The 261056-nt window shown below is 33.4% G+C and overlaps 3 protein-coding genes and 2 non-coding genes across 10 annotated transcripts; 3 read left to right on the top strand and 2 right to left on the bottom strand.

Moving 5' to 3' along the window:
* Window positions 1-7592: 7592 nt before the first annotated feature.
* Trnaa-agc (transfer RNA alanine (anticodon AGC)) lies at window positions 7593-7665 on the top strand. Its single transcript has one exon. It is a non-coding gene; the product is annotated as a tRNA-Ala (tRNA).
* A 39550-nt stretch (window positions 7666-47215) lies between these two features.
* On the bottom strand, window positions 47216-228963 carry LOC129953723 (probable serine/threonine-protein kinase DDB_G0282963). 6 transcript variants are annotated; one of them, XM_056067114.1, is made up of 7 exons: window positions 228468-228963; window positions 226954-227031; window positions 226541-226871; window positions 185982-188099; window positions 75410-75513; window positions 54676-56066; window positions 47216-47680 (listed from the first exon to the last, which is right to left on the bottom strand). In XM_056067114.1, the coding sequence occupies exons 4-7, from the start codon at window positions 187399-187401 to the stop codon at window positions 47620-47622; spliced, it is 2976 nt and encodes a 991-aa protein (XP_055923089.1). In that variant the 5' UTR covers window positions 187402-188099; window positions 226541-226871; window positions 226954-227031; window positions 228468-228963; the 3' UTR covers window positions 47216-47619. The 6 variants fall into 6 exon arrangements, with proteins under 6 accessions (XP_055923089.1, XP_055923087.1, XP_055923088.1 ...); XM_056067112.1 differs by lacking the exon at window positions 226954-227031; XM_056067113.1 differs by lacking the exon at window positions 228468-228963 and having other exon boundaries at window positions 226954-228453.
* Trnat-agu (transfer RNA threonine (anticodon AGU)) lies at window positions 117124-117197 on the top strand. Its single transcript has one exon. It is a non-coding gene; the product is annotated as a tRNA-Thr (tRNA).
* Window positions 208784-212666, bottom strand: LOC129946788 (uncharacterized). The gene is made up of 3 exons (XM_056057123.1): window positions 211306-212666; window positions 209856-211249; window positions 208784-209811 (listed from the first exon to the last, which is right to left on the bottom strand). The coding sequence occupies exons 1-3, from the start codon at window positions 212664-212666 to the stop codon at window positions 208784-208786; spliced, it is 3783 nt and encodes a 1260-aa protein (XP_055913098.1).
* Window positions 228964-248586: 19623 nt separating the features above from the next.
* On the top strand, window positions 248587-249720 carry LOC129946798 (zinc finger protein 133-like). The gene has a single exon (XM_056057134.1). It carries the CDS (start codon window positions 248587-248589, stop codon window positions 249718-249720), a length of 1134 nt encoding a protein of 377 aa, XP_055913109.1.
* Window positions 249721-261056: the final 11336 nt, after the last annotated feature.

A 261056-nucleotide genomic window follows, 5' to 3' on the forward strand; every position in this document is an offset into this window, starting at 1 on the left:
ATGTAAAATAGTTTTGACGAAACGATTAATTTGAAATTTGGTGAACTATAATCCTTCAATTCAACTTAGAATCTAATTCATTTTGCAGAAAAACATAAACTTATAAAGCTCTTAATTTTGGGGAATATTTCTTTAATTAAATGTTATGATTTCTTTGAGTAAAAGAAAAGTTTGTTTCTTTGAATAACAAAGACAACATTTAAGTATTATTCTCTTCAAATTAATGTGTTTTTTCTTCAGTTTAAGGTTAGTTTTCTTTTCAACTGAAAATATTTTAAAACAAATCTATTTTCTGAAACATTTTTCTTTTTTGACAGGAGGAAATCTTCAAAAGACACTTGTCAGTATTCGACACCAAGTAGTGTGGGACTCTTAACCACTTAAACCACCTCTTCATCAGGACCAATCATGAAGGATCGACTTCCGATTTTTCTTTCTTAATTTTGTACAATCACTTTGGGGGAAGTTTAAACTTTTAATACTTTTCCATATTTTTTTTAGACCATAAGCTCATGAGGCTTGGTTCTTCTTAATTTCCGAACATGGTTTCTTATATTCAAGACGGACTCCATTTCAGAATTAGTATGACTTTGCAGTCTCTGGTTGTGCGATGCAGAGTATTTATTTTTAACAACTTCTGTAACCATTTCTATTTGTATAAAGTCACGATGTAGATCGGTATTTCTTATGTACCAAGGTGCATTAGCTATTCCACGAAGGACTTTGTTTTGGAATTTTTAGATGATTTCGGTATTTGTTTTCTTTGTACAACCCCATAATAATTGGATTCCATAGGTCTAAACAGGCTTTAGTACTTGATTATACAGCATTATTTTGTTTTGTATTTATAAATCAGAGTTGTAACCAAGCAACCAGTACATTTTTCTTTATTTCAAGTTTAGTTCTTCTCTTTTCTTTTTGATGTGCTCTTTTCACTTAAGCTTTGCATCCAAAGTTATTCCAAGGTATTTGGCCGTATTGGCGTAAGGTACAGCTTAATTATTAATGATTATTGGAATATTTTTTATCTTCTTATTTGTAAAGTTTATATTTGAAGATTTTGTTTTATTGAGTTTGATACGCCATTTTTCGGTCCAAGTTCTCACTGTGTCGACGGCATTTTGTAGTTTCACTGCTCCATGTGCCTCTACACATTTGTCGGGTACCAAAATTGCTGTATCATCTGCGAAAGTAGCCATTATGGTGTGATTACCAACTGGAATATCCCTTGGGCATAGTAAATACAGGGTATTAACTAGGGCACTTCCTTGTGGTACACCTTCTTCTATTTTCTTCAATTCCGAGTATTTTTAATCGTACCTTACTCTAAACAATCGGTCTGAGATGTACGATTTTAATATTTCACAGTACTGCCTGGGAAGATCCCTTTGCAGTTTGTACTCAAGTCCCTCATGCCAAACCTTGTCAATGGCTCGAGTCACATCTAAGAACATAGCTGAACATACTTGTTTTTCTTCTAATGCTTTTTCTATTAAATCCGATATTCTATGAACTTGGTCTATCGTGGAATGTTTATTTCTAAAGCCAAACTGATTGTTTGGGATTAACCTTCTTTCTTCGATGATTTTGCTAAGTCTCTTTAGAAGCAGTTTTTGAAAAACTTTTGCCATAATTGGTATAAGCGATATTGGTCTGTAAGCCGTCACTTCTCTAGGTGGTTTACCTTGCTTTGGTATGACAATTACTTCAGCAATTTTCCAATGGTGCGGGACATACCGGTGCTTAAGGCATGCAAATCTAGTATTTTGCCATTTTCTTCGAGCTCTTCTTTTCTCTATTATCATCTCTCTTATCTCTAAAGGATATTTTATTTCATATTGTCTTCTATTAGAAAATTTTGGAGTACTTTCTTCAGCGGCCTGTTGCACATCAGCAATAAATTTTTGCATCCATGGGAGATCTTAAATTTATAAAACTTAAAAGCCTTTCTCTAAAATCATTCCAGTTTGTTTTCTTATTTACAAGCTTTGGATTACTTTTTTCTAGTACTTCCGATTCTCTTAGTGATAGAATCACTGGAGTATGATCTGATGACAGGTCATAATTACCTTCGACACTATAATGTGATTTCGGTTGATTCCCTTAGCTACGAAAAAGTCAATAACGTCTGGTATTTTGTTAGTATCGGAAGGCCAGTAAGTTGGCGACCTGGAGGAATAGAATTCGCAATTGTATTTACGGCCTGCTTGGAAAAGTCTTTTGCCTTTTGTTGATATAAGTTTTGAACCCCAATGGGTGTGTTTCGCATTGAAGTCTCCGCCAACAAGAAAGTTATGCCCAAGAAGATTAAATAGATCTGTATAGTCATCTTCTGTCGGGGAGCGTCTTGGTGGGCAGTATATAGCTGCTATCTTAAACTCTTTCTTTTTCATACCAATACTAATAGTTGTTACTTGCATAAGCTTTCTTTTATAAGAATCGCCGAACCACCTCTTGCCTTGTCAGCTGGATGTGGAGCGTGGTAACATGAATAGTTTTCTATTATATTATCTGGACTTTGCCCATTGGAGAAATGAGTTTCGGACACCAGGCAAATAGCGATATGTTCTAGATCTAAAAAGATTTTTAATTGGAATGAATGTTGTATAAGACCGTTTGCCTTCCATGTAGCGATTTTAAGTGTTCTGTTCATCATTGTTTTTTAAGAGCGACTTTTTCACTTAGCACAAATCCTGTTTATCAATTCTTTTAATAATAAGTTGAAGCATTTCTTTTATGGAAGTCTCTTCATTTTTAACAATCTGAGAATAGGCTTTCTTTTCATCGCTTTTACTTTTTAGAAAACATGATTACATATTTCTGCATTCCTTTCTTTAAATACATATATCTACTTATGTTTATTTCTTAGTTCAACATTCAAATATTTCATCTTTGATCTCTTCAAATAGCTTTCCGGAAAATTGTGTACATTTAAGATGAAACCATCTAATGCATGTGTCAGGAAAGATATAAGAAAGTGGATGGAGGTTTTTCACGAACTGGTTTGGTCATTCTTCTCCCTCTGACATTGACTTTTTAACTTACATATCATTTATTTTCAACTCTGTACGCTCTGGCGTTTTATTCTAGTTTCACAAAATTCGAGTGATAAAGATTTTTGTCCAATATCCAATAAGTCCAATAGATTTTGCTGGATTTCTCAAAAGCCTTCGAAACAATTAAGCAACCATTAAATTCTCATTCGCAAGCTAATACAAAAATTTAACTTCTTAATTTTTGCAGCAAATCTGATACGATCATATTTAAGTGAACGGATGCAGGAGTTTCTATTGCTAATTATCTCTCGTCTTTTTTCCCAGTTTTGAAAGAGGGCAGAGGTGTTCCTCAAGGATCGATTTTGGGCCCAATTCTGTTCTCACTGTTCAGTATTGAATTGCCATCCATGCTTTACTACACACTTATACACATATGTACGCTGATAATGTCTTATTATATTTGAGTCAATAATATTATTCATAGATTTTCGAAATAGACTGTTTTTGAATCCTACAAAGACTAAATGTTTAGTTATTCCTAAAAAGCTAGTTGATTTTACTTATTTAATTCGCTTATTTCTCGGAGTGACCTGATGAAGATCATATAATATCAATTATTGGTAAAGTTTACGGAACTCAGGAATCCCAATACCTTAGTCCTATAAGAACTCGAATCATGTTGCCCAAACAATGATTTTTACTTTTCTTGTGTTTGGTTGTGAAATGTATTGTAACTGCGATTCGAAGAACAAAATAATACTTCCAGGCGCCTTAAATAGCACTATAAGATATATTTATAGTCTTAAATATGAGCACATTTCTGGCTACGCTTCATGCCTATATAACATGCAGTTTTTACTTTTTATACAATATCGAACACTTATTTTTTCTTCAGAATCAAAAAGATACATCAACCACAGTACCATTAATAAAATTAGTAAAATCAATGAACTAATTAAAAATATTATTTACACTCTTTGTCAATTATCAGTAAGCTTTAGCTACTCAGCTTTCTTTATCTATATTCTTATTTTGAATTAATGTTTTATAGTTTAAATATTAAACTTATTTATGTTTGTATGTGAATTATTATGTTAGCTTTTATACCTTAAAGGCTATCACAATAAATAAGATATTGTATATAGCATACCTATCGAAAACATGAACTAAACTAAATGGTTGCTACTAAATGCAGCTAATGTTTACGGGGTTCGCTGAGCTTAAACTATTGAAAAAGTCAAAATGTTAATTTTAAAACATTGAATCACATTGATATGAATATTATAGGTACCAGTTTATTTTTCGTCGGAAATGTTTGTCCAAAGTTCACTAATATTAATTGATGATAATAAAGAACTATTAAAAAAGAATATTAGTTAACTACTAAAAATACCTATAAAGTTAAATTAATAATTCAATCTATCGTGTCTTACCAATGATTGAGTTTAAAACATCTTCGGCCTGCAGCATTAACTCTTCTATTGTTGGTTCGAGTATATTAGTATTGTTTTCATGATTCATTATTAATGGAGATGATAACGTTATATCAGTTACCTCTGAACCTATGAGTTTGCCTCTTTCGCCAATCACATAAGTTCAGATAAAGTATTTGTTTAGCCCAGGTAGAATCAAGTGTTCCACTTTTCGATGATATCCATCAAAACCAGAAAGTCAATATTTTGTTATCAAATTTCATCATTCATTCACTTCATTGCCTCAGTTTCCTGGAAGCCCTTGACACAGGTGACCCGTGTTTTTATAGTTGGTTTTCAATCCCCTAAATAAATCCACCTAGTGTAAAATGAGCGGTGTTTTGTAGAACCGAGTAGAGAATTATTCCAATATTTCTACAAAAGCCGCTTAGTTTCGTGGTCAGATGCGACTTGTTGCCATCGACAAGGAACAATATTGGTCATTTTATATTTTTTTCTGCAAGCCATCGATTAAAACTACACATACTCGAAAAATGTGAAAGAATCCAATTTTTCTGGGTTTTTCTTCAACTTTACCATGAAATCGGTTCTGCAGTGTTACTCGAAAGATCCTGAATTCACGTGGTTTTCAAAATAATTTTATATAAAAGAACAAACGTTTGTTACAAAATTAAGGAAGTAAGGTATTCTAAATTAAAATAATTATAAGCTTTGAAACGCATTTCGAATGTCTAAATAATTTAATTTTGTTAGCTTTATATCATTGAAATATAGAACGACATTTACAAATGACAAATAGTTGAATGTTTTTTCTTTATTTTGTTCTGGAGAGAGAATCCCTTAGTACCACGTTCTACAGTTGACGTAACTAAAAAAAAGCTAGACTATGAGTCTCGAATACAAAAACGCGTGATGGCAAAATTTGAACCACTATAATGTACACGGAACCCAAGACTTCATCTGCCGTATTAACAAAGCAAAAGCGGCGTTCGGTATGCTTTCGAAAATTTGGAGGAATAGCTCTATCAGCTTAAGAACAAAGAAATGACTGTTTTGCATAGAAGTACAGGTCAGGAAACTATAGACTCTATTATACGAAGGCATAAGGGGCAATGGATTAGACTTACGCTTCAAAACGTAACGCGCAGGACAGTCGAGGATGAATTATCGTCACTAGGCACTTGAGTTGGAGGGAGCTGAAGCATATCTCCGAAAACTACACACCACGGCGCGTAGGCGTTGTCGAGGCCCTATGTGTCTCAGGTTTTCTACCTATCATTTCATTTAAGATCTATTGACTAGTTTGATCTTTTATTTTGTTTTAATTAATTAATACATAATCATGAGAAAACATATTGTTTAGAATCTCATTACTTTTACAAATGTTAAATAATATTTTATCAGATGCAGATAAGGTGAGTTAAATTTTTTGTACGAATCTTCTACGCGTGTAGAATATTGTTTGATATTTATATATGTTATACAAAACATGCAAACAGCATGAAGCACTTTTTACTTTACACTTTTCTGAGATCAAAACTAACAGTGCCATACATTTTTTTTGGTCAAAAAGCGATAATTCGAATTTTCACAAAAACAAACCAATAGATTTTTTTTAATTTTTTCAAAAATTTTATTTTTTGAACTTGACTTCTTTTAATAAGAGAAACATATTTTTGTATTGCCCAGGAAAGGTACCACTCATAGAACCGTTATTTTGTTTTTTAATTTACTCATCAACTTATGATTTTTTTGAATAAGCTCCTACATTGCCCCAATAATATTTGATTATCAAAAGTGCATTTTTTGTTGGGATTTTTATAAAAATATTGATTTTTTTTTTAATTCTATATCTCAAAAACGGGTCAATAGTTTTTTACTTCACTAAACAACTGCATACCAAAAATATGTTATAACAAAATTGAAAAATTGTATACATACAAAATTAATTTAAAAGAAACAGCTCTAACGATTTTCAAAAAAAAAAAAAATTTTTAAAGAAAAACTTATTTTTCAGGTAAAATTTTGAATCTTATGAATATTTAGCCAACAATCTATTTTAAAGTGTCTATCAAGAAGTAATATTTTGATACCTTTGTATGTATGTCTTTAAAATATTATTCTTTTACTTGCCTTCGCCTAAATAAAAGAATAAATACTTAGTACAATTTAAAGAAACGGGCCAGAAAGAGTATATGTATTTTATATTAGAATCATTTTTTCAACGTACACCTACAATATTGTACTATTTACAGCCTCTGCAACTACTGCATACGTGTCACTTCATAACTAAAATCCAAAACGCACAAGAGCCTGACTGTAAACAACACATGATATGCAATTTATTATACCTGTCCGTATGCCTGTTTTTTTAAACTTTAACGAAATAAATAAACTGCATGTAATAACTCCATGTCTGCGCTGAAAATTTGTAGGGAAGAAGGAATGTGATTGGATTCTCTTAATTACTTCTACCCACCAATAACATTCCTTCATTAAATATAAACATGTCTTTATCTTAAGCTATCTTTTTGTCTAGCTTTAAGAAAGGTTTAAGAATGAATTAAAAAAAATGAATTTAAAAACAAAAAAACACAACCAATAGGTGATATCTTTACAATTTAAACACACGTGTTCTTCCTCTTTCTAATTTTCAGATAATTTATTTTCCATCCTATTTCTTCCAATACGAAATTAAAATAAAGCTTTCCAACGGAAAACGCGTTTTTTTTTCATTTCCCTGTTGAGTTTTCCTAGGATGAGTTGTGTCTTGGGATGAATCACACGTTTTAAGACAAATCGAATGGCTTTTATATCTTTTAAGACAAACTTGTTTTTCAGGTATATTTTTGAATCTTATATAGGTACTTTTTTAAACAGACTCTTTGCATACAGGAGCAAGTTCTTGCGACCCAGTCGTTCATTTTATTTCTAATGCAAATGCGGTCTTACGATTACGAAACAAAGTAAAAAACTTTGAAAGGATTAAAATTTAAAAATCATATGCTCACTTTTGAATTCGTTTTCAAAAAAAAACAAAATTGAAAAAGCTTCTTTATAATTCAAAGTTATGAACTAAAATAAATAAAAGCTATAATTAAGCTTGAACGCTTTATAGAAAGTACATTATGATTCATGAGCTCTTTGCCCTGAAATTTTTAACGGGGATGTAGCTCAGATGGTAGAGCGCTCGCTTAGCATGTGAGAGGTACGGGGATCGATGCCCCGCATCTCCAAAAAGTTTTTTAATTTGCAAGAATCATTTATACGGCAAATATTATGTAGTAACCACTTAGTTTAATAAAGAAAAATATTAAGCACAATAAGAATATTAACTTATTTGTGTACGTAGTATATAAGTTCATGGTAGAGAGTTGAAGTGTGTGTGTTTTGAGGCTAGTTACTGTATTAATAGTAAAATAAATTAACACTACATATTCAAATGTTAATAATAAATCTATTACAAATATATTTGGTGTAATGGTCTGTTAAATTGAACTTTTATCGCAGATCGTAGACTTCATTCGGGTTCGATGTTCTTCCCTAATCTAATAATGTTACGTTTGCGTTTCACATTCGCGTTAGCTTTTTTATCTGTCCTATTTGCATTTGTCCAGTCTGTGCCTTAAATAGGCGAATCTTCCTCACCCTCTTACTATCGTGAACTTGCACTTATGTACATCCCTTCTTTCAATAGTCATGGAAACGCTTATAAATTTTCAGCTTCAGAAATATCTTGAAGAACGGAAGCTTTTTTATTCACCGGCAATATGGCTTTCAAAGCAATAGGTCCAATAGTAAATTTTGGGTTTATCTTACCGAGGACCTTTACATTGTTTGGAGAAAGTGAGATTATTAAACTTTTTATTTCAAAGGCATTTGATAGAGTTCGGCATCTAGCTCCGTTATTGAAAATGCGTGCTTTCAGTATTGAATAATCTCTTCTGGTTAGTAATTATCTTTGGGATCTTTCGTTTCAAGATCTTATGATCTTATGCCTGAAACTTCTAACCTACTCACTCATTTGTTTCCCTGCTGAAACTGCTGTTGATATTTGTTTTTAGATTTCCATCCCCGTACTTCGTAAATTAAACTTCAATCCTGACAGCGTTGTCCACAAATCAAAAACCATGTAGAATTAAATACTTCGATAGCTTAATGCTGTCTGTTGTCGCAAAAGCGTAACACTTCCACAATGGCACTACCTATGGGTGGTACCTACTTGCATCGAAGCGACTGAAAATGTTCAGTAGGTTACATCATAAACAATCTCTTGTAAGTATTCACATAGTTGATTTTGCCAAAAATGCTGCAAAGTGCAGCTTAGGTGTTCTCCGACGACAAAGGCCTATACCCCTTCTGATCTAGCTATAATTAACAAACCTTTAATTTATGCAAAACTCGAGTATAATTCTGATATTTAAGATAGTGCTCCCATAACTTACTTGAGTCTTTTGTTTAAAATTTAGAAAGAGCTTAACAAATTGTTAGGTGATCCGTTTATTACTGGGCCATTTTTTTCTTAAACACCGCCGCAAGGTTTCATGGCTATCATTGTTTTATCGATATTTTTACCAACAATGCTCTATGGAAATAGCCAGTTGTATTCTTCCCCTCAAAGAATTCGATTGTATTCCGGCAGGTACTTCTAGGAATGATCGCCCGTTTACCCTTGAGTCCAACTTCAGACGTACTGTTAAATATAGGGATTCTTTTTTAGCCCCACTGCACGAATGTGGAACGCTTTACCAGGTTCAATATTTCCCACTCATTACAATGTGCAGTCATTCAAAACTAATGTTCATCGGTTTCTCCTTTTTACTCCTGTCCCCCCTTCCTATATGCTCACATTTTGTTCAAACATTATTAGAGTATTCATAACCTGGTTAACATGGACAAGTTGCTGCTTTTTCAGGCTGTTATTAGGTTCGGTTTCTGTGTTTGGTATTGACTTCCTCACCGAATTAATTCCGGTCGTACTTGTATTTAAACTTTCTGCACTGAATTATGAAAAAATTAAGTTGGCTTTCTGAAGAAAATGATATTTGTAAATGAATATGTACCTATATTTTCTTCATCTTACCGGTAACTATATTTGTATATATCTACATTTCTTGGAAAATTTCTTCAAATGACACTACAGAAAAGATGCTGTGAGAACTGAGTTTTGTTACATTGTTTGGAAAATACAGGATATACACACTTCATTGAGTTAAAATCACGTACGTAAAAAAGCGACATAATTCGGACGTATGCCAATCATTTAAAAACAATACCAGACATTTCTTGTTTTAAAATAATCTCCTTGTTTCCAAAAGCTAATCACCTTCAATAAACTCGCTTCACCATACCATCACCAAGTTCTAAAATCGAATGTATTCCAGATGATATCACTCTTTGATCCCCAAGAAATGTGAGTGTTTCTGTTTATCTAAATATAGCCCTTGGCTCTTTTTAAGAACAACTGCGTCAAAAACTATATTCAATGTCAATCAAACTCACCCAATCCAGATATATCAGCCAACACCACATTGCGCTTCGATCAAAGTAATCGAAGACGAAGAGGATTCTCATGTCGACGCGATGGTTGATCTTTTGACTCAAATGGTTATGCGTGCCAAGCTCACTTTTTCTAGAAAAAAAAAGAAAGAAATCCACCCTCTTCTTGATGCATTTGTAAAGCTACATATCTTCACTTCACCTTCCCCTTTGTATTTGAAAATCTGAATGCGTTCCATAATAATGAAGGCGCCTTCGCTTTGTCATGTTGGTATTCAACTTGTACCTTTCTTTTTTGAATACCTATATAATGGTGTGGTGTGCCAGAGCCAGCGGGTATGCCTAGATGTTTCTGTGCGGAGTGTCAAATTTACACTAACAAAGCATTTGCAATACTGGTCTTGAATTACTTAAGAAACAGCAAGCTGAAATCGGCCCCTTTAAAGACAATACTAGCCACGAATAGTGGATATACGATTACGGATATTTGGCGGCTTTGCAACCAAATGCTAAGAAATGAGATGTAGATCTCTTAAAACAAAAAGAGAAAAGATCCTCAAAAGGTGATAAATTGCATGGAATTTTTTGGACAAATAATTGTTTTAGCCGGCCACGTCATGTATGTTTCATGATCTAGACTTTGGAGCCCTGGCGCTGGCGCTGGCCCTGGTACTAAGCCATGTGGGTGGTGCCTGCTGCAGTGGTGGTGACTGGTGTGTTAAAAGGTAAATATTTGCAGAACAAATGTTGTGCGGATTTTCACACCTTGGCCAATGCATTTAATGAGAAAGTTAATTATGCAAGTGATGGCAGAAGTTTTAATACAGACACATGCTGTGCATATGGAGTTCTAATGACCACATATAGAGCGTTAACGATTAATAGCAAACATAAATTTAGATTCATTGAATAAGGAAGAAACACTGAACAGATAGTAAAAATTAAGAATGGAAACATTATTGTAGGGGCGATTTTAGCCTATACAATTGATAGCCCTACATTATGGACGTTCTGCCTCTAAACAAAAAGAAACAGAAATCTTGAATCAAGGGCGGATACAGACTTTTATAAGGAAGGGGGTCACACATCTTCTATGTATATAAAAGAAAGTCTTGTTAGTTACCCCATTTACAACTCAAGAACGGCTGTACCGATATGGCTGAAAATTGGTGGGTAGATAGCTTAGAGCCAGGAGACGGACATAGGATACTGTTAGCCCCTTCGAAAGCGTTCCCGTGTGACTTGACATAAAACGTCAGTCACTATAAAACGTGGTATAACAAAAAACGCAAGTTTCAGCTTTATATAATGGACGTACATCTCAATTTATGATCGCAATATTATTATATTGCAAATTATTTGTCTATTATTTAAAAGTCACAATTATCTGTTAGCTTCAAACAATTCTTACAGATGGCAACATCTGTGGACTGGATTGAGTTAGTATTCAATATATGTCCCTGTGTCAAACTTCCAAATGTTTCATATAAACTACAATTTGAAAGCACGACCACCACATGTTGCTGAGGCTAAAGTATATGAACTTTGAATTTTGAAATACAGTGAATTACTAGATATTGGGAACGCTAAAATCGAACTGTAAACAAATACTCATATGTGGTATAGATTCGGAAAATCCATGTTATTCTCATGAGCAGCTATATGTTGCATTTTCCTGTCTAAGAAATCCGTCGAACTTATTTGTGTTACCGAAAGACAGGTTAACAAAAAATATTGTGCACCATTTAGTGCTACATTCAACTGAAATTAAAAATATTTATAATTCAAAGTAATAAATATTGTTGGAAGATTTTAAACTATTCGCCCTACCTACCTAATTTATAATTTTAACTTTCACATGAACTAAAAACTTAATAATATACTCATATCACAGATAATAAATATACAGATGTCTCACCCTTATGGCGAGAAATGATATATGAAACTGAAATCAACCAAAAAAAGAGCTTTTTTAAAAAGTTCAACACAATCACTAAATGAATACACGAACTCTATGTTGCTCGTCTTCTTTCCTATGAATGAAAACTAAGGCAAAAAAAATCTGAAATCATTTTTGTATGTTCTTTTCCTCTCATAATCCTAATGCATAGTAACACATAATACACCATGATCATTCTTCACAAATGAAAACAAAACTGTTTTATTTTGATTTTTGGTGGTGTGGTGTGGCTGGAGGTGATGCGTTGAAGGTGAGTTGATCGCTTGTCGAGTGTCGACGACGAGAAAAAAAAGAATATTTACAGTTGTCTTTGGAAATAGAATCAAAAACAAAGCTAGGACAAGGTTGTCTTTATAGCTCGAGTTCTTACAATCGGATATGTAAATGCTAGTTGCGTGCATTCATGTGGATTTTTTTTATAGATTCATCTTTTTCTTCAATTTTGTAAAATCTCCACAAATAAATTTTTCTGTTTTATATGTTTTTAAACGTAATGAAGTGTTGTTGACTGGTGTCAATTGGATGATGAGGTACCTACATATGTCCAATGTACATGTATGTACCTCAGTGTACATAATGTGTCAACAATTAAAATAATATTTTTTTCTAGTTTGAAAAGAACTGATCTTATTTTTTTTATTCAAAAAGGTAACTTCCTCAAAAATGGACAAGTAGATTTTGTGCAGAAAAAAATAAAATATGTACTGTTTTCTGTTCAAATAAGGGTCTTCCTGTAGATTTGTATTGTCTGATTTGAGTATGATCACGTCAAGTGGACCCCCCTTTTCCACTTGATATCGCCTGCTGCTTTGAATAGTTCGGCAGCGAAACGGTTTTTATTTATCTAAATTTAGTTAGTTTCTATCAAATTTGTGTTAAAATGTATAAATACATTTTAACACAATTTACATTTACTGTTAAACACTACAGCTAAATGAAAATAACCGAACGCATTTTTTTTTTCAATCTAACAATGGACTAACGCTGGATAACTATGTAGTAAAGTTTACATTTATTCATAGAAAATTGACAATATTATTTAAGACCACAAATAAATATAATTAGTACCGTTAGTAAGGAACAATAACAAAAATAAAATAGTAGAATACTGCTAAAATGTTCATATCTTCGTTTATTTAATAATAAAAGGAAAACATTTTATTAATTAATTTTGTATAATGTGTTTTAGTGAAATTATCAATTGAATAACATTATTTTTATTACAAAAATAAAGAATTGCTTCTTACTTACAATTACTGAGTCAAATAAAACGTAAGTGAATGACGCACGGCAGCGTGCCCGTACCAACATCGCTCACTGTCCGTCATAAATAAATTGTTTTTTGTTCAATCTAATCGCGAGCAGTCAAGTTTTTTTGCGGATTCTATAATTTAAATGATTAATGCATCCGAGATAAAAAATTGTTTTTTGAGGGAGAAGTCATTGAAATTTTCATTTGTTAACTAAAAAGTTAATTAACAATATGAAAATAAATAAATAATTTAAATTTGTATATATCTAATCAAAGTACATCTATTAAACTATAAATCCTGGAAGTTTCAATAAAATATCTTAAACAGATTTTTATTTATTAGTTTTTTAATTAAAAGTCATACGAATTTTCATTAACAAAAAAAATGTTAAAATGAAAATTTTCAAAAACTGTTCTGGGAATTAATTGTTCATAGTCAAATTTTTTTAGAATGTTGAAAACAATATTCCTTATAAATTAAAATTGGTTGGAAACCATGATATCAAATTTTTGAAAAGATATTTGAGTCGAAAATCTATTTTACCAACTTTTGAGTTGTCTTTTAATTTTTTATTTTTTGTAAAAAAAAACTGTCAATTCGATTTTTTTCAAAATTTTACTGAATGTTGACAACAATATTTTTTTTAAATTAAAAAGTAGTTTAAAGCCAATATCTCAAAGTTTTGAAAATATATTTGAGTCGAAATTGAATTTTTAAAAACTTTGAGTAATGTTTTCTTAGGTTTTTATTTTTTATTAAAGAACTGTCAAAATTTTACCAGATGTTCAAAACTTTATTTTTCGTTGCACAAAATTGGTTTGGAGATAAAATAATTTTGTATTCGTACAATTTTCGAGGTCGATATCTCTTCTGCTTTTGAGCTATGGACGACGAGAAAAACGTAGCGAACGTACGATCGTACGAACGTACGTACACACGCACGCACAGACATCTTTCTAAAAATCTTTTATTTCGACTCTAGGGACCTTGAAACGTCGAAAAATGTCAAGATTTTCAATTTGACAAATCGGACCCATTATAATAACTTCCTATAGGAAGTTAAAATTAAAACACACAGAAACCAAATCATCTGCACATTCACTTGCCTCTACTTGCCAACACAATATTTTTATATAGCAATACACAAGAAACTTCTTCTATATTCTCCTTACCGGACACCTAACAATCTGACATTCACAAAAAAATAAACAAAAAAAAGATCCAACATTATCACCCCTTTCTTCTTTTACGCACCAAAACACGCATAAAAAAAAGATATACCTACATTTGTTTGGAACGGACCAAACTTTGTTTTTGTATTCGATGGCAAACAAAATGACAAATGAGAAGAGAAAAGTTTCTAAAACGAAAAAAAATATGCAAGGCAAAAAGAGCTTTCTCAGCTTTATTTTTAAAAGCTCTTGTCTGTTAAGGCTTGTCTGTTAAGAGAAAAAAATGTTTCATTTTTTCCTGCAGGGATGAGACATCTGTATAAATTTATTATCTGTGCTCATATGTTACAAACATGAACACAAATGTAATACATTAATTACACAATACAATTATTTACTAACCATAGGAAGTTATTGTAATGGGTCCGATTTGTCAAATTCAAAATTTTGACATTTCTCGAAGTTTCAAGGTCCCTAGAGTCGAAATAAAAGATTTTTAGAAAGATGTCTGTGCGTGCGTTTTTTTGTCGTCCATGGCTCAAGAACCAGAAGAGATATCGACTTCAAATAAATTTTGTTATACAGATGATAATGCAGAAAGATGAAGGGCTCTCAAGAAAATTGCATAAGTGGTTTTTTTCCCATAGCAGTTTAAAAAAAGGTGAACAGGGTTAGCATCTCAGCTTTTATTGTAGCCTTTTCTCAACGTACATATTTGAGGATAATTTAGAAGACAGTAAGGAAGTAAATGTTCCAATAGTTGCTGAAATAATTAAAAACTATAATCCAACAAAAGTAAGTATAGTTGTCCATAAGTATGTCTTTCCCCTTTCAAGTTTTCTCCTCGTTGGTTACCCAACATCAATAACAAACAAGTTGTCTGACAACAAGTTGTGTCCTTCGTTTATGATGTTAGTAAGACAAGTGGTTGTGTTGTCAAGAAAAAGGATGGTCCTTTTCAATCGAAATCGTGCTAGATAATCTTCAGGACGGAACATTTTTTACACACATTTGATCTTAAAAACGCGTACTTTTCCATTCCAATCGAAGAAAGTACAGAGTAGACCCTTTGGACTTTAAAACTCACAGGCAAAATTTAATAGAAACGCGCTTATAATCTTGGCAAGTCAGAAACTTCTATAAAAATTTAAATATATACTGTTGAGGATTGTCTCCAAAAAGATTTGAGTATCTTAAAAACGTATAAGGTCAATTAATTATTATTATTAAAATGTTATCGTTCTTATGAAATAGTCCAAATGTCCGATAAAGGAGATTTCCCTTTATTTTTTCTTAGAATGTGCTTTTACTCAGCTTAATCTGAGCTTCGACTGAGCTTACAACTGAGCTAAGACTGTGTCGAACATAACTAAAAACTGTACTAATAAATTCATCTACAGATTGACACTTCAAATTTTGAACTCACTAATATTTTGACTTTGAAAAGATTACAATATTTGTTTGTAATCATTTGACTGCAATCATTTAATTGCATTCTAGGCTTAATTTAAAAGTGCAAACAAATTAAATTTTTTAAAGTTAGCTTGTTTGGCTTTTTTTTTTTATATAATTAAAAAAAAAAATGTTCATAAAGAAAATTTACTTGAGACAAAATCTTAAAGCAAATTGTAAAAAAATTAAAGAAAGCGTATTTTAAGCACGCCCTCTCGCTTCATCACATTGGGCATCTGTTCGAATTCCCAATAAGTTTGAAAATTTAAGGAAACCTCCTTTGAAAATAATTTTGTTAAAATGTTAGATCTTATTTTATTCGATAGACAGTATTTAAATTGAATGATCTTCTTGTCAGCCAAAAGTCCAAAATTAAACAACTGATAAGTATCTACAAACTTAAACATTCAAAATGAATTGTATCGGCCATCGAAAAAGGTTTCATGAGCCCAAGTGAAGAAACAAGTCCAAAGTCCTCTTATTATTAAGGGAAATATCCTTTTATAAGATTCTTTTAGGTTATGGGCCCAGCTTCGTGGCATAAATAATAATAAAGAAAGAGGCTGGGATGCGACCCACACTGATAACTTCCCTTCCCGTCTGTTTATTTGTCTCGCTTGTAGGTTTTCTTGTTTGTAGGTTTTCGTGATGGGCTAAAAAAGTTGTTATTCTTACAAATTTTAAAATTACCAATAATATTTTTCACATAAAGAAATAGTTTACTTTGAAAATCTAGTTTTATTAAATTGATTTTTAGTCGAAAAATTGTGTTTTCCAATTTTAGTAGCATTTCTAAAATTTTGACAAATTGAATGAATGAAAATAATTTAAGAGATATTAAGAACTGAACATCAATTTTTACCAAATTTGCGTACTATTTCTTGTAGATTTTATTCTTTTATGAAAAAATGGACTTTTGGATTTTTATTTAAAAAAAACTACTGAATATCGAAAACAATATTTTCTGTGAAATAAAAAAGTTTGAATACAATATTTTTAATTTTTGAAAAGCTATTTGAGTCAAAAATAAATTTTTACCAAGTTTTAGTAACTTTTTGTTAATTTTTTATTTAAAAAACTGTATGCAAAAAAACTGTCAATTATATTTTTCTTAAAATTTTTCAAAATGTTAAAACAATATTTTCATAAGTTAAAACTAGTTGGAATCTCAAATTTTTAAAAAGATATTTGAGTCGAAAATCAATTTTTACCTACTTTGAGTAATGTTTTTTTTTAGGTTTTTATTTTTTATAAAAAAACTGACTATTCGTTTTTTCTCAAAATTTGAAGAGATGTTGAAAACGTTATTTTCCGTTTCACAAAATTGTTTCGGGGAAGAAATCATTTTTTATTCGTAAAATTTTCGAGGTGACAAATTTTTTTTCAGTTTTTTTCAAATTATAAAAAAGCCATTCATTGGATTTTTTTCCAAAAATATACTGGTTTCGTATCACGTGACAATAATAAAATATAAAAAATTAATTCAATTCTCTAGCGTAATTGGTTTGTGAGATATTTAGGTCTAACCAAAATGTTCACCTTTTTTAAAATTGCTATGGTAAAAAAAAACACCTACGCAATTTTCTTGAGAGCCCTTTCTGCATTATTTTCTGTATAACTAAAATTATTTGAGGACGATATCTCTTTTAGTTCTTGAGCTATGGACAAGGAAAAAAACCTTCCGAACGTACGTACACACGCACGCACAGCAATCTTTCTAAAAATCTTTTATTTCGACTATATGGACCTTGAAACGTCGAGAAATGTCAAAATTTTGAATTTGACAAATCGGACCCATTACAATAACTTCGTATAAAAAGTTAAAAAATATTATGATGGATTTGAAAGCTTATGTTCCCTTTTTCCATGGAGGAAAACAAAAATTAAAGCTATCATTATATATGCTCATGATGTAGTTTTTTTGCTGAGAGCTTCTGGGAAACCTTTAGAAGAAAAGAAGATGAAGTTTTCGTACTTTTGTCTGCCAGTCTGCCAGAAACATATTCTGAGCTAGTTAATGCTCCCCAAAGTCGAGATGAATCCGATTTGACTATTGAATACGTCACTAGTTAATATCGTTAACCAGAAGAAACTACTAAAAGGAATGTTATACATATGTTCCTGAGTTGGATGGAGGATTGCTTTCGGTACAATGAATACCAAATCTATGACATAAAGTTGTTTTCGAACAAAATGTTTGCCAAATATACACTGGATCCTGAGTTATTGCTCAATCAAAACGATATTACAGTCTATACAAGTTAGAAACTACAAAATTATTATTGTGCATTCATCAGATCCAGTATCTATCAAGGAGTTGTGAAATAGTTCTTGCAACTAGCACTTATCTGATGAAGTGCTCGAGAAGATCATTTGTGAACATTGCATTAAGGCATCTGTCGTAATGTTGCGAAAGAACCAGAATTTCGTAAAAAAGTATTGCGTTTAACACTTGTCGAAACAAGCAAAAGGTCTGAAGCTGCACAAGAAGAAATCAAGTCACTAAAATAGCTTCAAGTTTGGACACCAACAGATATACCGCCTGCAAGAAGAACAGTAAGTTTTAAATGGGTAAATTAAAAGGCTAATTTAATGCAGACGGAAGTGCTCGTACTTATAAAACCCTTCTTGTAGGAAAGGATTTTCTCAATACTTCGGTGAGGATTATAGTTAAACCCGAAACAATACGATGTCTACTTGTAATTGCACATTTGCGATGTTTACATGTTAGGCATTTTCATGGATGAGATTTTCATGGACCAACCACCTGGGTTAAACATTTTGGGTAATGAAGATAAGGTGCCAAGTCTTAATATTTAAGCAGTCTGCTCGAGAATGGAACAAAAGAACAACAGAGATCTTACTTGAGATGAGATTCAAGGCATCGACAGTCCATTCGTGTTTATTCTCAAGATAAGCTACAAACCGTCAAACAACATCCATGTTTCCTGATGACATTTTAGGGGCTAGTTTTTACGAAGAACTTATAAACATTATTTGTAAAGAATGAAGAAAACATTATCTGGGTAAAGAAATCAAGCTTTAAAGAAGTTGTCTCATTCAAGCTCAGCCAAAAGTCCAAAATTCAACAACTGATATGAATCTACAAACTAAAGATGTAAAACAAACTTTAACGCCAATTGAAACAGTTTGAGCCCAAGTTAAGAAACAAGTGTAAGGTCTTCATATTATTTCTAATGCAAATACCCTTTCATAAGATCCTTTCAAAAGTTAGGTAAATGTCTCATCAAGTGAGTAACTAGCAACAGTCAAGGGAACTGAAATGAGTCTTTTAAATTTTAGCCCGATGTCTTTCTAAGCTCTGCTGTTTAAATTCTATAAATATTGATCAACTTTTTCAGGGGTAGGTTCAAAAATCTCTTAATCATATAAAGTTGGCCAATAATAATATGTCCAGGTGATTTTTTTATTTCAAACACCAGTCTTTATCGAAAAATCCTATGAAGCTACACACAAACCATATACCGTATGTTATTATTATCAGAGATCAGATTATTTCATTTGTCCATTCATTAATCCTACATTTAATACCTTTATGTAATAAATACCAATCCAAAACATTTACTTACCATCTGCTATAAATTATAGCAATTACGTGCCCAAAAGAAAATCCATTCAATTGCATGTGTACCTAAATACATTGTGTAATAATTGTTACTATCCGGTCTATGTTTATGCATATTTTCGTTGATGTTGTAAATAAAAACAAGTAACTAGATACTCTAAAGCTATTGTGCATCAATCTCTTTTCATTACTTTACCTTTCGATGATGGAAACATCTTCCTCGGAAGACGATTAATCCAGCTTGTTTGTATAGGCATGGTTCTATGCTTATACAACTTATACACAACAAATGACATTTCCGACAACAATTTATTTGATTGAAATGTGGTGAATTGAAATCCATGCTGAATTTACTTTTGCATTTTATAATATGGCCTAGAAGTAATCGATCCCGAAGATCAGAACCATCAGGAGAATGGATTTTAACGTGGATGATAATAGTTCTTAGTCACAATGAATACCATGTACCTTTGCAGCACAGAAACTCCCGCCAAAGGTGGCGCATTGATCAATGTGTAACGCAAAGAGATCACGAAAACCGCCAACACCATCATCATCATCATCCTCATTCAATATCGTCTTTAGCATCGGCTTTGACATATTAGAAGACACCCGCAGTTGGAAATGGTTGGAGCTGAAGCTGGGGCTGGACCGCTAAGGCTTAGGAGCTTGAAGAAACCCAATCTGGTCGGAGTAGTTGTTCGTGACAGCAAGCGATCAACAACACACAGCTTCACCATCTGGATCACTCGAGGAGAAAAAGCAAAAGACCGTTATGAATATCTGGTACTTACGAGTTGTGCATATACAGGATGAAAGTGTAACAACAAATCTTGGGAAACGAAACATTATAAATAGTACCGCGACAAGACTACGACGAAGCGAGATGTTTGAGTGTACCTAGGATAAGAGAGAGAGAGATAAAGATAGTACAAGCCTTCCCAACAGATTTGACAATTTGTGGTAAGCCGATTGGTAATGCTTTTGTGGTAGGTATACATATTTGGTGCGGTATGCGGCGCGGCCTGTTTTGGCGTCATATGCGGTATGACGTTTGGAGTCTTTATTTTGCTGTCACGTATGAAATGAGTGTCACCGTCTTTTAGTATCAAATTATAGCGTTCAGTGGAAGCCATTGAAGTGTCACCATAGATTTTCCTAATTTTTCTGTTTTTGTCTTATTCTCAACTTATCAAAGTCTTAGCAACATGTGGAAGCAACAGCATTGCGGTGGATCAGTTTCGGTGGAATTTCCCCGAAGATAACAGTCATTAATTTGTGTATTATTTGTGTTTTTGAACACAGAAACTTTACTCGTAATAAGGGGCTTTGGAGCTCTAAATAAGCAACTTTATACATAGTCTATTCAGAAGCTAAATAGCTGTCTTAAGATCTTTAAGAGACTATGGATTATTGTTGCTTGATTCTAGAGCAATTTGTTGCCACATTTATAACAAGGTTGTATAGTGGCAAAGTGGCGAAGTGGTGCTCCTCGTAGTGGAGCATATATGCATGCAATATTGGACTAACCACAAGATTTTTGTTTTTCTTTCTTCAGCGATATGAGAGATTCGATACACGATTTCAGGCATTAAATTGAGTTGTCGCCTTTATGGCGTCGGATATTTAATAGATATTGTGGTTCATTGAGCGTTGACACAGCCAAGCCACCACCACCACTACCGCCATGCCACTTCAAATTGGACATGTTAAGGTTGACAATTGGACAAGAATAATTTTGTGTAAATATTTTGATTTTTTTTTAATTCTAACTTGGGTTCGATATTATTGATCTGATACTTGTGCCAAGGAAATACAAAAATAATAAAATTGAACAAAGCCTTTGGTTGTTCTAGCTGCACGTTATTCCTATGTTTCAGCTATTGCATATATGTATGAAGAATGCCGCCATTAGTTTCAATTTTGAGATTATAACTAATTTTTTTTTAAAGAAATAAGGAAAACTATTTGAATGTTGACAAATTGCAACGCTCAGATTTAAAAAATGCGTGCTTTCGATTTTCATGAATCCCTCCTTCATTGAATTATAAATTACCTTTCGTATCGTTTAAAATACCGCTGTTATCTACAAGACTTATGTATATACATCCAAAGCTTCAGTATAACTTCCATCTCTGGAATGGTGCTCCTTCAACTTACTTAAACCTCTTGAAGAGTATTGAACGTAGTGCATTTAAATTGATTGGTGATAATATCGTCAGATGTTAAAATGGTAGACATGTGCATTGAAGAAGACACAAGTGTCCACGTGCTTTTCACAAAATCCACCTTGGTCTATCAACTCATACTCTCACCTCCCCGCGGTGAACATCATCAGGTGTCTAGGACCTTAACTGGAGATTGGGTTGCAACCCCAGTGGAAAGTTGTTGGGGGTAGCAAACAAGCACCAACAAGCCTCGGATACGGACGGACAACGAACTCCGGATATGCAACCGGATAGGCAACTTTATAGATCACGTTCAGCGGAAGAATGAACGGAGACTCTAGACTAAAGTAGACATCACAATGCAATGAGATAGGTCGGGCATAATGAGGATGCAAAACTGCGAAATTTAGTATGGTGACTGTTACCGAGAAAACCAACTGGATGCGCCTTTGTCATTGGAGTCAGACTAAAGCAAGTCTTGAGCTATAGGTGCATCAGAGAGCGCCTTATGACCGGCAACATTCGTCTAATTTACCATATTGCGATCGACAATAGACACGGTTTCAGTATCATGGATGTCCGACGTTTCCAAGGTTTCGTTTCGGGTTTCCATAACCAAGACAAAACGACTAGTAGCTCGTTGTAGCTAAGGTAGAACTTCGGGTTTCCATACCCAAGACAAAACAGGAAGATGTTGGAAGAAGATACAACGTCGAACGGCTAAAATTGCAAGAGATCGAAAAATCCTTCCCCGAGTTACAAGTAATCCTTTGCGAAACCTGTGGCAACTTGCCAAGATGCAATTACAGAAGCTGTTTCTGACGTGCTGGGTTTCAAGCAGCCACCAAGAAGAAACTCCTGGTTTAATGAGGAAATGACCATCAATTCTGCACCCACCATCTTTTCATAGATTTTAAGGACGCATATGACAGCATCTACAGCATCTACGAGCTGTATAGAGTCATGTTTTGTTTTGGCAACCCCGCCAAACTCGTCCGATTGTGCAGGAGAATTCGAACTGCTCCATAAAGGTTGAAAACAACTTAACAGAACCTTTCGATCTCAAAAAAGGCTATAGACAACGTGAGGCACTTGCATACGATTTCTTTAATATCGTACTTGAAGTAATAGTGCAGAGCTCCCATGGTGGCCATTGGGTGTACAATCTTTCAAAAGTTTGTCCAATAACTAGCATATGCTGAATTGCTGATGACTTTGACACCATTGGAAAAACTCAGCGTGATGTCCATGGGGCTTTTGTGAGTATTAGGACAGAGACGTTAGAAATGGGTTTAATGATCAATAAGGACAAAACAAAGCATATGGTGTTATCACGAAAGAACCTAAGCCATCAACGTGTCCGCCAAAACCTGACCAACGACAGACGTAACTTTGAGGTAGTTAAGGACTCTGTCTCCTAGGGTCCAATATGAACACAGGAAATTACCCAAGCGCTGATATTAAACAAAGACTTACTTTTGCTAACCGTTGTTTCTTTCTGCTAAGAATGCAAATGAAAAGTTAAGCCCTCTCTAGAGCAATCAAAGTGTCGCTATATAAAATCTTTATCATTCAGAACCATGGACCTTGACAAAAGCGGATGAAAGCATTTTGTGTCGTTTCGAGAGAAAAATTTCTTCCCGTGATCTACGGTCCCGATGCATAGAAGGTGAGTGAAGGAAAAGAGCAGTTTAGACTTAGCCAGAAGGATACAATTCCAACAACTGATATGGTTTGATCACGTATAGCTCATGGAAACCAATGGTCCCGCCCAGAAAGTCTTCGAACAAAGTACAGCGTAGTAGAGTTAAGCCTCGGATCAGGTGGCACGCACAAGTGTAAAATGATCTAATCCAACTTGGTGATCAAATTTGTTTGGTGAGGCCCCAGTTTGCATAAAATTGTAGCGCCACCTTAAGCTAGAATAAAGATTAAAAACTTTTAAACGTTTTTTGTTTAAGGTGACATAAGAAATATGTCAATGCTCTACATTTTTTATTGTAAATGGTATTTCTTTTTCTTTATATTGAAACAAACAAATCATCGGTTTCTAATTTTTTTCCAATATCGAAATATAACCATTTATTGGAAAATTCTGTACTACCAAATTTAGCGATGCGTTTAGTACAGGGAAATTGTTTAATTTAAAAAAAACTGTTTAAATTTAATGAAAAGATGGTTTTTTGAATTGAAATGTTAGGTTTTTATTATATATTCAGATTGACCCTTTTTTATTAAAAGTAATAAGACATATATTTTAGGAAGCAGAACAATTATTGAGTTCTTAATTGAAGCTAAGTATATTGAAATTGATCTGTCTCGTACATGCATTTGTGAAAGTTTTTTTTTTCCTTTGTTTTCATAAATTATTATTTGTGATCATTTTTAAACGAACAATATTGTTAAGTGTCGTTTTGACCAATGGATATTAATTGTTAATTTCAAGTCTTTGGTCTTATAGTTTTGATAATCAAAAAGTTCTTGTATGTTGATTGAATAAAAGAAATATTTCAATTTATAGATTAATTTTTTGATGAACCCGCATAAAACTGTATTGTAATAATGATTGATATGTTTAAAGAAACATTGAACTACACTAAATATGATGTATAAAATCAGTCACTGATTCCCACAAATCATTTTCTGAGAATATGAATGAAAATAATGTAATGATTATAGGCTTAGGTATCAAAAATATCACAAAGTATAAGGTTCATTATGCATTTCCCTTCAATGAAATAGTAAATACCAACATTTTATACATATCTTATCTTCAAGTATTTATCTTGCCAAATGTTTCTAAAAAATTAAATAATTCATATTAATATCCAACTTTAGTATTTCTTATAACGTATACCTAAATCTTATCATAAATAGATAAGTAAAGTAAGTTTTTTCATTATTTAGTCATACCTAAATACGATTTTTTAGAATAGGAAACGTATAAACTACAGAACTATATGTAAAACTGTTTTACCAGTACGATTAATACAAATCTTTTTTCGGATTGTCCAATATTAAAATGAAAAATCTTTTGCTATCCGAGATGATCTTGATTGGTTTGGTAGGAGCTCTTTTTAGATGAATCTTTTTGAAGAACATATTTCATGAAGTAGTAACCGTGTCGTGATGGTAAGTGCGTACGACTTTTATGCTAGAGGTCTTGCATTTAATCCCTGCCTGTGAAATATTATGTTTTTACACTGGCACTGCTTCTTGCAAGGAATTGACAAATTCTCCAAGAGTGATTCTTGTCAATAGAAATGCTTTATCCGATAAGCCATTCGGATTCAGCTTAAAACTTTAGGTCCCCTCCAAACCTGATAACATAACTTGCACACAGGAATGGTCGTGAGTTGTAAGCCATTAGGCCCTATTTTCAATTTTTAATTTTGTTTGCCACCATGGTTAAGCTGTTTAAAAGCCGGCCAAGGCTTAAAACTCAATCTCAACTACCCCACTATCAAGCGCTGATTGAAGCCACCAAAACTGGTTCTCCTTCTTCAACCTATCAATTCGGTCTCGTTATGACACAGCCGAACTAAACCGAATGAGCTCTTGTGACATTACGTTCCGATTGTTAAGAAGTCACCTAAACCTACCCATGGTTCTTCGCCTGCCGTGGTAGATTAGCGGAACCGCCAACAACTGGAATGAAGCTGCTCAAGCATGCACTTTCAAAGTACTCGTCGCTCGGATAGATCGCCCCGAACATAGAATTGTTGGTCTCTCAATGAGGATTCGAAAAAGTTTTATCACGAATTGTCAATTCTGTGGATTCGGGCGCCACGCCGTTGTATAGGGACTCGTCGGAACAGTTATTAACGTAAGAAGATTCGGCTGTTCGATGTAAGCCGGTGCAGCAACGTAAATACTGCCTCCCGATCACAGAAAACTTCTCCGTCTGGAAAGAGGCAACGTTGAACCACACAGAACAGCCATAAACGACCATCGGCTGTTTGAGAGCCATGTAGCAAATTGCTTTTACTCTGTGATCAAGTCGTCTGCTGTCGAAATATGAATATCACAGAAAACTTCTCCATCTGGAAAGGGGCAACGTTGAACCACACAGAACAGCCATAAACGACCATCGGCTGTTTGAGAGCCATGTAGTAAATTGCTTTTACTCTGTGATCAAGTCGTCTGCTGTCGAAATATGAATATCACAGAAAACTTCTCCGTCTGGAAAGGGGCAACGTTGAACTACACAGAACAGCCATAAACGACCATCGGCTGTTTAAAACTCATGTAGCAAATTGCTTTTACTCTGTGATCAAGTCGTCTGCTATCGAAATATGAATATTGATCAAACCAGATATGTATAGATACTTAACAACCTTTTGCTAGTTAATAACTGCCCGTAAAGATCAACAATGACCATTTTACACAAATTCGAATCGCTGGCTGGTGTAAATCGGTGAGCTCACCGTTAAGCATACGGTGTCGTAATCCTTTTCCTAACCAACCAGAACATATGTATTGTTTTTTTATTTATTGCATTTGATATCAGAAATTAGTTTAGACGCAGCATGAACTGTGTAATGACTAACCTTGAACCCGAACAGTTTATCTGGAGTTATCTTGTTGTCTAAAGCCCATTTTGTCAGAGCCCAATCAATGATCGCATGGAAAACTTTGGTGATGGTCGGAAGAAGACTTATCGACCAAAGATTTGACCAGTGGGAGTTGTCCTCTCCCTTTTTGGGTCGTCATTAAACCGCATGAAACCGATGTTCTTAAATCGTCATTGTTTCATTCTTCACCTTACTGTAATTGTAAGAGTACGTTGTAACGTGTTCTCATGCGTTCGTTTGAAATCTGCATTACTGCAGCCATTCCGCACTGATCACTATACAGTCCAACGCACTAGACTTCACGCCACGGGTATTACCAAGCATTTTACAATTACAAAATTGCACATTCAATTGTTATATTGTCATCAGAGAATATTTAAATAAAATTTAAAAAAATGTTTTAATCGTTTGACTCATTTTTCTAACCATGAAGTCTACGTGACTTAAATCAAGAACCTACTGACGATTTCATTGTAAACTAATAAAGCTTTTTTCATTGCAGAAACATCATCATGGAATTTTCTTTATTAAAATATAAACATACATAATGCATATATCATGTAAAAATATAAATTTCCTATAAGTTCAAGTTGAATAAACAAAGTTACGGGGTGTGTTATGAATAATTGCTAAAATAGAGAAAGAACTATTAAACTATGAGGATAAGTTTTAATGTTTTTGATGAATCCTAGCATCCGAAACATTAAAACTTAAAGATATTATTTTCTTAAGGACGTTCTAAAGGACGTTCTTATCCCTCTACCTTCCCAAAATCATCATCCATTCCCACATAAACAAGGCATACCGGCCTACGCTTATGTCACCAACTCCCATCCCACCTCCCACGTTTGTAATGGCGAAAAAGCTAGCAACGATCCTATCTCCTATACTCCTTCTCACTCTAGGTAACCTAGCTGAATTGCTGTTACCGAATCCCAATCTTTCCTTACAAGTCAGAATGATGAATTAACGTCAACTGACTCCTCACCCTTTCTCTTCCTCCCCACCACCTCTCATCATTATTGGGCTGGATCTAAGGTGTTAAACGACCCGTGCCGATGATCAGCCTGGCTGGGGGCCCAATTCAAAAATAGCCCAGTCTCTAACGGAGTATCCGGATACCTGGCGACCTCCGGATTAACTAGCCTTATCTGTACATGCGAATCTCTGTGCAGATGGACCTCTTTTCTTCGCATCTCGTTGGACCAAAATGAACAAAACCAAAAACAAAAACACATGTGAGACCGGTATCACTTCAGGACCGGGCGGCAGCTTGGTGTCAAAGCCTGCTGTCGTATCTCTTGCGGCCAACACAGAGAAGGGAGTAGTGGCTAACCATGGACCCTCCTCTGTTGTTGGTAGCAACGAGAATAAAAAGGTAGCGATACCTAATTTCAGTAGTGGCAGGGTTGTGAAAAATGGCCCTACCACTACTACTGAGAACACTTCCAGAAATGGAAAAATCTCTAAAGGTCTTTATAAACAAAGGCGGCATGCGGCGAGAATCTTGAAGGCCTCTGGTGCATCATCGGGGGCTGAAAAGACACCGCAGCAAACCGCTAGCGTCGAATGGGCCAAAAGCATACTTGCTACAACTAGATCCAATAAGGACTCTACGTCCAAAAGAGAAAGATCTCTTGAGGGGGCCGCACCGACACCAAAACGGCCTCGGGTGCATAACACGAGCACCCCCCTCAATCCCATCAGGAAACAATCTAGTTTCAGTGACGTCGCGAAGGGCAAAGTCGTGGTTGCGGTCATTGACAGGAGCGATGATGATGGCACAATATCGGCTGATCGTTGGCAGTTGGTCAAGGTTAAGCTCTCGGGTGGCTTTTTGAGCATTTTGAGAGAGCTTCCAGGACCACTTCCTTCCATAAGCGATGGGGGTTGGCATCAAGGCCATGTCAAACTCATGGTTTGTGGCGACCAGAGATCTTGTGACCTTTACAAGCTTGCTGTCAGCCGGTTAGGTGAAGTTTGGCCAGGTGCGAAGCTCGAGGTTGTCGCTGTGGAAGACATTCCCAGCAGACCTAGAGCCCGTATCTGGATACCGATTGAACCTGCTGGTATCGAGGACATTCTCGAGATGGTCAAAGTGTGTAACCCGTCCCTTCCGACGCATAACTGGAAAATAGCCAAGCTAGAGGAGGTGAAGGGTCTTTATAGGAGCGCCATTGTGGTACTCAATAAAGAATCCTTGGCTCCTCTAGCCCTAAACGAGGGCTCCATAAACTATGGTTTCGAAACCATTAAAATTCGAATATATAAAAAAGATGAGGTTAACGCGGAAAGCGGGCCTCCAAAAACTACCGAAGGTGAACTAGCGGTTGGTGAACCTGGGACGTCGTCTTCTCTCCTAACAGAGGGTGACGATGCACTCTTGTCCTCTCCAATCGCGAATGCACCCTCTACAAAAGTCGTGGACATTCCATCCTTAATGGAGACTGAGGACGACCTTAACATGATCCTTCTGAGCGAGGACGAACTCTTGGGTTCATCCTCAGACACAGAGGATCAAAACAAAACCGTGGTGGAGGTTGATCTGCCTAATTGTAGCCAAAATGCTGCAGTTAGTACAGATTAATCTCCAACACTCCATAAAGGCCTCGGCCTCACTTCTTCTCCGTCTGGCGACTAACGGGGAAGATATTGTCCTGATCCAAGAGCCATGGGTTGCAGGATCCGTTGTTCGAGGACTCAGGACTCCTGGATACTACACACTTTGTGTGACAGATAAAGGTGAACCTAGATCTTGCATACTAGTGAAACGTAGCATTAATGTGTTTTTACTCCATCGTTTCAGTGACAAAGATACCACCGTAGCTAGGCTAGAAACAGCCAAAGGAAGTTTCTGGCTGGTATCGGCGTATCTTGGGCATGACCACCTTGGCCCTCTCCCTGGAAAAACCCTGGAGAAAGTCGTCGCTGAAGCGGAAAGGCAAAGGATCCGCCTAATTATTGGGAGCGATGCTAACGCTCATCATACTGTATGGGGCAGTACGAATATCAACGACAGAGGTGAGTCTCTTTTTGATTATATTCTTGGTACTAACCTCTTAGTAAGTAATGTTGGTAATGAACCAACCTTCATAACTAAAACTCGACAAGAAGTCTTAGACATAACTCTTGTCTCAGATAGTATACACCATATGATCTTGGACTGGAAAGTATCCAAAGAACACTCGTTCTCTGATCATAGATATATCCAGTTCAATATAAATGTGGATGATAACCCGAGTCCATTGACTTTTCGAAACTATCGGAAAACTGACTGGGCTTTATACAGGAACTTATTACAGAGTTTACTAGAACCTGGACTATCTAGTCCTTCCTCTAACGCTAACGAACTTGACAACAAAGTCAATGACCTTACCTCAGCTATGAACAGATCGCTAGAAATTTCTTGTCCACTTATACACATAAGAGGAAAGAGGAAACCACAATGGTGGTCCTCAGAGCTTGACTCGCTCAGGAAGGAATGCAGGAAACTTTTCAACCGAGCCAAAGCTGCAAGACTAGCCTCTCATTGGGACTCCTACAAAGAATCCCTAAGAATCTACAAGAAGGCACTAAGGAAATCCAAGCGATCTTCTTGGCGATCCTTCTGTGGCATGATAGAAGAAACTTCTGAAGCCTCTAGGTTACGGAAAATTCTTTCAACTAATCCAGCTATGCTAAGCTGCTTGAAAAATGCAGACGGCTCCTGGACTAATTCAAGTAATGAATCACTGAACCTACTATTGGACACTCACTTTCCTGGTAGTTCTCTTACCGAAACTTGCAACAGCTTTGCACGTTCAAGTTCAAATACAACATATCCACAAGGTCTGATCACAAAGGATAAGTTACAATGGGCTCTCAACAGCTTCAAACCATTTAAAGCTGCAGGACCAGATGGAATAATACCAGCAGAATTACAAAAAGCCTCTGATATAATTGCACCAATCCTTGAGGCAATTTTTACCAGCTGTCTTTACCTGGTCCATGTTCCCTCGGCATGGAGAGAAGTTAAAGTTGTCTTTATACCTAAAGCAGGTAAATGCTCCCAAGTTAATCCTAAAGATTTACGACCTATAAGTCTATCATCATTCCTTTTTAAGACCCTGGAAAGATTGATCGATATCCATTTAAGGGCACGTATCGATACAAGACTTCTGTCTTCGTCTCAACATGCCTACTGTAAGGGTAAATCGGTGGAAACAGCGTTACACACTTTAGTACGCACCATCGAATATTCCCTCCATCATAAAGAGTTCACTATGGTTGCTTTCCTTGACATCGAAGGTGCCTTTAACAACGTGGACACATCTGCAATCACTTCTGCACTGACATCTCTAAATGTAGAGAGTTCGCTTCGGGAGTTAATTCATTTAATGCTTACTAGCAGAATAATTAATTCAAAACTGGGCAACTCTTCTAGTAGACGATTCGTTAGTAGAGGGACACCGCAAGGTGGTGTTCTATCCCCTCTCCTCTGGAACCTAGTGGTGAATGAAATCCTAACTAGTCTGGATGCGGAGGGTTTCAGAGTGATAGCCTATGCGGACGACGTTGCTATAGCAGTTTCAGGAAAGCATCTTAATATCCTAAAAGAACTCTTACAAAATGCCTTGGACAGGCTAATACTCTGGGCTGATCGGTGTGGACTGGGTGTTAACCCACACAAAACCGATCTGGTCTTATTTTCGAGGAGATACAAAATTCCATTTGTCAACCCTCCTTACATTAAAGGAATCCAACTAAAATTCTCAGACGAGGCCAAATACCTAGGTCTTGTCTTAGACAAAAAACTAAATTGGAAACGCAACGTACAGGAAAGAGTCAAAAAAGCTACTGTAGCTCTCTTTTCTTGCAAAAAAGCTATTGGTAATAAATGGGGTTTACAACCCAGAATCACGCATTGGCTATACACATCGGTAATCAGACCGATTTTAACGTACGGTGTGGCAGTATGGTGGACTGCTTTAGAGAAAGGTATAAACAGGGATAAGTTGAATAAAGTTCAACGTTCAGCCTGCCTATGTATAAGCGGATCGCTTCGCACGACCCCGTCTGCGGCACTGGACACCTTGCTCTACCTTACACCTCTTGACATATTTAGTAAACAAATAGCTGCAAGCTCTGCTATCCGCCTCAATGCTTCGTCGCAGTGGACTAACAACAACATTGGCCACTCCGTAATTCTAAGGTACTTAGAATCAATTCCAAAGCACACAGACTACACCATCCCCCAACTACAATTCGATAGGAATTTCCAGATTTCTATACCTACCAGATCTTTTTGGGAGGATAGGACATTCTTAGAGGATGGGTCAATCCACTTTTACACAGATGGCTCAAAGACCAAAGAAGGGGTTGGTGGTGGTGTGTACTCTGAACGACTGAAATTAAGTCTCTCATTCCGCCTTCCCAATCATTGTAGCGTGTTCCAGGCGGAACTTTTGGCGATTAAGGAAGTCTTGTCTTGGCTCAAAGAAAACGTGATATCAACATCTGATATCCGTATTTTCTCCGACAGCCAGGCCGCTATCAAATCTCTGGACTCAGTCTCTACAAACTCTATAACAGTCCATAACTGTCGATCATCTCTAATGGAGATGGCGCAACAGTTTAATATTCACCTTTGCTGGGTGCCGGGCCATAGAGACATTCCAGGTAACTGTAAGGCAGATGAACTCGCCAGGAACGGTACAGTACAACCCATCCTACCACGTTTGGCAAGTACTGGCATACCAATCGCTACTTGTAAACTGCTACTAATGCAAGACGCTGTGAGGAGGGCAGGCACCAGGTGGACCAACATCACCACGTGTCAAGCCACAAAAAACATCTGGCCAACACTGGATTTAAAACGTTCAAGGTGCTTGCTCTCTCTAAGCAGATCGCATATAAGCTCGATAATAGGTGTCATAACCGGACACTGTCTAATAGGAAAGCACGCCATGAGATTAGGCGTATTCTCAAATGACTTTTGCAGAAGCTGTATGGACGAGGAAGAGGAAGAAACGGTTCTTCATCTTCTCTGCACATGCCCTGCTCTAGCTCGAAAACGCAAGAATTACCTAGGAGAATTCTTCTTTAACGATCTAAACGATCTAAATCATATCGGGATAATCAGCCTCTCACGTTTCGTAAGAGACTCTAACTGGTTCCATTGAGCTTAGGAGGAAGCCTCAAGATTCATGTGGTATCACAATGGGCCATTAAACTGGCCTAAGTGTGTCCGTTCCATCTTGGACAGCCACTATAACCTAACCTAACCTAACCTAGTTCAAGTAGAAATATTTCAACAAAACTGCAGTATTGAACAGGTTTGCTTTAATAAGTTCTTGGAAGCTTTTGCAAAAAAAATATATATGTACGTGAACGATAAACGAAAAAATTCGTTCTACTAATAGTCCTATTAGCGAAATTGAATCAGATTATTTTTCACTCTAAAAAAAATTAAAAAATTATTATCCTTTTATGTATTTTTATATGAAATGTTATTTGAAAACAATTTTTACATATACAACGAAAGCGGTGAGTCAATTTTTGATTTAATTATTGAAAATAATATGACCATTTGTAACAGAGACAATACTCCCACTTTCGTCTTTCCGAGCTCGGAAAATTATGATGGATGGGAGGATGTGCTTGATGTTACTTTAGTAAACAACCGTAATTTATTAGTGGAGAATTGGAGAGTTTTCCCTAAGAATTCGTTTTCGGATCACAAGTGGATTCTTTTTCAAATTATTTTAGAGTCGAAAAACCCTTCGTCTTACAGTAATCCCAAAAGAACTGACTGGACAAAATTCAGTCAAATTGCGAATTCCAAACTAAGCAACTTACCGAATCTCACTGAATCGATAGGAGACCTTAAATCAAAGGTGAAAACCTTTGAAACTTCTATAAGTAAGGCTTTTAGAGTCTCTTGCCCAGTTAAATAAAGCCGTAAAACCCTTCCTTCTTGGTGGAATGAAGAACTGTCCAGTCTTAGGAAAATGACGAGGACAATTTTCAATATCTGCCACAAACATAAGTTTTACCAACCGTATAAACACTCTCTTAAAATTTACAAGCAAGCCCTGTCATCAGCCAAAAGACAAGGCTGGAGAGAATACTGTCAATCAATCGAAGACATAAAGGACTCCGCAAGGCTCAGCAAAGTTTTATCGAAGGAACATTGTAATCCTTCATTTCTAAAAAAGCCTGATGGAACCTGTACAGCCTATCCACCCGAATCTCTTGAGCTACTGATGAAGACGCACTTTCCGGGTTGCGAGAGTGATAACACCGAAGCGCTTGAAACCACAGAGCTAAACGTAGCTCATGTGAAGCAAGTCAATTCCGTTATAACCAGAGAAAATATTTTGTGGGCCATCAATACTTTTTCTCCATATAAATCCCCAGGCATGGATGGCATACTGCCAGTTATGCTTCAAAAGTTGCATGATGAGGCAGCTCCATGGCTGGAACAAATTTTCAAAGAATGTCTCCTTCTAAAACATGTGCCCATGTCGTGGAGACAGGTCAAAGTAGTTTTTATCCCGAAAGTGGGTAGGCGAGGTCACGAATCCGCGAAGGATTTCAGACCAACAAGCTTAACGTTTAAAATCTTGGATCGCAGTTTTGATTACCATATTAGAGAAAACCTAGTTGGACGACCTCTCGAAAGCTCTCAGCATGCTTATCTTAAGGGCAAATCTACGGAGACTGCCCTCCATGAGGTAGTTCGTACTGTAGAACAAATAATCCATTATAAAGAATATACTCTTGCCACCTTCCTAGACATAGAAGGTGCTTTTAACAACGTCCATACAGAATCCATAGAAGAATCGCTAGTTGAGTTCGGTGTAGAAGACTTCATTCGAGAATGGATTATTTCCATGCTCAGTGGTAGGAAGATTCGAGCCACTCTAGGCAATACCATCGCAACAAAACACGTGAGTAGGGGAACACCCCAGGGTGGTGTCCTTTCACCTCTTCTATGGCTTCTGGTCATGGATACAATTCTCGTTAAATTAGAGAGATGTGGAGTGAAGGCGGTAGCTTATGCGGATAATTTGGTGCTATTGGTGTCAGGAAAGTACACCTCTGTGATTAGTGAAATCATGGACTCAGCTTTGAAGAAAGTTAGCAACTGGGCCACCAGTTGTGGACTAGGAGTTAACCAAAGTAAAACTAAACTGTTGCTCTTTACCACCAAAACTAAAGTACCGCCCTTCACGCTACCTCGACTCAACGGTCAAATCCTATCATTTTCTTCCATTGCAAAATATTTGGGAGTTATACTCGACCCTAAACTAAACTGGAAACTAAATATTGAAGTACGGGTTAAGAAGACGTGTGTTGCCTTCTATGCCTGCAGCAAAACTTTCGGCAAAAAGTGGGGACTTCATTCGTAGTACGTCCAATCTTAACATATGGTTCGATTGTGTGGTGGCCTGCTCTTAGCAAAATCTATAATATTAATAAGCTAAAGAAGGTTCGGTGTCACCCTAATCTGGGTTCAGGGCCATAGTGGTATCGTGGGAAATGAACGGGCTGACGAGCTAGCCAGGCAAGGATCGGCCCTTCATAGCTCACTTGCGGAAATGGTTAACATTCCTCTTGGTGCTATGAAGGGTAAAATCTTTTCTATCTACCAAACTGAATCAAACCGAAGGTGTAGCAATTTACCCAACTGCATTATATCTAGGAAGATATGGCCCACCTATAACAAAACCCGTACAAACGATCTTCTATGCAGGCCAAGGCAAGACATAGCCAGGATTGTTGTGGTTTGTACCGGACATTGGCCTATAGGAGTTCATGCAGAGAAGTTGGTTATCTTTTACAAAACCTTTTGCCGTAGCTGTAGTGACCAAAGAGAAAGTGAAACCATAATCCATTTCCTCTGCAAATGTCCTGCTTTGGCAAACACTAGAATGAAATACTTTGGAAAAGCATTCTTTCAAGAACTTGATGAGCAATCTGAGACAAAGATTAGAGACCTAATATTTTTTCTCAATGCGACAAAATGGCTCTAACATAATCGCTACGAACCTTCTCTATAAATCTATCCCTTTCAATCGAAGGTCAAACGAATTTTTGGTATCAAAACGGCGCACTACAGCGCTAATTGGATCTCAGGCTAGGTTGCCTTGAGCTCGCCATTTCTGCCTACCTACCATATTGTATCTATACAGATTTCCACAAGGCTTTTGACAAATTGGGTCATAAAACATTACTTTTAAAACTATCACAGCAAAGTTTTAACGATTGTTTCATAAACTGGATCAAGGTAGACGTTATAGTGTTAAATTTCGTAATAAGTTTATTCAGGGAATGGTGCAATAATAATCGTCTTGTTTTAAATGTTGACAAGTGTAAAACCATGAGTATTACACGCAAAAAAGTTCCAATAGTCTTAAGTTACATGTTTGATTCTTGTCCTTTAAGTAGAGTATATGTATTTTCTGATTTGGGTGCAGTTTTAGATCCTAAACTAACATTTAATGAACATTTTAACTTCATAGTTTAAAAAGCAAATAGAATTCTGGGTTTTATTAAGAGATTTGACCGTGATCGATTTGTTTTAAAATTACTTTTTGTTTGTGAGACCAGTTATATAATATGCTTGTCACCTTTCTACGCCGTACACGTCACAAGACTCGAAGCCATTCAGAAAAGATTTTTGCGTTTTTGTCTACGATCCCCTCCGTGGTTTCATGATATTCATACATTACCGCCTTATTCACTAAGACTTTCTCTCATAAATCTTCCTTCTTTGACAAATCGTACGATGTACTTGCAGTAGCTTTATTTTGTTTAATCACATATTCGAGGCGTGATGGACTCAATAAGTTTTTGTCATTTACTTACCTAAGTGCAGTTCTATTACTTTTGTATTTCAAGACATAGTTGTAGACCTAAAGCCGGCAGCAATAAACTTCCTTTAAAAAAAATACTTAATGTTTTACAGAAGTATTTAAGACTCTTAACTTATACACACTTTTTGTAATCGGGGGATATTTTCTGATTTTTGTATCTTTCACTCATGTGGTATTGATTTCGACCTCTAAATAAGAAAATTATATTTTCGAACGCTTTACCCAAACCAAGGCTACAAAAAAACCTGCCAGACGGTTGAATTTGATATAATGGTGCGTATGTCATCTACACATTTATTGTTGAAAATCTTGTTAATTTAAGATTTAAGCTAGATCAGGCCATACATTCTTAATCAGGTTCAAATCGGGCCACACAGATGACCACAATGCCACAGAGATTCGATTATTTTAGTGCCAAGCACTCACAAATTTAGAACATTGCTTCGGGTCGTTATGTTGCTGAGAGTGCCATAGATAAGCCTTACCTCTTTTAAAACATCAATAGATATGTTTCCTTTCTCATAGTATCATTAACTTAGAAGATCAGACATCAGTCCAACAAAAGCAACCCCACAATATGGTTCTACCATATTGAATTGATGTGTTACCATTTTCCTTGTAAAACAGAAATGAAACTGCTTCCTTGAGGATGCCTAACGGTTAACTGAAATGGTTATTAAATTATGGTTATGGATTGTTTTTATCACAGAAAATTGAGGAGAGAACCGCCAGCTAATCTTTGTCTGGATATTATCTAATTCAGCTTCTCGGAGAAAGACATTATTTAATATATGAAGTCTGATACATATAAATTGATTTAAAATTGACCCAAAAACGCTAATTAGGTAGTCATACATATTCTAAAATTAACTTAATTTTCTTATTAAACAAAACAATTCGGAGTGAAAACCTATGTGGGAATACATTCATTTTAAATATAAAATTTCATTACATTTTAGCAACCTTACTTCAATTAAAATAACATATAAGTAAAACTTCTAATATCTTATAAACAACTTAAAAATATAAAATAAGAACAATAGGCCTTTCTCTCTTCGTTAATGAGACTAACAAACTCAAACCGGTATTTGCAAACAAATATTATTGTTATATATACAGGGTGCTCTATACTTCGCGGTTGAATGAAATGGGAATTTGTATTTGGTAACAAAGGCTTCAACTTACATTGGGGTCTTAAAACAACCTTTGAAAAACTAAAAATAATTCATAAAAAGTTTTCTATTTCCTATCCATAACTAGGTTTTCGAAAAGATAATGTTTCCATCAATTTTTTAATAATAATAATACTAATTCAACCGCAAAATAAATTAGAGGTAAACTGACAACTTCCCGTTCTCAATATTTTAAATACCAATAGTTTTAAATTTTTGAAAAGATATTTCAGTCGAAAATCAATTTGGTACCAATTTGTAGTAATGCTTTGTTTAGGATTTATTTTTTGTAAAAAAACTGTCTGTTTGATTTTTCTCGAAATTTTTTACAAATGTTAAAAACGGTATAACTAGGTTTTCAAAAAGATAATGGATCCATCAATTTTTTAATGATAATTAAACTAATACAAATACTAATTCAATATTTTCTAAAAAATAAATTTAGTTTAAATTTGTCAAAATATATTTCAGTCGAAAATCAATTTGGTATCAATTTTTGGTAATGCTTTTTTTTGGATTTATTTTTTTGTAAAAAAACTGTCCGTTTGATTTTTCTCGAAATTTTTTACAAATGTTAAAAACGGTATAACTAGGTTTTCAAAAAGATAATGGATCCATCAATTTTTTAATAATAATTAAACTAATACAAATACTAATTCAACCGCAAAATAAATTAGAGGTAAACTGACAACTTCCCGTTCTCAATATTTTAAATACCAATAGTTTTAAATTTGTCAAAAGATATTTCAGTCGAAAATCAATTTGGTATCAATTTTTGGTAATGCTTTTTTTTGGATTTATTTTTTTGTAAAAAAACTATCTGTTTGATTTTTCTCGAAACGGTATGTTTCGTTTCTTAAAATTATTTTGGAGATAAATTATTTTTTTTTCGTAAAATATTCGAAGTGACAGTTATTTTCTTTTCATTTCTTTTGATGTATAGAAAAAGCGGACGTTAATTTTTTCAGGGTTGCGAAGACAATCACACGGTTTTAGTACCCCGAGTTCTTAAAATTTTGAATCACTCTATTGTATGAAACACTTCACCATCGATTCTTGCAATCATTATATATTTTCTATGTAGGTAATCATTGTTCAATAAAATGATAACAAATAAGTTATGGGTCACCCTGCACATTAAATAACGATATTCGTCAGCCTAAATTCAAATTATTTGGATACGCTTACTTACACAACCTGAAAGGCTTACAGTCTACAGTCATTTTAATAGATCTATTTAGATACCTAAGGCTATAACATTAGCCAACAACTGCCATCGCGCCTGGCAGTTCAAAATCCCGAAACAATTTTCCCACCGAACTTTCGTAGGCATATTTTATAGTTAAAAATATAAAAGTACGAGCCCCTTTATATTGCTCGTTTTTTTTGCACCTGTTTAGAAATCCATTCACTATTATTTAATTGAATTCAAACTTTATAATGAATTCAAACTGCTACTCGTACCACCATCAGCATCGACCGGAACCAGTTCAAATTTTCTAAAGTAAAAGCTCACAGCTGATTTTCGCTAGCCACAGATCTAAATTTAATCATTCACTTATTTCATTCACGTTCACGTGAACACTCGCTTTCGGGAGGGTTCCATGTTTTGCTTTTTGGTTTGGATAATTTTAAAAGCTTAAAAAGCAACGTAATCACGAGTTCAACCAGGCTTGCCACATTAGGTTTTCTATCGGTAATTGTTCTACTTTTTTTTACAAAATTCTTCGCAACAATGTCAATGTGACAACCCAATCTATTAGCACCCTAAATCTTATTTTGGGCAAATTTGTCCGTGGCGTAAAATAAAGCCAAGTTAAATAAGGCCAATTTTTAAGAATTGGTTTTTGAACCACTTTCAACAGTATGGTTTGCCATGAATGCAAAGAAACTACATTCACATAACCTAGCATCTTTTTATTTTTGTAAAGTCCAATAAGACCAATTTTTGAAAGCTGGTCTTATTTCACTTGGCCTAATTCATTCCTACAAATAAAATTTCCAAGTTGAAACTTTCTGTACCTTGTTTTTTTTACTTTAATAAAATTTAAAAAAAAAATTGTAATTGGGTTAAAGGTTCTTAAAATAATTTTACAGTTTTTGGCTCCGATTTTGGGCTACCAATATTTTGAAATTAGCTCAATGCATGGCAACCCTTGAGTTCAACGCTAAATTGTATCAGTGATAATATGCGTTGGGACCAATTCATCTATAAGTTATAGGACTTCGTTTAAATGATTTTAAACATTTTAGAACTTTATTCGAAACAGTTCTCGACTTGTTTTTCGACATAATTTGTCTGTTTTCTTGTTTTGAATGGTTTTAAGTCTGGAGTTTTGTCAAAATACCGGGTGTTCATTTGGCAAAATTATTAGTTTTTTGTTAATTTGGGTATTTTGGGATTTTCTGGTATATTCATTTGGTGTTTTTTTATGTCTTCTTTTCATATTACTAATTTCAAGGCCTACGTGACTTGTTGCAGGTATAGGTCGGAGAACGGATTTTGTAGACAAAAATGTAAAGGCAATCGTAGAACGCGTCACATAGCACATGGGGATGCCGAATGGTGTTGAACTTGTTGTGACGCTTGAGAAGTTTCACATGGTTATCACTACGTCAGACTATATGTAGATTTTTTTGTACATATATTAAATGAAAACAATAAATTATACTATACCCATGAGCTTTTCTAGTTTTTTTGTATATAAATAATTGAGATTCTTAAGCTAAATGTAAATGCTGTTGCCAGCGGATGATCATGACGTTATAATAAGATCAATTTCTGTTGTGGGTATTAAATTTATTGAGTCATAAGTTTTAGCACATGTAGATTTAAAAATATTGAGTGTTGAAATTTTCCCTATCTATAAAATATATGTATATGATATTCTTTAATTTTTTTTATTTTGATAATAAGCGCAAGCTTAGGGGGATATAACTACCCTTGTTATGCAGAGGCACAGTGTGAGCACTAGGAAAGGGAGAGAGGGTTTAAAAGGAGATGTCAGTGCACATTGGTTTTGACTTCTTGAATATTGCAATGACTTGGAAAGGCAGAGTGTGGTAAGGCATTCCACATTCGCGTAGTACGGCTAAAGAAACAAATCTTTGTATTTCACAGTACGACTGAAGTTGTAAATACTGATGAGCATTCTTAAAAGTGCGAGTATTATGGTTAACCTGTTTAAGGGAAGGAATGCAGCTGGCTATTTCTTTAGAGCATAAACTGTTAAAATAATGGTAGAAAAGGATTAGGCAAGAAACCTTACGACGATGTTCAAGCGACGGAAATGAACTTATGATGATATTATCATCAATCGATTTAAATGCTTTACCTTCAACACTGTCCAAAAGGTTTAAATCCACATCCAACGACGAAAGATGTGAGTCTGAAAACGAATAAGAAAAGCTTTGAGTACTATCGTCAGCGAAGAAAAGTGTTGGATTAAAAGTTGCAGACAGGTTGTCATAAGTAAATATGAGAAAAAGATGGAACAGACCCTGGGACGCACCAGCATTTATTATGGGGTTTTCAAACTTGAACCCATCAAATATTACTTTTAGTGAACGATCCGAAAGTTAATTACTAATCCAATGAAGTAGGTATTCATGAAAACCGAAAGCACGCATTTTTGATAAGAGAGCCTGATTCCAAACTCTATTAAATGATTTTGAAATATAAAGTGCAATAATCTTACTGCTCCAGTGTTCAGTGAGATGAATTATGAGATCACCAGTGGAACTGTTGCTTTGAAAGCTGTACAGTCGGTCATTAAGAAACTTTCGATCGCCTGGGATATTTCTTGAGTTGAAAATTAATCAGACTTTTCATGACCTTGGAAAGAAGGGACGTTAGTACAATCTGAACGAGACCTGAGGAGTTAGGTTAGGTTAGGTTAACGTGGCTGCGGATTAAAATCAACAGACTTAAGCTAAGAGAAAGCACCATTGCGATACCAAATGAATCTAGATAATTACTTCTTACTAGTCGAACCATTTTGAGCTTTTTATATAGCGAAGAAGATATTTGATATTCTTTTTAGCTAGTTCACTGGGATTATCAAAAGAGTAGTCCCCCAGAAGAAGTTTGCGTCTGAGTGAAAGAGAAGGGCAAGTGCAGAGGAGATGAGAGATTGTTTCCTCTTCTTCTTCATCCATACAGCTCTTACAGAAGTCATTTGAGGCTACACCAAGTCGTATTGCGTGTTTGCCTATAAGACAGTGTCCCTTAAGGTCACCTAATAGGGAGCTAATATGAATTCTGCTTTGAGATACCAAGTCTTTAGAGCGCTTTAGGTCCAGTTTTTGTGGCTGCGCATGTTGGTATGTTGTGCCACCTAGAATTTGCTATCGCAAAAGACCTGAGAAGTAGAACAGATGAAAAAACTTACCCAGTGGTTCTGCTAGTGTTGAAGAACACCTTTTCAGAAAAATAGCGGGGATACCATCCAGACCTGCGGATTAATGAGTGTTAAGATTTCTTAGGACTCTTGCCATAGTACGTGTGCAAAAAAAGATTGATCCCATAGAATCACTTACTCGCTCAAGTACAGGTGGAGTCATTACTATCACTGGCAGCGTTGAATTGGCCGCAAACCACCTAGCAAAGAGATTAGCTTGCTCTCAAGAATTTCGTTCATAAATATATTAGTGTAGATAATTTTCAGATTGTTATATTTGTTTAGCCTGATGTTTCCAGAGATACAACTGTTTAATTCGTTTGTATTCAAATGTTCTCTATTAAGCCAGGAGTCAAGACATTGCTGTTTAATTTTTCATATCAATAGTTACCAGTAAATTCACATAAGATTGCAAACCTGTACCAGATTCATAACTAACAAGTCTCACCCAGAGAACACAAGAAAATGTGTATTGCTTCCTAAGGTTAGGAATAGAAGAGAATGTCACACAAAATTTGATGATTGTTGGCCCTGTCTTCCGTGTTTAATTCAAAAAAATAGACAATAATTTCTATCATCCTGAGTTTCTGGAAATCCAAAAAAAAATATCTAACAGTTTCTTAAAAATCGTTTCTGAATTTAAATTTTGTATTAAAAAAATATTTTGCAAACAAAAAAAAGGTGATTCATGATCATGACTATTAATAATAGTATTTTAAGGTGGAGCCGCGAGAATCTTCTTCACCTATTGAAATTAAATGTGAGAATAGGTTCCCATAAAAATGAATTTATTTGCTTTCCGGTAGCAATCTACAAGTCCAATATCATGGTGTTGATGATGGTATCGACTCGAGCTATTAAACAGTAGGAGGTGCGAGTGCTAATAAATTAGTTTTGGAACACCAAAGTTGTTCCGAGAATTAACATTAACAATAAAGTTATTAAAAGGGGTGAATCCCAAATAAGTTTTTTTTAATAAACTATGGATACTATGCAAACATCTGTACGAAAATAGGTATAAGTTAAGAAGTTCTTTTCTCTCACAATTAATTTAATTAAATATTTGTAAAAATGTTTAGTTTTCTTATTGTGTTAAACAATGTATTTGTTGATAGGTTAATTAAATTTCTGTTTATTAAAATAAACATCTAAAAAAAAACTTAAAATATGTTTTCGTTTTTATTCACGAATATGCTCATAAAATATATGAAGGAAGTAATTTTGTACCTATATCTACAAATGAAAATATTTAGTGTGAAATTGAGCGGTTCAATTCTTTTTTTTGAAGTAGGTGTAAGCCTAAAAATTAAATTTGTTGGTAAAAAGTGCCATTTTTTAAGTTGGTGCGAGAGGTTACTAAAAATTCGGCTGCAGTTGATCTTTAGGAACTCCTTTAGAAGATTGCGAAACTATTTCTGAAATACCAGGCATACATCATGACGCTACTGCAACACTTATTTGTAAATGAGGCTTTGATGTGAGTTCTGGTCATATCCAATACATATAAAAGCAAATTTTTACAGATTAAGAGAAAACAGATGAATTTGTCTTTTTAATAGCTTAATAGCCTTTTAAACGGATATATTTTCGTTCAATTTTTAAAGAATGTGAAAAATGAGAAGGCTAAAATGAAATCTCAGATAGGTAAGCCTACTAAAAGTTGTAGTTGTAGTTTGCTAAATGTGATTTATTTTAACTATAAATCTTCGAATTTAGAACTGTCCATTTAACCTGAATTTTATTTAAAAAGGTTTTGGAAAGAAAGCAATTATTATTAACGAAAAACAAGTCATATTCAAACATTGTTGAAAAGTAGATTGGGTCTTATTATTGACAAGCGGAAGCCAGGATTTGTTCGAACGAATGATGAAAACATGGAATGACTATTTTTTCAAAATTCCAAAATCACGTCAGAAATATGATTATGAACAATTTATTTATAAATTTGATGCGATATAGGTCCGTATATCAAAGTGGAAGAAAATTTTTCCATCAATTACTTTTTATGAAGACTTTGACAGTGATCTTTATTTGTAAAAGTTCATCCTTTTCTCTTTTATTTTTTGCTTCTATTGATTCTGTTATTATTTCTATGGTTCTAAAATATACATATTAAAACTTTTGTACATATAATTAACATACAAATCATGAAATAAGAATGAAAAATATTAAGAGAAGTTTTCATACAACTAATATTTCGTCAAGAATGGGCATGGCAGAGGCTTGAAATATCTTCAATTGAGTGAAACCTGCAATGTATCTCTCATTTAATAAACAAAAAAATTGTGTCCTTTCTATCCATGTAATCGACTCACTGTGCCATTGAACACACATATTCCAACTCATTTTTCTAATTAGTGACAAAAGCAAAGTTTAACCTTATAATGAAATATCGGTATCAGTGTTCTCCAGAAATGAGTTTATTTTCTAAGACTTCGACTTTCAAGTATACATATTCCTACTAACTCCTTAGAATACCGGGCTTTCGGTAACATAAACTACCTTTTAATTCATAGTGATGTTCTAAGTGTAAATTGGGATCTAAATCTTTCACGTCCTCAACTGCATAACAAGTAGAATATCTCAACAGTAATGTGTTAAGATTTTTCGAGTGGCTCTATCTTCAATAGCACTTTTTATACCACTGCTTATAATAGAGAAACTTCAAGCTTCAAGTACACGATTGTTTAAATTTACTGATATTTGTTCTGAAGATTTGGTCGTAAGTGTTCTCTCTATTAATTCTCTATTGATCAAATACATCCCTCATTTCTTAAACTTTTATTGACAGTTCTTCTACCATATTATATGCATTATTCATCTATTTAATTTAATTGTTTCGACAAGTGAGTTTCCAATTCAATGGACAAAAAGGGAAAAATCATACCAGTGCCTAAGCCCTTTAGGTGTGATGATATTAGGCTCATATCTACCCTAGCTTTTCTCTCAAAAGTTTTTGAAAAAATAAACCAAGCTTCACTATTATTCTAAAGCAGTTAAACTAATAAACTTTTACTTAACCAATACCAACCTAGAAGCTGTCAAAATCAATGAAGCACTTTCTGAATGTTATCAAATAATAGAAGAGTACTACAGGGATCTATTATCGGTCCTCTGCTTATTTCAATGTATGTCAATAAACTTTCTTGTATTGTAAAACACTGATGGTGCTAAATTATACATGCTAGTAAATGTCCATTATGACTCATAAAACATACTTGAGCTTTTAAGCGCTGGTCGACAATCATTGTTTATACTGCTAAGCCCAAATAAATCAAAAAGTGTTTTTTAATCCTAGGAATAAGCTGTAGCTTTCATAATTTCCGCGTATCTTCTTTAATTCTTGTCGTATAGAGTTCGTTGAAATCGCAAAGAACCTAGGTGCAGTTTCCAACCCAAAACTTACTTCGGAAAATCGCATCGATTGTGATTGTTAGCAAGTCATACGGTGTTCTCGTCAAGCTTTGGACTTGCATTGACAGTAAACCCGTGAAAATGCGTTCATTAATAATGAAAAAAAATGTATTACCTTTAACAACTTATTGGTGTAAAATTTTGTGCAATTCTGACTTAAAAATAAAATGAAGTTATTCCATCAAATGTTTGTATACTATTTGTACTGTCAATAAATACCACACCAATGAACATAGGTTGGATATTTTTTTTGTATAAGTACTAAATACTTAAATCATATAATTGTTTTTCAATTTTTAAAACGAATGCAAACAGTCCAAATCAAACTTTTTGCTAGTAATCTTGTCATTAACGAGCTAATCCTCTAAGCGAAAACTGTTTTCTCAAATTTAAATGCAAAACTTCGGTTAAATATGAACTGAAGCAATTTAGCAGGTTCTCAGTTAGAAAGTGTTAGATATCGGGTCTTTCTTTGTTAAGTAAGAATGTCATTTTCGAACAACAACATGGTTTCGTGAAAAAAAGGTCAACCGCTTCAAATATCCACAAATTCTCAGACATATTTTCAAACGCTTTAAACAATTTTATGAAGTTGACTGTGTTTACCATGAGTTTTCTAAAGCTTTTGACCAACTTAGAACAATTTTATGAAGTTGACTGTGTTTACCATGAGTATTCTAAAGCTCAAATCAAATCGGTAGTGTATTTGATTGTTGTATATCACAGCAAAAACTATGTAGCGTGTTCACTTTTATAGATTTTGGTGTTCATTTCTGTTTTAAACGAAAAACGTATTGAATCAATTCAACATAATTATGCTGCTTAATGGCGATGAAGTAAACGATCCCGCCAACAAGCAGCCCCGACAAATCTGTTTGGTTGATGATCTGGAGATCCTCCCACCCAAACTGAATGAGATCAGAATAGTCATCACCAGACTGGAGACGGTTTACAGGCAGAGCTTTCAATCGCGCGGGAGCTGAACTGGTAAGAAGCATGCACAAAATCATAACCAAAATCTGGTGCGAAGAAAACATGCCCGCCTGTCATGTAGCTGCTTCAATATTGTCTGTGAGAGATTGGTGCGAAACGCCAAACGTCAACACCAATTTCACCATCTTTTAAAAATCTACACTATACCTTGGGTATGCAGATGACTTCTTCATCATAGGCAGAACCAAAAGAGCAGTTACGAGTGCCTTTCCCGATATCGAGTCTGAAGTGAACAAAAATGGGTCTTTAGAGTTAACTGCTGTTAACTCTGCAAATGACATCAGCGCTGAAATCAAACGTATACTCTTTCAAATCGCCCTTTCGTTAAGCCTTAAGCCTTTCCTTAAGTCTTACCTTAATCATCCCAGTCTTACTGGCATGGACCCAGATGGATGAAGGATCCCTTGATATCTTCGAGAGGACGGATCTGGTATTCGAAACGGGAGACAGCATGCTAGTGATCGAGTAAGCTGGCGGGTTCTATTACTTAAGGCAAAGGAGCACGATGCGCTGTAACTCCAACCGAAATAAAAGTAAGTTCATGTTAAATGTTATTTACGTTTTGTATTGTTTGCGTGTGTTAACCTAAAATTGTATTATTTCCTTACTTACTCATGCACTTAAGATAAGCCTGTAAGAAAAATTAATTGAAACACATATTTTTTATATACTATTAAGCTTCTAGATCATATGTAACGTATTTTATTTAAAATTGAGAACTTAATTATGATGTTTAAATGCATCAATCGTTCAATATTACAGCTTTTTTATGACCATGATATTATGTTCTCCCTTCTCACTTCGTGACCCTTATAAACCTCTTTTCGTAATTTGACGCTGGATGTAAACTGACTATTTTTTGAAAATTCTGAAGTGTAAAAGAAAAGGTAAGAAATTGTTTATACTTACTTAATTTTGGACTTTCTGAAAATTCTTCTTCAAAAATTACCTTCCCTTGGATATTTTTTTTATTAACAAAAGCTTTGCGTTTTATACGATATTCCTATAAACTTCTAACAGCATGATGAATATTTGTTTTATGTATCATAAAAGTTATAAATAAAATAAACTCAAATACAATTTTTCAGTCTTAAAAGTTTTTTATTCCTTTTTTTGTTTGTTTGTTTTAAATAATTTCAAAATTAAATATCCCTAACTAGTAATAAATTAAATACTAATTAAGATAAGAAATACGTATAGGTTTATTTAAAAATTTTAAGAACTAATAGAAAATGATTTCAAATGTCATAAATTTTACATGCAATTAAAAATATAAAAATAAAACAGAATAAAAGGGAATTGTATTACAACATTGTTTATAGGTAAACAATTATTATTTTATTATTTAAGATGAGTTCAAAAAGTTTATAGGTGATAAGAACTTCAAGTAGTATTTGTTTAATGATTTAATTGTACATTTATATATAGTAAAAAAAAAACTTGTAAACAAAGCAAAATTCAAAGCAGTGCGTTGGGTATGTGTAAGAATTTTAATTGTAAATAGCCATCTGTTATAGTTTATGTGTTTAATGTGTTTTGGTAAAATGAAAGGTACCATTATAGAGTAGCTTTTTGTAGGTTAACTCTGATTGTCCAAGTGTTACTATATAAATCTTTTTTTTTTTTAATTTGTCACAACCAGAATTCGAATGGAGTTCATAAAACAAATTTATTGAACGCATTCAAATTAGAAGAACCATTTTGTTATCCATAATAGAAGAAATATCTCCCAGAGGCCAATGTTTAAGCTAAAAAGAAAATGTCAAAAAGGAAATATGTTGATCAATTTTGGAATTACTTTTACTCGTTTTTTTTTGTTTGTTTTTGTTTAAAATTTTGAATTTTGTTATACTTAAAAATCAATCCAAATTCCGCCAAAATAAAAAAATCAACATCATATAAAAGTAAGGTCGTTTTGATCAATCTACTGAAAAATCATGCACTGAAAAAAAATTATAAAAGTCATGCTTTAGAAATATGTGTTAAAAAAATCAATCATGCAAAAATAAATATTAACCGTTTTCATATAATTTTAATCAAATTGATGGTAAACGTTAAAAAAATATACAAAAAGACAATTTTTTATTCTCTCTTTAATTTTCAAAGCATTTATTTGTTTACATTTTTATAGTTTTTTAACCTATCTAAAAGTTGTAGAAGATTTTTTTTAATTTGAAAAATTATTTTCAAAAATTCTAGTCGAAATAAGTACAATTATATAAAAAGTTTTAAAAACCTTCTGTCTCCTTTCAACCTTCCACGTCAAATAAAAAATGGTAAATAAATCTGTTTGAATGTCACAGCATGTTGGGTTCCAATTTGCATTAAATGTAACCTTCTTCACGATCAATATATCAATTTAAAGTTATAGGTGCAAAATTTTAAACGATTTAATTAATTGTTAAATCCATTGTTACCTATTTACACTTAGTCCAAAAAGTCTCCGTACAGCAGCCTGATTTTAGCGTTTTTTGAACATTGAAAAAAACTTATTTTCCACCTTTACCTTTTTACCAAATTTAAAAAAATTGTGATTGTGATTTTTAAAATACTTTAATAATAATTAATAATATATATTTTATCTGAAAATCAACAAAACACAACTGTACGGAAACTTTTTGGAATATGTATATATAATTAATAAATAAATTAGGTGGCGCAACAGCCCATTGGGTGCGAGTAACGTGTCAGTGATAAAGGAGACTTACATTTTTAATCCCAATCCGACCGGCTAATTTAAGAAAACACTTTTCATGAAAAGAACTCCTCTTGAAATATTTGTCAATTCCTCGCAAGAGGCAGTGCTCGTGAAAATAACCCAAAACCTATCGAATGTCTATTCAACGCACTTACAATTTACTAGGCCTAAATAGGCGATTAATTTTACATGATTTTAATATCTTCTTAACAATTTGCTAAAGTTAAAGTCACGGAATGGCTACTTTAACTTCTAGCAATTTGTTAAATTCATATGACATCTGGATGGAATCGTCCAATTTTCAGTTGGGAATTCTAATTAATACGTCCGTTTAATCTTGTTTGGTTTGTTTATTTGCACGAACTTTCACTTTTTAGACACGTTCGGATGACGGTTTTTTAAAAAATAGTATTAGCCAATTACTAGTTAGCAAAGGTTAAACATTTTGAAAGTAGTAAAAGGTTCATTAAAATTTTGCGCCGTTGCGTTGTGCTTTGATTATATTATCTAAAAATGTACAGCTCCAGATTAAAGTTTAATTTAGATTAACTAGCTTAAAAAAGAAGAATTACTAACATATTACTGAACCATATTTTGTCTACTCATGGGTATTTTTACTTGAAACCACCAGTATTTCATACCCCCACATTTTTAAGTAAAGAGCAGCGCATTGACATCTGCAAGACTTTTCTCGATAAAAAATAAAATTTTAAATGTGTGCAAAAGTGATTTTAATTTTCAGTGCGCCTTTAATTTAAATTTTGAAAACAAAAATGTTTTTTTACTATTTTGAAAATTAAAAAGGGGACGATTCGATTTTATAGAAGAGGCTGGGATGCGCCCCACAGTGATATTTACCCGCATCTCGATCGATTTGTCTTGCTTTAAACATTCATAACAATATTTTGTGAGAGATAAATAATTTGAAGTCAGAATTTTGTTGTTTTTGTAGTTTTTCGTGTTACTTTTAAACCTGTCATATGATAAAATAGTTTGCTTTCAATATCAATATTAGTTCCTAGATTTGATTGTGCCACACCTACATATCGTGCTTTAAAAGGAGATTATAGTTTGAATACTACTCAAGCTATTGGCAAAATTGTCAAGAAATCGTTTCGCTCGTACCACTGAAAATATCGCTGCTCGCCGTTCACAAGAATTAGGACTGTCTTACGGCACATTAATATATATTTTCAATTTGGATCTAGGCCTACATCCACACAAAGTCCAGCTCACACAATAATGAAGCCAGCTGACCATTTACAACGTCGTTGATACGAGGAATGGTTGCTTGAACAAAAGGCAATGGACGGTGATGATAACCGACTTTTTTTTTGCCTGCTATTGGAGAATATGACTTTAAGAATATGTGGTTTCAACAAGACGATGCGACATGCCACATGCCATACAACTCGAGAGAATATGGCTTTATTGCAAAAGACATTTTCTATCTTGCCACTAAGAGCATGCGATTCGACGCCACTGGGCTTCTTTTTGTGGGACTACGTGAAAGTCCTTGTCTATGCAGATGAACTTTTAACTCTTGGGCATTTAAAAACCACTATTCATCAAGTACCCTAAAATTATCTCAACAGAATCAATGTTTGCTACAATTGGGTTGGAGGTCACTTAAATGATGTAGTGTTTCACACAATATTTACGTTTACTTTTGAAACCGCGAAATGGATTACCCTGTACAATTCTTGACGAATGTCGAAAACCGCATTGTTTTATAAGATGAAATAAGTTTGAAGCCAAGACCTTGAATTTATACAAAGATATTTAGGTCAAAAATAATTTTATACCAACATTCAGTAATGTTTCTTAGGTTTTTATTTATTGCAATCATTTTGTTTTCGACAAATCGGACCGATTGCAATAACTTCCTATCGGAATTTTTAACTAGATTGAAAATTTAACACATTTTCCTCTAGATATGTGTATCCACTTTCCTGAGTTTTTAATCTCATAAAATATATACACTTTTTTTAAAGTAAACATTCTTGTTAGTCGTCCTTTAAAATTTGAACCTATTTGCCTAGGAAAACACCACGTTGTCACTCCTCTGATGTATTAAGTTTTCCAGAAACTTCATTCTTGAAACTTCATTTTTGAAACTTCGGATATAACAAGTAACCTTTCACCATTTCTTATATAATATAATTTAGTAATTTATAATACTGTAGTAAGATAACAATTCTGTATACGGAAGTTTTTGAAAACTAAACAATTATTTTTTGTTCTAATTTTAAACGACTTTCCTTATTATGTTCTAAGTTATCTAGAACCAAAGTCGTAAACTTAATTTCTTAAGTGTTAATCAATTCTTCCTAGTTTTTCCATCATGCTGTTAGGTATTAAAATATCCTTCAACCAAACCAACTTTTAGCTTTATTTCAAAACTAAATACAATAACATTGTCTCCAATTTTGTTTTTATTTTTTGTGCATCAACGAAAAAATGAAAGAAAATCTTATCGGTTTATTGTAGTTTTTTTTTTATTATTATTAATTTATTAACTTATCTGGTATCATACTGTTAGTTTTCGTTTCTGTAGTTTTTTTGTTTTTGTTTTAATTATATAATTGCTTTTCAAGGATATACATAAATACTTTAGTAATGACTAATTTGACGATTTGTTTAAATTTATTTTTTTGTTTTTTTACATAACAACTATTTAATAAAGCATTAAAACTTTATAAAAACGTGATAGTGTGTGTATAAGTGGTTTATAATAATCAAAAGTATGAGGGCTTGTAGTATACATTTAAAATAAATTTTCTTTTCATTTTCTTTTAAGGTAAAAAAATCCTTAAATTAGCGGGTGTAATCTCTATACAAATTAACAAATTATTATTATTTTTATATATATACGTTTTTTTGTTTTTTGTTATTAACTTCAATTAATATAAATATTTATTTTTAAGATTTGTTTCTTAAGTTTTTCTCATGTATATATAATTATTAATATTTTTTTTGTTTTGTTTTTTAATATTTACTGAGAGGCAGCGAGGTTTCTTAAATGTTATTCATAAATATTTACAAAAATAAATCATTTAATTAAAATTAAGGAAATTATACACAATTTATTTTGATGGTTGTTGAAATATATATATTTTTGTATGTTAATCATGTGTCGATTTTTATATATATATATATGTGTGTGTGTTATTACATATGTTATATATATGTATGTATTTAATTTATGTTTGATTTAATTACATGTGATATGTATACGTAGTGTGTAAATAGCATTGCATTGATATCATTTTTATATCTTTGTAATTTACATTAGAATTTTCTTAGCTGCATTGAATTTTAATTTCATACATTATGTTTTGCTAAACAACTGGATTTCGAAATTATTTTTTGGTGGTATATAAATAAGAGTGTTCTTTTGTTTGTGTGAATGTTTTGTGTGGCGTTTTTGATATTAAATGAATGGTAATAAGATGAATTTTGTGAGTTATAATGAATTTATGAAAAATGTAAGTAATCATAAAGTTTTTTATTTTTTCCTCGAGCATTTCAAAGGATTGAAACTTTTCAAAAATGTTATAATTTTTTTGAGATTAAGAAAGTATGAATACGTTTTTTTAAATATACGATGTTATTCATTTAAAATCGAAATGAAAGTTCTTGTTTGAAAACAAAATTATTCGGCATAGATCAAATATTTAATTGATGATTTCTGTTTCATTAGACATTTTTTTAATTTAACTTTCAGCTTAATTATTTGGTTGTAGGCAGAAATGTCTTAAGTATAAATTGCTTTTTAGGTTCTGAAGACAAAAAATTAATACTTGTTTTGATATTAAGGTCTTAAGTTCATTGGGTCTGTGTGAACAGTCATTTTTGGCCAATGTCAAAGAATTTTTTGAAGAAATGTGTCTATGTATGAGATTTGTTATTTCAGTTATTTATTGTTTTCGTCAGAAGTTATTTCCAGTCCAATAACATGGCATAGAGTGTCTGGTGAAAGAGTAATGGCTGAAACACAAACACGCTTCAGCTTCGGCTTCACATGACGTTTACGAGTTCATGTGCATGCTATCACAATGAAGATTCAATTTCATGTTTCATTTGACAATCGTAAGGAAATACCGTAATGCTACGTAATGTGACTCCAAACGGAAGCTCTAGTTAAAATTTGCTGAACATTTGCTTTGTCTGGCAGCTTAACAGCTGTAAAAAAGTCAACAAACAAAATACATATTTTTTTGGAGGGATTGTAAAGACTTCCGCGATAAATTTAATTTTTTCGATTTCAAAGCTCATATTTTTTTTATTTCGAGAAAAAATAACAGCTGCTAATGACAGAAGTGCCATTTTAGAAATGTCATATTGAAAATATCATTCAAAGAAACCTCGAAGCAGGCCCAACGTAACGCAGACGAAGCAAAAGCTGAAGCTTGTTTGTGTTTCAGCCATTATGCTTTGAAACACGATTATTTCAAAAAGTAATAAACGGTGCGGGAAGGGGGAGGAAGTTGTGTCATTGGAATCAGTAATATGAAAGTGCGGATTTCTCAGTCACGATGTTGCACTGGTCAAGTGAGCATCTCGGTTTCCCCATCAAATAATTTTTTAAGGGTAACGACCCGTCGACAGTTTTGCTAACACTTCAGCATACGACGAATAAGTGACAGGCCGAGTGTATATAAACACTCCATGGCCAGGACCCAGTCGATCTTCAAGGACTCCCGAAAAGATTTAAGTGGTTGAAGAGAGTTTACTTAAAAATGTATGATATTTTAAAAAGGATTTACTCGTAAAGTTACATCTATTCAGAATTTTAATTGTTCAAGAACTCAAAGAAAGATTGTGCTTCCGCGTGGGCATGCGCTAACTGGACTTGAAACTGCAAGCTTATCCATCGCTTTCATCGAACAAGTGGTTCCAACAGGATGGTGCGACCGCAAACACGGTTAGAGATTCGATGAGGTACCCCAACTTAATCCCAATGGCTTTTATCTATAGGGCTACCTCAAAGATAGAGTTTACAGCAACAATCTCCGAACTCTACTGAACCTTTAGGAAAAGAATCAGTGCAATTGAATAAAGTTTATGGCAGTATGTAGCGCTTAACAAGATGCTCTGTTTTGAACAGTGCGTATTCAACCTAACGGAAGACATTTGGATGACATGATTTTCAAAAATTTAAATCCTTTATTAGTTGTTCTTTAGTCTTACCAAAACCATTTATAGCAATATTTAGATCGATTATAACCAAACCCTTTGAAAACAACTCTCGAAGTGTCGTCTATATGATTTTTTAAATACTTTTTCAGCCAATTCAACTTTTTTTTAAAATGGTGTTTTTGGTGTAAATATACGTTAATGAGTATTTGATTTTTGTTTTTTAATAATAATACTACATGGTGATTAAAATGGTGAAAATAAGTGTTTTGTGTGAGTATGCGAGATGTGCTAGTATCTTAAAATGTATTAGTAAAACTGATGAGATAATTTTATTTTTTAAATTAAATATTAAGAATTATAAAGTAAGTTTAAAGTGGAGGTGAACGAGAAGTGTTTTAATTTTTATATTGTTATAAAAATTTTACCACATTTACTTGGAAATGAAACTAAATCCCAAGCGGTTGAAATGGGTCCTTTTGTAAGGAATTACAGAAGTCAGTGATTTGAAAAGAAAATTGATAGAGAATTTAAGAAAAAAAGGGGAATTTATGAGAAAGGTTTTGGGGATTAGTAAAAATGTTTTCTAAATGTTGGTGTATGAGTTGGAAATATGTGTTTTTTTGTATAAGAAATCAGTTTAAATGCTTTTCATAAATTTTTCAGTTTGTTTTGTTTCTTTTTTTTAAATATCAACCTTGTCACAATTTTGTATTGATTTTGTTGTTACCTGAGTCTAAAAAACGTAAATTTGTATAATATTATACAACAAAAAGAAAATGCACAAAAAATTTAAATATTAAATAAAAAAAAAGTAATAACCATACACAACAAAAGTTTTAATTTAAAAGGATAAAAAAAAGTCTGATAATGAAATTTTTTACTTGGAATAAGGAAAAGACTCACAAATCAAGGTCATCGTCATACAGGAAGTCATCAGCGCCCCCAACCAGTTGCGTGTGTTCACCAATGAATGGCAAATGGCTGCTGGTGTCATCGTCTTCCGCAGTAGCCAGGTCTTCTTCTTCGGCTTCAGCTTCGCCGGTGCCGGTTTCTTCCTCAGCTGTGGTGTCGTCGCTTTCGGAATTATTGTCGTCTTGAATTTCAGTTGAAGTTTGATTTATTGTTGAAACTTGACTACTACTGAGCTGATTATGGCTAACAAAGGATTGCTGATCCTTGTTGGCAACTTGCAGTAGGGTTGCCAGTGTTGTTGTTGTTGACGTTGACGTTGTTGATGTGGTTGGTGTTGGTGTTGTTGTTGTTGGTGATGTTGTGAGTTTCAAGGTTGATGGTGAGGGTCGCGATCTTGGCGTTCGCACCATTTTTTCGTTTATGATGGGATGTATTGTTGTTGTTGTTAGTTGTGTTATTCGTTCGCCTCCACTGAAGCCGTTTTTTGGCTGCTTACCATTGTTTTTCTTATTACTATTGCTACCTCCTTGCTGTTGTCGTCCATTTTGATTGAGTTTCTTGCCACCCCTACGACCTTGGGGGCCTTGGCCACCATTTTGCTTATGCTTTGGACCGCCGCCGTTCTGTTGTTTCTTGCCACCTTTCTTGGGTCGTTTCTGATTCGCACATTCCAAAGCCGCCGCCGCATCTGCTGCTAATTCTTTGCATTTGGCCAGTCTGTTGTTTTTGTTGTTATTATTATTATTTGGGCGTTTTTTCATGGCCTGTGGCCCGCCACCCCGCTGGCAATTGTGCTCGTCTTCATTCTCACCCGGCCGGCATCGCCGCTTTTTCTTCTTCTTTTTGATTACATGATTATTGTTGCTATTACCGCTAGTATGGCCACTACTACTACTATTACTATTACTACTACTATTTGTTAGGCTACTATTGCTAGATTTATCATTGGCAGCAGGAACGTTCAATTGGCCATTCTTATTACTATTGCTATTGCTATTATTATTATTACTATTGCTATTACTATTGCTATTAGTTGCAGGACATTGGGGGCGTGCTTTTAATATTTTGTCGGTCAATTCGACGATTGGTTTGCCAGTATCACAGAGTTGACGGATGCCGTGCTTAACACGATTTTTGCCAAATATCTTCGCTATAACCGTTTCAACACGATCTTGTGGCACCGTTCCAGTTATGGCTTTTGTATATGTTGCCAATTTGCCCAGCGGACGACTGGGTGGAATTTGAAGCTTGCGTGGTTCTCCGTGTCGATTAAGTGCCAAATAATAGATGCGACGTGAATTGGAATTATATGTTGATGAGTATGTGTTGTAGTTGTGCTGTTCCATGGATTCGTTGAAGACGCAGTCGTCGGTGAATTCTTTCTGCAACAAAAGAACTATAATAAGTTATTTTGGTTATTTATTGAAAAAAAGAAAATATTAATGAGTTAATCAATAATATAATTTATAATTTTGTTTTTAATTTAAGAAATAAATAAGTGAGTTAACGGGAAACTAATAAAGTAAGCTTAGCATTCATTTAAAAACACTTCACTATCTCTAAGATCAGGTAAATTCCCAACCATATGGAAGAAGGCATTTACTAAACTAGTTTATAAAAAGGGTAATGAGTCTGAGTAATTACAGACCTATCTTTAAACTGTCCCGTATTCCCACCATTTGTTTAAATCTTAGCTGCAAGAATATCATATGCAATCAACAAAATGGTTTTATGCAAAAACATCTACTTGCACTTTTGCATAATTGCTCAAATACCCTAGAACGCTGTCAAGAACGTGACTGTATTTACACTGATTATTCTAAAGCTTTTGACCAACTTTCTCATGAAATCATTATATTTAATCTTTTAATAATTTGTCGGGGTTTCCTCCTCAGTTTATCACATTATCTTCAAAATAGGTCTTATCAAGTTAAATTCAAAAGTTTTTTTCTGAGCCTTTCATTTCCAAATCAGGAGTTCCTTAGGGTAGTCATTTAGGATATCTACTACAATGACTACTTAGGACTACTTAGCAATAATCTACCTCTTTGTATACGACATAGTAACATTTTAATCCATGATATGAAAAAATTGAAAAGCATAAAATGTACAAAGGATCTATTACAACTCCAAGAGGATATACAAAATTTCGTTATTTGGTGCAAAAAGAATGGGCTAATCCTTAACCCATTTAAATGCCAGTCAATGACTGTTTTTAAGGAACATACTTTTACTTTGATCTTTAAATCGCGTTCATTGTTTTAAAGATTTCGGAGCACTTTTTAATTCTAAACTCTACTTTACGAAGCATATTAATTTGATCTTTACTAAATCCAAATCTATGTTAGGATTTGTTAAACGTTTGTCTAAAGAATTTCAGGATGCCTCTCTCTATATAATACTTTGGTCCCCTCCATCTTGAGTACTCATCTCAGGCATAACCTCCTCCTAATGAATATAGAATATAGTTTCTTCGAATGAAGCCTTTATCAAATTAGTGTTAATATTGATATTGTATTTATTCATCAACTTTTAACTGTTATAATTATGCACTTGATTTATTAAATTGTATAAGTTTAAACTACAATGGAGACAACCACAATACCTGAAGTTTCCAATTAATGCATGTTTTTCAACAAAGCAGTCATCTTGGCATGCATGAGCCATTTACTCGAATGTCTAAGAAGTATTTGATAGTTAAAATTCAAACTATTTTGTTCGTGAAGTGAAACTGATATTTTTGCAGAAATATTTGTTTAACTTAAGTTTGAAGTGAGTTGTATTCTTTATTTAAAAAAAAGGTGAAGAATAAAACAAGTGCCTACACATTGTATAAGTGAGATACCTTGTTTCTTTCTCTTCCTTACATCTCGCTTAATACTTAATTAAATTGCTCATAAGAAAATTTACAATTAATTAGAAAGAAATTCATCTCCACACTCCACCCAAATCATGTACATCTTTATCTTATGCTTAATTATGCCTTTGCAAGTACGCCCGCCAACGAAGTCAATTGACGAATTCCTTAAGGTTGTAACTCGTCGAGTTTTGTTGTCGTTGTAGGACACGGCGACACTTTACGACACTGCGCTGCGACACGCACTGTTTTCGCTGGCCAAGAGAATTTTCATTATTATATCTTCGAAAGTCGATGACAATAATAGCTGAATCTTTGCAGAAACAAAACAATGACTAAAAATATCATCTCTCTCTCGCTTATCCTCTTGGCTGCGATTTGACTCTGACAGATTCGCCACCTCTTCGGAACTTTCACTGAAGATGTGCCTTGCCTGACTATCCGCCATACTCTTAGTTTAATGGCAGATGACTATAAATGCATCTCGACATTCCTATACCTATAGGGACTGTGGCAAATTTATTTATTGACGCTATAAGGCCAATCTCTGTTTATTGTTATTCAAGCGAGGATGATGATGAATCCTCTTCCGCCTTTGACATTTGGACTTTGTTTCGTTTATAGAGCAACCAAGCAACTAACCAACCAACCCACCACCTTGAGATCTTCAATGCATCAGTCAGTCTGTCTCTACGTTTTACAGAATTTCTGACTAAAGCATAAAAACAGACCAAAAAGTCGAAAACCACAAAACAAGAATAAGATAAGTGCATATACATACGCATTGCGATTAAATTTGTAGATTAACTAGAAAAAGAAAGATTCGTTTCAAAAAAATTTCGACAGAGACGACAACGACGACCGACGACGTCTGTTGACGTTATCAAAGGATGTCAATTTGCCTAGGTTGTTAGACACAATTTAATTGACATTTTTTTGTTGTTGGTTTGCATTATTGTTGTTTTTGTTTTCATTGCAATTCACATTGAAAGAAGGAATTAGGCTGAAATTGACATGAAACGCTAAGACATAAACAAAACAATCAGAAATTATATTTTTAGAAACTCAATCGGAATATAGTGTTTCTTTCAGAAATGTAATTGCAATCCAAAATGTGTGCATTTATTACTTTTGTTATTGAGTACTTGCATATTTATTCATTAGCTTTTAATATTTCGTCTTATAACGATCTTTAACTTGAATGGTATGAGTTGGGTGATGGTACAAAATGTAGGAAAAATGATACATGCAACCGGAATCGTATTTTGCAGCCTCATCCGTTTAACTCCTTCTGTAAATTAAATAAGAACCGCGGTCTTCTGGGATTTTATATATAGTACAATGAGAAAGTGCACACACAAATTTGGAGTCCTCCGGTTCTTATATTTAAAAGCTGATACAATTGAAAATTAATCCAAATAACTTAAAATAAAATTGAAAAACAAATTTTTGCAATTCAGACCAAAAATAATTTCAGCTTAATAAAATGGACAAGAGAATGGATACAAATTTTAAACGATTTAGTAAAATTTTAAAGCCATTTTAAGTAATTTACTAAACGCTTAAAAGATAAGAATAAAAGGCAATTAGCAATTTACTAGAAAGCAAAACCAAAAGAAAGGTTTAAAGTTTTGAACTCTTTTAGTATGATGCTAAATATTTATCAAGTTGCTAACTTGTAAATTGTTATACCCCTAACAATAGGTTGTTTAAATATGTTAAGAAAATATAAGGAATCATTTGTATTTAATTTGGTTTCAAGTTTTCCATTTTATGATTTGAAGCTGATTGAAATTAAAATTAGGGAAAGGGGCTTGTAGATTGTGGTTAAATTTATTTATGTGATCTTCGCATGCAACAGATGGCGTTACATTTGTTGACACCAACGTTTTGTGAAATAATAAACAAATATAAGAGCTATAGAACTATATGTTTATTTTGTTTTACATTATTTTATAAAAAAGATTATACCGCGATGCGCAGAGAACTTAGAGAACGGTTGCCTGCTTTGTAACGTTGAAAACCAGAAGATTTTAATTTTCTTCTTTCTATCTTTTTTTGAAGACTTATCAAAATACTTGTTATTCTGAAAGATAGACAGATTAGAAAAGGTTTCATCACAAAATTTTTAAGTATTATACAAAAGTTAAAAAACTTGCATTTACAAAAAAAATTTAAAAAATATCAGTTGAGTCATCAGTGCATTGGAAAAATCTACAAGTAACTATATTAGCAAGCATTAGTTAAAATAAATAAGCAATACATTTTATAATCCCGTCATAGTATGCTGGACACTACTTTACAAATAAGAAGAAGATTCAAATATTTTATTTATAACAAATTAGTTCTTACAATATAAGTTTCAACGACATTAATAAAATAAAATAATAATAAGACAATGGTGTTGCCGTCTGTCTGGTAAGTTGATTGAAATGCAAAACATGTTTTTCGAATATAAAAATAAAATAAAATAATAAGAAGCCTATTTTCATAAAAACTTTTTTTTTTAAATAAAAGTGTAAGCTGTTTTGTTTCTTATCTAAATTCTGTTGTTATATTGTTTCGGTATATAAATGTAAACATTAAATTTATAAAGAGCTTGCCAATTGCAACCATCTTTGTATGTTCCATACTTCGTTCCCCGAAGTAAATAAGATCTTTATAAATAGGACATATAGCTAAAAAATGGAAAGTATCTTCTTTCGCTTTCATATTACAAATTGTGCACCGATTGATTATAACGTTTCTATATGGAGATCCATTCAAATTCAGTATTTCACATCTTGGTCTACATATTAGTGATATTTCTTTTACACTGCAACGGTCATTAAAGTAATTCTTTTCGTTCAGATCATAGTTAAGCCCTGAATAAATAATTCTATTAATTGATGATTTAGACTTAGCCAGAAGAGTAAAAGTCCAACGACTAAGATGGCTGGGTCACGTAGAGCGCATGGAAACCAATGCTCCGGCCTGGAAAGTCTTCGAATCTGCACCCACAGGACAGCGCAGTAGAGGAAGACCGCGGATCAGGTGGCACGGACAAGTGGAAGGTGACCTCACCCAACTTGGAGCGCGAAACTGGAGACATCTAGCTAGGGACCGAGCTAGATGGAGAAGGGTGAGGCCCTAGTTCACACAGGGCTGTAGCGCCACCTTAAGTAAGTAAGAATTGATGATTTAGCTTTTTCAATGTTTTGGGTACTATCTTGTGAGTCGGATATTTCCAGAAAAAATATATACTTTATACTTTACGAATATATCGATTAAGGATAAACGAAACTTATGTTAAATGTTAAATCGTTAACAGCTAACAACAATCAACAGAGTAGTGGGGGGGATTGTTGTCGCATATAGCAGACAAAATCTGTCAGCAGTGGAACAGGTACAGCAATTTTGGAACATACCTGCCGAACACAATGTGTAAAGCCTGAAGCTTAAAAAAATGATTGTTTAAAGAAATGTCAATATTTTGCCCATCATCATTTCAAAAGTAAGAGTTTTATCAACTTGCGCTTCAGCTACCGCTACTGCTTCAGCTTCATCTTCAACTTCTCATTTTAGCGCTGTGTGTTGTTTTCGTACTTTTCAACTTTGACAGTACCACAAGCTTCAGCTTCACCATTGTGTTAAGCCAGTTAGGTCTAACGGCACGTTTCTGTTGTTCTTCTTATTTATGCTCAATGATTAAAAAACACTGGTTCTAAAACAATGACCGCTGCTGTTGCTGTTACAGTCTTTTGCTTACTGTTTCTGTTCTGTTTGACAGTACAGAGTCTGCTAACAAAGAAAAACGCATATGCACTGAATGGGCTACAGCGCCAGACAAAAATCATTTCCAAGACATCAAAAGAGGAGAATTCATGAACTTTCTTCATTTCAAAGAGCATTGTCCTCCACTAAGCATAGTTTTTTCCATTATTCAAGATTTAAAAAATACACACGTTTCTTCGATCGCAAAGGCACACGTTTATAAAAACACCCTTTTTTTATTCGTCATAACTCAATTTATGTATCCTTTTCTAGATTTTCCAAAACTAAAATAAAATGTTTAAGTAAATGAAGCTCATGTTTTGGAAATGCTATTTACATATGTTTTGTAAGTTTGGTAAATAAGATTAACAAACACAAAACATGTAGCAAAATCAACAGCATATGGAGAATTCTTGAATCTAAAATCTTCGTATTTTTGCTGCAAATGTTTTGAATTACACCGTATTCAGGTTATTTAATTTTATGTAAAAGTAATTAAAACACCATTTAATATTATTTTTAAACAATTTCATTTTGAAAAAGAAAAAAATAAATACATGTATACTTAAGTTTTCTTCTATTTTATGTTGCCAAATTATTTGCCCTCAATAACCATGCATTAAATGCGTCGGAAGTCAAGAGGGCTAAGTTTCATTTTTTCTGTATTTACTTTTTTTTGTGTTCCTATTTTTGAAAATACAAAAATAGCAAATGATAAAATGTATGTAACAATTGCGAAGGAGGGTATGAGGCATGCTAAAATACTCATTAGACCAAATTGATGTACATGAATGACATGGACTCAATTGTACACATCGAAAATAAATTTAGTTGCAAAATAAAAAAGTTTAAAATTATTTTAGATTTCTCAAAACAAAAAAAATGAGGTCAAGGTCGATTCAAATCCACACGAAAATGTCATATTATTTCACAAATTTCGAAGAGCTAGAAAGATTAAAATCCATAGACTCAAAAAAAACTTCTGTTAAATTCACAAAACTTTCTTGATGTGAAAAAGTGTTAAGAATGTGTGAACAGTAAATAAAAGACATTTTTCCGTGTAATTACGGAACAGTTTTGCCCTTTTTTGGAGTGTTCTTACAATCTGTTTAGCTTATTAACTGGTTTAACTTGGTCACCATTTTTTGGAAACACCCTATTTATCTAGAAATCCGATGTATCTAGAAATTCCACAAAACCTGCAGAAGCCGATTGATTTTTATTATGACAGCTCCAGGCCATTGTAAACTACTTTGACACATAGAATGGTCAAAACAAATATAAGATGCGTCTACTTTAACAAAGGATGCATGCACATTACATTTTTTAGAATCATAACTTAACCAAAGCAAATTGTTTTAACCGCAAAGCATTACCCTATTTTGTTGGATAAGTCATTTGCAAAACAGAAAACAAAAAAACGAGCAAAAAAGAATACAATTTTAATTTGTTGCACAGTTGAAAACAATCTGCAAAACGTCTACAAAAACCACAAACATTTCTCGTTGCATTTCAACAATGTCTTTGATACCTTGTGTTGCTGACTATAAAGAATATTGTCAGAGTGAACTGATCTACACAGGGTCGGGCTATTCAACCTAAGCGCCAATGTATATAATATCGGTCCTTAAAAAACTGTCAAACGCAATATTTTTCTAAAACAAGTTACGAGAAAAGGCACAATTGACGAGCAAAAACGATTATTGGTATATAATGATACTAAAAGCGCACTCAAGGTGTAATGAATACCATTATAAAGATTAAACACAGTGCGAGTAATTAAAAAAGGGAGATATGATTAGAAAGGTGATTCCGATGCAGATTGGTCTGCACATTGTAATGAGTGGGAAATATTAAGCCTGGTAAAGTGCAGCTAAAGAAAGAATCCCTGTAAACAGATGAGCATTCCTAAAAGTACTTATAATACTGTTTAATTGTTTGTTTTAGTAGAACGATTGCATACCATTTTCAAAGCTCTTTTTTCAATTCTATCCAAAAGACTAGAGTACGTTAGTTCAAATATGAGAATTGTACGAGCCAGATCAGAAAGCTAAGCAAAATTTTTGAACCTTTGGAGAAAACCTAAGCACTAACAAGTGGTTTGTGATGCGCACACCTAGAACTGAAAGTGTTTAGTCTCCTGGATGCAAGTACCACCCATGGACAATGGCATTGGGGGAGGAGTACGACGCTTTTGTGACAGTAGACTGTATAGAGTTTTCGAAACATTCAATTCTATACTATTTTCGATTCCCCATTGGACAATGCTCTCAAGATCAGAATTGAATGAGCTTATCATACGCTGCCGTTGGTGGTCCACATCTGAAGTACAAGGATGAGAATCTAAAAACGAATATGAAAATCTGAGGGTCATCGCTGTCATTAGCGAAACAATTTAGTGGGTTAGAAGTTTCAGACAAGAGATCATTTATAAAAATAAGGAAGAGTGTCGGAGACGAAACGGAGCCCTGAGGCACACCATTGTTTATTTTGTGGATATCAGATTTGAACCAGCCCAATATTTCTTGAATTGAACGGTCTGAAAGGAAATTTAAAACCCAACAAAGAAGAGATTCATCAATATCAAAAGCACGCATTTTTGATAAGAGAGCTTGATACCAAACTCTATCAAATGCCTTTGCAATATCAAGTTCAATAATCTTTCTTTCAAAAAATTGCAAAACAATGTAAAGATTTATTCCACTGTTCGGTGAGCTTAGCCATGAGATCACAAGCCATACTGCCGGTCATTAAGAAGTTTTCGATATCCGAGATATCTCCTGAGCTGATAATTTATCAGCGTTTCCATGACCTTGCAAAGAAGGGTGATAGCTAGAGGAGGACAATGATTCGACTTTTTTAGGGACAGGCTGGACAGGTGCTGTTTTCGATTCACTCGGAAACAGAACTGTCACAAATTATATATAAGGTCTCATAGGTGCATTGTTGCTGAAATCAAATAACAACTTCTAATGATTATAGCGCGTCACCTAGTGTCGCCTATTAAGTTTATATCTTAAGATGCAGCCCTGAATTTACACCATATGTATCTGATGCGTGGATCTTAAATTATTCTTCTCTATCTTCTAACCCATTTAATGATGACGATTGCAACAAGTATGTTTTCCCTACGACAAGTTATATTTTTAGTTCAAAGTCTTAGTTTTAGTTAGATGAAGACGAAGATGAAGATGAATCCGTGCCGAACGCAGTGCAAGCTTGTCCATTATAAACGCAATGACAACGACGACTCCTTTCAAATTTAATTAACAACTATGAACTAATTTCGCCTGTCACACACGCAAATAAAATAAAATAAAAGGGATCCCGCTGCGGTTGTGTCGCTGTAAACGGGCAAAGGAAGCGACGAACGACGACGACGAAAAGGCGACGCGAAGTGCGGGCAACCCATTCAATGGAACGACATTTTTTTTTCACCGCGCCCTGCTCTTTCCAGTCAACACAAATTGGAATGTAGAAACTAGTCCGTGTGCCCAACACTTGTCTTTGAGTAGATTAATTAGCCAGCAAAAGATGCTATATGCACCAACGAAAGGACCATCAAGCCCGTCATCGTCGCGTCCCGGCCGGCCGGTCGTCAGCAGCAAAGAGGTGGAGAATTTATTTGCAGGCAAAGTCATTGCCGCTTCTAATGTCATTTTATCATTTTGATTGGAATACAATTGGGTAATTAACATTGCACTGTTGATAGTCAATGTTTGGTATTTTATTTATGGGCCAATGGCATTGGGTCTCTCCACTATTGCTGATGTTTCTAAGTATAGTTATGTAGATAGATGAGCATAAAAATTGTTTTTGAAGTAATGTTGAGTTCACGTGATTTTTCGTTTGCGTTTTTTCATGTTGGTCGGGTGAAAATTTCTTGGATTCGGTTGAGTTGTCTTGTAATTGTGGCGTCAAATGACACTGGTATGACATTTAGCAGTCAGAGAGATGTGTCTAGACTCTAGACTTACAATTTGCATAGGGTGAGTAATGAATTTATGATGTTTAAACGTTTTCAATTTCAATAAAATTATGCCTTTTGATCTTAAAGAGAGGTATTTTTAGAAATTAATTCAAAAAATTCCCAATACCAATATAATTTTAGAATTAGCAAATATCTTCGTGTCTGTAATAATTTCATTGAAAATATCTTCTATCTATCGCATATTTATTTAAAACTCAAGTTGACCTTATCAACGATTCCGAATCCTTCAGATTGTTATCCATCCTCCTTGTCCTTAAATAATGAAACTTCTTATGATAATATTGCAGTAGCTAATAACTTTGCATTATATTTTAAAACTCATTCCCACGAGATTCTTTTACACCAGATCGGAACTATTTAGTGTATTTACCGAATTTTTCGTTGTGTCTTTTCTTGCTCGATTGCATTTCTCCATCTGCCATTGAAAACTAATTTTCTCAACTTAATGATGAGTTCTCTCACGGCCCTGATGGTCTTCCTGTCATTTTACTTTAAAACTGTTGCTCTTCTCTTTCAACTTGTCCATCTTAAATTTTGCATTTATCCTTCATTTATCTCAAGGTACATTTTCTAAAATATGGAAAACATCTTTTATAGCTCTAGTTTACAGGAAGGGACAGTTCGAGGAGGTGATACATTATAGGCTAATTGGTAAAATTTTTCATATTGTACAAATTATTGAAATCATTCTATGTGAACTCTTTAGCTTCCGTTGCAGATCTCTAACTACTCGAGCACAGCACGGCTTCTTAGAAAATAGATCTACTACCACAAAACTTGTAGAGTTCGTTTCATTCACTCTAAGAGGCTTAGAAAACGGGAATGAAGTTGGTATGGTCTCCCCTGACTTCAGCAAAGCTTTTGGTAAAATTTCTCATAATCTTATAGTCTTCAAACTATCTTGAACCTTTTTCCTGAAATAATTCTTTCATGAAATAGAATACTTCTTTCTCGACAATTTCTCAACCTTGTTTACCAAAAAATTGCTAAGATTTCAACTTTAGCAAATGCCAGGCATTGACTTTTTCGCGTATGCGCATTAAGACAATCCTCTTCAGCTGAGTCCTTGGAAGTACTAATTGCGAAATATTTTCCGGGCTGCAAGAATTGGAACCCCGAACAAATAAGAACTATAAATTAATTCTGTTATAAAAGAAAATGCATTTCCTGGGCTATCACTACTTTCTTTCCCAATGAGTTTTCCCTTCAAATCTCCAGGTGAGGTAATGCTTCAAAAACTGCAAGACATAAGAGCTACGTAGTGGATAGGCGTGGTGATAAGCGAAATCACGGAGATAGCTCTGAAGAAAGTTAGAGCAAAACTGAACTTGTGCTCTATACGACCAAACCTAAAATAACTGCCTTCACCTTACTCAACTGAACGGTCAAATTCTGTCTTTATCCTCCAGCACGAAATATCTATTACTTATTTCAGATCCCAAAATTAAACTGGAAAGTAAACATTGAAGAACGTACATAGTAGTTGTACGTCCTATTTTGTCATATAGATCGATTGTGTGGTTGCCTGTGCTTAACAAGAAATACAATATTGCGAAACTCAGGAAGGTTCAAGGAATAGCTAGTGTCAATAGAACTGCATATTTAAAATTAAGTATAGTGCAGCGCGCTAGGTCTTAAAGAATCAAAGTTTTGATTTTCCAAACCCTATGGGAATGGCAACACTAACAAACTAATTCCAGTGGATATCTTTACGACGGAAAATCAATTACTGCTTGAACCTCAGTAAAGATTTTGAAGTCATTCTTCTGCCAGAAAAGATTGAGAGAATGGCATGGTTACGAAAGACTTTGATACCACTATCTTTACTGCCGGGTCGAAGATTGAGTGTGCAATCGTGTTGGGAATCTTCTCTGCGAATCTTTAAATGTCTCTTAGTCTTTTCGGCTGCTTGCTTGGGCCAGTATATTCCAAGCGGAATACCTAGCAATCAGAGAAGCATGCAAAATACTCAAATCAAACTTAAGCCGAAATAGAAACACGGCTATCTACACAGAAATTACTGGATGAACTATTCAGCGTGAACATCAACCTCCGTGTCACTCTAAGTTGAGTTTCAGATCATAGTGGCATTGATGGAAATGAACTGACTGATCAGTTGGCCCTGCAAGGATCGTTCTTCGTAGCCCACTTGCGGAAAAAGTAAATATTTCTCTTGGAGCTTTAAAGGCATATAGCCTACCTATAACAAAAACCGTTCTTCGGAACTTTTATGCACAGCCATGATATAGAATGGGTCACTGCGAAATGTTCCGGACGTTGGCCGACAGGATAGCCAGCAGCAAAGCTTGGCATCTGTCACTGTAGTAGCTGCGAACACCAACATGAAAAAGTGATTCATTTTTTCTGTAAATGTCCTGCTCTATCCGGTTCTAGAACGTTAAGCTTCGGAAGGGCATTCCTTCAAGATCTTGATGAAATTTCCGAGATGACAATCAAGGACTTGATTTCCATTCTCATGCAAAATATGTGGAAATGAAATTACACATTTTTAGATTTTAACGGCGCATATTGTAAAGGGTGTTTTCTTAGACGTTTGGTTACTTTTTCGAAGTTGGCCAAAACTAAAAACTTTCTGGAAAACTTCTCTTAATATCTGCAAACGTACCCAACTGTTTTGTTCTTTCCCTCTGTTTCATCCTTATTTTAAAATACATGTTTTTAATCTGAAAAAGAAAAAAACAATCCAAAGACAAATTGTCATCAATGTCAAAATGTCACACAAAGGTATAATTTTGGAAGAAGTGTCAAAATGTTTTTCTGTCTTCAGCAATAACTGCATGTGTCAACCCTCTCCCATTCATTGATCTTGTGTGTGGAAATCAACAACGTCAACAAAATGAAAACTAAAAATAAAAATAAGAAAATTCCATTAAATCTATAAATTCATGTTACTAATTCTATTTTAGTTTCACAATCGATTGCGAGAAGATAAAAATACATATCCAATCCACAATACACCAAACAACAGAAACGTGAACGCGTGTCTATCTGTTTGTCTGTCTGTCTGTCTGTCATCGAATCCAGAAATTATTTATCTTAAATTTTGATCAGCCAGCAATCTTGTTGGAGGTGGGCATAGAAGACTCAGGTGAGGTACAAGACGCTAGGATATGGTACGTATCTTATAGATACTTCCAAGCGACCAAGCTGTTTGGCTTGCGAGAGTTTAACGGTGTGTAGAGGGGGCGTATATTAATGATTATCTTCCGTAAGATTGGAATGAATAGTATCCGCACCAGAGTATAGAAGATAAAGCTCTAGACTCGATATTGGTGCGTCCAACAAAAAGCAACACCACCACATCACAGCAGCAGAGCCCGAACGAAAGCAGACAGAAGCATAAGCAGAAGCAGAAGCAAGTCTACGTTTCGTTATAAAGATGCTGACGATTGAATTATGGTGGCTCTATTGTAAATATACACAATTTCGACGTTCAACGTTGTAATTAGTTAGGTTTTAATTGAGATGCGTGTGTGCGCACTCGATCAGTTCCTCACTCGCTGGTGACTATGATGGTGCAAAGCTTGCTCTTGCTTTGAAGTGTTGAATGGAAAGGCCAGATAGATTCTTTTGCAGGATGTTGTATTTTTATTTTGAACTCTTTGAGAAGATGAAAATGTTTTCGTTATCTGATGGCAGGTGATAATTACACAGGTGGAGTTGAAATTGATCAGTACCTTGGTAAGAAACTAAGTGTTTATATATGCATCGAGATATGTTCATATATGTATAAGAATTGCAAACCCTTTAAGATCATGTAATTTGGATATGCATAATAGACCTACGATGTGTCAGATTGTATAAGAAGGATGTTAGAATATTTGTGAAGTTCTCACCTGAATTTAAAAACAAAATTAAATTGTTTATTAAGTTATTGAATTCCACTCAGATTTCCATATTGATCGGAAATCTGAGTGGAATAGATTGCCATAGGCAGCAAATCATGTAAAACGATGTAGAAATTTCCTAGTAATAGCGTCATGGTTCGTTTTGTTCATTTTTTTATAGCCATCCACACAAATTATGTGAGCATCAAACTAGCTATTTAAAATCTTAAACTATACCGGTTACTCAAAACTCACTTGGTCAGGAGCAAAAGTTGTTAAGAAATCAGCTGGAAGGTTCTCTGGACCTAACAATATTCTTTTGATTTTCATGGCTTTTTTCAATAAAATCCTTAATTGTTTTACTAATTTTTAATCCTTTTTCAATACTCAGTTGAAATAATTATTATCAATATAAAAACTTAAAAAGTTCTCATATTTCACCTGTCTAGGGCAAATCTAAAAACTAAACCGCTTTTCAACAGAAAAATTCAAAACGGTTAGAAGGAAAGTATGATCCTTGTAACGAATCTGTTGTCTGTCTAAACAATTCTATTTTATCAAGTTTTCAAAATATATTAAAAAATATAAAAACAAAACGGGTATTTATTTAAAACTGGAACAAATAGATAAAATCTGATTTTGAATTCGAAGTCAGCAGTAAAAATTAGTTCAAAACAAATTTTCTAAAACAATGAAAGTATCAAATTCATGTTTTTCTCGAAATTTTATATAATAGACTCATAACTAATGAGAATTTCCAAAAACTATGTAAGATATTAAAATGCTTTAAATTGTATCTAAAAGTGACAAATTTGTTTTTATCAAAATCATCATTTAACTTAATGTTAAGAGATATTTTGGGTTTTAACTAAGTTTTAACAAATTTCAAAGGTGCATTTTTTAAACACCTAATGTGATAGAAAATTTCAAAGTTGAGGTTTGAACTTAGGATATTCCTGAAATAAGTATTGATTGTGTCGTGGATAAGTATATTGATTGGGTAGTGGGACAGAAAAAAACGTAATTTTTTCGAACAGTGTAAGGGAATCATAAAACGTAATCTGAATTAACTCCTTTTAAGAACATAACAGAAATGACCCAAAAGGCAATACATACACATGTTTTTCAAAAATGACAAAGCAAGAAGAAAGCACAAAATTCTTGTAATTAATTCAAAAACCTTCATCATAAACACGCGACTTATAATTTTACCATCCCAATAAATTATTATCTAACCAACCACTATACTCGTAACATCTATTTTACTTTCCAACAGGTTTAAAATTTTTCATTGTTGTGTGGTCCTTTAGAAAAAAAAAAAAACTCTAAATCGAAACTCCTTCTACACCTTCTTAACCCTCCCACAGCTCGAACCAATATCATCATGTCCAAGACCAATTCATTAGATCACCAGTTTTATCAACGATTAGTGATTATCAAGTGAGCTGTGTTCATTAGGTCCAAATGAATGTGGTTTCCTAATCACAATCGAGGCACCTAAAAACACGAGAATGAAAAAACCGACAAGTCGTGTTGATATGATAAAGTAAAATTTACTCCTCGCTTATCTTAAAAAAAAAAAAAAAAAAAGAGAAAAGCATTCCTGCCGACATGCCACCATCGCAGCAGCCACTCCACCCTGTTGTGAATATATTTTAATTATGTCAGTTGTTGTCCTGTGCCGCTTTAACTAGCCGCCCCAGATAACAACCAGAGTAGCCCCCAGAAGGGATCTTGTGTAAAATTCTAAAATTCTATGTCCAACAGACAGATACACAATGTAAATTTGATTTTAATGGACACCATATTTTGACCATAAGGAACTTGTGAGAAAATAAAACACACATAGCCTAATAATGGTGTTTTTCGGGGACCAGTTTTTGGAGCAGTCAATTTTTATATGTTAAACATTGTTTCAAAAAAAGGTAAAAAGGCATTTTAAAAGCAGAAAACTTGATCAAAACAATTCAAAGAGAAAGATCATGACGCCACAGGAGGTAAACTAATTGATTCCTAATAAAATCAAAATCAGTTTAGATACATAGACACATTAAGGTATACCTACCATAGCTGGAGCTTGTGCGTGATGGTTGAGTTTTGTGGTTTTCGGCTTTTATCAAGGTTTGTGCTGCTGACAGCGATTTAGAAAAACTAAATTCAATATTCATATTTTTCTATACAAAAAAAAGTCATTTAATCATACCGTCAGAAATATCTAAGGTGGACTTACTCAGTAGTTCCGCCCGAAGTTACACATTCCTAAGGGCCCTGCTTAAAATAAGTTAAGGGTTTAAAAAGATAGTTTACAATTACTGTTATTTTAATACTTCGTTAGGTATTTTTTGGAATTAAGTTTATTCTTATATAGTTAAACACAGAGTCAAACAACTTTTTGATTTACTTCCTTTAACTGCAATCCATCACTGAGTTTACGAAAATACGGAATCGAAAAATTTTTTCAATTTACCAAAATGGTATACCCAAAAGAGAAACGAATTGATATATTCTCCTGTTGGTTGGATTTATGAGTTCACAAATTTTGTAATATTTCTTGCTAAATTTTGGAAATTCTTGGAAAAAATAAGTAAGAAATATTCCTCTTTAATTATTTTTTTGTGCTTTGCCTATAATCAGAATTCAAAGGAAAAATATTGAGTGAATGTTTATAAATCAACAAATTTAAAAATTCCATAATGTATAAGTATGTCTTCATGTTTATATAGGTTATTTGAAAACGAAGTTTAGTCATGTACTTATATCATCTAGCATGATGGACTATATTGGCAGTGAGTATTTATTATAAATGAAAAACAATGAAGTGAGTCACTTTGAAGTTAATATTGTGCCACTAAAGGGGTTATGAACACCCTTATAATGATTTGATACAGTGTGAGCAATAAGAAAAGAAGGATACGGTTAGACCTTTGTCTTTGAATGTCTGCCGATTGTAATAAATGGGAAATATTGAGTGTGGTAAAGCACTCCACATTCGTATAGTGCAGCTAAAGAAACAATAAGAGTACGTCCGAAACTGTGGTCAAGAGTAAACTGATGAGTATTTCTAGAATAACGAGTACCACGGTTGAATTGTTTGAGGGGAGGAATGCAGCTGGCTTTTTCACTAGGGCATTGTTGGTGAAACTATCGATAAGGCAATGATAGGCATGAGACCTTTCAACGGTGTTTAAAAAAATATAATGTCTCAGTGATAGAACGAAGACTCAAGTAGGTTATTGTATATGAGTATTGCGAATTATACTTCAGTTTTAAAAGAATAAAATCTTTGTAAATTGTAGCCATATCGAAAGGGGTAGAACATTTCTTGAATGGTCGGAGAAAACATAAGCACTTAGCAGCATTTTTTGGTGATGTCAAATATCTGATCGAAATACAATAAGTGCTTTGTGATGGACATACCTGGAGCTGAGAGCTGTTCAGTTTCCTCGTTGAATTTAACAACCATAAAAAATGTCAATGTGGGAGCGTTACACTTTTGGGATAGTAGACACAATTGGGAATTCGGGGCATTAAATCCTCTTGTTTTCCTCTTGTTTTGGAAAATGCTGCAGAATTTAATGAGATTATAATACGCCACTGTTGGTAGTCCACACCCAAAAAAACAAAACTGAGAATCTAAAAACGAATATGAAAAGATAAGGGTACTGTCATCAGCAAAACAACATTTATAAAAATAAGAAAGAAAGCCGGAGACAAAACGGATCCTTTGGGCATACCAGAGGTTATTTTGTGGATATCAGAATTGAAACTGTCTAAAAGATGATTACTAACCCAACTAAGAAGAGATTCATCAATGTTAAATGCACGCATTTTCGATAAGAGAGCTTGATGCTAAACTCTATCAAATACCTTTGAAATATCAAGTACAACAGTCTTACTTTCTCCAAAACGATGTAAAGCTTTGTTTCACCGCTCGGTGAGAACAACCATGAGATCACCAGTGGACCTATTGCTATGAAAACCGTACTGCAATCCATTAAATAGCTCTCGTCTTTCCAAATACTTCTTAATCTGAAAATTGGTCAGTATTTTGAGGAGGTTAGAATGAAGGAATATTGGTGCAATTGACGATAGTTAGTGGGAGAGGAGGATTCTTCATTTTTAGGGACAGGGTGCACAAATGCTGTTTTCCATTCACTCGGAAAGAGACCGGTTAGAATTAGAAGATGGAAAAGCTTACGCAGTGGTTTTGCCAGTGTTGAAAAACAGTAGCGATTGATAAGATTGGAATAATATCCATGCTGGAATCTACGTCACTATCGAGGAAGCATAGTGACCAGTTACAGTTCCTGAAGAAGTTGTTGAGACCGTCCTAGTTGTCTTTCTCATATCGACAAACGGTTCTCTTAAGGGTTCTTACTTTAATTGTTTTTTTTTTTGCCATGCAAAATTTGCAGATATCACACAATGATCTTATGCTGTGATAATACACTAATTGCATATTTATTATGATCAAAGGTAAAAAACGTAGAACCCGTAGAGTGATAGTTAGTGCGTTGGACTGTCATGCTAGGGGTCTTGGGTCCAATCCCTGCCTGTGTCACCTAACTTTTTTCACGGGTACCGCCTCTTGCGAGGAATTGACAAATACTCCAAGAGTAATTCTTGTCATGAAAAGTGCTTTCTCAAATTAGATGTTCGGATTCGGCATATAAACTGTAGGTCCCTTCCATATCTGACAACATTACTTGCACACAGGAATGGTTTAGAGTTGTTAGTCACTATGCCCTGCTTCTTCATGGACTGTTGCGCCACATAATTTATTATAAAGGTCAAAAACTGTTGGCGGACTGACCTGCAACGTCAGGATTCCGAGTTGGCTCGGCAACTAACTGAGTCAGGTGGTTTAACTCAGCAAAAGTCTTGACATACCTTCCTTTGGGTGCTGTCTGACGAGAATAGCTCTGCCACGAATAATTGTGTTCATTAACATCGACCGTAACAACGATTTTACTGTGTGCAAAATGGGATACAATTCTTTGGATAGAGGACTGTGCATCAAATTCGTTGGAAATTGAATTGCTATGCAGACAGAGGCTACGTAATTAAAACAGGTATGAAAGATGTTCCTTTAGACGGTGAATTTTAACCCCATATATACGTAAAATGAACTGACCGTATTGTGGTAAAAGTTGATTGATAACATTACTTCTTCTTAGGATAAATATTTACAATGACTTATAATATATTTTTTGTCTTGAAATATAGATTACACACTTCATTCTAGTTCCACATGATTTGTATCTAGGTTCAAAAAAAATTATTCAATAAAACACATATTTGTTGTGAGCCTATGACAGTCTCACAAAATTGTTATGAATGCGTTTCTATACGAGCAGGTCAAGATTCATAAAAATATCATGCATCGCATAGATTTAAATAATGTTTCAAACATTTAACATATTGAGCTGTTGCTTAAGAAAATATACAACACAATACGAATTCTATATTCCTTTTAATATTTTAAAACAATATCAGAATTCAAATAACAAAAGACAATTTTTAAATGCAATAAAACGGTTTGATCTGATCTTATTTCAATTCTATTACCCAAAGTCTAGAGAAAATGATGCACGACTGTGATGGTGGCCGGCAGCATCGACGGCGGCGCCTTTAACATACAAAAAAAATCTCTCAAAAAATAAATGACCTTCTACATGCGCCAGTCAATACCCGTCACATATATTAATACGTTAACACAATAATTGTTCCCTTTTCAAAATAACAAACGATCCAGGATCTTTAGAAAACTGAAAAATAGCGTACTTTACTCCACAGGATGTAAGATCTATTTCAAATGATATCCTTTTCTTTATGTGATGTGTATACAAAAGGCGACCAAAACTAAAATCAGTTATCACCTTTATTTTCTGTGTGTTTCACTTTAAGAAAAGAAATGTACACAAACCTAAATTTCTTTGAAAAATTAAAGGAAAACTGTGGTTAACAATGGGGTTTCTTTTGTGTGTGTTTTTTTCTTTCAGAAGTTATCGGGTTTTATGTTTTTTTCTTATTTATAGCCATGAATACCCTTTTTTGTTTCTCTAAATTTCTCTAAAGGTTCTTATTTTAGCGCCTAGGAAATTAAATAAATACACTCTTATGTCAGTTATTTTGACAAATCTTAGATATACGAGTGTGTGTTGGTTTTTATTTCAGTACAAGAAACTAAGAAACTTGTATGAAAGGGGATGAAATGATGAAACACAACGAAACAAAAAGGAAAATCAAATAAATAATATATTATACATTGCTTACCGAACCGTAGACTGCACCACATTGGTCCATGCATAGATATAAACATGTCGCTACACTTTGGATTTTTATTCGCCCAACATCAACCGTCGTTCGTTGTAATATTGCTGTAAATAAAAAAATAATATAAATTTAATAATAATAAGAACAAAAAATCTATTTTAAAAGTTATTTCTGTAAAATTGTTTGCAAGTCTCTTAAACTTTTGAAAAGAAAGAGCTGATGTACAAACTTTAGTTTGATTTAAAATCATATTTATGCCTTAATTGTTAAGATTCAACTATTCTTAAATTTCGAAGTATTGTCAATCTGAGAAATTTCGAATCCATCCAAGAAATAGTTTGGTGACTCAGATTTGTCTAAAAAGTGAGTAGGTAGTTCTGAAAGTGTTTTTATTTTAATTTGAAAAACTATTTTATATTTTACTTCGAGATTAATCTCACAAATAGTATCATAGTTTTAAATAAGATGATGTGTATGAATAAATGATATACACACACATACGTAATTTGTGTTTGTGTGAACTTCCTTGAAAGAAGGAAGAATGATTCTTCATTTGATTTAAAATTGAAATCCTAAATTACGCATTTGCTCTAATTTCACACCGTTCACATAACCACATATTTACAAAATTGATATTTTTTGTTAAACTTGCACAAAATAATAATTATTTTTCACATGTAAATTATGAAAAACTTATCTATTATTAGAAAATTGAGGTTTAATAAGACTTGTCGACAAAATTACGTTTTTTTCTCAGTCCCACAAATAAAACACTATTTTTTAAAAGATTAAAATGTCCTAAATTCGAAATTTGCCTTTAAATTTTTCTATCACATCAGGTTTTTAACAATAAAAACGGGGTTTTAAAACTCAAAATATGTCTTAACCATAAATGCAATGATGAATTTGAAAGGTAAAAATCTTTCTCTTTCAGATACAATTTAAAGCAATTTAGTACTTTACTTTTGTTTCTGGAAATTCTTATTAGTTAAGATTCTTTATTTGAATCTAGATGAAGAAAAGGTTGAATTCGATACTTTTATATAGTTTTAGAAAATACGGTTTGATTTTGAATCCTAACTTTAATTTTTAATATTTGCTTAAAAATACCAATTTTGAACATTATTTTTATATTTTTATATATTTCATAAAAATTTGATAAAATAGAATTGTTTAGACAACAGATTTGTTATAAGAACGAAATTTACTTGCAAACCGATCTGTTGAAAAGCATTTTAGTATAAATGGTTAAGCTTTTCTTTTAGATTTTTGTAAGACAGGTTAAATCTTACAACTTTTGAGGTTTTTTTTAATATTATATAAAATAACATAAGTATTTCAATTGAATATTGAACAAAAAGCTTAAAGATTTAGGATTTTATTGAAAAAATAGCTGCTTTCAAATTTAGATCTACTCAAAAAGTTATAGACGGGTTTTTTGAATTTTAAAAAGTGATATCTCAAAAACCTGACGTGATGCATTAATTTTGAAGTCGGATTTAAATTGAGGCCGCCAAAACATATTCATTGAAAAAGTGAAATTAAAATGCAATGCTTTGTTCTACAAAGTGTTTTGTTGTTTTTTTCAGAATTAAAAAAATGGTGTTTTTCACGATACGAGGTTCGCATAAAAATAAATTGATATTTAAACAAATATTACAACAAAGACGAAAAATATGTTCATTAGCTCTTCCACGCTTTTGAATTTAATACTAAATTATCACGAACTTATGTTGCCTGTCGTTGAGATCCATTTTATCTTTTCCCTACTTTTTTTTAGATAAAATTAAGTATAAAATTATAAATAGAACGAAATCTCCTTGTCAAACAAAACAGAGTATCAAACACAAAAAAACTATCATTAACATTAATTTAAACTACAGTCTTTGACCTTTTTATACGATATACATATGAGTACACACAATTTGAAAAAAAAAACTTATTTTTTTAAAATAACATTTGAACTTTACATTCAATAACTATTGACATCGCGCGGAAACATTGTGATGAGGGTGTACATCAGTCTACACTGCACACAGTGTACTTGATGACATACATACATGTATAGGAGTTGTACATAGTCACATAATTTATTTTATGTTGTGCACGAAATGTGTCAAAATCATTTTACAATTTACAAAACGATTGAAGCAATTTTAAGTATTTTGTTGTTGTTGTTGTTTTATTTATTTTTAATGATTATAGAATTGTATGTTGTCCGATTAGAGAAATAAAAAAAAAAAAACATAACTAAATCGAAGAGACTTCAGATAGTGTCATTTTACTATCTACAAATTGACAGGGTAGGTCACTGGCATATTTAAGTTATTTATGAGAAGTTAAGGGCTATTATACATCATGTATTAGTAAGCTACATAGAAAGTCACGAATGAAGATTTATAAATAATAGCCTATCCACTTATTAGTCGTTTTATTTAAAATCCATTTCAGAACTATGTCATTTATTGAGAACAGAATGAACGAAAAATTGAGTAAGTTTTTTTTTTGTCTTTAACAACTCTACATTTAGATTTATCTAGAACTCAATGTTTGTGTGGTTGCGAAGGAAAATGTTTCTAGCCTATTGTTTTGCTAGGAGATTTATTCACCACAAATAAAGATACACTATTTGTGTTTTGAAGAATTTTAAGAAGAAATGTTTTTTTTTTTAAATATTTAAACTGATGGACGGATACGCATCAGATCTACCCTAGTAAGATATAATTTATTTATTTTTCACCTTTCAGTAAAACAAATAGTAATAAGATTCATAAAACATACGTTCAATTATGTAATTAACTTAAAATAATAAAATTTATAACAATTTGAATAAATCTCTCTTAATATCTAACCTACTACGAGTATAATTAAAATCAATTAAGAAATCAAATTTATTAAAAGCAATGTTAGAATCAGTAGTTGGATTGTGTTCAGCATAATTTGTACTATGAAAAGGAACATGTAAAAATTACCACCTCTAGGTCGCAAACTACAAAATGGTACGTAAATATTAAACATTGATAGCAAAAGTATAACAATCAAAACATCAAAAGGAAAGTGTATCGAATACATCTTTCTTCTTAGCACTAAAGGTTTAAAATCAATTAAGATACATCATGGTCAAAACATCAAAAGGAAAGTGTATCGAATACATCTTTCTTCTTAGCACTAAAGGTTTAAAATCAATTAAGATACATCATGGTCAAATAAGATGAAATTCTAAAAACCTTATGTAAACCAAATTTGGTAAACCTTTTCTTTACTTTTTTAATCCGTAGGACACTTGATTAAGTGATAGGATTCCATATAATTCAACAATACTCCTGCAAACGTCTGACAAGGGATAAATAAAGGGTTTTTATAGTACCAGGATCTTCAAAAGACCTAGAATTTCTAGAAATAAAACACTAGATCGCATTAGCTCTAGAAATAACTTGGTCACTTGGAATGAAAAACTCATTTTATAGTCAAACGTAACTTGTAGATCTTTTTGTCTCCTTAATATTTGTATTGAATAATTATTAAATTTTTAATTGAAGTAAATGGATCTATTTTCTTAAAAAATGTAACAATATTGCATTTTTTAATATTGAAATATAAACCATTTATTAACAATGCAGTCAATATCAATTTGAATTTTACTGGGAGAATTTACACAACTAGAAATCTTGAGTCCATAGATCATAGGCATATAAGACACGCATTGAATAAGAAATAAAAACTGGCGAATCGTTCATTAAAGAATAAATAGGAGTGGTCCAAGGAAGTTGCCTTGTGGTACATCTGAAAAGATTTCATTTGATAAAACAACACCGATTTTAACATATTGACTACGTCCAACTAAATAACATTTAATCCAACCAAGGAGAGCCGAGTGAAACCCAAAACATCTTAGAAGCTTTTTATAACGATGTCTTGTTAGTGAGATTAAAATTGAAAACTTGCTAAGGGAGTTCCAGGATATTCAGCAATAGATAAGATTTGTGCTTGGCAAAGAATTTCTTGATACAAAAAAAAGATGTATGTATTTCTTATTAATTTTAAAGCAGCTTTTGATAAAATCGATCAAGGTGCACTATTCTATAAGAAGACTATACACTTATACAGGTCTTAAATTATCATTGTAGTTTGGTCCCGTTCTTTTTGGTATTCCATACATAGTACAGTGAAAAATTGCCAAAAAACTATCCGCACTAGCCCGGTTTTTATACTGAATATTAGCCAGAAGAATTTATCAATAAATTTACAAAAATAAATAGCGAAGTTCAGACCAGGGGTGAATTCGTGTAAGCTGATTTTTGATAGTTGACTATCAAAATCAAGAAAATACGTCCGTGTGATGTGATAATCGATTTCAAAGTTTTAACCAAACAATTTGACACAAAATAAGAACTTCAAGAAGGAGTTAATTCGTAGACTACTACATTAACATGTGGCGTTGTAGCGAGCTTAAAGCTAAACACTATTTGCATTTTAGAAAGTGCTGTCAAACTAAATCATTTTTAAATCTTATTGTGCGGTCGAAAAACCAAAAAGATTTATTTAATCTAAACCGAGTAATCCTTTGGTGAAAATATAGCAAAACTTAATTATCTTTTCTATTGTTTTCTCTTGCAACATAATCCCATTTAGTCCATTTTCATTAACAAAACTAAATAATATCAACAGTAACAGATTGATTATTTTCCCCAAAACACATGATTCCAAACGCACAACTACTCAACGAACGCAACCATCAAGATACAAAAGCAATGTCAATCGTACCAACATTTGAGAACGAAATCACATAAGATTGATCCATACTAGATTCTTATAAATGTCAAAAACCCATCCGTAGTAAGATTCTACTTTATTTTGTATCCGTAGTATTCATACTGCGGATATTGTTTTTGTTATTCGTGTAAAATCATAGCATACTATTGATAGATTTTCCAACAAAACACTGGTAATTTAGAGGAACCAGTGCGGCAGTATGAGCAGGTAAAATACTCTCTGACTAGTTTGAAACCTCAACACAGACCTGATTTACACCTAGAGTTTAATATGAGCAACTTATAAGAAAGATAGGATACTTTTTACTGCTTGTGAAGATTTCCCATTCTCAGAGAAATCAGAAGGAAAGTATTCCGAAAATACTTATAGGAATCATAGGATCCAGTTATAAGTTTATTGAATGACATCAAAATTGTCAAACTTTAAGAATTTTGCAAAACTGCGCTTAGATATAGAACTGCTAAAATAAACGAATATTTCTGATTATGTTTCTATTCTATCCTTTTAAAAGTATTTTTAATTGTCCATGAACATTATACTGTTAAAAATTTATAAATCCCTTTTTTAATATTGAAAAGTAATTATATCGAAGGCTGGCAGATGGATATCGCCATGCTATAATTATTTTTGTAAACATTTGCTATTCAAGAAAATATGGATCTAACTATCTTTCTTTTAATTGCTCAAAAGTACCACGGTGGAAAGAATTGGTTTACTTTTGAAATCAACATTTTTTCCGAAACAATATCTGCATCAAAACGCACTGACATACATATACAGTATTTTATTGTGAGATGTTTGAAAATTATTCTTATATTTAGAAAAAAAATAATTTATGCTAACAAAATTTATTTACAAACAAGATTTAAAATTTGAATCTGTTTTAAACTTGCATTTTCAATTGCGACCTTCAAATTCCAAACAATTTAAAATTTATCAATTGTTTAAATTAATTTAACAAACTGCATAACCTCCCACTAAGAACTCAACCACAACAAAAAGATGTCCCTCGCCCATTAGTAGGTCATCCAATTAATTATTATTTCAGCCAGCGAAGCATAACCTTATTTTTTCAAAAATCAGGTCAGGTAGTTTTTCGAATTTAAAATTTAGATATATTCGCACTGCAAAAAAAACAAACTACATACAAGAACTACCTCAGATGTTAACCAAGAAAAAGAACCCAATTATTGTTCTTTTCTCTTAACAGGATGGAAAAATGGTAAATGGTAAAATGGACTGGAACTCTCCAAAGTGGAAGCAATCAAATGATTTATGGCCACAAAATTCTTGCTCTTTTTACTCTTGCAGTTGTGTGACTTTTAATATCCACTCCAATGGATTGTTAAACAGCAGGAAGTCGATTGTATAATAGTCCCAAATGTGAAAAGTTTTTAAATCTCAATTTCGACAAGGTGCCGTTGTGTTTTACATTATGTTTACAACTTTCAGACAATGATATTAATCCTGGTGGACTTAATGCGTTTTATTTCGTTTTTGTTGTCGAGCTGAATAACCGATTTGGTGAATTTCGACAGTGTCATACTTCACAGCAGGAATAATGATGATGAAATGCCACTAAAATAAAACAGCCGAGCCTTTCATTTTTATGTACACACATATATATTTTTATTACTATATTATATAGCCCTGGCTTTGAATGCGTGTGTCTTCTGAGCAAACACTTTGTCGGGAAAGTCCTGTGTAGAATACCAATTGAATCAGCATATAGTAGCACCCGACCATTATAATATGTTTAAAGCTTATTCACCATCCATTTATGCTTAATTATCATGTTCACAATGGATAAATTGGCGAACTAGACACAGTCCACAAAGAATTATTACTTATATACTCGAACCATACGACAACGATGACTTTAGCCAAAGAAAAATCAAGAAGCACGCAGTTCAGTGAGCATCTGAGGAACGTTTTGTATGAACATCATGGGCGTCACGTTATGCATTTTAAATGAGAACAAACGCTTAAGCCGACAGCAATTAGGAGGAGGATAGGGAGCCTTAAGAATTATGGTTCTTGAGCTATTAACACGTTAAATGGGTTAAGTAGATGTGCAGTAGTTGGTATTACATTATGTACATATGTACATTGATCGATTGGTGTTTAAATGAGTCTTCTTTTATAATAATTTAAATGCATTTCAACGACTAAAATAATAATTGTTCAAAGATACCGACTGGAATTCATCATGCGCTATAATCCAATTCGACTCAATTGATTTGTAGACAAAACGGCCGGGTGCGGCGACAACGGTCCTAGTAACTTAGAAGTGTAATTTTTGTGAACTTCTGCATTAGTTTTTATGACTTCCTCAAAAAAGAATTTTCTAAGACGAGTTCTTTATTATAAGCTTGTATGTAAAGTTTTTTCATAATTTTTACAACTTTTTTGGCCTACAACCTTCTTTTTTCTGTTTCCTAACAAACACTTTGCAAAATTAACCATTTTTAATTTACTGAACTATTAAAATTGAAGAAGTGGCGAACTGAAGGTTTCTGCACTATTATCAGGTTTATGAAATAGGTTGAATTCGATACAAGTACAAATTTCCCTTAATTTTTACTGGTGTACATCAAAATTAAAGCTTCTATACAGTATGGCTAACTTAATAGGAAATCATATTTCCGACAGTTCTATTTGTATGTAAGCATGGACTAAAGATGTTATGAATACCCTCATACCCTTATTAGAAACAGTTCGGGCAATTAGGAAATGCGAATTGGTTTTGAATGTCTCCACATTGCAATTAGTGGGAAATATTAAGCATGGTAAAGCATTCCACATACGTGTAGTCCGGCTAAAGAAAGAGTCCCTGTACTTAACAGTACGTCCAAGATTGTACTCAAGGCTAAAGTGATGAGCATTCCTAGAAGTGTTTGAGGAAGGAACTCGACTGGCTATTTCACCAGAGAAGCAAATGTATCGGTAAAAGAAAGATCGCCAATCATTTTAAAGCTCTTTTTTCAATTTTATTCAAAAGACTCAAGTTCGTTATTGGGGCACCAACACAAGCCGAAATACGAGTATGAGAATCATAATCGAGTTTTAGACGAATAAAAGCATTGTAAATTATAGCCATACCAGAAGTGAAAAATCATAGCACGTCTTAACGATGCCGAATATGTGATCATTATACAACAAGTATTTTGTGTTGCACATACTTACAATTAAAAGCTGTTAAGTCTCCTCGATGCAAGAACCAACCATGGATAGTGGCATTGGGGAGTATTATGCGCAAATAGACAGCATTGAGTTTTCAAAGCATTAAATTCTTCACAGTTTTTGATTCCCCATTGGACAAGCTGTCAAGATAGGAATCTAAAAGCGAATATAAAAACCTGAGGGTATTGTCATCAGCGAAACAATTTATTATTCAGACAAAAAAACATTTATAAAAATAAGGAAGAGTGTCGGAAACGAAACGGAACCCTTAGGCACACCAGCGTTTATTTTTTGGATATCATATTTGAACCCCAATATTTCTTGAAATGAACGGTCTGAAAGGTGATTTCTAACCCAGTAAAGAAGAGATTCATCAATACCAAAAGCACACATTTTTGATAAGAGAGCTTGATGCCAAGCTCTATATTAAATGCCTTTGATATAAAGTCCAATAATCTTTCTTTCTCCAAAACGATATAACTATTTGTGGACTTCTTGTTACGAAAGCCATACTGCCGGTGAGTTCTCCAAGATATTTCTTAAGCTGAAAATTGTACATCGTTTCCATGTTCTTGGAAAGAAGGGGCGTAAGTGCAATTTGACGATAGTTTAAAGGTAAGGAGAATTCGTCTTTTTCATTTCATTTTTAGGGACATGCTGGACATATTCTGTTTTTTTTTGTAAATCCTCTAGGAAAGAGAACTGTAGAATAGGAGAAATGTAAAAAAGCTTTCGCAGTGGTTTTTGCATACGTTAAAAGAAAACTTCTTCAGAATAATAGCGGGGTACTATCCAGGCCAGCGGATCTGTGAATGTCAAGATCTTTTTGTTCTCTAGTAACTGAACGAGTGCCAAAGTAGATTCGTCCCATAGAACCTTGTACGCTTTTAAGTACAGGCGGAGGCATGTCATTCATTGGCAGCATTAAATCAATAGCAAATTTGTACTTCAAGCAATTAAACTTATCAATCGAGCTTACTGACAGGTGTCAGTAGAAACGAGGGAAGTACCCGACGATGAATAGTGTTACGATCATTTTCAACTTGGTTTTTGTGATATTAGAGTCCGAAAAAATATCTATTTAAAAAAAATATTCAATTTTAATGAAATCATATTTAAACCACACCACAGTTGTAGTTGCGGTTGTCTGAACGTGTATTGCCATCTAAAATTTTTGATCAAATTGAACACAACAAAAACACACGAAATTCATTAAAAAAGAAAATACTCCATTAAGTATGTCCATTTACATCTCTATCAAAATCTTTCGCCATTTCATAAACTTAATTGACATTTTTACAACGTTAAAAATCAACATTTTATCACCCAGTTAATAGGCTTAATTATGGCGGGGTCTCAATTTCCTCCAGGCAATGTTTAAGCACCTTAATATCTCCGAAAATTATTGGCACCTCGATATACAAAAAAAAGAAAAAAATGGAGTGATTAAACTTAGTCACGACCAACCGACAACGATGGATGGCCGGAGACCGTCTTACAAGCTTATTTCTTACAGTTTGTTTAAATTCAAGGAACCAGTTCAAATCCAAATCACGTTTCACATAGCCATAGCCAACCAAGACCAAAACAAAAATGGAAAGTCACTCAACTTTTGCGCTGCGACTGCGACTGCGACTACTGCCGTCACAATTAATATATTTTTTTTTGTTTTGAAATATTAACGCACAAAGTCAAGCATAAAAGTGCCGGCTCGGACAGGAGCCTGGAGATTGGACCATAGGCGATTTCCACCTCTCGTATATAAGACTTGCCACACACAAATTTTTAACTTATTAAAACAACAACAAACCAATCTTAACGAAAGACTTCCTGTTTCTGTTCTGAACGCTTCTGTCATGATTCCAAGTCCAGAAGAATAACCAAAATACAAAATTAAACGTCTTCGCAGTGTTATTAATTGAAAGTTCCCGAACCATGAAAAATCCAATTAACGGTCGCTAGTCGATACAATTTGGTGCATTGCTTTGCCATGCAAATTTCCTTTGACTTGACAACTCTCCCAATTTAATTGAAATTTGAAAAAAAAACATCCATAAACTCGAAGGAAATTTGTTAAACAAACGATTTATCCTGAAATTCAAAGAACAAACCAAAAAATACTAACAAATCCGGACAGCCCACTCCTAAGTTGCAAAGTAAAAACGTATGATCACACCCTCTGCTCTGTGGCACTCTGGCTGAATGAAACTAGATACAGATACAAGATACTGAAATTATCTATGGATAATTACCATGAGTAAACATTTAGAAAACCCGAACTGTTGGTGGCCTATCGCCTGTCTTGTCCAGCAGTGGGTCACCAAAAAATTAATTTATGACGTCTACCTGGTGAGAAATTGCAATCAAGGAAAAATAAGGAGTGAACGAAGCGAAGCGAAGGTATTTATTTTATTTTCTCCGGCAAAATCAACGGGAGGTAATGCACATTAGATATTGTATCTACTGGAACTGACTATCTTTTGTTTGGACAGTAAGAGAGACGAATTTTAGGATTAACGGTGCTTGGTGTGGTTTGACTGTGACCAAGTTAAATATCAAGACTGTCAGAAGATTTGACAGATAGCCCAGGAATGTCAACTTTCCCAGACGAATGGGATATTTATATACTATTCAAATGTTAATCGCTCCGCTGATTAATTTAACTGAGCAGGGTGATAATACAGAGCTGCGGGAAATTCCCCAAATGACACTGACACTACTGACTGTTGTAATTTGTATGATAGATGTGGGTGTTTGACAGTTGTTTGAGACTTTTTATTACTGCTTAGAAATTTAAAACCTTATTGATGACCTTCGATGCATCATAATCAAGCTATTAGGGTTTCAGGGCAAGAAATTCATAAGACTATAATAAGTCTACGACTATTTGTGCAACATAATAATGAATGTGCATCTACCTACTATCTATGAACTTGTAGTAGTTTTTTTGACAGATTTATTATAGATGCCGCACTTAATTCGTGACTCGTACAAAGAAAAACTGTTTCGACAGAAGCTTATTAGCCTACGGTGTTTCTTGTGAGTCTGCGGAATGGAGATGATTTGGCACCTTAAGTGCTCTGCCATGAACACGTTTTGAGACCCACTCTAAACAATGCTTAGGCAGGGTGACCAGTTTTAGCACAAGCTTATAATTTTTTAGTATAATCTTTTCACTAACTGTAAAATTGCTAAGATTGCGTGTTCCACTAACAAAAAAATAAAAACATTTCATAAAACAAAACATCAGCAGTAGTTCATTTTTATTCGTTTTGCAGTTGAGGATATAAATATTAACGTTATGTTTGAATTTATTAATGACAGTCACGAATATTAATCACAGTTGGTCTTTCTATAAATATGTACTTAAGTGTATGTAGGACTTACACACCTTATGCAAGGTATTTAGTCAGACTTGCATGGTCACATTTGCAGACCTTTTTTTAATGAATAAAGTTTTGTTTTGTTTTTTTTTCCGAGGTCAGCTTTCGAGTCAGTGGCAATAAGATGAAAAATAAAAAAAGAAAAAGTAATAAATGAACAACCTATTCTAAAGTTATTTAAATTTTGAATTCGGTATCTACGGTATCATATTTCAATATGGTTGATTGATTGATACTGTGAACTTAATAGACAAGTTTATTTTTGTTTAAAAAAAGAATAATTTACATTATGGGAACTATGGGTATGGTATACCAGTACTTTAAATACACTCTCGAAAGTTGTTGCACTTAAAATAAATAAGAAGTTTCGAAATTTTAGTCTTAACACTGTAAAAGTTCACATGAAAAATGCTCAGGCACTTATATTGTTGGGTTGTGTAAGAATAGTCATATTTATATATTTATTTATCAAAAACAAGATTTGTAGCTCTTCAGAGGAATGCAAGTGGCTATTTCAATAGAGCATTGTTTAAAAAATGACAGGCATGAGACCATGCGGCGGTGTTCAAGAGAAGCAAATGTCTCTATAAGAGATCGATCTCCAATCATTGTTAGAGCTCTTTTTTTTTAATTCTATCCAAAAGACTCAATCACATTATTGAAGCAACAGGCCAAATATGAGAGTTATACTCAAGTTTTGGACGAATTAAAGCTTTTTAAATTATAGCCAGATCAGAAGGGGTAAAAACTTCTTGCATCGTCGGAGAAAACCTAAACACTAAGCCGCTTTTTTGGAGATATCAAACTTTTGATCTAGAACTGACAGCTGTTCAGTCTCCTTTATGCAAGTACCACGAATGGATAGTGGCATTGGGGGAGGATTACGTTTTTGCGACAGTAGACAGCATTGAGTCTTAGAAGCAATAAAATCTACACGGTTTTGGATTCCCAATTGGGCAATGTCAAGAAAAGAATTTAATGAACTGCCGTTGGTAATCCACATTTGAAGAACAAGGATGAGAATCTAAAAATTAATATGAAAACAGAGGGTACTGTCATTAGCGAAACACTCTAGTATGTTATTAGAAGTTTTAGACAAAAGATCATTTATGAATGTGAGGAAGGGAGTTGGAGACAAAATGGAGCCCTAGGGCACACCAGTGCTAATTATGTGGATACCAGATTTGAATCCGTCTAATACTACTTAAATTGAACGGTTCGAAAGGTAATTTCTAACCCAACAAAGAAGATTTTCATCAATACCAAAAGCACGCATTTTCGATGAGAGAGCTTGATGCCAAACTCTATCGAATGCCTTTGAAATATCAAGTGCAATAGTCTTACTTTCTCCAAAACGATGTAAAGATTTTAGATGAGATCACAAGTATACCTATAGCAACAAGAGCCATTCTGCCGGGAATTAAGAAGCTTCCGTTCTTCAAGATATTTCTTAAGCTGAAAATTGATCATCATTTCCATGACTTTGGAAAGAATGGTCGTAAGTGCGATTGAAAGATAGTTACAGGCGGGACAGGCTGGACAAATGCAGTTTTTCATCTACTCGGAAAGAGACCAGTTGAATAGCACATATGGAAAAGCTTAACCATTGGTTTTGCAAAAATTATGGCAATTATTTTGGTATGGTTTTGCCCATCATCAATTAGGGCTTTGCTTATTAAGTTTACCTATCGTTTTTGTCCTATTTAAATAAGGTGAGCCCGTGTTGGAGGGTACCTTCGACTAGACCTTCTGTTTTTTTAGAGCAGTTTTCAGATGTGGTCCTTTTCTGCTAGAAGATATGATATTCAGGTTATTAAGTTTCTAGGTTTACGTTGATTGATGGTATTTTTTGAGATCCCATGTCAGGTTGCAACTAAATGAAACACCAAGGATTCGAAGTTCTTTTTTTAAATTCACAGTGGAGTTGCGAATTACAAGTGGGATGCTTGAGGTTAAGCATTTCTTTTTCCAACAAGTGTGCAGTGTTTCTAGTTTAGACGGCGGAAGATTTGCACCGTTTTTCTGTCCACGCAGGGTTTTCACTGTCTGTCATTTATATTCCATGAAATGAACCAAAAAATGAACTCCTCTGTTTGGTCTAAAAGCATGATGTTCATTACTAATTGACTTTTCCACCAGGTAGCATATTCAACGTCTTTTATGATTTTTTTCAAAAATCTTCGAGGAACAGATAAAAGAGATATCGGGCGACATCTATTTGGTGATAGTGCCGTCAACTCATGAGGAAAGATACCATACCGAAGGGTGGATCCTTGAAGCATGTGTAGTTTGATGTCTTCTATAACCTCTAACCATAAGTTTTATTGTAGAAGAAGATCACTCACTTTGAAAGGCATTATCTTAGCAATAATGTTATCTGAAAAGCTATTATTTTCACTGTTCTTTCCCCATACTTTTATGAACGTATTGGACATTTTTTTCGGGATCATTTTCCAAAGAACAAATTAGGAAAATATAAGGTTATATTTATTTTTTATTTGTATTACAATATTGCTAACACTAAATTTATAGATTATCAGCTCTTGATAAAATTAAACAAGGTTTAATTAGGTGGCAACAAAAATGCACATAACGTTTTTTCAATACAGACTTTTAGAATTAAAAAAAGGACTATTAGTTTTTTTGGTTTAATATAAAATAAAGTATTGTTTTTTTTTTTTCATTTCATTCGCCATAATCTAAAATCCCTTACTTCAATAGTGCGTTCATTTTTGTTTCAAAATTCTTTATATCAAAACGGAGTATGCATAAATAATATGCTTTTGGATAGGTAGTCAAGATTTTCTTATTAAATTCAATCTTTTTTGGTTTATTTTGAAGCTATTACTTGGTCGTATGCATAATTTATAGAAATAAAGGAATCGAAAGTGTCACAACGGAATTTTAACTAATTCAACAATATTACGATTCATTTTTCATTATTTTTCTTATTTTCATAAGATTTAAATTTTGTCAATCTAATCTTAAAATGAATCGGCATTTCACTCTATATCATTTTTAATTTATGTTAATTAATAAAATACACTCCTTATCTGTTTTTATTTTTACGACAAATGTCTGACAAATCATTTAATTAGTAGTAAATCTTCATAATCATGATGTTTGGGTTTAAGTTTTTGTTCTGTTGTTTGTTTATATTTTATTTTCTTAATAGAAATACAAAAATTCAAATCACGTTCAGAAAGTGTTGATTTTGTTTGTGATTTTATTTTCTTTAAAAAAAAGAACAAAATACAAAATTACAAAGAGAAACTTCTTGGTGGTTTATTAAAATGTTTGTCTCATTGTATGCAAATTACAAAACAAATTCACTTCGAATTCCTGCATTTATTTTTTAAACAAATTTTTCGAGGATTTATTATATTTAAGCATTGAATTTGACACAAATGTTTTCATAATAAATGTAATTGTGTCTTTATTTTGACTCTGATTGTTTTGTTTAAAAAAAAAGTCTGAGCTGCGTCATCTAATAATCACTGGTCGACAAGGTTTTCTTACTGGCATTAAAATTGCACTTATTAAATAAGTTATAGCGGCCTTCATTCAAATATGACTTCAAAACGAATGTATTACATCAGGTTTTTGAAATATCACTTTTTAAAATTCGAAAAAAAAACACTATATATGGCTTTTTGATACTATCTAAAATAATGTAGTACTTTTTCTTTAATACAAATCCTTGATGGTTTTCAAATCTATAATCCTTTTCTCAGTATTCAGTTAAAACATTTATATTTATTTATATAACATTGGAATAAAAACTACAAAAGTTGTCATATATGAACGGTTTTAAACAAATTTGAAAGATACTTTTTCCTTAAAAGCTTTTCAAGGCAAAACGGCCTGAAAGAAAGTTGGTTCTTGCAACGAATCTCTTGCCTTAACAAATCTATTTTATCAAGTTTTTAAACTGTATTGACAAAATATAAAAATAATGTCGAAACTTTATAAATATAAATTCAAATAAAGTTTAAGGGCTTATATGTTAAAAACCTGATGTGATATAACAAAAGAAAAAATCGTAATTTTGTCAACCAGTGAATTTGTTGATTATGCAAACGAAACGTTCAGAAAACATACATTTTTTACCGAAGTAGATTAATTCAAAAATTAAATGAAAATTTTTAATTCTGTTTTAGGTTTTGACGCCTGTCCTTCAAAACGAATGATTTTAATTTAAAAACTGGAAAAATTATTAATTGAATCTTACTTTTCTACACAATTGTTTTTAACTCTTTTCAAATGCACATTGAAATAATTTATTATGTGCTTCAAGCTTCAAAATTATAACATAACGTATGTGGTGTCATTCCAATATGATTATTTTTTATATCTAATAAAAAGCACAATTTCATCCCACAACGAATGAATATCAAACAAACATGAAGATTCTGGAAGATATAATTTATATGTACTTAAAAAAAAACTGAAAACAAATATCTACCCTCATCATTAATATTTTATCAATTTGTTATTTATAACAAAAGCAACAAAATGCACTCTTCACAAACCCATGTTATTTTTTTGCTCTCAACATCCTCCCTGACCGCATAAAAAATAATTGGTCGTAAATTTTCGGCAACAATATTTCATCTACTAACCATGTTGCAAATTGTCACAGTTATTGAGTTCAAGTGGTAAATAATACCTTAGGTACCCTCGCCCTTTTTCCCTTCCTGATAAAAGACCATGATACTAATCAAAATGTTAAGATCTAAAGCCCATTCAACCGTAATAGTCTATGATGCCAAAAAAAGGTACAATCATATATTCTTCATAAAAAAAGAATAAAGAGATATCAGATATGAATAGAAGAGGAAATCAGTAGCACCCTCTTTTACACATAGTTCTAGATTTTTGTTATTAAAACTGAATTGGATTCGGTACTTATTTGTTTTTATAAGAACAAATTTAAGTTTTTTTGTCCGCTAGAAGAACAAAGGTTGGTAGATTGGCATTCTTTCTTTTTTGTAAAGCATATATCTACAGATAAGAAAATGGTTTTTGCGTGGAACAAGGGGGAAGTACAACTTTCATCATATCATAATTTAGGAGACCTCAGAATCTTTATTATCTTTGTACCTTGTGCAACAGGGTGGGTTTTGATTTATTTTGTTATGATTTATTAATGAATGTAAACACATTTTGTAAAATTTGTTTTTTTTAATATTTCTTTTCCTAAGCAGGTTTAACTTTCATTACCATTTTTATGAATTTAATTTAAGCTCCCAATAGTAAAGAAATAACATACTGTTATTTGCATTGGGGAATTTTATAATCAAAAATATTTTAGAACTAATATTTTTGTTGCAAAAAAACAACTTCAGCTTAAAGTTCAGATTTTAAATACGAGAATAAATTTTAAGAAAAGAAGATATACAAATATTTTAAGGATCCATTTCAGGAGAAGACAAAATTACTTATTCGTCGATGACAGTCTTAAAAATCGAATTTGCTTGCTTTATGATAACATCATTTTTACTGTTATCTTTTCTCATGATTGGAAGAAAGCTGATTCGTATCGCCCTATATTTCTTTTATCTGTTCTGTTTTTGAAGAAAAAAAATCATAAGATGCAGATTAGGTTGCTTGATGGAAAAGTGAATTAGTAATGAACAACAAGCTTTTAGACCAACTATCCTACTCGTAATTCGAAACTCCATTGTGAATTTCAAAAAAGGACTTAAAGTCCTTGGTGTTATATTCAGTGGAAACCTGAAATGGGATCTACATATCAAAAATACCATCAATAAACTGATGAAGACTATAAAGAATACCCTGAAAATGATATGTTCTCGAAGAAAAGGACCAGATCTGGAAGCTACTCTGAAAATAACAAAAGGTATAACTCACCACGGACCCACTTTATTTATGTGGGCTTTGAAGAACTAAAGGAAACGAGGCGATCAATACTGCAGCAAATGAAGTGACTTATTATCGTTATAACTCCTAAATACCGCTCAAATCAACCGAAAAGATTTCAATACGATTATAAAGGAACAGCTTTAAAAATTCTAGCGTTGACAACGAAATTATCCTTGAAAACATCAGTCAACACATCTTCGTATACCTCATAACAAAACTCTAAATGCTGTGAAATAATAATGAATAAGAAAAACTCTATTTTCAAGTCGTCACTATTTTACAAACGATACCACAGAAGAATGCGAATATTGTAGGAAGATCCTATCAGTTTGGCGCAAACTTGCCGATTGTCCGATTTTTGATAACTAAAGACATCGATTGCAAACTTAAAGCACAGATAAAAAATGTATTATCTGTGCTTAAAAGCTAGAGAGTGGCTTAATAAAAAAGATATTAACTCACATCTGAGGAAGTGTATTATTTTTTATTCAGCAATAATCTTGACATAAATTTTGTCGCTAATAAAGGAAGTTCATAATTGAACAATAATACAAATATTGTATGTTTAAACTCAAGTAAGCAACATGTAACGGTTGTATTAATGCACGATTCAACCGTTGCTTCCTTACATGTAAGTTTTTACGACAGGAGCCATCCTTATCCATCAGGAGAATTTTTGATGGAATCAATCCAGACAAAGCAAACTACCTATTCCTTGTGACCTTATACACCTTTTAGCATGCGTCAATGACACCATATTCAAGCCCAAAAATATAAAATAACGAAACCGCCTCACGTACAAGAATCATTTCTTAAAAGCTCATAATTCACATCATCACATTATAAATATCCAATACGGCGGATGGTCATTCTTTTGGTGATGTGCAACAATGCTATGCGACGACCGACCGACGACGACGCGACGAAGACAACATCGACAACTTTGACTGCGACGCACGTGAATGTTGTCCCCACAGGAGCACTCATAAATATGCATTCTTTCCATCACTTCAAAACTTATTTTGAAACATAATTATTATTTAAGTTATGGCTTTTTACACTATCTCTGAATAGGTTTTCCACAAAAGCAATAAAAGAAAAGAAAACAAGTTACCTTTCTTAGCTTAAGCGAAGCGCATCGCACATATGCGTTATAGACATTTCTTCATTTAAGATCTATCATAAGATTCCACAACTTTTGTTTTGGTGGAAAAATACGGTATACAAGATCATCACCGTTTGAGAGACAGGTTTCAAATGCAAATATTCGAAAAATAAACTTTCATTTTGTAAAGAAACAACCGTGTTAAGGTAAACACGAATAAGACGGAGGCCCTTTGATCAAGGTGCGCTGCGCTGGCTGGCATCACAGCCTCTACCTTCAACAATCTATTAGCTAGACCTAATGCTGTGAGACAAATATGTGACACACATCTGTTTAATCGAAACATTTCCATAAAGTTAAAATAACCAAAATTACTTATTTTTTGATGCTGTATATTGATTGCATGCACAGCTTTTGACAATTTGACGTTTTTGTGACATTTCTTTATGTCAGTCTTTTATAAAATCATCATTGTACACACAACAACTGCCAGTGGAAGATGAAAGGTTTACATTACAGGTGACATTTGACTGTCACATATTTATTCTCCGTTATTTATGGCTTTTAATTAAAGTTTCATTTTTCTCATACCTATCTGTGTATAAATACAAAAGTGTCACAACCGATTTATTAATATTAATGCCAACAATTACTCACTTATTGTATTGACTTAATTGAGTGCGCGCAATGAAATTTAACTACCATTCCATGTCCACCTTCAAAGAGGTTTATACACATAACACCGACTGATAGGTAGCACATTTCAAATTAACATTTTTATTGTTTGGCGTTTAGCTTCTTGTCATCTTTGTGTTGTCAGTCGATTGAAAACTATGTATAACTTAAATGGATATTGTTATGCTTTTGTTCTGTGTTTATGTTTAAAGCTGGTGCTAAAGTTTTTTTTGTTGTATAATAAGACGCCTACTCGTACATTTTCTATTTCTTAATGGCATTAAGACATTTCGTTCGAAGTTCTTTTTTTTTATCAGAGCTAAAACCAATTAAATAAGAATATTGTTGACATTTTTTACTTTGTTCCTTGTTTCCATTACATTATATTATTAAAAGGCGGTAACTTTTTACTACCGTGCATCGACGGTCGTTGGAAATGAGAAGTTGTTGTTAGAGAAACGATCTTGCATGATAGATATTAATTTAAATTAATGGATAATTTCGTTCTATAAAGATATTTAAATAGATTAGGGATAGGAGGCATTTAAATGGTTTTAAGCAATTAGCCTTGTTTGACATTAGGATTGTATTTTTTGTGCAGCAATAGTCACAAGACCACAAGACAGAAAAGAATACTACTTTGTTCTGCTATCTGATACAATTATTTTCTTTATGTTTATATTTATGTTACTAAATTGGTAAATATACTTAGCAGATGAAATGGACTCCAGACTTTTTTTAAGTAAACCTACTAATAACTGATTAAAAGCATTTGTAATATTTACCAGGAATTAACAATTTACAATGGTAATAATGCCTATCTGCACATTTCAATTAAAATTCTTGCTTCTTTGAATTTTTTGACACTTTAAAATTTTAAGGATAATAAAACTTTTTTAGTGTCAAAATATCTTAAAACTAGAAGTGATTAAAGAAGGTAATAAAATGTAGAGTAAGCAATTTTAAAACAACAGTTATCAAAGTTGTTACAATATATATCTTGTTGTTGTTTCATTCTAAATATTCAATTGTTACAAATTTAATTTGAACATATATATTGTACATTACATATTATGTACATCAAGAATATCTTATTTAAGTCATCATGAATATCTTATTCAACTTTTTGAGTATAAATGGTATTTTCTTTTAAAAAATGTCTCCTTAAATAGACTTTTCTGTCCCTCGGAAAATATATTGTAATATTAAAAAATAAAGCTATGTATAGTGTTATTTTAACGAATGAGTATTAGGTGTGAAAAAAATAAAAACTTATATCTATGTATATATGTCAGGAAGAGTTTCGACGACCCCGCAACTTAAAGTTTAGGTGTGAATGCAATTTATGAACTTTAAGGGTTTTTCTTAGTTAAATATCTGGTATTGTGTGTGCAATGCTCTATTTTAAGCTGTTTTTCATATTAAGTTTAAAAATTAAAAAGTCAACGGCCTTAAAAATAAACTAAATTAACATTTCATGTCAAAAATCTGAGAGTGTATTTAGAAGCAAGTCCTTTGCATTAGTTTCTTAAAAGCCAACTTCTTGTGGATTACTCGACGTTTTCAGCAAATGTAGTTAAAAATAAATGAATAAGGTGGCGGATTTGTCAATTCCTCGCAAGAGGCAGTACTCGTGAAAAAAGTTTAGCTGACACAGGCAGGGATAAAATCCAGGACTTTTGCATGGTGGTCATATCCACTTTTTTAACTTTCCATAGGAAGACATTATAATCGGTGTGATTAGTCGAATTAAAAATGTTTTAATTGCTCAACGTTTTCAGATCTCTGGAGTGTAAATAAAATTTGTACGAGAGATGTCTGTTCGTGCGTGTGAACTTACGTTCGAAACGCTTTCTTTGTCGTCCATATCTCAAGAACCAGTAAAGATATCGACTTCATATACATTTTGTTATGGAGATAATAATGCCAAAAGATGCAGAAAGGACTCTCAAAGAAATTGAATGATTGTTCTTTTTTTAACATAGCTATTTGTGGCGTCACACAAAGTGATATAATTTTGAAAAAAAAATAACGTTTTTTATAAATAAAGAAATGATTGTACATCGAATATTTACGAACAAAAATAATTTTCTCAAAAATCTTGTAATAAACTTAAAATATTTTTAGAACATAAACCAAACGGTTTAGAAAAAAAGTCATAAACATATAATGTTGTAGACGCCGACAGTTTCGAGTTTAAAATGTACGTAAGTATTCAAACCAGTTAAACTGTTTACTTTTTGTGAGCTTTATTTTAGTTTTACACATTTATTACATCAATGGGTGAGAGGATATTAGAAATATTAGCGTTAATAATGACCACGATTGGCCATGCACAAATAGACACAAGACCTATACATAAATTATATCGAGAAATAATATCTAATCAAAAATAATCAATGTAACCATGGACAACATGTCTCCATACAAGTGTAGATAATTTTGTCTAATTTAGACATCATATGCATCTGAATATTTAGAAAAACTAAACCTTTAGCAAAAATTTGTGCAATTTTCTTCTCGACAATAATCTTTTTGTTGAATCTAATGAAAACACAATTTACCTTGAATTGCATATCATATGATATTTTAGAGACAGGACTAGATTTTTAATATTTATTCGAGTATGATTTTCAGTGTAACACAAATATATTTATGTACATTTGTACATTTATCAAAAACGAATAATTTTAAATTACAAAAATATATCGCCAACCTATTTTTCGTGATTACGTTACATATTTAAATCGACAAATCTCCTATGAATTATTAAACAAAAGAAATCTCGTCTGGAATAATAAACTACGTTTCTTAGAGAAAAATGAAAAACCCTTCTGAAATATTGTAAAAATTGTAAAAAAAGCAAACATCGACAGGTTCCGTTTCTGAAAAACGACTTAAGAATCCATTATAAGGATTTGGAAAAAGCAAATGCTCTTGCTCTAAGCTTCTCCCAAAACCATTCTGAAGCACAATACCTAGGCGATATTTCAACAGATCATCTGGCAGATACAACTGTTCAAAACTTAAACCAGATGATTTTTGACACACCACAAAATATTTTAGCAACTCAAGAAGAAGTAGCAGCAGTTGTTCACACACTTAAATCAAGAAAATCAAGTGGGCTCGATCAAGTTAAAAATCTTTATTTAAAAATGTTGCCCAAAATCGGAATAATCTTCCTTACATTCGAATTCGTCATAATACCTATACAATACTTTCCTACTACTTGGAAAATTGGTAAGGTAATACCAATTCTCAAAGCCGGCAAAAATTCTGATAGGACTGAAAGTTATAGAAGACCAATCAGTTTACTCAGCAATATCAGCAAAATAAAAAGTAATCAAAAACAAAATTGTTAAAGCAATAACTGATAAAAACTTATATCCAAATGAACAATTTGGTTTCAGGAGATACCACAGTACATCTCATCAAGTGCTTTGTAAAGTTAGCATTTTCATGCATTAGTATTTGACAGATCACGCGGGATTTCAGACATTGTGTCAAAGAGAAAGATGCTCAGTATGCCTTGACATTTCATCATGAATAGACTTACTAACGAGCAACCCTTGCAAATCATTGAATTTTATTACCAAAATCAGTGTTCGGTTCGAAATGTGTTTCGCGCTTTACGTCCGATTTATGGTCTACATAATCGACCAAGTGAGCAAACAATTAATGCGATTGTGACCAAGTTTCGCACTCAGTTTACTTTATTGGACATTAAACCAACCACACGAATGCGTACAGTGCGTACAGAAGAGAATATTGCGTCTGTTTCTGAGAGTGTTGCTGAAGACCGTGAAATGTCGATTCGTCGCCGTTCGCAGCAATTGGGTTTGTGTTATTCGACCACATGGAAGATTTTACGCAAAGATCTTGGTGTAAGACCGTATAAAATACAGCTCGTGCAAGAACTGAAGCCGAACGATCTACCACCAACGTCGAATTTTCAGTGAATGGGCCCTAGAAAAGTTGGCAGAAAATCCGCTTTTTTATCGACAAATTTTGTTCAGCGATGAGGCTCATTTCTGGTTGAATGGCTACGTAAATAAGCAAAATTGCCGCATTTGGAGTGAAGAGCAACCAGAAACCGTTCAAGAACTGCCCATGCATCCCGAAAAATGCACTGTTTGGTGTGGTTTCCACCCTGGTGGAATCATTGGACCGTATTTTTTCAAAGATGCTGTTGGACGCAACGTTACGGTGAATGGCGATCGCTATCGTTCAATGCTAACAAACTTTTTGTTGCCAAAAATGGAAGAACTGAACTTGGTTGACATGTGGTTTCAACAAGATGGCGCTACATGCCACACAGCTCGCGATTCTATGGCCATTTTGAGGGAAAACTTCGGAGAACAATTCATCTCAAGGAATGGACCGGTAAGTTGGCCACCAAGATCATACGATTTGACGCCTTTAGACTAGGGCTACGCCAAGTCTTAAGTCTACACAAATAAGCCAGCAACTATTCCAGCTTTGGAAGACAACATTTCCGAAGAAATTCGGGCTATTCCGGCCGAAATGCTCGAAAAAGTTACCCAAAATTGGACTTTCCGAATGGACCACCTAAGACGCAGCCGCGGTCAAAATTTAAATGAAATTATCTTCAAAAAGTAAATGTCATGGACCAATCTAACGTTTCAAATAAAGAATCGATGAGATTTTGCAAATTTTATGCGTTTTTTTTTTTAAAAAAGTTCTCAAACTCTTAAAAAATCACCGTTTATTTATGCATTAATCAAAAATTATCATTTATTTATTTATTGGTTCATGTGTTGCACTTCATACCCTTACTAGTGATTAGCATTAAGATTTTATTATATTTTTACATTAAATTGAGGTTTTTATTTTTTTTTATCTGGATAACATTATATAAACCTTATTGATAAATTATAAAACTTAAATACATACTATTTTAGCTGAAAGATACATTGTATCAAATCACTATATTGTAAACAAAATCAATAAACCTTCTATCTATCTAAATAACATACATTTTAAACGAAATGCAATTAAACACCAAAACACATTGTTTATTTCGAAAAAAGTGAGAATATCAAAACCTAATTCTAAAATAAATGTCCGCTCCAATAAAAACTGACAGATTTTTAAAATTGTATTCTTATAATGTCAGAATTTCGATTCAGAACTATCTACGGGGTGCCACAAAAATAGCAAAAAAACACATTAGAACTCAGTTAAATTCAACAGAGATCAAGAATTCCTAGAACTCAAAAGTTAAAGCCAAGTTCTATACACACATGGTGCTTGAGTTCTATATATTTCTAAAATAAATTTCCATAGATAAACCGAGAATTATACTAGATCGAGTTTTATTTAAGAACTTCGTCAAGGAATTGGGCGAAAGATAACCTGAAAGCTCGAAGTAGATAACACTGAACTGTGACATAAGTGACAAGCAATAGGTATCACATTTCCCAGACAGTGTCTAGCGTTAGTTATGAACATTAAATCAAAAGTTCCAATTTGAATTCTATATTCCCATAAATAAACATAAATTCGCACTTAAAACAATTTTAGATCAAATATATAATTCAAAACTGTTTCTAATGGCTTTTGATCTTAAAAATATCCCGCAGCTTATTAAGGTTTCTTGAATAAATATATACAATACTTTTATTCAATCAATTTAAGAAGAATTTTCCCATAGGAACACACACACAGAATACAAATTATGTATATATTATGAATCTGTCGATAAGCTAAAAATTATCTTATATTGATATAATCATCTTTTGTCTTTTCATATTTTTTTTTCCATTTTCATCAAATGCATTTCATTACAAAATGTGGGTCATACGAGTATTGAGTTGCCCCAAGAAACCAAGGTAAAAATTCTATTTAAATTCTTCAAAAATTCCGACGAAAGAAGTTATTAAGGTAAGATTGGGAGTATCTTTCTCTGGGTCTTTTCACCAAATCTATATCTTTCTCACATCTCAAAAAGAATTCAACACAAACTTAATAAATTAATGAGCCGCGAATTCATCTCATTCATTTTTATTTTTTTTTTTTTATTTTCACAACAAGATGTCATAATCAAATTAATTGCAGATTTGTTGTTAGCCTTATCTGAGTTCCGTGAAATTGTTACATTTGAAAGTATCTTCAACTTGAGGCAGGTGACGTTTCTTCCTTTTTTTAGATGATAAAACAAAAAAAGAGTTTTCTTCAGTTTCATCTTCGTGAATGAATTTATGTCTTAATTTTTTCTCGGAAATGAAGAACAAACAAATTTCTCCGCCAATGAACAACACCATCATCATCAGGTTTAAGTTGCACACTTAAGAGTATATACATAGGTACACAATATATAGATGAGTATAAATATTGTGCATAGCATAGGTTCACCGTTATTTCATTTGGCTTTCCGCATAGGCATCGTAGAAGGACAAGTACTGTATTCATACGAATTTTATTTGATTGATTTTTGATTGGGAACCATTATTGTTTTAAATGACAGATATTTTTGACTTGACATTTGAATAGGCTGCCTAGTGCGGCTCTACCTTATAAAATGTCTTGGGAGAACTGTATCTTCCACTTCTGTTAAGGTCTATATTTTAAGAGTTTAATGACAGAAAATGAGTTAAGAATTGCAATTGCTGCCAAAAAAAGAAAATTGGAAAATTGGGAGCCATAAAAGAAGGCCAAGTAAAATAAGACCAACTTTTAAAAATTTGCATTATTGCACTTCACAAAATTAGACCAATTTTCAGCAGTTTGTCATTTGCACTTTGACGAAGTGAAATAAGACTAAATTATTTTTTGAAATAAGACCAACTTATTTGTACGATAAGCTATTAAACCGGCCTGCTTGGGTACACTATAGGATTAGGGGTAGGTGCGAAGTTGAATGCATGCAAAGTTTCTTTGTATTTATAGCAAACCATACTGTTGAAAGTGAAATAAAAGTAACTTGGCTTCATTACACTTTATTCTAGACCAAATTTTACCTTATTTTAGAGAGTTCGAGGAAGAGGAAGAAACGTTCTTCATCTTCTCTGCACATGCCCTGCTCTAGCTTGAAAACGCAAGAATTACCTAGGAGAATTCTTCTTTAACGATCTAAACGATCTAAATCATATCGGTATAATCAGCCTCTCACGTTTCGTAAGGGACTCAAGCTGGTTCCATTGAGCTTAGGAAAAAGCCTCAAGATTCATGTGGTATCACAATGGGCCATTAAACTGGCCTAAGTGTGTCCATTTCCATCTTGGACAGCCCCTATAACCTAACCTAACCTAGAGAGTTCGTTATTCTCATCTCATTTTCAAAAAATTGTGTAGATTCTGATTCAATCTATTCGATTGCTGTCTTACCCCGCCTCCATCACTTTCTCTAATTAAATTGAGACTACAATCATCAATAAATTTTGGCACAATTACGAACGTTGTACTAAAATTATTTTTAACCGATTTGACATGAAAATTTTATTTTTATATCTGTCAATTTAAATCATGAGCACTGTAGAAAAGATATTTAAATGTGGTCTTTTCAAAGCAAAACATTGCGACCACTCAGTGGGTCTAGTTAAAAGATGAGTTGTGCGCTTTTCACATAATTAAAACTGAAAGAAAAGTTTTGGACAGAGCCAACAACGATGGACAATGGACTAAAAATTAAAACAAAAACCGAAAAAAAAGTTTAAAGAATAAAGATCTCACATCACGAAGACGAAGAAGATGCCTCGCTTTTATATCCTCTTAACAAGACATGCGCGCTTCGCAGCACACGCGGTTTTTATTTTATCGAGGAAGTGAAAAGACGAGTTCGATTTTTTTTTATTAAATTCACCTTCCTTAAGCCTCCGGAGGCTCTTTGGTGTGCACAGATTATACGAAAAATTCGTGATTTTTTTTGGATTATTATAAAAATCGTGAGCTCGAAGACTTCTGTATTTTACGAGTTAAACAAAATTTATGAAAAAAAAAAACAAAATTTAGTACATTATATGCATATTGTTGAAGAATCAGGTGGATTGCATAATCTTACTAAATGAAAGTGGAAGATGTGTACATTAAAACATGTAGCTCTGTAAAATAAGAAAGATGCAATTGTTTGTTTATACTCACAAAAAAGCAGCTAACTTGAAATGATTATTGTGTTTGGAGTCAGGAAGTTAGTATTTCATCTGTCAATTAACTTGAAAATTAAGTCATAGAACACAAGTAACGGAATTTGTGTAGTACATGGGCAGAAGAAAAACGAATAAAATATACAATCCACGTCAACTGAATATGCACAAACATATTTTCAAGTAACTTTGTATATTTTTGGCAAATATTGAAGGTTATTGTATCCTCTGCAAACTATTTCAAGACTAAATCAAAGACCTACCCGGACGACAAAATTTAACAAAGTTTTAATGGCTTTTATCCTTAATGAAACATCAAAGATTCGAACCGAATACAAATCATGGTCGGGGTAACAAAAGAGTAATTTTAAGTTTTGCATAAGACTCTTCTGATTCTGTGGCAGATATAAAACAAAAAGCCGGCGTAAATGAAATCAAAAAGTTAGCAATAATTCAAGCCCTCTTCAAAAACCACGCTAATTTATGAAACATGGAGAGCTATGCGATTAGAGTTTTCAATACTTTAATGAATTAGAAAGATAATGCTGTTACTTGTTTTTCTTTTCAGATGAAAAATAGTTTGATTTCGATAAGCCTCATGGATTTAAAATTTATTTTGAAGATTTGAGAAAATAAAGCTTCACCATAGCTGTAAAAGAGGTCTTATAATATGAGCAGCAGTCAATTATTATTGAATAGATGAGCTTGAGATCGCGTCGCGTCGTAACATCAAAAATGGCTTCAGAGAAATTTGTACCTACACTTTGTGAACTTCTACAACTAGGACTTAATATGCTCAATAATTGGGCCACTAATGTGGACTGAACGTCAACCTTCTAAAGACAGAACTGGTTTTTATCAAGAGAAACCGAAACATTCCAATTACGGACTGCCCTACTATTAATGATACGGCAAAATATCTTGAACTGGTTCTCGATCGTAAATTAAACTGTAAAGAAAACATCAAAGAAAGAAAGAGACAAATCCTCGGTTCCCTTCTATACATGCAAAAGAATTTTTGGAAGAAGATGGGGTCCTAACCCTAACATCATACTGTGTCATTTGATCACCAATATTAAGATACGCATGTTCTTAAAAATATGACAAACATTTAAAGAATTGCATGTATAGGTACTAGAAGTTCCATGAGGTTAGCACCTCTCCATATATTCGTGAAGGAACTGACGGCCAAAAGCGCATTATGTCTAATGCAGTGTAATAACTGGAAATGGGCTTCTTTTGGGCCACAGAAATATAGAGAACACTATTAACATAGAAATTGGCACTCGACAGATTATTTAAAGCCCTACATAGATTTTAACCCAGAAGAACAACCAGAAATTCCCACAAGGAAGGCCTGGATGAAAGACAGGGTCATAACTATAAATCATGGGTGGGGTAGTGTCTGGCATCTTTACATGTAATCCTCGCCTAGAAAACTCAATAAAGCTTCAAGAATACTGCAGTGTCTTCCAAGCAGAAGTACTGGCATCCCACAGTTTAGAAGTCAAACGCATGGATATTTTTATCGACATTGCAGAAAATAAAGGCCGTATCTGCCACTGTCGCAAAGTCAAGATTGGAACAGCAATGCCGTAGGGAGCTTGGTTTACTCATACTGTGAGATTGATGACAAAAAAATTGGCCTGAGCGGATCAATGCTCAGTCCATATGGTATCAAAGATATATAGGCCAATTCTGAAGGTAAATGAACAAATCCAACAAAGTTTCATTGTAATCGCAAACTGCAGATCGGCAGCTTTTGAAACTTGCAGAGTTCCTATAGGAATATATTTGAAGCTTAAACAAAATTTCTTTAACAACTACATAGTTAGGCCTCAGCTATCTTTACTAATAGGTATCCTAACGGGTCACAACTTATTGGACACCGACATGAACAGAATTGGTATCGGTTCATCCGATTAATGTTCCCTTTCCTGGAAAGTACAATGAATCCAAAGTCATCCAAGTGAGATGCTTTCTCGAACTTTACAGATGCTTCATCTCATACAACCTAAACTAACCTCACATGATAAGGCGACTATTCACTCGACGCGCATATTTAAAACTTGGATAAATGAGTAGTTCCTGCAATAGATGCCGTACTGATCTATACATCAATGAAAATATTTAGGGATGCTTAAGTACGCATAGTTTATAAGGATGGATTGAAGTCACAGAATCCTTAATTTCTATAATTAAGCTTCCGAATCACGAAATTTCAAAGATGGATGTACATTCCCATCCAATAGGAATTTAAATGTTTGTATACCTATTCAATTGACCAAAACTAAAAATGAATTTATCGGAAAGAAAAGCTAGTGGTTGTTTTTAAATAATTATCCTTTGGGAATTCTTTTTTTTAACATGAGCTTAGAAAATAACAAACATCAGCTGATGGTACAATAATCAATAAATTGAGAAAATGGACAAAGTATTTTCAAAAATATGTGTGCGTATTGCGTTGACACGGAGTGTATAAGGTAGGAACATTGAAATCAAATTTAGTCATAAAATTTATCTTGGAAGGAGCGATACAATTTTTCATTTGCATCTTTTTTAATGCCTTTATTTTATGTTTTTTTTATAAGTTGAATAGTTTAATTGTATAATACCTTGATCGGGGTTATTACAAATATTATTTTGATACTTGAAATTTTAAGAGTATTTCATTGATTGTGTCATATGTCAATGTTCTCATAAACCGTGATTTGAAAGTTTGAGAGGGTTTTAATGTATACGTCCTTTTGTTCTTTTATTTTGTTTATATTATGTGAACAAGCGACTTATTTACTGAGTTTAAATTTAATAAATGCTACTGAGGCTTTTTAATACTCGCTTTTCCATTAATTTCTTAAGTGTAGTCGAAAAAAAGTCAAGAAAGACGGTGATTTTTAGCTTGTTTAGTTACTCGCTGCCAAAGACCTGTTGGTAAGACAGGTTAGTCAAATTGACTATTATTTTTATTCCGTATGTGTAAGATGATTCAACTCAATTCAATTCGATTGAACAATTTCAGATTTAAATTGTCAAAATTTGTTGTTGCTTGGTGAAATTTAAAATTGATTCTTAAAAAATATCTAAATAAAAGTATCAACTTGGCTGATTACGAATAAAATTCTTACTGTTTTTCCTTTTTTCAAATGTCGTAAGCTTTGTCGTTCACAGGAACGTCTTTTTTTTAAAGAAACAAAGTGAACTAAGAACATTTTGCGTCTGGTAGCACTATTCGGAAAAAAAACATTTTTGTTTGAAAATGGCTATCACTTTTTTTTGTGACAGCTTTTTAGGTATCAATTTGACTATCACCTTACGTAGATCAAATTCGAACATTTTGATTGTCATTCTTCTTTGACTTCTTTTTAACTGATAGTATGAAAGATTTCAGATCTTTAACTTTTAAAAATATGGTTGTGCTTTTATCTTATCATTTGAAATAGTTGTTATTCTCTTAAATTGCTTTAAAATCTTCTAACATGAAGTTTTATTCTATTAGTGATCCATTTCTATTTAAGGTCCATTACTTAAAAACAACTTTTTGAGCTGACCTTGTCTTTAAGAAACATCTTTCTGAAATGATGAATCGAATATAAAATGCTGCCAAAATCTTCTAAATTTTTTTTAAAATGTTTCAAACACACAAAATGTCAATGCATAATTTTACAATATTGAATTTGATATTGAGGTCAGATAAAACTGATAACGCCCTTCTGAAATAATACTCAAAATCATTTTTCATAAGTTTCAAATTGAAACGCGGTCTATATCTAAACCTCTTCTCAATCTGTTTTCTTTAGGCATTCACAAATTCAATTTCATATATAAATTTCCATTCATATTATGTTTAAATATTGACTGCAAGCTATTAATTTTATTAGTAGTTAATTAGTTCAAAGAAGAAAATTCCCCGAATTAAATTCTGTGTTAACTTGTGGCCAAGGAACGCATATCTAGATTCGTATATGTCTGTCTTAATGACAATGTGTGGGATAAAGATAAATAAAACAAGTAATTAAAATAGCTCACGAGACTTTATGGTCGCGGCTGCACTGATTTATACTATAGTTTTTCGTATATTTATACCTCCATACATATTTTAAAAACAGACGGTAGTGGTGTGTTGATATTGTTTTAAATTTTATTTTATTTATTTTGAAATATCAATTTGACGTTTTTATCTATTTTTATAACAACAAACATATGTATTAGTTAAATCAATGAATATATTTATATGTCTCTAGATGGAATAAAGTTCGTAGGGAACCGTTGTTGAACTTTTCTTTAAACCGTTTAAATCATAATTTGAAAAGTTTTGCGTAGGAATTAAATAACTGTGGAAAATCATTTAAATATACAAAATTGAAAGAGCCATCGATCAAAATAAACATAAAAAAGGCTTTTAATGCGGTGACAGAGTATTATTTATAATAAATTTGACTTCAAAATGAGTTGATTGTTATCTTTTCCAAGAACTATTTTCAAAACACCTACACGAGCACAAGGTGTTAAAATGAAAATTTGAATTGTTTTATCTAACGTCTGAGATAACCTTAATTCTTTAAAGGTTTTGTTTTTTGATAAAACTGTTTGAGGAAATTCGTGCACCTTTTATGCATACATATAAAGCTTTTTTATACGCACGTTTTGACTTTTGACAAATTATAAAATGAGTTTCCTAAATTTATAGCTCCACTATTGGTTTGACGTGTCTTTAAGGTAAAACACAATTTTACGATGGTGATCGATAGGGGAAACTATTTTCTTTCTCTGATTTGAAGGTGCATGACCTTAAGATTAAATATACGTATGTATGAATTTCAAAATAATCTAGGCTCTTTGTCGACTTAAAGATATGTCTGAATAAATAGATACGCAATTTAAAAAATATTTAAAATACTAAAAGACTTCATAAAGATTTATCTAATAATTATAATTTATTTTTGGTCACTTGCTCAGGGCGAACAATACCTTTTATGCTTTTTTTATGGCAAATATAACTTACTGACAAATATTAAAACTAAAATTAAAAAAACTAATATAAAATATTATATTAATGGTAAGTATTCTACAAGAGTCTATGTTAGCAACCCTCCATTATTAAAAGGGAAAACTCTTTCGTTAGCCGCAAATTTAAAGTGTGTATCTGTTTTTAACAAGGCGAATGCCCCGACGTTTAGAATATTAAAAATGGTGATAAGTAATGTTAATCAACTAAACTATCGTTGTCATTTAAGTCCATTAATGATCTTACTATAGTGGATTTGAATGGAGACTTATTCTTTCCGATTTTTACTTGCGACATATAGGAACTATATGGCAAGTGCTGCGTTCGTGCAAAATTTTGAACTCGAGATTTAATCAAACATGCTTTTACCATGGTAGAGAAGTCGAAAAAAGCGGGTTTCGCGATTGCGTCCGTCTATCCTGTCTGTCTGTCCACGCTCCTACTGTCTAAATCATTGGGTCGATTGAGTTCAAACTTGGAAGTTAAGGTTTTGAGCAGATTCGCGTTAGGCCCTTTTTTAATGTTTTTTTTTTTTAAGATCAATACTGCGGGCCATACAATTTTTTCGTCAAAAAACGAAAATTCGAATTTTCTCAAAAAGAAACCGATAGATTTTTTTAAAAAAATTCAAAATCTTATATTGCCTTAACAATATTATATTATGAAAAGTGCAATTTTTTTTGTTTGGTTCAACATTTATTTGCGAAATTTAAATGTAAAGCGTATATTTATAATGACTAAACAACTGCAAACCAAAAATATTTTTAAAACAAAAAAAAAATGAAAAATCAAAGGTTTTTTGACTTATAAAATGGCATTTACATTTTTGAAGAAAAACTTATTTTCCAGGAAAAAAAATTGAACTTTAAATTAGTTTTAGTGCATCGGATTAACGAATATGATATGTTTAATCAATAATCTATTTTAAAGTGTGTATCAAAAAGTATTCTCTTGGTACTTTTGTGTATATGATTTTAAAATATTATTCTTTAAGAATAAGGTTGTTCCACACATATTTTACTTGCCTTCGCCTATATAAAATAATAAATACTTAGTACAAGTAAAAGAAACGGGCCAGAAAGAGTACACGTATTTCCTATTAGAATCACTTGTTCAACGTAGATACAGTATACCTATATAGATATTACGTACAACCTCTACAATTACTGCTTACATGTCACTTCATAACTAAAATTCAAAACGCACAAGAGCTTGACGGTAAACAACACATGAATAGCAATTTCTTGTTCCCGTTCGTATCCTTGTTTTTTTGTAACTTTAACGAAAAAAAAGCTGAACGTAAAAACTCAATTTATGCGCTGAAAACTTGTAGGAAAGTAGGAATGTGATTATATTGTAGTAGTTACCTTCTACCTACCAATAGCATTCTTTCATTATCATCATAAACATGTCTTTATCTATCCATCTGCACAAAGCTGATCACGCCAATGAACTATTTTTTATCCTATGTAGCTACACAACCAATAGGCGATCGCTTTTTTACAATTTATACATACATGTTGTGCCTCTTTCTTATCTTCAGATAATTTATTTTTCATCCTGGTTCATCTAATATGAAATTAAAATTAAGCTATCCAAAGGAAAAACCTTTGAACGAACCAGTTCAATACACAAACAATGGTTTTCGTTAAGTATGCTTACAAGTACTTTTCATTTCCGGGATGAGTTGTCCTAGGATGAGTTGTGTCTTGGAGTGAAACTAGCTTACCGACAAAATAGTGTGTATTCGATAAGTTCATTCAAATACACAAACCATTTCCCTTAACATAATGTTTTGCAAGTATTTCATAATATGTTTATTATAATAAAAAGATAAATTTTTTTAACAAATGATAAATTAATATTCAATAAAATACAATTTGCATAGTTTACGGTAAATTCTCTTTGTTTTGACACCTTGTTTGTTAAAATTAGATCCGTATAAGAGCCAAAAAATGGCATTTATATCTTTGAAGACAAACTTATTCTTATCTGTCTTTCGAAACACTACAGAGCAAAATCCCAATCGTTTACGTTTCAAAATCGCCAATTCTTTTGCTACACTAGGTGAATTTGTAAACCAAGTACAAAAACCTTAAGATAGGATCGGTCTACTAATCGAATTTCAGTTGTTTTCTTTACTGTTTTTTTTTTTTAATTATGTATGTACAATAAAATGTAAATTTACATACAGTAATGTAATGTAATATAAATGGTATCTTCTTTTTATGTTCTCTTTCTTATTTGCTTCTTCTTAGGTATTTGTATCTCTCTCACACTTGTACATCAATTGTCCCTAATCAACAATTGTTCCTAAAAAACAATTGCAGTATTATGAGACATTTTGAGACACAGTATTTTAAATGTACAGTATTTTAAAATACAGAATATTAACCATAAGTATTATGACCATACGGTATCATATCATTTTGGCCATATACAGCATTTCGACCCGCTCCTGTTTTTAAGTCTTAACGCAAATCAATTATTGAGACTGAGGTTTACCTTTACCTTAATAATTTTACTTACACATTGAATTTTAAAATGAAGATCCTTATACGCAGAAATAATACTATTTGGATGCCGATGGTATAATCTTTTGAGATGTTTTTTAACCAAACCTTTCTTAGTTCAATACAATTTTTAATCTAATCAGAAATACAATATTTCTATTGGAACGCTCTCCAAAGTATGAAACTTTTGCTAATTTCAAGTTATTAATTAAACTATCGGTTTGTATGTTAGATATGTTATTCTCGTTTGGCAACACAAGTAAGGATAAAGATACGTGAAGACTTCGTTGAAACTTTTGACAATCTTTATTTCCAAATCAACAAAGGCAACAACGAAACAAGAAACGACTTTTAGAACTACTTCAAAAGTGACTCCATAGATTAGAGAGTGTTGCAAAAGTTGAAAACACTGATGGATCATTTACATGGATGGATAAAGGATTAAAGAAATAATGAAAAAGTCTAAACAAGAACCCAATTTGGAAAAAGTCCGTGTGTCTGAAGGAATAAGGCCAAGATTCAAGAATGAGTCATTGTTAAACCAATTATTCAAAAGACTACCGTTACTGTTATGGACGAAGATTAAAATATCCACTAATTATAGTGGCATCGTAACTATCAGAAAGTGTCTAAAGGTTATGAGGTTCTCTAGTTTATGACTATGTTGCGTCTGGTTGAATAGATATGCTTCCGTTTAAAATAAGAAAGTTTAAAACATTGGATTAAAAAAAAAGCAATTGCAATAAAAAAAACATTGCTTTTAAAAAAGACAGAGTTAAAACTATACGTTTTTTATCGAGTAAAATTGCTGTTCCTGTGCCAGAGTCATTTCGTTAAATATGGAAACCTTCAGTAGAGGGTTTAAGTCTTAAAAGGGAAAATAAATGAGATTTTTGTTTGTTTAAAGTATACGCTCAAGTCCTTTCTATGTGCAATTATTGAGTTAAAACTTATCGGCATTTTCTTTTTTTCAAATTGGATTCTCTTCCTAGGAACTTATCAACGGTTGCGGGTTAAATTGGTTTGAGAATTTAGCCCTATCAGCAAAGGAAATACCGGGTTTCTAAAATTTTTTAAAGAGTCTTCAACAGGAACATTCGTTTTACTAGAGCTTTTTTTATAAGACCTCTACATACAATTAAAGTCCCCTTAGCTTATTCCCACCAATAAACAGTTTTCCAAAGACATTCATTTTAATCAAATTCACACAAAATTTAAAAAAATAAACGGTTTTTCCTCGGTACTCCAAACGTTGTCCTTCCAACCATTCAATTAATAAACAATATGTTTATATGAGTTCAATATACCCTTTTCATTTATGGGTTTACAACAAACAAACAAATTATACAATACTTTTGACACTTCTCAACTGTCATAAAAAAAAACTGAAAAGTAAATATTATCCTGACCCCAGTGTTGCATATCATAAAACATCTCAATTCCCAATGTTGTGAGAATACCAAAATCATAAAGAGTCAAAACTATCATCAATTGACAGAATGCGGATCATTCAAATGATCATAAAAACTCCTCTAGCATGTGTCAACACACGAGAAGGCTCTATCATAATAAACAAAATTATTTCAAGCCCCCTCTTGTATATGTAAACCCAGAGTCGTATAACGTTCATATTATTTATTGTAAGCACTGTCATCTCATAATGTTTTGTTGACCAAGCAATCAGAGTAGACACACATTGTGTGGCGGTCGGTAATCCACACTAATTATATCTACAAGTTGTACATCAGAGAGATGTGTCAAAGGTTGACATTATGTTTATCCACTCAAAATGATCGCTATATAACCATAAAGAGTTCAAGACGTCTGGGTCATAAAAACATTTCCATGGTTGGGTTTTGATAATAATTATACACTTAAGTTCCGTTCTATAACTGACACAGTGTAGGTACTTTACACAGTAGAATCAGTTAAACCCTAAATTTTCTCTTGGAGGTCTTAAGCATGACGTATGATGGGACAGTCTAAACGCACATTTTTTCCTTTAAATAGATCGTGCCTATAAAATATGATTCATATGATGGAACGCAGCAAAATATGCAAATGATGTCATGAAAGATGACTTATGATACTTTAGGCTGTTATTAGAACATCGTCCCGCTATCTATGATGTTGGTTTATTTCACTCAGTATCTTTCAATTTAGAAAAAAAGGTTGAATTTATTGTATTTCGGACGGTCTCTTTTTCGAGAGGATGTTTAACTTCCTGATGATGATTATCCACCCATCAGACGCAGAATAGACCTAAAGAAGAAGCTTCGCGTCGTCGCTGGTGGCATTTTACTCGATGACAGATGGTGGTCTATAAAAATGTGAAAAAAGCTAAGTTATAGTAAGGTTATAATTGATACAAATTTGCATAATAATTGTGGGTTATTTTTGTTGAGTTCTTCCACATTCATTTTAAGTACAACTAAATGCTGGTACGGGGATAAGGTTACACGAAGTCTTTCCCAGCAAGCATTAAAAGTTCTGGGAAAAATTTTAACATTACGATTCTGGATATGATTTCGGGGACAAGAGCAAACCATCACGATACATACGCATGATGCATACATATGTGGTAAGTGAGATAAATATGGGTCAGCAATATTTGAATGCGTTTTCAATGAATACGGTCGGAGCGTCTCGTCGGTCGCGGCGTGGCTGAGGTCGTTGACAGAGGAAGTTAAGTGTTTGTTGGTGAGTTCAAATATTTATGATGGACGATGTGGTACATCTTATTGGATTAAGTAATAATCGGTGTGCGGTCGGTGGTGTGGTAAGATCGGATTATAGAGTGGTAGCAGTCAAAGAACACTTACACAGTGTTCTTTTGGGTGGCATAGTAAAGATTTAATTTCAGAGAGATTTAAATTATAGGGCTAAGTCCTATTTGGTGAAAATTGTTATAAGATTTTCTTTTTGGATTATATAATTGATTTAGCCATAAAGCGTCTTTAGATAAAATATCTAGAAAAAAACTTTCAACAAACTTAGCTTACATTTTTTCAACTAAAATTAATTTTTTCGCTCTGATTGACATATGTAACAAAAAAGATAACATATTATACTAGTACAATACTTACATACGAACACATCCGCAGTTTAAATTGATAAACCTTGCACGAATTTACTTTTCAATAAAAAATGTTGTGATTTCTTAACATTTAAATATCTTTAGAATCTTAATCAATCATCGAATCAGAAGCAGCTAGTGAAATTTTTAGAAAAAAATAAAGTGGTACTTTTGTTCACTAAAAATGAAAACCGAAACAATTACTAACAAATGAAAAGTTGGTAACAATTGATACTCGAATTTATTTACAATAACTAAAGATGTTGGCTACAAAATAATCATACTAATATTATAAATGGGAAAGTAACTCTGTCTGTCTGTCTGTTACTCAATCACGCCTAAACTACTGAACCAATTTGCATGAAATTTGACATAGGACATATGCAATTTTTACCTCGGGAAAATGACACATTCCAATGGGAAAATTCAGGTGGGCGGATCGTTTTTACGCCTAAACTACTGAACAGATTTAAATGAAATTAGTAAGGATGTACATAGGTTAGGACTAACGAAAGGACATGAGTTACTTTTGCCCTCGGGAAAACAACGCATTTTCCCATGGGAAAACATTACTTTTCGAGGAATCTGATCGCTTTCACTCCTAAATTTGGATACAATGGGTATTACGGGAAAACAACTTTGGTAGAAGATCACGTTATAAATATTACAGGGAAAGATTTGTCTAAATTTGGGATGACCAGACCACAGAGAATTGGGGAAGTGATCAGTGATTTAGCTCGAGAATTAAATGATGATACTGTCGCTCTAGAGCATAGAATAACAGACGATGTTCTACTTTTAAATTTAGAACAGGTGGTTTGCTACTTTTAGATCCTTCAGAACGCACACGCAAAACTTTTCTTTTGAATCTATTGTTAGCTCAAATTCGAAAAAACAATGGAGTTGCTGTTGCAGTAGCTTCCTCAGGAATAGCAGCTACGCTGCTATCCGTCTACCAGGACAGCGCACTCGGTTCTAAAACTGCCGTTAAACTTATCTTATGAGGAAACGCTAGTATGTAATATCAGCAAAAGTAGTGAGCGTGGAAGAATGTTGCAGCAATGTAAATTGTTGGTTTTGATGAATGTACAATGTCCCACAAAAAAGCAGTTGAAGCACTAGATCGTACACTGAAAGACACCAAGAACAACCGGTCATCATGGGAGGGGCTCTCTTAGCTGGCGACTTTAGACAGACCCTGCTGGAAATTACTGGAGGTACACCGGCAGATGAAATAAACCCATGTATGAAAGTATCTGTGTTATGGGTACATGTAAAAAGTTTTGTCTGACTACGAATATGCGAGTACAGCTACACAATGATTCTCCATCAGGACAATATGCCGCTGCCCTTCTAAAAATCGGAGAAGATTGGATGCCAACATACTGTAACGGCTCGATTACGTTGAGTCATGAATTCTGTCAAATTGTCTGTAGCACAGATGGATTGAAAAGTAATGTCTATCCAAATATATATATATCGTCGAGTACCTCTCAGTAGACAACATTATGGGCACGAAGCAAGTAACATCATAGCCCATAGAGTTTCTTAATTCTTTGGAACTATCAGGGGTGCCTTCTCATAAGTTGAAATTGAATGTTGGTGTTCCAGTCTTGTTAATGAGAAATCTTGACGCAACAAAGTTATGTAATGGTACACGGCTACAGATTACTCACCTAGGACGAAATAATATAAAAGCTATAATCATGACTGAAATAGCAAAAGGAAAAAATGTTTCAATTCCCATCATTCCGATAATTCTAACCGATTTCCCGTTTCAGTTTAAAAGACTGCACTTTCCTCTGAAATAACAATAAATAAAGCTCAGGTGCAAACGCTGAAATTTGCAGGCGTAAATTTGAAAAAAAAAATGTTTTTTTCCATAGACAATCATTATGTAGCGTGTTCACGAGTCTCAAACCCCCAAAATCTTTACGTACTGGCCAAGGAAGGAAATACAAAAAACGTCGTTTATAAAAATGTATTGTATAAACCTACCTTCTTCCTAAAAAAATATTACCCTAACCCAACCTATGACAATCAAACTCAGTATGGCCTCATCCCATCTCGGCACAAATCAAACATACGTACAAAAAAGTACAGCTCAGGTTTTATTATACTACTATCAAAAAAAAAACTATCTAATGCGGACGAAGTCGCGGGTAAAAGCTAGTTTTATAATAATACAAACAAATTGTTTTTAACCCTCATTACATCAAGACAAACATCTATACAATCGTGTCATGGGTTCCATTAGTACTCAAAAATGTTTTCGATACTTTTTACGTATCTATGCTATATTATTCATATTTAATTTTTCTAGAATGATTTTAAACATTTATCAGATAATAAAAGTTAAAATTTCAATAGAGAATTAAACTCTTTGGTCACTCGAAAATATATTCTTAAATTTTTTTGAATCAAAATAGTCATGAAATACCATAAGTTTCAGAAGGATTTCCGGGTTTGTCCTAACCTGTAAACAAAGTCCAACCTTTTCACTGGTGCATTTATGCATATACAAAGGTCCTTTATTTTTTATCATTTGTTATTTCATTGACAGAAAATGTAAAATCGTGTCTTGGCGGTATATGAAATAAAATTTATTAGAAATACTTATATGAAGAAAAAGCTAAAAAAATTGAGTCATAACTCGAGTGCTAGGATTTAATAACTTTTTTACATTTGGTTAAACTAGGGGTTAGTAATAATAAAGCTCTGATCAAAGGACATGACTTGGTTGTGATAATGTTGTTGATGTTATCATATTTCAATACAGGGTACAACATGACAATAACGTATTACCATCCGTGGGCGGGGACTTGGTTTTAAAGTTGCCCTATAAATAATCGGATACTGGAAAAAGTCCTCAAAAACAAATATTGTACGTGCTTAAACCCTTTGTAGCAAAGAAATTTCTTGATGACCAAAACGATTCCCTAAAGGTCAATCACAGAAAGCAGTATCGCAAAGTCCACTCATCCATGATTATATTTTCTGAAAGAATGCCATTGATGACTTATGTTCAAAAGCGAAATAAAAAAATGCCTTCACCTTATGGGGAGAGTCCCCGAGAGCCTTTCTTGCAAAAGCGGAAGGTGTCCCGAAGTTAATTTGAAATTCAAGCATTCTAAAAACTTTTTTCTTTTTAGTAGAAAGTAGTTAATTTTGAAATAATTAATCATGCCTAGGAAGGCTAACGCATACCTACCTACCTGCTCAAATCTAATCTTTAATATTTTTCTAAAATTAGTTATTATTTTTAACATCCATATAAAATTATAAAATCCGCTAAAGATTAAGTGTGTTCATATCCAATAAATTTCCAATTAATTTTATTACAAAAAGAAAACATTAACATATCCAATAATATATGTTGTGTGTTTATAAATCCAATTTTCATTCGCGCACACGTTGAACATTTTTTTTAAGTGCTCTATGCTTTCAAAAATAAATGAAAATTTTTCACGGATACCTATAACTACTTTTTTAGTATAGTTTTGACGTCATCATGTAGTTTGTTTATGTTTATTGTTTTTTCCTTTTTGTTTCTGTTTTTATTGAATTACATTTTTACTTTAAAATTTTATTGCTTTTGTTTTAAGTCTTATTAAAAAAAAGACAATTAAATGTTGCAAGGGAATCTAAAAAAACATAAACATAAACATAATTCTTTTGATTTCTATTTAAATTTTGTGTCAAATAATTTAAAAGTAATTTATCAAAGTTATTATATTGGATTGGTATACCAAATTAAATACCTACAAATAAATGATATACAAGCTTGTACAAAGTTATCATTGGCCAGACAAAATGTTACCTTATTTCCATCTGGAAAACATTTGTGTCAGATTTTAATGTTAGCAATAAAAATTCTTAAATAAATAACACATAAACCAAAAGCACCTTGTTTAAATGATTTATTCATGTTATTTCATTTGTTGTTAAAAATAACTTATTAGACTTTGTATAATGGTTATTTAAATAAATGCTTGGACTCCACAATTGACAAGTGGCGCCGTGGCTTAGTTGGTTAAAGCGCCTGTCTAGTAAACAGGAGATCGTGAGTTCGAATCTCGCCGGGGCCTGTGTTCTTCTGATGTGGGGAACTGAGCAGTATTTTTTTTTATTTTTTATTTACTTACATATTTAAGAGTTCAAGATTTTCTTTTAAAAAAATGTCGATACTATTTTTAATATTCACAAATTTTACTGAATGGAATTTAAAAGAGGAATTATGTGATATTGAAGTCTTCTATTTGTTTTCTTTTATATCGGAACGAAATGTAGAGATTAATGTTCAAAACTTTTTAACTCGATCAATTTCTGAAATTTCGGAAAGCCGGAAAATTATATATTCAGGCTATATCGAATCAACTGGATTTTGAATCATCTTGTCACAAATTTCAAAACCCAACTGAAGCATCTTAAATTTTGTGGATTCATATATTGACCTTAAAAGTGGTTGTTTAAAATTTAATTCAGAATTTTGTAGACGTCGTCGGGCCAACTGAATGTAAAGCGATCAGGTCACGTAAGGGTTCGATAATTCTTTGGACCATCTTTTAACATTGCCCTATGCAGAGTTGTCCTTGTGAATTTTCGGTTCACGATTCCTTTTCATCTATATCTATGTATGATATGATTATAAAGATAGTAATGACAGGGAGCTGTTTTAATACGTTTACGAGAAAAGTTAAGTGTCTGACATTTGCAAATGTTGAGCCTTATGCAAGGTTTAGTACATTAGGTTGAGAAATTTTCAAGATCTGTTTGGAGGAGAGATACGTTTTCATGAGGGATGTTTTACAATGTTAAATGGCCATGTAAATGTCATTAATTGTAGGGATAAAGAGAAGAGGGCCCAAATGACTACCTGAAGTGGATAGAATAGGATCGGAACGCGTGGAGCTAAATCGGACATAAATTAAATAATTAAGATTGGACAAATATTCAAAAAATTAAAAAAATTCAACCAAATGCTTGAAAACAACGCTGTAAAAATTATAACCTTCTCGAAAAGTCTCATTACGTTAATAGACAGGGAATTAAAAAGTTTGACGGCACACAAAAGGAATTGGCGCTCAGAAGTACAGTGACACCAAATATTGGGAAAGCGTAAAGTAATTCAGGTATTCGCAAATATTCATTATAATATTTTGTAGTTGACATTCCTAGCTTAGGGTGGAGTTAAATCATATTAATAGGTTTCTGGATCTTGTCACATATTCTTTTTGATTGTTTCTTTGTTTCTAATGTATAACTTAGATCAAGCTTTTGTTTGTAAATAACTACATAAACATTTAGATATGGTTGGGATTAATCTCAAGTTATTTTTCTCAGACCGATGAAAAAAACTGTTCAAGGTCGTAATTCAGTTATCAAACAAAATTCTCAATCATTCTTAGATTACAACTCAAACTAATTTGTACATCATCTGAATATAAATCATTGTTGGATTTTGAATTTGCCCAGGAAGATCATTTACAAACATTGAAAACAGCGACGGCCCAAGAACTGACTCCTAAGGAATTCGTGAAAAAAGTTTCATTTGTTTGTAAATAACTACATAAACATTTTGCTTTGATTCATTTTAATCTCAAGTTATTTTTGTCAGACCAATTCAAAATTTTGCTCAAGGTCGTAATTCAGTTATTAAACAGCATTATCAATCATTCCCAGATAACAACTCAAAGAAACTAGTACATAATGGGAATATAAATCATTGTCGAATTTTCAATTTGACCAGGAAGATCATTTACACACATTGAAAACAGCGACGATGCAAGAATTGACCCCTGAGGAATACCAGAAAAAGTTTCATAAAAGCGGAGGTATGGTCTCCCACCGATGCAGCTTGCTTTCTTTTTTCGAAAAATAGGAAAGCATTAATTTGGCTGATTTTGAAAATGGGAACTGACTTTCCACTTTTGAGATAAGAATATTATGGCTTAAAAAATCGAGCAGTCCAGGGAACGAAACCTTATACCATCGTCGACTGCAAACCTTACGTCACCAGCAACTTTAAAAATAGCCGGTGCGCAGTTGTGATTCTTTCTTAATGCTGATAATTTTTTTTATTTAGCTTGAAATTTGGCCATAGAAATAGTTTTTCTAAGATCTTTGAAATAAATGGAAGGATCGATATGAGTGTGTATTTAGGGGGAGTTAGACAGACATGTGGGTGAATTTTTGAACAGAGGTAGAATTATTTCAATAAAAAATAGATGCATTTAATCAATTTCTCAATGTTATCAAATTGAAATAAGTTTTAAAAGCTTGAGGAATTTTAGGTGTCAAATTCGGTAGGATATACCAGTTGATTCAATGGTTTTGATTGAATTTTTTCTAACTCATGGTTTAAAACATCAGGGTTTAAATTTTTGCTTGGACGCACCTACTCTAAGTTCTCGGATTTTATCCAAAGCTTTTCTATGGGTTGGACATTTACTAAAATGATTTGGGTATATTTGTATCTTAGTTTCTATTATTTTTATCTACACATTGTTTCGCCCGAAACTGTTGCAAACGGTAGCGTTTCCACTATTTATTCTTATTCTCAAAAAACTAATTTATACAATATTAAATATTAATACAATGTTTATAGTATTTTAATTAACCTGAGTTTTGGAATACAGTATTGTTACCAATACTGTACATACAGAATTGTTTCATATCGGGTTTTCCGATAGGGACTTTACAATTATTAATTTAATTTGTTAACGCACCCTTTTACTAATCATCGAATTGTCACCGTCAATTTATTCAGTAAACTTTATATTTTCATCGTGGTAAATAAATTCTAAATAAATTTGGAGTCAATGTTTTCAGCATGGTAAATACATTCTAAATAAATTCGGAGTCGTTGACCACAAATTTAAAAGCTTCGTTTTTAAATGACAAAGCTCATTTTCAATATGCGTTATTGGTCAGCTGAAAATTGGCTGTTAAGGCCGAAATGTGTGGCCGGTTATCGAAAAGAAAACGAATCGACTGCTGCAAACGTGGCCATATCAACGATGTTGGTATGTTCAAATATTTTGTTTGTACTTCAAGCCGATATTGAAGTTTTTGGAATATCTCCAATGCATGTTCCCAAAAATGACGCTTTCTCAATTCTATTTGTTTTGTGATGCGCCGATGTGTTTCGTGCCAAATATAACGTTTTCATTTCCGATGAAAGTTTAGACATATTGTCTTTAATTCATTTAAGCTCATCAATCGCGGCCATTACTTAAAACTTAATGTGAAAGGCGCATGTTAGACCTTTCTCATTCATAACTATCTTAGGAATTATGCAAAACAATCTTTGATAAAAGAAAAAATAGCAAAAATGGTTAAGGAGCTTTTAAATAAGAAAGATGCATTGCTGTTTATAGGTAAGCCTTGTTTACTCAAAATAACGACATTGAGAACATATTTAAAGGTTGCCTTTTCTACATCATCCTATACTAGATATCTACGAGTACTATAAGTCTTAATGTCCATGTAGTAACAAGGAATTCAAGTACCGTATATCCTACATTAATGATGCCGGTCTCGAATGATATTGGCCTCGATTTCATTATCCGCTTTGAGTTAAACAAGAGTGTTAAGTGCCTTTAGGAAACATGATTTGTTGCAAAGAGTTTTGTTGCGTTTGCTATATGTGTGGTGGTAATGCATAAATGTACCTACAACTACAATATCCGTCCGGCTGGGTGTCTTTGGTAATTTTGCAGGTGTTCACTTTTATAAATATGCGTCTCGACATCGCCATCGTCGTCGTCTTCATCGTTGTCGGGTCTGGGTAATATATTAAGCTGATGGTGACCAAATATAGTAAATCTAATAGAAAACTTGAGATACATAAACTATTTACATGCAGCTTGGTTATGATTAAAGAAAACGCAAAATTCAATTCAAATTTAAATTATTGTTTATTGTGGAAGAAAGCGTTTATAGGTTTGGCTTTGCTAAAAAATGATGCACTGTGTAGCTACGTGGTTATGTAGTTTAGTTGTCAATTTTTGCAAAAAATAAATTAATGATCTTAAGAAGAAATAATGCCTTATGATGTCGGATGAGCATTTATGTATTGATTGCAGTTTTGCAAAAGAGGTATCAATATTATTTTTAAATTTTCTAAGTTATACGCAGCAAGAGAGATATGCTAACATATTCAGGGATTATGGAACGTGATCACAAATGAGGACTAAAATCATTCAGACTTGCGGATTCAGTATAGTTACTTATGTATTCCTAAGCCCAGACTATTTAAAAATTGAAAACAAGATGGGAAGTATACTATTGTAACGTAACCATTGTACCTTTTCGTATCGCATCAGGGAATTGTTTGCTATTTATTGATTGTGCAGCCTCGTGAAAGGTTAATGAAGAGCAAAGGGAATACAAATATCAAAAATTTTTTCGGCAGATGGTATTAAAAAATGCCGGGTTAACAATGAAAATGCTATAATTATAAACCTGTTCCATTTATTTGCTTATAAATCTGATATCTTTGTAATGGAACGAATATCGTTTAAGGATCTTAAAGAAGCTTTAGCTGTTTTCTGTCGAGATATTTGATAAATTGAAAATTTTAAATTAAACAAAAAATATCAAATACAGTCAAACTTCCCTATAGCGTATTTGCACGGGACCAGAAAATTAATTTTTTGTTTTTACTTTTATTTAAAGAAGTCAGTGATTTTTGTTTGGATAATATTCTTCCATTTTTCTTTTTTAACGAAATCGTCTAATAAATTAAGAGATTCAAACAAATTAGTCGGTACGTTACTCTTCATCTCCAGAAAGGTTCGAAAAACGTCAATAGCAATATCTGTTTTTTTTTAGTCAAACGTTCTTTACATTCATTAATTATTATCAACAACTTTTTCTCAAGAGAAATGCCACTTCTACACATTTTCAATTATATTCACTGAAGCCTGAACATAGAATGCTTGCATTTAAAATCTTGGGTTATTAACAGAAAATTATTTGAAAAAAATCGTTATATGGAAACAAAAACGTATAAATTTGGATTTCGCTTTATGCAAATTCGTTATAAGGAGATCAAAAAAAAACCAAAAAAGTAACCAAAAAGATGTTGCTCAAAATCAATTCGTAGTAGAGAGATCTTCGTTATGTAGAAATTCGTTATAGGGAAGTTTGACTGTATGTAATAAATTCTTATAAAAAAGGTAGCACTTAGTCTTATCCAATTAAAGTTCTCAGACGAGCCTAAGTTTCTAGCTGTTTATTTAGACAAACAAACTAAAGCTGTTGTAGGTCTCTTTTCTTGAAAAAAAAGCTATTATTAATAAATGGGGCATACCATCCCGAATTACGCATTGGTTATACACATCGGTAATCAGACTTATTTCAATGTACTGTGCGCCAGTATGGTGTATTGTTTTAGAAAAAGAAAAAAGCTATAAACCGCAACAAACTAAATAAACTTCAACCTTCAGCTCTGCTATGTATAAGCAGATCGCTTCGCACCAAGCGACACTGGTCATCTACAACTTGACAGAAACTTCCAGATTTTATACCTTCCAGATCTTTCTGGGATCATATGTCATGTCAATCAAAAATAAGTGAATAGATTGGTGGAGGTGTGTACTCTCAACGACTGAAATTAAGTCCCTCATTCCACCTTCTCAATCGTTATAGCGTGATCCAGTTGGAACTTTTGGCGATTAAAAAAGTCTTGTCCTGGCTTAAAGAAAACCTGATATCAACATCAGACATCCGTATTTTCTCAGATAGTCAGGCCGCTTTTTAAAAGAAAGAATAACTCGACAGAAATGGTAAATTGTATGGATGAGAAAGCGAAAGATCTGCTCTAGCTTAAAAACGCAAGACTTACCTACGAGTAGGTGTATTCTTCTATAACGATCTCAACGATCTCAATCATATAAAAATGATCAGTCTTTTATGTCTCTTAAAGGACTTAAACTGGTTTAATTGAGATAAAAAGAATGCATCAAGATCCATGTGGTATCACAACAGGCCACTAAACTGCCCTAAATGTGTCCTACTCCATCACGGACAGCCGCTTTAACCTAACCTAACCCCAGTCTGTACCACTAAGTCACCTTGTCAAATTTTTAATATTACTTGCCGCGCTTAGCTTAACTTGAGTCAAACATTTCTTTTTCATAATTTAAAAGTAGTTACAAAATAGTTTTTTTTTTAATTTTATATATTTATGGAAAACTATTATATTCATAAAATTTAATTTAATCTGGTAGCGCTATGAGTTTGTTGGTACGAGACAAACCGAAATGTTAATTTTTCCTTAAAATTGCAGTTTGACATCCTGAAGACATTATCTGTAAAATTGAATTCCAATTATCTGCTCTTTTTTGATGAGACATTGCCAGAGAAAGATGTTATCTTGGAAATACGAAAAAAAACAATGAAATTAGATGCGAAAAACCTTGATACTCTTAAAAGTTTTAAAAATTTTAATTTTTTAAACCGCACCAATTTCAAAAACTTCCAATGAGATGTCAATAAGACCTATACTTTAGTAAGTTTAACACATGTACATATATGATTATATAAATAACCTTTAAAAATAGTATTGTCAAAATGACAATAAAAAATAATAACTCATACCAAATAAGTTAAAAGTCTTCTATGATGTAAGCATAAAAATCCATGGCAAACTTACCTAAAAATAAATAGAAAAAAAATATGGTTAGTAAAAAATAGCAATTGATTGAAAAGTAAAAATCAAATCAAATGAATAACTTCATTGATTTTCAATAAAGTTGGAAGCTAAGTAAACACTTCACTTCGGTGACCAATTAATTTCTGTTACAATTAAGATTTCTATTGAGTTGCAGTGAAAAGGTATACATGAGTTGAGTACACTTAGTAACAACATAAGAAGCTTGAAGAGAAAGTTCAAAGTTACAATTCATGATTTATATCTTTAATGCCAAGAGGTAAACAGCTACATGCAGTAGCTCGCGTAGTTTTTCAATGTCTGCCCCTGCACCAAAGACCGCGAGCCAGGAGCCTTATTATCTTCATTCAAATAACAAGACATCAAACAGCAATATGCCGTTCATTTTCATTCATTCGTTCGTTGGGATGATCATGATAAAATCTCTGTCCCGAAATTGTATCGCTAGACTAAGTATAGAGAGAATCAATATCTCCAGACTAACAAGAGTTATTCGCGAGTAACGTGCAGGGTGATGAAGGTGGGCGGTAGCGTTTGCGTTTGCGTGCTTGTTAATCCAATTTGTATCTTGTTGACTTTACAAGTCAAGCCAAGCGAAACCAAGCTCGTGGTTGTTATAGCTTAGTATTTTGATGTTCAGCTAAATCTAATAAGACATAATGATAAGTGATGCTACAATGGTGGCCCCATTGTCATGACCATGTATGGTGTTGAGTCTTGAGTAAGCCTGAAGTGGAATTTCGAAAGAAATTTCATCAGTCTTACTCTCAGTGGCAGTTGTTATAGTTATTGAATAAAAAATATGGGTCTACTGTATTATTAAGACGTCAGGTATAAACTATCTACAAGTTACGTTGGAATTTTATTTGAAAAGTATATCTGTCAGTCTATGTCAATCAAGTCTTTCCACCATTTTGACATTTAAAATGAATGATGTTTTATTTTATAAATGAAATATTATAAAAAAATTAACTTGAAAATAGACTGCTAACTCCTACAGTGGCACAAGTAGGTTTTTGGCTAGCCAAAGCTTCTGTACTAGGCGCAACAGCAATTATTGTTGTGGTTATAAGGCATTTCCAATACTTTTTTGCATTTTTATTTTTCTAAATACAATACTGTTTATATTGCTAAATTAATAAACATAACAAATGTGAGTTCATATTATGTGCCTTCAGATTGCTTACGAATGGCTGTTTCGGGTTACGATTAAAGCTTTTGAAATAAGTTCAGTGATGCATCTCGCACCTCGCACGATTAATATACTTAAATGTGTCAGAATTGCATTGCATGTGGTTATAAAAATATATACTTCGATCTACTCGTATTTGTATGTAATTAAAAGAATAAAACCACAAAGATTTAATAGAACTTCAAACAGAAACAAATAACAAGAAAAAAACGAGGAATTACGTGGAATATGAATTTAAAATGCTGACGAAAATTGAAATTTAATCTTTTAAAAAGTTGACTGATATACATAATTGTTCATGTGAAAAAAAAAAAACATTTCAGGCCACTTATTTTAAACAAACTTATTTTATATTGATAAAGCAAAGTCTCAATTTATATGTCATCATTACTGCATGAAAAAGGTACATTTTGGTTTTAGAAATGTACTCGTAACTATCCAATAATATTTTAGGAGTTGGTCTTTTTGTCACTTGATTTATGTTCAGTTTAGTTGCCATTCCATACTGAAAAAACTAACTTATGTATTGCCAAATTAAAGGTTCGGTTCCCTGACGCATCAATTTATTGATATAAGATTTTGTAAGAGCATCATCTCGAGCCGTAAGTCTATAGCGTGTCCTCGAAGATTGTGCTATTTAACACTGCTGTACTTTGTTGGATTGGAAGTTGCTTCTTCACGCAGATAAGCACAAGACGTTTGACGCCTTGGTGAATTATTACTGCTTCAAAAAGTTGTCGCAATTCTTCAAGCCAGCCGTGGTAATCACTTGCCCAAAATCATCTTCACAACAAAAGAGACTGGAATGCGAACCATACTGACAACTTCCCATCCCGTCGATTTGTCTAAAAGTTCAAGAAAATATAAATAACATTTTGTGAGCTGACAAAATTTTAAGTCAATATCTTTGCTTGTTCTCGAAATACTTAAGTGGAAAACCACTTAAAATTAGTTTTTTGTCGGTTTTCGTGTTGTGAACAAAATTCGTCATTTGAATTCATATAAAAATTAACTAACAAGTACCAACAACATTTTGTATACGATGAATAATCTATTTTTGTTAGATAACGAGATTTTTAGTCGAAAATCAATTTTTACCAATTTTAGTAGCATTTGTTGAAACAAATACAAATTGAATGTTACAATATCTTACGTTAACAACAAAATCTAGCACACAAGGAAATAGTTTTAAAGTTTATAAATAAATAAATTAGGGACGCAACAGTCCGTTGAGAACTAGGGCCTGGTGACTTACAACTCTCAACCATTCCTGTTTGCGTCGAAAACTAATTGTATCAAGTGTAAATTGTTGATTTTATTGTTTCCAACATTTTATTGAAAGTTGAAAACTATATTTTTTACAAGGAAACTAATTTGAAGTCAGTACCTTTAATTGTTAAAAAGATATTTAGATGAAAAATCATTTTTTACCAACTTTTAGTAAAGCTGTTTTAAGTTTTTATTTTGCGTACAAAAATTTTCAATTCGATTTTTCTGAACATTTTAATTTAACCAGATGTCAAAAACGTTATTCTTCTTTGCATAAAATTATTTTGGAGATACAATTATTTTTTGTTCGTAAGACTATTCAAGTTGACAAATATTTTGTTCACTTCTTTTGATTGATACAAAAAAAACTTCAACTGATTTTTTCATTTGGAAATTAGAGCTATTTGGTATAACGTTAGATTACATAACGTTAAATTTAATTAAAATCACTAGGGTTCGTGATATATTTTAGTTCAATCAAAATGTAGTAAGAATTTGTTTTGAAAGTCCTTCCTGCATCTTTTTTCTGTTATTATCTGTATAACGAATTTATTTGAAGTCGATATCTGTATTGTTTCTTGAGATTTGGAAGACGAAGAACCGAAGATCTTGGGACTTTGAACTGATTACTATAACAATAATGGCAAACCCTTATCTAAAGTCTAAATTATTGGCTATAGTATTAAATGATAAGCATTTTACTTTTCCCTAAAAGCACAAGTTCCAAAAAACACAGTTACAATTTACTTGGTATCATTTTTTATAAAACTTAGAAAACAAACATGAAAACTGAACATATGTTTTTTGGTTTGTTTGATGTTAGGGCCCTAAACAACATCAAGTATAATTGTCAAGTATTTTTACGGCTCTTTCTGTCGGGTAACATTGAGGAAAACTAGTCACCTTACGCATCACTTAACTTTGTCAACCATATTGCTATACTGGTATTTAATTGTTTTTAGACTTTTAGAGACGATGGACGCCAATGATTTGTATGTGCTCGCACCATGAGCTGCAGTGAGTTGCTTAGCCCACTCCTCATCCTTTAAGAATAGCAACTCATACCATACCGTATATTTCATCTGGTCAGCTCTTAAAGCTCTTGACCTTTAAAAATAAAACCAGCTTTTAATTTTACATAGTTTATTTAGAAGAGTGGCCCTTTCATCCCATTCTTTTAATTTAACTATTCATCTTTATTTTCGACAAACAGTCATTTTTCCTTTATACAATCCCAAGAACGGTTTTGAAAATCAAACATTTTGCTACAATTAATTAACCGTTTTCAACAAAAAACGCAGACACAACTAAAATTCACACCACATTAACAATGTGCTGACAATTAAAGCTCAAATATTTGTTGGTTAATATCAATATGTCAACTTAAATATGTGAGACTCGTTCAAGTAAAATTAACAGGTAACATTGATGTTCTGTAGGGCCCGTATAATTCTCTTCAAATCACAGTTGACAAAATTAGTATGGTGTTCTTAGAAACTGACTTGTATTGTTTCTACATTTTGGAAAACCCTTTTTTAAAAATGTGTCTACATTTCATTATGTTTGATAACTTGAATGTTTTTTTCTATTTTGCTTTCACATGCACAATTACAATCTTTTCATAAATAATCACATAGAATAATTGCTACTTAAATCGATTATGAGTCTCGAATGGTGAGAAATATGATTAAAAACAAGCAATGTCAAAGATCGACCTAATAATTTCTCCACACTTGATTTCCTCCAAAAGTCATATGATGAAAAGTGAGTTTAACGAGTGTATAGATTATTCGTTTACATTTCTTAAAACGAAAAACTATAAATGTCTTTTCGTTAATGTTACTCAACAAAAAAAACCTATAAATTTTCATATTTCATTGGGAGATGATTGTATTTACCAAAGTACGAGTACTCGTATTTTCTGCATTGCATACAATTTCAAAACAAACAGAAACGAAATAATTTCATTTCATCATATCAAGTGGCACACGCTTCGTATTATTCAACAGTCTTTGTCGAATAAAAGAAATGATGAATGTTTTGATGCTGAAACGCAGCTAAAAACTTGGTTACTAGTTTCTAAATAAATATTTGTATCGATGATTTACTCATCACGGAAGACCAATTTTATGGGAACTTCAACACATACCATGTGCTCAACCATTTCTCTCCAAAAGCTCTGTTGGCATTTACGAATAAGTCAGAATATTTATCTGTTGGATTTCAAATCCAATGTAAACGTTGCCTTGATGTGCGTTTGTGCTAATGAAATTTGTATCAGGAACACAAAAAAACTACCCGAGGAGCTTTTCTCTCGAAGCATCCTAAGACGCTTTCATTTTTCTTTGTCACGGTCCAGGCATCAGGGATTGTCTTAATTTGTAGCAGACCATAGTTGGGAAAAGTTATAGCTGTCCATGGTGATGCTTTGTCCAAGACGTCATCGTTCAATGTCCTTTTTGACGACAGCCTATACTTGGTCTTGCCCTCAATAGCAGCTTAAACCATTTTCTCCACTTCCGTCGCAATGCTCAAAAAAGCATCACTGACATAATGCTTTGATCTTCTAATTATGTTAATATCGTCGGGATATCCGAGTAATTGGATGGACCTTTGAAAAATTGTGCCTCTAGTGTTGACGGTTGAGTTTTACACAATTCTTTCCAGAGCGAAGTTGCAGAAGTCGCATGACATTGCATCGCATTCTCTAAAACCTTTTTTGACAGCAAATGCATCAGTGAGATCTTTTCCAACTTTGATCGTCATTCTTTAAAAACTGATAAGTTTGACAGGGATACCAAAAATAGACAATGCTCTGTATAGTTTCTGTCATACACGACTTTGAAATCGAAGAAGAAACAGTGGGTCTCGATTTCAAGTTCCTGAGTTTTTCCAAGTTCTGACGTAATGTGAAAATGTGGTCAATGGTAATCGTTCCCGGTCTTGTTGACAAACAACATTCACATAACTCGGCAGAAAGGATCAAATACGCGATGTTCATGAGACTGATCGATCAATTCAGAGGATTTCCTTCCTTGAGTATTAGCAAAGCTGTTCTGAGATTCTACTCATGGGGCATGTTTTATTCCGACCATATTTTTCAGACGAGTTGCCGCATGCAAATAAACCAAATTATTAATTCAAAATTGCAGTAGGTTTAAATTATTGTAAAAACTGTAAAAATATAGCTTCAAAAGATACCAATAACTTAGCTTTGCAAAACAGATCAAATTTAAATTTGATTGTTAATGAAAATATGAGTTGTTTAATTTTTTAATCCTCGAAAAAGTTGAATTTTCGTAGATAGAAAACCAAATGTATACAGATACATTTTGTCAGATTGCAATGAAGCAACCAAATTTGTCTACAATCTATCATTGACTTAAAAACAGAGCTGATATTTCGCAGCTTTCGGTTTAAAAGAATAAACATAAAACCCACAATATTTACAAGGCTATGAATAAATGTGCAAGCAAATTCTGGCACCCCGATTGAAGGCTTGTGTCCTGGGTTACATCCGGGATGTGTTATTATACCCCAATTGATTTCCATTGTGATTTTGCAACCATAAAATATTTTATTGCAATCGTCACAATTAGTCGTTAATCTTTTGTTGCTAATTGTATGTGCTTTCGAGGCAATATTTTATAAACAATATCTATTTTTTTTGTTCTTTTAAAAGACGAATAAAATTTGTATATCACAATAAAAAGTGCAATAGCGTTATGAACGAGAAATTTCCTCAAGTGCATGAAATAAAGAGTTTTGCTTTATGTGTGAACATAAAATACTAAATAATTTGAATAATTCGTCACAGAGGCGGACGAAAAAGGAAAAGTTTAATTAGCCTTAGTGAACAAAAGTTATTCTACAAGACTGATAAAGAACTTTATAACAATTTTGATTCATTGCGCTATTAAACGAATGCTTCTGAACAAGTTCAGTGATTGCTTGCAAGTATTTAGGGCTGAGTCAGTCACTCGTCTCCTGATACTGTATCATAATTACCAACATAAATATTACGCTTTGAAATGCAAAAAATTTACGTTCTGTCACTTTATAATCTTTTTATAAACAAAACAATTTTGCTATCAAATTTAAAACGTTAGCTTTTAGAAAAAACCCTCTCCCTGCCTATTCACGGGTACTGCCTCTTGCGAGGAACTGGCAAATTCTCCAAGAATGATTCTTGTCACGAAAAGTGCTTTCTCAAATTTCCCCTATCGGATTCGGCTTAAAACTGTAGGTCCCCTCCATCCCTGACAACAGTACTCGTACACAGGAATGGTTGAGAGTTGTAAGTCACTAGGCCCTAGTTCCGCACGGACTGTGGTGCCACCTAATTTATTTATTATTTCTTAACCATGGAAACAATTTTTTAAAAGTTGTTATTTATTTATATATACGAGTATATAGATAAAAAGAAAGCATTTCCTTCTCAGTAAGTAAAATAAAAAAGAAATATGTTTGCACATTTTCGAAAACGACATCGTATAAATTGCAATGTGTAAACATAATTTTCTCAGAAAAGCTTAAATGCAATTTGGCTTGATTTATACAATTTTACTTGCCGAAGTAGACCAACTGGTCCATTAAATACAAAATATTTACAAATTTAAAGGAGCATTACTTTATTTAACGGTTTAGTCGCGGTCGGCCGATGTGTGCTTGGTCGTCGCCGTCGCGTCGGACGGTATTCTCACCACCATTCATACGTATCTACGTAATATGTGGGGGTAGATAATACATAAGTAAGTTGACGCCGCCGCAAGACTGGCAGTACTCTCATATTATATCGAACAATAATCCAAAACAAGACAAAGAAAACATATGTTTTGATCTCGCCCACCAGTACCGGAGGGGTGAGGGGTTAATTATCCTGGACTTTTTAAGACAAGCAAACAAAAAAATAAAATGATAAAAATGACAAAATCTCTCAAATTGAATGACGATTTCCTTTACTTTCAGTACTTTTTTCTGTTTTATATTGAGTGCTCACTAAAGGGGTTATGAATATCCTTATAACGATTGAACTCAGTATGAGCAATAAGTAAGAGAGGGCAGGATTAGAAAGGAGAAACCGATAAATAATAGTTTTAAATGTCTAGATATTGTAATGAGTGGGAACTATTGGGCCTGGTAAAGCGTTCCACGTTTGTGCAGGGCGGCTAAAGAAAGAATCTCAACACTTAAGAGTACGTCCGAAATCAGGAATTCGGGCTTAAAAGTAAACTGATGAGCATTCCAGAAGTACGGGTATTACGGTTCCATTTTTTAAGGGAATGAATACAACTTGCTTTTTCCCTAGAGCATTGTTTTTAAAAATATTGATAAAACAATGATAGGCCTGAAACCTTGAGGTTGTTTTTGAGAAAGAAAATGTTTCAGTAATAGAATGTTCGTCTATCATTATCAAAGCTCTTTCTTCAGTTGTATCCAAAAGACTCAAGTACGTTATTGGGGCACCAGCCCAAATTTGAGAATTTTACTCAAGGTTTTGACGAGTAAATGCTTTATTAATTATAGCCAGATCCGAATTGGTAACAAGCTCCTTGAACAGTCGGAAAAAAACGTATACACTTTGCAGTATTTTTTGAGATCTCGAATATATTGTCCCTTAACAAAAATTGAGCACATCTAGAAATGACAGCCATTCAGTCTCCTCGATGCAAGTACCATCCGTGGATAGAGTTATTGGGGAATGGATACGCTTTTGAGTTGAGTTTTCGAAACATTAAAATCTACCCGGTTTTTAATTCCCCATTGGAAAATACTGTGAAGATCGGAATTTAATGAGCTAATCCATACGCTGCCATTGGTTTGGTATGGTACTCATCCAAAGAACAAGGATGAGAATCGAAAAACGAATATGAAAATCTGAGGGTACTGTCATCAGGGCACTAATTCAGTGGGTAAGAAGTTTCAGACAAAAGATCATTTATAAAAATAAGGAAGAGTGTGAGTGGAGCCCAGGAGCACACTACATTTTATTTTGTGGATATCAAATTTGAACACAATTTTCAATTCGAAAAAATCAAATGGCATTTAAATTTTTGAAAACAACATTTTTTACAGGAAATATTTTAAAACATACTCTTTCTATACATGAACAAGTTCGTCCGACCCAGTCGTACATTTCATTTATAAATGCAAATATGTATTTCTACAACTGTATAAACCTTCAATTTAATTTTTTTTCGGCACAACAATCTTGTAGAGGTTTTTGCCAAAATTTTCGCCCTTCATCTTTCTTAACTTTTACTTCCTTAATTGCACCTCGCACCTTAAAATTTTTAAATATCCTATCCCGTCTATTCAAGGCAAGCGTGTTAACAGGCCATCTAACGGTCCTTTTTTGATACCACAACATTCTCTCTACATGCCATCTTCCATCTTCAACCAAACATTCATCCATCTAACCAAAAACCTAAGAAGATACTTCACAAGTCTTTTCTTTAAAAATTACCTGCCCATGTTCTATCTGCAGCTTATTAATCAGCTAAGTACATGTTACCGGGTAGCATCATAGCTTCTCTAACGCCAAAGCCTTACAGCCTAACCTATAAGTAATCAAGATATTATCGTGTCACAAAGCTAGGATCTAACGCATTTCCTTGTACCAAATTGAGGAACCTGTTTCTTTGAAGAATAACCAACTTTTCTTCATATACTTGTACATATAGCAAAACTATTCTCACATTTCACACCCATGATGATGATAGGTTAGAAAAAAGAAGAAGACAAAATTGTAGAACGAATGCTTGAATTCATTTTACAAAATCTAACTCCAGGTATTGCGGCGTTTTATATGTTGCATCTGTTAGATACTAACAACTCTAAAGAATCTACAACCTCATACTAAAGTTTATTTTATTTGCAAGTATCTATGAATAAAAAACATTACGGCGCGTTTGTTTATTTTGGTTCTGAGACAATGTTTCAGTTTCAGAGATCCGTGTTTGTATTCTTTTCTTGATTTGTTTTCTTTTTTGGTTCTGTGTATATTTAAAGTATGGGATGCGAATGCGATTAGCAACTGTCACAAAAATACAGCGAAAAGATACAAATTGCAGATGATGCTCTCTGTCACAATGGTAAGTATAAGTTAATTATATAAATACAAGTTTGTTGTTGTGGCGCTGAAAATCTGTCTTGAGATTGATTTATTGGTTGTTGTGGGATCACATTCAGGATCCAGAGTGCAAGTGTCATTAATCACTAATAATAAGAAAGAGTAGCAAATAAATATTTACAATTGATAAGGGGGATTATTTAATATGCCATGCAAATTGTAGACGGAAATATAAAATGCTGATCTGGTGCGTGGTAGTTTAAAAAAAACTGAGCCAATTGTGCGTATCTTTACAGATTAATTTTTGACAATTGATTCTAAAAATACAAAAATTATTTTATCTTCTATTGATTCATATAGTCACAAGGAATCATCTGTTTATTTATAACACTTGTTTGATTTCCTGTCAAAAATGAACGCGATATTTAAAAAATAGAAGCATTTACATTCAGCTCCCAAGAATTCAAGAAATATATTCAATTGATTGATGACAATTAGGTTGCCAAAGTTCCTGAATTTCATTGAATGGAGTTCTAGCTAAGGAAGGTAAATAAAATTTCAGCTGTTTTAACTAGGTTTTAGAACATTGTAATGCACTAGGTTAGGTTAAAGTTGTTGTCCGTGATGGAGTATGATATACTAAGACCAGTTTAATGGCTCATTGTGATACCACATAAATCTTGAGGCTATATTTTAAGTTCAATGAAACCAGCTTGAATCCCTTTTGAAACTTGAAAGAATTATAGTGTTAGTATGATTGAGATCGTATAAATCATTGGAGAAGAATTCTCCTAGGTAAAGAACTGTTTTCTCCTCTACCTTATCCATAGAGCTTTTGCAAAAATAGTTTGAGAATACTCCTGGTCCAAGTAGCGTGATTTCTCCGAGGTTATTTTGGCGTTTTTGAGCTAGGGCAGGGCATGTACAAAGGAGGTAAATAATTGTTTTCTTCTCCACCTTATCCATACAGCTTTTGCAATAGTAGTTTGAGAATACTCCTAAGCTAAGTGGTGTGCTTTCCTATTAGACAGGGCCAGGTAATGATACCGATTATTCAGCTTAGCCCTTTAAATCTAGTTTAGGACAGATGTTTTTCATAACCTAACACATGGTAATGTTATTTCACCTGATGTTTGCCTTCTTCATAGCGTCTTGCATTATCAATAGTTTAGATGAAGCGATTGGTATGATGCAAGCAGCATTAGCCAAACGTGGTGAAATGGGTTGTACTGTACCACTTCTGGTTAGTTCATCTGCCTTAAAATTTCCTGGAATGATTTTATGGCCTGGCACCCAGCAAAGGTGAATATCAAATTGTTGTGCCATCTCCATTAGAGATTATCGACAGTTATAGAGTCTTACCAATAGCTTTTTTGCAAGAAAAGAGAGCTACAATAGCTTTTTAAATTCTATCTTGTATATTACGTTTCCTATTGAGTTATTTGTCTAAAATAAGGCCCAGATACAAGGCCTCGACGTGCTCAGAACCGGGATTCTTTTTTAAACTGCACATCGAGAATGTGGAATGCTTTGGCCAACTGTGTCTTTTCCTCCCATTTTTATGATCAGAACTTTAAAACCGATGTGCAATAGACCCTAAAATATAACCAAAGACCCTAAATTACAACCAAAGACCCTACATTTTAAACGTCACAAAATCACAAAGAGATAGAAACTAAAGTCGAAAACTAGAGAAATCACAAACTTGGTATACAACTTCTCTACGTCCCTTTAAAATATCCCTACATGGCAGGACATTAAATACATTTTCATGACACACATCGTTGTTTATGAGAGCTGACACTGTCACCATTTTAAAAATGTATTTTTTAAATGTGTATAATAAAACATCAACCACACCAAATACAAAATAGAAATACAAAAAAAAACACAAAAATGCAGGAACTATGAACAAACGACAATTTATAGTGAAATCAATGTTTAAGACTTAAGCCTAATGTCACTTTCACTTAGCGGATTGTAAATTTTGATTGTCATCAAGTGAAAGCGTGTACCCTGCACTCGTATAGTGCATATATGTACATAATCATATCTGAGATTTAATTTTTCAGTAAGTTTTATTTCTTGCACTAGTTCTGGGGTAACTTTATCGAGTGCAAACGCAATTCATTAATCGTTTGTGTAAAATCATCAGACAGCAGCGTCGACAAATGGCAAGGCTGGCGGTGGTGGCAGCGGCAGCAGCCTCTTCTTAAATGGTTATTCGACCATATGTTACCATAACTCTAAGGAGGATTTATCTTGTAAGGTGCATTTTTTATTTTTTTAAGATGCAAAGTTTTTGAGAAGGGGGGATTATGGATTTAATTGCTGAGATATGACATGACAAGTAGGATTCCATTTGGAGAAGTTAAAGAAATCAGGGACATTACTGCCTTCGAGTTGACATGTAGTTCAGTTTATTGTAGATATGTACATATTTATAATAATGTCTTTGAGTACAAAAGAGAGATAGTGAACTAATAGTATTTGCTTAAGGCGCTTTATGTTCTTTATAAGGTCAAAATGACAGTCAATTGGAATAAGATGATAGAAGAGAAAGCAATAATTGCATTGATTTATCTGCTTAATTATACTATACAACGTACTGTCAGATAAAAGTGCAAACCCATAAAACTTAGATTAACTTCTGAGTCATTCAATGGCAAAATAAGACTACCAGAATAAAAAAAGGCATGGTTTTAAAGCAAAGAGTTTGAAGAATCAAACATAAACAAAAAATTAAAGAATTCAAATTATTTCCAAATAGATTTATATTTGTTTAGAATTACTAATATCTATTTCTCTATGGTTTCAAAGAAACAAAAAAAATCAAATATTTTTTAAAAAAAATCTGAACAAGAATTTCACTACGCCTTCGGGTAAAATATTTGTGTTTTCCCCTAGCAGCAGCAGCAGCAGCAGTAAACCACTTGAAAAAACGTGCCAGACGTTACCCTCATCTGGTATTTCCAGAAGTGTTCTCGTATATTTACCCTGAGTGTGGAGTGTGGATACGGTTGCTTGCTATTTGCAGCACTATTCAGCTAAATACTACACCTACCTATTTACACAAGAAGGGTACTTCAGGATGTACAAATAGTATAGATACAATGTAAAAGATACCATAACAAACAATAATAATAATATGCTACAAGTGTGAATTGCAAACACCAAGGACCATACCTCTTGCTCTACCATACTACCTGCCCATGGAATGCCCATCAGCCTATACTTCAATGGGATTTTATCTGATGATTATAATATGAGATGTTTCCCGCACAATCCAATGCTTGTCCAACCATCGATCGTCGCGTCTTCGACTCCGCCGTTCGTCCAGAATATGAACATACCTACGGAACGTATCAACTTACAAGCTATTAAAACAGATTAAGAGGCGATTACGACGAATCATCATGTGTGTCAAGGTTGTTATAAGTGCAAATATTTTTTTTGTCAAGAATTGATAGCCCTATTTAGTCAGATGATTTGTATATAAATTGTTTATATTTGCATTATATACACATATAACGATTTAAGACAGCGCTGTTTTGAGAATTGTATGTTTGTGGAGTCGAATAGCCAAGACATATTTTTTATTTTTAATTTCTAATTTATTTATTATCATATTTCAAGTTATCATAGTAAATGATAATGAACCGGTATTAATAGTGGGTTCTTTCCTGATCGCTTATTTGTTCAGAAACATATAATATTTAAAACATAGCACTACAAAAATTAAAAAAGGTATCCCAACTTTTAACTTTTGCAAAATTTTGAAAAGACTTTTTGCTTTTTGTATGCAAATATAAAATAAACCTTTATCGAAAAATCAAAGATAGAAAAACTTGCATTACAAAATATTACAGCAAACGAAAGAACTTTTAGAAAAAATAGTTGTGCTGTATTTACACCAAATGGCGTATCAAAAAATTAGCTATCAATCACCGGAACTTACTCCTCTTTCGCAAGTCATAGAAAAGCTGATTAATTAACAGCTCAAGAAATATCTAGAAGAACGAAAGATTTTTAATAATCGCCAGTTTGGCTCTCGTAGCATTGGTGATGCCATGACTTATCTCACCAAACAGTGGAACAAATCTTTACATCTTTTTGGGTACAATCTAAGATAACTGCACTTGATATTTCACAAGCATTTGATAGAGTTTAGCATCAAGCTCTCTTATCGAAAATGCGTGCATTTGGTATTGGTGATCTGTTGTTCCTTGGGTTAGAAATTATCTTTCAGACAGTTTAATTCAAGTAGTATTGAACAGAATCAAATCGAAATACCCACAAAATAAAGGCTGGTGTGCCCCAGGGCTGCTGACCTTACGTTCAGTTTTTCATATTAATTTTGAGATTCTAAACCTTGTCTTCGGATATTGGCTAATAACGGCAGCGTATGATAAGCTCATTAAATTCCGATCTTTACAGCATTGTTCAATGGGGAATCAAAAACCTTGTAAAATTTAATGCTTCGAAAACTCAATGCTGTATGCTGTCGTAAAATCGTAACCATACCCCAACGCCACTATCCATTGGTGGTACTTACATCGAGGAGACTGTTCTTCGAGTTCTAGTCATTTGCATCACAAATGACTTGTTGAAGAGGGATCACATGTATACGACATCGCTGCTAATGTTTTAGTTTTTTTTTCCGACGCGACGATGCAAGCAGTTTTTTACCTAGGATCTGAACTGGCTATAATTTACCAATCTCTTATTTGTCCAAAACTCGAATATAATTATCATATTTAAAATGGTGCCCAATAACGTACTTCAGTCTTTGGCATAGAATAGTATAAAGATTCGCACTACATGAATGAGGAGCTCTCCACCAGTCTCAATGTTTGCCCACTAATTACAATGTGCAGACGTTTAAAACTTTTGTATCACCATGCTTATTCTGTCTTGCCTTCCTAATAAATAGCACTGTGTCCAATCTTTATAAAGGTATTATTGCGCGCTTTATATACAAAAGAAATGAAAGTTGCTTAAAACTACAACTTAATTTCTGAACCCTTAAAACCTATTCTTATTTTATACTCTTTTTAAGAAATAAAGTTGTTGGTTTCTTATTAAGGAAATAAAAGTTTTCCTTGTTTAAAGAAATTATTTTGTTTCGAAAATAATAAATACTCTTTAAAGTCCAATTATTAGAATACCACAAATGTGAATTCTTGACTACCTCATCAATAGACAAAAATCAAACCAGTAAGTATTCATCCCACTTATGAACACAAAAATGCATACAACTTTGTATAATATCGAACCAATGGGATGCATTGATGCGAAACAAGCTAACCTACAAAATTAAATACATCATTTTGTCTTAGTTCTGCTCCAATACGCACTCTCATGCTAAATTTTCTGTTACTGTTTCGGAAATGCCATGAGCTTTGTGCCAAAGTTCAACAAACGTCGACGACGTAGTCTTTGCAGTTGCATGAGGTGGCATGGGTTGGCATGGCGGGCGGTACAATGAACATGGCCTCCAATTTACCTAGTTTTTACAGCTTTTCAAAACGATGTGATTGAACTGATGGCATGGTGTGGTGAACGCTCTGGCGGTATGGCGCTGGATGCAATGCAGTGCGGTGCCAACATAATTAGATTTAAACTAATTGGGCCAAAAATAAAAATAAAAGAAATGAAATGAAATTCTTCGCACAAGAACTTGGACAGACCTTTTCACTTTCACTGGTGTGATAAGATTTAGGTAGATGTAGAATGCCACTTGCTGGAAAGCAAATTCAAACCACAACCTACCTTTTTGTTTAATTTGATTTATTTGAAAATCTAAATTTACTACGGTCTGAACATCCGCAAAATCTGTTACACATTTGCATATTACACGTTTTGATAAATTGTGTGCAACTTTCGTCACTTACCGCTAAGCGAAGATGATGAGTCCTACAGCATAATTTAACAACACCAGGAACACTCAAACCAACATAAGATTGTTGCCACTTGATAAAGTCATATATAGACAACGTTAAACAGACCAAGCCTCATATACTCGACACTCGTACTACGTACCGCCACAAGCCGTTGGCGTTAATAACCATCGCGATAGTTTGTTTTTGATAATCCTCACACCGAAGTAATTTGAACTGTGTTACCTCTTGGCGTGAACATCGTCCATTGCCGGACATGACAATGTTGTTTTCCAGATTTTGATGACAGATAATCGTGTGGTCTTTGGCGAGAGATTTACAAGGCAGAGCTTGGCGAATTGGCGAGGCGCCAAAATTGAACACTCATCGCTGCGCGTTAAAACATCGGAAACAAAATACTGCTCCCGGCTGTACAAGGTCGAATCCTTGTATCGTTTTCTTGTCTTGACTGGATGAATCCACCAGATTGATCGTTAAACTAATTGCATATTTAAGACTTAAAACTTAGCTTTGGTGTTTATGTGTGTCTCAAGAATTGATCGCGATCGTGATGGTTGGATGCAATCGATTGAAAATGGTAGGTAGGTAAACAACCATCAGGTTAGAAGACCATATTTGGGTATAGAATTTTACACCTTGTTTAAAAAGTCGCAAAATGTAGGTGGCCATAACCGATGATTTATCGTAAAATTTAAATATTAAATGATCGCTACACGACCGACCTTGTGTCACGCAATCAGTGACCGACACACCACTCTATATGTATACCGATGTCTTGTGTATTGTGTGCCTTGGTGTTACTTACTTTGGCACAAGGAGAAACTGGAGCAATAATTAAGGTTAAAACTTAAAAGCATTGGCAAGGCCTCTTCAATGATGCTGTTTTGTATTTCGTTTGAGTTTCAGCTTCAAAATAAAACCCTTTCTAAAAATAAAACAAAAACTTAAGTGTAACCACATTGAGAGAAATCTTCATGATTGTTTTTTTTTTCTCCCTTGTGTTTACGTAATTATTTTTGTATGTGCTGAGGTTTTTTAGGTTTACATTTTTGCTTTCAGGTTAAGTATCTTTTGGTTAACAGTTAAGAATATCAAAATCAATTTTGGGTTTTCTTAAGTAAGAAAGAGTGTAAGAAACTTTGAATGATAATATAATACAATATAGAACATTACATTACATTTCCAGTGAATAAAGAGTTAAAAACGCTCTTGTAGCATATCTTGAGTATAGGCAAATGCTGCGGTGTAAGGTTCAAAACGACATTAAAAATAAATAATTGTCATCCAAGAAGACGGTCAGTCATTTAGCATAGTGATCAAGATCACTTTATTTAGGATTTTTAATAATAGTTGTAAATAAAGGTTGTCGTTTCAGACGTGTGGTTTTTGTTATCCCGGCTATTAAAGGTAATGCCATGGTCGCCAAAGTAAATGTATTGGCTGAAGAAAGAAACACGTATTTGACTGTTGGTTACGACCACAGCTCGTGTTTTAAAGAAAGTTACCAAATTTATAAACGAAAATTTATCGCTTTTACCTACTTAGCCCCTCATACCGTCGCATACACAGCCACCAAAGTTGTACGGTCTGGCTAAAATCCACAAAAAGGGTGGATGTTTTTAAGCCATTGGTTGGTCTGACGGAATGTCACAACTATATGCCGATATTAGAATTTTGCCTTTTACCAGGATACTTCAGTTTTTACCATTAGTTTTACTTGCAAATAGACGACGTTGCTTTGAGCTTACCTTTGGCCTCATTAATTGCAGATATTTGGATAGAGAACTTTGAGAAAAAAAAACACTGAAATAAAACGAAAAGTGTGGCTGAAATATTGAAAAGATACCTTTTGTATAACTGTAAATTATATAACTATAAACAGTTAACTTAACTCTTTTTTTATAGTTGACGGGCACTCAAGGGGTTATTAATACCTTTAACATGTTTAAAGTTTAAACACAGTGCGACCTTTAGAAAAATAGGGAAGGATGAAAGAGAAGATACCGATGCACATTGGTCTTAAAGTTTGAATGTTAAAATGATAGGAAAAAACAGTGTTGGGTAAAGCATTCCACATTCTCGATGTGTGGTTAAAAATGGAATTTCTATACTTAAAATAAAGTTCACTACTTTAAAATAAAATGATGACTTCATTGAAATTTTGGATATGAAAGTAATAAGGAATCAAAAGTGCACATTGGCACACACAGTATACAGAGAACTTTTGTCCCTTCAGCGAGTCCAAAGGACATGTGACAGTGATCATCTTGGTACTGAACTTGCACTGCTAGTAAACCACAAAGTTACGGGTAAGTAGTGAAGGGTACTAGCAGTAACGTTGTACGTTTGAAGCTATAGTTAGTGCGTAGAATTGTAACGCCAGAGGTCTTGTGTTTAATCGCTGCCTGTGCCATCCAGGATTTTCCTCTTGCGAGAAATTTATAAATCCATTATCACAAATTCTTGTTATGAAAAATGCTTTCTAAAATTAGCCGTTCGGATTCGGCTTAAAACTGTAGGTCCTTTTCATCCCTGACAACATTACTCGCACACAAAAATGGTTGAGAGTTGTAATTTACTAGATCATACTTCTCCCACGGACTGTTGCACAACCTAATTTGTTTTAAGGAAGCATGCAGTACTGCACTATAACATTTTAAATTGACAAATTCAGCTATGTTCACTTAGGCGTATACTTGTTTTTTTTTTTATAAATTATTATATCTAGCAAATCTTCTTTAATTTTTCTGTACACGTTGCGATTCAAATTATAAGTAAAACAACAAAGTCACTATTGCCCTTTTTACTGTTTTCTTTCACTTCCATGAAAAACTATAAATCGTTTTCCATCCTGAAAAATTTGCTTAATCACTGATTTTCTAAAATAATACAGCCAAAGATTTAATATTTTTTCTCTCAAAGACGCAGAATCTTTTGAAGACGTGCAAAAATCAAAACAAATATAAAAATGTTTCAAAGCATTTCTTGAAGTTCTTTTTTATTTTTAACAAACATAATTACAATGATGTATTCACATACTTTAGAACATTTATCAATTCCCTTAACACCATCATCATCATCTAGGAAGTGTGTAGTCCAAGATGCCCATCTCTCTTAAAAACATCCAGGAAGTAACTCCACTTCAAATGCGTGTCAAAATAAATTTTCTGTTATTCAATTTTCAAATCAATTCATAAATCAATAAAGTTTGCGTATGAATGCAAAAGTTTAAATAAAAATAAAATAATAATAAATAAATAATATACATGTATGGGTTTGTGTGGATGCATGTAAAATACATTGACAATCATAGTCGACTCTCTGGACGACACTGAAGGTCATTAACTTCAGATATAGGCAACTCCTATAGCTTCTGCGGTGCATTCAAGCGCCGCACCGCGCTGCGATTTCATGGAACATGCCATTAACTGGGCAAAGAGCCTCTTGTTCGATAAATCATAGAAACAAACATCTATCGAAGACACATCATCTTCAATTATTAATAACTCCCCGGATGGGTTCTGAGTTGGTCAGAGCTGACTGTTTTGCTTAGACAGTCAGACACTTTCAAACGCCACCGACCTCACGCCGCGTCGCTGCCACTGACCACCGTCACCGCCCATCGCCCGACGAACGCGTTGCCGCAAAAATCACTTCAATGTAGATAGCTTAACACGCGCGTTGCTTGCGTTCTCTGGGGTGGAAATTTGATGAATTGCAGGGTCTTCCAACCAATTCTAACCATCAGGCTTCCCCAGATATACGAACATAAGAAGAAGTCTCAAAACTGAACGCAACATCACATCGCCTCCTCTTCGTCTAATTGAATTGATTATTGATTGAATTTGTTGAATGTTGATTTGTTGCAATAAATGTTGCGTCTTTCTGAAGCGGCATTCATACGTATCTCAAGCAAAAGACGCTCAAAAACAACCTATTGAAAGGCAAGTTGTTCTACCTCTTCCGCATGTACAATAATACACAAACAAAAATACGAGTAAGAAACACAAATATGACGTACACATAGGACTTCATCCCAGCTATAGTGTAAATTAAGCATGAGATTCAATTTAAAAGAGATTCATCTTTCTAGCCCGGCGGTTGGTCCATTTGATTTATAGTACAACTTGGGCATACACAGTTTGATATACCCCCTCCTCATACGGTAATGGTAGAGTTATAGGTATGTAAATATTTCGAACGAGAGGAGTCTTTGGGTATATCCTTTCCTTGGGGCTTAGTGGTTAATTATTTGTTTATTTAGTTTTTATTTAAATCACAAGAAAAGTTCGTGCGTATACACTCACATACGATGAGAGTTAGAGCATATACACAGTAGTCAAAGTCATGATTGACCGGATCTACCATGAAGATAGTTTATTATTTTATGCCGTTATTTAATTAAGTTGTTTTTATACTCTTAGGCGGTGGGGGCGAAAGAAAATATACTAAATTATCGAATGAAATATGCGCATCTATTATAACGGAGATCACTTCTTAAAAGAAAAACAAACAAAAATAAAATAAATAATGACGTAGGTGTTCCAGGAGGAAGATCACTTATAAGAAAAAGGAATGGATAGAGGCCAGTACTGTTTCCTCTTTTTACGTTCTAATCGATTAGGACTGACAATCATACAGCGCTTATAATGAGTAAGGTACATTTGAATTTGATCTTTGATTTGTTAGATAAATTTCAGTTCTAAAGTTGTTTCGACAATAAATGCATAAATTATTTAATTTATTTGTTTAATTTTTCATTTTACCATCATAAGTTGCAGCTGAACCTGGAGTCTAATAGACAAGTTCTGAAAGAGCAAGTTGCAATAAACTTACAATTTTTAATAACGAAGCAAGTTCTACGTCTACTTGAAATTTCTTAGTTTAGTTTAGTTTATTTTTACACATTATTCTAAAGAGAAAACACCGAATTCTGTAAGACGATCTTGGAATCCTCTATTTTAACTTAAAGAAGGAATATGTAGTGAAATTCTTTTGAACTCTCTCGATTCTATCACTTGAATTATTGTTTTACGATAAAGTTAGAGATCATTCGCAAAAAGGAGGCAACTTGAATCCTTGAAAATATTAGGAATGTCATTTACAAAAAAAAATAATGGCCCTAAATTACTTCCTTGTGGAATACCTGAGAACGAGCAATCATTTTTAACTTTTTAGAAACATGTCGAATATGATTTTAGCCAAATCAATAAAGAAGAGTGATTACCTAAAGAAGATATATAGATGGAGTAATACTTTATAGCTAATTCTATCAAATGCTTTCGCTAAGTCTGTGAAAATAATATCAGTTTGGCACATCTTTTTCATATTTGATATTATGTCATGTGACATAAAACCATGTTGAAGACATAAATCTGAAAGTTTGTTACGAACTAATTTCTCGAGTAAAATCTAATTAATATTTTGAATAGATTTTAATTTCATTTCGAGTGAATATAAAATGTAAATCCTGATTGTATGCAAATTCATTAGGTAGTATTTAAAAAACAAAAAAGTTGTGCTTATTTCCAAATATACAACCCTTTCCTTCAATATTCTGGACAAATTTTCAGTATCTAAATATTTTTTTCAAAAAAATCTTTTTCGTTGTTATACATTAACCTTAAAGAAACGCTGAAGTATTAAATTTTTCTACAGAAAAACGCAGTAAGAGAAAATTTTGATTTTGTTACGAATTCGTAGTAATAAGGTTTTAACATAAAGTTTTAGGAATATATTGAATAAACTATAAAAACTATGTTGAAAACGGAATTTTCTGAGTTTGAACACATGTGCATATGGTATAACTTAAGTTGGAGTTTAGATTTGGTATAAACACTAATTATAAAGTTTTAAATAATTATTCACATCTTAATTGAAAATCTGAATTGCAACATCTCTTTTCTATGTGATATTAATTTAACCACCTTTTCTGAATTGAATCAAAATCTTATGGAAATCAGTTTTGGAATTTATGTGCACATTTCGTTTTTTTAAGCTATATTTTCTTAGAAAACTGGAAAATGTCGCTATTAACGTCTGTATACAAATCTGGCAAAAAGATGAAGGAGAAAATTATAGGTCCATTTTAAAACTTTCCATCATTCCCAAGATATGTTAGATTGTCTTGTCAAAGTGATATTTATCAATCATATAAACGGTATTTTATATGCGTTCCAATGCGGATTGGAAGGGCAGATCTACTGCCGCAAATTTATTCATTTTTGTTGAATTTTCGAATTTCTGTATTAATTCTTTAGAAGATAAAAAGGAAATTCATACACAGCTGTACTGATTTTACAAGGGCTTTTAAAAGAGTCAACTTAAAAATCCTCTTAATAAAACTTGAGTCCTGTGGAATTAGTAGGCCTTTATGATAATGATAACCAGCACTTCCAAAACTTACTTAGAAACTCACTTGGTCTTATTCCTTCATATGTTACTTCAAGAGCTTTAAGACCAAGGGCATTACTATTTAAGCTAATGGACTTAGAACGTCCTATGGATTACGAGAGCGTTTAAATCTTTGCTGTAGATTTTTTAATGAATCTCAGAACAACCTAGATACAAATTTAAACACAATAAGAAATTGTTTTATTTATTAACCCACAATTTTTATATTTTTAGAACTTTTAATTTATATTTTGATATCTGTTGATTATATATCGAAGAATAAATGTATAAAATGAAAACAAAAAATGAAACATAAATGAATTACATTAAAGGCTTTTCAAATCTTTGAATACTTTACTTCAAAGTCTGCTTCCTCATCGGACAGCAAAACGTCTGCTTTTCCTAACTTTGAATTAAAAAAGCGTGTTTTCTTCAAAATGATGTTCAAAATAAAAACAATTTTACTAAAGAAAAACTATAAATTATAAAACATTTTCTTATTAAATTAAAGTCCAACCACGTTATATAAGTTTGAACTACAAGAACAAGTTCATGTTATTGAGTCGTGCATTTTAATCTGTTTTGGTATTAGGAAAGCACTTAACTGAATTTTCATGACGACAAAAACGATAAAACCTCTTCAGATAAAAATTATAATTTAGCAATAAACATTAAGTAAAGTTGTTTTTCATTGAGTTGTTAAGTTGTTGAATTATGTTCACATTAAAAAATGTGACTCTCCTAAGATGTGTGCAAAATATTAATTAGATAAAAGTTATAGGATTTGCCTTTTCATCCAATGAACTACCTACCTATTTTGTATGATCAATGATCTGATCATGCATTAAAATCAACATAGATCACTCTGTGTGACCACATAATAGGATTAGTGACATGGATGGAACCGATGTTATCTTTTTCATAGCAAAAACAATTCATGGCTCAAAGTGGCTGGGATGAGATTAAATATTTTCAATCAACACGTCAGATTGACCTCTTGAATACCATATGTGTATGTACGTATTTAGCTAATGAATAAATTCCTAGTGAGAACCACACCCGGTGGCGGTACCGACAGCCACACTTTGATACTTTTTTGGAATGGCGCTCGCTTCAAATTGGGTCACGATGAAGGGGATACTACAACTCTTATTATGCAGAAGCACAGAAACACAGAAAGGCAGAAAGGAAGAGAGGGTTTGACAGGAGATATCGGTGCACATTGAAATCTGGATATCTCAATGACTGGGGAAGATAGAGTAAGGCATTCCACATTAGCGCAGTACGCCTAAAGAACGAATCTCTGTACTTGACCGTACAACCGAAGTTGGGTTTGAGGTTATACTGAGCATTCCTAGAAGCGCGAGTATTACGTTTCAACTGTTTAAAGGGGGAATGCAGCTTACTTTTTCTCCAAAAAGTAAACCGTTAAAAGTACGGTAAAAAAGGGTGAGACAAGAAAGTTTAAAGGAAGTAACGATAATATTATCACTAATCAATTAAAATGCTCTACGTTCAATACTGTCCAACAAGGTTAGGTAAGTTGCAGGAACACTATCCCAAAGTAAAAGTAAAAGTAAGTTGGTAACACACAGATGCAGATAGAAAAGAGCGCTTCGGCACGTCAGCATTTATTTTGTGTGTTTCAGACTTGAACCCATCCAGTACTACTGTCTTGTATTGGACGAAAAGTAATTACTTATCCAGTGGAGGAAGGATTCATGAAAACCGATAGCACGCATTTTCGATCAGTGAGGCTGCTTCTGATGGTTACTAATACGAATGGTTACACTTTGAATACCTAATTTTTGAGGGTTCTTTAACATGAAAATTTAAACTGTCTTTGACGAAGATATTAAATAAAATACCATAATTGTTTAACAAACCGATAAAATTATCAAAAGACCTATTTAAGTTAAAAATCTAGTTCCACAACGCTCCGGCGCCAACTAAAAACACTTCGAAGCCCTACACCTTTAAGACGAGCGTCGTCGCTCGAAGACAACCACAAAACGTTAATACAAAAGCTAACCACACTGCGATTATTTCTAAAAATATTTCTACAAGCAATCGAAATTAGATAGTACTTTACAACCTCGTCAACCTAATTGCAATCAGTTTTTTTTCTTTTGGTGAAACCACAAAGAACAAAGCTGGCGCCAAACGGTAGCAAAATGCGACAACTATTCCACCACACAATCACGAATTTTACACCAAAAACGACGCGCCGAAGATCGGGGCAGTGGGAGATGTGCAAATGAAGTCGATATTCATACTTTATAGGTACATAGATAATGTAATCGAAAAGTTTCATCAACTAATTTCCACCAATAAAACCAAAAACAAATAATTTTCCCACAAAAGCAACATAATATTATTTATAAGCATATCTATCACTGACTATCTGTCTATTGGTTGTTCTATAATTGAAACAATTATTTCGATTTTTATTGCGATAGTTTTATTGTTTTCTAATCAGCTGCGACACATTGTTGGCGCCAGTTTGATTATGTATCTATATCTCATCATATCATGTAAAATATTAACTGACAATCAGAAGTTGCCGTTTTTGTTCTCTTATAGACTACACACCGAATTCAAAAAGCATTGATTTCATTCAATAAAATCTATACTTTGCCTTCCAATATTCCCCTATCCCTGTTCATACAAAAATAAGCAAACCGCCTTCTACACCTAACTAATATAGCGCCCCCTACACCAAAGAGAAACAAATTGAACCTCGTCATTGACGTTTAACAACGACGACGACGTAACGTTTGTCAGTTTTGTTGTCACTTCACTAGAACACAATCGATAACAATCGAGAATAAAGAGTAAAATATTCGATGACATAAGCGTGTCGTCGCGATTGCACACTCGTTACATTAACTCTGTCAACTACTGACAATTAGGGATGAGAACGTACCGTGGTGGCGTAGAGGTGTGCAACAGTCTATCATGCTCTAGTTGTTTTCAAACCGCCATTAACAAACCTACCTTATTTTTAAGAACAAAAAAATAATATTATTATTATTTTTACTTGTGCTATCGTTTTTTAGGTGCTTATTATATTTTGTTTTGTTTTTTCTCTGTTTGTCGTTGAGAAGCATATATTTAACGCAACCAACGAGCGCAGCGCCAGAAGCCAGTAAGCGCGAGCGGTTGGAAAACGCAGGCAGCCAGCACCAACTCGCTCAATGCAAGCAATGTTGGGTTAGGTCAGTGCCTTTCTGGCTTTTACTATTTACCTCGGTTTGCCTGTGTTTTTGTGCTTTGTTATTTTCATTTTGCACCCAGATAACAGATAAATTCAAAACAAAATAACCAAAGCAGAAATAAAAAGTGAGGAGGGCGCTGAGTACATTAAGAAGAAAAACAAAAAAATCCATATTATATGAAACTTACAATCCACTTCGCTACACAAATTGACAGTATTTTGACATTAACGAATTTAAATTTAAAAGTGTCAAAGTCAGTCAGAAAAGAGCCAACAGGTAAAATACACATATACGTCATAATATACAATTTTAAAATAAATTATTTGTTGACAGCAGCAAGTGAGAGAGATAAGCTACTTTTAAATAAATAATGTCCGTCAATATGGTGGGTGGTTAAAAAAGTGATAATTGGTTTTATCATCACAGTCTTATATAAGAAAAGTTAGTGAGTGGCTGGCACACAAATTGAAATCGGAGTTGGAGCATGCCAGAAAGTTCAATAAACGTTTTGTTTGACATTGAGCATGTGGTTTTTAATTTGATGATACAAATTTAATTAAGTTTAATTATACTTCGTGATATATGTACATTTCTGATGGAGATTTTCAATTAAGTATTAAATGTTTTGTTTTTTTTTTGTATGCTGACAGTTCAATTGACTTTTTGTATCATTTTTTTGCATCATTCTGAATCATTAAGTATATGGTCATTGGTAAACTGACCTAATTTTCAGATGGACCGTATTTTTGTTTTTGACAGAAAAAAAATCGGTGAACAATTTAAACATGTTTTTAAATTCTTAATGCAATTGTAATAATTGATATTTGCTAGCATTGTTATTTGGCCTTCAAGAGGTCAGTATTACAAACGAAAAATAAATAGAGCACAAATTATCGGCTAGCTATTAAATTAAGTACACTATTAAAAATCGTGTTGATGATGTAAATAACTAACCGGACAATTTAGATATTGTCATTGTTAATATGTGCCTTGTCATGTCAAACTGATGATGGCTGACAATTGAAAGTTACTGCATATTATGGTAGTTTTATAGTTTTATAACTTTGAAGGTTTGCAAAGAAACTGACTTTCAAACGATTTTTTGACAGATTTTGTTTTCATTTCATATCCATTTTATTTATTCGTTGATACAACAATATCTTACAAATAAGTCACAATATCCATTTATACAGAGTGGTAGAGTTACTTGTTACTAGTTACTACATTTGTCTAGACTGAAAGCACTTAACTTCACAGAAAGCAGACTTTCAACGACAGCAGCATCCACTTATGGAAAACTGAAACTAGAGTGAGTTAAATGTTCGCTAAACGAAATATTTTCGGACAATAACTCTTTCCAAGAACCCCTTGTAACAAATTCAAATACAGATTTTGAAAACTATTCATTTTTTAATCGTTTTACCATTTATTAAAAATATCACTCTAAAAAGAATTTAAAAAATTATCATACTGTGTTGTGTTTTGCAAAGTCAAAAAAAAAGGTTTTAAATGGCCTTGTTATATTTCATTCACTCTTATTCGTTACTTTTTTGAAGAATCGGATCCTATTTTAAGTGCTGCATGTTTTTTTAACAAAGTGATTAATCTTTTCACCCTATGAACAGCAATAAAAATAGAAATTCCTTTTAAGAAGACCTGGAGTAAAATCCTTAGCAGTCGGATTTCTCTCAATCACGATTGAACTGCGGCCTCTATATAAGATGGACTACTTGCTGATTCCCTTAACTACCTTCATTAGAGTCCAACAAGCAAAGTCATCAGTCGTCGTCTTTCTTGGACTAACAATAAAGGTACATTTACAAGTACCGCCTTTGCTTCTCAGGACTATTTGAGTACCAACTCTGTATATGTATATCGATAGTCTGGGATCGCCGCCATGTATGCCCATCTGCCCGAAATGGATTTAATTTACGTTCGTGTGCCAAAAAGATGAAAATGACAGAGGAACGCGCCAAAAGCCATGTTCCAATATCGATTGCCCAAGTAACATAATTACCTCGCAGTGTGATTGTGATACCAAAAATAAATCAGGCATAAACTCCAGCAGGCAGCAGCAAAATCAGCAGAGCATCCGATTCGGATTCGGATTCGCAGTGATGCAAGAACGCGAGGAAAGTGCAAGGAAAGCCTCTAAATTACGCCCGATGAAGACGAAGAGGCTGATGATGCTACCCTACCCAAGAACACCAGATCGGAAATCATGATGCTCTTGTCTGTTCATACGTAACAAAGCAGCGCGACGCGACGCGACGACAGCAACGAGCAGCGAAAGTGAGGAGGAGGTGCCATTGAACATGCACCAAAAAGAGCTTACTCCAGAACAACGCCAGTACAGTAAATGTACCATCTCCCACACATGGCCGGCCCAAGAACGCGAACGTGAACGTGAATGTGAACGATCCAAGAATAGACAATTCATTCTACGGATAATTAATAAGTCCGGGACTACCATAAGAAATTCACATGAATTCTTCTCTGGAGCAGTGGACGGACAGCAGGTGTGCACGCAATCTTTATCTGATACCGATAGAACTAGAAGAGAGATGAATGCACTCTTCAGCCTCTTCTCGAGACCTATAATATTGATGCACTGTATTCGTTGTATAGTTTTGGGTATTTCAAATTGAAAATATAGGTATATACATACATATGTGGTCGACTACTTCTTCGTATTATAAGACTGAAGTTCTCCTCGGTCGAGAGTCGGGACTTCCAGACCGCATCTTTCTCACCCACCCCATTTATTGAATATGTACTGTTCGTTCACTCGTAATGTATATCTTACACGAGCAATTGCACTTTAATTTATGGAATTTAAATTGGATTTTCTTGTTTGGAACGCGTCAGCAGGCCCTGCCTTCCTGAGCCTGAGGACATTGAATGACTTATTCACTTATGCATAGAAAAGTTTTTATTATTTGTTTTTTTTTTTTTCAAGCTTTTACAGCGTATAAAGAAGGATTTTATAACTTCATACACATGGTACGAGTAGATCGGCCGTAATCAATTGAAATATCGATGGTAAATAGTTTATCAACGTTTGATTGTCTAGCGAGATAGTAAATTATTTTTAGGCGGCATACTGAGAGGAAATGTTTCAGAAGGTGAACAATAATACTTTTCACAAGATCAGTCTATAAAATTGGCATTATAATAAAAAAAAAAATAGAAGAGAGAAACGTCACTATATTATATCGATAAAGTAATATCTCAGATTTGTATGTAGATCGCATTTTGAATATTGCTCGTAGGCTCATTTTTGAGGATATCCAATTAATTGAATTGAAGGTGGATTTATGATTATACTTCAAACCTTCTTCAGAAAAGATAAGATAGCTTTATTACGAAAAGAAGTAAATGAAGACTTAGCTTTAGTATCACTTTAAGTTGAATACTTAAAGACTTACAATTCACAATGTTTAAAAAATAACGAGGTTATTGTTTTATTAACTTATTGTAATGGGTCCGATTTGTCAAATAGAAAAATTTGAAATTTCTCGACGTTTCAAGTTCGAAATAAAAGATTTTTAGAAAGATGTCTGTGCGTGCATGCTCGTACCTCCGAACGTCTGTATGTCCGTACGTCTGTACGTCCGTTTTTTTGTCGTCCTTATATCATGAACCAGAAGAGTTATCGACTTCAAATAAATTTTGTTATACAGATTTTAAAGAAGAAATATGCAAAAAGAGCTCCAAGAAAATTGCGTCTGTGGTTTTTTTACTATAGCAGCTTAAAAAAAAAAGGTGAAAATTTCAGTTTACCCTAAATATCTCACGAATCACTAACGCTAGAGACTCGAATTAAATTATAAATCAAAAAAACTGAAAAAGGATATTATTTACCTCGAAAAATGTACGAACAAAAACGATTTTATCTTAAAAACAATTGTGTGCAGGAAGAATAATGTTTTTTACATTTTTGGTAAAATTTTGAGAAAAATCGAATTGGCAGTTTTTTTTATAAAAAAAAACCTATAAAAGACATTACTCAAACTTGGTAAAAATTGATTTTCGAACATTTAAGATTATGGCTTAAAACCAATTTTATCTTTTAAGAAATATTCTGTAAAATTTTGAGAAAAGTCGAATTGACAGTTTTCTTTCAAAAATTAAAACCTGAACAAAAAAATTAATAAAAGTTGGCAAAAATTGATGTTCGGTTCAAATATCTTTTCATAACTTTGAGATATTGCTGTAAGCTACTTTTATCTTTAACATCAACACATAATAAAATTTTGAGAAAAATCGAATTGATAGTTTTTTTTTACAAAAAATAAAAAACCTAACAAAAAACTATACTAAAACTTGGTAAAAATTTACTTTCGACTCAAATAGCTTTTTAAAAATTAAAAATATTGTCTTCAAACTTTTTTCTATTTCACAGAAAATATTGTTTTTGATATTCAGTAGTTTTCTTATAAAAATCAAACAGTCCGTTTTTTTGTGTCATGATCCCAGTTTCTTCAGATTTTTAAGAAGAAACCTTGAATAAGGAGATCGAAAATTTGATATTAAATTCCTGAAACTCGTCTTCAATTCCATCTTATTTATTGACGCATATAAATAAATAGTGTAAGGCTTCCTTAAAGTGATTTTTTTTTAAACTGATTTTCTGATTTGTGAAAAAAAAAAACTTTTGAGATCTTAAATAATTAAAGAAATCTACTTTTTCAATAGAATTTGCTTCGGAACTGAGATTTAAACACGAATTTTAAGAATATAAATGTCTCAAAAACAGGAAAAATTACACTTTCCTTAAACTAATTGAAAAACATTATGCAAATTTTATATCTATTATATATAGAACTTTGAATCTCTTGAGAACTGAAGTGGCAAGCGATTTTAAAACATGTAATTTGTGTTTTACTAGAGTTTATTCCCAAATTATTTGTTTACCTTAATCTGTTTTTATTTTATTTTACGAAAAATTATGCACTTTAGTCCATCATTTTCTCTCTATAATTTGTAAGTTCTGTTCACACCTTTAAGATCAAAATATTGTCAAACTGTTGCTTCAAAACAGTATTTTTATTTAATTTGTCTTCTAGCATCAGCTCCAATCTTAGAGCAAGTAGCCTGAAAGTAATAATAGACTCCCGAAAATTGAGTCCTAAAAAATAAGTAAAAAAGGCCATTCAATTCTTCATATCAGATTCTGTTTTATTTTCCTACGAAAAAAGATCACATTTTTCTGGCAAATATTCTCATTTTCTGGGTTTTTGCATCTATATTTTTGTAAACAAAAATAAATAAAAACTCTTTGAACAATAAACAATTTATACCAATCGCTGTTCGTAATTTCTGCGAAACGTTTTTTTCTTCTAAGACTCTACGGAAATTCAAATTATTATTTTCCCTTCAGATAGATACTGCATTTGAGATTTACCATTTTAAAAAGTCATTTTGACATATGTACATACATCATGAATGCCCTCCCGAGACTAACCCATGCCATAACACATGATGTGGTACAATTAATGCAAACGACCATAATCATCTGCAATGCACGCACATCCATCCCATCACCAGTCTATCAATCGACGCCTGCTTCCTACCAATATTCATCATTCTTTAAAAATGTATCTACTGCACTGCAATACCATTTATTTTATGATAGATACGACCAACGTACAAAATTGTTGTCGTTTTTGACGTTGGCGTTGTTGTTTTCTTGATGTGTATATAGGGAACTTGTTCAAGACACTTGAAGTCAGACAATTTGTACCTACTGTGTTCTGATAAAGCCTTCTATAGAATTGATCTTTGTTTCTTTTGGAATTCCTTCTGTAATCGTTGTGTGATATGTGTAAGTGAATTGATGGATAGATCAGACAGTCAGATAGACAGATCGATTGATTCTCTTGTACTTAAGAAAAAATTAAATCATGATCATTGGCACGGTCATAATTAGGTACGACTTTGTATCTTATATGCATTGCATACCCCTCAAGTTGTTTTTGTCTTACTCATTGATTGACTGATCAGCATATTCGGAATCAGGTTTCAATTTTTTAAACTAGGTTTACTCTCAGCAGGAGAGACTTATTTTAAGGTCCTATTTAATTACCTGATAAGAGTTTAAAAAACATTTTCTTCTTCTATTTCATAATGCTACTACTTTTGTTAAAGTTCGGCGTTTTATTTAAGTTCGATACGGTGATGATTTGTACAGCATTACTATAAACAAAAAAAAATTGAAATAGCTGTGAATTTGTTTCTGGGTCATTTCCCAGATCATCACAGATTATCATACAAGCACGACTCGTTTAATTTATTCTTTTGATTGAATTCACGATTATTACTGAAGATGCATTCAAACGCAGATTAAGCAATTAGTCACGTTTGTCTGATTGTGTGTTTCTTTTTTACCAAAAAGGTGTAAGTCGATTTAAATGCACAATAGGGAATATAGATTATATAAATATAGATAATAAAAAGAAGATTAGTATAATTCTGGGACAAAAGGTTATACAAAAAAGACCAGTAACAATGTATATAAGTTATTTTTGTCAACAGTGTTGAGCTTAACAATAAGAATGTCCGCAGTAGCGCACATATTCAGTAAATCTGTAGATGCTTATCTATATTATTGACGATTCTCAAGCTTACTGTTCTTTGCTATATAATGATTACAAAAAAAAAACAAGTGTACGACCCCTGGAATCTTTGAATTTAAGGTTTATTAATTAGCTACTGTTTATAATGTGAGCTGAGGTAAGCCCAACCCAAAGAAAAAAACAGAACACAAAACGCCCACACCCTCAATACCGCCTAGAGCATAAATAACAAATAGTTCTTTTCCTTGGGGACAAAACAACCTGTGTAAGCATGTTCATGTTGAACATTAGATTCGTGTTTGTTTCTAATTAATTTAAAAAATGTGTGGCATCGAAGTGACTTGGAACAAATTGGTTGAAAATTGAAAAATAGTGTGAAAATTAGACTACTACAAAATTAACCAATTCGTTTGTGTGGTTTTTGATCAAGGAAACTTGGAATAAAGATGTTTCAAGCAAAACATAAAAGCGGTTGATGTTAAGTATAGAAAGCTCGACATTTAAAAAAAAATATAATCTTTATCTACAGCCCGGCCCATGGTAGCGGTCCTCTCCTCTCCTCAGGGACTGGATTCGAAGATCTTCCAGGCTAAATAGTTGATGTCCATTCGCTCTACATGACCTTCATGGCTGAAACACAAACAAGCTGAGGAGCTTCGGCCAAACGTTTCATTTGACAATCGTAAGGAAATGACGTAATGTGGCTCCAAAAGGATGATCTAGTTCAAATTTGCTTTGTCTGACAGCTCAACAGCTGTAAAAAAGTCAACAAACAAAATACATTTGCTTTTGGATGGATTCCCATTGGTTATTATAGGCTGTGTAAAATACTTTCTCGATAAATTTAATTTTTTCGATTTGAAAACTCATATTTTTTGTTTTTATTTTGAGAAAAATAACAGCTACCAATGAAAAAAGTGCCATTTTAGAAATGTCATATTGAAAGTGTTATTCAAAGCAACCTCGAAGCAGGCCCAACGTAACGCAGATGAAGCCGAAGCTGAAGCCTGTTTGTGTTTCAGCCATCTTTTATTCTCACTCTCGACCTATGTATGCAAATGGGACCAAAAATCACAGGAAGAATTTTTCTCTCGAAGCATCTTAAGACGTTCTCATCATTCAGAATAGACAGGGTCCAAGCCTCAGCGCCATAAATGAGGATCAGGATGATGAGCGTCTCATAGATGGTGACTTTAGATGATCGAGAGAGGAATTTATTACTTTACTAATTGCCTTCCTATGTCCAAAGAAGCAGTGCTTTGCATGTGCTATTTTTAGTTTGATTTCAGCGCTGGTGTCGTTGTCTGATTTGATAACAGTGTCTAGGTAGACAAAGTCCTTAACAATTTCAAATATGTAGGTGTGTAAAGCGACGTTTACTCCAAAACGTAATCGTTCACTGTCCTTTTTTGATGATAGCATAAACTTGGTCCGCTTATGCAATGTCATCTGCGTATCCTGGTAATTGGATGGACTTTTGGAAGATTATGCCTCTAGTGTTGGTGGTTGAGTTTTGCACAATTCTTTCCAGATCGATGTTGAAGAAATAGTAAGTGAGAAGTCTAAGATCTTTTGTGACATCAAATGCATCGGTGAGATATTTACAACCTTGGTAGAGCAGCGTTCATTCTCAATCGTCATTACTTTGTAAAACATTGTTTGTTTAGTTGGTAAAAATATAACAGATTTTTGACATTTGTGGAAATTATGGAAACTTATCTCTTATTCAAATGAGGAAAGGTAATATACATAAATATATATCGAAACTCGATTCGAACTGCAGACTGTATCATACTCGTACTACTCAAGAAAGCAAATAAATTGAAAGCTAACTTGGCTGACCAAACGCGAGCCAACTATAAGTCTGTCTACTAAAAATAAATGATGTTGTTTAAAATTTCTTCAACATCGTATCTCGAATTTAAATGTAACTCCTCATTTAAATTAGAACAACTCTATAATATTTTGACAGCTAAGGCTTCAAATGCTTATATATACTTTTTGACAGTTAAATAAAGTAGCCTTGTCATCTAAAGTCCTTCACCCTGTTCCTTTACAAAATCCAAACACAAGAAGTCCAGCAAATGAAAACTGTTAGTGGTTTTATGTAGGCGACTCCTTCTGTTCTGTCAACACATTCATTATGTGCCAAACAAAATATTTGAATGCTTGAAGTCGTGCCAAAACATTTAAAAGTCCAAGATAGATAGCCTATGGTCAAAAACATGCCCCACATGTTTCATATGTATATCTTTAAAAATTGGATCAGTGCCCCCTCGAAGCTCAAAAACTATCCAAAATCTAAATCCAATTGATGTTACTCTGTACACATATCCATCACTCATACGAATCACTTCCTGATTAGGTACAAAAACGATAAAAATGTAAATTCAATTCTATCCGCGCAGCGTATTTCGGAACAACCGTAGATCACATTCAACAGAATCTAAGAAAATCCAAACATCACAAAAAAAAAGATAGAAGTTCGTCAGTCTTCTGTTTTTATTTGTTTGTATGATGAATAAAATTTACATAACCACGCGAGTAGAATGCTATAAGTCTACTTCTGCACACGTCGTGTGCATAAAATTTACATTTTTACCAAATAAATGGAATTTGCATATTCACTGACTTGACTGGACATCGCGTTTTCACCTAACACTCGCAACTCGAATGACAAAAGGCAAGACAAGACTAGATAAAAACGAACTGACACTCTATGTGCACCTCACTTACGACTCAGGCAGTCCCTAAACATATTTTCTCAATTTAACCTCTGACAAACAGAATGATTCGTACGTGTTTGTCGGTCATAAAAGTTGATCGGTTTCTCCAAAAGACGACCACCGAAATATACACGAACCATCAGTGAACTGTTGCAAAGCACATACCTATAGATATTGTATCTATGGCAATATAAATGTCCGTAGAACACAACATTCCTTGGAGTGGTATATTACATATTTGCTCGTCGTCTCGAGCAAATGAACTGCCTTCATCTTTCGGATGTTCTTCCTGAGTGTTTCCTACATAGAAAACTAATTCGATTGGGCGTGACCCCTAAGGTCTGTTCTTCAAGCGCGATGTGAAGATGAAAATTTTCTAATTTAATTTTTCTTCTTCTTTCGGGATGGGAGGAAGCACTTCTTAGAGCAGGAGCAGGAGCATTCTTCTAAGCAGGCACACAATCTACTTGCTATCTGTACAAAAGTTGTTAGAATTAAGTGAGAATCGAGAGATGGTGTTGTCGCGGGATAAGAAGCTTCAAGTTCCTACCGCATATTTGTTTTGTACCTTTATATATCTACACATACCGTGTTTGCTTACTTGACTTGACCTTGGGATCAAGTTACAGATGGATGGAGTGCGGATGATGATTGCCTATTCATTTGTTGTTCCATCGTTTGCATCCTTTTGTATGTAAGTATAAGCTAGGTACTGTACCGGATTGAATTACTATACAATACATAAAATAGTTTATACAATATACGAGTATCTCGCATCTTTTTTTGTAGGCTTTGAAAATAATAGAGAAAAAACTACTTGTTAGGAATTGTTGGTTATTAACAGACCTATGAGTACATACCTATATACTCGTAGATTGAATATCATTTCGACCTATTCACCGTGTCGCGAATTTTTGACATGTTGGGTGATCTTAGGTTTATAGTGTCAAGCCTACACTCTTCTACTAAAATGTCAGTTTAAATGATGAAGCAGAGGTTTTTAGATTTATCACAAGGTGTGTTAAAAGAAAAATTATTGTTGTTGACTTAAGTTTGAGTATAGAAATGAAGGAAGATTTCCAGATATAAGATTAACAGCATTGCCAAATTTTCAAAACCTTTAAAAATGTTGTTTTTTGTTATATTGTACATGCACTCAAGGGGATTTGAATACCCTTAAACAATATGCAAGCAACCAGAAAGGAAGTATACGATGCACATTGGAAAGGAGATACTAATGCACATTGGATTTGATTAACTGCACACTGTAATGAGTGGGAAATATTGAGCCTGTAAAAGCATTCAACATTCGTGTAGTGTGGCTAAAGAATGAATCTCTATACTAAATTATATAAGTTAAAGAGGATTCACTTTTTTTAGGGACAGGCTATACAAATGCTGTTTCCATCCACTTGGAAAATCGGACAGATGGTTTTGTAAGCCCTGAAGCAGAAAAACAATTGGGAATGTCAAGATTTTTAAGTAGTCTAGCAACTGAACAAGTGTAAAAGAAAAAGAAGTACAGGAATAGTCATGTCACTCATTGGCAACATCGCATTATAAGCAAACTGTGCTGCAAGCAAATTGGCGTTATTAATCGAGCTTGTAAAATAAGTGTCATCAAAAAAAGCGTAGGAAACGACGAAGACGTATCTCGAGAATAGACAAATTATTGACTTTTAAATCCTTTTTTATCTTATACAAAATTTTGTTATAAGTATTTTGTAAGGCTGTAACCAATCGAGAGAAAAATTAAAAACATAAAACAAACAAATATGTCTTGAGATTAAAAAAGGATTCTGACTCTCAAATTGTTTCATGCCATACAAATATTTCTGCTAATTTTTCGTAATATTTAAGAACAGTGTTTTAACCGTGGCATGATTGTAAGTACGATGGGGTGTCATGCGAGAGGTTTTGGGTTAGATCCCTTCCTGTGGCACCTAAAGTATTATTCACGGGTACTGCCTCTTGTGAAAACAAGAGGCAAATTCTCCAACAGATTCTATTCATGAAAAAGTGCTTTCTCAAATTAACGGTTCGAATTCGGCAAATAAACTGTGGATCCCTTCCATCCCTCCAATTACTCGCACACAGGAATGGTTGAGAGTTGTAAGTCACTAGGCTCTGGTCCTCTACGGACTGTTGCGCCGCCTAATTTATTTATAAGAACAGTTTTTTTAAATTAATTGATTAAAGTCCTTCAATACATCTCCACAGAAAGCCGCTTAAACATAATTTTTTGATTGCATATTTACTCTTTCAGTTTCTCATGATGTTAAAATGGACCTGTTACAAAAAATAACATTTTAAAATATCAACTTCAAACTATTTTTGAATAACTTTAACTAATAAGACAAAATTTGGTTGAAGGAGTTCCTGAACGGGTACGCTAGTTAAAAAATAAAATAAGCAGATATATTCAAACTTTTAGTGAACAGCATGATAACTTGCGAAGGAATTTCTATGTACAACTTTTCTGTGATGACGTTTCATAGTGACTTTGTGCTCTATTTATGTCATTCACACATAAATCAATATACATACCAAATGTTATATACATAAGTATCTAAACTTAACCACTCTTCCTCTTGGTATATGGTGTGTGGTGCTAATCAAATTGGCACGAAGCAAAAAACCTCCCTTCAAATACTAAAAACCAAAAGGTACAAAACCTCATAGATCAACACTCTTGCATCTCAAATTGCACGATTCATTGGAGTTTAAAGTTGTTTTGTTTTTCATAGCTTATTGTTTTTTCCCCATTTTTTTGCCTTTACATTCAAATATTGTACGACTTTACTGCCACAGCCAACACACCTCTATATTACCAAATAGGAGATCAATAACATTTAGCTCTTCTTTCATTGCACATTCGATTTATATATTCCGATTCCGAGTGCTCCAGTCGCATTCAAAAAGTATCTATCTCCATAGACATCTATATGAGATGTGCAATATTCAAATGGTAGCAATACCAATCTAGGCAAAAGGCATTAGAAGTAGCCGAGATATGTGTTGGAGGTTTTTCTTTTTTACTGGTGAAAGAGAAAACGCGTCTCAGAGTGCAGCCGCACATATTAGAAAAGAAAAAGATATTCAATTTCATTGAATAATTGCTGTTTTGCGGTATATTTAAATGTAGAGGCTTAATGGGTGGCAGTTAGTTGGTTGTATACAAATACTGTGCACATTATAAGTTTCTTTCCCTTTTGGCCATGTATGCTCCTACCTATAGTATATAGAGAGATGAACTTATTAAAAGGCGTGGAAGAGGAGATTTATGCCATAGCTGATGGGAGTAAAGAAGTAGCATGTTATTCGAATTGCTTTCGGGTGAAATTTTTTAAATGATCGTGCTTTAATGGGAAACGATTTCCATTGCTTCAAGAAATATATGTTAGTGTTTAATTTGACAGAAAAACAAATTTGATGAGGAATTTTAAATCCAGGCGTTCGCCTTCTGATGGTATCAAACGGGATTATAAACGTGGATGAGTTGTAAATTGAATTTAGACTTCAAAGGAACATATTGGAACACGAGTTGGTTGAATTAAAGAAGAGGAAACAACTTTATAACAACTGATCTACTTTAAACAGCACCTACCTTTAATAGTAACACAATTTAATAAAAAAAAAAAGAGGCTGGGATACGACCCACACTGATAACTTCCCATTCCGGTTGTCGATTTGTCTGCCAACAAAATATTCATAATAATATATTGTGTGAGAAAAATAATTTAAGTCAATATTTTTCGTTTTTCTCCTAACACTTGAGTCGGAAACAATTCTTTATCAGTTAAGTAAAAAGTTGTTAGTTGAATTTTTCTAAAAGATTAAGTAAGAATTACCAAAAATATTTTTCATGAAATAGCTTGATTTCAAAACCAGGTTTTATTAATTTTTTTTAATTGTACCAGTTGTCAAAAATTTTCTCCGTTACATACAATTATTTTGAGATAAAATCATTTTTTGCTCGTAAAATATTCGAAGCAAAATTCATTTATTTGTATTTATAAAAAAAACCGTTAATTTATTTTTTTTCCAAAAATATACTAGTATGGTACCACGTCACAATATAAAATGTAAAATAATTCAAGTCGCTAGCGTTACTGGTTCGAAAGATATTTTGGGTGAACATTTGAAGAGGTGTTCTTCATCGTTGGCAAAACCACTGCGTTAGCTTTTTCATCAGTCCTACTTCTCAGGTCTCGTTCCGAGCGGATGGAAAACCGCATTTGTCCAGCCTATTCCCAAAAAAGGTGAATCTTCCTCACCGTCTAATTATCGACCGATTGCACTTACGTCCCTTCTTTCCAAGGTCATGGAAACGCTGATTAATTATCAGCTCAAGAAATATCTTGAAGAACGGAAGCTTCTTAATGACCGACAGTATGGCTTTCGTAGCAATAGGTCCACTGGTGATCTCATGGTTCATCTCACCGAACAGTGGAACAAATTTTTACATAGTTTTGAAGAAAAAAAAGATTATTGCACTAGATATTTCAAAAGCATTTGATAGGGATTGGCATCAGACGTGCTTTCGGTTTGCATGAATCCCTCCTTCATTGGATTAATAATTACCTTTCGAATCGTTCAATACAAGTTGTATTGGATGGATTCAAGTCTGAAAACCACAAAATAAATGCTGGTGCGCCCCAGGGCTCTGTTCTATCTCCAACACTCTTTCTCATTTTTTTTTAATGATCTCCTGTCTGCAACATCTAATCCAATACATTGTTTCGCTGACGATAGTACTCTTAGCTTTTCATATTCGTTTTCAGATTCACACCCTCTTCTTCGGATGTGGAACTGCAACGAAAAAATATGATAAGCTCATTAAATTCCGACCTAAACAGCATTGTGCAATGGAGAATAAGAAACCGCGCGGAATTTAATGCTTCGAAAACGCAATGCGTTCTTGTATTGTTAAAGCGAAACATACCCCCCCTGCCATTATCCATAAATGGCACTTGCATAGAGGAAACTGAACATCTCGATATTCTTGGTATGTGTATCACCAACCACCTTTTGTGGAACGATCACATACGCGATGTCGCCAAAAATGCCGCAAGATGTTTTGGTTTTCTAAGGCGATGCAAGAAGTTTTTTTCCCCCTCTGATCTGGCTGTTATTTACAAGACTTATATACGTCCAAAGCTTGAGTATAACTCCCATATCTGGGCTGGTGCTCCTGCACCTTACTTAAGCCTCTTGGATAGTATTGAAAGTAGAGCATTTAGATTGATTGGTGATATTACCATCATAAGATCATTTACGTCACTTGAACATCGTCGAAATGTTTCTTGTCTCACCCTGTTTTACCGTTATTTTAATGGTTTATGCTCTAGAGAAATAGCCAGCTGCATTTCTCCCCTTAAACAGTTCAACCGTAATACTCGCGCTTTTAGGAATGCTCATCAATATACCCTCGAGCCCATCTTCGGTCGTACTGACAAGTACAGAGATTCGTTCTTTAGCCGTACTATGCGAATGTGGAATGCCTTGCCACACTCTGTCTTTCCCAGCTATTGCAATATTCAGGAATTCAAAACCAATGTGCACCGACATCTCCTTTCAACCCCCTCTCCCTTTCCTAGTGCTCACCCTGTGTCTACATAATAAGGGTAATATATCCCCTTGAGTGTGCGCTTATTATAAAAAAAAAACCAAAAGTATCACAAAAGCATCGCTATGGTAAAAAAAAATCACCCATTCAATTTTTTTAAGAGCAGTAGCAGCTTTAAATAAAGTGTCATTTCGTTCTTTAAAAAAATAAGAGCATTAGGTAACCAATTATTAAAGTGGTTTAGGTGGGGAATACTGAATACCGAAATTAATGTTTCTCATTACAGAATTCTATGAATGAGTTAAGTTAAATCTTTCCACGTAGAACACTGATTATTTTGACAGTTCTTATATTGAGAGAGAGTAGCCATTTTGAAAATGTTGCCCCTATTTGTGCCTGAATTGTCAAACTTAAATAGTTCAATACTTTATCATTTTTTAATGAAAAAACAACTTATTTTAGGCAAGCATTAGAATACATAGATTTCTAAAAACATAATTGTATCCATCATATACAGATTTATTAATTTCCAACTTTAATGAGATTTCCGTTTAAATTTCCAGCTCTCAAAACTGTACAAATGTCAATTTCTGAATCTTAAATGCTTAAATACATTTGTAAATAAAATTTTAGTGTTTAGTAAATATTTTAGAGAAGACTTTCATCTGATCGTGTTCAGCATACTTTAAAGAAAAGCCTTTATTACATTAATTTAAATTTCAAAGAACTTTTTCAATTATTCCAGCAATTATTATTCTGATGGATAAACAATTGTAGCGCCAACAAAATCACATTCTTTGACCATGCTGTCGCAATTGTATAGTACATTTTTACTACTTTTTTGACAGGTTCTCTCAAATAAGAGAGGTCTATAATTTAACATTAGTACGCAAGTCCGGAAAAATGAAATTATATCTCTATAAATTTTCGGATTCCGCGAATCACGACAAACAGATAATGTGATACAATTGAAACTTGTAGGAACTGTACCCAACCAACAATGCTTATAGCATTATTTTTCGAAAAAATTAAATGGAGTGCCTTTTGTATTCCGTTTCGTTATTTAAACTTTTACGTCAAACCGAACAAAATTTGTTCAAAATATATATGCCTCAGGAACAAATGGGAATGAGAAGAAAAAATGTAACCAACCTGCTCTTTAGGCTTTAAGTAGTATTCGAAACTCGGAATTAGAAAAACTGGAAATGGTTCTAGAAAACTGAAATTTACTGATTGTTCAGTTTTGATTGAAAAATAAGAAACTCATGAGTAAACGGTAAACCTACGAGTAATGTAAATATTTTAGACACCTATGAACTTTTATGTTCTTGTAATTTGGTTTTACAACAAACTTCTAAAATTCAATTCAATGTATGTATGTATTATGTAATTCTTAAAACAAACATATTTTTTTTTAAATTAAAAATCACTCATTTGCGTTTGTGTATATAATTTTGATTTGTTAATGAGGCCATTAGGTCTGTTGTTATGGAAGGAAAAAAATCAATCAGCATATTGGTTTCCATTCGCTTATAACAATAAATATTTAAAAAACCAAAAATACAAAATGCAAAAGCCCAATATAGATTACATACGAGTATAATATTCAAAAATTCATGCCTCTATACGTATGAAATAAAAACAAATCCCAGCCCTAACATCTATCTTAAGTTTAATTTAACTTATTTTGGCCTACTTAGGTGTTTGGCTCTCATTACAAATGAGCTACGGACGCATATACATACGTCCAATTATGCATGAATAAATAAAACTTTAACAATATTCAAGACTACTGAACAAAATTTGTTTAGTTCTTGTTTTTATTGTTATTTATAGCTACTTTCAATACAAATGTAGGCACATGAGAAGATTGAGTTTTAAACTTCCGTTTCAGTAAAAATTGGATTTAAGAGGATTCTGCTTTAATAAAAACTTCTTTAATTTGGATCGTTCAATGATTATAATGATAGGTACCTACTTCTTCAATTAATGTTTCGCCATTTATATTGAAATACTGATGTTGAGAGATTATCTAATGTGCCGATTGATACTCGTCAGCAGTAGATATATATGCATACGTATCTTTTACGCTATAGAGCTAGAGCCCAAATTTACAACAAAAAAAAACCTATATGAAAAACTTTAAATTGTTAAATTGGGTAAGTGTTTTTAAAAAGATAAGGCTTTCGGAATTTCGACTATTGTGGTGAATACATCAAAAATTGTATTTGATATTAATACAACATGCGTTTGGGGTTTATTGTCTGTTGACGTTTTAAATTCACCTCAACAGTGTCAAACGGGGATAAATATAAAAATATCTCTCTGTCGTTGGGATACAAAATTGTAAATGTCAAAAAAATTTTATATGAACAATGTACATGAATACAACATGCGGTGTGGGCCCTTATTGCCTGTTGACTTTTTAAATTCACCTCAACAATGTCAACCGGGGATAAACAAATAGATCTGTCTGTTGTTGGGATACAAAATTGTAAATGCCAACAAAAATTGTATTCATATATGAACAATGGACATGAATACAACATGCGTTGACGTTTCAAATTCATGTTAACAGTGTCAAGCAGGGATAAACAAAAAGATCTGTCAACTATCGATTTTGATTTCAAATATTTGTTATTATTATTAAAATACGCGCACAAAATAACGTTAACGATCACTTAAGTATTTATATCATTAATATACTAAAAACTAGGCCAACGAGTTGTGAGGTAGTCAACTTGGAGACATTATTTAAGTATCATTGAGTCTCAATTTCCAAGACTCAAGTAGATGTAACTAAATCTACAACACCACTGATAAGTTGATAAGTAAGATAGGTATTTTTACAATAATAATTGCAACAAAGTTGCCCTAATCAGTTAATTTACGCGCTTCTAGCTAGGTTTTCCATATTGAAGTTATGCGTAATCTATTCAATTTGTAAGATAAGTATAACGACTTCAAGGCGCGTGGTTTTATCATTGACATGTTTACTTTAGAAATTATACGTATAACATTTGCTCCAATGTGTATTATTTAGTGTCAATTAAATGATTAAAGATTTGTCAATATATATGCAGTTTATAGTTGCTACACATGTAAATTTGGCAACCATTTAATGTGCATATGTAGATATGCTTATAAATATGTAAGCTTTATTTTTGATTATTATAGATCGATAGTTCTTTGGTGGCCTTAATTGACATACAATTTCCAATTTAATGTATCACGTCAGGCTTTGGAGATATAACTTTTTAGCATTTGAAAAATCTCGTAAATAAGGCTTGATGATTTTCCTTATCTATAATCATTTTCGAAAAAAAGAAACAAAGGATAGATGATGAAACAAAGTATAAGCTATCAACAAACAAAACCTTATGTGCCCATCGCTTAGAAATGACACTGTTGCTAGCAGTTATTTCGAGGTGGTCAAGGAATTCACCTTGGTTGATATCGGAAGAAGAATTAACCTATAGCAACCGCTTCTATATCGGTTTGACCAAACACTTAAAAAATAAAGAAATTGGGTGGCGCAACAGTCCCTTGAGAACTAGGGCCTAGTGCCTTACAACTCTCAACCATTCCTATGTGCGAGTAATCGTGTCAGGAATGGAGGGGACCTACAGTTTGTACTTTTTCATGACAAAAGTTACTCTTGGAGAATTTGTCAATTCCTCGCAGGAGGCAGTACCCGTGAAAACACTTAAGATGGCTCGAACCCAAGACCTCTGGCATGACAGTCCAACGCACCAACCATCATGCCACGGGTACTAACACTTAAGTAGGCTAAAATTGAATGGACCTTTACCTTTGTACGTATATCGATGTTGCAAGACTCGTTGTAAAGACTTTTCTCTCAACCTTCATTTTGTTGAAAACTGATTTTTCGAACGACAAAGTGCTCAAAATGAATTAATTTGGTGGCGGAAATAACTAGAGCCTAGTGCCAGTAATGTTCTCAGGGATGGAGGAAACCTACAGTTGTAAGCCTAATTCTATTGGAGGATAAGTCAATTCCTCGCAAGAGGCAGCACACATGAAAAAAAACTTAAGGTGGCACATGCAGGAATTGAACACAAAACTTCAATTTTACCAATTCTACTCGAAGAAAACGGCTCTGAGTTCGATACAATAAGTAAAAAGGGCAACTGAATTGACACTGGGAATTCTTTAGAGAAAAATCGTTCGGCGGAAATTTAGTACTACATTCGAAGAGGCCGAATGGAAGAGAATATTTAATCGTGAATTGAACGAGCTGTATCAAGATGTTAATGTATCCCAAAAAGATTACACTGATTCGGCTCCATCGAGCGAATATAAACGATGGAAAAACGCAAGATATCAGGCTGAAACCCTTCATGCATTTAGAGCCGGAAAAGTATTTATTCAAACAAAATAAACTTAATCAAAACTTGACACCTCTGTACATTGACAAAAAACAAATTAAAATGCTTCCTGTCTTTATACACAGTTTTTGAAAAAAAACATTCACATGAAACAAATATAATTAAGTAATTAGTGTTTTTATGAAACCCTACATGCTTGACTTAGTTTCGATGAAAACAATGGTTTTCTCTTGTTGAAAATTCCTCAGTTTGTCTCAATTAAATTGATAGCTTAATGATTGAAAACAATGGTTTCAGTTTACACTTAAGTATAAATAAACAAAAGTATTTTATGTGTCATAGTTTTGTGGTTTAAAATGTATTTTAATTTTATAGCTTCTTGACTTTCAAAATTTTAAGGTGTATTTTCAGTTTACGAATAAATTTAATTTCTCATATTATTAATTATTTTATCATTTTACTATGAAAACAATTTTTTTTTATTTTGTTGATCTGATGAATTAATAACTACTTTTTCAGAATTATTTAATTTTAAACTTTGAAGTTTGAACCTTTCGGTTTTGAAAATTTTTGTCAATACTCATACATACAAACAATTAGACGTATATAGATTTTGCGAGTCATGTTGCAAATACTTTTCTTTCAACCTTCATTTTGTTGATCGTTGGTTTAAAGTAGTAAATGTGATATGAAGGAATCTAACTAAAATCAGTGTTATACCCAAACCAAATCTCCAATTACATAATTACAATCAAAAAACATATCAAACACCTGACTACGCTCGGAATATGTAGTTGCTGTTTATGTTCAAAGGCAAATAGGGTCAGACTTGATAAGTATTATTTTTAACAATTCAAATGTCCAAAGAACTTAATACTTACATATACAAGTCTAACTACGACTAATTAGATACACATCGAATTTAAACCAAACATGCTATCAGTTTTAACGAGTTAGCCGAAAATCATTGGGCTTGCCTCTCATTCATGTGGTGCTATACATTTTTACTGACCAATGGTCAAGTATAAATGCAATTATATAGTAAAAAAACCTTTTTTTTTAAATAGGGTGAACAGACATTTTGTAGTTAAGAAATATAGGGTGTTGTTTTAAAAAGTAAACTGTACTTTTAAATATAAAACAAATTAATGGACTTTGAGATGATATTTGGCATACAAATCATATCAAATTTGTAAGGTCAAGTATTGATACAAGACTTCTGTCTATGTCTCACCATGACTACTGTATAGGCAAATAGATGAAAACGGCGTTTCACACCTAAGTAAGCACAATCGGAAACTCCCTCTAGAGAGTTCCCTTTCGTTGCTTTCCTTAGCAACGAGGATGCTTTTTACGAAAGTGGGCACATTCGCACTAATATTTCTGAACGTAGTAGGTTCGTTTGGGGGGTTAAATTGTATGTACTGATGGCTAGCAGAATATTTAACACATAACTAGGCAACTCTTCTGCTAGAAGATTCTTTAGTAGAGGGACACCGCAAGGTGGTGTTTTATCCGCTCTCCACTGGAACCTAGAGGTACACGAAATCCCAACTTGTCTGGATTTTGAAGGTTTTAGAGTGATTGTAAATGCGGATGACTTTGCTATCTCGGTATCAGGAAAGCATGGTAACAGAAAACAGAATTGGTCATATTTTCGACCATCCCTAAACATAATCAGCCTCTCACGTTTCGTAAGGGACTCAAATTGATTTCATTGAGTTGAGCCTCAAGATTCATATAGTATCACAATGGGCCTTTGAACTGAACTATGTGTATGTTCTACTTCGTCAAGGACAGTCACTTTACCTAACCTAACCTAGTTAAGTTCTTATAACAAAAAATAAGGTACAGATACAAAAAATAAGTTACCTGCGTTTTTATGAATCTTTTAATTTGGCATAACTGACGTCTGAGCATGTGTTTGTTTTGTTGACAAAGCCAGTGTTACCAAACATACAAATTAAATTATAAGTGAGTTTTATTATTGAGTGTCGCGTTCTATTTTAGCTTGTATTACTGTACTAACCATTTATTACCAAAAACAAAACGGATATATCATTATAAAATGATAGTTTACAAAAGTGTCGCCCCTAAAGCAAATTTAAGTTCCTTTGACTTTGTAGGTTTTAACTTATGACATTATATTTTTTAATTAGTGCATAATATTTATTTTATTTTTTTTTATCTATTTTATTTGGATTTGCATTTTTGGTTAAACTTTTATATTTTAAAAGTTTGTCCATCACTCTTGAAGCAAGAATTGCATCAAATTTAATTTAAGTCACTAAAAAAAGTTGCCCGCATCTCATTCTCAAAACCTCTACAGGTAAAAGAGTAAACTACAATAAATTACGATCAGGAATGCATCCAGTCTTAAATTAATATGACTTGATTGATGATAGCCACTGGTATAAAAATAAATCAAATGACTTAATTAACTTAAGAAAAAAATTAAGACATTCTTAACATAAATTTCGATCTCCCTGTCCTAAAGCTGAGTCACGTCTAACACCTTCCAAATTTATTAAGGTGTATTCTGAGAGTTGATGACTAAATTTTGTTGGTATACTGATTTTTATTTATTTATTAATTCAACCAGAAGGTATACTTTTCTTGCCGCATTTAACTTGTATGCAAATTAGATAAGATTTATCTGCTTAAAGGTATAAAGTTTGTAGGTAACCCAATAAAAAAAATTCACATGGCAACTGTGAATTTTTGGTTTGCGAATGAATTGTGTATTTTTTTGTTTACGAACTTAATAAGACCATGACTTATAAATATACTATTGAAATGTTCCAAGCACTTATAAAAGTCAAGAAATGAAAATCGTTTGCGTATAAGATGAACACATAGATAATCTAACTAACAGATATAAGTACTCGTACCTACTTTAAGATTTGTACACATAGGAGGAAAATTTTAAAGCGAAAATAAGTAAGCGTTATTATACTTTTAGTTTCAAGAGGTAGGTATAATAGAAAGAGAATTTTACTTTTATGGGCATTTGAAATCGCTTAGAGGCATTTTCTCGAATATAAACATAAGACATATTACACCTAGCTTGCAAGCTCTTAATATGGCTGGGGAAGTTGAGCGAAATGCGGCAAAGGCTTTTTTCTACATCCGGCTTAAAAAGCCATTGTTTGTGTTAGCTAAGCTATTTCCTTCAAGGCATTGATTACAACTGTTAGCACTAACTTCGTTATTTATGTTGGTGTCTACAATTTCAAACACCAAATAAGTGTATATTTTTCACGATACATTTTCTCACGCACTTTGGTCTTTTCCTAAAATTTTTGGATGCATTTATATCGTTATACGCAAATACAAATGAATCAACGGAATTAACGCTTAAAAGTGAAATCGACGGCTCTTTTGCGAGTACAAAGTTTCAAGTGATCCTTTTATATAAATTGTCGTTGCCGCTTGTTTACAAGTATTAAAAATCTTCAACTTTTTGTAGAGGTTTCTTTAAAGCAGTTTGAATTACCTTACGATCATCAATTTCGTTTTTGTTTTTAACACTTTGCATGTGTAGCTTTGACAGCTGTCAACATTCAATTTTAAAAATATAAATTGCATTATTTTCGCAAAATGTATTATCAACTTAACATTAAAATTAAAAACAATTAAATGTATGTTTTTAAAATGTTTATTCCTATTTATTGGTTTTCAAGTCAATAACCGAAGCTTCCTTTTTACAATAGCCGTGCTTATTTTCAAAGGAATGAGTGGACAATTTGAATTTGTTCAGCAATCAAAATGCAGACGGCGCTAAATCCGAGTGCAGAAAAATAATAGTTTCGTAAATGTTAGTACTGGGATGTGTTCTGGAAAGCAATTTTGTTCTGAAAGATTTTTATTTTGGAAATAAGGCTTTTGTTTATCTAAATTGTTCTCTTTTGTATGTTATAAAAGTAAATCACGTGAGTACGTAAAATCTCAAAACCTGACGGATTAAAAAATTCTAAAAAAATTAAGCATTTCTATTGGAATAATTTATTTATGTGAACTTAATACAATATTCGTGTCAAAGCGACAGTTAATGCATACTTATGGTGTCAAGCCAGAGAGTTAATGAGTCGAATTTTCGCATTGATCAAAATACAAAAACTTTTACGATCTTAAAATATTAGAGCAATCTACTTTTTGAAGTGTATTTGCTTCCGATACTCTAGACCTGAGATTTAAAAACAAAAACAGCTAAAGTGACACTTTCGCTAAACTAATGGCTAATTGAAACACATGGCTAATTTAATATGAAATCATTGAATCTCTCGAGAATTGAAGTTAAAAGAGATTCTGAAATATGTAATTTGTGAGTGACACACTAAAGATTCTTCTCAACTTATATGTTTTCCTTATTTGTGTTTATTAAATTTAAAAAAAAAATTATGTACTTAAATAAACTTATTTCCTTACGTTCAAGAACCAAACAATTTTCTCCCTACAATTTGTAAGTTTTTTGTAACTCCTTTAAGATCAAAAATCTTCATATCTGTTTTATTTTCTTACGAAAAAGATCAATTTATTCTGCCTATTTCGGCTTTGTGCATCTACATTTTTGTAGCGTTTTTTGCATCTATAGAAATGCCAAAAAGAACAGAATCTATCATTGGTTGAAAAATCTAAGTTTTAAAACAATTTCTAACATTTCTTCGTTAAATGCGATCTAAAACATTGCATATTTAGAAAATTATTTCGATCTTAGAGTCCTTTTATATGCAGGGAGTCGTCAAAATTAAATTGTTGAACCATATCTTGCTGGACAACAGCGTTCTAAAATATTCTAATAATTGAAGTTGTCACTTAAGTTCTGAAATATGTAAATGTAAGCTTAAGATACACATTATGTTATTTAAATTTTGTCAGTCTCCCTAACAGAACATTTAAGAACATTTGTAAGCGATTTTCTAAAACTCGGCTTTATTAAGTGTTGATACGCCCTTGACTATGTCTTATGTAAACTCATTGTTAAAACTAACTCTCGAACGCACCCAATTTTAGTTTAAATGAAAATTTAATTCTCTTTACTTTGCCACTAATTTTTCATAAAACTCGGCTTATATATGAATAGATAACTCATATACCTTTTAACTTGTACAGTTGCTAACTATACAGATAAATATTGCTTTTTGTTTATGTAACTTTGAGTGACATTTGCTATCAGTATTTTTGAAATCATTGCCACTGTATAAAAAATAAATCAAATTATTGTCTAATTTATTAAGATCTTGTATTTTGGCACCAGAAACATATTTACATAAGTATATTAATGTAAATGTGCATAGATCTATGTATCTGTGATTATTAGCAAAAATATTGTTCATATCTGAAGCAGGAAATGAACCAAATTGAACCAATTTTAATACTCCACCGTCAACAGATCGCGTGTAATGTGGAGGTGTATGTTAAGTGATATAGCCGGCAGTAACTCTAGGGTTGTTTCAGTAGCTGTCATTGTTGACGCCGCCGCCACCAACCGTAAGTTTTCAATGACGACGACGCCATACCATAACCGTCATCGTTTGACGCGACGCGGCGCGGTAGTGTTGCAGCCGGCAAAACGGTCCAATCATTATGCTGTCGCCCTATAAAATAAATAGAGTTATATGATTTTGTTGTGCTACAGAGGGCGCTCTAATTTACGTTAATCTCGCTCTGATTGAGATATCTAGAGTATGCTCCAGCAACATGCTAACCTGGAGAGTCAATGTAGCGCAAGACCAAAAAGAATATAAAATATCTTATATGCTTATGCAGTCTGTAAGTTGTTCTAAATTCATAAATACATATGTATATTTTTTAGATACCTACACACTCTATATTAAGTACGGTTTATTTATTTGTTTCAATGGCTATTAAGTAGAACGTTACGCATGAATAGAGTTCGGCCGGATAATTTTGTGCATTTTTTTGTTTGTCTATTCACTATCACTGATTGATTGCACAGTGCACACGCAGCCTTAATCCATTTAAATTCTATTCTATTTATGCGTTTACACCAAAGAACTTTATACAAAGTGTCTCATATCATCACGCAGTCGGTAATGTAGCTTTTTTTGTTTTGATTTAGTTTTCTTTTTTATTTCTTTTTCAAAAGCAAAAGTTCAGTAGGTTTCTTAGCGATTTGTGTCTATGAATATAAAAACACGTCCATTCGTTTGACTTTAAATACATAGTTTAAATTCAACTTTTAATCCGATACAATTATGTGATTGAAAGCGTAAAAAAGCAGCCGTACTACAACAGGAACGCGGACTGCGTACGTCGCGTCGGTCGTGTCGATGCGGACGACAACCAGAAAAATATCAACTTCAGACAACGCTGATTGTATGACACGAAAAAGTCAGCGATGTTTTAATGTTTGCAAAACTTGTTCACACTCTTATCCATGACTTTTATATGCTTAACAAAAATACAAGTTCAGATTCAGATTTATTTGCGATGGGGGATTGGGAGCTCGTTGCATTTCAACAAGCGCACGCGGCGATTATCACATTAAAAAAAAGTATATCAAAAATACTTACATTCGTTTATATTGGTAAACATAAGGATGCTAATTTATGATGGCTATCTTGTGATCAAAAGCCTAAGTTTTTTTTTATTTTTGAAAATTTCTTCGAGATGTTAAAATGGAGTTAAATTGACAGGTTGAACAAGTTTGATTTAAGCTTTTAATTTTTTGTGGAGGAGAAAATATAATCATATCTATGTTTATAATAGAAGCTGATCTAGTTGTGAAAAAATAAGAAAATTATTGCTTTTAAAGTAAATTTTGTATGGGGGGATTCTTTTTTTAAGATTGTTTATGTTTTCCGGTCAATCTGCATTTTGGTCATGTGGCTGATAAGCAGATATGATGTGATGATTAAGTGTTGTTCTGCTTGGAATTTCTAAGGTTATTATGAAGATATAATTTTGTATGAAGGAAAAATATGTGTATTGAACTAAACCGGACTTTGTGCATCAAATTTAAGCTTCTTTTCCGTAGAGGACCAAACCACTCAAAAAAACAATAGATAAAATTTATATGATGATTTATCCATGGGGTGACTTTAAAAACTCGAGGGCCAGAACACATCTTACTCGTAAAAATATAGCATTAATCGGACTCCACAACTCTCAAGATATGTGTCAAAGTTAATTCTATGGTCCCAGATTCGATTCTGTTACCAAAAATAAAGATGTAACTAAATGACCCTGTATTTAAGGATAAACAACAATTTTAATCATAAAATAATTACGTTAAATAATTACAATAACATTCCTAATTTGTTTAATTATTTATTCCAAGGCAAACTCTTGGGTAATTCTTCTGAGATATTTATATAATTATATTCTTTTGCTTAAGTTTGCTAAAGGTTTTAAGTTAAAGAGAACATTTGATATTACCACTTCCAACGGAAGGAAGTTTAACTTAATGTCGGTAACATGCCCTGCACCACCGACATTTTGGGTAACTTATCCTGAATCGCAATTCTTTCGCAATCCATAATCTATAATCTGTTATTAAAATTTTGTAAAACGATTTATCATTAGAACTTCTTCATAAAAGTAAAACTGGTGAGAATTTAAAAAGGTTTTAATTCAAATGAAATAAAAACTCAAATAAATTCTTTCTGTAAGCATCGAACCATATTTGCATTGTATTAGAATTCTCCTCTTTTGAAAGTTATCTTTATGACAGAGCATCAGAGATGTCGAAAATGCTTGGGGAATGTCAGAAACTCACATTGTTCCGCGGATGGCAGTGCCTTCAGCTTTTCATATTCGTTTTTAGATTCTCATCCTTGTCCTTCGGATGTGGAACTTCAACGGCACCGTATGATAAGCTCATTAAATTCTGATCTCGACAGCATTATACAATGGGAAATTAAAAACCGTGTAGAATTTATTGCTTCGAAAACTCAATGCTGTCTCCTGTCGATAAAGCGTAACCCACCCCGATGCCGCTATCCATGAGCGGCATTTGCACCCAGGAAACTAACCAACATTCAGTACTCGGTATGTATATCACTGATCACCTCTTATGGAATGATCACACATTCGATATTGCAAAAACTATGCTTAGGATTTCTCCGACTGTGCCCCTTCTGATCTGGCTGTAATTTACAAAGCCTTCATTCGTCCAAAACTCGAATATAACTCGCATATTTGGGCAGGTGTCCCTAAAAAAAGTTTAAGTATTTCGGACAGGATCCAAAAAAGTGAAAATGATAGGCGATATACTATAACCGAAACAATTACGTCACTTGAACACCGCCGCAATGTTTCTTGCCTTTCGTTGTTCTACAGATATTTTTATAAACAGTGTTCTTGTACTTCTAGGAATGCCCATCAGTTTAACCTTGAGTTTAATTTTGGCCGTATTGTCAAGTATATAAATTCTTTTTTTGACCGCACATCAAGAATGTGGAATGCTTTACCCAGCTCTGTTTTTTCCTATTATTTTGATATTCAAAACTTTAAGACCAATGTGCATCGATATCTCCTCTTTCATCCTTAACTATTTTTCTAAAGTTCGCACTGTGTTTAAACTTTAAACATGTTAAGGGTAATAACCCCTTGAGTGCCCGTTCATTATAAAAAAAAAAAAACTATCGATAGGCAAGTTCAGAAATTATTAGTTAGCCGTAGGAATTGACAACTTACCGATCCTTAGAATTTTGTAATCGACATGAATGTTTTTTGTTTGAAAAAAGTATGGACAGTTGGATTAGCCCACGAACCCAAGGGAGAATACTGAGACGATGTGCCAATATAAAATTTGTTGACTTTATACTGCAAAGCTGTTTTTAATTAATAATTCAACAGTCCAATATATGCTTTTATATAGAATTTCTATTTAAAAATGTCTTTAGTTTTTGTTTAATTCACTGATATTTCATTATTTAATATGCCAAAGCCATAGAGTGAGCATAAGGATAAGAGGGAGAGATAGAAGAATTGATTTTGAAAACTTGGATTATCGAGCAATGCTTTCTTATCTGTAAACGAGTGTCAGTATGTTGTAAGGATAAGTGTGGTGTAGAGTGGGTGAAAGACGAAAAGTTAAGGATATAATCTAATTGTTGGACCAAACACAACATATCTACTTTAATTATTGTCTTCAACTAGGTTAATTGTTGGCAAGACCCAAAAAAAAACATTTTTAAATCAAACGTGATTGAAATCCAGAATTTGCATTAGAAAATCATAATTTTCAATTGAGACTTCTCTCCAAATATTCAATCGCACTTTTACATGTCTACTCCACATAAATATTCTCTCGCTGTCTAATTTACAACAATGTGCGATGACTATTTCCTGTCAAATCCAATTTAATGCTTTTTGAATAAACTAACAAATAAACACAACTGGCAATACTTAAGACCAAAACACATGTTGTCGCCTTTCCCTCATGCGCTCATTCTAATTTCACACACAGTATATACAGACCCGCCGCCGGCCGCCGCCGCCGCCGGCCTATGCACCGGACAGCCAGCAATAACAGCCAGCAGCATAATTTCCACACTTCAACGAGTCTTATATTCAAGACTCAAGAAGAAAAATTCACTCGAGATTTTCGAGAACGCGAGACTTCGACTTCAACTTCATCAGCACAATCACCTGTGCGTTGTTACCCAGTCTGTCAGTACACTAACGGTAGGTTATGCTGCTGGATTTTTGTATTCGAGTATCTGAATTTTTGTATCCAATTCGCATGATTAGTCCCAATGTAGGTATGAACAACTACTACCGATCACGTTATGTTAATTTCTATTCAAAAAGAAAACATTAACCAAATGAATCACAAGAGTTACTTGCAAAAAGAAAAAAGATATAAGATACAAAAAATCAGTGGTTGTATCTTTTGCCCGTTGACAGTCATTTAACGACAAGCGCTCTGATTAAATTACTTCTTCTTTGAGCTGCGCTTCATTTCCTTGTGCTTGTGGTCCATATGCTATGCATACTGCAGCATAAGTGCATACTGCTTGCTGCAACTGCAAATGCATAATATACTCGTATAGTAAGTACGAGTATATCATGATCACCCGGTAAATGAAAATGTATCTGATCTGCATACTCTACATTCGTGTTGAGTGTTTCAATTGTTTTCAACCCGTTTCATATTCACATTCAATATTATGCACTACACAATAAAAATAAAAGTCCATTGACTTTGTATCTTTTTTTTCGTGCAGAGGTTGCAACTAAGTATACTAGCATTGGATGAAATCAGAAATTCGCAGACGGCATAAGTAGCAATGTTGGGGAGGGGAGTGGAGGTGATAAGAGGGTGAAATATTGATGCTGACGACATCGATGGTGGTGACCCAATAGTGGGTCGTCAAGACTTTAGCAATGCGCTGCGAACTGAAGTCAGCTGATGGTAGGTATTCGATTTTGCTTGCTGATGCTTCGCTCGTCGTTCGATTGAGATATGGAGCCGGCGGCGGCGGTGTCTACCGCTTACTGCCCCGTCATCGTTGACTGAAGCAAAATACTGTGGTTCGTTTTTGTAAAATTATTTGAAAAAAAAATTTTTAATAATCGAATGAGATGAGAGTCAATTTTTTTTAAATGAGAAAAATAAGTATAACCATTAAACAGTTTGTATAAAGTACAGATCTAATACCAATTGATTCATCTCTACCTATTATTTGTTCAAAAATAAAATGATGATAAGCATCGCAGAAATAATGTTATGTTTTAACAGTATTCTCATACCTAAACAAGGTAAGCCACCAACAGAATATCGCTTATATACGTAAAGTTTTCGAAAAACTGGTGCTGAAAAGGTATTTTTTATATTTGATATTTATTTATTTATAAAGCAGCTGTACATCAAGCAAAGTTTATAAACACTACAGGATTTATTACATTAGGATTATAATTTATAAACAGGGATATGAAATTTTAATGTAAAGCTTACAAAATTAAAGAAGTTGTCGCAAAAAGAAATACAAATGAGTATATTAAAAGTTTATTTCATTTCCAGCTCGATAAATTAAACAAAAAAATATATTGTATTTTTTTGTTTTCGATTAAAAACCTCATATGACAGCATAAACAAAAATTGCTAAACACGTATGGGTGGAATTAAGTCCACTAGATACATAGATAACTTAGAGTCGAATCAAAGTGAAATGTAAGATACAATACTTAAAGAAAGCTTCAACCGAATGAAAGTAAAGGTATGTAAGCTTTGACACAACAGTATCGACGTGGGTATTATAAGTTAAAGATCAATCCTAATTACTATCCTAATTTTACTTGTGTAATATAATCACTGATGGAAATATTTAATACTAGCAGACCGTCCTGGCTTCGTACGGGTAGACATAAATAGGTATATCTATTTAAGTGATAAGCATGCTAATTAAAGCGACCATGAATCACTAAATTGGAAAAAATTGTTTTTTCCCCGATGTAATGGTTGGGCTCATCAGAAGATGGCCATTTCACCTTGTCTTGACGCATATTTTCTCGAATAAATCGAGAATCCATATAATATGAGCTACATAGAGCTACTGTGTATATGGTTGCTACAAGTCTTCAGAGAAGATAAATTGTAGCTATTTTTATTTCCTTGCTATCGGACAATTGAAGCTGAAATGTTTGACTGTTAACAGTCAAATTGTTTTTTCCTGAACACCGTTTAATTTAATATATATGATTTAAAATCATGAAAATGAATATAAAAATAAACCAGCATGGTTTGTGAAGATGTGATTTATGTGAGGCAGAAGAAGAGGTAGGAGAATTTTAATAAAATCAGGATGAATATTGTCAAGTCCAGTGCGTTTCCAATTTATAGAAAAATTGATTTTCCTACTAAATACTCATCTACCGCACTTACCAAATATGCGTCTGTACCATCTTGGCAGTCGATAAATAACTGTTTGGACGCAAAAATAGCGTATCAAACTATGTAAATGAAACAACACTGTTTTATTTATCGTAGCCCAAGTCGTAGCTATATTCCGGCCAGACAACTCTAGAAGGAAGATATGTATGTCGAGAGTTTTGCTGAGTTAAACCACCTGAGTCAGTTAGTTGACGAGTCACATCTGCTAATTCTCATGCCAAAATATCACAATTAGAGAGAAAACTTATACAAGAACCGTAAGGCTATTTGAGAAAGCCAATCCGGACGGTCTCAACGACTTTTAAGGACATTTAAATGACCACTATGCTTGCAGATATGTTAACAAACTTAATTCTTTCTAAAATGAGAAATGCTATCCCGAATGTGGTACATCTAACAAACCCAAAGAAAATCCGAGCTATAAAAAGGTTTTAGGGTTCAAGGATGTAAGTTCCCGGATTTATAAAGCCACTGAGGAAAACAGAAAAAAGTTCAAACAAAGTAAAAAGGACTGTAGAGGTCATATCTGACGCAATTAATTGTTGCATTTCGACAAAAAATAATACAAAGTCCCAAGGGTAGTAATGATGTGTGGTCATTTGTAAAAAAAAAACGTGAGCAACACTACGTCATCGTGCTTTCTACGCTTGATTGATAGAGCTTATTTGCTTGCAGCACGAATCTTCTTTCGCACAGTTTCTAGAGTTTTTTGGATTTGACATTTGTCAAATCTGCTAGCCCGAATAGTATCCTCGCTTCTTCAACACTGTCAAAAACCCACTGCGTATGCTTTTCCAACTGTCCTATTTTACAGATCTCTTTCCAAGTGGATGGAAAACACCATTTGTCCATGCCATGGGAAAGTATTACAACTATAAATTTCCACTAAAGTTAATTATAAATTTAGAAAATTAGAGACAAAATTTGTATACAAAATTATTTATGAAACAAACATTTCCATGTATTTTCCAAAAAGTCTTGAATTTTCAAGCAAAAGTCAAAAAGTCCCATAGTGCGACGATATGGAAAGTATTTTTTTGTTTGTTCGTTGTAATTTTAGCAACTACCGGTCTTTTTCTTGTATATAAATATACATGTTATTATACTTGGAAATTGGTACTTCAAAGCTGGTTCAGAAAGAGAGACTAATCCGGTCGCACTGCCATGCCATGCCACTGCCATAGCGGTGGTGGTCTCAAATTCCAATTGTGACATTAAACAAGTGCACTTGTCCAATAGATACAACTTTGTGCGAGTTCCATCTCATAAATAAATATTTTGAAGACGAATGGAATATTTATTTTCTTTATAAAATAAGAGTAATATGCCATATGAAAGGTGTTATACATTTTTTGACAGAGAAGAGACCATTTAAGTTTTGTTATTATAATATGAAGTCAAAAAATATTTCAAATGGTTTTATTTTTTTTCGGAAAGTAGACATAATAGTTTCGTCATGGAGTTTTGAAAACATGTCGAGTATATAGAATGAAAGGGGTCAGAAGTATCATTTCAAATGTGTTTTCTATTTGTCTAAGGAACTTTTCATGGAATTTTTTTAAATCTGATTCTTTTTTGTTTATTGACAGAGAATAAAATTTTGTGAGAATTTCTGAAGTTGTCAACTTTTTTTTATAATAAGCGCACACTCAAGGAAATGAAGAGAGGGTTTGGAAGGAAGTGTCGGCCTTGGTTTTGAATTCCTAAATATTCCAATGACTGGCAGAAACAGAGTGTGGTAAAGCATACAAGTTCTGTACTTGAAAATACGGCTTTACGTTTAATACTGTCCAAGAAGCTTTAGTAAGTTGCAGGAGCACCAGCTCAAAGATGGGAGTTATACTCAAGCTTTGGACGTAAAAAACTCTTGTAGATAACAGCTAGATCAGAATTTCTTGTATCGCGTTAGGAAACATCGAGTATGTGGTCATTCCACAAGAGGTGGTTGATGACACACATGCCAGGAATATAGAGATCTTCAATCTCATTGACGCAAGCGCTATCCATGGATAATTGCAAGAGGTGTTTATCTCGCTTCAACCACACAAGACGGCATTGGATTTTCAAAGCATGAAATTCCACGTGGTATTTTTGTGCCTATTGTAGAATATTTTGTTATTGCAGTTCCACATCCGAATTTTCTCTATTATATATTTTTGAATTTATTGTTACAGAAATTGTGGACTTATGACTCTTTATTAGAAATATTAAAAAAAGCAAACAATGTACAATGAAAATGTTCATATATATTTTTGTAACATTTAATAAACAAATCGTAAAAACATGATGAATTTTTTGCCTCCAATAAGAAAAACAATCAAATTCCTTGAGTTTAAACATTTTCCTCATAAATTTGATTATCGTATATTTTTTAAAAAAGTATACAAGCACTTAATTTATCTATAATTTGCTGTCCACATGTCAATGTTCAATAAGCACTTGATTTTTTATTAATTAATTCATTAATTAGTAACTAATGTGTTTGACCACATTCCATTTTCGAAGCAATACCATAAGTAACTTCAGAAAAATTTATCAAACATTATTAATGAAAAAAAAATTAAAAAAAACACATACTAATAGTTAATAATGTTGAGTAAATTTTATTTTCCATTAAATCGTGAACTGTGTCTGAGATTGATTTGATAAGTTCTTGTTAGTTGTAAAAGTACATTGTTTTGCTGTCGGTAATTTTTTGTTGTACCATTTTTTCTATGTTTAATTTACATATTAGATACACGCAATTTCTATGTTACCAATGTTTTTTACAAAAGTTGAGAGATAAATATGTTGTTGTGTAATTATTTTAATATTCAAGGACAGAACAAAATAAGAAAACAATGCATGATCGTGAATGTCTTTTCCAAAAGATTATTAAATTGTAAAATTAAATCATCATTGCATTAGTTGAAACATTGAAAAAATTCCAATGGTAAACATAGGTTTCAATTTGTTACACTTTAAAACATTTAAACACGTTCTTTTTTTAAACTCTTCACTTGATTTATTAAAAGCTTTTGTTTGAAAATTAAAGTAAAGTTTGATCACAAAATGTTTGATGTAATAAATTTCAACAAAAAAAAAGAAAAGAACAAACAAGTGGAAAATTTAACAAAACACAAAAATTTGAAAAATATTTTATCCTTAACTGATTTTTTAACGTCGGGTAAAGAAGTTCTCCCTAAAATGTTGTTTTGAGCTTAAACCTTCTAGAATTCGCCTAACTTCGATCACTTAAGGAGCACAAAAATCTGCCAATAGCTTTTTGGAATTACCCCAATTAAGGGAAGTCTCCAAAATGCTTAAGGTTTTGGCATTCATTTTTAACTTCAAATCGGACTCCACAATAAAATCACTCTTCAATCGTCCATATTTATATAAATTTTTTAAAGCTGGAGACGACAAAGAATTTGGTAGTAACGGCTCGAGAATCCAATCTAGAGTTATTTGATTTTAATTTGTTTGGTTTTGAAAATCTAAAAGAATTTTGATCCTTAAACTTAATTTCGATGGTAGGAGAAACCACTCAGGAATTACCTCAATATTACTTTTTTTTAAGATCTTGAACCTTAAGTTGGGGTCTTGCTTGCTTAACGTCAAGCTGGGATCAATGCAAGTTTTGGGGAAAACGATATTAAAAAAAAAGAAGCTTTTAGAAGAAGAAATTAGAAGCTCTCAATTTAGCACAAAAAGCACTAAAAAGTCTGTGTGGGGTTTTAGATTTACGGACCCCACAAATGTATAGTTTTTTTCCCAGAAAGAGACAATTTCGTTTCAAAATCTGACAGAGGCTTTAAAGCAATCGTAATGGCTATTGGGAAATGAAATACAATTTTAAGGAAAGAAAAGTTGAAAAACTTATGAGAATCGCTTAGGAAGATGACATGGTCAGTCTTTAAATTTACTCACTTTTTTTTCTCATAAAAACTAATATAGAATTCACGATTTTATATATGGCACTGACTTAATAATTTTTCTATGAATTTGAGTCGAACTTAGGCCGAATTTGAGAATCAATCTATCGCTATAGGTTTTGGAGGTATAGCCATTTAAGATTTAAAAAAATATAACTTTTTGAAGCTATGTTAATTCATCACATTCGTGATTTTTTTTAATTTTAAAATTGTTGTATCTTCAATTATTATTTTGAAAATATTCAGTAAATTATTTACTTTTCAAAAGATCTTCATTAGTTGTTAGACTACACCTGTCTAACATAAACCCTAAAAAAACACTGAAACATTTATGCCAAAACGGCTATTAAGAGTAACATATAAACAATATAGAATCAATGTTTGTATTTATTACGAATTTGTAGAATCAAAGTTTTTGCAAATATATTGGAACAAATATAAAAACGGATGTTTCTGAGTTTGAGCACATTTGATTGAAATTACAGCTCAGAATCCTAACTAAAACTCACTTAATTTAATCTAATACGAATTATTTAAAAACATAAAAGCTTTACATTCAAGATTTTTCAAAACTTCAGGCAGAGTTAAATTAAGACCCATAAGTCATCTCATAACTAATGAGAAATTATGAAAACTGAGTCACATACCAAAAATATTTGAACTGTTTTTAGAAGATAAAATAATTTACTTCTTGGAAAGATCCTCAGGCAGAAGAACTTATAGACTTTAAAACAGTGTATTATTTTATTTAGTTTGCATTTTCCGACAGGTGTATTTAGAAACCCCGACCTAATAGGAAAATTTTGAATTGAGATTCAAATTCAAGACAACAAACTCCTTTGAAAAAGTATTGTGTTCAACCTTTTAAATTTTAACATCAAAAAATAATTATAAACTTTTTTCATCGAAAAATTCTTCTTTTACACTACCAATTACTAAAGTGAGGCCACAAGTTTTGGAATCGATTTTCGATTTTTGGAGAAGTGTTTTACCCGGAAACTGTTATTACTTGTGAACAGGTACTTATTAATAAATAAAAAATCATAAAATTCAAGAGCAAATTAGAAATGATCTTTAGAATTTTCCATACCAATTAATGAACTTCTAAAAAGCGTATTAAAATCTGCTTCCCTAGGATGAGGCCATTGTGAATATTTCCTCCCCGGAGTTTACAAGTGCGATCTTTTAAACAAAATTTTAAAATAACCAAAAGAGTGTTGAAAACAATTGTTTTAATTTAATTTGAACATACATAGGCTCCAAAAAGACTTTGATAGCTACAGAAAGAGCAAAAATAGATGCTATTGTCTACAATAATGAACGGGAACAACTATAAATATTTGCTGTGACGGTAATTTCTAAAAATGAAAAGTAGTTTTGGACATCTGTTTTGTACCTACTTCCACCCGCTATAAAAAGCGAAAATCAATTCTAAAATTTGTGGCCTCATTCTAGTGGTTGGCAGTGTATTTTAAATCGATATATTAACTTAAGATACTCCTTACATCTTCCAGATACCTACAAATATACATTATTTTCCTTTTAAAGTTTTTATAGGAAAATACCTAATTTAAACTTGATGAATTCCATTAAACAGGCTACCATGATTTGAAGCTGATTTTGTTTATTAACATCCTAATTGGGAAAGAGGAAAAAAGATAAACTAGGCTTTTAAGCTTCTTAACTTTAAAGCCTCTGTAATAAAAATTTAGTAATTTTTGTATTTCTTTTTTATTTTGAAAAATGGAAAACTCGAAACTTCGATGTAACACTATCTTATGTGAATAAATAAAATGAATAATACAATCTCCATAATAGGTTTTGTTGTATTCATTTGTATTCAAAACATCTTTTCCCTAAAAATAAAATACAAACAAGCTCTTTCCTATCTTTTATTTGTTCTCATTTCATTTTCATAGTACTTAATTGGTTTGTTAGACAAGCCCCAAAAAAAAAAACAAAACATATTTCGTCTATCACTGTCACCATAAATATAGATTATTTAAATTATGGCAGTTAGATTTCATTATTTATGTTTGCATGTCAGTATATTATTGACATTTTGAACTTTTAGATGACTGGAACATTTTTAAAAAAATCAACAAATATTTTAAAAAATTTATAAAATCTAAAAAAAATATATTTACTTACTGTATTCGCTTAGATCATTCATAGTTCCATTAACCGTACCATCGGTCATCAATTGAATAAACCGATTCTTGATGTATAATTGAATTTTTCTCCCCGGTCCCGATATATCTTCCAATATCGTAGATCTTTCATTACGATCTAAATTACTACTATTACTATTCGTTGTATTATTATTTCTAAAATTATGAATTTTATTATTATGATTATTCAGTCTCCTAGGTTTAATGCTAACACCTTCTTCTGCAGCATCTATCGACTTGACACTAGCATTATTTCTGCTGGTGTTGCTGCTTCGATGTCTCAATGATAAACTTCCTTGTTTCATAATATGTACACTACGATCGGTACGCGACAACACTGGTAATTCAGTGTGTGTTAGAGTTTTTGTTGTTCTTGATTCAATGACATTCAATGACGTTGACGTTGATGTGACATAAGTGTCAGAATTATCATTTAGATTAAGCGGCTGCTCATCCAAATTCGAAAAATTTGATGATGTTACATCAAGGCCATCAGTCGAAGTTGTTGTTGGAGTATAATAATATCTTATTGTTGTCGATGCAACATCACCATTATCATCAATGTCACTTTTGTTTAAATTTCGCGTTCGTTTTGATTGATAATGATGATTAATGATCGATGATGCTGATGATGCCATAACTTCGTCACTATTTAAAACATCACTTTCACTTACACTATTAATATTATTATTACTATCATTATTATATGTTTGACTTAAACTATTAATGACAGTTGTAGAACTGTCATAATCACTAATACTAGCACTTGACAGATATGTTGTATTAGAGACATCTTCGTTTGCACTTACTTTCTCGTTGTTTTTATTGCTGTCATTGATATTATTTTTCTTTCGTTTACGTTTATTGTATACCATATTGGATTTTGATTTTTTGACGCGACGCGAATTTGACACATTACCGTCTGTCATTATTGCATACAAAGGATCAATATCAGCTCGAGAGTGCGTTAGATGCTCATCAATATTAATATCTTGATTTTTATAATCATCATATTGATCTTGATATTGATCTTCACTACTGTCACTTGTACTTGTATTTACATTCAAATGTAGCAAATAGCTGTCAAAATTACTATATTCACTGAAATCATTTATTTGTTTATGATTTATATCAATAAAGGTATTATTTTGCGCCGCTTCTAAATTGATATTAGTAGAATTAGTTGACGTTAATTTTGAATATGATGTTTTAAATGATGGATGCTGTTCTTCTGTGATGGATGTGTTCGTTATGTTGGTTGTTTTTGTTGTTGTTGTTGTTGTTGGCGTACGTGTTGTTAACATTGGCATTGATAAGACAGTTGGCCACACGATTATAACCGACAGGAGGGCACCTAGCAAAGCCAGGGCCCTCCAATGAGGACTTTGGTTTATTCGCATTAACAAACGCCACAAATTTTATACCGAGTACCTTCTCGCTGGGCAAAATCACTGTGCATTGCATTCAAATGCAGGACTGTGTTCAGGGAAAAGCAAAGATATTTTATATTTTATTGATTCTTTTTTGATTTAATTCGTTTTTTTTTGTCGATTTTGTGATTTTGGACAACTATTTAATTGATAATCGATGTGTAGGGCAATGTGAATACATAGATTTTTTATAAAAATAAATTATTAGCATTAAATGTAACCCTATCTAAGCATAGCTTGATTTCGAGAGAAATTTATATCATGTAATTTTAAACAAACAAATAAAATTTAACTTTATATGACGCACACCAGCGTATTTCACATAACTTCTGTCTATTTATTTGTAAATTATATATTATTATTAATGTCATTTTTGTCAGCTGGTTTCGCCAGCTCAAGTGACCATATTGTTTTTATCTTCGTCGTCGTCTGTATCATTCAAGTGACGTTTCTTATTTTTACTTGTGGATTTTTTTGCCATTTTGCATATTATTATGACTGATGTCCTAGGAGTTTATTTTTTAAATTGATTTATTTATATTTTTTGCAATCTTTACTATATGCACTTTAGATCATCTTTCAAAGCTATCTAAAGACTGCCAGATTATTTAACCTTTTTAATATGTCAGTTGATGATTTGAGCGTATTTATTTGTTTTGGTGTTGTCTCTGAAAAAGAAAATAGAAAGATATATTATTTATTTTGGTCAAAGATATCATCCCTATTTTTGTGTTTATCTTAACTTATGGTTCTTATACTTTTTGTTTTAGTGTTGTGAAGTTTACTGGTGCTATAAATATACTACATACTTTCATCCACTAAAGTGCTTAGGAAATTGTCTAAATGACATTTCTCTATTTTTCGACAAAAACAAAATAAAATAAGAAAATTGTATTTGTAGTTTATGTACTAACTTAACGTGCGTGAGTATGCTTTGTTGTTGTTTTTGTATCTTTGTATCTTTCTATGAACGATGAAGGCTATTTTTATCACTTCATACAGTTGATGCATAATGACCTAGATTCAGTGTACCTACTCGCGCCACGAAGAGATTAGATAATAAGTCTGCTGAGTGAAGAATGCAATTGGAGGCGGTTGTATGAGCTTTGTTTTTTTTTTTTCTTACGAGAAAGAAAAAAGGGCGATGTAAAAGATGAAAATAGTTGCCACTAAATTTTAACCACCACAGACAGACCATTAAAAGAATATTTAAGTTTTGTATTTGTTGTTAAAGTAGAAGAAAAGAGGTGAAAGGTGTTTTTTTTTTAATTTTTTTATTTGATTTTAATAAAATTAAAAGTTAGTTCTAATAAGATTTAAAGGCAGTGTTATAATATTTCAAACCTAAGGAATCTTTGTTGTCTTGTCAACACCAACTCTTATGCTAAATGGATTATTAATTAAGGGAAAATAAGTTTAATGATTTAATGAAATATTAATAATGATGTTTGGAAGCTTTATAATTGATATTGGGAACGTTAAATTTATGATTTATTGATCTACTAGCTATGATTTAAAAACAAATCTCTTCTCCAGATCACAAAACTTGCAAATACAAAATTGGTTAATTTTATTGTGTTGTCATAAATCATTTAACTAAAAAAAGAAATTATTTTTTAAACTTATTTTTTTTTTTAAATCTTAAGAGCTATTTCTTATAAACATATATAGTTTTTTTTGTACACAAATTTCAATTTTAGTTAAGAAATATTGTTGGTATTCAGTTATTTGGAATATATTAATATATATTTCATGTTATAATTTCGTAAAAAAGTATTGAACCGATTACGAGATATCGAATTTTGAAAAAAAAAAAAAAAACAACGGTTCCGTAACGATACCCTTCTGTAGCAATACAAACAAATGTTTTTGTTTTATTAAAAAAAAAATCTATCGGCTTATTTTCGAGAAAATTCGATTTTTTTAACTTCCCAGCGAAAGTTATTGTAGTGGGTCCGATTTGTCAAATTAAAAATTTTGACATTTCTCGACGTTTCAAGATCTCTAGAGTCGAAATAAAAGATTTTTTGAAAATAAAAGATGTCTATGCGTGCGTGCGTACGTACTTTCGCTACGTTTTTTCATCGTCCATAGCTCAAGAAACAGTAGAGATATCGACTTCAAATAAATTTTTTCTACAGATAATAAGGCAGAAAAGTGCAGAAAGGGCTCTCAAGAAAATTGCGTGTGTGGTTTTCTTTACCATAGCAGTTTAAAAAAATTTGAACATTTTGGTTAACCCTAAATATTTTACGAACCAAAAACGCTAGAGACTTGAATTAAGTTTTATATAATAGATGGTAACGTGATACCACAAATTTGTATTTTTTTAAAAAAAAATCCATTAAACGGGTTTTTATATAACAAAAAAAAAATTGCAAAAAAATGTCCACCTCGAAAATTTTCCGAATACAAAACGATATTATCTCCAAAAATATTTTGTGCAACGAAAAAAACGTTTTTAATATCTGGTAAAGTTGTAAGGAAAATCGAATTAACAAATTTTTTGATAAAAACATAAAAAAAAATTACTCAAAGTTGGTAAAAATTGAATTTCGACATAAATATCTTTTTAAAAATTTGAGATTATGACTTCCAACTAATTAATTTTAACTTATAAAAACTATTGTTTTCAACATTCGAAAAAATGCTGAGAAAAATCGAATTGATAGTTTTATTACAAAAAAATAAAAACCTAAACATAAAAATTAACAAAATTTGGTAATAATTGATTTTCGAATCAAATGTCTTTTCAAAACTTTGATATATTCAATTTAAACAACTTTTATCTTTTGAAAAAATATTGTTGTCAACATGCAGTCAAATTTTGAGAAAAATCGAATTGACAGTTTTTTTTACAAAAATTAAACACAATTTAACAAAAGTAGGTAAAAATTGATTTCGACTAAAATATCTTTTCAAAAATTTTATCTTATAAGAAATATTGTTTTCAATATCTAGTTTACAAAAAAAAAATAATAAAACTTGGTAAAAATTTACTTTCCACGCAAACAGCTTTTCAAAACTTAAAAATATTAATATTTTTTATTTCACAGAAAATATTGTTATTCAATAGTTTGTTTATAAAAATCCAACAGTCCGTTTTTTCATAAAAAAAAAATTAAATCTACAGAAAATAGTAGGCAACTTTGGTTAAAATTGGTTTTCTGTTCTTGATATCTCTCAAATTAATTTCATTCGTCCAATTTGTAAGAATTTAAGAAATGCTACTTAAATTGGTAAAAAATATTTTCGACTAAAAATCTATTTAACAAAACTAGATTTTCAGACTTAACTATTTTTTTACATGAAAAATATTATTGTTAGTTTTAAATGTTTTAAGAATAATTCAACTAACAACTTTTTTAACAAAACACAAGAACCTACAAACTTTTAAGCTAGACAAATCTACAGACGGAATGGGAAGTTATCAGTGTGGGTCCCATCCCAGCCTCGTTTTCTTATCAAGGTGAATCTGCTTAAGAACTTAATTAAATTCAATCGACAGATAAACGGGTGGGAGGATAGACAGACAACATTGTACAATTTGCCCAATGTAAGTTTTTAAGTTGAAGATCAAAGTGCTTTCAGTTTCTATTTATGGTAAGTTTTTTTTTAAACAAGGTTTTCTTACGGTTGACAATATTCTAATCTCTATCAAAATCATCATCATCAAAAATTAGAACTCAATTAAGTTCTTACTGATTTCTTCATCTATAGTGTTAGAATTCTGATTTACATAAATCTAAGTATTTCTCATTTCTACGAATATAATAATTAGATTTATGAGAATAAACAAATAAATATATGTTATTTAGTTTTTTATTTTCATTTTTAATGTTACAACTTGAGTTTTAATTTTCAATATTATATTCTAATTCTACGACCATTTCGGAGATGTTACTCCATAATCGGGTGGAATACTTTTTCTATAATTAAAGAAAAATATATCAAACCAAATAAAAGCGAACAATACAAAATAATATTTATCTCACACACATTTAATATTAATTATTGATGATATATCAGAATCTTGTGTCAAAACATCTTAAAGGGCGTATGAAAATAGTTAATTATTCTTTAGTAATTTGTTTTATAAAAAGATGATCTAAGTCATTGACAGATGTCACAAAATACTCAAAAACGTAAAAAGCATTTTAAAAAATGTCTGTATGTATTCAATTGTGTCGGTGTGTAAAGCCGATCAAGTTTTAAAATGATCTAAGAACTTTATCAAGAAATTGGATAATAATGTTTTAGGAAGGATAAGTTCGTAAAATAAGTTTTAAATGTCCTAAATTCGAATCTTGCCTTTACATTTTTCTATTACACGGGTTTTAATATGAAGTTTCAAGAAAAACTTGAATTTGATACTTTAATAGTTTTGGACTTAATTTTTAGTGATGATTTCGAATCCAAACTCTAATTTTGACTATTTGCTCAATTTTTTAAAATACCCGTTTTCAACATCTAATATATAAAATTCTCCTGTCACAGTGTTAGTTGCCATACTCCTCCGAAACGGCTTACCCAATTTCAATTAAATTTTGCAGATACACTCGATAGGTCTGAGAATAGATTTTATCTATTTTTATATTCCTGTGCTATAATTTAATTGCATCAACATCGTACACGGTGCAACGGTCTTACGATGGTATTCAGTGACGCTATGTACAATGAAGCATTGATTGCTATTGAGGATCTTTGCATTATCATTGCCAGCTTACCACTCAGTCGTTTTGGTATGCATTCACCAACTTTAACAATTTAAAAGACAGCGATTGTTGCTTATGAGGAACAAAGAACACTAATGAATGAAGAACAAAGAACCAATTTGTATAACACCATGCCCGCTGTTCTGGCAGGACAAGGTGGATTCTGTTTTTAGATGCACCAGGTGAAACTGGCAAAACATTCCTTATTTCGCCAATTCTTGCTAAAACACGATCAAATAATGGTACCGCATTGGCTGTTGCATTTTCTGGCATTGCGGCAATTTTATTGGTTGGAGGCAGAACAGCTCATCCAATATTTAAACTGCCACAAAATGTTCAAAATACCCCAGACGCGGCCTTTAATATAAAAAAAAAAACAATCATCTATTGCCGCAGTGTAAAATTATCGTCTGAGAGGAACGCCCTAAAGGACACAAACATTTGCTTGAGGACATTGAAAGATTTACAAAACAATGACAGGCTATTTGGCAACACTCTGTTACTAGTTTTAGGTGATTTCAGACAAACACTTAACGTTATTCCGCGTTCAACGTACGCTAATGAGATCAACGCGTGCTTAAAATTATCGCCACTGCTGCGCGGCGTAATGTTCAAAAAGTACAACTGAAAGTAAATATGAGTGTTCAAATGCTTCAAGATCCATCTACTGAAACATTCTTAAAACAACTATTAGATATAGGCGACGGAAAAGTTACTACAGATGAAACTGGGTCCATAAAATTACCGGTCGATTTCTGAACGATTATTGACTCACAGGATGCTCTCATTGACCAGATATTTCAGATGTATATTTCAGATGTACACAAACAATATACAAATCATAAGTGTCTGGCAGCAAGAGCAATATTAGCAGCAAAAAATGTGGATGTCAACGAATTAGATCTCAAGATGCAACATGTTATCAGGAAACTTGTTGTCATACAAATCTATTGATAAAGTTTGTTTGGTGATTTGTTGTTTTTATATTTTCTCACCGTTTACAGTGCTCTATACCTCTCCCACTTATATACCACATCCTTACACACTTGCAATAAGTTATTTATTTCTATCAAAATATTCTCTAGAAATTATTTATATGACAATACAACGTTTGTTGGGTCAGCTAGTTATTTTCATATTTTTTAATATATTTATTTCAAAAACTTGATATAATAGAATTGTTTGGACAACAACTTCGTTACAAGAACAATAACAATTAGGTGGCGCAACAGTCCCTAGAGAACCAGGGTCGTTTCAAGAACAACAAAACTTATTTTTAAACCGTTTTTACTTTTTCTGTTGAAAACCATTTTATCAAAAATCGTTTAGCGTCTGTCTTAGGTAAGTTTTTTTTTTCAATCTGACGTGATTCATTAATTTTGAAGTCAGATTTAAAGATTTAAAGGCCACCTTAAATGTGCAATTTTAATGCGATTAAGAAAACCTTGTTGACTGTGTATATTCATTGAAAATTGACAATCATGATTCAAAAACCAAATTTTTTTATACATGTCTAATTTTTTAACTTTATCTTAATCAAGAAAGAATAATACTTGTCAACATCTTCCTGTAAACCTATAATATGCCCCATATGTCGCTAATCTCTAAGAAGTTTGATAACATCATACTTCTAAAATTGTCATGATTAAAGCCGGCATTATGAGTGTTGTTTACATTTCATTATAAATAAACAAATTTGGTAATCTATAAACTTTCATAAAGAAACATGCTTGTTTTTTTTCTTAAGTTGAACTCCACTCAAAAGATAAGGCCTACAATACATATTTATAGATATAAGCATTGTCTAAATGAGCCACAAATATGCTATTAAGCCTAACACTTACTATATACTTAACATTACGTTATGTAGGTCAAGAAATGTTTTACTCTGTGTACACATACATAAATATAATAAAATACAAAATTTGACAGTGTCTGGAAAACCATACGTATTTCATTTTTGTTTTTTTTTTAAATGTTGAATTACAAACAAATTGTTTACGATCACGGAAAACATAAGTAAGAAAAACATGTTTCAATTGACATCTTGTAATGCGATTGCTAATTTTTGGTACATGCACTAATGTTTGGACAAGTGCTTCTATCGTTTTACTAATTTTATACATCAGCACATTGCTTTGTCAAAGTAAAAAACGACATCGAGCACGACTTCATGTACATAGTTAGTGGTGGCCTGGGCATTTAAAGAAAATGAAGACGAAAAAAACAAAATCTTTGCAGACCATGTAGACGGGTTGTGTCGAATAGAGTAATAGCAAAAATGCATTTCAGTTAAACTAATGATCTTATACTTTATCTGACAATCTCGTATTAAACATCATCTGACAAAATACTCATAATTTATGAAAAATTTTACGTTTTTAATTGTAAGCAATTAGTGTGAATGAATGTTTGAGCAGGTCTTTAGTCTTAGGCACATCTGCAAAAGTGATGAGAAATCGACAAAGTTTTTGCTTAAAATAGAAGCATTTCATCAAACTTGTTGTAATACTTTGGACTGAGCGGTGTCGACTTGGTGTCAACACAAAATACAAAACCGATTTAGTCTGAGGCTTATTTTAGACTACACCATCCCTGAACTGTAATGCGACAGAAACTTCCAGATTTCTATACTTTCCAGATCTTTTTAGGAAGATAGCACATTCCTGGAAGACGAGCCAATCCACTTTTGCATAGATGGATCAAAAACAAATGAAGAGGTTGATGCAGGTGTGTACTCTGAACGACTGAAATAAAGTCCGCCTTCCTATTCATTGTACCGTGTTTCAAGCGGAATTTTTGGCGATAAAAGAAGCCTTGCCATGGCTTAAAAAAAACATCTTTGATGGGTGCCGGGCCATAGATACATTTTAGGAAACTGTAAGGCAGATAAACTTGCCAGAAATGGTACAGTACAACCCATTCTACCTTTTTTAGCTGATTCTGGCATACCCATAGCAGATGTAAATTATTGCTAATGCCAGTCGCTATATGAAGAAGGCAATCATCAAGTGAAATAATATCACCACGTATCAGGTATTGAAAAACATCTGCGCAAGCGGCTAGGCGTATTCTCAAATGACTTTTACCAAAGCTGTTTGGCTGAGGAAGAGGAGGATACAGTTCTTCGCCTCCTTTGTACATGCCCTAATCTAGCTCAAAAACAAAAGACTTGACTAGGAAAATTCTTTTATACCGATCTCAATCATTTCGTAAGAGACTCAAATTTGTTTTCATTGAGCTTAAAAGAAAGCCTCAAGGTGCATGTGTCCTACTCCATCACGGACAAACACTTTAGCCTTACCTAATATAACATCAAATCAACCACAATACACTTAATTTTAGGAATGCTCATCAATTTAATCTTGAGTCAAATTTTGGTCATACTATGTATTAAGTACAGGGATTATTTCTTAAGTAGCACTACACGAATGTGGAACAATTTATCAGGCTTAAATTGTCCACAATGTGTAGACATTCAAAACCAATGTACATACTTCCCGACTTTGTAGCTGTTCAAAAACTACAAGTCCTACATTTGCATATTTTGTATTTTCTATAGTACGTATGTTCAGAATGCTAGGGAATGCAAATGTCGATATTGCTCTGAGTGTCTACGCAGTCAATGATTATTACAAAATTATTATTGCAAATCAATTATTGTTATAAGTATTTTGAGTTTAAATAAAAACTTTTTGAAATGTACATGTACTAAATGACTTCACGATTTTTGTAGTTATTTAAAAAAATACAAACTCATTCTTTTTCTTACTATCTTCAAAAATGGTATCAAAATGACAAAAATAAAAATACGCAAAAGTAATCAACAAAATATACGACCCCCCTAAATACATTATCTTTTAGAAACAACTAGTTTTTTTTAAATACTCACATTTTATTTCTATTATGATTTTATCATAATTTCAATTGGAAATCTATCTATGAATTAAAAACAAAATAAAATCTGTTGTCTTGATCTCGATTTTCGATTTATTTGGAAGCTTTGTTAATTTACTCAAAGTATTTCATCAGATTGTTGTTAAATTGATACAATTTAAAATACATAGTCTGTCTACTTAGGTATTTTTAATAAGAAATAATACAAAATAAGAAATCTTATGACAGAAACTGACTCTTAAGAGTATAAGGTGTACGATTAAAATAACTCGGGACGAAAGAAAATTGAAAAACGGTGTACCGCAAGAAAGTGTCCTAGAACCAAACTTGTCCCTTTTGTATACAAGTGACATTCCAGTACATAACAATGCTTTACGGGCACCTTTGCTGATGATACTGCATTATTGCTGATAGATTGATAGACCCGCTGCAAAGGCTACACAAAAATGCGGTCCAAAAAGTAACTGTTTGGACTAACGGAAAAGCACATCTAAAGTAAAAAAAGAGGCTTTGGCCACCCACACTTAAAACTTTCCACCCCGTCTGTCGATTTGTGCTGCTAAAATCTTTTAAAATAATATTCATAACAATATTTTGTGTGAGATAAGTACTTTGAAGTTCATATTATCTTCTATTGTCTATATTCTATATTCTATATTCTATATTCTATATTCTATATTCTATATTCTATATTCTATATTCTATATTCTATATTCTATATTCTATATTCTATATTCTATATTCTATATTCTATATTCTATATTCTATATTCTATATTCTATATTCTATATTCTATATTCTATATTCTATATTCTATATTCTATATTCTATATTCTATATTCTATATTCTATATTCTATATTCTATATTCTATATTCTATATTCTATATTCTATATTCTATATTCTATATTCTATATTCTATATTCTATATTCTATATTCTATATTCTATATTCTATATTCTATATTCTATATTCTATATTCTATATTCTATATTCTATATTCTATATTCTATATTCTGTATTCTATATTCTATATTCTATATTCTATATTCTATATTCTATATTCTATATTCTATATTCTATATTCTATATTCTATATTCTATATTCTATATTCTATATTCTATATTCTATATTCTATATTCTATATTCTTTATTCTATATTCTTTATTCTATATTCTATATTCTATATTCTATATTCTATATTCTATATTCTATATTCTATATTCTATATTCTATATTCTATATTCTATATTCTATATTCTATATTCTATATTCTATATTCTATATTCTATATTCTATATTCTATATTCTATATTCTTTATTCTATATTCTATATTCTATATTCTATATTCTATATTCTATATTCTATATTCTATATTCTATATTCTATATTCTATATTCTATATTCTATTGACAACAATTTCCTATCAGTTTTTTGTTGTTTTTGTAGGCTTCCATGTTTTGTAAAAAAAGTTGACAGTCGAATTCTTCTAAAAAATTTAATGAAAATTACCAACAATATTTTGAATATGTAGAAATAGTTTCACATAAAAATCTATTTTTTCTATCGAGATTTTTAGTCGAAACCCAATTTTAGTAGCATTTTTTGAAAATTTGTATTTCATATATGTACATAAAAACAAATAAACAAAATTTAGCACAGAATAAAATTATTTTGAAGACAATACGAGATGTAGAGAATCGAATATTAACGTTTACCAATTTTGTGTAATATTTTTGTAGATTTGAATTTTTATGAAAAAACTGACTGTAAGATTTGTATAAAAAACTCACTGAATGTGGAAAAAAATATTTTCTATAAGATGAAATTAGTTTAAAGCAAATATCCTTAATTTTTTAAAAGATATTTAACTCGAAAATCAATTTTTACCCACTTTTAGTAATGTTTTTTTAGTTTTTTTTTTGTTGTAAAGAAACATGTCCATTATTTTTTTCTCAAAACTACGCTAAAAGTATCTAAAAAACTCCAAAAAAAATCCTTCGTGGTATAACTACATCTACATCGTGGCCTTCAAATTGAAATTACTACAGAACATAACACATAATCAGCGAATGGAAAGTCTTAACAACTTCGAAATGGAGACCGTCTTATGCTCATCAGCTGATGGTCTAAAAGCTATACGGGAAAGTGTAACAACTATAAACTTTTGGTCCTGATAACAGTAGTGTTCGTGCCGTAAGTGTCCCACACTACTCGATCCCCATTCTTACCGAGTGTCTATCAAAGATTAAAATGTCACGACATATGACTTTCTCGATTTTCAAGTCAAACTTTTTCACCAATAATAGTGTTCTCATTTAAAGTTTGATTGCATGGATATTTGACTTTCTTTTAAAACACCTAAGCAAATTCAATCAATCAAATTTTATTTAAGAGTCCACTTTATGAGGTGAGATGTTGAGAAAACAACCGCCGTCGCCGCCTTTTACGACAAACTTAAAGCCGTAAAAAGCTGTTTTGAATAAAATCCATTAACTTTCTTGTCTTCTATTCATACAAAACTACGTATTCACACTAGACAATTCATTCTAACTAGACGTTCCGTCAAAGTATCCTAAAGATGTGTACACGCTCAAAATATACTTTATTTTTGGAAAATATTGAAATGACTCAAAATAAAAACTCGTTAAGAGTTAATGACAACTTAAAAATTTAGTTTTCCTTCATGAAAATGTAATAAAAAAATCAAACAGACATTTAATCTGACACAAATTCACAAGGTATTTTATTAGTTCTGCTCATTTCGACGTGAAGGAATTTTTATTTTTACGTAACACAACCTCATTATATGGAAGGGAATACATTTTAAGACTCTGCCTCCCACTATAGATGATTAGAGATCAACCAGCAAAATAAATTATAAGGTGTTGATGTTAACAAATACATATACAAAATATACATACGTACATTTTCGACACGGTGGAATTCATTATTTGTTGTTGTCTGTCCCAAGTTTTGACGTTGGCAAGATGTCAAATTTAAGTTGGTCTTCACTTCATTCATACATCGTTTTGTTTTAAAAATTCTATAGGAGCACATGAATTGAAAACCTTTGTACAAAGCGATGATTTTCTTTCCTGCCGCATAATTATAAAGTTTAAGTATTGTAACTTCTTCAATTTAATTAAAAATCGAAATTAGATCACGAGACCTATGTAACGAACAAAGTGAAATTTATGCCTAAAATACACCTCCTTCGCCCTAACCACAAAAATAAATAATCATTCCAATTCTAATTGTTGATTAATTCCCTTAGGACGACGACGCGACGAGAGTCAGAAGAAGCACCTTTCGACCATAATCACACATCATGTCCGACCTAAAGAAGTGCGTAGCTTCAATTAGCAAACTAAATCGTACACAAAATATTTTAGGTTTGTCACAAGAACCAAAATAAAAAAGAAATGTCAAACAAACCAAACGATCTATCGCCGTGCATCGAAAAGAGGCACGCACACTGCAATAGTTTGTTAAATTTAAAATTTATGCCAATGACCCTTTGCGCACGCTTTTCTAAAAGGCTACACGAATTTCTTGGTGCTCTCAGTCTTACTATACATATCTTTACAATACTCGTAGTCGGATTATGTAGAAGATTGTAATGTTGGGGGATATTTTTAATTTTAATCTGGGATGTGAATCGTTTTTTCGCTATGCTTCCTAATAAAATCTGTTTCGGCCTATGTTGACTAAAAAAATATGCGCCGCCAACTTTTCTGTGCGTCTGATAAAAAAGTGTTGCCTTTTTATTTGTCTTTCACACTAAAATATATTAAATTTGAAAAGTATTGATTAATATACGTCTAGGTCAAATCTCAAAAGATTCAAAATATTTTCAATTACTCTTTCGTATGAGATCAAATTTTGTAATTGTTTAACTTCCCATAGGAAATTATTATTGCGACGTTTCAAGGTCAGTAGAATCTAAATAAAAGATTTTAGAGAGATGTCTGTGCGTGCGTGAACGTACGTTTGCACGTCCGTACGTTAAGGATGCTTATTTTGTTATACAGATTGCAGTTTTTGCCATATTGGTTAACCCAAAATATCTAACGAACCAATAACGCAGGCGACTTGAATTCAATTAATTAAATCAAGTATTTAACAAACAACAAATTATTTTATCTTTTAAAAAGTTATGTGCAACGAAGAATAGACTTTTCGACTTTTAGAAAGAAAGAGCAAGAGAAAAATCGAATTGACAGCTTTTTTTACAAAAAATAAAAACCCAACAAAAATATGACTAAAAGTTGGTAAAAATTGACTTTCGACCTTAACATGTTTTAAAAATTTAAGGTATTGGTTTCAAATTTATTTATTCTTACAAAAAATATATTTTTGACATTCAGTAAGATTTTACAAAAATACAACAGTCAGTTTTTTGATACAAAATTAAAATCTACAAAAAAAAAATACGCAAAATTGATACAAATTGATATTTGATTCCCAATATCTCGTAAATAAAGGAAGGTATTGACTTTAAATGATTTCATTCTATGCTTAATTTTCTTAGAAAAATCCAGTATGTTTTTGTTTTTATGAAAAATAAAAACTTTCAAGAAATTCTACTAAATTTGGTAAAAAATATTTTTCGATTTAAGATTTCGTTAACAAAAATAGATTTTGAAATCAAACTATTTCATGATATTCAAAATTATATATTCAAAATATTGTTGTTAATTTTTAGTTTGTCGTTTAGAAAAATTCAACTGACAACTTTTTTTACGAAACACGAAACTTACTTACATAAAGAACTAAAACTGAGGTTTTTGACTGAATTATTAGAAGAACAATGAAAGATTTTGACTTTTAATCATTTATCTTACACCAAATATTGAAATGAATATTTTGTTAATGGGAAGTTATCAGTGTGGGTGCACCCCTGCTTTTTTTGAATACATTTTTCACTACTATCAAACTTTCTTAAAATATGGCAACTCTATTCCTCTTATTCAATCACAACTAAAATAAAAACAAAATTCTAATAAATTTTATTTAAATATAAAATTTTTAAAATTAGAATAGTCTATGAATTGTGACGAACTTCATGGGTGACACAAAACTATGCGAAATAGTGTCTACGCGCAGCAATCAATTTTCTCAAAGCGCTTTCAAGGAACGCACTTACGCGAATGTAGACGTTTACATTTATAACTCGTCTGCTTTTCGGAGCTTGTTGCATTTGTTGTTTTCTGCATTTCAGCAATGCAGCTATAGAAAGGAGATATTAAACTGAGTGAATTCATTAATTTTATATATATTATTTCAAAAGTTGACAAATTGTAGTGAAAGAATAACTTTTTCTTTTACGCATAAGACAAGATCTTAAAAGCTTTTGTTGACATTATGTCAACGTTAGATTGGATCTCTTTGGATCATCAGATGAGAATGTCTTTCTTCACAAAAAGATTTTTATTTTGTTTTAATTTTATTTTGTGTAATTCTCTGAAATGAAAGATATTTGGGTATTTTTAAATGATCTAGTGACAGAAGAAATTAAAAGAACATTTTATACGAAAAAATTTAAATGTATAGCCAGATGTTCAATCTTCAATGTTTTTTTCTTTTAGAAATTAAAATTTAATTTGGAAATTTGTTAAAAGAAAGATCAAGACCATTGACTTTTTCGTTTTGATTTTACTTTTATTTCAACAATTGAAAGTGTCGTTTCACACAATTTTTCAAAAAAAAAAAATAAATAAAAATGAAAATAACGACTTGGGATGTTTTTTAGAGAAGATACGATAATGAATGCTGACATAGACCTTAAATGTTTTATATTTACAAGAAATTGATCCCTAAACTATTGGAAACATTTTTGAAGACAAAACAATTAATTTTAAAAAAGATGTCCAATCTTTGACATTCTGTTGGTTTCACTATATGTGTTCACATTGCACATATGTATGGGATTCGATGTATGAATTTGGAATAAAACATAAGAAAAGAACAATAATTGTTAAAAAAAAAACAGGAATTGAAGCTCAAATTTCATTACTCCATATTCAAGTCAAAAAATATTTATATAAGTACAGGTACTGCCTCTTGCGAGGAATTGACAAATCCTCAAGAGTTACTTTTGTCATGAAAAGTGCTTCGTTAAATAAGCTTTTCGGATTCGGCTTAAGGAAAATTGTAGGCCCCCTCCATCCTTGACAACGGTCCTCGCATAGAACAATTGTCAGAATAATTTAAAATAAGATTGTATAAAAATTAGCCAAATACAGACCGGAATTAATTTTAAATAAATAAAATAGACGATTTTAAAGAGGATTTGTCAAGAAAATATAAGGAATACATTTTATACATATTGTTTGCACGTTTTTTATCTTTTAAATGAAAAATAAAGTCAAGGAAGGCGTTCGTCGTAGATTATGGTCAAACAATGTGTTCATCTTCGCGTTCAACAGATGGCGGTTTATTTGTTGACACTAACAAATATTACAGCTTTGTGTTAACTTCAAATTGTTTGAGCTAGCTTACAAAAACAAAACTAAACTTCTAATTAGTAGCAACATTGGAAACCAGAATGAGAAGAAGATTTAAATTTTTATATTTGTATCTTATTTGAAGATTTTCCAAGAAACTTTTAATGATTTATTAACTTCCCAAAGGAAGTTATTGTAATCTGTCCGATTTGTCGAATTAAAATTGTTTACATTTCACTTTTCAAGGACCCTAGAATACAAGTGAATAATTTTTAAAGGTATGTCTGCTCAAGCTCTATTCGTCGTAAAAACCAGTAGAGATATCAATTTAAAATAAATGTTGTTATACAGATAATAATACAGAAAGATGTAGGAAGGACTTTAAAAAAAATTGATTGACTGGTTTTTAAAATAGCAGTTTAAAAAACAAAAAATAAAAATTTTGGTTTTGAAATATCTAACGAACCAATAGCGCTAGCGACTTGAATTAATTTTAATATTAATGTGACGTGATTCAAAATGTAGATACTCTTAAAAAAAATTAAATAACGTTTTATATTTAAATCAACAAAACTGAAAAAAAAAAAAGAAATGTCACCTCGAATGTCTTAAGAACGTTTTAATATCTGGTAACATTTTGAGAAAAATCGGATTGACTTTACCTTGATTTATCTTATACAAAATATAGTTTTCAATATTTAGTAAAATTTTGGGAAAGATCGAATTGACAATTTCTTACAGTTTCTTAAAAAGAATGACAAGTTTCTCAGAACAAAACATTAAAAATGATGGCAAATTTACTTTGGCTTTTTTGCTTTTGTTTGACCATTTTTATTCTAAATATTATTATTGTATTATTCAATTATAAAATACCTATATACCAATCTGGAAGTTCCTTTAGTTTTTAAGCTTAATCTAGTATTTTTTTTAGATGAAGCTGCGTACTACGCAAATTTTTGTAAACCCTTATTTATGAAAAATAAATTATCATCTATCTATCTGAATATTTTTTAAAGTTTTAAGCAAGACATATCGATAGGCAATTGCATTACAATTTCTAATGACACAAAACAAATTCCATTGACAATCAACTTTACTTTTTTACCAACTCAAATGAAAACTATAACTTTACAAATTCTCATATGGGCACACTCTTAAATGACAAAACCCTCTTTAGCTAAACAAATTGCTTCATCTCTCAAAAGAATTGCAGCTAATTTGTTCATCAAAATGCTTAACCTCCCTTCTTTAAATTCAAAGCCTTAAATTGCAAAAACCCATAAACATTTTTATCGATTATTATGATTATCAGCATTGGCCTACATTTACTTCAGATAAAATATAACTAATTTCAAATCCTCGAATTCACTGTGAAGCACTCTAATATTTAAGGGCACTATATAATTTGAGTATCTCATTACCATAATTTAATTTTTTCCAGAATCCTCCTTCATTGCTTACTGTCATCTCATATTTTGCATCATCATCATCATCTTCGTAATGATGATTATCAAGAATCTGGGTGGTTGATTTTTTTTTTGAGTTTGCTGTTTTACGATGTGCGGATGCTGATGGAAGGCACAATTTAAAGTCATTGCCAAATTTTCGTTGAAAAGTAACAGAAGGGACTTGATGGTTCGTGCTGGCAATCATCAAAATATAGCCTACTTAGGAAGGCCTAAGCTATAAACTTGAGATGTAGGTAATAAGGTTATTGACATATACTTCCCAAATACTCAGCTTCAATGTCAAAAACTTAAACTCACGCAAAAAACATACCATACTCAAAGATTAGGCAAACATACGAGTATAATACACACAGCAAAAGAACTTAAAAATATACCGACCGACCGACATACCGGCTTAAAGAGACCCAACGTTTAAAGGGTATATGTATATAAATTACACGCTGAAGGGTTTAAGTATGTTTGCCTTTTTCAGGGATAATGTATGTCATTTTTATGTTGAAAGCCTTCATTATTATTTGAAAATTAAGAATTTAAATATATATGTATTTTACCAGCCACATCCTTATAAGAAGGATATTTGGAACATTTTTATGAGGATGTTAAATCCCCTGAAGGAGATTGACGTCATTTTTATGAGAAGATTTCTGTCAAATGTCAATGAACTTATTTGACATTTCTTGTTTACTTTGGCTAGATATACTTACGTTTACACAGGAATGGTGTAATTCTATATAAATGTATACAGTACATATTTGCTCTTTCTGACAAGTTAATAGTGTATTGACTTTAATCTCGCAGGAGGGAATGCTTAAATAAACTTTGGGTTCATTACGGTAGAGAAGGTACATCATTTACAGAAGCAAATAAATTCTTTTCAGTTTCATTCAACACATAGTTTCAAGAAGTGGAACACATTTTTGTCGATAATTGTTGTTTTTATTCTATGGTATATGGAATAGATATTCGAATTGATTCGTGTTTTATTTATAATTAGGAGAATTTTGAATAGGCTTTATTGTTTGATTCATTTTTAAACATAAACATATAAACATACACAAAAAAAATAACATCTATTTTAGTAGAACTCCAATTGGAGCCACCTCTTCTTTTATTCCTCTAATTTTATTGATCTTGAGTCTTTTTAAGTCTCAAATTTCTAAAGGAAATGGAAAAGAAATTAAACTTTTAGTCATAAAATTACGTTGTATCATCAAAAAATAGTTAAAAGTTTGACGCTTTCAATGTGGAAAGTTGTTGTCGGTTCAGTGACCTTAAAAACTTGGGGTTCCATAAGGGTTTAAAAAATTTAAATGTGAACTAGGACTTCAGTTAAAAGGATTGAATTTCATTCCAGAATTAAATTTTGACTTTATTGAGTTGAATGCAATCAGAGAAGCCGCCTCTGAAGTGCTGGGTTTCAAGCAGCCACTAACAAGAAACCCCTGGTTTGATAAGGAATATCGGCAGACAGTGCAGCCAAACGGGACTACACGAGCTCTATGAAAAAACAGGAGAGAGGAACACCGACTTCTCAGAAGAAAAAAGAGGGAGCATGAGAAGTGCGCGGTCGAAGATGTTGAGAAGTTCAAAAGCAGAAATGAAGTTCGAAATTTTTATGAGTGGGTGAAACGACGAACTGAATTCTGCTGTCAAGCAGAAATATAGACGACGAAAGCCAAAAATTTCGTCTTCCCGACATAGACGAAGTAAAAATTGCCATATCTAAGCTGAAGTCTAACTAAGCCGCTGGAGCAGATGGGTTGAATGTTCGAGCTCTTAAAAACAGCTGGAGATAATTTGGTTACGAGCATGTACTAACTTATCTGTAAAATATGATCGGAAGAAAGCATTTCCGATGAATGGAACCTCATTGTGTTTGTTTGCGGTAGGAATAAGATTCTCTCATGCCAGAGACAATGCAAGTGCTGGCTGGGGCGCCTCGGCTTGACCTGTTGGTTATACGCCTGGCGATTGCCTACAGGATGTCAAGATGAGTAAACTTGTCCTCAACGGACTGGGAGGAGAGCTCAAATTTTACTGACAGGAGAGTAGGACGTATGAAAGAATTATAAGATAGATGTGTGTGCGCTAGATGGCAATTTAGATGGACAAATAGTAAGGTGGGAAGGGTAACTTTTGAGTTTCTTCAAAGCATTGATAAGGCAGTTACAGTTAGGGACTTTTATGTCTCGCTCTTCACGACCTTTTTACTCACAGGTCACGGGTCTATGAATGCATTCTTGATTAAGAGGACACTTTCGAGAACAGCAGAGTTTTCCTGTGGAGCGCCTAGTGAGAATTGGCTACTTGTCATCGTAGACTGTCCTCACTATGCAGATTAGAAACGAAGATAACTGGGTCTTCAGAGGAATCCTTAGTAAAAGAGAAACTGCTGGAACCTAGAGATTTATGCAAAACAAGCTTGCACGTAGGAGGGTGGTAGGGGGGTTAGTCAACTAATGTTGTCTAGCTTGTAGTGTAGGGCAAAGAGGTCGTTATTTCGTGATATATGTGCTCTTGCGTGGATGTGCTTTATGGTGGGCTTTTAATATATATTCACTTATAAATTAATTTCCAGCTTGGTCTCATAAGTTGACTTGGAAACCTCATTAGAGGTTCCTGGGTTGTGTATCACGGTGTCACTTGACGTATATTTTATTGTTTTATTTTATTTAAAAATTAACTTTAATTACAGATTTAAGCGGTTCATGGGATTATCTGGGAACCTCTAGTTACTACTTCACTGGAGATTCCTCAATGATGATGCCTTGCAGCACTACCAGTTGTATTAAACTTTTTTTGTTTTCTATATTTTTTTCGTTTGGTGTTGCTGTGCACTACTACCAGTTCTTCAAGTGGTGGTCGCGCAGAGTAACATGAAGGATGCCAGACTTTATACTGTAAGAAGTCCATCTGGAAGTTAAATTAACGGTTCCGAAGCTCGACCTGATGCTTTATTAGGGTACCACGGGAGACAGAAGCCATTGAGTCTTGTCGGTTCTGGTGTCTCATTGACACTGGTCGACTTGGCTCACCCTCTCGTAGAGGTAGGCCCCCTAGTGAGAGTATCGTGGTGGCTGTGGTTGCCGTTTGCGGAGCTAAATGGTGTTCTAAGGAGTCTGTTTTACACCTATGGTCCTTAGAATACAAGAAGTGCAAGATACACCTCGCTCTTCAACAAGGGGTGCAGTTCATGCCTTACACATGACTGTGAAATTGTACTGGTGTAGTACTTGTACTGCCCTGCGGTGTTGACCAACACTTTTCTTGGTCCTGATATTGTGGGTAAGCCTAAACGGAAGGTGTTCACGTTAAACATATCTATAATATCTGTGTTTGTTTGCCCGATACTAAAAAGAAGACCCTCTAAACTGCACCAACTATTGAGGAATCAGTCTACTTATCATCGCCTACAAAATCTTATCTGCCGTAATAATGTGAACGTCTGAAGTCCATTGTCAGTGTGTTTTAGACCAGAAAAGTCTACATTCCATCAAATATTCACATTACGCAGATCCTGGATAAAACCCTAGAACAGCAAATCGACACCCATCATCTAGTTTTGACAAACTCGTCCATTTGTAAAAGAAGACCATGAAATATTTGAACTGCTCCCTAAAGATTGGAAAGAACTTACAGAATCTCTTGATTTCAAAAAAGTCTTTAAACAAGGTGATTCGCTGTCATGCGATTTCTTTAAAATCGTCCTTGAAAGAATAGTGTAGAGCTGCCACATCAACACTAGAGGCACTATCTTCCAAAAGTCTGTCCAATTACTAGCATATGCTGATGACATTGACATAAACGGAAGAATTCAGCGTGATGTCAATGGGACTTTTGTGAGTATTGAGGCAGAAAAGCTTAAAATGGTCTTATTGGTTAATGAGGCCAAAACCATCAAAACAAAAAACAAATTACAGACTTTGTCTACATAGGATCCGCTATGAACGCAGAAAACAAACAACTCTTACTTACCGCTGTTTTCTTAGGCTAAGAAAGAAATAAAGTAGTAAAGCCCTTTTTCGAGCGAACAAAGTGTCGCTATATAAGACCCTCATAAATTTAATATATATCTATCAGTATAAATAATAAGAGAGCAATAACACAAATGTGTTTACTTTTCAAGAAAAGCAAACCATTTCTTAAGGCTCAGCCGGGGGTAGACAACAACAACAAAGGATAACCATCATTACATTTAAAAGAAAAAAAGAAAAGAAAATCATTAGTGTGGCATATTAATTAAACAAAAATGACAATGAAAAACCAAAAAAATTACTACTACAAAAGGGACTTGACTCAAACATTAACAAACGGTTTTAAATCCTTAACATGCCACGTTCCTCGCTCCTTACCGCGATCATCTATTAAGAGATATGTCCAAGGTGACATTCTCTTGCTGACCTTGAAAGGTCCTACAAATTTGGTCGCCAACTTCGCCGCGAAATAATTTCCTGCATCAGACAGCGCGAAGTTCCTACGCCAAACGAGATCACCCGTGTGATATTGCGCGTCCCTCCTACGTAAATTATAAGTCTTAGCAGCCTTCTTTCCCGCTGCTTCCAACTTCCTAGCTATATTCTCTCTCAGTTTCCGAAACTGCCTATCAATTTCCGTTTTATCTGGGTCCCTATCGCTATCCCTAATTCCTACATCATGGCCACTAGTTACCATGTTCCTACCGAAATTTGCGAAGTATGGCGACACACCTAAAACCTCATGTTGCGAAGTTCGGATTGCACAGGCCACTTTTGCCAGTTGCGAATCCCAACTCCGCTGGTTTTCCGAAACATACGCCCGGAGCGTAGTCTTAATGATTTGATTTATCCGTTCCGCCGGATTCGCTTGCGGATGATAATTCGCCGTAAACCTAAGGGGAATTTAGTGAAGTAATCGACGACCGTTAAAATGTAAACGAATCCTCGCGACGATTTTGGTAATGGACCCACCAAGTCCACGCAAATCATTTCCCACGGTTGGGAATTGCCTACTCGTTCGGTCATTAGACCAGCTGGTTTTTCGTTCACCGGTTTCACGCTTTGACAAATTTTACAACTCCTAACATACCTCGTTATATCACTCCTCATTTTGGGCCAGTAATATTTTTCTGCTACCCTAGCAAAAGTTTTCTTAACGCCCATATGTCCTGAAAGCGGAGCATCATGGCACTCGTTAAGGGTTCTCGTCCTATCACTTTTCCCTAACACTAACTTCCACTCCTCACCGCTATTATGAACGACTATATGGTTCAACCTAACGTGTTTATAGAGCCGCCCATTCTCAACTCGCCAAGATGGGTATTCTAAAGGGCTCTTTTCTACCTGCGATTTCATTTTAATCACCCAAGGGTCCGAATCCGCTTCAGAGACACCAGCTACTTCTGGAACTCCTCGCGACAACATATCAGGAACGACATGTTCTTTCCCCTTTCTATGGATGATCTTGAAATCAAATTGTTGGAGCCGAATGGCCCAACGAGCTAGTCTACCCTGCGGATCCTTAAGGTTGCTTAACCAGACCAAAGAGTGGTGATCAGTTACGACTGTAAATCGAACACCTTCGAGATACGGTCGCAACTTTTCAATCGCCCAAAGGACCGCTAAACATTCCTTTTCGGTCGTAGAGTAGTTCCTTTCATTCCTATTCAATGACCGACTTAAATAACAAATGGCTTTTTCGCCATCCTCAAACTCCTGAGATAATACGGCCCCGATGCCATAGTCCGACGCATCTGTTTGTACAACAAACGGCCTTGAAAAATCCGGACATGTCAGAATCGGTGCCGTAACCAAACACTCTTTGGCTTTCCTGAAACTCTCCTCACATTCTTTTGTCCACTCAAATTTCTTACCTTTCTTTAATTGGCGCCCCACGTTGGGCGCCAATTTGTTACACTTTTCTTTAAGAGATCGGTAAGAGGCCTAACCAAAATTGCAAAATTTGGTACGAACCTACGGTACCAAGAAATAGTCCCTACAAAACTCCTAATTTCCTTCACGTTTTTCGGTGCAGGAATCCTAATCATGCTTTCCACTTTTTCCGGGTCAACATGAAGCCCGTTCCTATCAACTACATACCCTAGAAATTTTAAAGAAGGCCTACAAAAATTACACTTTTCCCTACCTACTTTTAAACCTGCATCTCCTAACCTTTTAAAAACTTCTTTTAAAATTTCTAGGTGCCTATCAAAAGAATCGGTGACGATGATAATGTCATCCAAGTACACAAAGACGAACGGTTCTAAGTCAGGACCTAGAACGTCGTCAATAAACCTCTGCCAAGTTGCCGGGGAATTGTGCAAACCGAAAGGCATCCTGCAAAATTGATACAGGCCACGCCCTGGCACGGTAAAGGCTGTGTACTTTCGCGATTCTTTTTCCATTGGAATCTGCCAATAAGCAGATTTAATGTCTAAAGAAGACAAGTACTTCGCGTTTCGAAGCTTGTCTAAAATCGCTGAAATAAATGGTAGTGGATAAGCATCCCTATCTGTAACCTCATTCAATTTCCTATAGTCAACACAGAACCGATAACTGCCATCTTTCTTCTTAACCAGAAGAATCGGCGATGCCCAAGGACTCTTCGACTTCTCGATCACTCCAGCCTCCAACATCTCCTGGAGCTCCTGATCGATATGTTTCTGAATCGCTGGCGAAACAGGGTAATATCGTTGTTTTATCGGTTCCGCAGACGTCCTAATCTTGTGCTCAACTAAGTTGGTACACCCTAACCCTTCGGTCATTGATTTAAAAAGTTCTTCTAACACTAATTCTAGCTTCCTATTTTCAAAATCGTTCAAATCCGATTTTTCCCTAATCGCTACCATGTCTGTCATCGAAGCCAATCTCTCTTGGTTCGAAAAATTCCACACACCTGATCTCAAATCCGGGACTATGCCCGATAGTGCCCAGAAATCGGCACCCAAGATCAACTGGTGTGGAAGATTTGGAATGACCAGACATTCTATCAAAAAGGATTTGTTCTCAACCTCCACTGGTAGAGAAACAGATCCAGCTACACCTACACCTGTTCCATCTGCTAACGCTACTGACCCAACACTACTCTTTCCTAACGTTAGCCCTAACTGTTTAAAAATTTTCCACCCGTCACCACCCACAATGGTACGAGAGGCTCCTGAATCAAGAAGTCCTAAAAACTTGATTCCATAAACCCTAACTCCTAAATATGGTCTAGTGTCCCTACCATTTGCCGCTAACGTGAAACTCAAATGAACTCCTACCTGCTGATCGTCAGCAGACGACCTTCCTAACGCCGACGGACTCCTTGTCCTGCTGACACAAGGGCCCGATTCCCATTTCCCGAACACCTACAGTCCCTTCTAAACACTCCTACAGCTCCACAACCGAAGCAACGTTTCTGAACGGTGCATCTCGAAGCTATATGTCCTTCCCTGTTACAATTGTGACACCTAACCGACTGCCTAAGTGGATTCTCGGAAACTGGAGCAACAGCCGCTACTCGGTGTTGTCCAGACGAACTAGGTTGGTAACCGCACTCCGGTTCCAACAAATTTTTGCTTTTAGAAGGTGGGGTAAAGCTATCCACATTCACCTTAAGCGTATCTAATTCCCTACCTAAGATAGCAAGTTCCTTAACCGTCTCTGGTTTGGCACTAGCTATCTGCACCTGATAGAAGGGATCTACATTTTTCTTTAAAATCGAAAGCATCCTTCCCTCTGACAAAGGTTCCGATAATCTTCGAAACAATGTCCTCATCGTGGTAAGATACGCGCCGAAAGTTTCCTCCTTTCCCTGCGAACGCCGATTAATCTCCTCCAACAAGAGATCATCGTAATTCGCAGGAAGGAACTCCGCTTTGAGTTCCTTGACGAGTTCCTGCCAATCCCCTAAATCTTCCCTAACCGACCTAAACCACATAAGTGCCCTACCAGCCAAAAGCTCCGAAGCGGATTTAAAAAGGTGGCTTTCAGGAACATCGTTAGCCAGACGAAGTTCCTCCACTCTTTCCAGGAATGAGTTTATTGATGCTCCACCTGAGTCACCAGTAAACTTCACCCCCCACTTCCCTAAACGTTCGGTGCATTTCTGTTGAACGACCATTTGTTCAACAGAAGTGTCACCCCTATCGACCCTATTGCCTATTGGAACCCTAACTGATATATCATTGGCCGAGGGATTACTGTCACCACCCCTCGGTTCAGTTAATGATCCTCCGGCCAGTCCTAACGCAGACCGTCCACTACAAGGAGTCTGACCAACTTGTACTCGAAGTTGGGTTTGAATCTTAAGTGGAGTCTTTTCTTTCTCCACTTCCTCTTCCCTATCGCTATTCTCACTATCACCAGTGAGATCTCCTAACAGACACAAAACCTTGTTCCGAAGTGAACTAACTTCATCTTCTTCATCTTCGGCCTCACAAGGTGTCCTAGCTAACCTGCCTATACACCACTCAATTTTCGTCACTATCTTAATGTACTCCGATGACTTTGGATTCCTCGGAGGTACTTTAAGAAGGACCCTGATCTCCTCAATCTTAGCTTCTATTGCCTCGACATCCTCTTCATAACTGAAGGGGTAAACTAAACTTACTTCCATCGAGTTCCTCTTAACGAGCAACCTCGACGACCTCAATGCCTTTCGCATTTCCTCTACTGTCCCTACTTTTAGGCCTCTGACCTTCATCTCGTAGGCCAGTTCGTCCTGTGCTAATCTACCAATATTCATTTTAATTTTCAAAGAAAAATTAAAAAAGTATTTATACAAAATATTTAAAAAAAATGTTGTAAGCCCTAAACTAAAAATCTAATTGTTAAATTAATTTATTTTAATTAATTTAAGAAACATATAATTTAAAAATAAAACAAAAAATTATTTCCTAACAAATTCTAAAGTGAATTGAAAAAAAATTGGGATGGTCACACCAATTCGAACTAACTACACTCAATTCTTTTGAAAAATTTAAAAATTAACTATCACTCAAAAATATAGAACACACTCGCCAAAAAAAAAACTATCACTCAATAAATAAAACTATCACTCAAAAAAAATAAGTCACTCGAAAAGCTAGTGAAAATAACTCTCTCACACCAAAAAAGAGAGAAAACAACTAAAATTATGGAAGACAAAATGTCAACCAAAAAAAAAATAATTTAAATATAAATATTAAAAAAAGAAACAAATCAAACTAACACCACACAGATATGCACAGTAAAAAAAGTACAAGTTCACACTATACATAAATTACAAAGAAATACTTGCTATTTTTTTTTTGTTTCACTTGTAAACTCCCTCGATGAAAATTTTAGTCAACAGAAACAAATAAAAAAACTTGTCCAACTTCAATAATTTTCCACGGGAACCAAAACAACTCGATTGAAACACCTCTTCCTTTAAATCACCTGTAAAACAAAAACGAGACGAATTAAATGTTCTTTTTTTTTTTTAAACAATATAAAAAAACGATACAAAATCTACCACCGAAAATTCTTCCAATCGGCCCCACGTTGGGCGCCAATTTGTTACACTTTTCTTTACTCTTATTATTATTAATTAACACAATTATTAAACAAACGAAACCGACGACGGCTGCGTAGCGACGACGACGACGACGACGCACGCAACGTTTCCAGCAACTCGTACTCAACCGAGTACGAATGCGACACAAAGAGAGAACAAAAAAAAGTGCAACAATACAGCTCGTTGACGAAGCTGTAACCGCGACTGCTCAGCTGGGCTGGGTTCTTTTGGAAGAATTTGTTTATGTAAATTATAACAATATTGATCGATTTTTAATAATCAATCAAATTGCTATAATTTAGAAATATGTTATTACAAGTACCTACAGTGGGGTACGTTGCAATAAAAGTGGGCGCCAGGAATTTTTTTTAACAAAACGAAGAAGAAAATTCCAAAACTCTTATGATGAGTGAAGCGAATAAAAAAAATGACAAACGTTTGACTTTTGACTTTATAAAATTTATTCTTTGGGAAACCGTGGGATTGAAGATCCCTGGATTAAAACCCAAAATGTTTTCAAAATAAAAATTAGCGAATCACAAAAAAATTTAATAATAAAAGAAAGCAAATTAAAAAAAAGAAAATGGGCTTTTACCACCGGACGCGTACCGAACAAAAGAACAAAGAACACAACAACAATAGCTACTTATCTTTTCTATTCCCTCCTCTTAAAATTCTCACACCTCGATCCTCGAATCTCCAATTTGTATTCTTTCTTCGAATTCCTCACTATCTTCCTTCTTCTCAATTTTTTCCTTTTTCTTTACAAAGTTCCTCCTTTTCAATTCCTCGAACTTTCCCTTTTTTTCCTGGTTTAATCTTGTCGCTTGTAAGGCTCTTACTAGAGTGCCTTCCAAGCTAATTTTTAAAACTACTTTTTCCTCCCTCGACCATTCCAGTCACACACACATTCATACAACACAAGCATCCGTTTTCGTGATTGTCGGTCACGGTATCGCGGCTTCCTGGAAGCTTTACGCTCATCAGGAAAGCCACCGTTGCTGACTCTCAGCGAAACTTTACTTCCACACACACAATCACGGTTTCAACAAGTTATTGGATGAGTTTCCAAAACTTGCCGAAACATAATGGCGAGTTCAGACCCCTTCCCAACTATTCTTATTTCTCGAGAAAGTTCAAAGAAAAAAAACAAAAAAATCGAGAAGAAGTCTAAACTAGGCATTTTCCTATTACCAATTACAATTAATATTACACGCGAGATTCGAGGTGTGAGTTTTGTACCAAAAATGAAATTAAGCGACTTTAAAAACGCGGCGTTAAAAACCCATTTCTTTTTACAAGATATTAAATGTTAATTATTGATTCTACGTTAAGAATTGTAAATGTTAAATTAAAATAGATGTGTTGTTGTTATTGTTGTCTAAGTAAGGGTCCGCCTGACCTCATACTTCTTCGGCTCATCCGCCGGCATTTTCGACCTTGTCGAAAGAACTCGTTCTCGATCACCTGTTTTTGTTGCTTTTGCAAAATAAAGGCTAGGTACACCTGTGGTTGATGAGACCATGGTTGCCCTCAACTTTGCCGATATTTTGCAGCCACAACGGGAAAAAGAAAACAGCCAAAGGCTGGTTTTTGTTGCGGTAAAATTTACCGTAACAAGTTGTGTTAAACTGTGAGGGCGTAAGTGTGTACATTTAAAAAGCTGACAAAACTAAATTTATTTCTTTCAGGAAATAGTAGAAGACTTTCTCTTTTTTTGTACATATGTTTGTTTTTTGAAAGGCTCCGACAATGCGACATGCGAATAGTGACAACATTTTTATTTAATACAACACATCCTCTATCTTTATTTAAGCTTTTTTCATTTAACCGGAATCAAATAGATTCGCATCGTATCTCAAGCCTACAAATATATTTCAAAATAGTTCCCTTGTTAACACGACAAACGCAACGTGACTTCAAGTAAACCTTCACATTAGTGTTAAGCTCTACATTTAGATAGCGTCTAAACATCTGAATTGATTTAAGGTCGTGTGACTGCTTTCTTTTCTTAGATTCCATTCCGCTTTTTTATTTATAATATCATGGATAAGATTTTGTTTATAATTTGAATGATGATATAGGCAAAGTATATAATTACAATAAAGACAAAACAAAAGCAAGAATGTTTCCCAAGTTCACTTGTGTGACTACATTAAATTAGATTAGCATTAAAACTCGACTAATGTTATGCCAATAACATAAACATTGTCTTCGCATCGAATTAATATTTTATTTTAAACTTGTTTTTGGTCTGTTAAATATAATTTTAATTTTTTGAAAATGTATGTTTCATAAATTGAGTCCATTCTGTGTTGAACGTCAAAATTCAAAAAGCCTCTTTTACAACTTAATCTAAAACAACAAAAACCATATTGAGGCGGAGTCAGTAACTATTTTCTTTTATACAAATTTAGATGCAATTTTAATTACTAGTCGTTTCATTTTTAATCAAAAACCATAATAATAAATTAAGACGTTTTATGGATTGTTTTATTCCCGCCGAAATTTTCTCGTTGACTAATAACTTTTACTATACAAGTCCGATTGTATACATAATTATGTGTTTTATTTTGATTACAACAACGAATTTAAATATTTAATTATTCATTGAAAATTTGACAAACCTCTCTAAGTTACCAAAATCTAACTAGGCCTATCAAAAATGTGTGCTTTGTGTTTTTACCACAAACCAAAAACAAAACACAGTAAGTTCTTCAGATGATTGAAATAGAAACTCCCAAAAGTTTTGGTACGGGTTTTGATAGTCTGAAGGTTTATCACTAATTTTTGGCCCCTGTATATATTTCCGCTTTTTTTGACCACCATATCTCTCTGACTTGATTTTACTGAGTCATTTTTTTATATTTAATAGATTTGGTCAACGAACTGACCAAATCTATTTTTGAATATTTAACAAGAAGTACAACTTTACATATTTAAACATTTAAATCATTGGTATTATGTTTCTTCTTTGACATTTGTCCATATTTTTCGAAACCATATTATTTTTGTTTAATATTCGACAACTCGTTTCTCTGTCTGCCTGTCAGTCTACATTTGATTTGTGAAAAGAAGTTTTACTTGACTTAGAGAGACACATTTTTGGGCCATTGACCAAAATGGATGTGTCTTATTTGAATAATGTTGGCCCATATAATTTGCTTGATTTTTGGTCAAAGCCAATAGAAAATTGAAGACATTACAAAGTATTTGCATTGTAAAACATATGTATCACCTCGAATAAATAAAATAAAAAAAAAATGTTTTATCTTTAAAATAATTGTATGGAACGAAGAATAAAGATTTTGACATCTATTTCGATTTCGAGAAAAACCGAATTGATAGTTTTTTAAACAAATTAAAAACCCAAAAAAAAGCATTACCCAAAGTTTGTAAAAATTGATTTTCGACTCAAATAACTTTTTCGAATTGTATTCAAAGTAATTTCATCTTATACAAAATATCGTTTTCAGCATTAAGTAAAAGTTACAAACAATCCTACTGTCGGTTTCTTCATAAAAACAAAAATCTGAAAAAAATTTTACGCAAAATTGGTAAAAACGGATGTCTGATTCTTGATATCTCGGGAATAAATGAAGTTTTTGTTTTCAAAATGATTTCATTCTGTCTTAAAATTCTTTAGATTCAATCTGTAATTTTGAAAATAAGGAATAAAGCATTTAAAGAAATATTACAAAAAAAGGATTTGTTTTCGACTAAAAATCTTGTCAACAAAAATAGATTTTGAAATCAAACTATTTTATGATATGGAAACTCATTGATCATTTTAATTTAATTTTTTAAGAATAAAAAAAAACAACTGTCAACTTCCTTAATATTTTTTTTCAAATCGGCTTTAAATAACTTGCTATCTTTTTATCTTTTGTTACTTCTGATTGAATTAAGCATTCAATTTCTTTTTCACCTCGAAAAGTTATAGGTACGTTTAAGTTTTCCTCTTTTTATAGACACAACAATACATATAAAAATAGAGCTTATTAGCTCAAGGAGGATTTAATATATTTAAGGTAAAAATTTTTTTACCAAAACACAGCTTTAAATTAAGTAAAGCTACTTTTTATTAAAACATTTTAATACCAAATTCAAAAGGGATTTATTTCTGTTAGCATTTTATTTGAATACTAAAAATTTAAAATATGTATTTGACGCTTCTATTCGAAGGCTTCAAGGTTATTTAAATTATTATCGTATGATCACATTTGTTTATGTCCAAAATAAATATTTTTAAATCAAATTTTTAAGCAAAAATAAATAGAAACAATTTTTGTATGTCTCACATGAGTTCTAAAAATAAAAAATAACAAATACGTTCATTCACAAATTAGAAAATATTCAATCAATTTGAGATGAAATTTTGTTTGTTAATTTCGACAAAGTATGAAAGACATTGTTTTTATGAATTAAAATTAATAACTTGTTTATTTCGGGCTTATTTATGTACAGCTCTTAAAGTGGCATTGAATTAGTTATAGGTATGAAATTGGAAGTTGTCGTGTTTATAAACTTCAGCTTAATTCTCATTTCTATTCCTATGTATTGAACTTTATTAACTTTCCATAGGAAGTAATGGGTCCGATTTGTCAAATTGAAAACTTTGACATTTCTCGACGTTTCGAGGTCCATAGAGTCGAAATAAAAGATTTTTAGAAAGATGTCTGTGAGTGCGTTTGTACGTACGTTTGTACGTCCGTACGTTCGCGATGTTTTTTTCGTCGTCCGTAGCTCAAGCACCAGAAGAGATATCGACTTCAAATACATTTTGTCATACAGTTAAAAAGGCAAAAAGATGTAGCAAAGACTCTTAAGAAAATTGCGTGGCAGTTTTTTTACCATAGCAGTTTGAAAAAAGTCGAAAATTTCGGTCAACCCTAAATATCTTACGAGCCAAGACGATAGAGACTTGAATTAAATTTTATATTACTTATTTTAATGTGGTACCAAACAAATATATTTTTTGAAAAAAACAATTAACGGTTTTTTTTATAAATCAAAAAAACTCAAACAAAATTTGTCATCTTGAAAATTTTACGAATAAAAAATGATTTTATCTCCAAAACAATTTTGTGCAACGAAAGATAACGTTTTTTGATTGTCTCTTCAACGCATTGTTTTCAACATTCGGAAAAATTTTGAGAAAAATTGAATTTACAATTTTTTTTACCAAAAATAAAAACCTAACAAAAAAACAATATAAAACTTTGTAAAAATTTACTTTCGACTCAAATAGCGTTTTCCAAAATCAAAAATATTGTCTTCAAACTTTTTTTATTTCACAGAAAATATTATTTTCGATATTTAGTAGTTTTTTTTTATAAAAAAAAGAGTACACAAATTTGGTAAAAATTGATGTTCAGTTCTTGATATCTCTCAAATTAATTTCATTCACCAAATTTTTAAAAAATTAAGAAATGCTACTTAAATTGGTTAAAATTTGTTTTCGACTACTAATCTATTTAACAAAACTAGATTTTCAAACTAAACTACTTTTTTATATGAAAAATATTATTGGTAATTTTAAAATTTTTAAGAATAATTCAACTAACAACTTTTTTAATCCAACACGAAAACCTACAAACTTCAAAGCAAGACAAATCGACAGACGGGATAAGAAGTTATCAGTGTGGGTCGCATCCGAACCTCTTTTTTAATTATAATTGAACTTGAAGCTCTTATACAAAAAAAATAATAATAAATATTTTGAAAACCACCTTCCCCTAATACTATTTCAAACAAAATCATGCATACCTATGTACATCTTTTCCACTTCTCCGTTTTCTAAAATAACCACTCGTAAACATTTATATCAAGTTTTTAAAAACAAGAAAAAAAAACGTTCTTCAGTTGATTAATAAGTCGGCGATGTCTGGCTATTTATTCAACTACAGGCGGCCTATGTTTTGGCTGCCTCTGAAAACGAATGATGAGATAGCAATCGACCATGATGATGTCAAAAAGTTATTTTTTTTCTTCAGCTTCTTTCTTGTAAGGTTTCATCGTTCATCAATCATGTGCCTTTGCCATCTTGGTCTATCGAAAGGAGAGGAAGGTATCGTTTAAAGTTTTGTTTTGCTTTTATTTTATGACTTTTCCTCATTTCTATTATTTTTTCTTGTTTTTTCAGCAACTGTTGGAGGAACTACTTAAAAGATAATCAAGAAGCACGCACGCTAGATATAATAGCATATTGGTGGTGGCAACAGAAGTGACTATGGACTCATTAATTTAAATAGCCCATACGTGCTTGAGTCTAATGTTCACACTTAGTTAAACATTTTATTTTCTTCAAAGATTGCAAACTAACATATATTAACTCTCATAGATTTGTATAATAATGTTAATAAGATCTATTGTCTTTGTCTAGGTTTCAATTTTAAAATATTTATATAAATTTGATAAAAAATAAGATTGTGTTATTGTTATCATGTGTATATGGTATAGCTCTTAGGGTACCTAACATTTAATCTCAAAAAGAAAAAGGTGTCAAATATGGCTTAACGCAGAATTTATTATTGTTATAAGTTCGTAAAGAAAGTAGCTTGAACTATAAAGATTAAAAGTGCGTTAGAAACCGAGATAAAGTACTTATCTATTATATTGTAAGATTTTGTACGTCTACACCTTGTCGGAAATATGAAAGTGCAAAAATCACATTTAGATAGATTTTCAACTTGATAAAGAGATTTTCAATTTTGTTCAGTTAAGTGATGTTCTATAGTGTTTTTGCAACTGTTTTTTTTTTGTATCCATTTATACGGAGGAACTAGTTGAAGGAAATTTGTTTAAAGTTTTCTTTTCTTGACGTTTCTAACAGATTCGTTAGTTTATTTTGGAGACATTATAAACAATATGTCTTTAAATCTTGTGGAAACGTCTGTCTGTTGATTTGTCCTGCTTAAAACTTTGAAAAAAATATTAATAACTATAATTTGTGCGAGATCAATAGCTTGAAGTCAATATCTTTCTTTGTTTTTCTTATACTTAAGAAGAAAACCATTTCCTATCAGATTTTTTTTTTTAAAGTTGTCAGTTGATTTTTCCTAATAAAATATTTTATTGTAATGGGTCCGAATCGTCAAATTGAAAATTTTGACATTTCTCGACGTTTCAAGGTCCCTAGAGTCGAAATAAAAGATTTTTAGAAAGATGTCTGTGTGTGCATGTGTACATACGTTCGTACATCCGTACGTCTTTACGTTCGCGACGTTTTTTCGTTGTCCATAGCTCAAGAACCAGAAGAGATATCGACTTCAAATAAATTTTGTTATACAGATAAAAAGGCAGATGCAGAAAGAGCACTCAAGAAAATTGCGTGGGCCGTTTTTTACCACAGTACTTTAATAAAAAAAGGTGAACATTTTGGTTAACTTGAATTGAATTTTATATAAAATACGTGATACAAAACCAACATATTTTTTGAAAAAAAAAATTAACGTTTTTTTTATAAATCAAAAAAAGTTGTCACCTCGAAAATTTTGCGAACACAAAATGATTTTATCTCTAAAACAATTTTGTGCAATGAAAATTAAAGTTTTTAACATCCGATAAAATTTTGAGAAAAATCAAATTGAGAATTGTTTTTATAAAAAATAAAAACCTAACAAAACATTACTAAAAGTTGGTAAAAATTGAATTTCGACTCAAAAATCTTTTCAAAAATTTGAAATAATGACTTTCAACTTATTTTTACTTATAAGAAATATTGTTTTCAACATTCTGAAAAATTTTGAGAAAAATCTAATAGACAGTTTTTTTACAAAAAATAAAACCTAAACAAAATTAATAAAAGTTGGTCAAAATTGAATTTCGACTCAAATATATTTTTAAAACTTTGAGGTCATGGCTCCCAGCTAATTTTCACTCACAAGAAATATTGTTGTCAGCATGAAACCAGTATTGATAATTTTTAAAAAGATATTTGACTCGAAATAAATTTTTACCTAGTTTAGTAATGTTCTTTTAGATTTTAATTTTTTTGTAAGAAAATTTTCAATTCAATTTTTCTCTTAATTAAAAGATGAAATTAGTTTGAAACCAATATTTTTTAATTAAAAAATTATATATAAACGAAAATTAATTTTTACAAACTTTTAATTTTGTGATTTTTGTTAAGGATCCAATTATTTTTAGTTCGTAAAATATTCGAGGTGACAATTATATTTCTTTTTTCGTTTTTTCTAGCGACCTTGAAACATTTTCAATTCGACAAATCGGATCGATTAGAATTACTTCCTGTGGGAAGTTAATAATTCCGTTAATACATTCCAACTCAAAATAACTAAATAACAACATTTAACAACATTGTTAATTTGATTATTATTAAACCTACCTTTTTGACAATTTAATGTATTTATATTCTAAAAGATACAAAATGTTATTTGATAATATTTTGAGTAAAGTTATTCGAAGCGTGCTTTCAACTAACTTCACATTCAAATATGAATAGCTGTAATTAAAATATTCAAATAACTTGTATTACAAAAGCTTTCTAATTAACACAACAACTGTTAAAACTTTGGAAAAATAAAACATCAATAGATGGCGTTGAAAGTACATACAGTGCATTTTATATACCATGATGTAATATAATAAAATATACAAATGTTAAAAATTACATATTTTTTAAGTAAAACAAAACTACACCAGCAGCGATGTTTGGAGACATTTTCATGCTTCCGTATAAATGACATTGACAAACACTTAACTAAATAATATCTCGTAACTAATTTGTTTGCTTTAGAAAACGTTGACAGTAATCATAAGTAGGTATGTAATAAATAGATGCACAATATGGGGATATTTGTTTGCTTTTGAAAACTCAATACAATGTGCATAGGTATTTTGAAAGTTGAACCAGAATTATTTGTCATACATCTCAAGTTCAATAATAATTAAGTAAAAACGTTTTTTAATGTTATTAGACCGCACGAGCAACTTCTTACATGATCATTTTTAACTATCTGATTTAATAAGTGGGCTATTCAATACTTTATTGAACAAATGGTTGCAAATTCAAATCTTGCGTTCATTCAAAAAACGTGTTCTGTTTATGACCTTTTTTCTAACGTTTTTCGAATTTTATGATACAAAATGAAATATGTTAATCCGAACATATTTATAGATCCAGCTGTTTATACATAATTTGAGACTACGAACATTTAACAATTTGTGGGTGGTTTGAAGTACAAAATTAATGGTATCTTTTGTTTAAGAATTTTATAGTTCAATATTTATTATTTGAAGATGGATTTCTCAATTTAACAATAAAATATTGATACAATTTTGTTTCTTATGTTTATTCTTTTTCTTCTTGCAATAGAAAAAATTATCATGATACATTGTTCTAAAATTTTATATTCAAATGAGTACATTTTACATTTTTAGTTATTACAGATTTCTGAAATTACAACTTTCTGTAAGTATAAAACAGTCAACTTGACTTTGCCTAACCTTATCAACAGCTTCTAAATACTTCGACAGAAAACATTAATAATTTGGCTCATAACAAATCTCATTTGCAAATATGTATTCGATACAATAGTTCAGCTATCATTGAGCTATAATTCAATATCGAAAGGCTTACAATTTCTATGTTTTAAATATACATTTTAAGTGAATGTGCTTGACTTTTTTTTTAAAGCAGCATCACATTCTTACTTTCATGGATATGCATTTTATGATAAAACAAGTATAGGGGTCCGATTGAAGATTGCAAGACTTTTCCTTTTTGTGTTATAATACAAACTTAAATAAAATACAATCTTTTTTTGCACAAATTAACTATTTGTATTTCAATGTTATAAAAAAGTTAAGCATCAGGAAAGGTAAGTAAATGTTTAACAATATTTAATTTTGAACCCTGCAGGAGAAAGTGTAAAAGGTCTTTTGATTTTCTTGTTTTAAAACATAAAAACAAACATTTTTGAAAACTGTGCAGGATACTTTTACTTTCCAGAAATATTATAAGGAAATTGTTAGATAAAAGTTAAATAGAAGATATGAAGAATTGATTTCTAACAACATATGTATGTTAACAAGCATGTATATGCAAGTAGGTATACAAAAACAAATTATGTTAAGAAAAACAATCTATATATACATAAGAACGTACGCAATTTTTCGCAAAAAAGCGGGTTTTTAAATTTTAAATAGTTTTGTGTCTGTCATACAAATGTCATTTTGTAACAAAATTTTGTATCAGATCAAATTAATTTGAACTCAATTTCTTTAATTTGTATCAAAATATTGGAGTCGAAAATCAATTCTTACAATCTTTTAATAGCATAGTTTTTTGTTCCGATAAATCTGTCGGATTTTTCGTATTTAAAATGTTGACATTTTTCGTCCTAGAATATAAATAAAAGATTTTTAGGTACGTGCGTATTTTCGGGAAGCTTTTTTCGCTGTCTAGATCCCAGAAGGAATATGGATTTAAAATACACAGGATCAAAAAAATTGAGGGATGTTTTTTTACCATGGCAATGTATGCCAGAGGTTTTGGATTCAATCCTTGCCTGTGCCATCTAAAGTTTATTTTTTTCACGGGAACTGCCTCGACCGAGGAATTGACAAATCCTCCAACAGTAATTCTTGTCATGAAAAGTGCTTTCACAAATTAGCCGTTCGGAATCGGCTTAGAACTGTAGGTCCCCTTCATCCATGGCAAAATTACTTGCACACAGAAATAGTCGAGAATTGTAAGTCACTAGTCTACAGTTGTCAACGTTTTTGACACATGGTCAAATTTTGAGAAAAACATTTCTAAAAGTTAATAAAAATTTATTTTCTGTACTAATATATTTTAAAACGTCAAAATCGTTGGTTTCAAACTAATTTCTTCTTATAGAAAATATAGTTTTGGGCATTCAATAAAATGTGTACTAAAATTAAAACCGCACGACCGGTAAAAAATGATGTTCAATATGTTGTAAATAAATGAAGGCATAGGCTTCAAAATGATTTCATTCTGTGCTGAATTTTTTAAGAAAAATCCAATATTTTATTTTTTTATATATAAGAAATAAAACTTTCCAGAAATGCTACTAAAATTGATAGAAATTGTATTTCGTCTAAAAATTTTCTTAACAAAAATAGATTTTGAAATTAAACTGTTTTATTATATGCAAAATACTTAAAATACTGTTGTTAATTTTTATTTAATTATGTAGAAAAATTCTAATGACAACTTTTTTAACAAACCACGTAAGCCCTCAAAAACAACAAAAAACTGATAAAAATGGTTTTTGACTCAAGTACAAAGAGAATGGAGAAAAATACTGACTTCAAATTATTTATCTCTCAGAAAATATGGTTATTAACATTTTGTTAAAGTTTTAAGCAAGACAAATAGACAGAAGGGATTGGAAGTTATCAGTCTCTTTTTATTTTTTGGAAAAAAACTATCTATCTTTGACTTTACTTAAAATTTTACGGGATATCAAAAACACAATTATTCAATGCCAACAATTATTTTCGATTAATAATAATTATTAATATTATTGTTCGCAAAATTTTTGAGGTCACTCATATTTTTGTCAGTCTCTTTCAGTTATAGATTCTGGGGTCCTTGAAACGCCACGAAATGTCGAGATTTTCAATTCGGACCAATCAACATAACATTTTATGGGAAGTCAACATCGAATGGTATGATTAAAAGTTATGTCTTGAAACTATTGATCTTCGTTCACCTTACATTTGATGTACAAGCTACTGCGAAATCAAAGTCCAGCCTTAAGTGGAAAAAGTGCATTAATTAAATGTCGATATCACTGCTTTTAATTCTTTATTTAAGCTTGATAAAGACACCTTTAACAATTTCCTACAAAGTATAACAAAAACATTAACAAAATGAGCAATCTTTTCACCATAAACAAAAATGTAAATTCAATTAAACTCATTAACACTATCACAATGTTCATCAAAATATTTCCATATTGTGTTAACAGAATGATTTTCATGCTCAATTACTTGCTCACCCTTTTATATTTGTATTTGCTGTTTTTACTTTCTTATATCAAAGTAAAATAAAATAAAATATTCAAAATACTATAAAAGCACATCAAGTTCACACTCTCTGGCAAATAGCTTCTACAGTATACGAATACTTTTAGACTTTCACGAAACGTAGCTAATTTGAAATGTTGAATGTAAACTTAAACAAAAAAAAAAACAATTGTTTATCACACTCTGATTCGCAAAAGCTTTATTATTATTATTAATATAAGACAATATGAGCGGGTGGAACGTGCAAAATAGCACAAAACTAAACGACTTTATTCATAATATTTATTATAAATTATTGCAAATTTGACTTTGAGACAGAGAGGTGGTTCTGCTGTTGATTCATTTTTTGATTTGTTATTTAAATTATTATTTTTTTATTATTTTAAATAAAATTTTGAATTAATGAGGAATTAATTTGAAGCTAAATGCCAAATTTCATGGATACTTAGGTATATTATGTTAAATGATCTCATTATGTGAATAAAGTGTTAAATATATCAATTTTGATTTGTTAGTTCGTGGTGCTAACTGTGTCCTTAACGTGTGATAGAAATAAAGCTTAAGATTCTGTAACAAAAATTACGCCGTATTTAAATTTGAAAAAATGTGACTTCGATTTTGAAAAATAAGGGAAACTAAAACTTTTTAGACTGTATTAAAACCCATTAAAACGGATGCCTATATAATTTAATTGAAAAGTAAATGTAGAGACATTTCAAAAAGTATTGCAATTATGTAATGCAATCATTTCTTTGGAATGTTCTTGTTAGAAAGTTGGAAATGGATGTAAACATTTTCTTTTTCTTAAGAATAATTTTTAAAATTCTAGACAAGGAATATAATTTAACATGAGCATCAAATAATTAACAAAAAAATCTAATACATATCAATTTGTTTGTAATACCTCGTGTATGATTTTTTAAAATTATTATAAAAAACTGAAATCCGATTGCCTCTTAATTTAAAATATATTATGCATCAACGAAGAAAGTGATTAAAAATATACCTTAAGTTATAAGAAAAATAAAAATAAATAGATACGTATATCAAAAACATACCATAAATAACATGTTAACAAAAGCACCAGTAAATACACAAATCAAAATATTATATTTTTTTTTTAAGTAAATATTTTCATCCCGACTCGGTCGGATACAAATATTTTTTTTTATTTTTTCTCTTTCTTTCTTTTTCCAATGGTTTTGTTTTTGTAAAAACCAAAATCACCGGTCACATTTTATTCACTTCTATTTTAAATTTTAAATCTTATTTTTTTTAATAAAATTTTGAAAACGCACTTTTCACACTTTAAAATATTTTTTTATTTTTTTTTTATATTTCAGTTGCACATGTTTTTTAACACTTGATAAATTTTCATTGAAGGGTTTTCTAAACAGACAAGAATATAGGGGATAAATATAGATATAGTTGTAGGTAGGTACTAAGGAAGGTTCTTAACAAAAATATTTACATTTTGAATGCATACGTCCCGAGTACCGCATCAATTAGACGATCTCATAAAACTATTCGAACTGCAACAGCGATCTCCCTAAACCGGAAACAATTGTATAACTATTTCAAATATTTAGTTCACTCAAAAAAAAAACCTCATAGATACACGAAATATTATGTAAAAAAATCGAAATAAACGAACCGAACAAAATAAAATATAAAAAGTCAATAAACAGAAGTAAGTACAACCAACAAAAAAAAGATTGAGTCTAAATACTAGATAAAATCTATTTTTTCGGCACTTAATCATTTATATCTTTTTTATTTTATCAGGCGGTATGTGTAATAACAAGAGAACCCGATAGCAAAATATTCAAGCAACCTAACATACTAAACACAACAACAAATTAACTAGGTACCTGCCTGCCTAAACGTACAATAAAAATGTTCTCCCTCTCTCCTAATCTATTGCAAAACTAACACAACATTTGCTATTTTTTTTTTATTTTTCGTGAGTTGCGTGCGCGACTACTGCAAAATTACGCGTATCTTTCCATGATACCACCACGCCACTATACACCACACGATCTCACCGCACTTTACGACACGACCGACGACCAACGATCGACCGACCGACGATATCAACGCAACGCACGGTGGTGCTCTCATTTATTAGGTATATACGCGTACCGCACGAAAATAAATTTCAATCTAATCTGCATTTGACGACGACCGACCCGACGACGTTACTATAAAATAAGTACCTCTCTCTATACTGAACCGCAATCCACCACAAAACAAAAGAACTGATCTGAATTTCAAGAAATTCAAAAAAATAAACCCTATACAATACATCTATCTTAATACTCAATCCTAACTCACATGCGTAACGCGGCAGAGATCACACTGCTACTTGAGGAACTCACAAACTCTCGAGTCATTTATTTTCTATTTGTTGGCAACGAATTCAGTTTCAGGAGGTAGGAAGATGTGGAGCAAAAAAAGTTTGCCAATATTGTTTAAACAAATCGAATTTAGGAATTTTCTGTTTCCCATACATCAAAGAAGATACTTTTTCTAAATTATATCAATCTCAAGTATTGTGCTTATCTCTGTTGCTCCTCCACCACCAACACCAACCACCCACCCACAGGTAAAAAAAAATAAAAACACCAAAAGCCGGCTAAAAAAGCTTTCGCTATATCGGAAATCTCACCGTACGTACCTAACTTTAATCTACTTTAAAACGATTAGGTAAAAACGCAAGTTTACCAATTAAAAATCGAGATTAAGATAAAATATACACAACCAAGCAATGATGGCTATTAACCTCTTCAAACTCATGCTAAACACCGGTAAAAATGTCACAGATAAATTAAAACTACCTTCAGATACTCAAAACTAAAATTGTAAAAAAAATTAAATAAAAGTTCGTTAAACTAAAAAACTATCTGAGCGCGAAATCTTTTTTTTTTGATTGCATAATACACAATTAACTTTGTTTAACTTAAATAATTTTAGTAAATTTATTACCGAAAAAATATGTTCCCTAAAATTGTGTTTTAGAGATGAAAAGATATTTTATCTTTTTTTAATCGGGAATTTTTCCCTCAACTATTGTTTTCCCATTCCATTCACTCCGATAATTTGTTGTCTTTTCAAAAAATTAAAACAGTTTCTTCAATAAGCAAAACTATTTAAATTTAAACTTAAAGTACATGGTAATTTGTTTAGGTAGGTATAGAAGTTCGGTACGCAAATAACAAAGTTGAATTCAAAACCGATTAAAATCCCAATATCTTTTATGGTTTAAGAGATTTACAGAAAAAAAAGTGTTTCGTTTTCTTTTTTTTTAAATTATTTTTTAACTGAATTAAATTCAAAGAATAAAACTGAAATGATTTATAGGTCTTTGAATTTTTTAGAATCGCGAAGCGTATCGAAAACGACCAAACAACCAATATCGCGGTCGAAAACTAACTAAACGCTGCCGCTGTTCATTTCATCTACACTGGTGTAGTAAAGTCCTATTCAGAGCCAGCTAGCACAGCACAGCGACAGCACCAAATGTCTTTTTCATTATTATATATTCGTTCAAACAATCTTGTATCTTGTGGATTCAGTCATTCAGTTTCAGTGTTGTGCGCTACTATTCAATATTCACCACAAAATAATTCCTGAGAAAAAAAGGTAAAAGAAACAGCTCTGTGCCTGTGCTGTGCTCGACATCATTGGTGGCGTTGTGTGTGCGTTGTGCGAACGAACGCGATGAATGGGAAAAGTGTTTTTCCGTGGTGAGTATGAAATTTTAGTGCGAAAAGTTCGAGGAATTCATAAAATTTTGTTTGAATTTTGTAAATACTCGTACAAATTTTTAGAGGCAAGGTAGAGCTGACGCACGCCGAGCCGGCATGCAGTAATAGAGCAGCAGTGGGGTTGTTCTTTTCTAGCCGGTCGGTGGTGCTGTGGCTTAAGAGATATTATTCTCACCACCGCCCTCACATTTTTGTTTTATTTTCTTGAATTCGTTAATTTTATTTTGGAATTTAATTCGCCGGAGAATTTGGACCGCAACGGTTTCACTTTCGTTGTCGCTTTGACCGATTTGACGTTTAACCACTCTTCAAATATTTAAACATCATTTGGCTTAAAGTTCTATGACCTGCTAAATCTTTTTATACGTACATAGAACAAACGCCTTCTTCTTTTAACGATTTGATAAGATTTTTTTTATTTCTAAAATACACTATTAGCGTTAGAATTATGGACTTATTTTTCAACGTATGTACAAAATGTTATCAGCAGCGAAAGAACTTTGTGTGTTGTGATAAGCGGTTTATACCTATTTTGAAATGAACTTATCTACTTACCTTAAACCTAGCTATTTAATAGCACAATCTAATTGGGATAAGTATGGTGAATTAATTAAGCTGATAAGAATAATATTATGTTTCGTAAAGGTTAAATTAAGAGAATCTAGGTGGTGAATATAAATGTTCTCTTTTCGCCGTAAAATAAAAATGTTCTTTAACTAAGAGAATCTGTTATAACAGTTGAGATAATTAAAAGATTCAAAGAGAGATAGGGTAAATTAGTAGAATAAGTAATTTGTGCTGTGAAGGAAGTTAAAGGAAAACAATTATTTAAACTTTTAGTTAGGAAGGAACTACATAAAGTCATTTCCGGTGAACTACATATATTAAGTAATTTTTGAAATTATAAACTACAGTTAAACTTAAACTTGACAAGAGGTTTTATGACTTCATGCATTTAGTGGTAATTTTTAGCGAAAATGTCGCTTACGATAAAATAGCGGAGAGGGAGTGGAAAAAGAGTATGGGATGTGACCCACACTGATAACTTCAAATCCTGTCTGTCAATTGGTCTGGCTTAAAACTAGGGATGTTGCATTAATTTCAACATCAGCACCCGCATCCGCATAAGCTGATGCGGAGTTTGTTGCGGATGCGGATGTTTTTAACGCTTTTTTCAAATTCGAAACATAGCAAGAGCACCGCATACTACACCATGATCAATAAAAACGACACTTTCACCCTTTGTAAAAATTTTAAATTAAAAAATCTCGGTCCCAAGTAGGCGACGACAAAAGCAACAACAAGTCATATGCAATGGTCACAGATTTGAGGATATAAAAGCTCTTGCTTAGTGGCCAGAGGACACAGTTTATTTTTATATATTAAATGAAAAAGTGATACAAATACTTACTTACTTACTTACTTACTTAAGGTGGCGCTACAGTCCGGAGCGGACCTGGGCCTCAACCAACAAGCGTCTCCAGCCAGCTCGGTCCCTAGCTAGCTGTCTCCAGTTTCGCACGCCAAGTTGGTGTAGGTCCTGTCCCACCTGGGTGCGCCACCTGAGTCGCGGTCTTCCTCTACTGCGCCGTCCCTCGGGATTGGATTCGAAGACCTTCCGGGCTGGAGCGTTAATGTCCATTCGCTGACCTAGCCATCTAAGCCGTTGGACTTTAATTCTGCTAACTAGGTCGGTGTCGCTGTACAGCCCGTACAGTTCGTCGTTATATCTTCTAATCCCTTCTCCATCTATGCGTATGGGACCAAAAATCACCCGAAGAATTTTTCTCTCGAAGCATCCTAAGACGCTCTCATCTTTCTTTGACAGAGTCCAGGCCTCAGCGCCATAAATGAGAACCGGGATGATGAGTGTCTTATAGATGGTGATTTTACATGCTAGAGGACTTTACTTCTCAATTGCCTTCTAAGTCCAAAGAAGCAGCGATTTGCAAGAGTTATTCTTCGTTTGATTTCAGCGCTGGTGTCGTTGTCTGCATAAAGTTATAGCTGTCCATGGTGACGTTTTATCCAAGACGTCGTCGTTCAGTGTCCTTTTTTGATGACAGCATATACTTGGTCTTGCCCTCATTGACCACTAAACCCATCTTCTTCGCTTCCGTCGCAATGCTCAAAAACGCTCCACTGACATCACGCTTTGATCTTCCAATTATGTGAATATCATCTGCGTATCCGAGTAATTGGATGGACCTTTGGAAGATTGTGCCTCTAGTGTTGGTGGTTGAGTTTTGCACAATTCTTTCCAGAACGATGTTGAAGAAGTCGCATGACAGTGCATGAATCGGTAAGATCTTTTCCGACCTTGATAGAGCAGCGTGCATTCTCCATCGTCATTCTGCACAAACGGATAAGTTTGACAGGGATGTCAAAACTAGACATTGATAAGGACCAATCAGGTTGTTGACGAATGGCTTCAGACGTTCACATAATACGGCAAAGAGGATCTTATACGCAATGTTAAGGAGACTGATGCCTCTGTAGTTGGCGCAGCTATCTTCACTTCACTTCGTCAAGGTCGGGTAGGCGGAATTGTTGATCTGCGAAGCCGAGGTTGAGTGGTTCTATCTCCCTTACAGTTCGGTTCGTCATCGCCGTTATATAATTTGGAGAAGTGATTCTCAGCATCGACTGCGGTTCTACTACAATGTTCCCCTGATCGTCTTTACAGGCTTCGGTTCGTGGCTGGTACCCTTGGGAGGTTTTTTTTACCTTTTGGTAAAATTTACGAATCTCATTCCTGTTGTGACATCCCTCTATCTCCTCGATCGCGCACTTCTCATGCTCTCTTTTTTTCCGTCTAAGAAGCCGGTGTTCCTCTCTCCTCTTCTGCTCGTAGAGCTCACGATCAGCTCTAGTCCTTTTGTGCAGCGCCGTTTTGTATGCCTCTTGTTTCGCTGCGTGCGCTTGCCGGCATTCGTCGTCAAACCAGGGGTTTCGCTGTAGTGACCGTTTGAAACCTAGTACTTCAGAGGCGGCATCTCTGATGCCTGCAAGGCAATGTTGCCACTGGTTTTCAATGCTTAATGCAGGAAGCATAGGACTCCTTAAGAGGTTATTAGAGACTCGATCGGAAAAGGACATGGCAGTTTCTTGCGATTGTAGCCGTCTAATGTCGAATCTTCTCACAGTACTTCCTTGTTTTGGCTTGGATCGGGATATCCGTAGCCGTACCTTGGCTACAACGAGGTAGTGGTCCGAGTCAATATTGGCCTCTCGGAATGTTCGGATATCCTGGATACTGGAGAAGTGTCGTGCGTCGATCGCAATGTGGTCAATCTGGTTGACGGTTGATTGATCAGGAGATTTCCATGTCCCCTTGTGGATATTAAGATGCGTGAACTGTGTACTAGCTACCAGAACGTCTCGCCCCGCAGCGAAATCGACCAGCCTGAATCCGTTGTCGGAGGTGGTGTCGTGCAGGCTGTATCTCCCGATTATACCACCAAAGATGTCTTCTCTTCCTAGCTTGGCATTAAAATCTCCTAAGACAATTTTAAAGTCATAGCCAGGGCACTGCTCATATGTCTTGTCCAAGAGCTCGAAGAATATGTCTTTGGTGTCTTCATCTTTCTCCTCTGTTGGGGCATGCGCGCATATTAGGCTTATGTTGGCGAATTTAGCCTTGATGCGGACTGTCGTGATGCGCTCGCTCACACTGTTGAAACTCAAGACTTTTTGTCTGAGTCTATTTCCAACAACAAATCCACACCCAAATAGACGCTGTCTTTGTTCTCGGTAGCAGTCGCCGTAGTAGATATCGCAGTCTTTTAGTTTGCGTTTGCCCGGTACATCCCATCGCACTTCTTGGATGGCTGTAATATCTGCCTTGCAGCAGTTAAGGGCTTCCGCTAATTGTTCGGCTGCACGTGGTCTGTTAAGGGACCTAACATTCCACGTACATATCCGAAGTTCGTTGTCCTTTTTCCGTTTGCGTGGGTTGTCAACAGTGAATCCGTCCGTATCCGAGGCTTGTTGGTGCTTCGAAACTATGATGTTTTTACGTGGCCAGGAAGTCACCCCGACGGCACAACCCCCAACCTGGAGGGCCACATCCTTAGTATAAGTCCAAGGAAGGGGAGCCGGATAAACCGCTCCTTACAGGCCTGGGCTCCGAATATGTCGAAGAAGCCCTATAAGGTGTTCACTAAGTAGTTCAACCTTACTGGAACTGTAGACGCCACCGTTGATTCTATCTCGAGAATTCGTCCGCTGCCTCCTGGATAAGGAGAGGTGCCTTAGTGGAAACACCTCTCCCCCCCCCTCTCTCGTTTGCTGCCCCCACCAACTTTCCACTGGGGTTGGAACCCAATCTCCAGTTGAGGTACTAGGCACCCGATGTTCACCGCAGGGAGGTGAGAGTAGGAGTTGATAGACAAAGTGATACAAATACAGAACATAAATGCCACCACCAACAAAAAGCAGCATCTGGATCTATTTTAATTTAAATAAAAATGATCCTGACAAGTCCGAATAAAAAAATTGTCGTAAAACATACTGACGAAAAGGACGCACGACTTTTTCGCTGAAAAACCACTTGAAATCAAAGCTCCCAGAAGAGTTTGTTTTATTTGAGAGTGCAAACAATGAAAATCTTTTTAAAAAAAGAAAGAAGATGCAGGTATGCTTCAGAAGCGATATGGAAAAGATGCCAGATTCATCAACTGAAGACCACGGTGAAGGAGATTCTGATAACGCTAGTCACGAAGCCCTTCTCCGAAGGGAGTTAGCATGTTACCGAAATAAAAACAGACTAGAATTGGATAATAATCCACTTGATTGGTGGAAAGTCCATTAAACAGACTTTAAAAGGCTCTCTAAAGTTGCCAGTGTTCCCAGCGAAGAACTATTTAGCGGAGCTGGATTAATATACGATCCACTAAGAAACAGATTACAGTCTGAGAAGGCTGCAATCTTGCTTTTTATTAAATATAACTCACCCATTTTTAAATTTAATTATTAAACGCAGAGATAATCAATACAATTTTCCTTTATTAACAGACTTAAAATTGTTTTTATGTAATACATTCTAGAATCCGCATCCGGGGATATGAGTCTCGAAAAATCCGCATCCGCCTCCGCGGATGTCAAAATTTGTACATCCGCAACAACCGTGCTTAAAACTTTAATAAAATATTCATAACAATATATTGTGTGAGATACGTAATTTGAAGTCAATATTTTTATTTGTTCTCTTAATACTTGAGTCGAAAACCATTTATCATCAATTTATCGTGTGTTTTCGTGTTTCGTTAAAAAAGTTGTGAGTTGAATTTTTAAGTATGTAACTAAATATGACCAACAATATTTTGCATATGATAAAATAGTTTGATTTTAAATTTATTTTTGTTACCCGAATTTTTAGTCACAAATCAAATTCTACCAATATTAGAAGCATTTCTTGAAAGTTTATATTTCTTATGCAAACAAATACAGATTGTATTTTTCTAAGAAAATTTAGCACATCATGAAATCATTTTGAAGTCACTACTTTCAATTACTCACGAGATATCAGGAATCGAACTTCATTTTTTACCAATTTTGCGTATACTTGTATATTTAACTCTTATGAAAAAACTGACAGTTGTTTTTTTATCAAAAACAATTATTGAAGGTCGAAAATAATATTTTCTATAAGATACATTTAGTTTGAAGTCATGTTCTTAATTTAAAAAAGGTATTTAAGTCAAAAAAAAGGCGGGTTGTTACTTATTGAGTAACAATGAAAAACGCCTTTATATTTCTGGGTTCAAGAATATTAGAAAGATAAGAATAAAGTAAATAAAAAAGTGACCACCTTATGATGGTGGACACGTTCAGTGCAAACCCATTTCATTCTTGGGCCTGTTAAAGTATCTTGTCCCACCCAGTAAGGGAGCTCCTTCAACTGCTGTCTTGCTCTCTGTAGTTTGAGAGATGTTTAACAAAGCTGAACTTGCCACCGGTCGATCAAAAACACCACTTGCCGTCTTCACTGTCGCGCTTCTCACCTGACCATCCTTGGAAATGACTGTACTGGTAATTATCCCCTTTGGCCAAGTACACCTCGGTAAATTTTCATCGATGATCAGAACAACGTCGCCCGTCTTCACTGGTTCAGCCTTCTGAAACCATTTTGTACGCTTTGTAAGAGTTGGTAGGTACTCACGCACCCATCGCTTCCAAAAAATGTTTGCAATCTGTTGTATCTGCCGCCAATCTTTACGTGACATAAGCTCACGATCATTATCGTTTACAAGTCCCTTATTTCCATTTGATGACCCAAGAATAAAATGGTTCGGTGTCAACGCTTCTCCGTCGTCAGGTCCCAAAGTAACATAAGTAAGAGGACGTGAGTTCACCACTGCTTCTATTTCGATTAAAGCTGATTGGAAAGATTCATCGTTCAGCCGCTTGTTTCCCATGACTTCTCTTAGGATCTTCTTCACTGAACCGATTAGTCGCTCCCAACTGCCTCCCATGTGTGGAGCTGCTGGAGGATTTAAGAACCATTTCGTATGAGGAGATGTAAACTTGGAAAGTAGAGCATTCTTGTTAATTAGCTGAAACTGGTCTTTTAGCTCTTTTTCCGCGCCAACAAAGTTCGTTCCATTGTCTGAATAGAACTCAGATGGCTTTCCTCTTCTTGCAATGAAACGCTGGATACTCAAGATGAAAGAATCTGTCGACAGAGAAAACGCCACTTCTATATGAATCGCTCTGCTTGTGAGACACGTAAATAAGACACCCCAACGTTTGACTTGACTTCTGCCATGCACAACCAAAATTGGCCCCAAAGAGTCGACACCAACAAATGTAAACGGCCTTCTAAACGATCCAAGACGAGCTCGACGTAACTGCGCCATCTGAGGAAACTGCGGTGTTGTACTTTTTATAATGCAGTGGCCACATTGAGTTCTAACCGAACTAACTTATGTTTTTAATGCAGGTATATAATATCGTTACCTAACCTCATTGTATACTGTAGCATTGCAAAGGTGTTTAAATTGTCTATGGTAGAAATCTATAATCAGAAAGCTCACCCTATTTTTTCTTGATAGAAGTATTGGTCGCCTGGTTTCTTCTTTAACAAAATCTGTATTTAATTCATCTTTCTAGGTGCAGAATTCCATCATCATCAATACAAGGGTTAAGTTTATATATTTCACTCTTTTCGGAATCTGGTCACCCCTTTTAAGCATTGCCAACTCGTCCGCAAACTCAGCCATTCTCCATAAGATTACCTCCGCATTTTGCATCTCGTCTGACCGAATATTTCCCATTACCAATTCATCGGATGATGGCTCTATCGAAATCGGATCAGTGTCCATCGCCCTTGCTTTCGCTTTCCTTTAAATATTTTGACAATATCTGACAATCCATGACACCACTTTGCGGAGACGCTTCCATGTAGAAAAACGATTAAAGTGTATTACCAATTCTTGGATTCCCTTTTCCATCTGGCTCACGTTCTCTCGTATCACCATAACGTATTTAGGTCGTAGCTCTTCTACACAGAGGTCTTTTTGTTTGCAGATAACTTCCTTAGGCCAATACTCCTCCGGCTGGAGCAAAAACCCTGGTGCTGTAATCATCTACTATTCCTATCAAAACAAGGTTCCTTTGTCCATTTTGTTGCTTCGTCTGCGACATTCAAGTTACTGGGTACCCATCGCCACTCATCAACTTTTGTTTTCTCTTGTATCTCCCCGATGCGAAACATCACGAACGGCTTGTACATTTTCGCATCAGCGCGCAACCACTGTAAAACAGTTTTTGAGTCTGTCCAAAAGAACTTCCTGTCTATTATGACACCATGACCCTTAACAATCGTCTTAGTAAGTCGGGCACCCAACAAGGCTGCCTGGAGCTCCATCCTGGGAATTAAAGCAGGGAGCAGTGGGGTTACTTTGTTCTTTGCTCCGACCAGTGTACATTCCGTTGAAAAACTATCACAGAACCTCAGATATGCCACAGCTGCGAATGCGTCTTCACTGGTGTCCATAAATATGTGCAACTGCACTGAACCACCATCGCTCATTGATAATGTGTTGTAGCATCTTGGAATTCGCAAATGCTCCACATTTGACAATATTCACCGCCTTGACTCCCATTTGGTTGCTAATGTGGTCATCCCATTCTAGTTTCCGCCGACAAACGTCTTGGAGAAATACTTTAATCCTTACCAAGTAAAAGGCCAAGAAACCTAGAGGATTAAAAATATACATTAAAATTCTAAGTAACTCACGCTTCGTAGGCAATCTGGATCCAGACAAAACATCCTCGTGTGTTTTGATAAACTTCAATGAAAAGGTGAATACGTCATAAGTTCGAAGCCACCATAACCTTAGACCTTAGCAATATTGTTTTCGTTCCCACAATCTATGACCCGGCTTCCACCTTCTATAGGTTGTCCAAGAGACTTAAGGACCTCCGATGAATTCGACATCCAACTTCTCATTCGAAATCCCGCCTTAGAATGGATCTCTCGCACGTCTTTGGCCAGTTGCACAGCCTCGCCGACAGTGGATACACTATCTAATAAATTGTCCACGTAATGGTGTTTAATAATGCTCTCCACAGCTCGGAGAACTCAGCAGTGTTTAAATCTTTGACGTATAACGCTATGCTCGGAGAACATGAAGCTCCAAAGGTAAGTACCTCCATTTGATAGATGTCTGGTTTGCGATTTTCTTCGCCATTGCGCCAAAGAAAACGTTGGGCACACTGGTCATCCTTGCGTACTCGTACTTGGTGGAACATTTCTTCTATGTCGCCACAAATCGCCACGTTATTCGATCGGAATCCATATAAAACTTCAGGAAACTATTTCAATTGGTTAGGACCCTTTAAGAGCATCTTGTTCAGCGAGATACCATTGGCTGAGGCCGCTGCGTCCCAAACTAACCGAATCTTGCCAGGCTTGTTTGGATTTGTAACGATGAATATCGGCAGTCCTCGACGATGATGAATAATCTTCTTCTTCTCTATTACATCTTCTCGCATAGCCCTTTTGCACCAAACTGGAGACCTGTTGGTTGATTTTGGAAATAACCATAGGATCAGAATGTACCTTTTTCTGCAAACAGCAGAGGCGCTTAAGAGCCATATGATAACTATTCGGCACGCGTTAATATTTAAATTTCTGGGATCGAGAATATTAGAAAAAGAAGAATAAAGTAAATAAAAAAGAAACCACCTAATGATGGTGGACACGTTCAGTGCATGCCCATTTCAATCCTGGGCCTGTTTAAGTATCTTATCCTTTTTTGTTCTACATTAGCAACACGGGTTTTGGTTTTTTAGTGTCATAACAAAATTCTCTGAAAATGTCCAATAAAAATGTTTTATTAGGACTTATTTTAAATGTTTTGAATAAAACAAATACGTTAATTTCTATGGAGTGAAAATATTATATTTCAACTTATAATTAACAAATTATTTTATTTTTTGCAAGGAATTTAATTAACATTGACATATTTCACCTACACATCTTTTTCTGACATTTTCCTGCAGAGCGGCAACAGAAATAAAATGACTGCTAGTTTGATCGCAGCAAGCCTTACGTTCCTTCTTTATTTTTAACTTCCCATAGGAAGTTATTCTAATCGGTTCAAACTGTCGAATTGAAAATGTTTACATTTCTCGAATTACCAAGGTCCCTAGATTCTAAATAAAAGATTTTTAAAGAGATGTAGGTACGTGCGTTCGTTCGTCCTTACATTCGGAAAGCTTTTCTTGTCGTCGATATCTCAAGAACCAGTATGAAAATCGACTTAGCATACATTTTATTATACAGATAGTAATGCAGAATGATGCTTACAAGACTATCAAAAAATTGAGTAGGTAATTAACAAAAATTATCTCAAAAACACTATAGAATTTGAATACCAAAACATACCAAAACAACAAAAAACTGATATGTGTGATTTATTTCCAGGTAGAATATTCTTCGCTGATATCCAAGTGAAAATTTTGACAATCCGTTCACTTTCCAGCTGCAAATCAACTAATTAAATTCCTTTTGTGAGACATGGGGCTTACATGTAAATACAAACCAGACTAAAACAATGATTTTTAAAGCACGTCAAAGAATTACACTTCCCGAAGAGAATTGGTCTCCTAAAATGTCTGTATTGAGGTAGTGCAAAAGTTTAAATACCAGGGATTTTTGCTTATGCATAATTAAACTTTTCGAAGCTCGCCAACAAAAATCCAAAGCAAATAAAGCCTTAAGTTTGATGTGGCCAAGATTTTTTGGAAATCCAAAAATTGGTCTTGTGTCCAAATACCACATGTTTTAAGCGACTGTCAACACATGGTTAGGCTATGGGGCACAGATTTTCTGTTACTTACCTCTTGAGGAGTTTGAAGCATTTCAAAGGCATATTTTCAAACGCTTATTTAAATTACCAAACTGAACACCGAATAATGCTATCTGTGTGGAATCTAGCATAACACCAATATATACTCACAACCTAAAATTTAACTACGACTACATAACAAGAGTGATGGAAGAAGTTTTCACAGATCGTTTACGGTAAGACTACTTTAACCTCTGCCTCTCCTTCCAATCTGTCCTTCCTTCAGCTAGCCATCTCTCATTAAGCTAACCTAAAATTATTAGAGTCTAATGCGGATGAATTTAATCTTATGTTTTCCAATGTTACTGCTAAAATTGACGAAAGAAATTTCAATCAGCATCTTTCCAGAGCAACCCTGACAACATCCAGGAGTTGACGTCTTGAAACTCAAATTTATCCTTCATTGTGCTGATCTACCTATAATCTGCACTTTATTTAACAGAAGGAATATGTATATCACTTCATTGCGATGATGTCAGAAAACAAAAGTAGAGTACGAAGCTCCAGGAAGCTGTTAAATGTCATGTTGAAAAGCTTAACTCAAAACGCTGAAACATGCTCATATCTTCGTAAACCATAGATATAACGAACTGCGCTGTTGAAAGCTACATTTAATTTACACTTGCTTTCAAAATCTCACGAACTATATATTTCACACCCATAAATAAGAATTGGCACTATTAATGTTTTCACCAGCATAATTCAAGTTTTGATAGGGGTAAAAGATTGAGAGGTAAAACACCATACGTTTTTCCTATGACTGAATTTATATGATTATCCCACGTCAAGCAGCGATTAAAAACAATACCTAGATTCCTAGCTGTCTCAGAGTATTGGAGTATTGTTAAGGAATACCAATGGAAAGTAGGATAAGTCTAATGGTTTCCGTGAAATAACGAAACAGTTTGATTTCAAAGGGTTTAATAGGAAGCCATGAGATTGAGACCAACGTGAAATACGTTTATGCAAGCTACATGATGTTCAATGAGACCGACTCTGCAACTTAGGTACAACTGCACATCGTCAGCGTACATACAGATTTTACAGTACTTTATAATACTAGAAAGTGCGTTAATGTACAATGAAAACAAGAGTGGACCCAAAATTGACCCTTGTGGAACTCCCCTAGGAATTGACAAAAACTCAGATAAATTGTTATTTACATACATATATCAACTGTTTGTTTTCTTCCACTCAAGTAAGATTTGATTTAATCTACAGCATTGGATGAGAAACTAAACAAAGTTTGTTGCACAGAACAGAGAGGTCTACGGAATCGAATGCCTTGGAAAAGTCTAGTAAAACTAGAAACGAGATTTTGTCTTCATTCATCGATTGTCGCAAATCTGCTGTCACATTTATGAGCGAGGTAATACAGCCAAACCAAATTGGTTTGGCGTTAATAGATTCGACTTAAATACGCATTTATTTGTCTTTGTACCAATTTTTGAGATGTAAGGCAAAATGGACATGGGCCTAAAATCATCCATTTTTGAATTTTTTGGGATAGGGATGACTTTTGCAAGTTTTCATTAAGGAGGATATTCACTTGTTGTAAGAATGTAATTAAAAATATGAGTTATGTATGGTAAGAGAATCGGCAAAATAACTTTTAAAAATATGGGATGAATCTCATAAACGCCATAAGCATTAGATTTTAAAGATAAAAGGCTCTCTACTATATTTGTGCCGTTTATGGTGGTGAAACCAAAACTTAATGTTGGGGTTATGGCCCTCTCGCCCAGTCTTACATCGTTAGAGTTTTCAACGTTGATGGAAACGGGTATGGATGGTAACGAAACAAATTTACGATTTAAGTCGTTGCCATCGATATTGTCAACGGCGTCACCTTTAAGTTTACCAATGCCTATTTCTCTTAAATTCTTCTACAACTGACGCTTGTTCAAAGATGAACCTACACGTGTAGAAAAAACCGTGGCTTTAGCAGCTTTTATCTCTTGTACTACTTTATTCCTTAGGGAGCAGTACACTTGTCTTAGTTCAAGTAGTCTATATCGTTTCCATCATTTATAAGCTTCATCACGTTTCTGTATAAGAAATCGTATTTTGGAAGTGAGCCAAGAAGGCCTATGAACGTCAGTGTTTACTGTTTTTAAAGGAACATGAGCATCGTACAAGATTTTAAGATTTTCGTTAAGGAATTGTACTTGTTCCGTTGTTGAATGCATATTATACAAAGCTTCCCAATTAACATTTCTAGCTTGGTGTTCCAATGCATTTAAATTAATATTTCTTAAGTCCCTGTACTGGAATGTTATTAAATATGAAGAAATATGAAAATCGAATGCAAGAAATATCGGGTCATGTCTTAAAAAACCTGGTGCAGAAAGTTGGTCATAAAGTGCAACTTTTTGAATATCACTTCCCCAGAACAGATCGAGCAAAGTTGAACTGCTTCCTGAGAAATGTGTTGGCATGGTAGTATTTACTGATTGCAAACCAAAAATACTCAACCCTTCAGGAAGACTAGTATCAACTAAAATATTACTGTTAACATCAGAGCAGGTAAGGGAAACTTCTTCCAAGAGGCTTATTAAAGGCAAAAAGCTAATGCTATTTTTGGTCTGTATACTACTCCGAAAAGAAGTTTGTTTTCAGAGCCTATCAAGTCTACGAACATATATTCAATTTTATTGTCGGAAGCGGAAACACAGTGCAACCTACATTTAATAATGTTCTTTACAAAAATTGCCACCCCTCCACCTCGACCCAATCTCGAAAAACTTTATATGCCTTCAGTGAACACATTTGATCATTAACATTGCACGAGAACCATAAATTCCACACCGGATTCCTCGAATAGAACCCGAAACTCATCGATCTTGGACAGTAAGCTTTGCGCATTAATGTGGCAAACCCTAAGCCCATTTTTTCGCCCACTCAAAACCCTCACCATCGTCCTTAACTCGCTCATTATTGGGTAAAACTATAATTTCAATTGTTTAATTGAAATATTTATAATTTTCTTCTTATTTTTTTTATTGTTTATTTTATTTTTATATTTTTTGTCTTATTTTTTTTGTAAAAATGTTTTGGAATAAATTCAATGTCTGCAAGCAGTCTATTAGAACAGCTGTGTCGCTGAGATGACGTTCTATATAAACAGCTCCTCGAATCGTGTATGCAGCGGCCAGTTGTTTACTTTTTTTTAGTGTAAGCGCTTTTTGAAATAAGAATTTGTTGTTTTGCGATAAGCTCTCTCGCATATAGATTTGAGATTTGCTGTTAAGTCCCACCCTCTCCAAGGAAAGTTGTCAGTTGTTTTTCTTTTTATAATTTGCAATTGATTTCAGCACATAGTTCTTGTCGTATGGTGAATTTTGAAGCACAAAAACACACTTCACGAAATACTAAATAGGGTGTTTGGATAATTCACAATACAAGTGTTTTGTTGGGAAATCTATCCATAGTGAAGTAGGATTTTACACGAATAACAAAAACAATATCCATAGTGAGAATAACACCGATAAAAGTTCGTGTAGAATCTCACTATGGATAGGTTTTTGACATTTATACGAGTCTCGAATGGATCTTATGTGATTTCGTTTTCAAATGTTGGTACGATTGATATTGCATTTGTATCTCGATGGCTGTGTTGGAAGAGTAGTTGTGCATAGTTGGAATCATGTGTGTTTTCCATTGGGGAAAAAATCAATCTATTACTGTTGATATTATTTAGTTTTGTTAGTGAAAATGGACTAACTGGGCTTATTTTGCAAGAGAAAACAAAAGAAAAGATATTTATTTAACATTATGAACAAAAATTGTATTTATTATTTTATACAATTTGTCTAATTTAAAAAAAAAACTTACATGTTGTTTATTTGTTGTTGTATTTTACATTGCTTTGCAAGGTTTCAAGAGTATACCTCGTCGTCATTCTCAGAAAAGATAATTAAGTTTTGCTATGTTTCCACCAAAGGTTTATCTCAGTTTAGATTAGATAAATCTTTTTGATGTTTCCACCGCACAAGAAGATTTAAAAATGATTAAGTTTGACAACACTTTCTAAAATGCAAATGGTGTTTCGATGTTTCTTAAGAAGTGCAAGTGAGATAATTTGATTCGTGTTAAACAATGAAAAACTGAATATTTCAGCATCATATAAGAATATGCTACCTACTCCATGTGCAAAAATTTCACTTTTTTTTAATTTGATTAAAACAAAACTATATTTTTTGTACACAAACATGCAAATAAACAGACCATAACGCATTATTTGTAAAACCAACTCCTCCACACAGGTTTTTTTACACAAATTTTGACTCGAATCCGAACTCCGACGGGAATCGAGTCAAATTAAGCTCATTTCAACTCGATTCAGGTATATAAAGAATTGAGGCGATCTTCAAGCTCGCTTCAACACCACATGTTAATGTAGTAGTCTACGAACAAACCCCCTTCTTGAAGTTTGTATTTTATGTCAAATTTGTTTGGTTAAAACTTTGAAATCGACCGCCAAGTCAAGTGTGAATTGGAAAACACAAAGAAAACAGGAAAAAGGTAAATAAAAAACTAATTTTAGCTTATAAACTACATGATTAAATAATTAAATATTCTTTAGAAACAAAAAGAACTGGACGAAGGAGTCCACAGAAGCCCTTCTGGATTTTTATGCTGCCAGAGCTGATGAGTTCCAGCATAGCCGCAAAAAAAAAACTGGATATAAACATCTTTTAGAAGACATGCTATCCGCTGGCTATGCTGTAAGTATTTGGAGTACCTATACCTACCTACATACATAAAATTACACCGATAAAAGTTAAAGTAGAATCTCACTATGGATAGGTTTTTGACATTTATACGAGCCTCGAATGGATCTTATGTGATTTCGTTCTCAAATGTTGGTACGATTTATATTGATATTCAAATTTTGATGAATTTGAGTTTAACGTAGAAGTTTATTTCAGGATCTTTAACTTATTACTATGCTTACTTGATAGTGACGTCAAAGCCAGCGCTTATCTTATACAAGGCTGATTCTCCTGGAAATGAGAACTTTTATCCCGAACAGGGTTAAAAATGTCAGAACGCATGGTTCATTTCGAGTTTTAACGAGGTTATTAGGGCAAAAGTGTAGTACCCGTGGCATGATGGTTAGTGCGTTGGACTGTCATGCAAGGGGTCTTGGGTTCAATCCCTGCCTGTGCCAGCTTAATTAAAAAAAAAAATAATAATAATTTTCGCGGGTACTGCCTCTTGCGAGGAATTGATAAAAATCCTTCAAGAGTAATTCTTGTCATGAAAAAGTGCTTTCTCAAACTAGCCGTTCGGATTCGGGCTTAAATTGTAGGTCCCTTCCATTCCTGACAACAGTACTCGCACACAGGAATGGTTGAGAGTTGTAAGTCACTAGGCCCTGGTTCACAACGGACTGTTGCGCCACCCCATTTGATTTGATTTGATTTGATTAGGGCAAAATGAGTAAGTTTGTTGTTGTTGTTTTAATGCTAACCCAAGTGAGGAAAACCCGAAAAAGTTAAAGCAAGTCAGGAAGGCCTGCAATGCAAAAAAAAATGGTATATTGTCCCTGTATTTGGTCATCCGTAAAAATGTAATGGACACTCCATTTGACTTTTTTTTTTGCACTCGTACTGTGGCATTGTTCTGAAGATGTTTAATTCCTCGCTGACAAGACCACTGCTTGAGCTTTTTCATCTATGTCTTCCTCCTTATGTCTTGTTCCGAGCAGAAGTAAGCAGCATTTGTCCAGCCTATTTACAAAAAAGGCGAATCTTCCTCACCCTTCAATGACCGACCGATTGCACTTTAGTGCCTTCTTTCTGAGGTTATGGATATGGATAGGCTAATTAATTAGATTTTGTTTTTAATAAATATGATTTAAAATCATGAAATTTAAATTTGTATATAAAATCTGCAACGAGATGATTTTCCTTTAAGAAAGATTTGTATCCTTTTTTTTCTATGCCTGCGGGCTGGCATGCTAGTTTATGCACGTCCGTTAGCTCGCCGGAAACGGTGTAGGATCTTCCTCACGAGCATAAATCTCAGATCATTAAATTTAAACATATATCATGCCAAAATAAGATTTTATCAAAAAAAAAGAAAAGTAATAAATCGGACGGACATTACAACTAGAGGGTACCGCGGTGTTTTTCGGCTTGGCCTATCCCACGCTACCTTGGAAGTCGTCGGCCGTAGTTTGACTCCCCCTTTACTAAAGACTTGCCTCGTTTACCGCTCGCTTACCGAATTTTCACGTCACTGTCAGCATCCCCTGAAAATAAATGTAAACGTGCGAATACAAAGACTCTCAATACGTGTGAACATAATGGAGTCTAGCTCCGTTTCGTTAAATTTTGTTCAGTTTCGTTAACTTAAGCACACTTAAGCAAGAGCGATCCCAGTCGCTCGCAGCATAAGTAAAATCTGACATGTAGGTACGTGACCAAAATTGAATTATGGCTATGCAGTAATTTCGCAAACTTAAGTGAATTTTCGTTGTGGCTTTGACATAAGCTTATGTTTTATGAACGCGCTCAGTTCTCCGAAAATAACCGGTTGAAAGGAAGGAAGTTATCGATAAATTGATTAACAATTTTATAGAATGATTACTTATTCATCATAATATTGTTGCTAGGATTGTCAATAATTCTCTAACGATTTCTCTTCAAAAGATGAAAATTGCTGTCAACTTTGGCAAGCAAACCATTTAGACAAACATCAGCGACATCAGTCATTTGATGATATATCTTTAAATGGTTGGATTTGTCGAATTTCTGAGCGCTTTCCATTCTAAGTGGTCATCATGGATTTGGACAGAGTAAGACCACCGCACATTCGTAAAGAGAGAAAAGAAATCTAGCTGCAAGAAATTTGCAGGGTATACATTTTTATTTTTGTATTATTCAGATAAGTATTTTAAAAAATTTGTTTATTTAAGTTTAATTCGTATGTTATTTTTTCTTATTATATATTTAGGAAACAATCCAATCCAAAAAGGTTCGGATGCGAGGATTTCTACAGTAAGGTAAAGTTTTAAACATGGGTATGAATTTATTTCCTTTCTAAAGCTATTTTATTTAATCAGGTGTTCACAACAAACCATGAAAATGAAAATAGAAATAAAGTAGCATTGGGCTTATAAGAAGATGACCATTACACCTTGTCTTGACGCATATTTTCTCGAATAAATGGAGACTCCATATAATCCGAGCTACATAGAGCTACTGTGAATTATATAGTTTCTACAAGTCTTCAAAGAAGATAAATTGTAGTTTTGCTATTAGACTTTTGAAGATGAAATATTTGACTGTAAATAGTCGAATTGTATTTTCTGAACATCAGTTATTTTTAATAAATGTGATTTAAAATCATGAAATTGAAATTTGTATTTAAAATCATGAAAATTAAAATTAAAATAAAACAGATTAATTAATTAATCGTCTTTAAGTTTCTTTTATCACCCATTTTTACAGTTTATGCTCTAGAAAAATAGCCGCTTGCATCCCTCCCCTTAAATAGTTCAACGGTAATACTGCTGCTTCTAGGAATGCTCGTCAGTATACCCTCCACCCCAACTTCAGTCGTTCTGTCAAATACAGATTTTCGTTCCTTAGCTGTAGAGGAATGCCTTACCAGACTCAGCCTTTCCTAGTCATTCAATTCAACTCAAATTTAATGTGCACCTACACCTCCTTTCAAACCCTCCCTCCCTTTTCTAAAAAAAAAATAAAATAATAAAAAAATGTATTTCAAATCCGAATACTGAATTTGTAATGAGCGTATCGACTGATCACAACGAAGCAGGACAGTTCACCTCCGCCGGTTTACCTCTGCCAGTTTACCACCGCCAGTTTACCTCTGCCAGTTTACCTCCGCCGGTTTACCTCTGCCAGTTTACCTCTGGACAGTTTACCACCGCCAGTTTACCTCCGGACGGTTTACCTCCAGAGCAGATAAGGTAGTTTATTATTTTCAAAACTAGCATCGAATTGAAAACTTTTGGCATTTAATTTTGTGTTGTTCTTTATTTTTATTACTTATGAAATGAATTATGACACTTCCACAACACCATAACGTTTTTTTTCTAAAGCAAAATATTCATTTGATATTTAAGTAAGTTTTTGTGTTTTTTTTTTTTGAATATTTAACAGAATTCAATCTTTTTAATCAAACAAAGCTCAAATTTCTCTTTCTTCAATAGACAAAACGAGAAATTGACCATTAAAACATTCATGAGTTACAGTATTTAAAAATAAATAAACTCACGTCCGAATAACACTATAAAATAAAACACTAAGAAGCAGAAATATCAGCCTTTGCATTTATTAAGAAGCACCCTGTGAGCAAAATAAGCCACATTTCAAACTACCTTACCTGCTCTGGAGGTAAACCGTCCAGAGGTAAACCGGCGGTGGTAAACTGTCCAGAGGTAAACTGGCAGAGGTAAACCGGCGGAGGTAAACTGGCAGAGGTAAACTGGCGGTGGTAAACTGGCAGAGGTAAACCGGCGGAGGTAAACAGTCATGTACCGTGATCACAAATCGCAGTCAACTCAACTGTAGTTTCATGAAAATTAGCAAACAAAAATCAGAAGCAGAAGTCTTTTCCACAAATTCAAAAATCATTCCCAGTAAATTGAGAACATTTTCACAGGTTCCACCTTACCAAACATACGTTATAGATTCCAAGCCGGCATTGGGTGTGTTTGTAAGTGAACTGTCAAGAAGCTGTCATGGACATCTGTCACTACAGCTAAAAAATTGGAAGTTGCAGCAGGTGGCGATTGAAATTAAAATCAAAATATTAAAATTAATAATAAAACAATAACAACCTACATAATTTTGTGCAGTACTTAACAAAAAGCGATTATGTTATTCATGTTTGTTTTTAGAACTTGTTTAATAACATTAATATATTTAGATTAGTAGTGCTTCATAAAAAGTAGGGATGCACTGACCTAACTAGTTTGCATTCTTTAAGAAATGCAATAAGATGCCGCTTTTACCTAAAATACGGATTGAAGAACAGCCGAGTTGCTTCATTATTGATTCTGATGAGGAAACAGGATCAGAAGGTACACAAAGTGTGGAAAACAATGGAACCAACTATACATTCAACGATATGTGCGAAGATCTCTTAGTAGGTGTCCATAATCCTCTTAGTACCAAAGAGGTTGCAACAGAGAAGGCCACCAACAAGCTTGATGATGATAATAACTTGAGTTTAGGTGTGAATGGATCTAGATGTATCCAAGAGGAAGAAGAAGCAGGTTTCGATGATTTCGAGTTTGAATTTCAGTCTATCGACGAAGCTGAACAAACTGAACACATCTTGAAAGTCCGAGTGCATGCAAATTTTTGCATGCGCTGTGGAACTGGTTTTGTGCAAAAGAAAAAACTCAACATGCACCTAGAGAAGAACGAGTGCACTGCAAATACCTGTGGAAGTGAAACCCCACTTACATGTAGCATTTGTGGTCGGGGCTTTTTTCGTCGTAATTGTTTGCGCCACCATTTCATGCTTCACGCCCAAACAAAACCTTTTAAGTGTAAAAAATGCTCCCGTTCTTTTACCACTCAAAGGGATCTTTACAAACATTACCGAAAGCACAAGGACTATAGACCATTTATCTGTGAGCTTTGTCCTAAGGCATACCAATTACCGAAACACCTGGCAGCCCACCGACGACGAGATCATGCCCGCGAACGTCCTTATGTTTGTCGTGTATGTCCGAAAAGATTCAATAAGCCTAGGAATTTAATCGCTCACAAAAAGAAACATGCTTCCAAAAAACCCTTTAAATGCAAGTTCTGCAAACTAAGATACGCACAAAATAGCATTCGTAATATACACATGAGAACCCATACCAATTCTGGGGAGTTGAGATTTCTCTGTGAAATTTGCGGATTAACTCATATTCGCTGGATAAAACTTATTCCAGCCTTAGAAAGAAGACAAAGTGATGATAGCATCATCTGTCTTGAGGAAGATGAGTTTGAAAAAGCCAAAGAAAAACCGCGGCAGCAAGGTGGAATTATTCGACGGATGCAATCCTCTGAGTCGTCTGACAGTGTAGAGATAGTAGAGGACCCTCTACAATTCACCATTGATTTGGTTGACGAATAAAATGAAAAAATGGGATGTGTCATAACATAAATGATCAAAATTTTTGTCTTGTATATATTTATAATAATTATAATTTGAAAATGTTGCTTTAACATAAATTTCTTTTTACTATAGGTATTAATAAATGTAAAATTATGACAAAAAAAACACTTATTTGTTTGTATTTCCTAAATTTTGGCTATGCTATTTAATAAAAATGGGAAGTGCTTATTTAAACATCACTATTATTAGTCTCTCTTTTCTGTTGAATTTTCTTTTGATGACAAGAAAGGAAGAATGTGATTAAATTATGAGTTTTTCCAGATTAAAAAGTCGGTTTGCTTGGAAAGATAATTAGGAACGACTGCAATTTTGTTAATTATATGCAAACATAGCCACTAGATTTTAATAAAATAATGCTTTTAATGTTTACACCGAGACGGAAGCCTTGAAACCCGCAAGGACAAGAGAGAAATAGAAAAAGAACTCAGAGAGAAGATCATCTCATAGCCCGACAGGGTAGGTTCATTCATTTTGTCGCCAGTCAAGCAATTCGTGATGCCATTTCATCCCAATTAAGCCATGAAATAAGATAGATAGATAGATAAGTTCTTTATTTTTTCAATTTTCTTATAAGTACAATATTTCATAATAAAAGATATCCAAAGCATGGCTTTATAAGCCGTCTGCCAGGAAAAAAAAACTAATTAAATAAACAAACAAAAAAAAAGTACAATTTGAGCAAAAAGAGAGAATATTTCACAAAATAAGTTTCATAGCTAAAAAAAGAAAATGTAATTGTAAATATAAATATACCTAAATATTAAAGAAAACAATTTTTTTAAATTATTATTTTCATAATGTGACTTTTAGTTTAGTCAAAAACAAAGAAAACATTGAACCATATGGAATAATGTTCACCATTAAAGTATATTTTGATATATATATAGTATAAAAAGCAATAACAGGTATCGCTGGCAAAACCACTGCGTAAGCTTTTTCATCTGTCCTACTCCTCAGGTCTCCTTCCGAGCGGATGGAAAACTGCATTTGTCCAGCTCATTCTCAAGAAAGGCGAATCTTCCTCACCCTCTAATTACCGACCGATTGCACTTACGTCCCTCCTTTCAAGGTCATGGAAACGCTGATTAATTATCAGCTCGAGAAATATCTGGAAGATCGAAAGCTTTTTAATGACCGACAATACGGCTTTCGTAGCAATAGGTCCACTGGTGATCTCATGGTTCATCTCACCGAATAGTGGAACAAATCTTTACATAGTTTTGGAGAAAATAAGATTATTGCACTAGATATTTCAAAAGCATTTGATAGGGTTTGGCATCAGGCTCTCTTATCGAAAATGCGTGCTTTCGGTTTTCATGAATCCCTCCTTCATTGGATTAGTATTTACCTTTCGAATCGTTCAATACAAGTTGTATTGGATGGATTCAAGTCTGAAAACCACAAAATAAATGCTGGTGTGCCCCAGGGCTCTGTTCTATCTCCAACACTCTTTCTCATTTTTATTAATGATCTCCTGTCTGCAACATCTAATCCAATACATTGTTTCGCTGACGATAGTACTCTTAGCTTTTCATATTCGTTTTCAGATTCACACCCCTCTTCTTCGGATGTGGAACTGCAATGACAAAATATGATAAGCTCATTAAATTCCGACCTAAACAGCATTGTACAATGGGAAATAAGAAACCGCGTGGAATTTAATGCTTCGAAAACGCAATGCTGTCTTGTATCGTTAAAGCGAAATATACCCCCCCTGCCATTATCCATAAATGGCACTTGCATCGAGGAAACTGAACATCTTGATATTCTCGGTATTTGTATCACCAACCACCTTTTGTGGAACGATCACATTCGCGATGTCGCCAAAAATGCCGCAAGACGTTTAAGTTTTCTAAGGCGATGCAAGAAGTTTTTCTCCCCCTCTGATCTGGCTGTTATTTACAAGACTTATATACGTCCAATACTTGAGTATAACTCCCATATCTGGGCTGGTGCTCCTGCAACTTACTTAAGCCTCTTAGACAGTATTGAACGTAGAGCATTTAGACTGATTGGTGATATTACCATCATAAGATCATTTACGTCACTTGAACATCGTCGAAATGTTTCTTGTCTCACCCTCTTTTACCGTTATTTTAATGGTTTATGCTCTAGAGAAATAGCCAGCTGAATTCCTCCCCTTAAACAGTTCAACCGTAATACTCGCGCTTCTAGGAATGCTCATCAATATGCACTCGAGCCCAACTTCAGTCGTACTGTTAAGTACAGAGATTCCTTGCCACACTCTGTCTTTTCCAGCTATTGCAATATTCTGGAATTCAAAACCAGTGCGCTTATTATAAAAAAAAATGTATATGTTTAATAAAAAATGTGACTTTTAGTTTAATCAAAACAAAAAAATTAAGGAAAAAAAGAAAAATATTGGTAATGGGCTTTTAGTTTAGCTAAAACAGATAATGGTTTGTAAGTGAGAAAAAAGCAAAAAATGGTAAAAGAACTGCATATTTCTCAAGTTTTTTTTTTAATTTAATTTTTGAATTTTAAGGACTTTTAATTTGGTTAAAAACGAAAAAAAGGAAAAGATACAATCACATTTACATCTTGTTTCGATATTTTCGTGCATGTGAGACATAGCGTATAAGAGGCTTCCAGCCACGATCTCCGTTTAGTACACTGACACATTCCTCTTGGGAAAGAAAAAATTAGAATAAAAGTAGAGCCTTCGGATTTCCTGTAATATTTTGACCAAGGTTGCAAAGGGAGCACACAGGGTTTAAGTCTGTTCTATGTGGTCAATAATTCAAATCGAGCATTTCCGTTCTTATCTTGAAGATCAAGCTCATTTCAGAAACTGTAAACTCTTCTCTAAAATAGTTTCTTTCACCAAGTTTCAGATTAAGTTGTCTGTATATATTCCTGGATGTTGATGCAGTCCCTCTCGCAACACAAAGCCTATACATCGAGTCATCTATAACGGAGATACATTCATATAGTGCATTTTTTATTGCTTCCACATTGTCCACTGGCAATGATATTGAAAGGCTATGTGCTACAGCAAGATCATACCAATTTTTGACCGGACTATATCCACAACTAAAACAAATTTTAAGGAGTCTTTTTTGCAAGTTTTGGTCAGATCGCTTCATAACTCTGATCATAAAATCGGCGTTAGCCTTTAAGTTAATTCATTTAATGCTTACTAGCAGAATAATTAACTCAAAACTGGGCAACTCTTCTTGCAGACGATTCGTTATTAGAGGGACACCCCAAGGTGGTGTTCTATCCCCTCTCCTCTGGAACCTAGTGGTGAAAGAAATCCTAACTAGTCTGGATGCGGAGGGTTTCAGAGTGATAGCCTATGCCGACGACGCAACGTTGCTATAGCAGTTTCAGGAAAGCATCTTAATATCCTAAAAGAACTCTTACAAAATGCCTTAGACAGACTAACACTTTGGGCTGGTCGGTGTAGACTGGGTGTTAACCCACACCAAACCGATCTGATCTTATTTTCGAGGAGACACAAAATTCCATTTGTCAACCCTCCTTATATTAAAGGAATCCAATTAAAATTCTCAGACGAGGCTAAATACCTAGGTCTTGTCTTCGACAAAAAACTAAATTGGAAACGCAACGTACATGAAAGAGTCAAAAAAGCTACTGTAGCTCTCTTTTCTTGCAAAAAAGCTATTGGTACTAAATAGGGTTTACAGCCCAGAATCACGCATTGGCTATACACATCGGTAATCAGACCGATTTTAACGTACGGTGTGGCAGTATGGTGGACTGCTTTAGAGAAAGGTATAAACAGGGATAAATTAAATAAAGTCCAACGTTCAGCTTGCCTATGTATAAGCGGATCGCTTCGCACGACCCCGTCTGCAGCACTGGACACCTTGCTCTACCTTACACCTTTTGACATATTTAGTAAACAAATAGCTGCAAGCTCTGCTATTCGCCTCAATGCTTCGTCGCAGTGGACTAACAACAACATTGGCCACACCGTAATTCTAAGGTACTTAGAATCAATTCCAAAGCACACAGACTACACCATCCTCCAACTACAATTCGACAGGAATTTCCAGATTTCTTTACCTACCAGATCTTTTTGGGAGGATAGGACATTCTTAGAAGATGAGTCAATCCACTTTTACACAGATGGCTCAAAGACCAAAGAAGGGGTTGGTGGTGGTGTGTACTCTGAACGACTGAAATTAAGTCTCTCATTCCGCCTTCCCAATCATTGTAGCGTGTTCCAGGCGGAACTTTTGGCGATTAAGGAAGTCTTGTCTTGGCTCAAAGAAAACGTGATATCCGTATTTTCTCTGACAGCCAGGCCGCTATCAAATCTCTGGACTCTGTCTCTACAAACTCTATAACAGTCCATAACTGTCGATCATCTCTAATAGATGGTGCAACAGTTTAATATTCACCTTTGCTGGGTGCCGGGCCATAGAGACATTCCAGGTAACTGTAAGGCAGATGAACTTGCCAGGAACGGTACAGTACAGCCCATCCTACCACGTTTGGCAAGTACTGGCATACCAATCGCTACTTGTAAACTGTTGCTAATGCAAGACGCTGCGAGGAGGCAAGCCACAAAAAACATCTGGCCAACACTGGATTTAAAACGTTCAAGGTGCTTGCTCTCTCTAAGCAGATCGCATATAAGCTCGATAATAGGTGTCATAACCGGACACTGTCTAATAGGAAAGCACGCCACGAGACTAGGCGTATTCTCAAATGACTTTGCAGAAGCTGTATGGACGAGGAAGAGGAAGAAACGGTTCTTCATCTTCTCTGCACATGCCCTGCTCTAGCTCGAAAACGCAAGAATTACCTTGGAGAATTTTTCTTTAACGATCTAAACGATCTAAATCATATCAGTATAATCAGCCTCTCACGTTTCGTAAGGGACTCTAGCTGGTTCCATTGAGCTTAGGAGGAAGCCTCAAGATTCATGTGGTATCACAATGGGCCATTAAACTTGCCAAAGTGTGTCCGTTTCCATCTTGGACAGCCACTATAACCTAACCTAACCTTTAAGTTTTTCAAGAAAATTTGAGGTAAGCCTGACTCTAGGTGGATAGCATAATTAGGAGTGTTAATAGGTAACCTAAAAATTCGCTTGAAAAAATACCTCTGTATATTTTCCATTTCCTCCAACTGTTCGAAACCATATACTTCATTACCAAAGCAAAAACAAGTATTCACGGTGGCATTGAAGACTTTGAATTTTGAGATTGGATCTACGAGTTTATTTGCGAAGAACTGGGACCACATTGTATTTATTGCAATTTTGTTGTTTTCTCTTTTATAAAGATTTGAATGTTAAGATTATATCTCATTGTATACCCAAGATACTTAAATTCATTTACGACCTCAATTATCTCATCTGAAAATATTATTTTGGATTTGGTGGTATTTATTCTAAGATCCCATAGATCACAAAACTTGTTTGAGCTGTAGAGTAAGCGGACTGTCTGATAAAATCACTAGATCGTCAGCATAAAATAAGACTTTAAGTGTAATATCCCCGAACTGAACTCCCCCAGGTATACTGTTTTCGACATCGTTCATATACAGTGAAATCATGATAGGGCTTAGAACACATCCTTGAGGGACACATGCTTCACAACTAAATTCTCTAGATACTTTTAAACCATTCTGAACAGATGCCATCGTGTTTTCGAGAATTTTTTCGTAGACTCTGATAAATTTAGTAGATAGGCCAATTGCTGAGAGCTTATAGAGTAAGGACCTCCTATTAAAAATGTCATAAGCCGCTTTTAAATCAACGAAAAAGGCATATAAGTTCTGTTTTTTATCAATAAAACGCCTAGCAGTGGTTCTGAGTACAAAAATTTGATCAATAGGTGAAAGGTTGGCTCGAAAACCAGCTTGAAAGCAACTAATTCTGTTATTATCTTCTACCCAGGTCGTAAGTCTAGTACCTATAGAGTATTTGTATAAACACTTTTCTTAATGAGTTAAGCACAACAATTGTAGGGACCTACAATTTTAGGCCGAATCCGAACGGCTAATTTGAGAAAGCACTTTTTCATGACAAGAATCACTCTTAAAGAATTGTCAATTCCTCGCAAGAGGCAGTACCCGCGAAAATTATTTTTTTAAATTAAGGTGGCACAGGCAGGGATTGAACCCAAGACCCCTTGCATGCCAGTCCAACGCACTTTTTTTTAATTCATTTTTATTAGTCCATTCTTAAACCTATCTTAAAGCTTGACAAAAATTCATAAGACTAGCCTAATTATCCATAACTTACAACTAACTTAATGGTCCAATACGGACACTCTAAGTTAAACTATAACACTAACTACTAATGCCTTTCGGCCCTAAGGTCTATTTTGACTTCAATGGAATTTTATTTATTTTTGTACTAATTACTTACTTACTTAAGGTGGCGCTACAGTCCGGGGCGGACCTGGGCCTCAACCAACAAGCGTCTCCAGCCAGCTCGGTCTAGCTAGCTGTCTCCAGTTTCGCACGCCAAGTTGGTTGAGGTCCTCTCCCACCTGGGTGCGCCACCTGAGTCTTCCTCTACTGCGCCGTCCCTCGGGATTGGATTCGAAGACCTTCCGGGCTGGAGCGTTGATGTCCATCCGCTCTACATGACCTAGCCATCTAAGCCGTTGGACTTTAATTCTGCTAACTAGGTCAGTGTCGCTGTACAGCCCGTACAGTTCGTCGTTATATCTTTTCCTCCATTCTCCATTTATGCGTACGGCACCAAAAATCACCCGAAGAATTTTTCTCTCGAAGCATCCTAAGACGCTCTCATCTTTCTTTGACAGGGTCCAGGCCTCAGCGCCATAAATGAGAACCGGGATGATGAGTGTCTTATAGGTGGTGATTTTAGATGACCGAGAGAGGATTTTACTTCTCAATTGCCTTCTAAGTCCAAAGAAGCAGCGATTTGCAAGAGTTATTCTTCGTTTAATTTCATCGCTGGTGTCGTTGTCTGTATTAATAGCGGTGCCTAGGTAGACAAAGTCCTTAACTACCTCAAAGTTATAGCTGTTCATGGCGACGTTTTGTCCCAGACGTCGTCGTTCAGTGTCCTTTTTTGATGACAGCATATATTTGGTCTTGCCCTCATTGACCACTAAACCCATCTTCTTCGCTTCCGTCGCAATGCTCAAAAACGCTCCACTGACATCACGCTTTGATCTTCCAATTATGTCAATATTAGTAATTGGATGAACCTTTGGAAGATTGTGCGTCTAGTGTTGACGGTTGAGTTTTGTACAATTCTTTCCAGAACGATGTTGAAGAAGTCGCATGACAGTGCGTCGTCGTCGCCTTGTCTATAACCTTTTTTGACATCAAATGCATCGGTAAGATCTTTTCCGACCTTGATAGAGCAGCGTGCATTCTCCATCGTCATTCTGCACAAACGGATAAGTTTGACAGGGATGCCAAAACTAGACATTGCTCGGTAGAGCTCTTCCCTATAGATGCTGTCATACGCGGCTTTAAAATCGATAAAGAGATGGTGGGTATCGATTTGAAGCTCCTGGGTTTTTTCCAAGATCTGCCGTAGTGTGAATATTTGGTCGATAGTGGACTTTCCTGGTCTGAAGCCACACTGATAAGGACCAATCAGGTTGTTGACGAATGGCTTCAGACGTTCACATAATACGGCAGAGAAGATCTTATACGCAATGTTAAGGAGACTGATGCCTCTGTAGTTGGCGCAGTTTATGCTGAGATTCCACTCATCGGGCATGCTTTCTTCCGACCATATTTTGCAGATGAGTTGGTGCATGCTCCCTACCAAGTCATCGCCTGCTGCTTTGAATAGTTCGGCAGCGATGCCGTCAGCTCCAGCAGCTCTGTTTGACTTAAGTTAAGATATAGCTATCTTCACTTCGTCAAGTTCGGGTAGGCGGAATTGTTGATCTGCGTCGCCAGTTCGTCATCGCCATTATATAATTTGGAGAAGTGATCGTTCCATATTCTCAGCATCGACTGTGGTTCTACTACGATGTTCCCTTGATCGTCTTTACAGGCTTCGGTTCGTGGCTGGTACCCTTGGGAGGTTTTTTTTACCTTTTGGTAAAATATACGAACCTCATTCCTGTTGTGACATCCCTCTATCTCCTCGATCGCGCACTTCCCATGCTCTCTTTTTTTCCGTCTAAGAAGCCGGTGTTCCTCTCTCCTCTTCTGCTCGTAGAGCTCGCGAGCAGCTCTAGTCCTTTTGTGCAGCGCCGTTTTGTATGCCTCTTGTTTCGCTGCGTGAGCTTGCCGGCATTCGTCGTCAAACCAGGGTGGCCGTGTGAAACCTAGCACTTCAGAGGCGGCATCTCTGATGGCTGCAAGGCAATGTTGCCACTGGTTTTCAATGCTTAATGCAGGAAGCATAGGACTCCTTAGGAGGTTATTAGAGACTCGATCGGAAAAGGACATGGCAGTCTCTTGCGATTGTAGCCGTCTAACGTGGAATCTTCTCACAGTACTTCCTTGTTTTGGCTTGGATCGGGATATCCGGAGTCCGAGTCAATGTTGGCCTCTCGGAATGTTCGGATATCCTGGATACTGGAAAAGTGTCGTGCGTCGATCGCAATGTGGTCAATCTGGTTGACGGTTGATTGATCAGGAGATTTCCATGTCCCCTTGTGGATATTAAGATGCGTGAACTGCGTACTAGCTACCAGAACGTCTCGCCCCGCAGCGAAATCGACCAGCCTGAATCAGTTGTCGGAGGTAGTGTCGTGCAGGCTGTATCTCCCGATTATGCCACCAAAGATGTCTTCTCTTCGTAGCTTGGCTTTAAAATCTCCTAAGACAATTTTAATGTCATAGCCAGGACACTGCTCATATGTCTTGTCCAAGAGCTCGAAGAATATGTCTTTGGTGTCTTCATCTTTCGCCTCTGTTGGGGCATGCGCGCATATTAGGCTTATGTTGGCGAATTTAGCCTAGATGCGGATTGTCGTGATGCGCTCGCTCACACTGTTGAAACTCAAGACTTTTTGCCTGAGCCTAGTTCCAACAACAAATCCACACCCAAATAGACGCTGTCTTTGTTCTCGGTAGCAGTCGCCGTAGTAGATATCGCAGTCTTTTAGTTTGCGTTAGCCCGGTCCATCCCATCGCACTTCTTGAATGGCTGTAATATCTGCCTTGCAGCAGTTTAGGGCTTTCTTTGGCTATTGGAGGTGAGAGTAGGAGTTGATAGACAGAGGTGGGTTTTGAGAAAAACCTGTGGACGCTTGTGTCCTCTTGAATGCGCATGTCTACCATTCGAAGATTTTGTATTAATTAGAAAATTTAAAAAACTAATATCAATATCCTTTTTATTTTTGCTTAAAAACTACTTAAAATAAGGTCCCTAATAAAAAACTTAAAACTAACTTAAACTACCTATCCTACCTATAAATTACTTAAAACTAAAACAACCACAGCAGCAAATCTAACGTTTTTTGTTTATACATATTATATTTAATTGTCTTTTTTTGTATGTTTTTTAATTATTTTTTTTATGTTCCTTGTTTTTATTTTATTTTTATTTTATTTTTTTTGTTTTTTTTCTATTTTTTTAATTTTTTTTTTGTATTTTGTTTTTGTTGTGCCATCATGCCTATTCTACTTAAAACTAAATCCTAAAACTATAAAACAAGTATGTAAGCCGGCCAAGGCTTATATCCCCATCCCGACTACCCAATATCAAGTGCCGTGTAGATAAACGGAACTGCCAATCTATCCTGTATCAGTCCGCATTTGTCTAAAAAGAGGAATGCCTCTGGTGGAATAAAGCCGCTCAAGCGTGCACTTTCAAAATACTCGTCGTTCGGATAGAATGCAACGCCCCGAAAATTAAATTGTTGGTCGAAGACATAGCTCTTGAAATGTGACCTCGGACGAGTTTTATCACGAAACTGTCAATTCTGTTGATTCGAGCCCCGTTGTATAGGACCTCATTGGAATAGTAATGCACATAGGAAGATTCGGCTGTTCGATATAAGCCGGTACACCTTTGTAACCACTGCCGCTCGAACACCCGAAACTTCTCCATCTTTGAAGGTGCAACGTTGAACAACACAGGACAACCATAAACGATGAAGGCCATGTAGCAAATAACCTTCACTCTGTGGCCGACTGCTAAAAAACAGCCGTTTCGTCAGAGCAGCATATGTCTGTCGAAATATAAATACTGATCTAACCAGATACCGAGGTACTTCACTACACTTTTGCTCGCTAATGGCTGCCCGTGAAGATCAACGATAACCATCTTGCGCCAATTCCTGCACGTATCCCTCGTGGCCCCTACCAACGGAGTCCGGAACAGAATTGTCTCCGACTTCTGGACATTTATTTTCAGTTTCCAGTCGTCGCAATATCGCTGAATCTTGTCGAAATCACGCTGCAAGAGAATTCTAATAACCTCAACCTTTTGGGCCGTTCTGTACGCAATTAGATCGTCGGCGTACGCAATTGCCTTTGTAAGACTACCTATCAGATCGCTGGTGTAAATGCTGAAGAGAATCGGCGAATTCACCGCTCCCTGTTGAAGACCATTTTTAATTGTGAATGTTGTGGTAGAAGTTACATTGCCACTTTTGACAACAAACTTTCTACCGTTAAGCATATCATAAAGTATGTACAACAATGGCTTGCTTATGCCAAGCCTGCTCAGGTTTAGGTAAAGACCCTCTAACCATACGGTGTCAAACGCCTTTTCCAAATCAACCAGAACAGCACCTGTGCATTGCTGTTTTGATTTATTCCATTGGATATCAGAAACGAGTTTAGACGCAGCATGAATTGTGTCATGAAACGCCTTGAACCCGAACTGTTTATCCGGAATTATTTTGTTGTCCGCAGCCCACTTAGTCATAGCCCTATTAATGATCTTTTCGAAAACTTTGCTGATGCTCCGAAGAAGACTTATCGACCGAAGATTTGACGGGTTGGAGTTTTCCTTTCCCTTTTTCGGGAGAGGATGAACCACAGCGGTCTTCCAATGCACTGGATAATATGCATTATTCAGTGCATTATTGAAGAGTGTGGTGTAAATGTCAATTGCCTCCACCGGTAAATGTCTTGGTACAACGTTGGATATACCATCGACACCTGCTGACTTTTTTTTTTTATTGAATTGAAGATGAGCTGAAGCTCAACCTTCGTCACTAACAAAGGACTTGGTCCCGTTTGCTCGGCGATTATGGCATTTGCCAAGGAATCGTCATTGAACCGCATGAAACCGCTGTTCTCAGATCGCCAATGTTTGATATCATTACGGAGGTAAAAGTGATTAAGTAGTGCTCTGTTTTCCAGGTCGTGGTTGGGGCAAATGCTAACATTCACCT

Source organism: Eupeodes corollae, chromosome 1 (genome assembly GCF_945859685.1).
Source record: "Eupeodes corollae chromosome 1, idEupCoro1.1, whole genome shotgun sequence".
NCBI lineage: Eukaryota > Metazoa > Arthropoda > Insecta > Diptera > Syrphidae > Eupeodes > Eupeodes corollae.

What these genes read in the sequence shown, in the direction of transcription:
- LOC129946788 (XM_056057123.1), bottom strand. Translation starts at nt 212,666, where the DNA reads ATGAATATTGGTAGATTAGCACAGGACGAACTGGCCTACGAGATGAAG. An exon ending in GGTTGTGGAGCTGTAGGAGT is followed by an intron (nt 211,250 to 211,305) that starts GTTTAGAAGGGA and finishes TTGTGTCAGCAG; the next exon opens with GACAAGGAGTCCGTCGGCGT. An exon ending in TACCGATCTCTTAAAGAAAA is followed by an intron (nt 209,812 to 209,855) that starts GTGTAACAAATT and finishes AATTAAAGAAAG; the next exon opens with GTAAGAAATTTGAGTGGACA.
- LOC129953723 (XM_056067116.1), bottom strand. Translation starts at nt 187,401, where the DNA reads ATGCGAATAAACCAAAGTCCTCATTGGAGGGCCCTGGCTTTGCTAGGT. An exon ending in GAATGATCTAAGCGAATACA is followed by an intron (nt 75,514 to 185,981) that starts GTAAGTAAATAT and finishes TTTTATTTACAG; the next exon opens with CAATATTACAACGAACGACG. An exon ending in TATGACGATGACCTTGATTT is followed by an intron (nt 47,681 to 54,675) that starts GTGAGTCTTTTC and finishes TTTTCTTTTTAG; the next exon opens with CTTAAACATTGGCCTCTGGG.
- LOC129946798 (XM_056057134.1), top strand. Translation starts at nt 248,587, where the DNA reads ATGCCGCTTTTACCTAAAATACGGATTGAAGAACAGCCGAGTTGCTTC.